The 288,358-nt window shown below is 42.3% G+C and overlaps 1 protein-coding gene across 7 annotated transcripts; it reads left to right on the top strand.

Annotated features, from left to right (window-relative positions):
• The first annotated feature begins 103,443 nt into the window (after window positions 1–103,443).
• On the top strand, window positions 103,444–274,714 carry TBL1XR1 (TBL1X/Y related 1). Of its 7 annotated transcripts, XM_050965986.1 has the most exons (17): window positions 103,444–103,657; window positions 171,645–171,709; window positions 218,160–218,227; window positions 246,424–246,526; window positions 250,854–250,999; window positions 252,846–253,065; window positions 255,293–255,425; window positions 256,645–256,786; window positions 257,610–257,673; window positions 257,776–257,873; window positions 259,323–259,383; window positions 260,407–260,528; window positions 261,116–261,190; window positions 265,238–265,365; window positions 265,591–265,756; window positions 266,444–266,545; window positions 269,421–274,714. In XM_050965986.1, the coding sequence occupies exons 4-17, from the start codon at window positions 246,469–246,471 to the stop codon at window positions 269,445–269,447; spliced, it is 1,542 nt and encodes a 513-aa protein (XP_050821943.1). In that variant the 5' UTR covers window positions 103,444–103,657; window positions 171,645–171,709; window positions 218,160–218,227; window positions 246,424–246,468; the 3' UTR covers window positions 269,448–274,714. The 7 variants fall into 7 exon arrangements, with proteins under 7 accessions (XP_050821943.1, XP_050821944.1, XP_050821946.1 ...); XM_050965987.1 differs by lacking the exon at window positions 218,160–218,227; XM_050965989.1 differs by lacking the exon at window positions 250,854–250,999 and having other exon boundaries at window positions 103,446–103,657.
• Window positions 274,715–288,358: the final 13,644 nt, after the last annotated feature.

Below are 288,358 nucleotides of genomic sequence, written 5' to 3'. Positions count from 1 at the left end.
CAAAACCTTACACACAGAAGTGAAATTAGGAATAGTAATAGAAGCACTGAGTTCAATGGAACTATTCAAGTGCATGAAACTTACATGCCTAAGTGTTTTTGGGATGAGGATTTACTTTATAAGTCAAAAGTGTGATTTTTTTATCATATAGATAAGATTAGTTGATATGTAGCATACCCAAGAAATATTAAAATGGCACCTTTTTCAAACTGGTACATGTCAGTGTTGACCTGAACTTTGTGTTGGAAGATTTTTCACCACTTGTTAATCATTTTCTTTTATCGTCACGGCTACTATATAAACTTTTCTCCAGTGATTAATTTCAAAGTAAGATGTTAAACTTGCTGTTAAAAACTATCAAAAATGTAACACGTGGGGTTAATATAAGAACACTGTGTGCCAAAGGCACAAATCTTACCATTTCCCATGCAAAAATGACAAGATTACTTGCGAATCTGAAATCATTGTCATCCCATGTTTGATTTAGTTCTTCTGAAAACAGAAAACAAAAATAAAACCAATCATGGATGGCTTACAGATATTCTGCAAATAGAGAAGTTAAATTCACCAGATAATTTACTCATCTCTAGTTTCTGCGACTGAACCTGGGCTGAATCCTGTTTCTTTGGAACTTTGACTTCAGAGCAGAGGTGAAAGTAAGCCTGTACAGTACGGTACAGTGTACCGGCAAGAGCCAGTACGCTGTGCTGGACTGGACCGGCTTCTGTGGAGATGATTTAAAGGGCCCAGGGCTCCTGCCTCTATGGGGAGTTCCGGGCCCTTTAAATCCCCACCAGAGCTCCGGCAGCCGGGCTCCTGCGGTGATTTAAAGGGCCCGGAGCTCCGCGGTGGCCAGAGCCCCGGGCCCTTTAATTCACCCCTGAGCCCCAGGGCTCCCAGCCGCCTCTGCAGCTGGTAGCTCTGGGGTAATTTAAAGGCCCTGGGGCTCCCAGCCAGTCGGAGCCCCAGGGCTTTTAAATCTTGAAAGGCCCCACCTCTTCCGGTTGAGGCCAGACCTCTTCTGGTTGAGGCCACACCCCCGCTCAGGACTCCAGCGTACTGGTAAGTCCTTTAAGTTACTTTCACCTCTGCTTCAGAGGCTTTTTAAAGTGTGTAAGCCAGGACCCCTTGATTTTAAATTGTATGTGGTTAAAACTTTAGGCCCGGTTCCTCCCAACTCCTGTGCTTAACTGTACACATTGTGAGTATGCCTACACAGCCCCAGAGCCAAGTCAACTGACCCAGGCCAGTCATGGGTTTTTTATCCCTGTGTAGACATACCCCATGAGTACCTCATGGAATTACAGTACATAAAGTTAAGCATATACATACATGCCAATAGCATCAAGGGCCCAAATTTGTCAGCCCTCATGCAGATTATTTCATAATATAGTGGCATCTGGCTACTATGCATGTTGTAAACTAACTAATGTGAGAAAATTATATTTTTAAAGGTCTCCAGCTTTAGGACTGAATGTTGAAAACCAGGTTCTGTTTTTAAAATATATTTCCTGGCATTGAGGCCCTGGATTTCAATGGACTTTGGCTCAGACCCCTAACTCTTTCCATACAGTCCAATTTTGGTGGGCTTAGTACAGAAGGTGGCGTTGGTATTAACAACATTTCACTTAGAAAAGCCTTTTCTCCAGCTGTTCATGGAACTCAAATCCAGCTTTGTCTCCTCCAACGTCTTGCAGGTCATTCACTAATAACATGAATAAAGCCTTGTTGCATTAAATTGCAAAGGAAGCCAGGATTATTAATACGGGGTTGTGAATATCAGCTACTGTGCATGCACAGTCACTCCCCTTTGCAGTGTATTTCCGTGAGGTGACTCTAAGGCTGTATCCAGCCCATGTTATGGATTGATATTTGTGTGTGAGCGGGAGAGATGCTGCCTCATGCCAAATCCACATTCCGAAGCCATATCCTGCTGTCCTCATCCAGCCTCCACTCAGCTAAAGTTCCCATTTACTTCCATTTATACAGAATTGAATCAGTTTGAATGGTGCCAGTATTCAGTGGTTCCGGTTCTGTTGCCCTAGTGGGGAGAAGTAATACCTTACTCCCATAGACACACCAACCACTAAAACCGGTTGAATTTTCTTCTGAACAAAAAATTGGCCTTTTTTCAAAACAAAAATAATTGGGGGAGAAAAATCATTTTTCTTGTTGTTAATGTTCTGGTTTTTCAGTTAAAGCTTTCCAGGACGAGGTCAGGAACTAGATTGTGACTCTCAGCTCTGCTTCCCCCTTTGTCTGTGGGAAAGTAACCTATGCCAATCCTTCTGCTGACTCAGATTCCTCCAACCCCATCTGTGCTGGCTCTAGTGCATTAGACAGTGCTTTAGAGATATGTCAGTGAGGTCCACCTACTTCCTGCCTCACCTGTCACCCCCACTTTCTATCCATCTCCGCAGGATGGAGAGTAGCAACCCATTCAGGATCTATTCATATTATGTTGAATGGAGCTTATGATTGAGCCTGAAGCATCTGGCAGTACCAGGCCCTCGAAGATGCTGCCATATGCAATTGCTGAACATCTAGCGGTTGCATTTGTGTTCAGCAGTGAAGGAGTTAAACATACCTTGGCCTCCTAGAAATTAGAGATGGAAAAAATAACTAAGGGATCATCTATTTCATCCCCTGGGAATCAACCCAGGATTCTTCTATACAGCAGATTCGCTAGGATTTTGTCCATTCCAGTAATAAATGACCCAAGAAATGGAGCTTCCACCATTTCTGTTGGAAAATAATACTGTCCAAAGATAATGGCATGTAGTATCAATGTTCTATATATCTTTTGTCCTTTTTGCCCTTTTCATTTGTTTGCTAGGAATACAAGCTGTGAGAACTGGTGTTACATTTTATTTCCCCTTCTTTCAGCATTTGATCTAACTGTTAGAAAGCTGCGGTTCCTCCATAAAACCAGTCACTTGAGTATATAGAGTATATAATAGCAGTCTTACCACGTAAAGTTGTTGAAGTCTTTGAAAGATATTAAAACATTATGGCAATCATTATTATTATAAATTACAAGAAAACAGACCATTAGCTGAATCTGTTATAAAGAGGAAATCTTTCACAAGCCAGCTTCAATTTTAAATAAATAATAGATATAACTGGGGGATGGGTGGTAATGAAGGATGGTTTAATAGAAGTAAGAGTTTATTAGCTAATGTGACTGATGTCCCTCCATGCTGTGTTCTATAAACACACGTTGTAATGTTCAGATTATGCTGCATTTGTTTTCTTCTTGAGATCTACTGGAGAAAAAATATTGATGGTGAACATTTTTAAAAGCACAAGTCCCGACCTAGCGACCTAGCTCGCTAGGGTTTCTTAAAAAAAAAAAAAAAAAAAAAAAAAAAAAAACATGTAATGTGTTTGCAGAGTTATCACGGTATTTGCCTTTCAGATAATTAACATTTGAGTTTACTTGTGATGATAAATCTACAAAGTTGAATCAAATGTTTTTAGCAGGCACTTAATGAATCCCCCCTACCAATTTTTTATAGTTTAATGTTATCTATTTGTATATCTGCCATTTTTGTGCAGTGTGCTTGTAGCAGTGTGCTTGTACCTCCTCCTGCCCTTAGGGGCTAAAAGCAGCCCAGGAGACGGCTGGGGCTGGGGCAAGGAGCCTGGACTGATTAGGGAAAGTAGGCTCAGCTGGGGCCAAGCCCTGATCAGGCCAGCTGACCCCTATAAAAGGCAGTGAGCCAGAGGCCCAGGCAGTCTCCCTCTACCTGGAGAGGGAGAAGAGCTTGGCTTCAGCGAGCTAGAGACAGGGTACCTGAGTGGAACAGGGCTGGGGAAAGGCAGAGTCACTGTGGAAGTTCCAGCCTGGAAAGCACCAGGCTGCGACTTAGCATAAAGCCAACAGGCACTTAAGATTGCAGAGGGCAGCCCAGGGGTAGGCAAAGGCAGCCAGTCCAAACCCCTTCGCCTATGATGAGTGGCTGATACTGCAGTCTGCCCCAGTGAATGGGGGCTAGATGGAGACTGAGCAGTAGCCAAAACTGAGGCTAAGTGGGGATAGTGGGTTAGGGGTTCCCCAGGGAGGGGAGACCCAGATTGGTGGGGTACTGCCAGGGAGCAGCACCCCAGTTAAAGGGGCCCTGGGGTCCAGGGAGGGACATGGGACCAGAGGACAGGTGGATCACTGGCCTGCAGAGTGTGCTCCTGGCTGGAAATCAAGCTAATTCCCTGAGAGACTAGCAGGAGGCACAGCAGGGGTGAGTCTGCACCTCTACAGTGCTCTATTTTTAAAAAATCTATTAGTTAGATTACTTTATGAGTTGGATGATTTCTACTATAACCTTTCCCAGAAGAAAAGGCAGCATTACAAAAACTTCACAGGAGTCATTCACTCCTGCTATTTATTAATTTTATTTATGTGTGTGTAAAAGAGGCTATTTTGACAGCTCTAGAGACTAAAATTCTCAGTAGCCAAAGACTAGAGAGAGCACATCCTATATTTATGTCCACATGTAGTGGGAGAAGATAGGTCAGTCTCCATACCAGTCAGTTCTTGGGCTCTCTCATAAGGCTACGTCCAGACTACCCACCGTATCGGCGGGTTAAAATCGATTGCTCGGGGATCGATATATTGCGTCTCATCTAGACGCGATATATCGATCCCCGAGCACGCTTATATCGATTCTGGAACTCCATCAACCCCAACGGAGTTGCGGAATCGACAGGGAGAGCCGCGAACATCGATCCCGCGCGGTGAGGACGGGTGAGTAATCCGATCTTAGATATTTGACTTCAGCTATGTTATTCACGTAACTGAAGTTGCGTATCTAAGATCGATTTCCCCCCGTAGTGTGGACCAGCCCAATGACTGCCTGTTAGATGGTGGTTTATAAGATGTGGACACTAGTCCACTGGGAGCCGGATTTAAAGCACTTCCCCACAGCTAGGTCACTCAAGACACTTCAGCAAAACAATCACGAGACTTTTGTGGCCTGCTCTGCTGGAGCATACCCGCCTAGACAATGGATGAAAACAGGTCACTCCTTTTCTCCAAAGTGATATTAATATTAACATTAGAATTGGTTGGGACGCAGATTTTTTTTTGTTTCATGGGGCATTCTGCAATTTCAGGGGAGTTTTTCTGTTCTGAAACAGAATGAAAACAAAAATTTAGAACTTTCCCATGCAATGAAATTTTGGGGGAAATGTCATTTTTGATCTATTAAAATATTGTGTTTCAATAAAATTGGAATATTTTATTCTCAGTTTGGTTTTCAAATTTATATTTTATAAGAAAAAGTTTAAAAAATTGAAATGAGAAGGCATTTCTAAATGGAAAATCAAAAGGTTACATTCCGGAAAGACTGAAGCAGAATGCTCTAACCTTAGTGAAACACTTTTTATTGTTCAATTTTTCTTTCAAAATGAACGTTGGTCAAAATCAACACATTTCTACAAAATATTCCACGTGCAACAAATCGACATTTTCTAACCGAAAAACATTTAGCCAGAAAATTTCTAACCAGCCTTAATTAAAATGTCTTTTCCCTGTCTGTGCTCGAAGGCTGCAGAAGTCAGACATGCAGCAGAAAAGGGGCAGCATCTACCCACTCTGTCCAACCTTTTCAAAAGCCTGGGTAAATCCAAGCAGCCATCTGAGCCCCCATGTGGGTAGCTACAGGATTGTCAGAGCAGGTTGTTTGTTTGGCACACAGAGGGAAGGAAGAATATGGTGGGAGTGGAAAGTAGACTGCGGAGGCAGCAGCCACAGAGAATATCAGCAAATAAATGGTTGCGGGGGCAGAAAGAACGTGGAGAGGAGGAAGTGGGAAATGTGACTGAGGCTTTGGCAGTTTAAACCAGGTGAAGGTCTGTCTCTTTGCAGCGGCAATAGTGCAGAAAGTCATCCCCCATAAGGAGCAGTGTCAGCACAGGACAGGGGGAGGTCAGGTTGCCTTGCAGTTAACCATGGTGAATCATTATTTGCTAAGCACTGAAAATACGCTCACATTAACTGGGTTGTTTTCTCCCACGAGCAGTGAATCCACTCCCGCCAAAGTGTAAATTTCTCACACAAACACCACTGCACAAGTGGAGGTGAATTAAGTTCCCAGTTTCCTGTAATCTAATGTTTTTCCTGAGATCCATTCTTTCTGTTGCTGGCCCTGCATTATGCCAAAGCATTCCTAACAAACTGCCAGGGAGTTTAATCAAGTCATTGTTTTCCTTTTGCATGTACCTTACACAAGTGGCAGATTTTCCATCATTTGAAATCTTTAAATCAAGACTGGATGTCTCTTTCTAAATAATATGGTCTCTCTCTACCACGGGATATGGGCTTGATGCAAGAATTCTATGGTCTGTATTATGCAGGTTAGCCTATGTGATCATAATGTCCCTTCTGGCCCAAAGTCTATGGGGGAAATCCTGACCCTACTGAAGTCAATGGAAATGTTGCCATTGACTTCAGTGGGGTCCAGATTTTATCCTGTGGATCTATGAATCTGTACAATAGCTACCTTTTGATAACTATTTTCCCAACCATCTGTCTCTACTAATACTTGAAATATTTACTAAATTCCTGTTGTATGCAGTCTTACACTCAACATACTCCAGATGTTCTCCTCTCATCCTGTTACATTCTTTCCCATCCCTTCCTCCCAAGAAAACCAGGATGTCAAAATAACAAATGCAACTTTTACATTCTCAGCCACTCATCTTCTCCAGACTCCAAGGCATCTTGCCTGGTTAATTAACTAACCCTGGAAATTTAATTTGAGATTTTTTTTTAACTTGAGACAGTGCTCCTGGGCATGCGAAATGTCTCTATGAATTACAGTATCATTTTATAATGTAAAGAGCCTGCTGCCTCATTGCGAGATACCCTACATCCCTAGAAGGAGCTGGAGGAAAGGTCAGTCTGGGAAGGGGGAAGAACCCAGACCTCCATTGAGCAGCGGTGGTCCAGGGACCAGCGCAGCAAGCGTGTGCCTGGGGCGGCAAGCTGCGGGGGGCGGCCTGCTGATCGCTGTGAGGGCGGCAGTCAGGAAGCCTTCAGTGGCGTTTCTGCGGGAGGTCCGCTGGTCCTGCGGCTTCGGTGGCAATTCGGCGTTGGGTACGCTGAAGGAGGGACCAGCAGATCACCCACAGAACCACCACCGAATCCATGTGACTGGCGGACCTCCTGCAGAAACGCTGCTGAAGGCTGCCCGACTGGCATGCTTGGGGCAGCAAAAAACATAGAGCCGCCCCTACCACTGAGGCTCCACTTCAGGAAAGCCATTGTGCCTCGCGTATTTGGATCCTTTCCTTCCTGCCAGCCCTCCTAAAGAATTCTCCTGGTGTGTGGGGGTTGTTTACTGGGGATCCAGTAAGGGATAAGCTTCAATTCTTTACAGCATTACAGAGTATCTTATAGCACCCTTCTCCCACCAGAGCAGGTTATGCTTTCGCTGAGCCAGCTCACTGCCTGAGGTAATTCTGTTTGAGTTCTCTCACAGAATCCAAGGAAGCAGTTTCCAGCAGGGTTAGCTGTCTCATTTTAAGCCTTCTTAACACCACAAATCAAAACCTCAGACTCAGGCCGAGCAGTCCCTTCCCCAAGTCTGTCCCTCATACCAGTAACTTCAGCAACCCAAAATTTCCTGGCTCTTTTCTTCACCCAGTCTCCTTTCTGCCCATTTGGCTTCTGGAGCAATTCCTCTCTGAAGTAGCAGTACATTGGGAGCACTGCCCCTGACCCCTCAGCTTTCTGGAGGGTGTTGCAGTCTCCCCTCCCCATTTCCTGCTGCCCTCTTTTATAAGGATCAGCTAATTAAGGTCTGGCTCTTTTCTCGGGTGCAGCTGGTGGGGCTAATCAGTCACGCAGCCAGCTGCAGACCTCTGAGCCCAGAGAAATAATATGTCTTACACCTTCACAAAGGCCCAGTGCTTGGAACACAGGTAGAATTTCCCTCTGAGATCATGGTTCATAAAACACACTCCCAATTATCTAAAAGGGACTAGCATACCTCAGTGCCATGATGTGGTAGGGTCGGTTACAACATAGTTACAATTCTGTGCCAATGATCATGCGCTTTGAGACATTTAAATCTTAAAGATTTACAACAAAAAAGTGCAAGGAACTGAAGTTTCTAGAACTAGATGAATTTGGAGGTAGCGATCAGATCGCAAAAATCAAGAGCAGGATTCTCAAAGGGCTCGGCCTGGGCTGAACTCAGCTTCAGTTGAAGTTGATGAGAGTCTTTGAATATCACAGTCAACAAGATGTGTATTTATCTGAACATGGTACCATCTATGCACTCAAGAACTAATATGTGGGTGCCTTTGATAAATGTAAGTTTGCCAGTGTCATACTCCTCCCAAAAATATATGTCTATTCTTGTCTATCTCTTTGGACTAAAAATGTTATTAAAATCTAGGAGCAGCTTTACAGATAATAGACCAGGTTCTGATCGAAGTAAGCACATGACCCTGGCCCCACTGAAGCCACACACCCTGGTGTGAGTGAGCCCAGAATAAGTCCTGATACTTGTAGGATTTCTCATGAATAGAATATGAGTATCTTTCCAGGGCCACCCAGGAGAGTTACTATAGATATCCATGCTTTAGCCAGTGAAGATGAAGGGTGAAAGTCTTATCAAAGCCCTGGTTGGGGTGATTTACTTGGGGTTGGTCCTGCTTTGAGCCAACCTCCTGTTGGACTAGATGACCTCCTGAGGTCTCTTCCAACCCTAATCTTCTATGATTCTGAATCAGATTACTGCTAACTTTAAATCATTATAAATATACTGATGAGGTGATGGCTGTAAGCCATGTCCACTCGGGGTGGCACTCTGACCCCCCCTCTGGTGGTGACTAGGCCACCTAGAGATTGCTGAGCTGCTACAGCTTTGGCTAAGAAACCTGGTGTCTGCATTACATGACTGCTAGATACCTCCCAGCCCAGAGCATATCAAGTCTATATATATATTACAGCATTTATGGTACATTAGAGATGCTGACTTACAAGCTTAGCCATTTTAATTCATGTGGAAGTGGTCACGTGCAGAGTTCCCTCCCTAAACATAATGTGCAGCATGCCATGCTTATTTCATGTAGGAGGAATGTGACATCTCCACGACATGGGAAAGAACTGTAAGCCTCCTATCAACGAAGCAGTGCTCCCTGTCACACTTCTTTGAGGTCCAGAGTTTGTTTTTTACTTCTTTCCTGTAGCGTAGTTGGAAGACCACAGCCCAGAATAAGATTACATTCCATTCCTGATGGTAATGATGATTCCTTCCAAGCCTTGTAAATTACAGTTGCCCTGTGTCTGTCAGAATGCTAGACGGTTACCAGGAAAAATTCTGTGACAATCGGATCATTTTTCATCTGGAGATTCAATTGAAGATCTGTCTACATTATTCTGGCAATTTAATTTAATCGACAGAACATTAAACTATGTCACATTAGTATTAAAAATAAATGGGCTAGACCCAGCTTCTGAAAATTGGGGGTTATCTTTTTTCCTGTGTCTCTTTCAACTCTGCTATGCAAAGCCTCCCAGAGCACAGGCAGCAAAAACCTAACAGAGAAAATGTCACTTTAAATTGAAGAGTTTATCGCTTCAACTTTCTTTCTCCATTTTTCCTGGCTCACTAGCCTCTTTCAGCACAACCAGATCCCTCATTAGTGACAAGGCCTACAGAGGAAACCAGTGAAACTCTCTGACAGTTTAGTCCCCGATTTTTACAGATTGCCTTTAGGAGTTGAATTTGTTTGATAGAAAGAGCAGAGAGCCAGGATGAGTAACGGCTGTGGCTAATTTTAGCACCAAAACTTATTCAACTAAACTGAGATGCGTCATTATTCAAAAATCCTCCCACATAGATATTTTTACTTATGAATAGATTTGGGGGTGATTGGGTTGTTGAAAGAAGCATAACCCTCAAAGATCAGATCTAATTGTAGTTTCAGTACACAATGGTTTGTTATATTTCAGGGGAAATAAATTTTTTTTTTATTTGTAATATCAGATGCCAGAGTCACACTGAGACAGAATGATTGAGAGCTGATGTTTTAATTTTAGTGTCATCATTATTCCATGGGATGAACAGAATTGGTTAGAGTCCTCCTAAATGCACACTTCTCTCACCCTCCATTGAGGACAAGTACTTTTTGAAATTAACAAGTTCTCAGTGTAACTGTACAGCTCATCACTACATAATCTGTTCAGTAAATGAGGCACTTAAAAACACTGCCTCCAGCAAAACAGAATAAGTAGACACTGCCTGGAGAACATAGCAACATATTACAATCAGATACCTGCAGTCATTCAAGGCCGTGTGTCCGTTTAATTGTTTGTTTAGTGCTTTGCACAGCTCTAAAACCACCGCTTGAAGGAGACTGCCACAGAATTAGCCTCATCATTTGGGCAAGGCTTCTTGTAGTTCAGCCCCGTGTCACATTTTTCCCAGAAGTGTGGAGTGGTTCTGAAATGGTGTTCAGTTTCAATCCAATTCTATAACAGGCCGACAAGCATGGTTTAGGGTTTGCAAAAAACAGGAGTGATTTGAAATGGGGGTCAGATTTTATCTGAACTACCAGAGTTTGGAGGCAGGCAGAGCAGTGGGAAGAACAGACAGTTCTGATTTTTGCCCATCTTGGGTTAGAAAGAAATGCAATCTGCTTTCTTTCATAGACCCTCTAGATAAGCTGTAGTTACCTCTAGCAGAAGTAAAGAATATGCTCTACGTCAAAAAACATATACTCTCATACTCATATTATACAGAAAGTCAGTGTTGCATAGAAGATCAAGCATTCAGGAGAGCTGGATTATATTCCCAGCTCGGTCACAGGATTGCCGGATGACGTTGGGTAACTGCCTCAGTTTCCCCTTTGATAAAATGGTGATAATGCTCCTTAGTAAATGACTAATGATGTATAATGCTTTGAGATCTGCAGATGAAAAGGGGTAGTTTTTTATTGTTATTATTCAAGATTAAAGACATAAGATAGCAAAGGCTTGAATGAGAATGGACAGGTTGGTTGCTGCACCATACTGCTCCTACCAACTAGCTGTAGAAAACAGCAAAGAATAAAACTAATGGAAAAGGGGCTATTTTTAAAGTCAATAAATGGATGCTAAGAATACAAATCTTAGTCAAGGAAAAGTACATGACAGATCTATGGCCTGATGGTAAATGGAATGACTGCCATTGACTTCAATGAGTTTAGGATCAGGATCGTAACTACTAGATAAGACTCACTCTAAAACAAGAAACTGTCATCCACACACAGGTTAATTTCACCAACTCTTAGTGTTTAGACTGTCATATGTCACTGTAATTATAAAGGGCTGTCCTTTCTTGGCTCTTATTTAGACTAATTCCAATTGCAATCAAAGGTAAGTTGCCTGTAGAAGGATTTCCTGCTCAACAAACATATCGGCTATGAATTCTGCCCTACCCAAACTTTCATCTGTTTCCCCCTGCATCTGGAAATCTCTAGATCTGAGATGTTTCTAGATACCAAAGAAATTGCTCAGTGAGCCAGAATACTGCAAATATTTCTCTGCTGACAGTCCCACCTGGTCTAGGCTGGCTGCCTTCACCACCTCATAGTCTTTGGCCTGCTCATTGCTCAGTGTCATATAGGCCACTGGAGCCTCGGCAGCCAGATAGGGAGCGAGCTGTAGGGCACAGGATGCTCTATCCCATCCAAGGCTACCTGCTCAAAGGTTCAGAGGAAGGCATCCAGGTCATCAGCAGGGCCCATCTTACACAGGCCCAGTCCCATTGCATTGGTGCCATCACCCCCATCAGACTCACCAGTCTCCGTAGGAGCTGCTGGTGCACATTGGCCTGCTCCCTCATAAAGTCCTGCAGGGTTTCTGTTGTTCCACCTGCCAGGAGAGTAAGGCCTGCCTCTCCAGTTGGTGGGCTTGCTGGAAGGCTTGCAGCACCTTTTATATCTCCTCCTGCTGCTTTGCTAGCCACTTCAGAGTCCCCTCCATATCTGGGCCACCAAACTCTTGCACTGACTTCAGATCCCAAACAAGCCCACATGTGTAGCAAGGCAAAAGCTGGGCCACTCTGATTTCTGCCCCTGCTTCCTTCATAAATCAGTCAGGGATGCCTCGGGTTGATGCAAACACCAGTGCTCTTTATTTACAGCTGTTTCCTACCACTGCCTTACGACCTGTGTACAAGTTTTTTTAACAGCCAAACTTTGCCAGCAATAGACTAGAAGGACCCGACCCGGGCCGGGCCGGGCCGGGCTGGGCTGGGCCTTTCTCGTCTCTCTCTCCCCACTCATCTGGTGTCCTTCCTCCCAGCCTTTATAGTCCCTGGGCTAAATAGGCTGGCAGCTGTTTCTTCTTGCCAGGCAGGCACAGGACTGTTCAATCAGCCCCAATCCATTCCTCTTGATTGGGGCTGGAGTGGCCAGTGGCAAGGGGCTTACTCAACACCCTGTCACATCCAAGAACTTCTTTAAACCATCCTTAGAAGCCTTTCTCTTACTGAAATGACAAAGAACTTTGTTTTCAGGTGACTGAAGTCCACTACACTGGATCATCTCTGTGCAAAATTTTGCATATTTCTTCTTTCATTAACTCACCTCATTACTCACTGGGAAGAACAAAAATCTGCAACTTTCCCAAATAATTAGCAGTTGCTGTAATTGAAATCATCTTAGTCTATTTATCCAGTAATACCTGACGATGCTAATGACAGCAGAACATTATTAGTTATTGTCCCATATTTCATATGCAATTATGGAACATGCAGTTTGCAATCCAGCTTGTGCAGGAATAAACTCCTGAATGAGAAGCACGGAGGCTGCAGGCCATTCCTGTACATTTCACCATGACTGCACTATCAGAATTCACAGACAAAAATCTTCCCTGCCTTCGATCAAAGGAAAATGTGAAGAGCCATTTAGCTTGATCTTAAGAAAGATTTTGACATAGTTAACGGCAGGATATTAATTACCAAACTTCAGCAGCCAATGCTGCTCTGATATCACTCTTAAATCATTTTGAAGTGACCTTGCAGAATGAGGGAGAGGGGGAAATGACCGCCGAGTGTGAGACTAATCTATGTTCCATCACAGTCCAAACACCAGAGGAAACCATGAGGTTCTTTGCCATTGGTGAGATATGTGGATGAGCTGGATAATGAACAGTGACAGGCAAACGTTGCTAGGTTAGGAGGATTTTATGTAATCTACCAGATACATTGGTAGACATCCCACAATGATGAGACGCCCCACTGAACTGTCTTAGCACAGACTTCTATCTTGCCATCACTGTTGGCCCCAAGTAACCCTCCTACTTATTTCAGTGGGAGTTTTACGGGAAGAATAATGGTAGAATATGGTCCAAAGAAGTAAAATCACACAAGCCAGCTGTAGGCACACATGGAGGGTGGGCCTAATTCTGCTTTCCTTGAGGTCAGCATACATATAGGATAGTAGCCCTGGATCCTATTAGCTAGGTCCTCAGCTGGTGGAAATCAGCTCAGGATCTGTCCCATAATAACTAGAATTAAATCTTATCTTAAGTATAAATATCTCTATGGCTTGTTACACTATCCTAGAATACATATATTCTTTGCTCTTCAGCTGTACATCATAGCTAGAACTCTAGATACTGTGAGCCAGCTCCTTAGCTGATGTAAACTAGTGTAGCGCCACAGATTTCAATGGAGCTATGTCAGTTTACACCAGCTGAGGATCTGGCCCTGAATGTTTTCTTTTGTTATTCTGCACTAGATGTACTATACACAGGATATGAAGATCCAATGGCCAGGAGCCACATTTTAAGTGGTATTTAGGCGCCTAAAGAAGCAAGTGGGCACTCAGGCACTTTTGAAAATATTCTTAATAAATGAATGCAGCGTCCAAAGAGATGATCCAAAAGTTGACCATATCAGCTACTTACACATTGCCCTATGAAACATGCCTTCATCACACAGATTTACTCCTTTGGCGCACTAGCTTCTGAAACACAGTGCGACTGCTTCATTAAGCTCGTACGATTGTCAGGTACATTAAATATGAAACCTATCCCTTCCAAGATCATGTAGCCAGTCTTCTCTTAGAGAAGGATGAGCCAGCACATCAAAAATCGCTTGCCCTACATTTTCAAAACATTTCACGCTGACTGATTTCTATCAACCCTCAGTTTCTGAGCAGGTCATTTAATCAGTGAGGACACTTTGGGCCTGGACAGTGGCTTGGAAATGTTTGACTGTCTCATTGGCTGTTAAGTATAGATTTCACTGAGGGGATAAGGTGGGCTTCCTTTTCTTATTGTTAAGGATTGTCACACAGAATTTCCAGCTGAAATTTACCATATGCCTTGCTGAGAGACTCTCTTGGGCTAACTTCTAACTATGCTGTATTTTTCAAGCCATGTCCTTGGCAGCCTCTTCTCGGACTGTTCCTTGTGCCCAAGTAGGGTGAACAATCTGCTTCATACACTGCTCCCTTTGCTGGGTGTGCCCTTGTTTATCGGGCTGTGGTAGAGAGTGGGTGGGACTGGGGCCCCATCTCTTCTCACCCCTTTTTGGGCACCTCACTCCCCATGGGGAGGAACTAAGCAGTCCCCCAGAGCACAGCACAGATTGCTCTTATGGGTGGCACTTGTGAATCTAGGCAACTAAGGGAAGCTTTTTTTGGTCACTCCTGTGCAGCTGCACATGGGGGAACCACATAATCTGGCCCAATATTTTCACAAAAAAAATGCACATTTCAGTACTTAGCACCCCAGAACATGAAACCCTCTCTCAATGCAATGAGCAGAACCTCTTTACCAGCTGATAGCGACGGTGACATTGAAGTATTGGACTGCGTGGGTTTTGCTATCAGCAAAGCATGGGATTGCTTGGGTTTTGCTTCTTTTGCATGAAAACCATGTTGGAGGAGAATAACAGCTGAATCTGGAGCCTGAAATAAGCCAGAAAAAGCTAATGCTGAACATAATTGATAAGACTTTTTACAGACGCTGGCCATTTTGCATGGTAAGTTGAAGCAGCAGTCACTAGCGATCGCTGAATGTTTGCAACGTGTCTTACATGCTTTTATCCGAAGATTAAAAACAGCAAAAAACTGTTTAACACCCAATGGGAAACCATAATTGAAACAATCTGGATACAGAACTATTAGTGAAGCAATCCCAGCTTCCTCTTTTCAGTCACCAGGAATTTTGCCAGAAGGTAATTCTGAAGTTCGAGAAACTCGAGAAAGTTCGTGAAAAAAACACGGTGGAGTCACCAAAGCAGCACATGAAGTGCTAAGGTGGGTGAAAAATGTACTTGTGCCACTGACACGTCACTTGAGCCGTAATGATTTTGTGAGCCTGACTGTGAACTTTTCTGCTTGAATCATAATATAAATAAGGAATCTGGTGCACTACAATTTTCAATGCAGTATTAGCAGCCAAACATGAGTCACTTAAATCATACGACATTCCCAACTTTGGCAAATACGTAAATATGGTAATGATTGAAATATTATGCCACATCAGTCACAAAAACCAAAAGCAATCCAGCAAAAGACAACTATGTCTTCTTCCACCCTTTGTCTGTCTTCTCCATTTAGATTGTAAATTCTTTGGGGGCAGAAACTGTCTCTTACTTTGTGTTTATGTGGAGCCTGTTATAATGGGGCCCTGATCTCTGCTGTGGCCTCTAGGTGCTACAGGTATGCAAGTGAATCATAACAACAAAAATAATAGTAGGTACTAGAATTATTTACCACTGTCTTATAAGCAAATTAGTGATCTCTCTCTGGCACCTTATAAAGAAGATATCACAAAATACCTTATGCCATCCAGCTGGTAGTTCCACTATCCCTTAGTGTAGTTTATAACATTTTACACCAGCTGAGGATCTGACCCCATGAGTCTAACTGTGATATTAACCAAACCATAATGAGTCAAACAGTTATTTGTGACTGTGGAAAACTGGTTCAATAGCTGTTTGTCCGACAAAAACATATTATGTTTCCTTCGGCCTGCAAGAGGACTTTGATATACTGTGCATCTTTGAACATTGCCTGAAAAAACAACAGCAGCCTTTCGTTTTGTCTGTTGTTACAAAAAGGCAGGAGATAGCTACCACCTGTCTGTCTAGATTTTTATAGCCTATTCATCATTGTGGCATCTGAACACGTTTGCTCAACAGTCAGTAGCTATACCTCAGGAATGTCAATTGTCTCCATGTCGTTTTGACCTTTCTTCAAGCACAGCTTAGGAAATACACTGACCCACTTTTTACTGACGGCGATTTTATTCATGGCTATAGGCTCACCAAGAGCTGTTTCACAAAACACGTTGATGCAATAACTAAATCCAAAGGGGAAGTGCATTCTTTACCTGGCCAATGACCGACTAAGTTATGGGTGCAAACTGAGCAACGCAATGAGTTTAGAGGTTTATCTGGATAACTCAGAGAACTAGTGATATGTGGAATGGAAAATCACTGGAACCAACCAACCGTGCTAAATACCTAGACATAAAAATGTTAACTAACAGCATTAGTGCAGAGTACAGCTGTATCTGAATGAGTCAAGCTCCTGTCACAATGAAAAGTCTCTGTAGGAGACAGAGAAAGATTTTACTGTGTTTCCCCTTCCCTGCCCTGGGTAAATTCAACTAATGGACTCTTGCCATGTAATGCAGTCTTAGATCATGTGAAAAGCTAAGAAAAGCAAAACTCTATTGTTTGCAACAAAAAAGGTTGTTTTCACGACATACTGTATCTTGGCAAGGTTAGCCAACTGCAGTGTAATTTGTCCAGATAGAAATAACCTTATGGTCTGAGTATGATGGTGTTAGGAGGAACGTGCAAGTTCATGTTCTTAGAATGTCAAACAACTAGCAGCTGCCAAGGCTCAACCCTGTGGATTTAGAAAGCACATACTGTGGGTATGATACTGCTCTGGATGTGCATTGCTTGCATATTGTGAACTTGGTACAGTATATATATGCACAACTGTACTAGCTGACTGTGAGTGCAGTGCATGTCTGGCAGCAGCCTCAAGCCCTGTTGTGATAAGCAAGAGTGAGAAGTGTATAGTGTGCAATCAGTAGCATGGCCCCATTCCGTATTTCTTACAGCACTTCTTAGGAAATCACTGACTCACTTCTTACTGATGGTGATTTTAAGAATTCCTGATTCCTAATGGAAAGGGCTGTATTCTTTGGTATCAATATTTTTTCAAAAAAATAGATAGGGCCAGATTCTCAGCTGATGCAAAGTGGTGTAGTTCCATTGACCGCAACAGGCCAATTAATACCTGCCACAGATCTGTCCCGTAGTGTTTAAACCAGTACAAGAAGTGTGGGGGCAGATTACTAAGTGGGGTTCATGCTAACAATTATTAGACATTCTTTGGACGTACCACACTTCAAATAGAGCTGGATGCTGTTTGCTACAATGAAAGTGCACTGCAAGGGACTGAATGGTTAAGCAAACGGTAAAGAACCTTTGACTTTGAAGTCACTGGTTCAAATCCAGCTCACAGTACTGCTGGTTGAAACCTTCTACCATATGAGATAATTATGCAGTGGCTTTACTGGGCAGGTACCCACATCACAAAAGGCATCTACACAGCTAGGGTGATCAGATGTCCCGATTTTATAGGGACAGTCCTGATTTTGGGGTCTTTTTCTTATATAGGCTCCTATTACCCTCCCACCCCCGTCTCGATTTTTCTCACTTGCTGTCTGGTCACCCTATACACAGCTGGCAGCTTTTACTCTATTGAGGCCTCTATTCTGTGTTTCAGGGGCTAACCTGAGCACAAGAACTTCACAGGATAGAGGTGCCAGGCCTCTCCAATCCATGCCCAACAGAATCATCTGTCTCTGGAGAGGGCACTAGATGTTGCAATGGAGGTAGTGGGGCTGGGAGGAGCCAAGAGCTCCCCATATTTGTGGTGTGTAAGGTCACTGCCATGTGTGACTTTTCGTGTTGAGGTGGATGCAGAGATTGAGATGGTGGTGATGAGGGAGAGAACGAGCACAAGGATCCTTCCCACATTGTGCACATGTCCTCACAATCTTCCTTGCACACACCAATTAGCAGTGAGTCACTAGCAGCCCTTTAGCCAATGCTTAAAGCATTTATAACCATAGATAGCATCTATTATGCTAAGATACCTACATTTCAATCAGACAGAGCCAGATCCTCAGCTGGCATATATCAATGCATCTCCATTGCTGTCAAGTTAGCATAAAACCCCTTAAAACAAATGAAAAATGAAATAGAACTGTGCCACAGAGTTTGGATCTGGTACTAGATCTTAATTTGAAGCCACTGTCACTGTGCCAATGTATGTCAGCTGAAGATCTGACCCACTGGGACAAACCTGGCCTGTAGTTGCACCCACACAGTGGTGATGATTGGAAGGGTCTGTCAGGGTATGGCTACACTTGAAATTTCAAAGCGCTGCCGTGGCAGCGCTTTGAAGTGTGAGTGTAGTCGGAGTGCCAGCGCTGGGAGAGAGCTCTCCCAGCGCTGCACGTAAACCACATCCCTTATGGGTGTAGCTTGCAGCGCTGGGAGCCGCGCTCCCAACGCTGCGGCACTGGTTACACTGAGGCTTTACAGCGCTGTATCTTGCAGTGCTTAGGGGGGTGTTTTTTCACACCCCTGAGCGTGAAAGTTGCAGCGCTGTAAAGTGCCAGTGTAGCCATGGCCTCAGTGTCACTCAGTGGTGGGTGTTATTGAAAGCCAGATTTGTCTTGTAATCTGCTCTAGGAGGTGTAAACCGGCTGCTGCTGTTACAAATCCAAATAGAAAATCCATCAGACACAAAACAATGAGGAACTGAGATCTGGTACCAGATATACAGGGGAGTCGCATCTTAAGCGGGGGTTAGGTTCTGAAGTCAGTGCATAAGGCGAAAATTGCATATAGTCCAACGCTCATTGAGTGGAATCGCCCACACTACAGGTACAGTGTTTAAATTGTTATTTTTCTCTTTTTTTGTTTTGTTTTGCAGAGCATGTATTGTTAAATTCGCATAAATTAAATGCACCTATGATGCGACTTCATTGTAATCTTTGCAGCTCAGTCCTATTCCTCATTTCTGTTTGATTAAACAGTTCTTATGCTTTAGTCTAGTCTATGGGCCAGGTTCTGAGACACCCTTACATATGTTACTTGAAAACTTTACTCCATGAATGGTCCCATTGATTTCAGTGAGACCACTCCTGGTGTAAGGTCGGGTTCAGGTTCAATGGGAGACTGGGCTTTACAATCTGACCACTTTCTGAACTGTATTTCCTTAGATTGTAAACTCTTTGAGGCAGGGATGGTCTTCTGTGTTTGTACAACACCTCACCCTGTTGGGCCCTGGTCCATGGCTGGGCTCCGGGGTGCTAATGCACTACAAATAATAAATAAAAATTGTCAGTGTCTGCTGTGCCTGATGAACCAGGTAGAGTGCTGTGATTCTTCCATTCACAGGGAAGACCAGATTGGATCAAACGTAAGCACACTGGCAAAGTCTAGGGAAGGTTGTGCTGATGTTGCCTGGGTCTGACATCTGTTTCTGGGACTGAAGCGCATGTTGAAAAACTCAAGAACAAGAAACGTCGTAAAATAACCCCCTAAATGGAGTCCCTGGGATTATGCAAATTAGATTCTTCACACCTCTGTTGCTGCCTTTGCCTGATGGGTCCCAGTTAATTTGGTGTCTGTTGCCTTCAGTGCATTATTCCAAATCATATTGAAAATTAGGCTTTTTTTACCCTCTTCAATACATACACATACCCCATGCCAACATATCGCTACACTGGAACAGCCAGTTTCTAGATAGAACAAAACCAGCGCAGGGCATGTGCTGTGAATGATAGAACCCATGTTGCAAAGGGAGCAAGTGTTTGGAAAATGCAGTCAATAAAGCGGTTACTGTCATTGTTCCAAATCAGAGCCATGACAATAGATCATTAGTGATGGGGAAAGCCAAATGAGGGAATACATTGTCTGTCCTGCACTACAGCATGCAGTCAACCACAGCCTGCAAAAGCCTAAGCAGTTAAAATAAGTCTCCTAAGGATTCTGCTTGAGTTTGTACATTCCTTGGTGTCGGGTAAAGCCACAGGAATGTTAGTTTGACAGCATGTAAACAGCTACACCCATTCCCTTTGCAGTGTGGGTCTCTGTGAAATAGTGCCCCAGCGCTGCCAAAAGCCACAATGACTATCAACAGTGTGAGTAGTCAAGTAAAAGCACTTTTCCACAGTCGAATGACCAGATTGTCAAGAGTAGTGGCTAAATTGATTGCAGCTCCCCCAGATAATTTCTACCAGAGTGATGTTATTGTATTGAAATGGTAATGCATAATGTATGGCTGTGCATCTCTGCAATAAACATTTTGCATTTAATTTAGAAATCTCTGAGTCATTAGAAAAGTTCTCTCATTATGTTTCAGAGACCTTTGTGGAATCAGCAATATTAGAGTCTTTACACACACTAAAAAAGTTAAACATGGAGAGGATTAGAGCCGTGCCAAAATCAGTGAAAGCAGTTCAGGATGTGAATGTCAGCTAGCCGCTCAGAGCCTGGCTGTCTCGCCATCTACAGCCATGCGCTCTAGGGGCCTGATCTTGCTAGGGGCTGAGTCCTCCATTGCCAGCAGGAAGTCAATAGAGCACACTGCACCTTGCAGGATCAAGCCCTAGAGCCAGGTTCCAATGCAACAGGGTTATAGCAATAAGGTGCAAAATAAAAATGACTAATGATCCTAATGCCTTTTCACAGGCAGACTTTCCATGGAAGTCAGATCCCTGCCCTAGCTTCTCCTTACCTTGGCTGAAATCCCTCCCCCCAATGCAGAAAGTCAGCACATGGCTTGTATCCCACTAAGGGTATGTCTGCACTGCAGATTTCACTAGGGCTCTGATACAGATTTTAACCCAAATTCTCCTGCTGTCCGCATATACAAACCTTTTACCCCGGTTTATATGTGGTTGAACATTGGCTTGCTTGCCTCACCAGAATTATAGCTTGCAGCCCAGGTTTTGCTTTAAGGTGGGCTCTATCCCACCTACTTTGCAGCGTGAATGAAGTTAAGCCTGGGTTATAGAGCTTGGACTGCGATAGTCCTCCCATAATTCCCCAGGGGCTGTATCTTCTGGCCCATGTACCTACTCAGTCAGGGCCGTCCTTAGGATTTATGGGGCCCTACGCAGTATTATTAAACTGGTGCCCCTACGCCCAATGGCAGCCCGAGCTCACAGACCGGTGGGGGAGGGGGAGGAGGGACGAGACAGCAAAGGATAACGAGACGCCCAGCCCTCCTCAGAGTGGCAGAGAGTCACAGTTCCCCGCAGAGACCCCCATACCCTCTCCCTCATGCAGAATGGACATGAAGAAGGTACCTAATTAAAAGCACTAAAATTTGGGAATAAAAAATGTCAGTCACAGGTTTTTTGATATGCCCTGAAGTTTGTCAGTGATTTATTTGCAAAAACTTTGTAGTAAGGGTGAGTCAGCTATCCTGCTGAATTCAACCTTACATATAATGGAAGCAGCTCTTCTCTGTTTTACATTTTCTTAATCAGTATTTCTAAAATGAATTTATATTTTAAATGTAGTCTTAAGCCATCATTCCAGATTACTACATATTTAACTCACTGGAAGAAAGACATTATTTTAAATTAATCAGAGAGGTTTAGTGTGTTCATAACAATGTTCATTGCTTTTAGAAAAAAAAAACACTAATTTACTTTGTGTGATCTCCATAACAATAGGCATGTTTATGAAATTTTACCAACTTTAAAAAAATATGTTTCCAAAGATTTTAGGTATAACAAAGGATTTTATGTCTTACTAAGTTACTGATTTTGCTGGAGGGTTCTCTTAAAACTAGTTCATCAGATAGTCAGAAGTAAAGAAAGGGAAGGGCTTTGTCCAGCTATCTGGAAGGGAAGGGCTGTTGTCCCTTTAAGGGCTCTCTTCAGTGGGCGGTGGGGGTAGAGGGGGCGAAGGGATGGACAGAAAGGACAGGAAGACTTGAAAGCACTTTTTTTTTAGCTATAGTAATTAAAATGTGTATTTTAGATAAGGGTGGTCTTGAAGGATTTATTTAAAAACCTGTATGTCTGAAGATCCAAACATTTAAGGCTAAAGATGATTGTGCATCTAAAAGTCAATGAAAGGATTTTTTAGAGATGTAATTTTATAATCTTCACCAGCTCACTAATGCAATATTTTTAAAGCAAATTTTAAACTAAGGTCCTGTAGCCTGACATGTTTTGCGTAAATATTACATTAATGCACAACTGTTTTTGTCAGTAGAGTCAGAAACTGACAGTATAAAAATTTATTTGGGCATAAGCTTTCGTGGGCATCTGATGAAGTGGGTTGTAGCCCATGAAAGCTTATGCCCAAATAAATTTGTGAGGGTATGGCTACACTAGAAACTTCAAAGCACTGCTGAGGGAGAGCTGCCGCGGCAGCGCTTTGAAGTGTGAGTGTGGTCGCGGCACCAGCTCTGGGAAAGAGCTCTCCCAGTGCTGCACGTACTCCACATCCTCATGGGGATTAGCTTGCAGCGCTGGGAGCCGCTCTCCCAGCGCTGCAGCACTGTTTATACTGAGGCTTTACAGCGCTGTATCTTGCAGCTCTCAGGGGGGTGTTTTTTTCACACCCCTGAGCAAGAAGTTTGCAGCGCTGTAAAGTGCCAGTGTAGCCATGGCCTTAGTCTCTATGGGCTTGGCTATGGGTATGGCTACCTTTGGAATTTCAAAGCGCTGCCCCGGCAGCGCTTTGAAGTGTGAGTGTTGTCAGAGCGGCAGCGCTGGGAGAGAGCTCTCCCAGCGCTGCATGTAAACCACATCCCTTACGGGTGTAGCGTGCTGCTGCCCTGATTACACTGACACTTTACAGCGCTGTATCTTGCAGCACTCAGGGGGGTGTTTTTTCACACCCCAGTTGCAGCGCTGTAAAGTGTGAGTGTAGCCAAGGCCTATGCTTGAGAGTTACAGCGCTGTAAGGTGCCACAAGGACTCCTCTTGTTTTTGCCGATACAGACTAGCAGAGCTACCACTCTGAAACCTGTCAGTATATACCTGGGGTTTGGCAAATGCCTGTTAAATGGCTTCATTATCCCTTGAATGGCTCTTTAACAGTTTCAGTGTTGTGCTAATAGGTCCGACAGGCTGGAGGCTTTTTCACTTTACTAGATTCCCTCCCAGGGAAGACTCACCAGGCTGCAGCAGCCATCTATGGGAGCCTGCAGGAAGGGTCAGAACAGGGATAGGAAAACAAGGAGAAGGGTGGATGCTAAGACCCAGTGGTGCCTCAAATTTTCAGGTGCCCTATGCAGCTGCCTCTGTTGCCTATAGGCCTAAGGATGGCCCTGTACTCAGTTCCCACTTACCTGTTAAGCACCAAAGGCCATCTACCAGTTTATAAACAGCTGGTCAGTTCTCATTTAAACGTGGAATATAGGACTGAAGTGGTGGCTAGGCCTTGGGCTGTCTCCGCACAGGAGGGAATTTGACTTGTTTTGCATTAAATTGAAGCTTCTGGTCTTTGTCTTCATGACTTCACAAAACCCCACTGCTGAATGGACCTCTGCTCTAAATTCCTTCTACTCTCTCTTCTGCAGCCCCATTCCATACAATGTTTCCCCCCTAACTGCTCCCTTCACGACCAACTCCCACTCTCATCTGTCCCTCAGGTTATCCATTTCTTCCCCCCTGCCAAGGCAAAATGGTTCCCTGCTAGAATGCGTTGTCTAGAGTAGTTTAAAATGACTAAAACAATGGGCCTACCACTGCAGGAGAATATTCTACAGCCTGATAGGCCTCAACTGTTTGGAATTTTTTTCCTGAGTCTCTGAGGCTGAAGGGAGCATATTTTCTCCATTTTCCATTACACAACAGGATAGATCAGCCTGGTGTGAGATCTCCTTCCCTCCAACTTTTTGTCATCCTAAAGTGTGAAGAACTGTTGGCCAGGTTCTGATAGCCTTCATCATGCTGAGTAGCACCTCATATTGCACATATCCCCATTGAAGTCATGGAGTAAAATATTATTCGCTATAAGGGCATTACAGTGTTATCCATTGCATTCCAATTTCAAAGGACAAGTTCATGGAGCCCTTATCCTAGTGAACATTTACTCCTGTGAGTAGTCCCACTGAAGTCAGAGACTAGACTGAAATGAGTAACTACTTACCAGGGTAAGATCACCACAAACTGGTCTGTGACCATGAATCTTACTACGAATGGTGAGTATTTCCACTTTTATTCTGCCCATTCATCATTTAATTTTACTCCCTTTTTTCCATTCCTGAGTTTTACTTGATACTCTCTCTTTCTTTCCATGGTATCTGCAAGGATGCATTTTAGAAGCATAAGAGAAACAAAGGGAAGTAACAATGTTTAGGCTTTAGTCTAATTTACTCAACTAACACAACAATCCCTATAGGAGGCACTGGAGGTCATTTGTTCTTTTCTGAACTTTAGCAAATTTAACCCATTATTTTTCAGATTTTTATCTGCTAGCCTGTGTAGGTTGCTACATAAGGAGGAAAATGTCAGTCAATATTTTGCACAGTAACAGTATGTTAATTCCTCCCTGAGAGAGGGTTTACCTAAGTAAATTATAGGAAAGCCTGTGGGATTGACAGGGGCTCCAGACATTCTAAAGCTCACTGCAAAACAAAGTGCTCAGATGGATTTCCCACCTCCAGTCAGCTGCCATTGACGCAACACACTTCTTAGCAGAGCTTCGCAGTGTGTTGTGCTCAGGGTTAAATAAACAAAAAATACAAAAAAGGCATAGCTTAGTAATTATTGCCTTTAGCTGGCTGATGTGTTTGATCTACAAATAAAGGGGCCTGCATTCTCAATGCCAGCTGTTCTTAGATTCCCAGCACGCCAACAGCCTGGTTTGGCATCTTTCATTCACAGAGGTGGAGAGTGTAGAGGAGTTGGCCATTCCTTTGAGTTCTGGGTTAGGTGAGTGTGAGGAAGAGATCATCAAGGCAGGTTTGACTCAGCAAAGAATATGTGCAGATGGGATCAGTTCGCCTGCACTGGCAAGAGTCTGCTGCAGTCTTGCCTCCTCCTTCTGGAAGATGCTATGCTGTATAAGAGGAAACAAGACAAATGTAACTGGGAGCAAGAGAAAAGCAAAGATACAGGCTAAAGAATAATAAAATTGAGCTATGATGTACAGTGCCTGTAGGAAGCTTCTGTGGAATGGTGCCAAGGCCTTATGTAAAACAGGGATAATGATACCTAGCCTCCTTTATAAAGCATTCTGAGGGCTGTGGATGAAATATGGCATATAAAAGCAAAAGACCAGATTGTGGAACTCTTACTCATACAAATAATCCCACTGATTACTCGTGTGAGTAACTGTTCAGCAATGAAGGGAAGGGACTCACATTGTGGGGCCATGTGACTTCTTATTCAGGTCAACCGGATATGTGAGTCAGTTGGAATCTGCTAGGACATGGTAGGAAAAAACTGTCTTGTTTTGAATGATTCAAGCAAAGGGGCTTCCACTCTTACCCATGGAGCCTGTCCTGTGCTATAGGATTAGGACAGTGGCCTGGGAAACCTATAGTGACAGCACATTAAAACCAACCTGTGTATTTGATATCATAATAGAGTCAATCAGCTATCTAGCAATAATGTGGTGCAGGACGCCTGCATTGGACAACACGGTCCCAGGCCAGCTGTGGCAGGGATTGATGCTGGAGACAGACTGGCCATCATGCCCCGCACAAATCAAGAGTGAGGATCAGAAACTTGGGTGTTTTAAAACAGTGCCATTAGGTGCCTTGAATTCAAGCCCTCTCAAAACTGCGGGTGTTTGGATCAGGCGATATGCTGTGGGTCCATCTCTAGTTTACACTATCAAGGCAGAGTTTACTAACGCTGGTGCAAGGGAATGGTATCTACCCCTTCCAGGGCCAGCTAGGGTTCATTCACCCCAGGGGGACTCTTGTCACTTTCCTACCTCAAGGTTTCTGTCAGGAGTGACCGAGAAGCTTTAGTTCATAGCTAGGATTCTATAGCAGCATGGTTAATGGAGGCTACTGAGGAGACATGCTGAATCAGTACATCCCCAGTAACCTACTGTCTTCCTGCTCCGCTTTTTTGGGCTACATTGAACATTATGGACCAACCCTGATGTGGCTGAGGTTGCAGCCACTTTGTAGGAGCCCTGTACAATTGTCTACACTGGTGGATGTACAAGTTTCTAGGAGCCTGTCTAGAGATGCATTCTTCTTCTGAGTCTCTCTAATGTCAGGCTCTATACCCTGCAGAGATGCAGTTAACTCTTCTGACTCACCTTGGCAGCCAGATCAAGTGGATCCTATTAGCTCCAACCCCAGAGTATAACATGTTTAGCGTGCCCCTTTGAGGCAGAGAGAATTAGGGACAGGGATGGAAGCAAGGGACAGAGACATTTTCATCATGCAGGCAAAATCTATAGGAACAACCAAGCTCAGAAAAAGCTCAGCCTAAGCTTTCTTTAGTTCTTATTTAAGATAACAATCAAGACAAAACAAGCAGGAAGTTTGAACCAGATCCAGCATGTGTGTGTGTACTGTATACTGTGTTTGGAGTAGGATAGAAAAGCCACCTGCTTATACTGGGTCTGTTTTGTTTACACCGAGAAATCAGATGCTCTTGAAAAGACACAGATGTTGGAAGTGGAATATCATAGCTGTGTGACTCTGCTGAGGGGAAAAAATAAACCCTTTTCATTTGTCACAGTGTGATGTATTCTGGCACCCTAAGAGAACATCTGAGAGCTTTCTGTGGAAATGACTACATCTGCTTCCTCACGGTGGAATGTACAGATCAAGCACCAGAAAATAGCTAATCTGTGCATTTCCTTTCTCGATGTCTAGGCACAACCTCAGCCCCGTACCTGATTCTCCCTGTACAGGACAAAAGCATATGTAGGGGATGTGAGGTCATTTACATCTTCAACTAACTTATTTTACCATAAAATATGTTTATTTTACTCTTTTTTATCTCTCTTCTAAGAGACTTGTGATCATGTATCCATTTCTTTCACATTAATCTGTGGGTTTAAAAATGTAATCTGAAAGGATGCCAGTTTTCAAAGAAAGATGCTCCAGTCCAAGGATTTGATTTAGCAGCAAGATTATGAACCTGAGGTATTTGAGCCTGGAATAATTAACAGAGTCAAATACTGGGACTTATGTATTGTATTGTAGTTCCCAGTTTAAATCTGTACTTTTGTGATTTTAAAAATACACAGATTTTGTGTTTTCACCTCCAGGAACTGGCTCTGTGTTCATGCAAATACCACAAAGATTTGATGTTTTTCAAGAACCATAAAAAGCCTCGACCTATAAAATTCAATTTCAAATGGTAAAACTCCCCTGACCACAGAAGATGGAAGTGACAAACTAATGCATTATGTTGTGTACAAGTCTATTCTGAGTCCAGGCTTGACCTGTAAGTGTTCTAGATACAGCCAACTAAAATGGGTTTTATTATTTTCCATTAGAACTGGCTACAGCAAAATGAACTGCCAGTCCACAGGGGAAATAAAAGTATTTTCCTCTTCTAGATAGCATCTGCTGCAAATATAAACCGAGCCTTTCCCACCCACTTCTCTCTTCAGTTTCCTTCCAGCTTTTAGAATGATGCTATAGAATTTACCAAGATTTCTGTTACATTTCTGAACCTCCATGGAAAATTCAGTGGACAAAAGGATCTCCTCTCCTATTCATTCAGGACTGGATCCTCAGCTGTAATAAATCAGTGGAGCTCTGTTGAAGTCAATGGAGGGGGTATTCTGGTTTACACTCACTGAAGATCTGGGCCAACAGAATTATGGTGGTGTGCAGGAGAGAGGAATCCAGCCCAATGGATTTATATCAAAGTAACTGAGACTAGAATCTGACCCAGACTCTTATTTTTTTTCAAAGCACTGATGTTAATTTTTCACAGATCAAGAGTGTGCCAAGCAGTCCTCAGGCTAACACCAGATTTACAGAGACAGTAACACTTCATGGGAAGCTTTGGCAATACACTGAGCCACCGCATCTGGGGCAGGGTGAATATAGGAAGCCAAATACGACACTGCCCGGCACCTGTAGTGAAGTCTCTTGTGCTGGAGAGGAATTCACCAGGAGGGAGATTAAATATAATCGCTCTGAGGCGCACTGCTGGAGGAAGCTGCTGAAGGGATGAACACAATGGGCAGGTTCCCTGGTGTGAACCCCCATTTCTGCCCCCAGTATTCCCTTTTTGGGGATGTACTTCAGGTTACAGCCACTTTCCACCACTGCTACTTCCTCGCCTGGTGATTTTGCCACAGCCAGTGATTCTGCCAGTCTCTTCCTCAAAGCAACTGGGGGAGGGGGAGGGGTTGCAGCAGTAAAGGGGCCATAACTGGTCAGTGCAGCCCAAAGCACAGGTGGCATGGCCAGGAATGCACCAATTCAGCTCATTCTCCAGGCAGTCTCTACATAGGGCCTCCAGTGGAGCAATGTAAGGCTGCGAGTGGTACAAACACTATCTGCCTTCCCACAGGGTGCATCCCTCTTTGCAAGGCAGTGGGCCCCACTGGCCCATGGATGTGCAGTCAAGCCTCCTGGGTGTAAATGGGTGAACCCAGGAAAGGGGGAAGAAGGTGAGTGTCTGCTTCATTTTACCCCTTCTAACTGCTGGTTCCAGCTGGTTGTGATTTTCTAGCCACAGCCCTGCCCTTTCCACTCCCTATAAATTACACCCACCGATACTCAGGCCTGCTTACCCTATTTCCCTCAGCTCTCAGTCTGGCCCTTAGTGAACCACTGGCTGCAGAGTGAGGGAGCACAACAAACATGAAAGGCAACGGGTGGAACTGCACACATGCACGCACTGACACCATGAGGCCTCACACATCCTTGTGTGTTCATGCATACACCCATGCTAGACACCGTCATGTTTGCATACATGCTCATGCACCAATAGTCTCAAAGAAAGAAAGAAAACTCTAGCAGCATTTAGAAACACATGACAAGTTCTGTGCACATGTGACCATGGGCAAAATCAGGGGTTTTACTGATTTAGTTTCTGAAACATGATCCTTTTTTTTTAGACAATATCCTGATCGTTTCCATCCGTGTCCATTTATACTCTCTGTTGGTTTTATGAAAACTTTTTTACAAATAAATAAATTATCTAGTAAAAATATTCTGCAGCATTAAAAACTGCTTCCCATCTTCTAGTTTCAGTGAACCAGTGACATGTCATACCCCCATCCCTTTGATGCTCAGATCTAGCTCCGCAGGAAATGTTACTATCATGGCTCTTTAATATCTCTCCTGGTTTGAAGATAAATGATCCTTGGACTCTTCTAGCCTTGCATAAGTTGCAAAAGTAATGTACTAAGCCAGCTGCCTGTGGCGGCAACTTCAACTGGAATCAAAAAGGACAGTCAAAAATAACTGTAATGCTTACATAAGGAGTAACGGGGCTGGGTAATCACAATAATGTCTTCTCCTTTTCGATACATACAAGGCATGGCATGTGAAGCTCTGGGAGAAATGCAAAGAAGGTTCGTTTGGCTGTGACATAACTGGAAAAAAATCTCTTTGGTGGATGAAAAGAATTGTTTAAATGACACCACTGGTTACCATTCTGCTTCAAACTATTGACACCTTCCACTTGCTAGGGAGATAAGCCCAAGAAGCCAACATAGGCAGGGCTCATTTTCAGCTGACCATCAGCAAAACAATAGGCTGCATTTTGGGAATAATGTTTCTTAGGGTTTTGATCGCATGGATGTTCCCTATACTTTAAGAACTGGGCAAAACCACCTCCCCAAACCCCTACTGATTTGAGGATTCAGACATTTTTGGTTTGCTGTATTCTTCTCCCATCATTCTCCATTTCTGGGTTTCCCTCCACTTCCTGGTTCTGAGTAGTTGCAAAAGTGATGAAATAGGAAGTACCAGAACTCTTACCAGGAAAACTTTTCTTGTTAGCTCTCTGGCTTGGTTTTCCAAGAGTTTCTCATTAGAGATGGACCATGAAATCCTGTCCCAAACATCCCCAAACTTTGAAGAGGTGAAAGATCTATTTTCAGATCTGAACTATGTAGCTGGGGGCTCATCCCTGCTTTTGATGTGGTTTTTAGAGCCTCCAAACCTTTGGAGTTTAGCCCACTGCTAGCGTTGAGGTGATGAGGTTCTTATGGCAAAGGCACTGCAGATGAGGTGCAGTAGGCCATGTTTTCTCTCAATCAGACTGAAGAACGCAGTAAACTCCAAACTTTTTCAGTCCTTCCCTGAACCCTTTCATTTCCGTTAGGTAAATTCAGATGAGAAAGCCCACCAAACCATGGGCACAACATATGCAAGTGTATGTTCTTGGACTTGGAGATTTTTTCCTCCTTTCCCCTCTCACTTTATGGGGCAGATTCCCTGCTCTCCTTGTTCTCTTTGCACTGTTCAGTCAAAGGAATGGAAACAGGCCACATTCTCCTGCATGGGAATTCTCCTGATGTGGAGAAATCTCCTGTGGGTGAGGAGTTGGCAGAACTGGCTTCTACATCTGCCTTCCCACAGCCTTCGGCAACGGAGGTGTATAGAGCATGCTGTTCTTTGGCTTTGTTCAGGTGGTGGATGGCCCACAGAGGACCTTTACCAGCTGGTGCAGGTTACAGCAGCACACTGACTGCTCCACCTAGGGCTGGAGTCAGGCAGAGAACATGGGAGTCTGGTGGCCCTTTTGCATCAAGAGAGGGTTGGGCACAGCAGAAATCCAGCCCAGGGTTTGTCCTCAGTGGTCTTGTCTCTCTGTAGAGTGTAAGCTCCTTGGGGCAGGGACCATGTTTGTCTCTAAAGCAGGCAACTCACTTTGGGCACCGTATAAATACTAAATGCTATGATGGATGATAAACCCTCTCCAGTGCTAGAAGCTACAGATGTAGCAAATGACTGCATCTACTGATCCTTGGAGCAGAACTGTTCATCAGTAATTTGTGCTTTTCTGTAGGTGGTCCTGTGGGTTGCAGAGCTATTTTGATATCTCCCCTAGCTTTCACCTGATAGTAACAGGATATCACGAGCACTGCCAGAACTGAGCATAATGCACTGCATGACTGCTGTAAAATACCATATGTTTTCAAATGAGAAGGCAAATTTCCCTGCTGCCAGCCCAGCTTTATTTTAAGCAAGGTTTTAAAGCACTATCTGCAAATAGACCCTGTTGCTCATAACTCCTCCCCATTTAGCTACATCTGCAGTTCTCATTCACATGCTGTTGTTTTCCAGATCATTAATGAAGATGTTAAATAGGACTGGACCTAACACGGATCCCTGTGGTACCTCACTTCCTTCCAGTCTGATGCATTACTGTTCATTACTCTGTTTTCAATCCATATGTTGCTGTTCCTCTTCAAAATCATTTGAATGCATGTACACTCACAGATATTAAATTAAGCAATAAAGCAATTATTCATTTAAAAAACTAACCACTAGTGAACTCCCACTGCTATGGAACAAGTACTGCATGTGATAATTGGATCATAGGAACATGAGGAATATGGCTTAAGATATAACACGTCATACACTCATTTCAGTTAGCTACAGCATTGCATACAGAGTATTCATGAGCTTTCGACATCCCTTATTGAACTCTGGATGCCACCATTTTATAAGCAGATTAATAGAAAATAACTTAACTGACTGAGCTCTCATGAACACTGGAGTAAATTCCATTGTCTTCAGTGGAGTCCCACACCTGCAAATGGGAGCAGAATCTGGCTCTTAAAGTTATGCTCCTGGCCATAGGTTCAATCAAATCAACACCCCAAAAATCCTTCATGCAAGTTTATTCAGTTTAGGTCTTTTCATTACACGATGTTTACTGTAGATGGTGACTCAGGTCAGATTTTGACATCAGGTTGTTTTTATTCTCCTTCTCTTTTCCTACTTGAAAAGAGTGGAAGTGCCTGTGTGATATTTTCCATGGAACTACTGATCTAAATTTGATTTCTTTTATTGTTTTATGTGGAAATAACCAAATAATAGCCTCTCACAGTATTTCTGTGGGAAATGAAAAATGGTGGCCAGTCTGGAATGGAAACTAGCAAGCAAACGGAAACTGAATGAGACAGACGGAAAGAAAAGAGCTGAATTTAGGCCTAATCCATGCTACAAAGATAGGTCAACGTAATCTGCTTTGCGGTGACCTACTTGTGCATGTGTCCACACTTCAATGTGTCTTCCACTGATGTGAGCGATGCAGTAACACTGCCTCTCCGAGTGGCCTTGAGCCATGGTTGATGTATTAAGGTGCGGTGTAGAAACTGCATTACATATGTTGACCCTAACAGTCCTCTACCAGCTGTCCCACAATGTCCAACATTGACTGCTCACAGTTGTGAACTCCACTCCAGCCCCATTTTAAAACACTGTGAATTTTTGAAATGCCTTTTCCTGATTGTCCATCTTGGCGAGCACATCTAGCAGCTCCCCATTGTTGTGTGCAACTGCTCAGCTGACTACATGATCCAGCTGAGCTCTGGCCTGGAGTAGAGAGCAGATATTGGATCTCTTGGGCCTTTGAGAAGAAGAGGCTGTGCAGGCACAGCTACGGACTAGCCATAGAAATGTGCACATCTATGAATAGATTGCATGGGGGATGCAGGGGAAGAGGTAAGGATGGGACCAGCAGCAGTGCGGCATGAAAGTGAAGGAACCATGGCATGCATATTGGAAAGCCAGGGAGGCCAACAGGGTCTGGTGCCATGCTATAGACATGCCCACTTTTACAAAGAACTGCATGCCATACTTAGCAGACACTTCGCCGTCTCTCCTCAGACCACTGTGGATACGTCTGAGGAGCCCAAGTCACAGACCCCTGCTGTGAAAAACAAGGAGGAGAAGGATGGGGGCATGCAACCAGGGGTCCAGCTATGCCGCAAGCCAGGACCTGTTTGAGACTCCACCACAATCCAGTCAGTCAAGCATGGGTGAGCCCGAAAAATTGGGAGGGAATCTTGGGTAAGTGTGTAAATTTATTTCCAATTACTGATGGTGCCATCAACTGAAGAGGACACAGCTATCCAGTTTTCATGAACTGACTCCTACGGAAAGAGGTAGAAGTGTAACAAAGAGAGGTAGCGTTAGCTGCTGTTCATTCTCTGGTACAGTTAGGTGGCAGAGGTCCATGTGGAGCTCTTTGTTTTATGTACACAGGGATGACCCTTGAATCCTCCTGAGAGTTCTCAATGAAACTTTCATGGAGGTATACTTCAATCCTCTCCTGAAGGTTTCTAGGGATGGCATCCTTAGTTTTTTATCCATGGTAGGACACTTTCCCAAGCTAGTCAGCGACAACTTCAGCAGGCACCATGGCTGTAAACAGTCTTGTGGTATATGGGCCCAAGTGGCTTTGGGATGCCAGCAGCAGCTGTGTTCTCTGTGCCTTTGTCACACTCAGCTAAAATCTACCACCTCTGGAAAACGGTGCCAGTGTTCAGTGCCATTGCCCTATACTTACAGTTTCATGCAACCGAGCAATTCCCTCCTCATTTCTCTCACCCCTGGCAGGCCATAGTCATCATGGCGGGTGCTGAGTGGGGCCCTGCACAAGCACTCCAAAGCCGAAGCGTCAATGAGCATGTCTTGTTTAAAACCTTAGGGGAGCAAAGGAAGTCTGAATCTTAACTTTCACTTTCCATTGTGACTATACTATCAGTGTGTTTTTCGGTAGCTGTTGCCATTGCAGCCTCGAGGGGTTCCCCCTCGACACCCATGGAATGTCTGAGCCAAATAAAGAGGAGAAAGAAAAGGACTCAGTATGTCATGTTCAGTGAGATCCTGAAAGCTAGTGCTGCATCCCAAATCAAGATGCAATATCAAAAATGCTCACGGAACGCTGATGATGCAGTGGTCATCTGACTCCTGTGATGCACTGCATCATTCAGCCAAGGGAGACTGTTATGCCCCAGGGATGTAGTTCAGTCAAAGAGGCTGAACTCATGGAGGACAATAGGAAAATACCATGAGGTATCTGAACTACGACTCCCATGAGGCACTGGAGCAGCTCATGAAAACAGATTTGTGTCAAACTTATATGAAACTAAACAAGTTCCACAAACCAATGTCTTCTGATTTTTCAAAAACTGCATTTACTGTTGAAAAGTCATTTCAGTGGAAAAGTCCCAACCAGCCCTATAATGTACTGACTTTGTGTGTATGAATGAGTAATGTTGCCCACTAAAGGCTGGTTCACAGACAGAATAAAGGGACTTACCCAGATCATCAGCTAGCAGTTCTCTTTCGGCCTGAGTGATTAGGGCTTGTGTTTTCTGAAGCAAAGGACCAGAAGCCTAGACCTGATTCCCAAGGTGCATGTGTCTTTGTGATTTATCTAGTAATTTTCTGTTGTCTCAAAAACATGGTTTGATTACAATATCTCCCTTCCTTAATCTAAGAAGATGGTTACAGAACACAGTAAAATCTGTTTTTCATTCACTGGGGGTTTTCTTTCTATTTGTGGCTTTGAGGACATACCTCTAGAAATATTAACACTTGGAGTCAAATCCAGAGGCTAAGCCAAAACCTCTGTGGAAGGAACGCCAACATCTACTGCTGGCGTTTCACAGCTGCCAACTACACAAAGAGAGGCATGGAAACTGATTTATTCCTATATTAAAAGGTATGGATATAAAGTTTTGTACTCAGAAAAATGCTCCCAAACTAAATTCTTGTGAAATCAGTAACATTCTGCAAAGCATTTCAATTTCAATCTGTTTCAGTGGAAAATGGTTTGGTCGAAGTTTTTGCAGCCAGCCCTTATTGAGAGCTTTTCAGCAGGAGATCTCAAAAAAACATTGTGAAAGCATTACCACTTTACAAAAGCAGGTATTATTATGCCCGTTTTACAGATGGAGAAATATATCTGTTTATCTATGGCAAAAATTGAATGTTTTTAAGTTGACCTGTAAATCTGAACCAGAAATATGTCTTTGGGAATTACACTCATCCATTTAGAAAACAGAAACAATAACGTGATCTGTGCATCAAATCAGAATTAACCAACGCATCTAGAATTCTGAATATCAAATATTCTTATTAAATAACTGAAACACACTCTACATGCAGGCAATGTGGCCCAATCCTTAGTGCACTGGACTGAGAATCAAAGATTTCGATTCTATTCCCAGCTCTGTCACCAACTTTCTTTGTTACCTTGAGAAAGTCACTGCACCTCTTTTTCTCCTCCTGCCTTTGGTCTTTCTTGTTTGTTTAGACCGTAAGTTCTCTGAAGCCAGAATTGTCTCATATGTGTTTGTACAACACCTTGCACAGTGTGGCCTGGATTTTGATTGTGGCTTCTGGACGCTATCCTAATAACAAAACAGATGAAGAATTATTAATTAAAATTTTTCAGACTGGAAGAATCTGACATTTTGAAAAATCACTTTCTTTAAGGACAGATTAAAAAAAGCTCTGAACAAAGAATTTGCTGAAACTAAAATTTTTCAGAGCATGAAAACAGTTTTCAGTACAAATTTTGTTTCCTGAAGTTCTAGTAAATGTCCATACTTATTGTAGTACAATACAAGTTGAAGCAGTTGTGATATTATCAACCACCTCCTTTAACATCATGGCTGCTTAGCTAGTTAATGAGATAGGCAGAAATGTATGTTTATTAAGAAAGCCCAGTTTCCATAGGTTACACTTTCCATGGGGAGAGATCACAGATTAAGAAGATTTGACTACCTTCTGGTAGCAGCAAGGCAATTATGCTATTCATGCACAGGGAGAGGAACACAGGGTGATTTTCTTTGCATCCTAAGCTGTTAACCTCAGTATTAACCTTGTTGGACACAGATCTGTTAGCTTTTAGCATGAGTCCCCAATTAAGCTGTCCACAGCTGTTGTGGATTGATGGCGGTTGGAGCTGCTGAGTGAACTTCAGAAAGGAACAACTTTCTCATTTTACTCTTTGTAATAAAGTTAACTTGGTTTTCATCTATTTTTTAATCACTGCTGCCTTGCCCACTTTACAGCCTTCAGTTACGTTGCTCAGAATGCAGGATGAGAGCGTTTCCATGTGAGTGTTTTCTGTTGATAGCTTACACAAAATGTTTCATTTTTTAATTTGATTTTGATTTAATAAGGCAGTTATTGTACTGTGTGAATGCAATAAGTTATGAACATTTATAACCATTCCTGATCCCCACTTACACTAGTGTAAATCAGGAGTATTTGACTGAATTCAATAGTGTTATTCCCAGATCAAACCAGCATATATATGAAATATGTGTTCATATCCATTGACCAGTGGCCAACATTTTAAAAATGACTAGTGGTCCTGGATGCCCAGTCTGAAATACCTTAAATGATGCTGATTTTCAGAGGGCAGCTGCTTAGTACTTTCTGAAAATCAAGCCCCTCTGAGGCCTCAAATTGGACAACAAAAAATCGAGGCACCCAGTTCTCTAGTCCCTTTTGAAATGTTTGGCTTTGTGTTTATATAATGTATAACTAAATAAATACATTGGCTAGGTAAGACCCTAATTCATCAAGGCACTTAAGCACATGATTAATTTTGAGCTCATGAGTGATCCCATCCCCACTCAGCAAAGAATTTAAGAGTATGTTTAGGGACTTTGAGGTTTAAAGTCTCTACCCTGCAATTTTAGGGGGAAGGGAACAGAACCAAGCATGTTCTACACTGCAATCAGCGGCATAACTGCAGGACTGGAAGTCAGAGTCAGCTAGTTTGGATCTAGCTAGCTCAAGTTAAAAAAGCAGTGAAGCTGTGGCTGCCTGGACGGCAATGCAGGCTGCACAGCCCTACCCCAGACCTGGGTATGTGCTCAAGCAGCTAGCCCATGCTGTCACGGCTTCATTGCCATTGTTCTTCAAGTGAGCTAGAATACTCATGCTGCAGTCATATCACTGACTGCAGGGTAGACATACCCTGAATCTGTGGGGTCGCATTGATTCAGTACATGATGGTAGCTCCTGAACATGCAATATCACATATGATTGCAGTGTCACTCACCCCATAACCGTCATCACATCATGATGTGATTCTTTTGTAGCTCCCTATACACCCACCTGCTCTTAGAGGCTGATTATCATCGCCGTAGGCTATTTAAATACCAACTGAATCATGTACATTTATTGAAGTTGGTACACAGGTTTTGTACAGCTAGAATATATGTTCCTGGAGCATATACCACAATCCTGGGAAAATAATGCATAGAAAGACTTGTTTGGCATAATAACTGTGGCAGCCAAAATAAAATGTGCTGACATGGACAGAGCAGAAACCCACAACATGGATGAAACTGTCCAGATTTCTCTGTAATGAATTGTAGATTCAGATATAATAGCTTAGAGCAAAATCCTAACTGCAAAAGCAATTTCCATTGAAATGTAAGCAGGATCCTGGGCGCATGGTGATGAACTATACTCAGATATGAGGACTTGCTGGTGACTCACAGTACCACAGAAGCCTTGCATCCTCCCATGCACAGGGGATGGAGGGTGAGCACCTGCATCTCAACAGACCACAAAGAGTGTTGGAATAGGCCAGCATAGGTCATTGGACATGTCTTGGAGGAGGGAGCATTTGGCTCACATTTATATAGACCCAGTGGCACAAAATCCCTGTAGAGGACTTGTCTCCGCTATTCCTTTCCAGAGTCTGGAACAGGGGCTCCAGGGCACTGCAGGTTGGGGGGCAGTTCCATCCTTACCTCCAGGCGCCCCAGCAGAGCTCCCTGCACCAAGCCTAATTACCCTGTGAATGGCACTCTGCATGAGCAAAGGGGGAGGGGAATAAAAAGAATATTATTTAAATGAAAAAAAAAATCTAAAATAAAGATTCACTGTATCTGTCACAGGGTGATTGGCCCCTTTAAGAAGAAATGGGACCAGCCACATCTGGTCCATAATTAACTAGCTGCTTCCCAGCCTGAGGGGGTGAGGCTAAGGATAGTCAGGTGATAAATTAATGGACATCTGGGCCTTATAAAAGGACTGAGAGTTAGCTGTGTCTGGCGTTAGAAGCATAGGTAGGTTGTCTCTTGCAGTGTGCTCTGCACTATGGTGGGTAGGGGAAACGGTACTCCAGGGGAACCAGGCTGGGGCTAACACTTGAGCCCAGAGCCGAGACTGTTGAAGGACAAGGGAGGCTTTTTGGCACAGTCCCACATGACGTTCTCATAAGCAAACTAGGAAAATAGGGTCTAGATGGAAATTACTGTAAGGTGGGTGCACAACTGGTTGAAAGACCCTATGCAAAAAGTAGTTATCAATGGTTGGCTATCATACTGGGAGTGTGTACCTAGTGAGGCCCCACGAAGGTCAGTCCTGGGTCCAGTACTATGCAATATTTTCAATAATAACTTGGATAATAGAGGGGCAAGTATGCTTATAAAATGTGCAGATGGCACTGCACTGACGGGGTTGCTAGCACTTTGGAGGGCAGGATTAGAATTAAACCGGATCTTGACAAATTGGAGAATTGGTCTGAATTGAACAAGCTGAAATTCAATAAAAACAAGTATGACACTTAGAAAAGAAAAATCAAACTCCCAACTACAAAATGGGGAATAGGTAGTAGTACTGCTGAAAGGGATCAGGAGGTTCTACTGGATCACATATTAAATATGAGTCAACAATGTGATATAGTTGAGAGAAAGGCTAATATCATTCTGGGGGGAATTAACAGCAGTGTGGTATGTAAGACACAGGAGGTAATTGTCCCACTTTACTCAGTGCTGGTGAGGCCTCAGCTGGAGGACTGTGTCCAGTGCTGGGCACCACACTATAGGAAAGAAGTGAACAAATTGGAGAGTGCCCAGAGGAGAGCAACAGAAATTATAAAAATTTTACCAAACCTGACCTGTGAGGAAGGGTTAAAAAAACTGGGCATGTTTAGTCTTGAGAAAAGAAGATTGAGGGGGATCTGATAACAGTCTTCAAATATATTAAGGGCTCTTAAAAGAGGACTGGGATCAATTGTTCTCCAGGTCCACTGAAGGTAAGACAAAAAGTAATGGGAGTAATTTGCAGCAAGGGAAATTTAGGTTACATATTAGGAAAAAAATTCTAACTATAAGGGTAGTTAAGCTCTGGAATAGGCTTTCAAGGGAGGATGTGGAATCCCCATCACTGGAGATTCTTAAGAACAGGTTGGACAAACACCTGTCAAGGATGGTCTAGGTATACTTGGTCCTGCCTCCATGCAGGGGGCTGTACTTGACGACTTCTCAATGTCCCTTCCAATCCTACATGTCTACGATTGGCTGATCAGAGGTGAGCATGGACAGCCTGACACCAAGTGAGAGATGATAGATCGGGTGGGGATTGACTGAAGGGCCTTGAAAGTAAATACAAGCATCTTATGTTGATATGATAGAAAAGGGAGGGCTGCACAGAGAGGCGTGATATTGTCCAAGTGATGGGCTAGACAGGGCCAGATTAACCCATCACTAGGCCCTAGGCAAACCCCACCACCCGTCTCCCAGTTGGCTCCCCAATGCGGACACTCACTGCAGCTCCCCATCCAGCGCTGGGATGATAGTGCAAAGCTCCAGCAGTTCTGGTTCAGGTATTGGTGCAGCCCTGCAGCAGGAGCAGCAAAAAGCAGCATAGCTGGCTGCCCTACTGCCCACTCAGGTTTGGCCCTGTTGGCCCTCTGTCATGACGTGGGAGGCACTGGGGGCCAAAACTGAGTAAGTGGCGTTGCAACATGTGACAGAGCGGCAGTTAGGTTGCCCTTCCCTCCTCCCCCGAGTTGGACCCTAAGCACATGTCTAAATTGCCTATGCCTTAATCTGGCCCTGGAACTAAGAAAATTATTTTAGCAGAGGTATTCTGAGTGATTGTGAGGGGGCAAGCTTGCATTTGTCAAGGCCACAGAGAAGGATGTGATAGTAATCAAGAGGTGAGATGATGAGAGCTTTAGCTATGTGGATGGGTAGGAAAGGCCGTATCTGGGAGAAGATATGCAGAAAGAATCAACAAGCTTTAGACATCGTATGGATGGGAGGACCTTGAGAGAGACCTGAGTCGAAGTTGACACCCAGGATACAGGTCTGAGTGACAGGCAGGATGTCAGTGTTATCCGCAGCAGTTTGCCTGGTAGCAAGCGTCTTTCAGGTTCAGGTGTGATGGCCCTGATTCTGCAACTGGCTGCATGTGAATGAATGCTTAATCCCATGCAGATCCCCACTGACTTCAGTAGGGGCATGCGCTGGCCCAGGAGTCAGCTTCGGGATCAGTGACTATGTTTGTCAGTATTTTCAAGGGGTGGATTTTGCTTTCCCCCAATCCTCTGTTTTACCTTGATATCAAAGACCGAGATCCTATAAATAACACTCTTGTTCTCTCTTCCTATGCTGAACCAGCCCTTGCTTTACCCTTTATTTGGCTTCCCTGGCCCTGCATCTAAAGAACAGATTACAAATTACGCCATCAGCAGTCAACCAAGGTCCAAAACCACAAGGAAGAATCTGAGTCATCTCCCTGAGAGAATATTTTAGCTGTACATCATTGTTTGTTTTCAGGCAGACCAGTACAATTATGCAACATAAATTATTTTAAAGCATTTGGGACTTCAATTCAATTTAAAATCCTGTAGGTTTTATGACTAGAATGAATTATTATAAAATGTCTGCATATGAATGAAGAGTTTGAAGGGGAGTAGGGAAGAAGGATTAAAGGGCATAAGAAATTTCATACACAGGCTCAGGCTAAAGTGTAACACAGGGTGGGCGATATGAAGAGTCCATGTCAAAATGTGGGTTATTGTATTTATGGTTCTAAAATATACTTGTAAGATCCTTTTGTCATGAGTGTGTGCTCTGAACATAAAGCGTTATGCTGAGCTCACTTACGGTACAGCAGCTCCATTTACTTCAATGGGCCTAGGTTAGGTGACTTCTGATCTATGCCGGCGTCAATGAGGGGCAGAATCAGACTCATATTTAGAAAACAAACCTGATTTATTAAAGGGATAGAAGGAGGTATTAAAATGTGGTCATTCTGAATATTTCACTGCACCAGTAAAATGTTAAGGGCTCGATTCCGGCACTTATATTCAAGTTGATTAATATCTTATTATCAAAGAGGAAGGATAGGCTTGTGGTTGTGTCACCAGCCTGGGGCTCAGAAGGGCTGGGTTTGTTCAGTTCCTGACTCTACCACAGATTTCCTTTGTGATATTGGGCCCGTCACTTAATCTAAATTCCTCAGTTTCCCATCTGTCAGATGGAGATGATGATAATATTCTTTGCTCGCACGCAAGAGAAGAAGAATATCACCTAGGACTGCATTGCTTTTCCCACGACCCTGTGACTTTTTCTTCTTGGAGAGAGATGGATAGCCACCGAAAGGGGAACTTTACAGGGGGGTTTCTCCCCCTGATCTGGGTTTCAGTACCCAGTCCTATAGTATTGTCTCAAAGTCCCAAAGGGATATTTTTTTTTAAAGACTAAAAAACAAATCACCTTTTCCAATTCCATCCTTCTGAGGTCCACAGCACCATAACAGCCTGGGTCCAGCCCCAGGCTTTCTCTTTGTTATCACTATGGCCTTAATTTTAAACCGAATGAGATTTGGCCAGCTTTGGGGCCAGGGTGTATCATTGCGTCTAATTTTGAAGTGTAACTTTGTGAGAGGTGTGAATTCAGCTCAGAGAACAAGGTTCTGTGCTGTGTCTTTTAGAGCCCACCTTTGATCTTGGCCAGCTCCAGGCGTTGCAGAAGCCCAGCGTAAACCAGACAGTCCTGGGGACCTGAGTTATGGCAGCCTCCCAGGCTGCACTGAGGACTGCAGCACAGCCAGGAATCTGGTCAGCTATTTATGTTGTGTCCCTGCTCACACTGGGGCTTACGGGGGGAGTAGTGCCTGCACCAGAGGAATCCTCCCCATCTGGATACAGGGCTTTTAGGTCCCCTTTATACTTCTCCAGCCTTTTTATGCAGTGTCAAGGGGCTGCATAGGGAGTGATGATCTTACTCAGAGACTCCATGATCATTCCATGAAGTTTATCCCGCACCCACGTGAAGTGTAGGGCCTGTGTCCAAATGCACATTTATCCAGCCTGTGCTAGGGTCTGGCATTGATATGGCTGCTGGCCTCTTTTAAATGGGGCTGGGTGTGAATGTAGCCGTTGAATGCACATATTAAGCTGTCTTGGTAGTACATAACTACACTGGTATAGGTCTGTTTTGGTACCTTTTTTATATCTTCCTGGGGGAAATTTCTGTCTCTTTCTCTCTCTCACACACAGCGTTTGATTCATGAGCAAAATAATTTGCATTCTTGCGAGAATGAGGTGCAGTCCCAGGTGTGTAACCTCAAGGGCAGTAGCAAGCTAGAGTTGTCATCACTTCAGCCTAGACCTAGCATATCAGGAACTCCTGAGAACTGTGTGTAACCAGCAGACTCCACGGGACTCAGAGTGTGTTGAGACAGGAAGGCAAGTGACAGGAAACGCTCACTCAACCCCTCCAATCTAGCACACAATTTAACCTTTTGTGACCTGAACCACACTTTTTGCCAGCTCAGTATTTACAGCACGCACACACACACATTCATTAATGTATCACCACGGCTGGGAACAAGGCCACATAGTCAGTGAATGCAAAAACAGTGTTGCCAATTCTCACGAGATATATTTTCAGTGCAAGGAATCATTTTGACTAAATTCTGTCTTTTAAAATAATTTGGAAATGTAGTGTTTCAAGAAAGCACTTTGTTACCGGAATAGTACATTTTAATATTTCATTTTGAAACAACATTTCATTTAGAAACTAATCTTAATATCAATTATAATATACCATTAAAAAAGTCCATATCAGAACAAAACATTTTGATTTTATCGAAACAGGGTATTTCGGCTGACCCAAAATATTTTTTTTAATACGTTTTTCAAAAAACTAATTTTGCAGGAATTTTTTTGATTTTTTGTTCCGTTCAGAATGAAAACAAATTTCAAAATGTCAGAATTTCCTGCAAAATGGAATTTTTGACTTTGGATGAGCGCTAGGAAATGCATATATAGTGCCAGATTCTGCTCTTATCTGCTCAGAGATAAACCCAGAGGAATACTGCTGAAGTCAGTGGAGTTACTCCAGCTTTATACTGATGCTAATGAGATCAGAATCTGACTAGCTGGCTTCTCTAGGATTGCACAGGATGTATACAGTTCCTGGCTGAACATGGTTGTTTGTTTGTTTTGCTTGTTTTATTACTCAGTACCTAATAATGTGGAATGAAGAACAGGACCAAGCTGCAAAAGGGCCTGAGGACTTCACTTTAATTGAAATCAGGATTGGGAACATCCTTCTAAACCAATTCAATCCAAGGGTTTTGCAAAAGCAGTGGATTTTCTGGAGTTACTTTCCAACAGGATTTAGCTTTAACATTTCATCTTTTACAAAGGGACATATTTTTAATGATTAATCTAAAGCAGTTTTATTTTATTCCCTGATATTCAGCCTTCCAGGCACAAGAGATTCTAGGCACAATTCAATTAAAGCAATTAAATAGTACTAGAAAAAAAGAAAACATGGATCGTTATTAAAGATGGTCCGGAGCCAAAAGTTTCCGCACTGAATACAAATTCAAACTTTAATGAAGCTTGGGGCTATTCAGAACTGGAAGTTGGTTCAGTCCATTATAGAGCTAGTGGGCCAGCCCACAAAGTTTTGATCCAAGTCTGAATTTCACTAGTTTGGAGGAGTTTGGGCCCATCTCTGCTAAGTACAGTACACGATCCAAGGCACAAAATTCCATCAATAAGTTGACTCTAAAGCAATCTCCCAGAATGGCTGAACTGGATAAATCGGTGCTAACCATATTTACTAGTAGAAGAAACATTGAAACTCTCATGTTCTCATTAAAATATCTGTTGGTTTCTTAGATCATAGCTCTCTGTGTATGTTATGAAATAATCCAAACAACAACTTAGCTAAAGATTTCACAACAGGACTTTCTTTCTTCAGCTGTATTTTTCCAAACAGGCATTTGTAGAGGCTCTCATTTCAGTGCCTTCATTGGATCAGTATTTGTATCACAGATGCCACACAATTATTTGCACAATGTTAGTGGCATTATGCCGCGAGAATATTTTCCACTGATAAGGCTGATACAACAAAGACTTTGAATTCTTCCCCACACACCCCCACTCCCCTTAAACCCTCCCTTGTGCATATGTGTCTGGGGAGGGAGCGAGGAGGCTCCTATACTCAGGGAGGATTGCAGGAGCTGCTGGAGAGGAAAGAGGAAAACATTGTTTATCCCTTGCAGGTAAGATAATTGACCTGTAGCCTGTAGACAACCAGTCTCAAAGCAACCAGTGGCTACACTGAAGAGACACTAGCTAACCAAGGCCCAGCCTAGCCTGTCAAACAAAAGCTTTATAGGCACACCAGGGAGAACAAAAGTAGCATGTTTTGTTCCTTCATAATAAATCTTCCATCTTTATTGTGCTGAGACATTCTGCGCTCGAGCATGCCGCATTTCTGAGCAATACCCAGTCCCTCCGCCCCACTGAAACACTTGACAAGGACCCGAAGCATCAAAACGTATTCGACTTGGTGTACCAGGCTATAAGCTTTATTTGGTCTGAAAATATAGCCAGGCCCAGCTGTTGTGTGGCCGCTCTGTCAGTGTGGTTCCTGGGTTAGGGAGCACAGCCTCTGACGCCAGCACTCTGTATTTTATTTGTACTAAAGGCTATAAAATAGCCATTTCTAAATTAACTAGCATTACATAATGCAACTGTTTATTACATAAGGCTGCTGTTTATATTGCCTGGAATATTGATTGCTATAAAAAATGTTGCACAGCTAGAGCTCATATAAATTAACTTTGTTTTCTTTTCTTTTTTAAATGATCAATCAAAGGTCTAATTTGTTCTCATGAATTCACCTCTGCTAAGCATGCAAGGTATCAGACAGGGCATTGTTTACCATCATTCAGGCTTGCATTCAGCACAGAATCTGGCAGGGGATATATAAGGATGACAATTGGATCATTATTTGAACCATTGCAAAAAAGCAAATAAAGCAGACGTACTTGCTTTCCTTCAAATCAGGTCAATTTTTTCCCCCTCTGTAAAGCAGCAGTGGAAACCACTTAAGAATCCCAGCACTCTAACTATATATCATCATTATTGCCTACTGTACACTGTGACTAGGTATTTTCCAACAATAGCACAAGAAATGAGAAAATGAAAGATGTTTTTCTATTTTTTAGCCTGGGGGAGGAGAGAGAGAGACAGAATTAAATATTAACAGAGCTAACAGATCATGGAGCAAAAACAATTAAATAGCACAGCATCAACACAACAATAACAGCAAATCATGATGCAACTGCTGAGCATGGTGGAAATATACTAATCATGGATTAAAGGGACTGATTTGTGTCTCATGAGTATTCATGGCTAAGACCGGATATATGAAAAGCTGATATGGTGCGGGGGGAGATTGGTGGCAAACATGAGAATATTCCAGCATATGGGCAGAATTATGACTTTTCTTGAATATGCCTCAGATGGGGGAATTCTTGTCAATTTTACAGAGCAATTTCCCGCATCCTTGCAGAATAAAACACCTTATTTTTCCCTCTCTACACACACACTATTGAGAATTGTCTGTCTGAAAAAAATTCACCCAGAAAATTAGAGGATAAACTGAAAACATCATATTTGCTTTATGGACCGGACCATGGTTGGCAACATCCCTCCGGCAACATGGAGTAGCTGATGCTTCCAAAGATGAATCATCCTCATGCTGCACTTACTCCCCTGAGACAAGGACTATGTATCCTCCATACTACAACAGCCACACTGTCCGCATCCAGTAAATAGAAAAACTTGGCTTATGATTTCTTGGGATGAAGCCCCATGACAGCCAACAGTGCAATGTTCTACACAGGCAAAGGATTCTAGTCAGTTCCTCTATAGTTATCCGCTTGTGCTCTGAACAATACATACAAATGCTGGCATTGGTCATCATGGGCTGCAAAAAGACCATTTCTTTTCTTGCCACTTTTGGGGGAAGGGTGAAATTTTTTTGCACAACTCCAGAACAGGAAAAATACCCTAAGAAGCCAGGGTAATAGCAGGCCAGGTCATCTACTGAAGAAAGAACTCACTACAAGGAGCCCCTCATGGAGATTTCTTCTCAGTCATTCAAAAAGAATAGAAGGAGTTACCTCTATCTTGTGAGTAGGCTGCAGGTCCCATCCCAACCTGGCAGATCTCCAAGGTTCTGCACCAACTCTATTTCCCCGATGCTCCTCTCCCTGGGTTTCTTGCAGCATGATTTCTAGAAAGCCATGCTACCAGGGTCACTTGCTGGCCACAGCTGGGCTTGAGACCGTAAGGCAGAGGATCCAAGGAAAAAATATGGTTGCCTAAATTCCATGGGGCCAGAAGCAGAGCAATGTGCATCCTCTTGCTTTTCCTTTCTTTCCCTTCCTTCACCTTTCCCCACTCTCAATGTCCATTCCTTGTCCCCAGTAGACATTAAAGAGGGGAATGGTTCTGCAGAGGTGGCTTAACCCCAACCACTTGCACATAGGAAGGGAGCCCTAAGGCTCCCAACAACTTCAATGGGCATTGGATCAGACCCTTGTTGGGTATCTCCAAGTACATGAATATGTTCATTAACACTACGCTCCCTATGATACAGTGAATCAGTATTATTTTCCTCACTTTACAACTGGGTAAAGAGAGGCACAGAGAGGAGAAGTGACCTGCCTATGGTCCCACAGGGATGCAGTATGAGTCTCAACCAACTGCTCTGACATTAATCAACAGTTCTAGCTCAGCAGAGTTTGTTCTCCATCCAGTAGCTACAGCAGCAGACTTTTACAATCTTAATAAATCTTCTACTTTTAAGGTTAAAGGAAAGTCCCTATTGGAGATCTAGTGTTTTCAGTTTCAAGTCCGTTCCGTTTTTGGTTGGTTTGGTTTGGTTTCCTTCACTAGCTAGAGTTTCATTACTGTGCAGAAGCAAATGTAAAAGAAAAAAAAGCAACCCAGCAGTTTATGAATAAGAAGCGACCAATTTACTGCATTGGTTGGTGGGAAGTAGACATATTCCAACTAAACCCTGCCTACGATCAGTAATTTCTCTTGGAGGCAGCATTTCTTATGCAGACTGGTAGATTTATTATTATGTCTTCAGAATTTTTATTAGCACATCTAGATCTCTCTACCTGCACCTGCTGGGTATGGGGCATATGCTCCCTTCTATTAAAACCAGTAGAGGAAAGCAGAAGCCTGCAAAACTTGGCACAGAATGTGGGAGCAATGACCCAAAAGCTGCTTTCTCCTCCCCTTAAGCCTGTGGAAGGCCTTCCTCCCCAAGGCCCATGGGTTGGGGAATATCCCAGAGGAGAAAAGGGAGAGCAGGGGGCCAGAGGAACATTCACTTTCCATGGCATCCTCCCCTTTGAGCTCAGCTATCTCTGCAGCTTGTCCAAGCTACATCACTTCTACTCAGTGCCTGTACCATTGGAGGGGATGGTTTGTGAGATGAACTAATGCAGTGTGGCTCAAGAGGAAACATGTTGCTATGTGAGGGAAGGTAAGTCATCACTAGAGAGAAGACAGCACACTGCAGGTCTGTATTTTGCTTTTCACATAAAACCTTGTGGAGGCCACATCAGGTCTCCCCTCCCAAGCCCATACACCCTGGCTCAGGGTAGTGTCCAAAGGTAACTTACAATATGATCCTCATGGAGTTTCCTGGCTCAACCATACCCCTGCCATGGCTTTTATTGGAGGAGGAGGGTAGGATCAGATTGTGTGCAATATAGCATACCTATTGTTTGCTGAGGGTAAGCACAATAGAGCAGCCAGAGTATGACCACCATCTTGGCCAACACACTAGTGAAGGAACCAGGGACGTCCAGAGCCAAATGCATTTGCTGCTACACCTTGAGCTAAAGAGACATGCCTTTTAGCTGCACTATAACAAATTCATATCCTCTGCAGATTGGTCACAATGAGGGACCTGGACACACACGTACCAGTTGGTTAAATATGAGGGAATGATGAATTGCTGGCTAGACACCTGTGTTAATGGGTGAGTGAAGCACAACAAAGTGAAAAAAGTGGGGCCTCTCCCTCCTCCCCCCCAATTTTATAAAGGAATATGGGTTCTCAGATTTATAACAAGGGTGCTGTTCCATCACAGCAATTTGGGGCATGCATCAAATAAATGACAAGGAATATAGCTCTTAGTAATCAATTGTTTGCTCAGAGGTTAGATTCTACAAGAGTCAGTATCTTCTGTGGATAACATCTGAGGAGTCTGGCTAAAGATCAAAGGCCTGGAAAGAAAATGGGGGCTCTGGAGACGAGCAGATTATTGAAGAAATGATCAAATAAACCAAAGCACTATAGTTTATGTGAGATGACAATAAGAGTGGGTGGAAGTGGAATGATATCAGATTACAGGCTGTCCCTGAGAGGAATGATCCAGAGACCTGGATGAGTGCACAGCAAAATGAATTACAGAGACTGTAGATCCACTGAACTTTACAAAACCTGTCAGACTGGATGATGATAGTTCAGTATTTACCAACAGAGGAGGAAGGGAATAAAGTTACTGGGCACATTTGAACTTTTAATTAGCCCTGGCACTGAAAATCCAAAATAGACGCTGCTGAAAGTGGCCAAGGATAAATCCACAGTAATTTTTAGAAAATCTGTCATTTCCTTTTTTAACTTTGTGGTAACTAGACACTTGACACTGCGGTGTTTGATTCCCCTCATCCTTGCACTGGTGAAAATCAGGAGTAACCCCCCTGAAGTCAGTAGACGTATGCAAGTATAAAGTAGAATAAGTCTTAAAGCCATACGTGACTGTGTTGGACTGCGACTATGAATTGTTCCACCCTACTGATCTGAAACAGAGTTTAGGTGGCATAACCCTGCATGATGTTCCTCAGGTCTTTTGGCTCATGGCTGGGCCCCCGCTCATCTCTTCCAGAACTCCTCCCCTTTGGGGGAGAGTGCCCTTGCTCTCATTTCCCTTTCTTTGGCTGAGTAGCTGAGATGATTCTACCTTTTCTTCTTCCTCCTCTGAACTCTGCTGCTTGCGCTGAGGGATGTCTCATGGTATTTGTCTCCAAGAAAACTGGCTATACCACAAACTTCAGGCATCTTAAATATAGCGAACTTTGACATGGGCCTGAACATAGGGAGATAAAATTTCAAGAATATAGCTAGTTATGACCTGACTTCATTTACAATCCGCAGGTTAAGCAAGATGATAATCTTACTTGTAAGGACGTCCATTTGTGTTTGGTTTTGTGTAGGGGGATGGGTGCATTGTGTTTCTCTTTCTCTCAACAGCAGAAAGATATAAATTACTTTGTCCTGCTGTTTCATGACTAGTACCTCCTTATGTATGGTACATTGCCCCCCTGCGAGTGTGGTTGGCAATAGGGATTGATTCTGTGACCTCTGGAACTGAAAGCATGAGCTCAGCTAACAGACCCAGCTCTGCTAATCCAGGCTGTAGCAGGCTCATCGACCTCCATGTGTGGCTGAGCGAAAGTGGGTTACACACTGCCCCCAACCAAAGAAGATTATCCTAGGCTTCATAGCTCCACCCAGTGCAAATCCTTGCAGAGTCTGTCACTTGTTATATGACATCCCTTGGTGGGTTGTGGGCAGCAGGGATGGAACGTGGGACCTCTGGATCTTAGATCCCGAGCCTCATATGGAACCGATGTCTACTGTTGATAGATTTTTGAGGCCACCTATTAAAGCTCTCCCTTAGCATGTCAAATATTACCTCATTCTTGCTTTGGACCTCAGGAGACAATTTCTCACTTACAGTCTTTTTTATAATACTTTGTAAGCTCTCCAGAGCAGGGAATGGGAGACCTTGAATCTGGAAAAAGGTCTCCACCCTCTCCCCTTAGGTGCACCTGAGTAAACATCCTCACTTAGCCTTCTGGCATATTAATAGCTATTTTCCCAACAGGTTATCACTATAGATGTCACATAGAGTTCAATAGCCAGTGCTCCATAAATTCAGTACATCAAAGGTCAGGTAGTTCAAAGATCTGATACAACTGACGTCTCTCTCACCATTCCTCGGAATAGTCTTACAGTAAATCTGGGAATCCTAGCCTAAGTACTGTTATTTGTTATCAGGGATACTACAGTATTTTTGACATGCTACTAAAAAGAAGAGAAGGTTTCTACCATGAACATAAACATTTTCTTATATTATTAGCTGTGTAGCAAAAAGAGGAGCAGAGAAAGTGTATAAAAGGAGCTATTCTAAGGTGCAGAGTGGATTCTGAGCTCCCTAACTCTAGAAAAAGACATCCTTGGGCCACAGCCTTTGTTACGCTACAACTTAACCTCTAGGGTAAGGGAAAGGATTTGAGCTGTTCATACATCTGACTCCTGAGAAAATGTGAAAGCTGAACTTTTTCTTAGCATTTCCATAACTTCCCTCAGACACACGTCTGCGTTCCTTTGATTTGGCCTGGATAATCTCATGCAGTGGGCTGGTCCATCCCTCTGGGATATGTGGGTGATTACATTAGAACTGCAGGGGAGGAGGTTGTGCCTTGTTTACCTTTGAAGCATGAATGTGAGTTTGCAGTCCTGTGTCCTGTTTTGATTATCTCGTATTGCAGTGCTCTGTAGGCAGCTCTTCCATCTCAAAGTCTACCCGTTGATGAGTTAGGTAATGCGTAGTGTGGGAGGAGGGGAACACCCTGCCACTTTATTGATTATTTATACTGATAGATAAACTGTTTTCTGCTTGCTATTTCCCTTTTTTGGGGAGGGGAGCGGTTGTTATGAAAATTCCAAAACTCTAGATCAGGGATCGGCAACCTTTGGCACACGGCCCGCCAGGGTAAGCCCCGTGGCGGGCCGGACCAGTTTGTTTACCTGCCACATCGGCAGGTTCAGCCGATCACGGCTCCCATGGTCCATGGTTTGCCGCTCCAGGCCAATGGGGGCTGCGGGAAGCAGCGCGGGCTGAGGGATATAATGGCCGCTGCTTCCCGCAGCCACTATTGGCCTGGAGCAGCAAACTACGGCCAGTGGCAGCCACGATCAGCCAAACCTGCGGACGCGGCAGGTAGACAAATTGGTCCGGCCTGCCACTTACCCTGGTGGGCCGCGTGCAAAACATAGCCGATTCCTGCACTAGATGATGGGTGGTCGGTCCTCCACTTGTCACAACCAGTATTTATTGCAGTATACAACTATGCTTCAAAATCCCCACCAGCAATATCCCCAAACCGCGTTTCTATTCGTTTTCATGTGTATCCCATTGTGACCCAGCACTCACACCCCACATTAGAGCTGGGAAGGAACTCTAGTTGCGCAGGATAGTTATAGCAAGCATCTGGACTTAATGCCAACAAATCCAGCCACAGGGGAATGTGTCTGGGCTTCTATCATGTTTAGAGACCATAAATCAGGAAGCTAATCTCTGCTGTTGCTAAGCTTTGGACATAAGCACTGAGTCCACACATGCCGTAGGAACCAAAAGAGCAGGAGCTTGTGTTATGGGACTCAATACTGGGGGAACTGGATGAAATTTTAAGGGCCTCTGATATAAAGGAGCTCAAACTAGATCAGAGGTCAGCAACCTTTCAGAAGCAGTGTGCCAAGTCTTTATTTATTCACGGTAATTTAAGGTTTCGCGTGCCAGGCCAGCAGCAGACTGAGCGGGGCTGGTGGCCAGAACCCCAGCTGGCAGGGGGCTGGTGGATGGAACCCCAGACTGGCAGCAGAGTGTCGCTGAAAATCAGTGCCACCTTTGGCACGCCTGCCTTAGGTTGTCATCCTCTGGACTAGATGATCCTGTTTGGCCTTAAACTCTCTGAATCCAATTGGACTCGGAGCTGGTGTTACATAGTATTTTGTGATCAGACAGTAACAAAATTACAACACAGGTCTCTGCTGTGCAAGTTATTTTGCTGTCCACTAATGAGGAGCTGGTCCATCCCTGATCCTTCGGTTCCTGTGATGTAGTGTTATCAGGCCTTCGCAGCCCCTGGGTGGAGGTCCTAGTGCTCTGCTGCATCCCATCCCAGGAAACAGCTCTCTGAGAGGAAAAGAGCGCCATTTCGGGAACCAGTGAGATCTGTTCCTCCAGCAGGCAGAAGGTCTGGGGACCAGCTACAAACCAGTCAAGGCCCAACAGTCTGAAAAACAAGGAGCTGCCTGCCATGAGCAAGACAGTTCCTGGCTGGAGCCGGAGGAGCGAGTAAGGATGCTCCCTAGGCTGTAGCCAAAGGAACCAGTCTAGAACAAGGCCCATTGCTGGCCATAATCAGTGGCAGGAATCCAGAAGAAACCCTGCTGATTCAATTCCAGAGAGGGAATTTAGTCCAGAAAGGTTTATTTTGTTTATAATTGGTGCTGATGGGCAAGGAACAGCTTCTATCTTGAGTCTGTTATATCCCAGAAGGGATTTTGGATGTGTTACCAGCCTCAGGGCTGAGCCACCGAAGACCAGTAGAGGTAATCTGACAGCCTGCATGGGATGCTGGGAGCCAAAGGTAACAGCAGCACAATGGCTGGATGGCAAGGGGGCAACCAACACGGGAGTGTAACCCACCACATTTTCCATATTTAAATCCAACAGTTCTTGATGTGATGCTATGGGGTAAATATAAATCAGGCTTAATCTGCAATCTCTCTGCCAGGCTAGAGACCAAAAAAGGGAGTTTGTTAAATACTTATTATCTGTATTGCTGCTCCTATGTTTGTCTGTCCCTCTATGGTGTTATAAGGGGGCCCAGTATGAAATTTTCCACAGTGCACTATTGCATGAATTCTGTATTATGGCAGTTTTAGGCTGTCTTATGAATCAAATGGCCACTCTACTGTCAGACACAGCTTACCAGACTGGATGGACAAATTCTGCCATAGGACAATCCTATGTAAAACAAATGAAATGTAGATAAGAACATAAGAACGGCCATACTGGGTCAGACCAAAGGTCCATCCAACCCAGTATCCTGTCTGATGACAGTGGTCAATGCCAGGTGCCCCAGAGGGAGTGAACCTAACAGGTAATGATCAAGTGATCTCTCTCCTGCCATCCATCTCCACCCTCTGACAAACAGACTAGGGACACCATTCCTTACCCATCCTGGCTCACAGCCATTAATGGACTTAACCTCCATGAATTTATCTAGTTCTCTTTTAAACCCTGTTATAGTCCTAACTTTCACAACCTCCTAATAAGACTGCAATTCTTCAGGATCTTCCTTCCGAGAAGGTTAGGGTGCTTTGCAAACAATGGTGAATTTGGTCTTACAATACCCCTTTTTACAGATGTGTAAACTGGTGTTCACGCAAGTTAAGGCCAAAATTAACTTCAATAGGAGCTGCCTCTCTCAGCACCTCTGCAAATCAGGCCTTGCATTTAGTGTGCCTAAATGTGGATTACTGTCCCCATTTCCTGAGCTGCTGAGCACCCAGAGTGCTAGCTGGAGTTACTGGCAGCTCTAGTGCTCATCATCTTTGAAAATCAAGCCACTACCTTAGGCACTGATGTGTGAAAATGTTGTCCTACTCTTAGTGATTGGTGGAGTAGGAAGCAGAACCCGCGGACATCAGGCTTCATTGCCTTGCACCTCATGTTGTTATTTACATCTGTGCAGCTGGGAATGGTAATGTTCCTTATGCCCTTTTTATACAGGTGTAAGTGATGAGAGAAGGAGCCAGCCAGACCCAATGTTCCCTGACTCCATCTTCTGCATCTTCACCACAAAACGTTTCCCTTTCCCTAGGCTGATGATCTTTGAGGATAAACATATTAATTAAATAGAGAAAAATGGATCCTTGCAACACAACTTAAAGCCACGTTGATGGGGGGAATTGAATCCTAAAAATGAGACCAGTCTAAGAAACAAAACCCATTATATTTTTACAGGACTTGCAACTGACTAAATAAAACAACTGACCCTGCTACCATAAGGCCTTTCTGGAACAACTCTATCAAACCTCCACGTGAACAGAGCTTGAGTGTCCTACTGGAATCACTGCCATCACAATTAAGCAGGAATCTATTTTGTGACTTATATACATTAGATTTAAATGATTTAATTATAATGGCTGTAATGTACCGTCTTGTGCGACGTGCCTGGTACCCACCCTTTTGCTTAGGTCCAAACAGTGTACAGGATGCAAGGTTGAGAAGGGTTTATTTTCCTTATCCCCACAAGATCCCTCTAGAAGAAATTAAATCATGTTGTTTTCTGCTTATTTGCCGCACCGTCTTCCTGGGTTTTGCTGCATCATTTGAAAAGTAACGTGGACAGCTGGGCTATTGTGAGAAACTGCAGGGTGTTTTTAAGCTGCTGCATCACAGTTCCCACCTTTAGCTTCACAAAGATGAAAATAGAGACTGCAGTGGTGAGGGAGGAGGGGACAGCTCACTTTTTCCAATTAGGAAGAGACCTCAGTTCATTCCATTACTGCTGGCAACTACACTTAGTTAGACTTGAACTAGTTGTACCGCTATCTCAAGGCTCTGACTCAGGAAAGCTTCCCTGTTCAGTAAAGCACTTAAGCACATGCTGAAGTCAATGAGATTTAAGCACAGAGCCAGCTTTAGGCCGATTCCCCCAATTCCCTGGAATTGGGCCCCACGCCTAAGAGGGCCCTGCGCCTTAGGCGCCTTTTTCATTTTTTTTTTTTGTACTCACCCAGTGGCGGGTCCTTCAGTGCCACGGGAGACCCGGATCGGAGCCCCCACTGCCGAAGTGCCGCTGAAGCCCTGGACCGCCGCCAGGTATTCGAATCGGGCCCCACAGTTCATAAAACCGGCTCTGTTTAAGCACATGCTTAAAGATAATCACCCGGTTAGCTGCTTTCCTGAAGTGGGGCCTCTAAGTCTGTTAAAGCAGGAAGGTAGAGTCAGCTTCTCATTCCCCTGCCCTCTGTTGCCACAAATGGACTTTAGCCTTCCTGCACTCTCATGGAACTCTCTCTCCAGATCAATAGGGTCTCTTCAGAGGATTCAGTCTCCTCTTATTTTGACCCACGTTTCTCCAAACTAAGATGATCTTTTTACATCTTGCCCTCTGTTGAGTGAGGTGTGAGAACTGTCTATTTGTGTGTGTGTGCACATTGTAGCAAATGGTCTTCTGTATATATCAGTGGTAGGCAACGTATGGCACATGTGCCAAAGGCAGCATGTGAGCTGCTTTTCAGTGGCGCTCTCACTGCCAGGGTCCGGGGGGCTCTGCATTTTAATTTAATTTTAAATGAAGCTTCTTAAACATTTTAATAACCTTATTTACTTTACATAGAAACATAGTTTAGTTCTATATTATAGACTTATAGAAAGAGACCTTCTAAAAATGTTAAAATGTAGTGCTGGCACGCGAAATCTTAAATTAGAGTGCATAAATGAAGACTCGGCATATCACTTCTGAAAGGTTGCCGACCCCTGGTATATATGTACCACTTTCCCTCTGTACCATAGATCAGAACTGATCATCAGGTGTGTCATACACCCCATTGTCATTTATTTATTTATATTTTGGTAGCTCCCAAAATGTGTTGGGCACCATGCATCATACACCATGCATACATAGGAAGGCATCATCTCTGCCCAAAGAGCTTACTGGCTAAAAGGTCCCATGCTACTAACACTTAATGGAGATTTTCCCTTAGCTGAAGTGATAGGGGAGGTCTGTGCTTTTGGAGCAGTGATAATCTTATACCTGCAATGTCAGAGTACTGTATTCCTTGACCAATTCTAGTTTTTTCAGTGGGACTTTAACAGGACTACTCCTAGCTTAAATTATCATCCAACATGAGTAAGGATGGCAAGATCTGGCTCTTATTTATTGCCCCTTCTGGATTATTGTCTTTGTTTCTCTTTCTGCAGATTAATTACAAACATCTCATTCTGTGGAGCGAAGATCACAATGGATAGTGGTTGCGTGATCTCAGAACCATGAATTATAGATGGCTGACATATCACACCAAGCTATTATGCTATTTTTTTTCACAAGCAAGCTATGAATTATGAAGAAGCTCCATTAATTTCATAATATTCTCTATCTTGTGTGTGGGTATGTGTGGGTGCCTGCTGATAAAACCTTTATTCCCCCCGCTGCCTCCTCCCCACATCATCATCATCATCATCAGATAGACAACACAGTAGCATTGTGTAAAGGTTTTCTACACACACATTCACAATCAATCAGTTTTTTGGAGAAAACTGAGTGAATAAAAAATGGAAAAGGAGTCTCTCAATCTTCACTAAAATCCCTGCTGCTGTGAATGCTGAATATGTACAAAGTGTGAGAGAGCGCTGTGGTATGTAGCTCTCAGGCATTCAGATACCACAGTGCTGGGAGTGGTATAAGAACCTAAACAGAATCAAACAGAATCTATTTATGCCAAGCCACTTACGCTTGGACACATCACGTGCTGTTCCTTTAACAATTTGCACATGAAGCACAGTGGAGATCAGCCTTTTGATCTTTGTTTAAATAAATGTTTTAATGGTATCTATTTCCTCTATTGGGCTATTTTCTTCAATGGCAGAATGTGACTCCAGTATCCCTACAACGGACTTCTGAGCAGCCTGACCAGTTTCTCCTCCACTTGTAGTGACAATCATAGTTTCAGTCAGGGAATTTCTGTCCCCTTGTTGAGGCCAAATCCTTGTCTGGTGACCGTGACACGGGGGCATGGGGCCAGCTTTGCCATGTCTACTGTGCCCACAGACGCCCTGGATATTGGGGATATTCCAGGGTTTGGTATAGACATTGGATGAAGGTGTGGCCAAGGCTGTGCTGCACTGCATTGATTCCATGGTGCTGCAAGCCCCACAGGTGCCAGGAGAGTTGGGAGTACCAATTAGGGCAGTTCTCAGGGCTGCTCCAGCCTGTCCTGGCAGCTGTGCCAGTTCCCACAGCCCTGGAATCAGGCAGCTGCTAACCACCTCCCCTCTGGTCCTGTGGCAGCCCTAGCCCTTGCACCTGAGGCTCTCCCTAAAGATTCATCCCTATGTGGGTGCTGGGATGGAGAGGAGATGGTTTGTGCCTCCCCTTTTCTGGGGCAGTTGGGAGATGGTGGGTCCTGGTGCCGCCCAGGGCAGCCTAGATAGTGTCTCTGAGTCAGTGGCCCTCGGGGTCACACCTCACTAGAGAGACGATCCATGCTGCCTGCCTTCTCCCAGGCACGATCCACCCCCAAACTGCTCTGGGTCTCTGGCTTGCCCCTCACAAACCCCCAGTGCTTGGGGCTGCTGTGAAGCCTGTGCAGGGGAGGCTAAAACCCTGCAAACCCTCTGCACTAAAAGCTCTCCCCTTAGCAGGAGACAGGGCTCCCTAAGGCTCTCCCCACGGTAAGCAAGCAAGCAGGCAGTGCCCCTCTCTTAGGCTCTCCCGGTAGCAGGCAGCTCTTGCTCCTCTCTTCGAGAGTTGTGGGTATTTTTGAAAGTAGCAGTGTAATAATACACAAACCACTGATGATGTCAGCTTGTTATTGACTTTCCAAGTCTGAATGACTGAGCAAAGGAGAGGGGGTGGGGTGGAATCAAGCTATTGCAGGCGACGTGGCCAGCCATGCAAAAATGAGTTCTCAAGGTTGTGCTGGGGGATGGGCAGAGTGTCTGGCGGCTGCTGCTGCTGAGCCTGTGTCTAAAAAAGCAGCCTGAGAATCAATGCAGCCCAGAATAGGCCGCAACTCCACTGAGGCTCAGGGGCTCAAGCACCTCAGATATTTATGTTTTGTCAGGTTTCTCATGCAGAAATTTAAACCGATGCCGCCTCCTACGCCCACAGAAAGCCTTTACTATGGGGCAGGAGTGAGTTCCAGGCCCTGAAGCTCAGAGTACAGTGTTTGTCGGCTTAGCTCCAGTGGCTTTAATCCACTAGCCTCCTAGGACCACGCAAAAGGGACTTTACACCCTCTGTGGAGCACTTGCACCCACCGGGATTCCTGGCAGGAGTTAAGCGCTCCTCAAGCTGCCCAGGTGAGCCCCATGAGCGCCTAGACTAGATCTGTGTGATATTTATTACCATTCAGAGAAGATCCTATCAAATGGAAGGGTCACTGCAGCAGCAGTGAAATATATTTTGTGGTATTATTGGTCTCATTTATTTTATAGGGCATCCAGGTCTCATTTATTTTATAGGGCATCCAGTGGTAGAGTGTTATTAATGAACCATCCTTCACAGCTGGCCACCAAACAGTACATCTTCATCGAATAGACTCTTGGCGATTGGCCTGGGCCTGGTGACTACAGCAGTCACTTGCATAGCTGAAGAGCCGGGGCTAGGATTGACCTTGGGATTCCCTTGGTTACTGATGATTGTGCAGGTGATAACCACCATGGCTTCTGGGGTGTGAATCAAGCTGCCCACCTCCTGTGAGTCAGGCTTCCTGCTCTCTATTCCAGTAAGAAACATTAAGAGCAACAGCCACCTCACAGAAACCTAGTGCAACAAATTAATGGCCATGCAAACTTAAATATCCTGCTATACCCAATACTGGGGCTGCATGGATGTCGAGGTCATGAATGGGATCAGAATTTAGCATGTTCTGCTCTATAACCAAAGTACCTTACTTCCTATTATTTATTTGAATGACCATAACAGCTAGACTGTGACAAACCGTGCTGCACATCACGGCCATTCAGAACTCCATAGAGGAGTAGGGATAGAACACAGATCCTACTGCCCCAAAAACACAGACTCCTACACGTGAGCTAAAGAAGAATCTTCATTAGTAAGCAGCATCTAGGCCCTATGACACGTTTGGAGAAGTTCTGATTCCGTCCAATGGAGGGGAGTGGTACACGTGGCTACTGGAAAATATATTATACCAGGAATTCCGAAGTTTTGGTAACAGAGTCTCAGCGCTTGCATATGGAAACCTGACCCAAGCCAACCCTGAAATCTATATGATAAAACATGACAGGAATATGGGAATTAGCCGTCAACTTTTCAAAATGATGAAAATGGCCCTCAGCTTTATAAAGGGCCTCAGCAGAATCCTAACCTCTGTAAGCATTAGGGTGTTTGCCATCTGGAGCCAAAATTTGCTGCTTGTGACCATCCCTTCTTTTGAGCGTATAATGCTGTTGTTGGTAACAATCTGGGGCATTTGGCTGCCTCCAGACTGTCGAGTCCTAAGCAGATTTCAGATATCCTTAAGTGATCGTGAAGTAAGGAATCTGTACACATACATATAGGAACAACCACTAACCAGCTAAGCAATACGAAGGCTCCAAAGTCAATATGTAGCAGACAGCCCAGACATCTTCCCATTGCTGACTCTCCCACATAGAACAGGGCTAAGTGAATGTATCATCAGAAGAGGAAGTATTGAAAACAGAAATGTGCCAAGCTGCTACGAAAGACAGTTAGCCCCGGTGTTATTTAGTTCATATCAGGAAACTGGATCTGGGTTGATGGGAGAGAAACCTGGAAAGAAGAATGTTAACTGTGTGGCATGTTCCTTCATCCCCTCCACCCAGCTGGGATCAAATTCTGAGGGTTCAAACCAGGGGACAGCCACTGTCCGCATCAATTTATATAGACTCTCCTACTGTCCTAACACCCTCTTGTTTAGTAGGGAAGCACAGGGACAACTCTGGCCCCCATGGATCTGAGACTTTTGGAGCTTGGGCTTCTCCACAGGTCAAAACTGATGGGGTAAAATCCTGACCCCATTAAAGTCAATGGAACTTTTGCCATTGACTTTGAGAAGGCCAGGATTTCACTCATATGGTCCTCTTGTTGGGAATAAACTACATTGGGAGCAATATGCCCCATTAAGGGGGCATATCAGGAGACAGCACAATTCAGTGAGTGGAATGTAGAGAAGATGGTGGCACTTAATTTTTAGGCTTGATAGTTGCTATTATTCCAAAAGGCAGGTATCTGTTCTGAGTTTTTGGCAAATATTTATTGGACCAGATATCTGCTAATAGCAGGGAGTTTTAAATTGTGAGGTACGTAAACACTTCAAAAGCAGATGCCCTCCTATCCATTTCATTGCCTATGCATATTGAAATGATTAAAGCCCAGCCTGACAAGGTGGGAAAGGTAATATCTTCTATTGGACCAGCTTCTGTTGGTGAGAGAGACAAGCTTTCAAGCTTAAGCAGAGCTCTTCTTCACCAACATAAGTTGGCTCAATAAAAGATATGACCTCACCCACCTTGTCTCATTAATATCCTGAGACTAGTAAAGCTCAGACTATCTTTTACCACCTGAGCTTGCTGTCATATGACACAAGGAATAAAGAACAGGGACAAATATCTGCAGCATATCTGAATCTCTTTTCCTTGCAGGACTGGAAATGGGCTTCTGTGGAGAATCCTGTGTGTGAAGCTCCTAGAAGTTTGTAGGAGACAGACAGTAATGACGCAGTAAGTGGCACAAAATCCTTCTGGATTTAATAGGGAATCACTGGTTCACAGACACAGCATAAGGAAGGGAAGACTTTTATAAACAATTATCTGTACAAGCTGTGAAAGTAGAATTTGCACGAACTCTCCTGGGTTTGGAAATACTTTCTGGCAGATAGGAGGAAGCATGTAGCTTATAAACCATGTGTGGTATCATATTATAAACTGTGACTTTCTTGATGCATTACTCTTGGGCCCTCTTCATGCGCTCATTTTCCCTAAAACATGTACTCCTGTATTGCAATTTAAAATAGCCATTCCACTGGAATTAATACAAAGCGAAGAATCTTGAGCTGTACATATTGTATTGTGGACTACCCAGCCCAATTCCACAAAGACAATTACGAATGAGCCCATTTTAGTATTTATTTAGTAACTAATATCATATTTTGCAGTTTAATGGAGCCTGCCATCTGAAAGGAAGGCTCTCAAAAGAGCTTTCAGACATCAGTAAATTAATCCTTTCAGATCCCTGTGAGGTAGATAACAATTATGCTAATTTTTACCCAGGGGGAAACTGAGGCACAAAAAGATATTAAGAAACTTGCCTAAGGTTACACAGTGAAACACTGGCTGAATACCTAGGCCTGATTCTCTGCTGTCATGTATCTTGTGCAGTCATTTACGCCCATATAAAGTGGGCATAAAACAATGCTATTCTGATTTGGGAGCATTTTACACGTACTTTACACAGCCATAAATAACTAGACAAGGTGCAGAGCAATAAAGAATCTTGTCTCCTTCCTTACAGTCACATGCTGTAATCACTCCAAACATTCCCTCATGCTACCTTGCATTATCTACTCTTGCTAGGCCTGATATTTTAGGCTCCAGAAGGGTCTACTTCCAGGAACCAACCCATATGGACATAATGGTATAACAACAGTATAGTACATAAGATCTATGCTTGAGGGGTGTGGCTTTTGGGAACAATGACATAAATGCAGAGGTGCTGACTGGGGGATGGAGATGGAATGGAGGAGGGTAGCAAAATATCAGCCCCACTTTCCAAATACTAGGGCATCTGACTTTCTATTTTAAACCTATTCAATTCTTCCTATAGCACTAGGAGCCTGGTTTCCAACCATGTTCTGTTCGGTATTCTATGATTTATTTCATGGACTAGACACATTGGGCTTGATTCACAAAGAGACACAGACACCTAATTGCCACTTTAGGCATGTAAATCCCAGAATCAGGCACCACTGCTATTCATAAAAAAACCTGTTCACCTGCCACCAAACGTTGTAGGAGCCTAAAATCACTCAGCACCTAATTTTTTGCAGTTTCCTCAGTGCCTATGTTCCTGCCTCTGAGGATGTGCACTGCTGCCTCATTTTGGGGTGGGAGACGTGCGGGGGAAGCCGGGGGAGACTCTCTGACTCAGTACCCTGGTGGTTTGCGTACCCACCCATGATGTTGCAGACCAAGGATCATCTTCCAGTGTCTCATTAGTTATTTATCCAAAGTAGAACAGCTTTAACAGAAGAGACTGTGGGAGCCCCACATCAGAATGTCCCAAGCCCCATAGGTAGGGCACTCACCTGAGCAGGGGCGGCTCTGTATATTTTGCCACCCCAAGCACAGCAGTCAGGAGGCTTTCAGTGGCACTCTTGCAGGAGATCCGTTGGTCCCGCACCTTCGGCGTACCCACCGCTGAATTGTCGCTGAAGCCGTGGGACTGGCGGACCTCCTGCAGGCATGCCGCTGAAAGCCACCTGACTGCATCCCTCACGGAAACCGGCAGGCCGCCCCCTAGGCTTGCTGCCCAGGCACGAGCTTGGTGCACTGGTGCTTGGAGCCGCCCCTGCACCTGAGAGCTGGCAGATCCCTATTTAAATCCATTATCCCCTTTAGGAAGAGGGGGGATTTGAAGTGTGGGGCTCCCACATCCCAACTGTGTACCCTAATCACTGGGCTATAAGTCATAAGGAAGCGCTGCTGCCTTCTCCACCAGGAGAGGGTTCATAGCTCAGAATCCAAAGGAGAGAACGGTGCCCCCTCCAGCCTGGACTTGGGTGCTGAACTCCTTATGTGCTCCTTATGACACACCTGTCATTCATTGTATAGGGAGCTTGAGCTCCTTATGCTGGTTTTGTGATTCCCAGTGATTTTCTAGGCGCCTATAAGTTACATGTTGTGATGCAGAGCGTTGCAACACCTACGTCCCTATGTGAATCTAGCCCTTTGATCATAAAAAGAGGCTGTAGAATCAGAAACTCTTAGGAGCTAGGGAGATTGATTCACCTCTCATGCTGCAGGTATATTGACTTAATTGGAGTGACTTCTGATTTACTCCACTGCAAGCAAGTGGAGGACCAGCTTCACGGTCACGTATTTAGGCCCTGATTTCCTTTCCAGTGCACAATCCGTGCATGCCTTGCTCCCTCAAAACTCTACATCTGGACAGAGCTTCCTTAGATACAGTGAGGGATAAGATTCCTTTGGCACAGTGGAGTATTTTCCCTCGCCTCACCTCCTCAAGAACCAAATGCCTGCATGTTACTCTTATCACTAAAGGGAACTGTGTGCATGCTCCCTGACGGAAATATACCCCAGAGTGTTTACACCAAGTGCTATGAAGTCATCATAGCTCTATGGATTATGAACATTCAGGACCAGATTCTGCTCTCAGATCCACCTATGCAAATCTAGAGTAATTTCCATTTAGTATCATTTTTCACTGGTGCAAGGAAAAGCAGAATCTGGCCTTGAGTCTTTTTTGTCTGTCTGAAGGAACACACAGCAACTGTAGGCAACATGATATTTTAAGGTGACCAAAATGCCATAAACAGGCTACGCCCACTTGAATTGCCCCCCCCTGTAAGCAGCAAAGAAGAACTCCGTCAACCAAGTGCACTGGAGAGAAGCTCTTGAAAGAGGAACTGAACATGTTGGACTGAACATATTTTGTTTTACATTAGTCTAATAATTTAGGCTTTATGCTCAGCTTGGAAGCTCAGAAGTACTGTGAAGCCTACAGCTGCCAGCTCTAGAATAGACAGTGGTGTATATACTCATTTAATTCCTCTGCCCTTTTATCTGATGGTGGAATATGTTCCAAAGCTGCTTTTAGGTCTAACTGGGGAATGAAATCAATCATAGCATGCACATTACAAGAAAAGTGCTGTTGGTGTCAATTACCTAAGCTCTGTGAACTAACTCTTCTAATTTCCTGTTAAATCAGTAATGTTACCAATCTCACTCTATTATTTTAAATAGGCCTGTGACTGCAGTTGCTAGGAGCCGAGTGAGCACAGACAAATTTGAATGTGTAATTAGTCCCACAAACTAATGGCAAGTTGAATGTGTCAACATCATAGGTAGTTACAACAGGGGGTGCAGTGGGAGGCTAAGTGATGTGGGCCATTTATTGATACTGGTGTCCATCCAGAGTAACTCACTGAAGGCAGTGGAGTTACCCCAGGCATATGCTGGTGTAATGAGAGCAGAATCTGGCCCATGGTCTTTAAAGTTTCTTAAAGCTTCATCATGGGTTATTTTTAATGTTTTATGTTCTGTCTTGTCTGCTTTGTATCACTGTAATGTCTTCAATAAGCAGATTTTCACACAATGAATGCTGCAGTCAGGCTAGTGGAATGTAGGTGTTCCCGGAGCTATTTATTATGTGTTGAATTCCAGTCATCCCCAGGGACCAATAGCTCTCTGAGCAGGTAAGGGAATTACTCGCCTCTGTTCTCTCCCTTGCTAGCTATGAAAACAGTTCCTCTGCCTGTTGCCACATCTGACTGCCTCGTGCATCCCAAGCACAGCCAGCGTATTGACAAAGGAAGCTTGGTTGCAGACAGCAATGCCACATTAGTCACCACCTTACCAAAGAAACAGGTGGGGGACAGAATCTCCAGCTAAATATAGATCTGAACGGGAGGGTTGGGGGGATGCTCGATCAAAATTAAAAATGAAAATCATAAGCTGCAACTCTTTAATGACCACCTAAAATTAACGGCCATGGGTTACCCAGCACACGCCATATACCCAATAGTCCAGTTTTCCCACAGTGTGAAGCTCAGAACGGCATAGATGGGAATAATACTGCTTTTATTAGCACTTGGCTATCAGTCAGCCTTCTGCACTCCACAATAAACGACTGAGCCAATTGCATATCATCCCAGCCCACATGTTACAGAAATCACATGGAACTGGAACCAGAATTGCAGTATCTAACCTTTAGGATACGGCTGGGTTTGAGGGGGATCATCACTTTGGGCTGTGCCACGTTTTGGAATCAAGAATTCGCTTTTACCCAGTGACCTAACCCCACCATCCATGCTATAATTTCCCTGGGTTAGTAAGTCACACAGGCCTCACTGCCTCATTCATATGGCACTTCTTCTGTCAGTTTCTGTAAGGTAAGACTGGGATAACTAGATTCCCAGAAGCCATGGGTTTGCCTCCTGATAAGACTGACAGACCCTCCCTTTTTCCAAGGTAAATACACCACAGTAGCACACATGAGATAAATACTTTAACAAAGAGATAGGGCACGGTGCCGTTTCCCATATGTATGGGTCATTCAGAACCGACCTGAGTTTCATGCAGAGATACTGTGGTGATGAAATCTTTACAAATACCATAGATGACAAATTTTAAAACTTGGGTCCTGTCATATAATTAAAGATCCAACTTCACTTTCCGTAAACGCATACTTGTGAAGATATACGAGAGGGGATTTGCCACTGGGTGGGTAGCATAGGGGCCACAGGATCTGAAGCTATAGTCACCCAGAGGCCCCAAACCACCACAGAAGGAGTCCAGAATAGAAATGGCCACTCTTCCAGCCCATAGGTTAGACTAGCAGCCCAGGGAAGGACTGTATTGCAACCCTTCCTGTGTGTTGTTGAAGGTCAACATGCTTAAGTACCATGCTTCTGGGCACAGGACAGAAATCTAGGGAGGCTGATAGAATTCCATCCGCCAAGTACCTCATGTAGATGTCCCCTAGCCCCACCCCAAGAGCCTGTTTGCTTGGACTTGTACAGAGAGTGGTGAATTTTCTCGTGAGAGACTCACTACCTAGTGCACTTCCAGTCTGACTGAAACAAGGAAACAGCCTGTGGGTTGGACCCAGAACTGCAAACATGGGGATTATCAGTACCTGGCCATGTGCCATATCATCAAGCTCACATCCCAGAGCTCTCCCTGTCTGCGTCTAAACCAGCCATAACATAACAACTCCAAGCAGGCTTGGCAGGTTTTCCAAGCAGCTCACCTACACTGTAAGGTAAACAGTAATCCCATGCTTAAGGTCTGGGTGATGCCATAGATGTATAAAGATGTCCGTAGCCAAACTATTGTGCAACCAGCTTGTAACGTGCATGTTGATAAGGCTATTAAGGTTTACAAATATCCTGCTCTTCTTTACAGTTTATAATTTAATTAATTGCCAGTTAATTGTCTTATTTTCCCTTGTGATTGATGTCACTGAGCGGGATTAGACAGCATCAGATGTCAGAGAAAGAAGAGATGCAGCGTCCTATGACAGTATAAGAGGAGATGTTTTTTATGGACAAATCCTTTCCGATATGGATGAATACCTCAATGAGATATCACAGAGTATGAGCTCAATCCAAATTGTAATGGGATCATTAGCAGAGGTACCAGCTGTATGAGGTTTGTATTCACAAGCCATGAGTGAGTAACGGAAATATTGGTGTCTTGGAAATGTTTGCCAAGCATAAATCTCTCCCTCTTTTCAGAGTGCTCAGTTTATCTGCAATGAGGAAATATTCTGTTTCTGAAATAAGGCTTGTACTGGGGACCGATTCTGCTGCCACTATAGTCAACAGGAAAATTCCCAGAGAGAAGGATTGGGATGCAGCCTTTATTCGATAATGCTATCCAAGTGGGAAAATAGTGAAGTGGCATCCTTTCATGTATGTATACCTGCTCCTGTATTTTTCACTTCATGCATCCGATGAAGCGGGTTCTAGCCCATGTTATGCCCAAATAAATTTGTTAGTCTCTAAGGTTCCACAAGGACTCCTCGTTGTTTGTTTGTATTTTTAATTAAATATGTGCCTTAGTCAAGTAATAGCCCCTCTTCTAAAGCAGCAAGCATCTCTATTTCCCTGCAGGCCTATGGCCTCCTGGTCATAGGGGAGAGACTGCCCCCGACCGACTTTCAGACATTTGTTGCAGAAAGAAAGCGTTTTAAACATCGCCTTGTCCCCTCCCCCTTTGTCATTGAAAATTATCAAAGGCAATCTCCTCTGGATATAAAAGGTCTCTCTCTTGGGTCCCAGGATTTGAAATGGTGCCAAGAGCATTGGACAGAAGATCAAGGGGTCCAGTGTAAACTGACAGCTTTTGACAACACTCTGATCTCACTTAGGGTCTGCCCACGCTTTCAGCTGGAGGTGTAGTTCTGAGAATGAGGATCCATACTAGTGCTAGCGCTGAATGAGCTACTGCCCAAGCTGCAGGAGGGGTTATCTGCCCCAAGTATGTGCCCATCCAAGGCGCTAGGCACGTTCTCAGGCTGCCATCACAGCTGCCCTCTGTTTTAGCGTGCTAGCTCAGTCAGGGTATGACTCTGAGCTGGGAATCCTACCTCCAGCTTGACGCATAGCAACACCCGTAGGTCAGTGTAAAAATCCAGAGTAACTCCAATAACTTTAGCGTGAATGAGATCAGAATGTGGAGCAGTGTGTGAAACCAGGATTGAGAAAAAACCACGGATAGGCTCCAGTGTAGGTGAATAGCCCATTTGAACCCCTGCATTAATCAGCGTGGGCTATCTAGGTTCTCTCTAATACTGCAGTCAGAACAGAGAGTCAGCCAAACCATGTCTGCTCATTTTAATTCATTACTTACATTTTGGGAACTTAGCCTTTAAAAACAGCTATCAGTGATTACATAAAAGAGATTAGCTAACGCTTCAGCATAAATCAAAGCTGATTCGAGATGTTTCCTATGTGCATTGCGAAACCCATGCTGACAGAGGAGAAGTTCCTTATTGCTCACTGAGTCTCCCCTCCCCCCATCTGGGGAATGCAATGCACCAACTCGGTAGAGCTGTGCAGAAAAAAATGCTTTGAGTTCTTCTTATACCTCTCAAGATGACTGGTTAGAAACAAGCTTCTGAAGAAAATGTAGAAGAGACGGCGTATGGCCTATCCAGTTTTTTCCTTTCATGTGCATAATTTTCCCAACTAAGATACATGATAGAAACAAGGAGTGCGGGGGGGGGGACGAAGGGAGAGAAAGAGAGAGATCAGGGACAAAAAGAACCTTCCTGTAAAGGACATTCCTGTGTCTGAATGCAAATCGATCTTAACACACAATTCTCCTTTGGTATCAAAGAAAGAGCTAAAGGATATTATGCAGACATGTAACAAATTATCTGGATGTACCATTGTTTTATGAATCAAACAGCCTTTTTATGCTTGTTTTATTAAGTATTATTATTTATTATTATTATTTTAAAGAGATATTACCATTTTTGTTCTGCTCGTTTTGGTAACAGGTTGTCTTAAGGTTGAGAGAACTGGAATTTCCCCCACCACATTGTGCCACTTCTTGTCTTCCTGCGTGTCTCATTGTGCTCTGGCTGCCCACTGAACTTTTAGGTTAAAATTTTTCAAAAGAGGCCTCAGTTTTTGGGATCTCACCTTGAGACCTCTTGAGGCTGATTTGCAAAAGTGCTGAGTACCTGAAGCGTCCCTTAACTTCAAATGGAGTGCTCAGCACCTGCAAAAATCAGGCCCAATGAAACTCTTAATATTTACTGCCTGTAGCACAGCAGCTCCTAGTCGCCTCACCAAGATCAAGGCCCAGTGCATTAGGCATAGTGCACGCACATAGTAAAAGACAATCCCTGCTCACAAGAGCTTATAGTCTAAATAGACAAGCCAGAGAGGTAGGTCCATTTAAATAAATGGATGTTAGGCATCTAAGTATCTTTGAGGATCTGGGCTTATATTGATGGGAGAAAGGAAGGATTCCTATCATCATCCTCATTTGACAGATGGGAACTGAGGCACATCAAGATTAAGTGACTGACCCAAACACATACAAAGAGTCTCAGGCAGAGCTGAGAATTGAACCCAAATCTCTGTCCAGTGCCTTCACCTCAAGATCATCCTCCCTTTCTGCTACATTTTTGAGAAGGTGCCACACATGTGCTCAGGCAAAATGATGGCAGCTATAAATCTTTGGTATGTCCAATATTTCCCTGCCTCATGATTGGCTGATGCTGCTTGGAAAAAAATGCCTCAATCACCACGACCTCTTACCCCTGTGCAACCAGAGTACTTTCCAGGGTATGTTCATACAGCTGTTACAGACGTACACATTTTATGAACAACTTGAATTTTTGAAACAGAAGCATAATTGTGAATCAGGGAATGTAACTTTTTCTGTTGCTGGAGCTCAGTCTTGCCTGATCTTTCTACAGCTCCTTCAGCAGCACAACTGCCACCCGCATGTGCACAATACAATTTCTAAGGTACCCGGAGACTGGATCTGAAAACACAGCCCCAGCAGTAGCATCTGAATCTGCTTACTTTCTGGCCACACCAAGGGAGTGACTTCTCCTAGGCAGCTCTTATTAATTGGGCTGCTGCTATTGCATCACGAGAATCACAGTTCAAAGATAGATCATAGGATACAGAAAGAGAGAGAGGGGGGAATTTCACTACTGGTTGGGTCTGTTCTGAGCATTTTGGACACAAAAGCAGACTTCAGAATCATTCTTAAAATCATCAAGGTCCAGCTGTGGTATAAAGTGCTTGTCCTATGTTCTCACTGTCACTTAACTTGCAAGTATTTTAGGATCTGATTGTACAAACCTTTACTCACATGAGTAGCCTTTTCTAACAAAAGTCAATGGGAGTATTCACACAATAAGGATTTGCTCACATATGATTTATGACTTTCAGGATCAGGCCCTGGATCCCATTCTGCATTGAATAATAGACCTTTACAATTTTAACACACAATCTGTAATCCATGCAAGGTCTTTTTATGTTAAATATCCAGTGGGGAAAAGGAGAGAATCTGAGGCGGCCAATCACGCACATACCGAAGAGAAATCTGAAATTCCCACTCTGTTTCTGCATACAGCACAACATCTGCCAGAGTCATTCTCATCTTCACAGCTCTGGTAATTTACATTATGAACATTTGCAGCATCTGAGATCTGGAATCATGGTGTTTCATGCTTATAGTAGATGATTTCCAGTCAGAGAAGTTTCATATGCAATTTCCCTGAGGTCTCAGAATAAAACAACATAAAACCAGACCGGGGCGGGGCGGGGCGGGGTGGGGGGGGAAATCTGATGTTTCATCATTCAGAAATGCATTTTCTGTCCATAATATGAAAGGGAAACATTTTGAGTTAAAAAAAAATAGTTTGGGAAATTAGCAACTTCCTTCTTTCAAGCAAGTATTGAGATAAGATCCAGCAATAAAATAATTGTAACTAGGTTTGTCATCTAGATTATGTAAAAAGAATGATATTTCAATCAGAGAATTCAACAGAAGAGCTGTATCATTACGTGAAGTTAAGAACAAAGCAGATAACCCAGTTTATTTGCTTTCCTCAAGAAGCCATGGATGTGAAATGAGTTTGACTATTTCAGTCAGGTTTCCAGGGGCAGCAGGTATCCAGTCCCAAAAAGTAACTTGGCAAACATGCTGGCAATTGCAGCAAAGGCCCAAGATTGAATAGCCATGGAGACAGAACTATGTTCTTACCCTTTAGAAATGATGTCTTTGGGTTGGGATTGAGAGGCAGGGTAAGAGAAGCTCGCTCTGCTGCTGATCATGTTGTGGGTAAACAAAACTCCAGGAGAATCTTTCCTCTGATGAATACTATCATCTGGGGGAAAAGAAGCAATTGCGGTCCTTATATTTCCAAAAAGGAATGAGTTTATTTTTACCCATGCGCCACCTATTTTTTCCACTTTTTCTGTTCAGGCAATCAAAAATATAATTGTTTGAGGGAAGGGGCACTTTTAAAGAAGAAGGTGTATTTTGTAACTGGCTCAAGAGCTTGGACTGTAGAGAATTTAAAAAAACATAATTGACAGCTGAAATCCTGAGATTGAATCTGGTGATGAAGAAAGGAACTCATGTCAGCAGTCATGAAACTCTTCTCAGATAAACTGGATCTTAGACTCTACACTCTGGAAATACCTAAAGTGGACACATTCTGACATCCTTCCTATCATTTAAAATTAAATACATAAGAAGTGTTGCTCCACAGAAAGAGTGCAGGCTGTGATGGAGAAAGCCTTTTAGATTTAAGGATTCTTTTCAAACAGGGGACCTCCAAAGCTAAAAGAATGAGCTGCGATAGCATGAGCTAAAGCCTTGTGTGGCTGTCTTTTGCCCATTATTTAGGATAGATTCATATATTTATATTACTGTTGGATAATTAGGTATGGTGTGGGTTTTCTTTAGCTTGATGTTAATCTGTATTTCCCCTGCCTTGTAAGATCATTTCATCAATGTATATGAGGTGCTCCTCTGTGACAGTGAAGGAGAATATAAGAACATAAGAACGGCCATAGCTGGTCAGACCAGTAGTCCACCTAGCCTAGTATTCTGTCGTCTGACAGTGGCCAATGCCAGGTGCTTCAGAGGGACATGTAAGTACCTAGCTAGATAAAAAGTTATAATTTGTGGGAATCTTTACCAAATCTTTATCATTAATGTAGTACGGCTGTTGGATTCTGGCAGTCCAATTAAACCTAATATCTGGATGCATCTGTGACTCATTGGTGAATGTGTGTTATGGGTGGGAAAGGGTATGCCTCTATGCCCAATCCTTATCAAGTGTAACTCTATTACAGCCACCACCACCACCGCCACCTCCAAACTTGGCTCTTTAGGGCACAGTGTAGCAACTCAAGCTTTTTAGCTCTGAGGTCCCTGGTTCAATCACTGGCATCTCAGTCAAGATGGTGGCCATCACACATTGTTAGCAGATTCTCAATTCCCAGATCATTAATTGTAAAAATTGGTGGTTATTGCTCATATGTAAAACATCATAACTTGCTCTTGTACTTTGGAATTCTTTCTGCTTTCATCCTGCCAGTTCGTTACATAGAAATGTATAATGTTTTTTATATATATATAATTCCAAATAAACACACTCATTAACTTTTGTTTTAAGAAATGTAATTAGTTAATGCTTATTCTCTGCTCAGTTTTGAACACTTTTGAATGGGAAAAGTTCCCCTGAGATAGCTTGACAGAATTTGTTTGATGTCGAACACCTTCGTTTCTTCAGCAGTAATGTGAGCAGAACTATTTTTTTTTTTAAAAAGTGCATTATACAGGAGCTCAGATCTTAAAACATTTGAATGCCAAGTTCCTAAAGTTGCATCTTACTGCAGCTTAGTAAAAGGTATCTACATTTACAGCAGTGGTATGAATGTTTCATTATGCTCCAAAGTGAACTGCCAGACCAAGTATGGAGAAAGTACAAATACTGGTTGCACATGAGGAAACCTGTTGTGGGCTGCTACAATCTGCAGCAAGAAAGACAGTTATTGTGGGGCGTGGACAAAGATGATTCTATCTTAGGTACCATTGCTCTCTTTGCACTGACTGCCCACTGGGGAGTAGATGAAGTTCAAGGTTTTGGTTTGACCTTAACAAGCTAGGTCACATGTATCTCAGGGCTCAGTTCAGTGACCAAAGTCAGTGAGAACTGAGAATTCATAGCATCGGCGAATCATAGAAATGTAGGGTTGGTGGATACTGTTAGAGGTCACCTAATCCAGCCCCCTGCCCTGAGACAGGGTTAAGTATAGACCATCCCTGTCAGGTGCTTGTCTAATTTGTTCCTAAAAACCTCCAAAGACAGGGTTTCCACAACCTTTTTATATTTGCCATTGCCACCCCAGGTTTGTGGAATGCCCTTTTTCTGGCCTGAAGGGAAGTCACAGAGTAGGTTGGCCAGACTTCAATCCCTTTCTCTTTTCGGACCCAAGGTTGGCGGGTTTAGAAGTTTATTTTCCAAGTGATTTTATTCTTAATCCTGCTCTTTTAATGTGTAGCTTTAAGCACGTGAAAGGTTTATGCCAGAGGTGCACAGGGATCTGGCTGTCTCGTGATCCAGGATAATATGCAACTGAATCAGTACTTACATGTTAAAATTAATCTTAGCTCTTAAATAAATGCCCCAGGAGAGAATCTGTGTTAAAAAGTGGGTCAAAAAGTTGGTGAACCCCTGCTCCAAGTCCCTATTGAGGCACAAGGCCTGATCCAGTTCACACTGAAGGCAATAGCTGTGTTTCTCCACTACACTAAGCAGGGAGGAGAAGGGGATTGAATGGAGCTATTCACAGCTCCTTGATTCTCTATCACCCTGCCTTGGCATGAAGTATAGCTGCAGAGGACCAGTTTTACAATGCCAGTGTAAGGGGCTTTGTTCCCCTTCCACATTCTCCTCCTCCCCTGGCACCTCTCTCCATTTCCCTTCCCCAACACTTTCCCCCCTCAGCCCTCAATATGTCCTTCCCCTTATTCTACTGGCAGTTTTCTGATTAAGGCGGTGGTGGTGGTGCTGCCTTTTCCAGCTCTGCAACATCTGGGATTCCTACTCCACAGTGAGAATTCTCCAGGGGGAATCTCCAGTTGCTCTAAGTGAACTTGAAGGACCAGAGAGTCAGGCCTCAGATATATATTGGCCCATTGTGTCCACCAGGATTATTAGTTTTCTCTGTGGCTGTACATTATGCTCTGAGGTCCCACAGAATGATAATTATTGCGTGGGACACAAATCCCACACAATAATAATTTTCTTCAAATACTTAGGCTTTAATATTTTCCCCAGCTGAACCGTAAATAAAATTATTTCCTAAGAGCATTTATTTGAGCTCGATTATTAAATACATTGCCAAAATCTGGTTGGTTAATATACTGCCTGCTACTCAAGCTGAAGTATCTAAAAGACAAAGAAAGAAGTAAACGAAAAGGAAATCAACATCTTGCTAAATTGCATGTTTTTAAAAATCCTATAATTGAGGCTGCTACTTCATTTCCATTTGTAAAACAGATTGAGCTCCCCTTCCATCTACTAATGGATTTGGTTTATCTCTGATACTAATTACAGCATTTGCATGGCTTGTGCAGACTGACTACAACAGCACAGAAAAGTCTTATTAACATAGTTAACCCTTGAACTACAATGCAAGCTTGAGATATACTGAGGTCCAATCCCCTATTCTTCTCCTTACAATGGATTTCAAACTCCAGAACAGCATGGTTTGATTTATTTCCCCCACCCCCTCCACCCCCGGTTTACTATTAACTTGCTATAGTTCTGCTGTAGTTCTTACTTTAGAACCAGTAATGAGAGAATCTGAAGGTTTGAATCGAAGTAGCATCTAATAATTTGAATGCTTAATTAAATGTACCCATGCCTTCTTCGACATAATGACTGGGCTGGGGCAGAAATATCTCTTTTCCCATTCTTTCCAAATACCATTTGAATGGAAGTTGATGTTCAGAGGTCCAGAAAAAAGCTATTGTTCACCTTCCAGGAGATGAACAATCATTTTCTCAGAACTCACTGTAGCCAATCAAGTTTCATTTGCATGTGATCAGTCTTATTACTCCAGACCTCAGTGTTATTGTTAAACTATAGAAACACACTGGACCATCACACATCTGTTTTCAACTCATCTTGATTGAAGATCTTTATTTAACAATAAGACTGCCAATGTTTTCATGTATAATCCTTTTTATTCCTAGAAGAATATGCAGCTACAAAGATAAGTAAAATCAGGAATGTAAGACACTGGACTAAGCCTCTTTAAAGAACCTAAGAGTCTTTGGGGGCAGGGTGTATTGCCCCTTCAAGGGATAGTCTGGAGCCTAGGCCAATCAGGTTGGTTTGGGGCTGGGCTATGTAAACAGGATAAGGCAGTTGAGTGGGGAGTATAGGAAGTAGCTAAAAGCCAAGTTGGTGGTAATGGGTTGCAGGCATTGGCTTAACCTGGGCCCTAAAGACCTTTGTTTTTCCAGCTGGCTGTATGTTTGGTTGTTCTGAGGTAAGGCTCTTATGAACTTTGTTAAGCTGCTCCTACTGTGACCTGGTGCCTAAGTGAGATAGCCTGCCTGGAATAATAAGGGAACTAGGAACTCTGCTGACTGGGGTTGGTATAGAGCCTTCCTTAAATGTGACATATGTAGACAAAACTAAACTAACAAACCTAATCTCTTCTTGGATCCTATGTATGCAAGGGTCATCTTTTTTACTGTATCAGTACAAATTAGTCCTGAGCACAAATGAGGTTCTAGGCCCTACTACAATATGAATTATAATAAGAAATTATGGTGGAGTGTCATGTTTTAGCTTCTATTATTTTTATTTGTAAACAGAATTATTTTGAAGGTTCTTGAAAATGCTTCATTAGATTCCCAAAGAGTTAAGTATGGTAAAGAATCATGCAGGTCTGTAGGCTCTCTGCCACTTGAACTGCAGGACAGCATTATAACAATGAGTCAAACACCTACCAGATGTCTGCTAGAGGGTTTCATTTCCAAGATACATGGCTGCTGGTTTCACGAGAACATGGAGTAGAGTCTACCCTAATATAGGTGATTTGTCCAAAGAGTCTGCAGGTGTTTCAATTTGTACTGAAGCTAGGGAACTCAGAAATGAGATATAGCTGCTGAGGTAAAGCTTTCTCTCAACAACTGGTGAGAAGGCAATATGATGCTATCCATGTTAAATAGCAGGCAGCTAGGTAGCCAGTTTGTCATATAAATGAAAACAAACCTTCAGGCCATACCATACCTTCCTGCAGTAAATCCCAAAGAAGACCACAAAACAACATGAGCTGCTATCCATACCCCTCTCAAAGTGGGGGAGGGGCTAATGGGCAAGCAATTGTAGGGACCTCCTACAAGCCCTGTGGATCCTTGAAACTCCATGCTGCTTTGATGGTCCTCTGTCCACTCTGGCATGCACCATTGGCTGCTTCCTTCAGCAGCTGCACAGTAACGACTGTGGGGATGCCCAAAGGGAGTTAATGTTGCTGCTGTGTAGTTATTCATTCAATATCCATGGGGTTTAGAGGAGCAGAGAGCAGCTGTGACCCCATCTTCAAATTTCTGTGGTGCTTGATTCCTGTGGAACTCAGGTGAAGGGGCTTCCTGACTTCTATACTGTCCATCAGGTTTTGTCCTAAGCTGGCTAAAATGCAGGTGGGCATAGGAGTTATTTCTACCTTATCATTAAGTAGCCTTTTCTTTGAGTCCCCTCCTGCCACCCCTTCCGTGCAGTAAAGTTCCATCGAAGTCAGTGGGCGTTCCCCAATATAGATCGGTTGCAAGATGAGGGAGGGAGTGGGGGGGCCAGATCTGAGTCAAGTCTCAGATGAGTTTTGAGTATCTCCCCTGGGGATGGGTGAGCCTCAGGAGGCTTAGAGGTGCTGTTCAGGTTGGATAAGCATTATAAAGTTAGATGCTTATCAAACCTCCTTCAAACTCTTTGAGTCTGAAGAACTGCTCTGGTTGTCAAAGTAGTTCTGCTTTTGGAGAGACCATGAGAACAGGATGTGCAGACTCAAGGATGGAAAAAATATGTTGGGTGATGGCTCAGAATGATTCTCACTTTATGCAAACCAGTGCATCCTCTCTATCCTATCTGTATGTCTGACATGTTGGAAGTGCTGGGTCTGCTGCATAATATCTGACTTCCAGCTTATACAATGAGGTCTTATTAAAACAGTCTTGTTAGTGGGAAAACAAAAGTTGAGGGGTGGGTAGCATGAAGAGGGAAAGGGACTGTCTCAGCAGTATTATACCACCATCTTGTAACAACCCCCAGCCTGTTCCATGCTCTACTATGCATAGGTGCTGGAATTAGGGGTGCTGGGGGTGCTGACACTCCCCCTGGCTTGAAGTGGTTTCCATCATATAAAGAGTTTAGTTTGGTTCAATGGCTCTCAGAACCTCCATGGTACAAATTGTTCCAGCACCCATGGTACAACCAAATCTTATACATGATGGTATCTCTTTGAGTATTTCCTACACAGTATGCTTACTCTAAAGAACCAAACAGGGTGTGTGACTGCTAATGGAGGAGAAGAGTCTGGGAACATGGCAGGTATGTGGTATGCTGCTTCAGGATACTCTGTGACATGACCTCCTCAGACTGGTTTCACGAATAGAGATAGGGTTAGAGACATGGATACCTTATGTTCCCCAAGTGGAGAGCCCTTCCCAGGGGCATTCAGGGCACCCGCTCTGTGGCGGCCGGGTTAGTTTTAGTCTCTGATGAGGTTTCCATAGGAAGCAGCATTACCTGTGGAGGACATGTGCTGGTTTTGTGCCTCACTTGTCTTCTGCCTCCACGCTGCCTTCCTGACCAGATCTTCCTCTTTTGGGCCTTCTGATAGAAGGGAGTCAGCAGCCTGTTTCTCCCTCCTGGCAAACTCCTCCCTTCTGCAGCCCTGGGCCTGTGCTGAATGTGTCCCAAAGGACCCTTCAGCCACCCAAAGTAAATTCTTATTTCCCTATAGGCCGCAGCTACTGTGTAATGTCCCCTACTACATTTCATTCAGTGCAATGACTTCAGGGGCACCGTTTTCAATTCCCTCTACAGAGCCAGAATTAATATTAAGCATATGCAGCATTAGAGCAAGGCAGAGCTTTAAGTGTCCACGAAGAGCGTGAATATTTCAACATAATGTACTGTACCCTAAAAACAAATACTGCTAAAAGTACCACTCCTGCTTTAGCTGCAAATTTCAGCCTGTCTGAGCTGCAGCAATAGAGTAATAATTCTCTATTGATATTTGTGTCCCTTAACATTGCACCAAGATGACCACTTCATTAACTTGACAGTAACTGTATGTAATACAGCACATCCTTGACTGTATATAATTATAGCCTTGCCCAATGGAAAGTACTGTATAAGGGCTTTCCATATTTTCATTATATGCCAGAATCTGAAGGGTTTATAGGTGAGATTTTAGAATGTGAGTTAGTCCCAGATCCTTAAATGTATTTAGATGTCTAATTCCCACTGAAATCAAGGGGACTTAGCAGATCTGGGTCTGAGGCTCCTGTTGTCCACTGACTTGCCATGAGACTTAGGCTCTGAAAATGCCCAAGTAGCTTTTGGGGGAGCAGGGAAAAGGGACTTGGCTCCTAAATCACATAGGAAATCTTGAAAATCCCACCCTATAACTGGCAATGAATAAACCTGTTTTGATATAACAGGACCCTAGCTGCAGCTATAGGATGAAACTGCAGCCTACAAGGGGTAGTGTGGGGCAACACCACTATAGAGGGAGTCTTGCAAAGGATTGTTCTTCAGGTCTCTGAGGGACTGTGTGGTTTGCCCCTGCTTGCTATGCTTGCCCAGTTCAGGGCCAATGTGGAGAGACAGTACTCATTGTCCATGTCCTAACCACAGGGCCGAATGGAGGGAGCAGTCCCTGCCCTTCTCCAACTACAAAGACTGCAGTTGTGGTTGGTGCTAATATGAGCTACACAAGGGATAGGAGAAGACTCCTTGTGCCTCTTCCCTGTGTGTCTGTACATGAGCCAGCCATGATCTCGCCTTTTAAAGGGCAGGTGAGTGTTCTGGGCCAGCCTTCTCTGCCACTTGTAGGGGTGGAGAGGGGAGGCTTGTTTTAGTGTTTCTGTTTGGACCCATCTCTGGGTATTGTGGGCATGCATATGGGTAAAATGCTGGCCCTGCTGAAGTCAGTGACCAAACTTCCATTGATATCAACTGGGGCTGAGATTTCACCCTGTCTGTGTGTCCTATACAGAGCTCACAGACATAGAAGATGCCATCATGATGTTTGCGACAGCTTATTCTTGAGTATCTTGTGCAGTCTTTTCATGATGCGTGCCATGGGCTTTCCACGACTTCCCTTGGGTGACTACCCTGTGACCTAACAGATCTTGCAGCTAGGAAGTTTTTCATGTTAGGAAAAATTTCCTGAGGCTTAGCTTACATTTTTCTTTGTTCTTTTTCATCTCCTTATTGGTAGCTTTGCCCCTCTCCGCACGGTATCTATTAAAGATGGGATCAAAGCAACAAGAAGTAGACCTGACTTTCTAACTCTAAGTTCCATGGTCAGGGTCTTTCAATCGAGGCCTTTAGTTTACGTCCTTCAGATCAGACCCCTCCAACCCTTTTTACTGGATACATACATATTCTTGAAGAAATAAGTTTGGGTGGGAAGAGAGGAAAGATTATCAAAGACATCCAGTTATAATCAATTGCTCTTGCCATTTGACTCAGTTTTTAGATGAATAGAAGGATTATAAGTTGCTTGCAGGAAACACAGAGTATGCAATGTACAATTCTGAACATTCTGTGATGTGGTCTAATGACTTAACAAAGCACAGGGAAACCTGTGGAAAATGTTAGCAAAATCTGTCAGGATGTTTGTCTTAAAAGCTGATCTGGATGAGCTCATATCTTCCAGCATTTCAGAAAGAGACAAATGTTAGGCACTGGTTGAGCTGGGTAAGTGAGCTAGCTAGCATGAGACTGGGATATAAAGCAAGGATTTTCAGAATAAATTTTTGGCCTCAGGGTGCATGCAGCCACGAACTCTTGCTGGTGGCTGCTCTGACAATTTTTCCTAAAATACTTTGTTAACTTTAGGAAAAACAAATATGCACATCCAAATCATTGTGGTTTATTTATTGCTAGCTAATAAGTCTGTTGTGAAAAGCAATATTAACAAACATACAAGTATCACTTTTCACAGCAGCCTTGCTTAGCTCTGGCGATCCTGGGGACAAATTAAGCCCTGGATAGCGGGGATCAGTGGAGGACAGGGGCAATGGGGTGGATTGGTGGGGAGCAGGGGAGGCAATGGGGGGGCTGGAGCCCGTGCCTGGCGGATAGAGCCTGAGGCATGCAGCCAGAGCCTGGGGCTGGACCCTGAAGTTCCAGAGCCAGATCTTGCCATCCCACTACCCCAGGGCTGAAGCCCAGGGCCTGAGCCACCCTGGGAAAGGTGGGGAACTCATCGGCTGCCTGCTCCTCCAGCGTTGTGCCCCAGGTGTCTCCAGAGGGGGCAGGGCCCAACTGCTGCTGGCAGCCCCAGCAAGCAACACCAAGAGGGTGCATCCAGGAGTAACAGGGATGGGGAAGGGCTGCTGCTTTCCCCCCCCACACCAATCACAGGCCAGGAGGGTGTGGCCTCAAGAAAAGCCCCTGGTGGCCGCCTTTGGGAACTGCTGACTTAGAGCACACTAGAATGCCTTGCAGTAGCTATGGAAGGGAGGGAGATTTAGAGTAGGCAGATACAGGAAGACAGCCTCTGTTGGCAGTGCCAAAGAGCAGACATCACTGGGTATCCAGTATATGTATTGACCTAAAACTGGTACCAGACCTGACCGGGCGGGGGGTGGGAGGAGACAGAATGGGTACAATTGAAGGGTGCAAGTTATGCAGAAAATTGCCTCTTTCTGCTGCTCTGAAACAACCTACACAAAGCATAAATTGGCAGACAACTGTCAAGTGCTAATGGAAGAGGAGCTGAACATATGAGGGCAGTTTTCCTTCTATAAAAGAGCAGTAGGACACAACCAGTGACCAGGAAAACAACACAGTCAGGCCAAGGACTCAGCATGCAAGCACATGGTGAGGCACAGCCATGCCGTGACTTAGAGGACAAGTTCCAAAGTCTCTGGGGGTAGGACGAGGAGAGTAACTTCCATCAGGGGATTCTTCTCTGACCCTTATTGCAACATACACCCTGCCTCCATATTATGGCCTTAGCAGATAATGCACAAGGGGATAAGGAAACAAAATGCAATCCAATAACCGTAACTTAATAATGTCATGCAGAGGTCAGCTTGCTGTCTTTTTATTTAGATGAGCCCTCCCCTGCCTTGGCTTCTCATTAATGCTGAAGATGACTGTGAAGTGTGCTGAAACAGGACGCTGGCACAGACTGCTTTCAGAAGCAGGAAACCACTCCCTTTATCCTTGCTCGATCTCTTGGAGTGAAAATATTTGCAGGGCCCTTGTCAGGCAGCAAGAACCCTTGCGAGAAAGAAAAGCAACTTTAACAAGCAGACAAAGATGAAACTTTTTTGCCGTCATCACATTTTCTGTGGGGGGACCAGGACTCAGGGACAAGAGAAGGTGGTTTTTTAGACTGCATTTGCACTACAGATGTGCATTTCCCTCGATTTGCTGTGTCCTGGACTTTATTTGGCTAGGATTTTTTTTAATTCAACGTTGGGTTTAAATTTAAAGACAGCAAATCCAAATCAGTCACCCTCACAGTCTGTTCTTGAATGATCAGGAATCAGAAGACGAATGAGAATCAGCATGATGTAATGTGGCATAGCTAAGCCGAAATCAGTGGCTCAGTTAAATAACATGGCACTTTACCAGGATCTTATTCGCTTTAATACAGCAATCTGATTTTACATATCATTCCTTGTCACCAAACTCTCTGTATTCAGTGGTACTCCGGATTTACACTGAGCTGAATCCAAGTGACTCCATTGAAGTCAAAGTCCAGTATGTTTTCTTTAGTGAATGAGTCAGCTCCTACTCTCATATACATTAGTATAAATCCAAAATAACTCCTCCAGCGTCAGTACAATTACTCCTGCTTTACGGAGATGGCTTTGCCCCATTTTGTACATATGTTTTCATGATGCATTACATATTGCAAGGTACCTCTGCTGTTTAAAAATGAAATCCAGAATGTAAAGGGCCTGATTCTCACTTACTGACTCCTTTGTACTGCCAGAATGGTGTGACTAGGTCTTAGTGTAAATGAAATTAGGCCCCAAGTAGTTTGATTTCCTAATTGACCAGGAAGCCCCGGGGAGGTTAAAGATGAGATTTTTTTTTTCTTCAAAAGCCCTAAGAGGATTTCTTAGCCTCCAATTCAGCATGGAATCAAACTTCCCTTAGGTGAGTTAGAAAATACCACCCTAAATGGGTTAAGTTAAGGTCTATACAAAGTAACATGCAAGTTATTATTACTGGGCTTGGGTTTGTCCTCTTCAGCCATGAACCATTCCTAGTCATGCTTGTTTTCACTAGGTCAGGAAAAAAAAGCTATAGGATTATTGTGAAAATACTGTCTACGGTACAGTGGAGCTGACATTTTTTCAGTTTCTCCAGTGTTAATATTTGTATGTCATACTCTGGAATATGACACTTAAATCATGCATTTTGTGTTTTTTCAGCTGAACAAGGTAGATGCCCTCTAGTTTTTGTACGAAAGAGGCAGGGCTGGCTGCTCCCTGCAGACCATCAATTTATTTCCATCAGCTGGCTAGAAAATACTCCGCTCCCTGTTAGGGATTGAACACAATGCATCAGAACCATCATGGCCCAACCCCTGCCAGCTGCAAAGTGTAGCTCGGGATCTTTCATGTGGCTGAACTGTAGCCTGCTGGGAGCTGGGGCTAACTGACACACCTCCTCATCTCGCAGACCAGGGGTATGAGCAAAGCACCCAAACTGTATATTAACTTCAAATGTTTCCAAAGCTCTGGCTTCTTTACAAAAGAGCATCTGCTCTCATTCCTCAGCAAGGCAAGATTCCAGTGGTAACAAACGTATATACTGTATATGGCAATGTTTAAATCAGTGCCAAACCTTTCTCCGATGGAATCTTCTGAATCCTACTGTCTGGCTGTCTTGTCCATAGTGGCTGCTACTGACTCACTATACTGAGGCTTGGTCGTCCCCTCCCCCAGGGCCAGGAAGGTACTTTTCAGACATTGTAACACAGCTTCCTCGCCCCCCAGAGCGTATTACCCATATATTTGCAAATACATTGTCTGTTTCCCCTCAAAGAGCAAGTGAACATCATCTTTCACTGACCACACTGCTACCCATATCGCATCGTGCACAGGTCATGTGACAGACCACTTACTTACAAAGGAATAAACAGTAGCATGCAGCTTACAATGTTGTTACAGAAAAGTGGTCTAGCATCAGAAATAATGGGCCAGATCATCAGCTGGTGTAAACTGATTTCCGTGAAACTCTGCTGATTTGCACTGACGGAGGATCTGGTCCACACAAGTCTAAGATAATGTACTGAGCTGCAGCCAGAGACCCACAGTAGCCTGGAGGTTTTTTATTAAAGTAGGTTCACAACTTTCTTTTCTTTCAGTGTTAGGGCACTGTATGGAACAGGATGGACATAACCAGTTTCACACTTTTTCTCAGTCAGTTTTTTTTTCCCAATAGGTGACCTTTCACTTTTTGTGCTCTAGGACTCTGATGTGACAGGGATGAATGACACAATACTGTGCTTCAGATGTCTTCCAGTTTTCCCTGTACCACTGGATGCATTATCGATCATGCTATCTCTATCCCCTAGTCCACTGTGTTTGGATAGGGTATTTACATATGAACTATGAGAGAGGTATTGAGTCAGTGACCTAAATAATATGGAGTGTATTAAAATCAACAACTACATCAAAACCTAGTACATTTTTTTAAAAAAGTGATGCTTTAATTGAGGTACATTGTGGATATTCCCAATGGCAGCAGAAACTCAAAGATAGGACCCACCATTCTGGGTGTCATCAACCATACTGGCTGAAAGATGGTGATAAGAAGAGGTGACTATACACTGGTGGCATATACACTGAGTAATTTGTGCTAGTCTGTCATTTAGGGGGAGTTATGGGGACCTACCTATTACACAAGTAGGTGAAGGAGAGTGGCAAAGGGACTTGGAAAAAGCCACACCGACTTTGGGAAAACTGCAAAGAGCTAGAGGGAAAGCCTGAGACAACATCCAGGACCAGAGTAGCATTGGGTTAGCAGCCAGTTTGAGGTTGGGAAAACTTCTACAGGTTGGACAGAAGCCATGGCAGCTTGAATCAATTAAAGAAGCATGTGCAAGTGTGGTGGGGTTTGGGAGTGAAGGGATTTTTGCACATCATCGGTTAGTTGTGCCCTAAGTCACTGTCCTTAAATAAGAGTTGGTCTGTACACAGACTGGCTTATAAGTGGATATATACAGTAATCATCAGAGACAATACATCCATGCAAACAGGCGGCAAGTTATATGGGCCCGTGGTGCCCGTGCTCCACCAATATTCAGAAAGATTAATTTTGCACTGAACCATTTTGACAGAAAAACCCAGAACTCTTGAACCCGGTGAATCATAGTTTAGAGAATTGTCACTCCTGTTAAATGCATTCATGGTCCCAGCTCCACCAATGTTTGGGGCTCCGCTGCCAGCCAGGCCTGGTCCCCTGCCCACACCCATCTCCAGCTGTGTCCCCAGCCTCAGCCCCCTTACCTCTGTCCATCTAGCCCCTCCCAGAGACATGGCCTTTCTCCCGTGTGTGTGTGGGGGGGAAATGGACCTGTTCTGGGCACCAGCAAAAGTTATAGAAACCTGGCACCCATGTCTATGCAGGTGGCTTCTGTGCCATATGTATCCTTAAATGGCCTCAGTACTGTATAACTGAGGATTTTCCCATAACGTCTGTTAATTTCCTATATGTAATAAGGAAAACTAATAAACATGAATTTTCACTCTGTATTCCAGTTTTTGACTTTTGTGATTTGTTACACTGAGGGCAGACTTTGAACTTACATTCATTTTCTGAGGAAGTGGAGATTAGGTGCTAACAACCAGCCCCATGGCTTTCAGCATCTTCCATAAACTTCTTCCCCAGCTGTTGTTCAGTAAGCACGCTTTCTACAGCTGTATGGTCTTCTTTGATCAAATAGCAGGGAAGAAACTATTTTCTGACTTTTTTTCCCCCCAGATACTATAGTTATCTCCTTTGTTAGTTTTCATGGCAGTTCAAACAAAACTGTTCAGCTTCCTCCATGTCAAATATTAACCCGCAAAAAATCCTTGAGATGTAAACTGGGGACGACTATTCGTTCTTCATGTAATGCATGAGTCATAAAAATGAATTGCAAAGGCTTGTCAGTACTGTCTGCTAAAGCTGGTCAGAAAATAGGGGGTTTTCCCTGGAAATGCTTCAATTTTGGCAAAAAATGGAAGGTGAAAAATTTCAGCCAAAAACATTTTGGTTTCAAACTGAAATTTTGGATTTGGAAATTCTGCCATGATGTCTCATTTTCCCCCATTCTCTTCCAGAAGCTCTCAGGCCAGACTACAGCTTCCATGATCTCCCCTTTTGCTGAGCCACTGCATGCCTCATAGGATTTACTAGTTGTGATGATTATAGGTGATGTAGTCTGTCTGGACACCTCAGCCCACAGAAGAGAATTGGGATATAAGGTACCCAAACTACATCTCCCAAAATGCACCATGCCAGTTCTTTCAAATCAACATTGGTTTTGTGTCAAAAACTGAAATCTTTTCGGTTGCTGAGTATTTCTTTTGATACAATCGAATTTTACCACAAAAAGCAAGCAGTTTTCACAAATATTAGTCAAAAACCTAATTTTCCAGGGGAGGGGGGGGAAGTTTTTTAATGAATTAGCTCCATGATGTATATCAAGAAAGGACATCTAGATAATTTCTGGCCTTCCTCTGAAAAAGCACTGAATTAGCAATGCTCTGCCATCTTCTTAGCTTTGACATTCCAACTGCTGTTTTCTTTCTGTTTCCCTCTGACATTTAAACCCCTTATACCTGATGTCATGTAATCTCTGTAACCAATGTTCCCTTCATGATGGGTTCTAAAAATAGAATGAAAGAGACTAGAATTATGAAGCTGGCCAAAATGTTTCTGTACTACTCTTCAGGTTGATGATCCAATACAACTTCCTCTGTTCTTCTGGTTTGAAAGTAAAATAGACAGTCAGCCTCAAGTTGTAAAAAGTGAATACAGGCACCAAGCTAAGATGGCAGATACATTTATGAGAAGTGGTACATCATGGACACAGGTGCTTCTCCTTTCCCATGTGGTGCACCACATGGGTATATATACCACACAAATGGCATCCACGATGAGTAGAGGTGACTGGGTATGGTCATTCATCTAGTGCAACACAGAGCTGGAACTCTATGGGGATGATCCAAAGACCAGGACCGCCCAGAGGATTCAGGTAGCCTGGGGCAAAGCAATTTCGGGGGCCCCTTCCATAAAAAAAAAAGTTGCAATACTATAGAATACTATATTGTCGTGAGGGCCTCTGCGGGGCACGGCACCTGGGGCAAATTGCTCCACTTCCCCCCTCCCCCCTCCCCGAGCAGCCCTGCCAAAGACCACTGAGATCAATGGAAAGACTCATTTTGATGTCAGTGGGCTTTGGAAAAGGCCTCGTGTCCTGGGCAGTCAAATATATGAGAAATTGTCTTATTTATTTGATATATTCTATCACAACGTATCAATATCAAATTGATAATTTCTAACAGCATGATCCTTATTTCATTAACGTCACAAGACAGACTTCTGTTGACTGGAGCTGAATTAGGCTCCAAATTGCCTTTTCCACAATCATAAACCAGGTCTCTTGGACTTAGTCTTGGGTCCTTCCCAGCACCTCCCTCCTCTGCTCTGGAATTTGCTGTAGTGTGGCGTGAAAGCTCATGAGCTGCAGTGGTACTGCATGGACAGAACTGACAGATGTGACAGAGACAAATCATTCTCATAATATAAATACTGCACATCCTGTCCCAGTTCTTATTACCCAGAGCTGTATTCCTTATCTTAAACTTTCTTATTTTTAAATGTAAGGCCTGATATTTTGTAGCCAGTTAATTAAAAAGGGTGGGAGGGGGAAAGAGACTTTGAAATCTTCTGTTTGTTACAGATTTGTCATCTCCAGAGTTCTCAATCTAACCAAACCACACACAAATGAAAAATTCACTATAAAGAAGTGTCAAAGGTGCTGGAAAAATGTTAGCCGTTTTGTGAACAATGATAAACAGTGCTGGTTCCTTCAGCGTACTTAGGACTAATTGTAAATGTTTGGGTTGGGCCGTTATTGGTACCTGAATTAGACATGTGCTGAGCAATTTATTTCTTACATTTTCACTGCACGTGGGCTTGTCAGATTAGGCTGCACTAGACTATTCATTACACCATGGCCATGATACCAGGTAATCCCCTAAATAGAACTGCATCCGTCTTGGAACTAGGAAAGTTGAACTGGGGGTAGGGGTGGGGGGAGAGTTGAATGATCTTGTGTGCTAGGAGGAAGGCAAAATGCATTGTTGTTTCAAACAGAAGAAAGGATGTGACAGACCTAAGTTATTTGGCACATAGTAAGAGAACTGTCCATTTTAATCCTTGGACAAGATTTCTTATGTATAGTCTACATTTGGGTGTTGGTAGACTGCAGGGGCAGCTCTAGACATTTCGCAGCCCCAAGCACACCGGTCCCTCAGCTCCGGTGGACCTCCCGCAGGCAAGCCTGCGGCGGGTCCTTTGGTCCCGCGGCTCCGGTGGACCCTCCACAGGCACACCTGCGAGAGGTCCACCGGAGCCGTGGGACCAGAGGACCCGCTGCAGGCATGCCGCAGAAGGCACCTTGTCTGCTGCCCTCCCGGCGACTGGCAGAACGCCCCCCCCCCCCCCGCAGCATGCCGCCCCAAGCACGCGCTTGGCGTGCTGGGGCCTGGTGCTGCCCCTGGGTAGACTCTAGATACATATGCTGGGTAAACACGCTATTCCCAATTAAAGTATCTATGATTTGAGCTGCATGCAGAGCCCATGCTGGCTAGAATATAGGTGCACACTAATGTTGGTTTTGCAAAGTATATAGGAGGATGCTTATCAGGTGTGGGCCAAAATGTGTTCCCGGTAAATAATGTATAGTGATTTAAGACACATCTTCCTATATTTAGGCATTATGAGGTGAGTTAAAATCATCAGCCCTAGCTCAATTTCCTCATATCCATATGTAATACAATCAAATCTATAGTGTATGGTCTTTATCTGCACACTTAATCACAAACAGAAGAGTTATTTATAGGGATGGATTTTATTCTGAATGCAGTTTATGACTCATGCAATAAATAAAGGACTTCCAGAAATCTTGTCTCTTATAGTGAATATACTTTGGTCCCAAGATGTACCATTTACAAAAATATTACAGAGAGCTTTAGAACTGCTCTAAACTGACGCTGTTTCATGGAAATACTGATTCAGGGCCAAGTGCTTGATTATATCAGATGGAGTTAGAAGGCTGAGAAGAGAATTAGAATACCGTGCAATTAGAATAATGCAGTGTGTGTGTGGCGGGAAGGGGAGGGGTTAGTTTATTAGAAAGCTTTAATTCTTTTATTTCTATGTAACATTTGTGGGGGAATAATATAAGCACTATTGAAACTAGAAGGTTAGAGCCCTTAGCTACAGAACTGAACTCATGATCAGGCCCTCTTAGGGTCACTAAGGAAAGGCTGCAAACTCCTGCTTGGGGGATGGGGGAAAAACAAGCATGATTGTATGACCCATTAAAAGGAAAATAAGCTGTGTAGCGCATCAGGGAATAAGGTACACTCAAATAGGAGCACTGGTGTGTTGCCTCCAGGCCAAATTCTACTCTTTATTTACACTTGAAGTAAATGGGGAAGTCAGTGGGGTTTTCATCACTGCATTGCAGGCAGACTTTGCCCCTCTTGTGTGCACTGAGGGTAGCACTATGTGCTAGCAGTGTGCACTGTCCATGGATCACTGAAAATGAATGTGGTCAACAGAACCTCAGGCATGGCCAGAGGAAAAACCACAGCAAACACAATGGGGTCTTGGTCCATGACTGGAGCTCCTAAAGACTACCCCAATATTGACAATATATGTTCCTCCTGCCGCCAACGTGCGCTCACCAGAAATGCTAGAAGAGTGTAATTCCAAGTGCACTGGATCCAGTCAACATCGCTTGAGAGCAGTTGGCTGTGATTTCTGTGCCGTGACCTGCATCTCTGTGAGGTACTCAACCATGCTCTGTGTGGGATGTTGCATTTGCATGCGATAATTTCTCAGGCCTAGCCATTCCAGCAGTGCTGTGACAAAGATGCACCTCCCACTGTATGTCTCAGAGCGCTTCTCTCCGTCTATGCTGCCTAGATGCAAATGTTATTCCCTTCCAGGCTGTGATGTGTGCATTGGTGAGCCAATGTTCTCTCTACATGCTGCGTGGGCTGACAGCAATTTACTGATAACACTTTTAAATCAGCAGCTTATTATTTAGTATTTCTCAGTGCTAGAGGTGTACATAGCATTTTACAGACATAGATGAAGAAATGGTGCCTGGGTGTTACTGTCAATAGAGTGCATGCAGGCTCTTACTGCCACTATCCTTGCTGGGCTTTGCGGATCCTGTATGCTAGGTTTCCAATAAGACTTTAAAAAATGCAGTGAACTTCAAGTATTGACTTGCCTGCCTTAGTGCTGGACCCATTTTGGGGATAAATAAACTCTGACAGCTGCTGTGCAAGCTTCTCCAGCTCTTCTAACCAGGGCACCTCAGCCCTCTACGAAAGGGACTGCCTTCAAAGGGTGAGAGGGTAATTCAATCTCCTTGCTTCTTGGTTTTTATGCAAAAAGTGAGAATGCAGGTGATTGTGTGTCTCAGCTGAGGTGGTGGTTGTGAGATAAACAGCATCTCCACTCTTCTGAGACCACCTACTAAGTTCTCAAGGGCCATCACCCAGCCTTCCGAAAGACTCAAGCTGGATTTGAACCAGTGACACACACAACTGCTTTTTAAAATACTCTAATATTTCCCTCATTCTAAATAGAAGAGGAATCTTGAACAACTTTGAACATCATCCCTGATCCTCAATAGCAAATTATGGGTCAGATTGTGCATCTCATAATCCCAGTAGTGAGCAGTAACCTGCACAAGTAGTTCCATTCTCTTCCATGGAATTACTCATCCAAGTCACTGCTTACCAATGGAACTAAGAGGTTCACAATCTGGCCCTTTGGAGCTGACAGCAGTTTTTCTAGGAGAGTAAGAAGATTTTACATGTTCTTTTATCTAGTTGCCCTAGTAGTGAGAAGGACCATTAATTGGAACCATGAACTCTGAAAAGAGTAAAAATCAAAGATGACCCAAGAGCCTGCAGGCATAAAAGCATCTCCTGAATTGCCAACCCTGTTTCATGAAATGGAGCAGCACAAAGACAAAGTTCAGATATAGATTTATACATACCAACAACACTGGCCATCAAACAGTTTACATAACACACTGTAAATTGAAAGATAGTAAGCATGGCTTGTGTAAGCATTTCATAGGGATTTGGGATAAAAAAAAAGTCCTACTATAACACTTTGCCTTTCTATAGTGCCTAAGGGTGCCAGTACGCTTTAGAAACATTAATCGCCTACTGCTGTCCTCACCCCACCCCTGAGAAATGGGAAAAAGTTGTTACCCTCCACTTCCATGGCTACAAAGTGGGGATAAGTGACTTGCCTAAGGACACAGAAAATCTGTGGAAGAGATAGGACTAGACCTCAGATTTGCTAATGCTTAGCCCTGCACCTTAAAAACAGGTTCTTCATCCCAGACAAACCCATCAAGACCTATCTTTTTTGTAACAGGGTGACTGTCCCCAGTAAGGATAGCAGGGGCCAAGAGTCATTTAATCCCTGGTCCACAGTGTGTGTCTCTCTGTAAGGTTCCTGGGAATTTTGGAATAGATGAAGACCTTGGGAAAGCAGAGCTAGGTGTTGGGAGAGAGGGAAATGGTCCCAGGGGATCAGTCAGTGCTTAGGGAAAACCAAGGCTACTGTTTCTTTAAGGGCCCAGGACCAGGAGCCTGGTAGTGCAGAGTCAGAGCAGGGGTCCTCACTCTTTCAGTCAACTGGGATGAGCCCTGGGAAGAAGGGCAGTATATATGCTTCCTCAGACCTCATAAAAAGGAGGCAAGGCGTTAAGTAAAGAAGAGCTAATTAGGAAAAGCACTTCAAAGGGCCAATGAAACAAGGAGGGCTGTGGGAGTCCTGAAGCAGGGAGAAAAAAGTTTGGATGTGTGGGGCTAAAGAAGATATCTGTACCCTATATAACAGGTAATAAGTCAGACTCCATGAAAGGGGATTTTGTTCTCCGTACTGGGGTCTGGAAGTCAATTATTTCAGAGAATCCCAAGGGACCTATCTGTAGGGCTATCCTGGGACATGAGGGGGTTCTCTGGAAACAATGATCATGTTGCACTTTGCAAATACAGGATATAGTCTCCTGCTGCACTGATGCTCTACTTGATGTTAGCAAGAAGGCAGCTGCCTGAGAGAGCTTATCTTATGTGGTATGTTTCTTTTAACACTTTAGTGTTGTGTGCAAAGGAGACTCAGGAATGTTGACTAATTGTGCCTCTTCCAGTCATAAGGGATTCACGTGACAAAATGCACACAAGACATGAGATACTTTCAACACATGCCTGGGTCCCCTACTGGTTTAAGTCAGTGGATTCCTGAGTTTTCTCCTTAATGGATTTGATGACTGCACAGATCCACAATAGTAAATAAAAAATGTCACTTGATGTATTACAAGTAAACCAAGGGCTGGATTTTGCCATCATTTATAATCCTTTTGGCATCCATTAAAGTTGAGCACATGCAACTGGTAGGATAATTGGGCCCCGGAAGTGTGCAGTGTTAACCCATACCCCAACCTCAAGCAGATGACTTCAATCCCATTGAGTTTAATGGGACTACTCGTGTGCTTAGGGTTAAGCATGTGCTTAAGTGTCTTGTTGGAAGCTGGCCCTAGTTTGTACTAGGAAAACTACCAAGTAAAGATCTTTCAATGTTTCTGCTTAGACAGCTGTGGTGTTTAGATGTGCTTGTAATTATTAGAACTGGGAGCACTGGCTGTTGGGAGTCTGAAAGGACAGGAAACAGGAAGGAGGGGAGAGAAGTTGAGGAGGCGGAGTGAGAGTTATAGAGAGTGCAGCAGCAGCTTGGTACAGAGGTTTGCACTGTAAAAATAAAGTCCTGTTGAAGTTGTTAGTACCTTGCTTGGTTGATACAACAACAGTGTGTGTATGTCCTCACAACTGGGCATATGAAGGGAGCTGGGGCTAATGCTTAGAGCCATAGATTGTGAGTCAGGAGACCTGGGCCCAGAACCTTGGCTACCACCAGCTCAGGAAGTGGGGTCCAAAGTAGCCTCTGTGTATCCCTCCATCTGGACTCTGTTCTCCAGGCTAGTCCCTGGCAGGTCTGAGCAGCCTGAAAGGTACTAGCTGCCAATGACCATAAGGAGTTTTTATGGCAGCTGGGGATCAGCAGGGTGTAGAGATGATGCCTTTAGTCATGGCTCTTCTGCAGGCAGAAGTGAGTAGATAATCAATAATCACTCTAGGGCAGTGTTCCCCAAACTTGGGATGCCGCTTGTGTAGGGAAAGCCCCTGGCGGGCTGGGCCTGTTTGTTTACCTGCCCTGTCTGCAGGTTCGGCTGAACGTGGCTCCCACTGGCTGCAGTTCACTGCTCCAGGCCAATGGGAGCTGCTGGAAGCGGTACAGGCCGAGGGACGTACTGGCTGCCGCTGCCAATGGGAGCCGCGATCGGCCAGACCTGTGGACGTGGCAGGTAAACAAACTGGCCCGTCCCGTCAGGGGCTTTCCCTACACAAGCGGCATCCCAAGTTTGGGAAACACTGCTCTAGGGAGCAGTTACTCGCCCAAGTCTCATTGGCTTAATTAGTGTAGGGGTTGCAATTCTGATTCTACCCCATGTTGGATTTTCCTACATTTAGGTGACCCCAAACCCAACTACACCAGGTCTAGGGCCATAATCTGCTGCTGGTGTGATGTAAAGCAGCTGTACAGGAGCAAAAGCTCTGGATCCTGGGTTAAATCCCCAGCTCTGCCACTGGTTTGCTGTATGACCTTGGATGAGTCCTTCTGCCAGGGACAACACTTACCTGCCTCACTGGGGTTATGTGTGGTTCAATTAATGAATATTTGTGGAACACATAGCAAGTACATAGTATCTGTAAATGAAGAATCTAAGTAGTGTGATTGTACATTAAAATCTATCTGTATAAGGTCAGCACAGGACAGAGTCCTTGGTGAATATCTTTGTGTCCAGGTTTCTAAACAGCATTACTGTTTACAGCAATGAATCATCATTAATAGGAAGAATTTAGAGGCGGCATGAATAAAGTGAATGCAGTGATATTACTTAAGCCTATTCAAGTACTGTATGACAGATAAAGTTAATGGTTTGGTTATATTTTCCTGTTACTTCGTGGAGGAAAATGCAATCTAACTAAATTAGCCCCTGGTTAAAATTCTATGGTAAGCTGATCACCACAGAGGTCAGGATAATCTTTCCTGCATGTACGTCATTATGCCACTGACAAACTATGCTGTGAGGGTTTTTTTTTGCTTTCTAGTGAGACATCAGGTATTAGCAGGTCACTACCAGAGGTAAGGTTTGTAAGTGAAACTCTTCTTAGCTTCAATGCACCCTTTGATAGTGTGGTTAGGAATTACTAGGGGACAGAGTTGGCACACAGAAAGGGTAAGAGAAGTATGTATTTGTCCTGCTGTCCACTAAACCACACAGCAATGGTAAATGTAATACCACCTCCGTTAAAACTGTTGCTCCGGTTTGTCATCGTTCATTGTTCAAAATATAGCTGCTAAATGACAGGATGTGGGAAATTAAACATTTCTGACATCGTAATAGATTTTTTTTTTTAAAGACATTTCCTGAAGAATGTAAATAACTTAGTTTAAAAATGGGCTCAGGAAAAAAAGCCTGCCTGAAAAATCTGATTGAAGAGAGCCAGTGTGGTCTGCTGTTTAGTGACCTGGATGGGACTCGGAAGACCTTTGTTCTATTCCTGGTTTTTGCCCTGACCTGCTTCCAGACCTTGGGCGAGCTGGTTCCTCACTTTGTGCCTGTTTTCCTTCTCACCCTAGGTCAGGCTATCTGTATTGCAAGCTCTTACTATGGATTTGTACAGCTCCTAGCACATTTGGGCCCTCATCCTGGTAAAAATAACAGAACCTAAAAGGTAAATGTGCTTCTGCACTGTTTTCTTTGCCTAAGCTACTACTCCTTTAAAGGCATGATCCAATGCCCCCTGAAGTTAATGAGTCCTTGGGTCAAACCTTAAATGCTCGGAGAGAGGGACAATTAATTAGAGACTAAAACAGAATTTGAGGGATAAGATTAAATCTCAGATCCTAAGGGCATCTGCAGAGAAGACCTGATTAAATAAATGATCTAGTTATCAGCCTAGATCCTCAAGCATGGCAAAGTTCTGACTGGAGGAGAGATGTGTGTGCAAAAGGTGACTTTAAGTTGTCTTTATGCCCCCTTGATCCTGAGGCTGCCTTGTGCTGATCCAGTCCCCACTCTCAAGTTAGAACAAGTCCACCATGCTCTGGCTGCTTATAGCCAAAAGGAGTTATTCACTGCACCTAGAGATCTCATCTACACTCTCTTTCACCTGGGCAAATCCTGTGGGCCAGATGTGGGGAGAGGAGCTGCTACGGTGTCTATCATTTAACTCCCACTATTTCACATTGATCTTAAATTTACATGTGGCATTATATGGCTCCAGTCCTTTAGTCTGTCATATATGTTAACAATTTACAGTAGACAATATATAATTACAAATACACTCCTGTCTCTTCCTCTTAAGTAGAAATTGTTTTCTTTGGGTGAGCTGCACATGAAAGTAAATGGGTTTGGTGGGAAATTGATTCCATTCAAGTGCATCCATTAGTCTAGTCCCTGGCCTCAAATAGCAGGCATGATCCCTGCACAATTGCCATGTGTTTGGGTGGGGGGTAGACCAGATAGCAAGTGTGAAAAATTGGGATGGGTGTGGCAGTAATAGGCACCTATATAAGACAAAGCCCCGAATATTGTGACTGTCCCTATAAAATGGGGACATCTGACCCAGTTGTAGTGTCATTAGCCCTTTTCTTGCCTGCCCCTAACTATGACCCTTCTTCGTACAAATATTCCCTAAAGCTTGCCCTGGGGTATGTGGAGCTAGTATGAAATTTGCCCATGTGTCCTCTCCACAGTTACATGCAGTCCCCATCCCTCCAGCAAAGTGGAACTACTACGGTTCCATTGTATTGGGGCCTACTTCAACTTTAACTTCCTAGGTCAATTTCACCCCCATGATCACTGGACACACTCTTAGAATGCTTGGTGAAGAGCAATTAATTGCCATATTTCTCAGCTGTTCCCTGTTACAAGGGTTGTTCTGTCCTTTAGATCCAGAGTACATTCTCACAAGCCTAGTCCTGTGTCACTTTTGCTAGTTTAGGTTATTTGCTACATCAAAAATTGTGACTCACAAAACTCCATTGCCCTGGTCTCCCCAATCAAGTGTCCTTTCTGGATTACCCTGAAGCATTTTATGTACCTGACAGAAATATCACACAACTCTCACACAGCTAATAAAATTTGATCTCATGCTGGAAATGTTTTGTGGGACTATCGCTGCTTAATATACTGCAGCAATTCACAGTCAGTGCTGTCACACTGAGCATCAGAGGTTCTGAAGAATGTCATCGGCTCAAGCAAGTTTGGTGTGTTATCAGAAACCCACACATAGATGACGGGAACAAATGGATGTCTGATACAGTAAAAAATAATAGGCCACCAAAAGGCTGGTTGGCTTAGCTCTGATCCAGTCAGAACACTAATTGCTGAGAGGAGTACCAGCTACTGCTGTTTAAGAATGACAGCTGGAATACTGAATAAAATAAATAATGTAGCATGAGGCCATTCCAAGGTGTGCATTCATAGGTTACTGGTGTGTAGTGAAACAAGACTAAAGACCTAGGGTGAAATTTCAGCCTCAGGGAAGTCAATGGAGCAACTCCAAGGGGGGCTGGGATAAAGCAGTCCTAGTGCTTTAAGCACCGGAGATCATGCATGCACTGCAGTAGGTGAGCAAGCTCTTGCTACTAGTGTGTGGCTCATTAATGTTACATTTAATTAATAAAAATACTTGGAATACTGAAAAACAAAACAACCCCCCCACACACAACTTTTGTGGATGTCAATGCAACGCATCCTTCTAGTATGAAAAGTAGTTCCTATTAAAAGAATAAGAAAATGCATTTCTAACCTTTCCCTTTTAACTGTTTTGAATATATCAATTTTTCTAAAGCTTTTTGATATCCTCACTGAGGCCCAACCAGACAACTGGTGTCCCAGGTAGGGTGACCACCTGTCCCGAATTGGGCAGGACAGTCCTGGCCTGCAGAGTTCAAGTTCTGGTCCCAGGCTGAATGACTCCAGGGCAGCATTAGTCCTGGGTTCCCTGTGGCGCCACTCTGCACCTACGTGAAGCTCAGATGTGGTACCAGCCTCTTCCCAGTGCGGGAAGGGCTGAGGTGGGCCTTAACCTACCCTTAGCCATGAGGTCTTTTCCCCCCAAGGCCCTGGCCAGGCCAGAAGCTGGAGCTGGGAAGTAGTAAGAGATGCCCAGGGAGCCTGGGCCACTGTGGGGAGCCCCAGACTCTCCATTTGCCCTGGGTAGTGTGCCCAGGGGGCAGGGACACTGGCTAGGGGGCTGCTCTCAGGCCCCTACCCCTGGCAGTGGATGGTCTGGGGCTTCCCACAGCGGCCTGGGGTCCCTGGGCAGCTCTTATCACTGCCCAGCTCCAGCTTCTGGCCTGGCTCTCTTTTACAGATGGCGAAACTCGTGCATTGAGGTTAAATGGTTTGCCTTAGGCCACCTAAAGTCTTTTTCAGAAGTGGGATTAAGACTGAGGAGTTCCTGGCTCCTAGTCCTGTGTTCACACCACTAGATCCAAATAAAATAATTTGAATGGTGTAGTCACAGTGACATAAAAGCACCATATAAGGTGTCAGCAACAGATAAGAATATATCCCAAACTGGCTGGGTTCCTGAGCTGGCAATTAATATGAAAATAATGTGCTAGAGATTAATTTAAAACATTTTGTACTTTTAAGCTTGTTTATTTTATATAATTATGTCAAATAACTTAGACTACATTATGAATCATGACATTTAAAATATTGAGTGTTTCTGCAACCAGATCCTGGCACCCTGAAATACTCCACTTATATCTCACTTCAAAGCCAAATGCTTCTTGTCAGATTAAAGCTCCAAAGGTGTGTGATATCCCATTGTACCACACCCTTTTTTGTAACAATGTTGAAATAAAACAAGTCAGGATTTGCCTAGCTGTTTTATGATGTACATCTGGGTTATAACTCCTGCCATAGAGTTTTGCTGTGACTGTAATTACAAGGTACTTCCTAGTATTTCTAGTTGAAAAGTAACAAACTGTGTTTTTCCATTTTAAAAACGTGGCTATTTACATATACTTAAAAAAAAAAGTATGTTAAATACCTTAGGAGCAAGATTAAAGTAACAAAATAAATTTGCTACCATGTCCTTAACTGAACTCATTGTGCCTAATTATTGCAGATGTTTTAGAACAGTGTGATCTTGCATTGCTGGGTGTGCTTGCAACAGAAGTTGCTTAAAAATTAGCACGAACGCTGCCATGGTGTGCATTTGTCAGAATTGTGCATTTCAAAGACATATGATCATAATTCACAGACCACTAAAATGATAATCATTAACCTACTCTATTAAAAAAAGTTATTAATGTCCCCCGATAGAGAAAAATGTATTAACTCCCAGGATAAAATAACTTCAATTTGGCTTCCCTGCTTGCTCACCATTCTTCCTCCCTTTTCCTACTCAGGTAGAGCACCGCACAATTGTTTAGGGGTCCGATCTTGAGGTGTGTGGACAGTGTTCAGCATGTTCCAGGAGACACCGATCATGCAGGATTGAACCCCCAAGTAGGGTTTTCACTTTTTTTCTTAAAGCATCAGGAACTGGCCGTTGCTGGAGGCTGAATGCAATGTGTAATGACCTGTTATGGAACCACATGGCAATTCCCCTGCCACCTCTTGACAGACAAATGATGGGGCTGGGAGTACCAAGGAAAAAATGTTTTGCTTCTTTAAACAGGAAAAAGATAAAATAGGGTGAAAGTGGCTTCCCCTTGTGAGAAAGGGAGTGGTGGGAGTCCTCAACTGACTCCCCACTCTTGTAGTCTCACACTTCCTTTAAAAGTATGTTAATCTGGCACTGGTTTAAGCAGCTCCTGCCAGTGTGTCCATGCACAAACACATCCACATCTGTATTTGCAACAACAACAAAATCCCTTAAAGATGTTGCTAGGTTTGTGGGTGATGGGTCAGCAGCTCAGGAACTGAGTTTGGTACTGGGCCCACTTTTTGGAAGGCTGATAAGTATCTTAACAACCCAGTAATAGATTCAATATTACAATGTTCAGGATTTGTAAAGTTTATGACCTGCCAACCTTTAAGAACTGTGAGTGAAATTCACCCTTGCGCAGACATCCCAGCACAAGGCTTAGGCCCCACTTAAGGCTCACAGGAGACTGGGAATCATTAGCTAATTGTTACAAATGCACAACAAAAACATTTTAGGACAGTACTCCAAGAAATGCAGTCAGACTAGAAACCTGCACTTTTCAAATGACAGGAGGCAATCGGCCTTTGTCCTTGGGTCACACAATGTACCCACAGCGTATAGAGAACTGACCATTCACCTTATTATGTTATTACTCTTACTACTTACCCAAGAAACCAGAAAAGTCTCTTAGATCTCTGTGTATATTTGTTTGACAAATAGCATATTATTGTGCTCTGTAGATAAGTCACACATTATTTAAAATGCAAGCCGTTTACAAAATTAAGTGGAACAGCTTCATAGACTCAACATGTGAATATATATGTATGAAAAAATACTGTGTGTATTTAAACTAGCTGCTTTAAAAAAAAAAAGCCCTTCAGAACTTTTGGCACATGTCCAAGACGCATGTTAGAAAGAAAGCATAGGATCTTGGCTGTTTTTCAAACTATTTAAGGCATTACTTCTAAGCAATTGCTAAGTTAACTTAGAGGTATAGGTTTAGATCCCCAAAGGTGCTCAGCAGCACCAAAGCAAACTAGCATCTTGCCTCTTTGGCCCATAAAAATGGAATTCATTTTGTTGAGCTACAATTGGCGTAAAAGGAGTCCTTCAAAAACTTGTTTTCTTTTTTGAACATGTGTGCAGTACAATGATACATATAGCACACAATTCTATAACTGATCCCATATATTTATTCCACAGGACTCTTTACATAAGCAAGGGCAAAATGCATGAACAAAATATTAGTATTTTTTTTTCCAGTGGCATAGATAGAAACTCTTACTCCAACCCATAGACCCCTTGTTGAATGATTAATACTAATTTTGCTCCCATTTAAGTCAATGATCAACTTCCGACAGATTTCCGTGGTGTAGAATTAAGTCTTCAGATTGATAACGGTCTGCAAAATCGTTTTAGAATGAAATCACTATATAAATTTGTCATTGCTTTTTTTTAATTTGCTGGAAAATGTTAGTAAAACCACATATTACAGATAAATGCTATCCCAGAATTTTTTTTGAGTGGGATACACTCAATGCTTACCTGTCTCACAGGGCACTGGGAGGCTTAATTAATTTTTGTAAAGATGTAAAATGCCATGTAAGAAACCAGAATTATGACTGAAGTGCTTTGAAAATGGAAACCACTACATGAATGCCAAGTATTATTATTTGTGGAGCACTGACCATGTGCTTGGTACTGTACAAATACAGTGCCTGATATTGCTACTATTTGCTACAGGACATGGTAGTCACCACCATTCATAGTTCCAGCAGCAATGGCAGTGAGACTGCAGACAAATACCGAAGGGAGAACATTTTCCTATACAGTTTGGGGATTATGGAATTAATAAATCTAAAATTACAGTAGATACAACACATATACAGTAGAACCTCAGAGATACGGACACCAGAGGTATGGACTTACCAGTCAACAAGACATGATGTGGAACTGGAAGTCCTCAATCAGGCAGCAGCACAGACAATAGGGGAGGTGAAGAAAAAAACAGGCAAATACTGTGCTGCCTTTGGATTTTATCCATAGGGATGGGGGAGGGTAGGGACAGCAGCCACAGGGTGGAGGGGGGTCAAGGCTCCCTGCAGTGGGTGGGGGTCAGAGCTTCTGACCTTCAGGAGCACAGGGCCTCAGGGCTTTAGATCAAGGTGGAGCTTTAGTGCTTTAGCCATGTGGCACTGTTCCCCGCAGGGAAGGCTGGGGCTCAGGGCTTTAGCTACCAGGGAAGCACTGGTTTCAGCCCCAGCACTCCTGTCTCTAGCTTGAGCCCTGATCTTCTCCCCCTATCCCTCCCCCTGCTGAAGCCAGGAGTGGAGCCGTGGAGAGCCCCAAGTCCCAGTGCCCCTCGCAGGGCTGATGCCAGGAACAGAGCAGTGGGGCTGAAGACGCAAGGCCCAGTGCTCCTCCCAGCTCTAAAGTGCTGAACCCCAGTGCTCCTGCCAGGCAGAAGCCCTGAGTCTCCTGTCTGGAGCCCCAAAGGTCAGAAGCCTCAACTCCCTTGTCCTCCCCCACCCCCAACTGCAGCCCAAACCCCCTGTGTGGCTGAAGTCCATAATAACTATTTCTTCAGAGTTACGGACAACCTCAATTCCCAAGGTGCTTGTAACTCTGAGGTTCTACGGTATTGCAGTATAGTGCTCTGCAGAGTTTTCTTTTTGTCCTTCAAACCCCTGTAAAGCAATTTCCAATGTGTTGACCGTATCGGAATGTGAAGGGATGTTCACTTGTTCTTCATCACCATCACTTTTGGTATGTGATTTGTTTTCTGTCAGGAAAATTGTTTGTATAACTGGTCATTCATAAGATTGGTGTTCGTAAAATTGAGGTTCTACTGTAGTTGGAGAGAGACTGAAAGTGATGCACAACGCTACACTAAAGTGCTCAAAAATGAAAAGTGTATTGTTGTTCAGAGATGTGCCTGAACTATGGACCCAAACTTTATGAGATTTTGGATCTGGTTCCTGATGGAACCTTTGTGGTTTGGTCCTCTCTCTATTAACATGAGAGGGCTTGGAAAAACAATAGTGCTAAATATTATTATTGAATTAAATGTGACGCTCCAAGTTCTACATATAACCCAACCCCATAAACCCTAAACACAGATTACTCATTTAACAACCCACTGTAAAGAATCTTCATTGACCAATTACCCCCTATCTCTCAACATATCCTCTCCTGGCAAACTGAGTTCAGCCGTATGCAGGGGCAAGAGCATTCCAAACTCATAGGCTCATAATAGAAAGTACAGTTCCATATACCCTAGTCCTATTGAACTACAGCAGTAGTTCTCAAACTTTTGTACTAGTGAACCCTTTCACACAGGAAGCCTCTGAGAGTGACCCACCTTATAAATTAAAAACGCTTTTGAACACCCTTATAAATGCTGGAGGCAAAGCGGGGTTTGGGGTGGAGACTGACAGCTCGTGACCCCCCAAGTAATACCCTCATGACCTGCTGAGGGGTCCCAACCCCCAGTTTGAGAACCCCTGAAGTACAGGTTCCCCTGCTGCACAGCATGGTTGTGGAATCAAAGAAGGAAAGAGGTGGTCTCTCAAGAAGCCAGGTCCTGAATTATTTAGGGCTTTACAAGTCAAAACCAAATGTTGCCCTGCAAACATTTAAGCATGTGCCTCTCCCTATTGATTCCATTAGGACTACTCACATGGTTGTAGTTAAGCAACTGTTTAAAGGTTGGTATGACTGGGGCCTCAATACATAATTTTTATTTTAAAATTATTTAAGTGCTAAGATTATTAAAGCATTATATACTAAAAAGCACTGTGCAAATTCTATAAATTATTATATTTAAATATACACACACAAACACACACCTACTTGTTTTAGGCCCCTTGACAATTTTCAAAATTAAAAATCAATGTTTAAAAATATAATTATCCAGTACCAATATAAACCCCCAAATCACCTGGCCTTTACCTAAGACTATACAACTCACCTTCTGCAGAGTCCTCAACCCCTGTATATGATTCAGCTGTCTTCAAAGTTCCAGACAAACAGGTGGACTTCGCAGCATGCCTTAAAGGCTGATAACCTTGAGTTATTTTGGTCCAAGAATTAAATAACTTGAAAAGAGAAAGTGCTCTCCTCCATGGGGGCTAAATATTTATTATTAATAACAACAAAACATTTAATAAAGACAAGGACCAGGGCCCTCACCCTCCACAGCTGAATGGTGCAGGGTCATCCTAGTGTCCAGGTTGAGCCCAGTGGGGTTGCAAAGGTCCACCTGTAGGGCTTAGCTGGTGGGATCCCACATCAAGCCCATGGAATTAGGATGAAGGCAAAGTCTGCCCCTGCTGTGTGGCAAAGTTGGAGCTACAGTGCAGTTCCCCAAGTCTGCTACATTAGCCTGTGAGCTGGAAAAGCAACTGAGTCCCTCCATGCCACTTATCTGTGGTGATAGGACTGTGTCCCATCTACTGGGCTGAACACACCTCACTTTACAGACTTGGCACAAAGAATACCTCCATGGAGCACATCGATATGGAGCCCCCTGCCATGCACCCTTATCACAAGGTTGGGTGGTGCAGAGGTCCTCATGAATACACTCCCCAGCGGTATGAATTTCACCCTTGCCCCTGATCCTGCAGTCTGCTCCATCTGAGGTTTGTAGGGAGTAGAGCTTTGTGTGGGCTCAAACTTCTGCACACGCAGATTTGATTGCAGGATCAGGGCCTGTCGGTGTGGTTCACAAAGTGCTTTAAAATGTAAAGCAAAGTGCAAGAATGAATACGATTCACATTAATGAAGCTTACTTTAAAACCCCCCTGTGATATAAATGCTAAATAGTATTAAAGCATCCTAAAACAAACAACACGCGTGGGGCTACGCATTATTATCAATAAGGCATTTTATATTAAACAAGGAAGCTGTACCCTGATGCAATTGGATCCAGGCAGGTGCTCCCCTGAGCATGGGTGGAGCCCTGGAATCAGCCCATTCAGAACCAATTGTAGGATCGGGGCTCAAATGCCATTGTTAGTGATAAAAAAAAGAAAAGTCTTTAAAACAATAAGGCATTATATACATGCCAAATGCTAATGTTATGTAAGTGCATCAGACAGGAAACATATTCTGGAGGTGCTTAAAATATGATTAACAATAAAACCACACTACCCAGCGTTATTGCCCTGTGTAGGCTGTTTTATGGCCGCCTGGGTGCATGAGCATATTCTTAAGGGAATGTATCTCTTTCTGGACTGGAACCCCAGCGTCCACCCCCACTCCTCCTTGCTTGCTTTTCTGGCTGCTGATGGTTTGTACATCATTCATAATAAGACAACACCACCTGGCACTGTGGCTTAGTGTAAAGTGTTGCCAGGCCTTGGGAGTGTGTGTTCCTGGAGGCAGGGGAGGGTCTCTCCCTGAATGCTTCCCCCTCCATGCACACTGCTTGCTTTGCTTTGTATGTTCTTAATAACAAAACAACCCCAGGCAATACTGCCGGATACAGCTTGCTGCAAGGTGTGTGTGTTTGTGAAGAGGGAGGGTCTCCCTTCAGTGTATTGGACCCTTGTGTCCCCCTGTCCTCACCCCGCTGTTTGCTTTGCTGGCAGTCTGTATATACTTAATAATAAACAGCGCCTGGCAATATTGCTTTATGGAAGGGGCTGCGAGAGGGCACGAAGAAGGAGGGTCATCCCTCACCCCACTGCCCCTCGGTGTCCCCCTCTCCTGCTTGCTTAGCTGGTGGGGAGCATAATGCATCACAATACAGGAGCCCTGCCTGGCCATATGGCCTCGTGCAGCTTGCTGCCAGGTGCTGGGAATGGGTGTAACAGGGAAGGTGGGGGAGGAAGGTGTCTCTCTCCCCTGTCAGGGAACCCCACTTGTCCCCACCCACCCCTGGCCCCGCTTTACACCCTCCTGGTGGCTCGTCCATGTCGAATCCTAAAGCAGCCTGGTGTGGGGGAGGGTGTGTGAAAAGGGGAGGGTCTCCCCTCCCCCCCAGGCCCCCCCAGCTGGAGGCTGGTTGTGCTGTGCAGCAGCCGGCCGCCCTGCCTCTCTCCACCTTCCCCGTCTCTCGCTCTCATTTCCGTGCGGCTGGCCACCCCGCTCTCCCCCAGCGCGGAGCGTCTGAGAGCCGTTGGCTGCTCCGAACCGTTTGGCTCCTTCCCTTAGTAACAGCTTTTACATTCTGCCTCGATTCCTCTTCCATCTAAATCACACACACACACAGATAGTACTGCCCCCCCCCCCCCGCCCGGGATATCATTGACTATCACAGCACTGCTGGGTGGCTATTTATCCCCCCCCTTTTCTAGTGTGTTTTTTTTGCTTGGAGTGGGCACCTCAGCTGAGAGGGAGCGTGTATGTGTCTCTAGCTGTGTAAAGAGGAGGAAGCCCAGGGTGCATTTCTTTTGCCTCCATTGCAAAGGAAAAGGGGGGAGGGCAAAAGCAGCCACTCAGCCATCAGCTACCAGGTAAGGACTTGGGGTGTTGTGTGTGTGTGTTTTGTATTTTGCACCAGCATTTACTTCTCCTGGGCTGGATCAAGTGCATCCAAGGGGGGGTTATGATGGAGCTTTGGCGGGGGGGGGGCGAGGCTGGGAGGGCTTTGGGGAAGTGATCAGGGCTGGGGGGAGGGAGCTGTGTTGGTCTGTGCTAGTTGGGGTGGGGGATGGGCACAAGTGTAACATGTCTTTATTTTTCAACTTGGGTCCCTGTGTTTTTTTTAATGAAATGTATTTTTGGGAGCTAGTGGTTTTAATTGTAAATGGCACCTCTTTTTAAAGCTTGTGGGAGGGGGCTTTCTGGCCCCTCTTCCCCCTTTCTTATTTCTCCCCTCCCCCTCCCTTTGGATTTTATTTTAAAGGCTTTAAGGAAAAAAGAATTTGCAGCAAATTGAATCAAGGAGCCATCATGAGGCAGGCTGGTTTATAGCCTATTTTTAGCCTGATTTTTGTAAAGAAGAATCCTCCCTCCCTTCCCCCCCCCGTGCATATTTACTATTTCTAAAACCGGGAGGGAAGGGGGGAAGACCACCCCAAAGTGTGACCTTAGGTCTGTATTTATTTTGCAGTCGGTTTATGGTTTGTGTCTGCAATGCATAATGTTAAGAAAAGCTGGGGGAGAAATGTGCTTGTGTCTGAACTCATGCTGGAGTGGGGGAGGGGAATCTGTGTCCATACTTTCCTCTGTGTGATTTTTTTTTTTAATTTCCTTTCTTTTCGACTGTGTATGTTGTTTTCATTTGTAGCTTAGAGGGATGTGTTTCCTTTTTAACTCCCCTGGAGATGTAGCCCTGGAGTTAAGAGAAGAAAACATCTGTATATGTATTTTTTTTTTAAAGTGTAAAGTGCCAAAGTTATTGTTGATCAGTTTCCTGTTAAATTCTGGGTGGAACATGATCACATCTTCTTTTACAGGGTAAGGGCCACATGTAAAAGACAAAACATGGGCCCTAGTTATGGAAATAAGCCTTTTATACCTGTTAATGGGCTGTATATTTTTTTTAACTTAATAGTATCAAATATCCAAAATGAAGCAGGCAATCTTGTTCTGTGCATCCTATATTTTCAAAAAGACCTTAATGCCTACGTTATATGTTTTTTTTCTGTGCTGTTAATTGAATATATTTATCCATTGTAAATACAAAGTATGTAGTTCATTATACTATTTAATGGGGTTAAATTGTACATTGAAGTTGTTCCAGGTGAGTTCAGTTTTCATCACCAAATTCCCTTTTAAGGAAAACTTATAAAAAAGTCTCTTTTGAGAGAGAGAGCGAGCCTTAGTTGTGCTTAATGGCAGAGTCTTGTTGCTTGAGATTGCATGTTGAGTTTTCAAGATAAGTTTCATCTGTAGGTTGCTGTGTTGGATTGCAGAGTGAAGTTTGCTCATAGAGTTTTTACTATCAGATGTACCCAACATCCTCATTTTGCTGTCTGTATAAATCAAGACTTAACTGATTTATGGAAGCGATCACAAAATATACTCAATTCTTTGCTGTTAAGGCATGGGAGGTAAAGAGTCGTGATCTGGAAAATTCAGTATTGTCACATAAAAATTAGCTGAGCCTGATTGCTGATACCTTAGTATATAAAATAGATATTTGAGAACATCACAAAGCATATTAACAAGGGAAGGGTCTTTATTATAGATGGGCCACACTCTCTGGATACTAACCTTGGGCTTTAGGTAGAGCCTACATAGAGAGAGGTGCTACTGACAGAATTCAGGTTTGGATTTTGAATAATGCCTGAAGTTTTAGGACTGTCCAAGTTTTGGGCCTTGATTGTGCAGTGAACTTTGCAAAAGCTTAGATGTCTGGCCTTAGTTTGGACATCTCCATATTTATCTTTTCAGCATATCGTTCAAACTTATTAAGGCTCAGATCCTGGAAACACTTATGCAGGTGCTTAACTTCAACCATATGAGTAGTCCCATTGGTTTTAATGAGACTATTCATGAGCTTAAAGTTAAGCATGTGTTTAGGTGTTTGAAGGATTAGAGCCTGAGATTTATAAAAAGCTTTACTGTCAAGGTAAATCTGCTTAGTATGCTGTTGGTGTTATGTAAATAATAAACATTCTATGGTTTCCCAAAGTGATTAATTTTTTCTTTTGGTTAAGATCTAATGAAATAGCACTGTATTTTATTAGTAATCACAGGTCACCTGAGACTACACTCTCATGGTCTCTTAAAGTTTGTTAGGGAAGTGCAGGCTTGTCTCCATGACCACATGGTTCATATGGGATTGTATCTTGGGAACTTTGTGGCAGGTCTCCCAAAATATATTCTGAACACCTGGAAAATATTTAGTGTTCACTCCATAAGGGAAGGGAAGAAAATACAATTTTAAACATGTAAAAGTAGTTGGGACTTGAGTTTGTAATTTTAGAATATACAAGAGTTTACAGTTGATTTTGTTCATTTAAATGTTTCCCTGCTTCGTTGAGAGTAATAAATGCTGATCAAAATTATTACACCTATTTGCTGGTCAAGATTCTCTTCCCCCCCCCCCCCAAAGAAAAAAAGCAGTTAATTTTTTTCTGAAAGAAAATTTTTACAAATGCTGCTTTTATTTCTTCCAATGATAGATGTTTCGTACATTAGTTTGAAGTTATAAGGCATTATAAAGTGCTCAGTATTGTAAAACTTTACTTGTGACTCTGTAATTCTTATCACTCAGATGTGATGGTAGAGAATATTGTTAAATCCTACAAACGTGAGGAGCTGGATGGAGTAAGTTGAAATGGTCAGAACACGAATATGTATATATTTTTTGTGTGTGTGTATATTCACTTTATTTTCAGTTAAGTTTTTCATTGAGGAAGAACAGATCCAAGTGCATGTAAAGTAAATTGAATGGTTATTTACACAGGAGTTCACATTAAAGTCAGATGCCCACTGTTTTATAAATGTTATAGAAGCAAATTAAGACCCCATCCTACAAGAGGTTCCATCTGGACAGACCCACACTGAAGTCAGAAATTCTGCAAATACAATGCATATGCTTAATTTTAAGCACATCTGTGACTACCTTAACTTGAATGGGGTCTGTATATGTGCATAAAGTTGATCATGAGAGTGTTTGCAGGATCAGGGTATTAACTATAATTTCTGTAAACTATATTTGTGTGTGTGTGTGTGAGAGAGAGAGAGAGAAGAGAGATGACTTTTTTGATGAGTACAATTAATTCCTACCAAAAGAATATATTTACTGCTTGTTGCTTGTTATTTCTGTTGATAGGGTAAAAATTCTTCTGAACTAGTATTTGGTGAGTGTAGAGCTCATTAAAAGGTGAATGACATGACTGGTGGACCTTTTGAATGACCGCATGTTGAATAAATAAATTTTCGTGTGTGGCATTGCTGTATAAATAGGACCTTACCAAATTCACCGTGCATTTTGGTCAAATTTCACAGTCATAGGATTTTTAAAATTGTGAATTTCATGATTTCAGCTATTTAAATCTGAAATTTCATGGGGTTGTAATTGTAGGAATCCTGACCCAAAAAGGTGTGTGTGTGTGTGTGTGTACGGGGGAGTGGTCCACAGGGTTATTGCAGGGTGTATGTATGTGATACTGCTACACTTACTTCTGTGCAGCAGCTGGTGGTGGCGTTGCCTTGGAGCTGGGCAGCTGCAGAGCAGTGGTTGCTGGCTGGGAGCCCAGCTCTGAAAGTAGCGCCCCACCAGCTGCAGTGCAGAAGTAACAGTGGCATGGTGTGGTATTGCTATCTTTACTTCTGTGCTGCTGTCTGTGGAGCTGGGCCCTCAGTCAGCAGCCACCACTCTCCAGCTGCCTAGCTCTGAAGGAAGCAGAATAGAAATAAGGGTGGCATGGTATGATATTGCCACCTTTATTTCTGTGCTGCTACTGGCAGGGAGCTGCCTTCAGAGCTGGGTGCCTGGCCAACTGTTGCCGCTCTGTGGTTGCCAAGCTCTGAAAGCAGCACAGAAGTATAGATGGCAATACTGTGACCCTCCTAAAATAACCTTGCGCGCCACCTCCCCCCTACAACTCCTTTTCGGGTCAGGACCCCCAATTTGAGAAACGCTGGTCTCCCTCATGAAATATGTATGATATAAAGTAAAAGCACACACAAGACTAGATTTCACTGGAGGAGACCAGATTTCACGGTCCGTGATGCATTTTTCATGGCCTTGAATTTGGTAGGGCTCTAAGTATAAAATATCACATCTTCAAATGAATAGCTGATAAAGGAATAGTAGCTCCTGATTTCCTTTTGTAGGCTCAGGATCCACCAAAAATCTTGGCTTCCCCATGTGCAACTTTCTGAACACTTCAGTGTGATGTTCTTTTGTTTAAATTATTTTAGTTTCCATAAAGAAACTTAGAGATAACAACTGGTTTTTCACAGACTGTGTTTCATCTGAAGATCTCAAGGTAGATGGGGGACTGCTTAACCCATCATGAAAATGTAGCCCTGTGAGATAAAATATGGCAAGATAATAAGTTGAAAATGTTTTATCCAGGTGAAGCTTCAGGAGAGTCTGCAGGGTTGGGCATTTGACTGGTGCAAAAATAGTTGGTCAATTAACTGGTGAAATATTGGTCAAATGTCAAAAATAGTCAAATATTTTAAACTTTTTTTTTTTAAGAACAGGAACAACAGTCACAAAAAGAATAAGACTTTATGGTCCTTTGTAGGCATAACCGTAGGTACTTGTGCCTTTATTACAAAATAAAAAGTTAGTTAACTGAGTTATTTTAACTCAGAAAAATGGGCAACACAATGAAGTTCTGAAAAATGGAAGAATGTCACTGTGATATAATCACAAAGATAGGCCACCATGTAATTCTTGCAGGAATATTTGGCAATATTTAACTGTGGTCAATTGTATAAATATAGTATTTATTTTGGCAGAATGTATTACCTAATTGTAACTTGTTAGGACACTGAAGCTGTCTCTTCACTATGAAAAAAGGTGTGCTCTCCATTCCAGTTAACTAATGTGGGATGAAATCCAAGTGAAGACAAGGCAGTTGGTAATTTTCATGTGAGTTGGCAGGTTGAATTCAAAACTATCAGGGAGCCTGGTCTTGAACTCGAGCATTTAACTCATACGAAAACTACATTCTGCCTTGTATTTACTTGGATTTCATCTCGCATTTTTTCATAGTTCAGACAAGGCCGAAGTTGGTTGCAAAAAGTGCCAAGGGATTTTTAATGACCATGAGTGGTCAGAAGTTTAGTTTTTAGCTATCTCTGAAAGACTTCTAGCATCATAATGCCTGATGCCTCCTAAAACAGTGATTTGGATACTGGTACTGCTACTCCAGGCTCTTGTGAGACTCTTTAGGTTCCCTATCTTCGTAATGAACCTCTGTTCTGGGCTTGTGATGTGGTGGCAGGAATTGGATGTGAACCAGTCCAAGTGGCATTGCGGATTAGAGAATGTACCGTTAAATGGGAAGTAGTGTGCTTGTACAGATAAGGTGAACTGGTACCGTTGGCTGAAAATCATATTGAAGGGGTTTAGTCAGGACTGACTTGGAAGGAAGATTTCTGCTTACTGAGTCACCAACACCACAACATGCAGCACTCATGCATCTTTAGCGGTTTTCCATGCCACTACTGAGCCACCACGCAAGATCCTAGTTTTGACATCTGAAAAGATGAACTTATACTGTGAAGCTGCTTAATGCATTAATCTTTCTTTTTAAGAGTATGAATTAACACCTTTGTTTGGAAAAGAGAAAATCTTGGGTAGACATTGATCATGTTTTCAGATGCTGAGCACCCATAGCTCACTTTGAAGTTTTGTGGGAGCTCTATGTGCTTAGCATCTCTGCAAATCAAGCCCTAAGTGTATTTAACTGGCTTTTGCAAACTTCAGTTCAGGCTGTAAGTCCTATTTCTGTTGGGTTTCATGATAGTGAAAAACTACCACCTCTTCCCCGCCTCCCGCCTCCCGCCCCAGCCTGTGACTTGAAATTTAGTGTTTATTCCATTGTTGTAATTTTTTTTCGCTATGTTGCAAAAGAGTGATGTCTAGCAGTAAATCAAAATCAATATCGAAGTTCAGAATAATCCACAGAACATCCTGGGTGTCTTGTTTTGTTTCTTTTATGATCCAAAATCCAGTTCAGCCTCTTTTCTGTGTACTACATTACAGAGAAACTCCAAAGAACCTGTCTGCCATAAGCAAGCATTTTGGAATATTACTTTGGATAGCTGGAACTGCATTGCTAGACATTTTAGTTGGTCTGCTGGAGCTGTGTATTAGGCTTCCCCACCCCCTCTGGCGAGGCAGGCAAGCAGCTGTTTTTGCAGCTGATGGTAGTGCTGCTTTTAACCCATTGGTGGGGCTGCAGAATTATTGAATTACCTCCCCAGTAGTGTAAGTTGCATTTAAAGGTCATGTTGAACTCCCACTGACATCACACCGTTGTAGATTTTATGAATTAAAACTATCAAACTGATTATGGAAACTTTGCTTTTTCTTTTACATATGCAGTTGCATTGTTTGTTGGCAGTGGCTTGAAACTGCATAGCACGGTGTATTTCTGGAGTCTTATTCAAGGGGAGAAGTTAATGGGTCAGATCTTCACTGTTGAAGAGTGAGCGGCGCTAAATGCTGTGCCTGACACGAAGACTGTAGACATCAGCCTTGAGAGGCCCTAAATTTAACTTTTTGAATGCGTTGTGTCCCCTTGACATTCAAACAGACAGTGTTAAAGCTCATGTTCTTCAGATAGGCAACCTACCGCCACCAAATCAAGTGAGTTGGGGATTCTTGCAAACACAGGCACGCTTGAGGTGAATGTCAACACCCCAGTGGCTCAAAAGGAAGAGTTGGGCAGGGAAAGTTGAGGGACTGTATTGAAGGGCACTTATTGCCAGAATGATGCTGAGTGGCCTGACTGCGGAGCCAAATTGCTGATGTTATCTTTTGTCCCTTATTTTGGAGGAGCCAATCAAGGTATCAGGATGATTTCTAAAAGTATTTGTTTTCCTGTACAAATAGATAACAACAAAGGTAGGATTTTTTTTTTTTTATGTTGGCCTAGCCTCTGCTCCTATTGGAGCAAATGCATTTTGTCATTGACTTTCAGTGGGGATACCGTTGGCCCACCTTTGAGTGATCTGAAATTCCTACCCCGAAATACAAATCGTTGCAAAGATGTGCCTCCATCTTTCATACCAATCCACATTCCAGATCTGCTCAGCTAAGAAGATGACTTTCTATTTGAGGTTTAGCCAGAAATGCTTGGGAGATTTAGTTTTGATACTGCATGAATTTTTTTTCTGTCTGTCTAATATGTCCGCACTACCCGCCGAATTGGCGGGTAGTGATCCATCTATGGGGAACAATTTATTGCGTCTAGTGTAGACTTGATAAAATCGATCCCCGATTGCTCTGCAGTCGACTCCAGAATTCCACTGCGGTGAAAGGCGGAAGCGGAGTTGATGGGGGAGTGGTAGCGGTCGACTTGCCGCCATCTTCATGGCCAGGTAAATTGACCTAAGATATGCCGACTTCAGCTACGCTATTCATGTAGCTGAAGTTGCGTATCTTACGTTGACTCCCCCTCCCCCTCCCCCCAGTGTAGATCTAGCCTAGGTGTGTGGGCAGTAAAGGAGGTCAGTGACAAAAATTAGGTTTAGAAGTTCTTGAGCATTATTTGTCCCATATGAGGTTAAGGGAATTATTGGTGACTCCATTTAGCAATAAATCCTTCAATCTGCAGTGTTTTGTACAGAGACTACTACTATTAAACAATGAATCATAGCTAATTTTTGTATGGATGTCAACATTCTTCTTCTATTAAAGAAGTTCCTGCTGGGAGCCTTAACATAAACACACATCCCTAAATAAAAGCTCTTAAACCTAGATTTTAATTGGAATGTCATTTACAAAAATACAGAATTTGCCGTGGTGATCTGCAAGAACTTTTCACATCCTATTTTTCAGAGTGTACTTTCAAATTTAATACTGTAGTGACTTTTTAAAAAAAAAAAATTCACTGCACAGGTGTAGATAATGAAAAGGCAGAGAAACATTTGACATCAACTTTAATAAACAGCTTGCCAAACAAGTTATGGTAACAACATATATTTGGTAGCAACACATTAGCTATTTCTCACTGCTAATATAACACCCTGATATGGATTAGAGAAACAGGCTGCACCTTGATTTGAACAGGCTAATTGTGTAGCAATAGCACTTGATTCTCATTTCATTTTAGGTGTGTGGTTAACCTACCTACATGTAGCAAGTGTTTGATATTTCTTGTTTCAATTCTGAATTCATTGCACTTGTAAGCAGAAAGTTTATAGCAACATAACCTCAACGTTTTAAAGTGAAATACCTCTCAGGCTATACATTCCAAAGAAATTTCCCACCAAGCAATTTTAGATAGGCTTGATGTGGCAGAAAGAGATCTGCTGCTAAATTTAAAGATTAAAATTCTTGGTTTATGTTATCTTAAGGACACTCTCTCCATTATTGGAAATATTTGCCTGTAAATGGGTGAGTTGTAGAACCCGTCTTTGTCTTTTCATTATTGCATCTGCTACTTGTGTAGATTGTAAAAGGTCTTTGGATCCTTACTGGAAATATCCTTGCATGTATGTGCTTCATGTTGGCAAAATGCATGTTAATTGGTTCTTCCTGTATATCCTCATACTATGTTATTTTTATAAGGTTTATTTATTCCAGTTCATCAAGTACCTATGCAAAGTTCTCAGAGTTTTCTTCCTCGGTACACACTGTATTCATTATATCATAGGCTCTCAAAGACTCTCCACCATCAAAAAAACCTTGCCCACTCAGACCATTCAACAGTCCAATTGAGCTTTCCATGCACCATAAATAACATCCACTTTTCATCTTCAAGTACCTAAAAGGTTGTTACAAGGAGGAGGGAGGAAAAATTGTTCTCTTTAACCTCTGAGAATAGAACAAGAAGCAATAGGCTTAAATTGCAGCAAGGGTGGCTTAGGCTGAACATTAGGAAAAACTTCCTGTCAGGGTGGTTAAGCACTGGAATAAATTGCCTAGTGAGGTTGTGGAATCTCCATCATTGGAGATTTTTAAGAGCAGGTTAGACAAACACTTGTCAGGGATGGTCTGGATAATACTTAGTCCTGTCATGAGTGCAGGGAACTGGACTAGATGACTTTTGAGGTCCCTTCCAGTCCTGTGGTCCTATGATTCTATCTTCTGGGTGAATAGATAGGCCTTCCTACCTGCTCCAAAGGCAAACAAACACACCCTCTTTGGGTGGGTCGGGTGGATGTTACTAGCTATTTCCACTGAATATTCTTGAGTTTCAAACAGGAGGGGACAAATGTTAAGCAAGCAGTGTTATCCTGAGGGCCTTGCCTGTCCAGTATTGGTTAGGCATCACATGAGAGGGAGACATGCTGAATGCTCAGGAGTATGAAGTAAAAAAAGCAGCTTTCTGGATGTTATTTATATTGACTAGGGCTCATCAAAAGATTGAAGACAAATTAGATGAAAAATAGGGTGGGGGCAATAATTTATAAATGTTATCCACTTTCTGACTAACTCTTTTAATACTATGGCTCCATACCAGAGACTTGCTGGTATGTCACCTAGCATATCCGGTATCTGTTAGTACTAGTGCTTCTGTTATATGGGCTGAAATGTTTTGCTTTTTGTCATTTTAAGATACCAAAACTGTTAACATTAAGGGCCAGTCTTCAGCTGGACCCCAGTGAAGAACTGAAAAACCTGCAGGCATGTAATTGGAATCTGTAAAATCCTGTTTGTGTATGCATTTATTAGCATGCTCAGTTGAGCTCCCCACACCTTGTTCCATGTCTAACTACTGCATTTTGGAATAGGTAGTTGGTTTTTTTCAGAGTACAAAAGAGAGACAGCACTTTTGCAATTTGACTTGGAGAGACTGAATGAAAATGACTTGCACTTTGCTTGCTTTGACAGTAGTATAAATGGCAAAAGCCTGTCAGTGTAATGTTGTGCTTTGAAACACACCCATTTCTGTTCACACATTGCTTATTCCAGGAGAATCTAGACTTTTGTATTAAGCTTTAAAGTTTTTTTTTCCCCCCTTCTTACCTACTTCTGTGCTGATTAACATCACCCCTCATTTCCCTGTCCCTCCCCCCCCAAAACATACAAACCCCAAACAAAACCATTACATGCCCAGCAATAACATTGTGGCAAAATGTTGTGTCTTTCATTTCTCTCTCTCCCCCAAACTCACCCCCATTTGCCATCTGCCACTGATGAGCTTTCTATTTGCTGTCACATGAATAAATAAAATGAAGTTAATAGACTTCCCATATGGTCCCATATGAGGAGAGATTAAAGAGGCTATGACTTTTCAGCTTGGAAAAGAGGAGACTAAGGGGCCATGGCATAGAAGTATATAAAACCATGAGTGGTGTGGAGAAAGTGAATAAGGAAAAGTTATTTACTTGTTCCCATAATATAAGAACTAGGGGCAACCAAATGAAATTAATGGGCAGCAGGTTTAAAACAAATAAAAGAAAGTTCTTCTTCACACAGCACACAGTCAACTTGTGGAACTCCTTGCCTGAGGAAGTTGTGAAGGCTAGGACTATAATAGGGTTTAAAAGAGAACTTCCATGAATTTATCTAGTTAAGTCCATTAATGCCCATTAGCTAGGATGGGTAAGGAATGGTGCCTCTAGCCTCTGTCTGTCAGAGCGTGGAGATGGATGTCAGGAGAGAGATCACTTGATCCTTACCTGTGAGGTTCACTCCGTCTGCGGCACCTGGCATTGGCCACTGTCAGTAGACAGGATACTGGGCTAGATGGACCTTTGGTCTGATGCAGTATGGCCATTCTGATGATGATGTTCTTATGTAGACCTAAAACTTCCATGTTTCTCTTGGCATTTCACATTTCTTTCTGTTCCTTTCCTCCACCTCATTCACTCCCCCCCCCAGTTCTCTTATTTCCTGTTATCATTTTGTCTTTCCTGTCTTTCTTTGTTACTATAAAGGCTTTCCCTGGCCATTTTTGTATTTGACGCTCTTAAGCCAAAACAGTCCTCTCAGCCTATTCTCTGTTTACTGTTTTATGGTTTCTCTGCTCTACTCTTTCTGTCTTCTCTCCTTCCCCGAACTTATCTGCCCTCTCTCCCTCAGTCCAACTTATGCATGTGGAAGTGATCTTGTGCCATCTTTGAATCAATAGGCATTTTGCTGTGTTTGAAGACAGCAAAATTGGGCATTCTTCCTGCACTGCGTCAGGCTGTTCAATTTCATTGTGTGTTGCACAGTGAAACTTACTGGAGACATGAGTAAGTTTCATTCAGCAGCCTGTGTTGCAGAGAGTAAGATCTGGAGGGGGGCAGCTATGAAGGGAAACCAAGATGGCAACTTTTGGCAGTGTCTTTTATTTAATAAAAATAAACTTGCCTTCATGCACTAAGGGTTGATCCAACTCCAATTAAAGTCAACAGGGGACTTTAATGGGAGGTAGCTTGAGTCCTTAGTAGGAATTTCAAAAGCTGCACTGGATTAAATGAAAACCTTTTGGTGTTTTTCTTTTTTGAGCAGTTTAGTCCCATGCTTTTTAGCATAAAGATTGTTTGTAATAAGTGACATTCAGATTCTGACTTAAAGCAACAAAAGCAAAGTCAGCCATAATGAATTCAGTCATAGGCTCATCTAGTTTGTATTATGGTAGTATCTAGAAGCCACAATCAGGATTGTTGCCCCATTGTTGTAAGTGTTGTAGACCTTGATCATAGAAACTGAAGTTTGTAAACAGACTTCTTTAGTAGAGGCCTCTACCAGTACAGATCAATTTGTGGAATTGCAGCTATAATGTTGGAGGACAGCCTCTGAAGAGCCTACAGTCTAACTGTGTCCAGGAACTGCAGTAATGCTTGAAATATTCTGCTTAATATTTAATCTGTAGAAAGTGACCATTACTGATTTGGTGGAGTAGTTGTTCAAGAACTAAAGAAAATAAAAGGAGGGGAAAATTGATACGTCGTAAACCCAGCAAAATCTTTCTGATAATGCATGTGCGCCCCTTCTCTGAAATGTACACAAGCATCACAGGAGAGGAAATAAGATGTACTTTGATAGAAGGCAGTAAAATGGTTTTTACTTGAACATATTTAAAATATGATTGTAAGCTCTCTGGTGCAGAGACATTGTCAACACATAACCGAAAAATAGCACTAGCTGTCCATAGGTCGTAGACTCTACATAGATTACTGTTATTGCAATACCACACTCTTTGCCACTTACAAATTTCCATATTCAGGAGTATATAATGTAGAAACTTGCTCCAGCCAGAAACTTGGCATGTAAAGTCTCTGGGTGTAAATAGACAGTTGTATTCAGGTGAAAAATCCCATTGGAATTGATGGGATTTTTGCCTGAATAAGAACTGAAGGATTGGATCCGCTGCCTGGGAGTAATTTTATTTATTATTTTGTTGTTGTTTTTCCATTTCTGAGGCCTAGCCTATACTAAAGGGTTAGGTTGATGTAAGCTGCCTTTCATCAACCTAGCCATGGAAGTATGTTCACATAAACTTGACTCCTGCCGACACAAGACCCTTTATGCTGATTTAGTAATATCACCTCCCCAAGTGGCGTCGAGTGATACTTGATGTAATTAGGTCGATGCGGTATCAGTGTAGACACTGTGTTGTTTATGCAGACTATTACTGGCTTTCAGGAGCTGTTCCACAATGCCCCACAATGACAATACCATCGATACAAGCGCTCCTGGTGAGGACATGCACCACTGACCCAAAGAGCCAAGTGTGCGCGCACACAAGCAATTTAATAACTGTGGTGGCTGTATGCCAGTATAAGTTAGGTTGACATAATTTTGTAGAGTAGACATGGCCTTACTATTGCCAAACATAGTTTAATTTATTTGTCTGACTCAATGTTTTTGACTTTGAGGTTTGTAGTGTAGACCAAGGCTATCTCATTATAACTACGTCACTCAGGGATGTGGATTTGCTGAGCAATGTAGTTCTCCCGACGTAACCCCTAGTGTAGACAATGCTATGTTGATGGGAGGGCTTCTCCTGTCGACATAGCTAGTGCTTCTTGGGAAGATGGAGTACCTATGCTGATGGGAGAAGCTCTCCTCGGCATAAGAAGCGTCTTCACCAAGCACTACAGCAGCACAGCTGCAGTGCTGTAAGTGTAGGCAAACCCTTAGAATAACATTTTTCAGGTCATTAGTCTGCAGTCTGGGTTGAGACATAAAATATTTTGGAGTGGGGGCGGGGAACACTTAAGTCTGAATTATTAAACATTTATGCTTCCAGTATGTGTTATAGCATCCACCAATGTGCTCTAAATTGTGACAGCTCTGTACTGTGTATTATTAGGATGCTTGGAAAGCTATGGATCCTCAGTATAAATTATCATAGCTCTGTTAACTTCATGTTGATGTGCCTTCGGCTGAGAAATCTGCACCTTTGTGAGCAGTCACTATAGTCTACTGTTAAATGACTTCTTTTGGTGGCTTATAGATAAATTGTAAAATATTATTATAGTTTTATTACAGCACCAACAGTAAGTTTTTTGGATTCCTAATGCAGTTATTATAGAATTACTGAACAACAATAGATGAGCCATCATTTAAGGATTTCAGCTTTTTTTGTACCAATGCTGTTTGCCTAGACAATCTCTTTTCAGGAACTGTTCAAAGAGAATAAGTTGCAGTTTTTGAAGGGCACTGAAGGAAGGGCCCATGGAATTATCTTGCAGTTCAGTGTTAATCCCCACTGCTATCATAGAAATTATTTCTGCAGATTTCCATAAACTTCCACATCTCCATTGCAGCAACATTCATTGTATGTCCTTGGAACTCTAGAGAACTCAAACATCTTTTAGAATTCCTATTTTTTGACTAATTTATATATATATATTTATATATATATATATATATATATATATATATATATATATATATATATATATATATATAAGATGCTGTGTTAACGTTTTTTTTTACTGCAGTAAAGAGTTTCCATACAGAAAATGAAGTACTGCCCCCTGGTTAGGGCTGGGGGCTAGGAGTCAGGATCCCTGGGTTTTACCCTGTGATCTGCTCCTGTGTGATCTTGGTGAATGACTAACAACTTTACTCATGCAAAACTGATCTTGTACTTCACAGGGATTTTTCAGGCCATGTGTATAAAGTGCTCTGAGATCTTTAGATGAAAGGCTCTCTAGAAGTGCAAAGTAGTTTTTTAATTTTATTTTTCATTTTATTTAATTTTATTTGCTAACTTTGAGTTCATAGCTTAGGCAAAAATATTCCTTTCATGCTGATATTTTCCATGCTGGGTCTGCAGTCTGACAGGATTTTTTTTCTCCAAGTTGGACAGAATTTGGGACCTGAGTCTGCAAAGACTTGCCTACTGTGTTTTAATTTCTGCACTGTGAAAGGCCCTGTTGAAGTCAGTAGGAGTACTAAGCATATGTACATGCATACAGTTATGTATATTCGTAACTGACCTTGTAGGACTGGGTCAGTTAGAGTTGAAGACAGTTTTTTCCAAAATTCCTGTGTCTGGTGATCATGTCACAACGTGATGGTATCCTGACCTGTTTGGGCTTGCCTGTGTAGCTGTGACTAAATGGCAATATAATCATGTTCCTGAAACAAGATTTAGTAACATGGTTATACCACAGTTTGGTCTGGTATTCACAAGCAAGATAGTCACTTTTGTGTTTGTTTATGTGCCTTGCAAAATAGTTATGAAAATTTACAAGCCCAGGCACAAAATGTTCATGTGTGCCCTTCACTATGATTCTTGATAATGAAAAATCTAATGGTATTTTACTTGCCTGTCAAAGAGATACATGGCCTGGGGCAGATAGAATTTTGCAAGCCTTGTCATGAAAGTGTACATCTTGCATGAAAATTAATATAACGTAGTTAGTGCCTTGTCTTATAAGAAAATTTCCCACCATGTAACTTCTGGCTGTATAGAAAGATTCTAGAAGGCAAATCATGGTCTTTGGGGAAAAAACAAATCCAACACCATAACTGACGTTTGTGCGTGTGTATAGTTTGCCTGCTTGTGCCTGCTTTACTAAAGATTTATAACACCCTGTTTTCACATTTCGTCTTTTGGGCTAAATTTTTCCATCCCTGCTTAATGATGAAGTTAGGGTTCATTCTGTTTTTTAACAGTTTAAGGAAAATCTCTTCAGGGATTTTTGAATTACGGGAGAATTTCTTTTAAAAATACATATTATTACCTTGTACCATATGTAGATGTATACCAGAAAGTACTGAAGCTTGTACATTACTCTGAACATAATCTACATAGCATTTTTGCTTGATCTACTTAAATTTTTTTTAAGAACTTTGTTAGTGGTTAAAAATATCACTTGTGCGCATGATCCTTGGCCTCTAACATATTTCAAAGACCTTAATGAAGCCCTTTTTCCCTTCAGATGTATCTTCACATTCTCCTGACAGTCTTCTCTAGGGGGCTGTGATATTTTTCAAGGGGATACTAATTGACCCAACTAAAAATTCTCTAGAACCTCTTGTCTTAACATTAGGACAACTGACATTATTGGGGGGAGGGGAAAGGAAATTGGGTTCACCATGATTTTAGAGCTCCCTTACCATATTATAACAAGAAAGGCAGCAACCCATTTTCAGTTTCTTATGACTCTCTGAAACTTTCATATTTGGGGCTGCAATTTTCCAGGCTTTGTCTCTATCCAAAGATGAATTAAAAACAAAAAACAGTTTTGTGGGGATAGGGTGTGTATAAGTGTGTTTATTTCAGTAGACTAAAAAAAAGATTGCTGTTAATTTTTTTTAACCATCTCTTTTGGTGAAATTTGGCACAGCAGTGCCCTAGCCAAGAAGATTCTTGGAGAGTTGTAATGTAAAAAAGTAGATGGAGTTGTGTAGTCTGGTGAACATTGGTTTTATTTGACCAAGCTGTGAGCCTTTGAAAATTGTGGTCTAAGCATATGTGCTAATTTTGGAACAAGATAGTTTGTGCTAATGCCTCAGTTCTGCACACGTTTTCCCATGTGCATAATATTAAAGTTAAGCCTTATATGTGGTGCAGGATTGGTGCTTAGTCTTGTAAAGGGCCTATCTTCAAAAACTGCAATATGCTGTGGATCAGGCTTAAAACGCTCAGCTAGGGAAAGCTTCACTTTATATACATGTCCTGTGGCTACCCAGACAAAGTGAGCAGGCCCTCAGCAATTGTACACCATTTAATGTACCCTATAGGGAAGTTTGCTGCTTAGTGACACTCCAGAGAAGCGGAAGAGGCTTTTCATAATTCTGAAAGGCTCATAAGCTGGGTCAAAGGGAAATCAGTTTTCAGGTCTGCAGATTCTTTACTGTGGGGTTGAGGTGGGGTGGATTGAGTAGTGCCCCAAAGACAAGAAGATTTCTCCTTCCCACCATCCCAAAGCCACTGGAAAAGGCACCAAGACTCCTAGGAAAATGAGCTCCAGAAAAGGGTGTTTGAGATAATGCCCCTTCAACCTGTACCATTCAGGCTTTTCCTCTCCTTGACACAGAAGTGCTGGTGGGAGTCCATCTTCACTACAGAGTTAGCCTGAGTTTTTACTTGGGTGTTGCACCAATCCTCCTCCATTCACATGTGCAAACCTCTCACTTGAGTTAAGTGATGCTTTCAACCTGGGCATGGCTGAGGAGTTGGTTTAGAGTCCAAGTTCAACTTTCACTTGGACTACTAACTTGCAGTGATGACGCAGGCTAAATTATTCAACTGCTGATGGCTCTCTAGTGCCTTCCCACAACTCTCCTGTCTGTCATGGACACACAAGTTCTCCCACAATTCACTGGGATGGAATCTTAGAGCGACTCAGCTTACTGCAGTACAAAGATCTATGGCATATGCTCCAAGGAGTCCTAGTGACATATTGGAGGAGTGCAGCACCTGTGGGGACACAATAACATGGGTAGGTCTTTGCAACGTAGCTGCTTGCACCCAGGTGCCAATTACTGCAACTAACTCTGTAGTGAAGACATGCTGGGAGAGCAGAGAACCAGGACAGCCCTGACCAGATGAGACAAGAAGCCAGTAGCGGTATGTCCATCCAGCCCATAGCAAGCCTTCCAGTCCTGGTCAATAGACTCAGGCTAGCAGAGCTTGTGCTAGTGCTATAGAAATAGCTGTGTAGACAGTGCTTTGAAGTCGTAGCTCAGGCTCTGAAATCTAGGAAGAGGGCGTGGGCTTCAGAACCTCAGCTCCAGCCCGAGCCGCAACTTCAAAGCACTGTCCACAGCTATTTCTAGAACACTAGCATCAGCCCCGCTAGCTTGAGTCTGTGGACCAAGCTTGGATGCTCACTCCCGCTTGGTCCAAAATGCTGTGCAGACATACTGTTAGAGACCAGAAGGCCCCCATTTGTCACTTGGCCCCTCACCTTCCAATGAAGATATAGGCCAGTAGGTGTACCCCCTAGCTCCCTTGCGCAGCACCACACCAGCCAGGTTACAAGCCCTTCATCAAGTGGGCTGCCCCTCTTGCTGACTGAGCTGCCATATTTTTTTATGTAGCACCCATCTGAGGCATTCCTCAGTGAGTCCTATTTCTTGGTCAAATCATGCCTTCTAAGGTTCATAGAGGAAAGGTTTGCTTCTGTGGACGTTGTGTGATTTATGGGATACACTGTTATGGTGGAACCTTGGTGTAGAGGTCCAGATTATGGAATTTTCTTTAAAAACCGCCATCCAGCCACAGACACCATAGGACATTCCTTGTGTGTATGCACTAAATAATCTTTAATTATGATCGCATACTATTTCACAAATGGTGCAATACAATATCATAGAATTATTTCTAGCATCTTGTTGTACTGTGTATTTCTCTGTACGTCAGACTACCTTAAACCTCAATCCTGCAAGTTGCTTTACATTGACTTCAGTGGGGCTGTGGGTTCGCTCACACAGAGCTCATTGAAGAATCGGGGCTTTGCTGTCATTTATATACAATTACAGAAACTGTTCTTATACAAATACTTCATGTTAAGTAGAGTAACAGAGAAATAGCTCACCTAAATTTGCAGATGAATTATCATTAACTGCCTCTTCCCAGGCTGTGCTGTTGGCTGAAAATAAATTGTATAGTGCATTACTGTTGACTAATTACATACCTTAGAGAGAAGAGAACTGATAAAAAGAATGCCAAAGACATGTGGAGCCATCACAAAAATGAAATTACCGAAAAGAACAAATACAAATATAGCATAAAGTGATCTCTTTTTTCTATCTGATTGTAAGAAAAATGATTAGACTATATCACTGTTTGAGATGTAATATGCAATCCTGTTAATTAAGCTCTCTTGTATGTACTAAGACTGAATAATATGTAATAATAATATAATCCACTATTGTGGACATCTGTGTATGAAATGCTAAGAATATTTTTTTAGAACAGACATAATATACAAAAATATATGGTTGTCCAAAACAAATGCAAATTAACAAAGTATAGGGAAATAACACCAACTATCCAGCTTATCAATTGCTTGCCATGATGTACATACATATTAAATAAAGTATTACCCACACTATTATTCTGTTCTGTTGATAATCCTGTGTGGTGAGCATTTTACAAATATTGGGCTATATGCACAGCATACTCTTAGAACAGTCTTGCTGGGTGGAAGAAAAAGCATAAAAAAGAAACAACATTTTGTCAGGGTTTTTCATTACATGACACATAGCAGCACATATATACTGTTGGCCAACTGGGTGGGTAAACAGATGATTTTTTTTTTTGAAAAATAAAAATCAGATTTTTTGGCATTACTTAAATTGTTTTCTTTTAAAAATGTTTTAAATGAAATCTCAAAGTAATATAAAATGTTAAGTCTTAAACTACTTTTAATCTCTTAAAACATTTATTAAAAAAAAAACTCAATCCATGAGCCTCTATCAAAATCTTTACATTAAAGGCAGCATTTCTACATCAAGAAAGATGTTTTGCCTCTGATTCTAACTTTTGAGGTCAAGCTTTATAAATATGACACAATAAGTCATGTAGTATATTAAGGGCATGTTTTGTTTAGTAAAAATAAATTTTACGTGTTGTGTCAAGTTACATTAAGATGGAATTTAAACAAGCACAAACCATGAGCAAAAAGTTAATTATGTAGTAAATAAGCAATATGTCATTCATTATTTTCTAACATACTAGAAAAGTACAATTAATAAGAATCTGAAAATATTAAGCTATATAATTGCTAAATACATGTATATAGTTATAGTGTACCCTCCTAGGTAGCAAAAAGATGTACAAAACTAGTGTAAAGACTGTAGTGAATTGTAAATCAAGATGTCTTGTTGTGTCAACTAATGAGAATTCACCCTTCTTCAGAAAATAACTGAAGTATAAGTGGAAAAGTTGATTAAAAATTGATTATTTAAATTTAGACTTTCCACTTGGTGACTTAAACCATGATTCAAATCGCCTTGATTTAATCAGTCCCCCCGTTGGCCAATATTTATTTTACAAGTATAGGTTTAAGTATGTGGAGGCTAATGGTAGTAATTTATCAGCAGATTATGCAGCTAAATTGGTGCATGAGGCATACCGAGGATACTGGCAGGTTTCAGAGTAGTAGTCTGTATCTGGAAAAAGAACAGGAGTACTCGTGGCACCTTACAGACTGACTGACTAAATTTGTTAGTCTCTAAGGTGCCACAAGTACTTCTGTTCTTTTTGAGGATACTAGGAGATTGTTGGAAATACTATAATAATTAGAAATTGTTAGAGATGGGCCCAAGCCATACCTACAGATCCAGATGTGTATTGCCAAACAGTTTGGAGTTGTTTAGAACTGGTGTTAGGATATTCTAGTGATAAGGGACAGTCCTAAACTTTGTATTTGGAGTCCCACTCTCTCCAAGTTTGTGGTAGTTTGGATATGGGATTTTGGTTTCGGGCCTGACTCTACCAAGTACCTTTTTAAAACAAACAAACAAACAAACAAAAAAACACAAAAAAACCCCCCAAAAACTTGAAAATGAAACAATGTTTTGTATCAGTTTAATAACAGACTGTACTGTTAGGCCGGGCTGCTAGTGCTACCTATCATTAAGGTTGCCTCACGCATCCCATTATCAAACCCTATTTTCACTTTATAACTTTACTAAACCTTAACCATTTGGGCTAAAATTTTCTATGCTGGGTTACTGTTTCAGGCTATTTTTTTATTTTTTAAATTTCAGCCAAAACAGTTAATCCGTTTTATTTTCCCATATCGTTATTCATTAATTGTTGTCCTTTTTAAACATTCTGATGACCATCTGTGTCAGGTATGTCTTTTATCGTCCCTGCTTAAATTTGGCACCTTGGCATTTCCCAACTTTTGCATGCTTTGACTAATATTCTTCTAATGTAGTTTTTATGCATATTTATTTGAAAGTTAAAATAGCAAGATATCACTAATTAGGACATAATTGAATGCTCAAAGATAGAACAAGAAACTAAATTTTTTATTTTAGAGAGTTAATATTCATCAAACATTTATGAAGATATCTAACAAATTACAACAAAACATTGTCTAATAAGGATGAAAGGGATGAGGTTCTTAAACACTGACTGTTCTTACAAAGAATTTTGACTTAATGTATTCATCACCTTGATGTACATTTCCAGTTTATTTTCTCCATAACGTCAATTACCTTTGAAGGCTTTGTTAAAGTTTATATTTTCTCCTTATAATGATGGGTGATAAACACAATTACATATATTCTATACAAAAATATTTTGGAAGAACAGACTCATTAATTTTGTCTGTTTCATTTAAATCTTTATAGAACTGTCCAAATCTGAATTACGCCATTGGTGGGATGGATGGTTTCTGTAGGGAGCCTGGGAAGTCGGTTGAGGAATGGAGGTGGGAGAGGGAGAGAACTGTACTGTGGAAAAGGAATTGATTCTGGCTGTAGGGAGGCAAATCTGTGTCCTGATTCAGGTCTGCGCTGAATCCTGCACCTACTGCTGAAACTGAGGCCTGGTCCACACTACGCTGTTAAACCGATTTTAACAGCGTTAAATCGATTTAATGCTGCGCCCGTCCACACTACGCTGCTCTTTATATCGATTTAAAGGGCTCTTTAAATCGATTTCTGTACTCCTACAAAACGAGAGGAGTAACGCTAAAATCGATATTACTATATCGATTTAGGGTTAGTGTGGACGCAAATCGACGTTATTGGCCTCATTATTTTACAGTATCTACCCACAGTGCACCGCTCCAGAAATCGATGCTAGCCTCGGACCACGGACGCACACCACCGAATTAATGTGCCTAGTGTGGACGCGCACAATCGACTTTATAATATCTGTCTTATAAAATCGGTTTAAGCTAATTCGAATTTATCCTGTAGTATAGACGTACCCTCAAATTCCTCTCCAGTTGTTGTCATGTTGCTGTGGGTTGCTGACTACTCTTTTGGATGGCTAATCAGAAGGGCCATGTGACTTACATTAGAAGCTCAACCTGGGATGGGAAACCAACTTTATAGGAGAATGGCAGAGGTGGACTATAATATCTAGGCTGTGTGCGTTCTTGTTAGGGAATGGAAAGGCGCAAAAGTGAGGAGGGAGTGGGGGCAAAAGCTGAAGGGAAGCTTGAGCAGGGCCTTATAGTGTATGTCTACACTGCCATTAAAAACCTGCAGCTGGCCCATGCCAGCTGACTTGGGCCCATGGGGCTTGGGCGAAGGGTCTGTTAAATTGCAATGTAGACATTTGGGCTTGAGCCTGGGCTTTAGGACCCGGTGAAGTGGGAGGATCACAGAGCTCGGGCTGCAGCCCATGCCTGTATGTCTACACCACAATTAAACAGCTTTGCAGCCTGAGTACCGTGAAGTTGGTTTGAAGCTGACACTGATGTCTAATTGCAGTGTAGACACGCATATAGTTTCATAGTGTTTAAGCCCAGAAGGGGCCATCCTTTTTTTGTTTTTTTTGTTGTTGTTGTTGTTTTTGTTTTGTTTTGTGTTGTTGTTTTGCATCTAAAACTTCCTACCTGTCAGGTTGGTTAACTGCTGGAATAAATTGCCTTGGGAGGTTGGAGATTCTTAAGAGCATGGATGGTCTTGATAATCCTTAGTCCTGCATGGGTGCAAGGGACTGGACTAGATGACCTGTTGAGGTCCCTTCCACTCCTTTGATTCTATGATTTCAAATCATCTAGTTCAGAGTTTCCCACCTTTTTTTGTTGTGCCCACTTTGGAAATTCATGCCTCATACATGTCCCCCTCACTGAGGCCAGGTCAGGGGGTGGATGAAAGGAGTGCCCAGTATCAGGGTGAGAGGAGTGCCTTGTACCCCTGGGGGACATAGGTTGTACCCACCAGGTGACAGTCAAAGAAGCCTTCTGCTTCCTGTAACGGTCAGGCAGTCTCAGCTGCCAGGACCCAGCTCCCTGCCCATATTGCTTTCCATCCTTTTCAGGGAAAGTGATATCATAGGATTTACAAATCTTGTTCTTGTTTAAAAAAAAAAAAAAAAAGACATAATGGCTCTTAATTCAGTGTCCCTTTCTAGCAAGTTGTGCAGTATGGCAGGAGGTGAGGCAGTTTCTCAGGTAGGCCAGTCCCAGGCTGTTTATGGCTCCTTGGAATGCAGCAAGCAGCTTGGAGGCTTCATTCAGCCTTCCAGACTGCACTATCTGGCCTACAAGTCTTGCACAAGCACTTACTGAGCGGTAACCATCCTTGGAATTTGTGTGTAGCAGCATTGCTGTGACAAGGAATGATGCCAAAAAGAAAAAAAGGGGGGGTAGTGGTGGTAACACAGAAATCATTATTATATTATTACCTGTGCTGGTGTTCTACCAACACTGATGCTAAGAACATGTTGGGTATTGCATTAATAAGGACCTCAATATTTCTACTATTGAAGATGACAAATCCTGGGGGTACTGGCTCTGGGGTGGGGCCAGAAATGAGGAGGTTCAGGGTGTGGGAGGGGGCTCCAGGCTGGGGCAGGGGGTTGGGGTATGGGGTGGTGGGGTAAGGGCTCCGGCTGGGAGTGGGAGTTCTGGGGTGAGACTGGGAATGAAGGGTTTGGGGTGCAGGAGGGTGCTCTGGGCTAGGACCGAGGGGTTTGGAGGGCAGGAGGTGGATCAGGGCTGGGGCAGGAGGTTAGGCTGCAGTAGCGGTAAGGGTGCAGGCTCCAGGCAGTGTTTTCCCTCAAGCAGCTTCCGGAAGCAGTGCCATGTCCCCGCTTTGGCTCCTATGTGGAGGCGCGGCCAGGCAACTCTGTGCGACTGCCCCCAAAACTCCCATTGGCCACAGTTCCTAGCCAATGGGAGCTGCAGAGCTGGTGCTTGGGGCGGGGGCAGTGTGCTGAGCCCCCTAACTGCCTCTATGCCTAGGAACTGGAGCAGGGACATGCCACTGCTTCTGGAAGCTGCGCGGAGCCGGGCAAGCCCCCGACCTCGCTCCCTGGCGGGATCTCAAGGGTCGGATTAGAAGGTCTGATGGGCTGGATGTGGCCTGCAGGCTATAGTTTTCCCACTCCTCCCCTACAACCTGTAGCTCTTATTTCTTTTTTGCTTTTCTGCAGAGCCAAAAGACCCTAACAGATATCATGGCCCCATTGTGCTAGGCACTGTACAAACACCTAAGGAGGGAGAGATCCTGCCTCAGTGAGTTTACCCTCTAAACAGAGGAGACAGACGTAGAACTGAAAGGGAAGCAGAGGCGGAGGTGAAGTAACTTGTGAAGTCAGTGACAGAGCTGAGAATTAAAAAAAAGGTCTCCATCTACTGGACAACAATCCTATGCTCTTGGTCATCCACCTACATTCCTAAATCAGTCTAACTTAATCGCTGTCATTATTAATTTTGTTTTCATTTATGTATGCTAAGGTAGCACCCATAATGTGCTGGGTGCTGTCCAAAACCACTACAAATCACATTGGTCGCATATTTGTTTTGTTGCTCTCTGGCAATGGACACTGATTTTTTAATGAATGAAATGGCCATATTCTGTTTGATTTGAGCTACAAGATTGTCCTGGTATCTAAGGGACCAGTGAGAAGGGAGCAGAGGGTTTGGAATAAGAATGGGAGTGGGATGCTGATGAGCATTGTTGTTTTAAGGATTTATTTTTGTTTGGCAGTCCACTTTATTGATTTACGCCACAATTAATTCAGTGTAGGACCCCAATATAATTGCTTTGCATGAATTAGGTTTTCTTACATTTTATAAAGTGTCTGAACCTTAAGCTTTGCATGTAAATAACTGAAGGAAATAATAAAGAGTGTGCAAATGTTTGTTTGAATACTGTGGGAGTAAACGTCTGATTTCTAACAAACTGCTGGTCTGCTCTCATTATTCTGCATACTGTGGCAAAGGTGGGCTCTTCTAGAAACAGTGTGTTTAGCTCCCACTACTGTGTTTCCCCTTTGCAGGCTGTGCAGCGCTCAGGAAGGTGGACAAGGTGCCATGCTTTGCAGTACTGAGTCAGTGAACGAGTGCAAACACCTTGTGGCAGAAAGCTGACTCAAGCTATCTGTCCAATAGTACTGTTGTGCCAGTAGTAAGAATTTAAAAGTAGTAAGAATTTAAAAGTATGTAAAAGATAAAACTTGCTGTTTCCACAGATCACTGCCATGGAAAACAGAGCAAGTTCTGTCTAGATTCAGGGCCAGATCCTCAGCTGGTTTAAATCTGCACAGCTCCACTGAAATCAAGAGTCTTGCCAATTACTCCATCCTTATTAGCCAGGGGTTAATTTGGAAGCCATGGCACTCACTTTCAAAGAAGCACAAACTAAAATCAGGTTGGTTGGATGGAACTTGACTTATGCAATAGTACTCACGGGGAACTGTGATTCCAAGCCTGGGGCAAGGAGGAAAGAGGAGACTGCCAAGGCATCCGGAGACTAGATTGGATGCCCAGCTCTGTGCCATTGCCCTCCAGAATCTTCAGGCCCAGTTACTGACATTCCCCCTCCTGTCCTTTTTGGCTCCCAAATAAGGGTCTGAGCCTCAGGTGGTGTAAATCACCATAGTTCCTTTGAAGTTTAGATTTCCTTTGTCTGTGATTTAGAATTTTGTCCCTTTTTATATAATTCCTTGGCTGTAGCTATCTGTCATATTTGCTAACAGGAGTGGCTACATGGTGTACCTGATGATTTCCCATGAAGCTGTCTTCTCAGTCTTTTCTTCTGTGATCAAAGGAATAAAAGTATAGATTTTCCTCCATGAGAGGGATCTGACCTACTGGTTAAGAAGTCAGTCACCTTTTGCTGTATCACTGTCCAGCTCTACAAGAGTGTGTTTTTGTTTTATCTGCTGGATGAGTGTGTGGTTGTTCACATACTGAGTGTATGACAGGTATTTACTCTGCCTCTAATCTCCATATGGCCAGCAAGAAAGGGAGCCCCACTGCTTGGGATGGGCACCCCTTCCCAGCATACCTTGTTATAGGAATAGGTCAGTAATTGAAGTCTGGGACCGAAAATTTTGCTATAGGAGCCAGAGGTCTAAACCTTTGAGTAAAAATTAGGGTGAAAGCCAGCAAACAAGAGGGAATAATGTTGCTGCTGCCGCCACCACCATCATTAAAAAGTGGTGTGTGAAATGGAATAGGAAATGGTTAGAATCATAGGAATGAAAGGGACCTTGAGAGGTCATTTAGTTCAGTCGCCTGCACTCACGGCAGGACTAGGTATTATCTAGACCATCCCTGGCAGGTGTTTGTCTAACTTGCTCTTAAAAAATCTCCGATGATTGTGGAATCTCCATCTCTCTAGGCAATTTATTCCAGTGCTTAACCACCCTGACAGAAGACTCAGCTGGTATGACTGTCCAGTAGGTCGTCTTACAATGGGTAGAGAGAGATTGGGTTTGGATGGCTTTGAACATATCTGGTAGGTATTGAAAAAGAGAGAGGTTGTCATGGATCATGAGCAGGTCAGATTGAAATTGGTACAAAGAGAGGTTGATGCTGCTTTTACAGTTGATATGGGAGGTCACGTACTATTTCAGCACATGGAGAGGGAAATAACTCATTAGGAGAGAAATTGCGTTTGGCTTTGGGGAAGGGCTCTATGCTAAGGAATTATTCAAGAAAGGCTATGAATGCCAATTTGTTTTATTTTGGGGGAGAGGATTGTTGCTAGAGTGTAAGAGAGGCATTTTATCTTCTGTATGCTAGGCTATATTAGAGAATTTTTTCTTTCTTAGTCTTATCTCAACACCACAATAGAAAGAAAATGCTTTTTGTCCTATTGGATTAGAGTGCGTGTGTCTATTTAATAGCAGGTATCTATTTTTTGAATTGAGAACGAATGTACCATGTGTCTAGGTAGACCAGAGTACACATGACTTCAAAGTCAGAAAGAAAAGGTAAGGTCCCAGTACATGTTTGCTTACAATGAGCTCAATTAGATGAGAAGAACATTTAATGGTCTGACTGAAAAGTACTGGGGGCTCGGAGAATCTGTGCTTAAAACATTTCACCAAATAAGTTACGAAAGGTAAGATTGGGTAACCTGGGTCCACGGGGTGTTCAGTGCTGGGTTATTATCCTGTTAGAATTCTTGTGGATTTTTACAAGGCGCTTCTTCCTTGCATGAGGGGCAGATTGTAGGATGGTGCTTGTCAGAAAATTTGACAAATGGACGAACAAGGACAGCATTGTAGGTAACGTGTAGGTGGGAGTATGTCTCTCTAGTGTAGTGGAGATGAAAGATGAGGTGAGGTTAGGTTATTGTTTAATGTTTTGATGCCAGTCTGGTTTTTGGTCTTGTTGTCCTACTCTGTCTGACAGGTTTAATAGTGATTTTATAACAGCAAACTGGATCTCCAAGTGGGACATAATCCCTTGCATGACTCATGACTCAGCCTCCAGCCAATTGAATGGTGATGTATTGATGGTCGCCACAGGGATTGTTGGCTGCAATGCCATGCCTCCAGTCAATTGAGGTTAAAATATGTGTATGTATATGAATTTAGAGCACTGAATGCATATGGGGTACAGTAGTCACATGCTGCATTTAACTGTATTTAAGAGCTGTCTATATTACAACCATTGTCCTACTCTGAGCTCCATGTGGGCAGAGCCCTGATCCCATGCAGAGACTTAGGCCTGGTCTACACTACGCGTTTAAACTAAATTTAGCAACATTAAACTGATTTAACCCTGCACCCGTACACACAACGAGGCCCTTTATATCAATATAAAGGGCTCTTTAAACTGGTTTCTGTACTTCTCCCCGACGAGAGGAGTAGCGCTGAAATTGGTATTGCCATGTCGGATTAGGGTTAGTGTGGCCGCAGATCGACGGTATTGGTCTGCGGGCAGTATTCCACAGTGCTCCATTGTGACTGCTCTGGAAAGCAGTCTGAACTCGGATGCACTGGCCAGGTAGACATGAAAAGCCCCGCTAACTGTTTGGCCAGCTTGGAGCTCTGATCAGCACGGGTGGCCGTGCAGTCCCAAATCCAAAAAGAGCTCCAGCATGGACCGTATGGGAGATGCTGGATCTGATCGCTGTATGGGAAGACAAATCTGTTCTATCAGAGCTCCGTTACAGAAGACAAAATGACAAAGCATTTGAAAAAATCTCCAGGCTATGATAAACAGAGGCCACAGCAGGGACTCAGCACAGTGCTGCGTGACAAGCGTAACGGAAAGCCAAAGAATCAAATGGACGCTCATGGAGGGAGGGAGGTAGGGGGGACTGAGGACTCCAGCTATGCCACAGTCCCCGCAGTCTCCGAAAAGCATTTGCATTCTTGGCTGAGCTCCCAATGCCTGAAGGGTCAAAAACATTGTCCGGGGTGGTTCAGGGTATATCTCATCAATTTACCCCCCTCCCTCCCGTGAAAGAAAAGGGAAAAAAATATTTTCTTGCCATTTTTTTAGTGTCACCGTATGTCTACTGCATGCTGCTGGTAGACGCGGTGCTGCGGCCCTGAACAGCAGCATCCCCTCCCCTTCCTTTCCTGATGGCAGATGGTACAAAATGGTGGAAAACTGTCATCATCCTGTGAGTGCTCCTGGCTGGCCTCGGTGAAGTCGGCCGGGGGCACCTGGGTAAAAATGGGAATGACTCCCTGTCATTCCTGGTAGACAGTACAAAATGCTTGGAAACTGTCCTCATCATAGCAGCTGGAGCCTGAGCTCCATCAACGCCCCCCGCCCCCTTCGTGTCTAAAGAAAAGATTCTGTACTCCCTGGACTATCATAGCAGCGGGAGGCTGCGCTCCTCTCACCCCCCCCCCGCACCCTTTAACGTCCTGCCTGGACTAACACAGCAGCTGGAAGCTGCCTCTCCCTCATTTTATCTCGCTAAAAAGTCAGTGTTTCTTAGTCCTGCATTCTTTATTACTTCATCACACAAATGGGGGGACATTGCAACGGTAGCGGAGGAGGGAAGCAATGGGTGGGGTTGTTGCAGGGGCATCCTCTAGAATGGCATGCAGCTCATCATTTCTGCGGGATCTCTGGGGCTCTGTCCCGAAGCGGCTGTGCTCTCTGGCTGTCTAGTAGACTTGCCCCATATTCTAAGCAGGACTGACTCTATTTTTAGACAAAACATAAAGACGGGAATAACTTGGGGAGTCATTCCCATTTTTGTCCATGCACCCCCGGCCGACCTCAGCGAGGTCAGCCAGGAGCACCCATGACAGCAGCAGACGGTACAAAATGATTGATAACTGTCTTCGCCAATTTCCAATTGCAAACGGTGCAATTTCTAATTGCAAATGGTGCAAAATGACTGAAAACCATCATCTCATCGCCAATTTACAATTAACCATCTCTGCTACCTTGCAAAGGCAAATGAATGCTGCTGTGTAGCACTGCAATACCACCTCTGTCAGCAGCATCCAGTACACATACGGTGACAGTGACAAAAGGCAAAACAGGCTCCATGGTTGTCATGCTATGGCATCTGCCAGGGCAATCCAGGGGAAAAAGGGCGCAAAATGATTCTGTCATTGCTTTCACAGAGGAAGGATTGAGTGATGACATTTACCCAGAATCATCCTGTGAGGTTATTGATATAAACTGGGACCATATAGAATATGGTTTGCAACCACGGTCCTGTAGTGGCACCAAATCTTATGTAAAGGGGGTCATATAAGGTGTCTAAGACCAGGTTATGGGTTAATGGTTATGATTATGCTGCCTGTATGTCTGTATCATTTTGCAGTTGAAGTTATGAGTTGGCTATATACTATCTGTATTTCAAATTGATGTTGTAGTTCTGGGTGACACCCCAGACAAGTTGATGTTAGCTCTGCTTAGCCTGCTTGCTGGTCCGTTGAGGACCATCAGCTACACAAATGACCCATTGAGAGGAGGCAGATATGCCTTGTAACTCAGCATGGTGTGCAGGAACTGGCCCATGTGACTGCAAACTCCATGTTGCTGTAACTTTCCACAGTAAGAACAACGAAGTGTTCTTACACCCGGAAGAGCCTATATAAGGCTGATGCCTCATCTCCATCTTGTCTTCAATCCTGCTTCCTACCTCTGGACGGACTTTGCTACAAACTGAAGCTCTGCACAAGGGACTGATGACCCATCCCAGCGAGGGATGTTCTCCAGAGACTTGACTGGAACCTGCAGTTTACTCCATCACCGCTACAAGCCTGAATTAAGAACTTTGCCATTACTGTATGTAATTGATTCCATTTAACCAATCCTAGCTCTCATCTCTACCTCTTTCCCTTTATGAATAAACCTTTAGATTTTAGATTCTAGAGGATTGGCAACAGCGTGATTTGTGGGTAAGATCTGATGTGTATATTGACCTGGGTCTGGGGCTTGATCCTTTGGGATCGAGAGAACCTTTTTCTTTTATTGGGGTTTTGGTTTTCATAACCATTCATCCCCAGGACGAGTGGGACTGGTGGTGATACTGGGAGACTGGAATGTCTAAGGAAATTGCTTGTGTGACTTGTGGTTAGCCAGTAGGGTGAAACGGAAGTCATTTTTGTCTGGCTGGTTTGGTTTGCCTTAGAGGTGGAAAAACCCCAGCCTAGGGCTGTAACTGTCCTGTTTAAGCAATTGGTCCTGAATTGGCACTCTCAGTTGGGTCCCGCCAGAACCTCATCGTCCTACACCCTCGACACTGTTTTTGCACCATCATGCTTTGGGATCTCAACCCAGAATTCCAATGGGCGGGGGAGACTGCAGGAACTATGGGATAGCTACGGGATAGCTACCCACAGTGCAACGCTCCAGAAATCAATGCTAGCCTTGGTACATGGACGCACACCACCGAATTAATGTGCTTAATGTGGCCGCATGCACTCGACTTTATACAATCTGTTTTATAAAACCGGTTTATGTAAAATCGGAATAATCCCGTAGTTAGACATACCCTTATTGATTGAGTCTCCAGGTGAGAGCATGGAATCACCTGCACAGAGCTCAGTGCAGGTTCCTGGTGTTTAAGTACAGCAATGTGCTAGTACGATTATCTGCCATTCTTGAGATGGTGGCCCATACTGCAACATTCTTTTTATTTTGTAGAGCTGCATTGTCTGATTGACACAATCAGTAAAAACAAAATATGAAACCACTCCAAAAGGGGGCAGACAACTGTACTAGCATTCACTTAAGACTGCAGTGGGGATGGGACATTTAGAATGAGGAGATTTACTTTACTTTTTTCAGTAAGATAGAATATAAGTGATCAAAATTTGTGAGACATCATATTTTTCCTTATAGGATGGTGATGTTACTCATGGTTTTTGGCAATTCTGTTCTTTTTCAGTAGTGTGAGTAAGCCCTTTTGTCACCTCTCACTGGCCCCAAAAGGCTCCCCATGCATAGTGATTTGGACAGAAAAGTGGATAAAATTTGGAATTCTCATTCAAATGGACATTCTCTTAAGCAAATTAGGGAAATTATGGTCTAGATAAAATTACTATCGGAGGGGAGGGTGCAGAACCGTTTAAAAGACCATACTCAGAGTAGTTATTAGTGGTTCACTGTCAGACTGGGAGGGCGTATCTAGCTGCGTCCTACAGGGGTCAGTTCTGGGTCCAGTACTATTCTGTATTTTCATTAATGATGTGGATAATGGAATGGAAATATGCTTATAAAATTTTTGCAAGCACTTTGGATGACAGGTTTAGAATTCAAAATAACCTTTATAAATTGGAGAATTGGTCTGAATTCAACAAAATAGAAGATCAGTAAAGACGAGTGCGAAGTACTTCACCTAAGAAGCAAAAATCAAATACACCACTGCAAAATGGGGGATAATTGTCTAGGTGGTAGTACTGATGAAAAGGATCTGAGGGTTATAGTGGATCACAAATTGAATGTGAATGAACATTGTGATGTAGCTGCAAAGAAGGCAAATGTCATTTGGGGTGTATTAACAGGATTGTTGTATGTAAGACATGGGAGATACCTGTCCCACTCAGCACTGGTGAGGCCTGAGCTGGAGTAGTATGTCCAATTCAGGGTGCCTCATTTTAGGAAAGATGCTGACAAATTGGGGAGAGTCCAGAGGAGAGCAACAAAAATGATTAAATGGTTTAGTAAACCTGACTTGTGAAGAAAGGTTGAAAAAACAAAAACAAACTGAGCATGTTTAATTTTGAGAAAAGACTGAGATGGAGCCTGGTAACCTGAAATATGTTAAGGGCTGTTGTAAGGAGGACTCTGATCAGTTGTTCTTCACGTTCTTTCCCAGAGTTCCACCCTTGTTGGCACTGTTGTTACCATTCCCTTCTCCAGGGATGTGCGATAGTTGAAGCACAGAACACGTAGACTTTGCAAAGGCTTCCTGCACAATTACTTTTTACTTTTGACAGCATGAGAGAGCTACAGATCTAGGCAAAACAATAGCACACATATGATGGGATTAATCTGCAGCAAGGGAGATTAATATTAGGAAAAACTTTCTAACTATACGGATAATTAAGCTCTGGAATAGGCTTCCAAGGGAGGTTGTGGAATCCTCATCATTGGAAGTTTTTAAAAATAGGCTGGACAAACAGCTGTTAGGGGATGGTCTAGTTTTACTTGGTCCTACCACAGTGCAGAGGCCTGGATTTAATCACTACTCAAGGTCCCTTACAACCCTACATTTCTATGTTAAAGATGCAGTAACAAGAAATGTTTCTAATGCTTTTCAAAACTATTCAATCCTTTACACAAGGCTTCAAATCTGTTTTGGTGGATATGGGGAAAGGCTCTTGGGTATAAGTGATGGCAAGAACTCACAATACATGGAATATCCACAGTCCAGCATTGTTGGACTATTGTGAAAAGCTAAGACATTCTTGTGAAACATGAGAAGAACATAACTTTATTAACAACCATTAGAATAAAGACTTACATTTCTCTAGCAAGTTTGACTCACGTGTGGGTTCCAGATGTAAGGGAAAAAGTTGGCCCTACAATTATGGAGTTTGTCTATCTTTGGAATTAATCTCTGTATTGCAGGTCCACGGTATTATTTCTCAGGGCATGTGGAGAGATTTCTATTTGTACCTCACAGATATAACTTTCAAGACATGTTTACTAGAAATATCTCCAGGTTGTGGGGTTTTTTTTTTGTGTGTTTTGTGTTTTTTTGCATTGCCGTGATCCATGTAATGACTCTAGGACACTCGGCTCTTCTTTGAGACTCTGAAACACATGGACACATTCCTCACAATGTGAGAGGAAAATATGTGTAATAAATAAACCAAGTTTGGTGCTGTTTCTTATAAGTGCATTTCTGGCATAATTGTGTATAGTTATGCTAGTTACATATAGATGTGAAAATTACTTGGTGTGAATGATTAGCTTTTCCATCTCTGCAGGTTTTGGCTCTTTGACACTTGGCAATCTGTCCTTCAGGCTTCACTGAATACTCTCTCAGAATATCCAGAAGAATTTGGTTGCGGCTTTGAGTAGATTTACGCTGCACACTAAGTCTGTGGAGCGTGAGCTAGTGGATTCAGTGTTTCCAGGCCCATGCTTGCAAGCCTGCACTGCATTGAAAACCTGGATTTACAATTCCTTGCCTGTATCTCACAGCCATGTAAGGCATCCATACTGTATTATGCAGACCTTCTGACTTGGGCCTGTAGCTTGACCTGCATCCACGTTGCAAAATGACCGGGTTTGGACCCAAGTCACAGTGGGACTTGGACTCCGACACACACTCCTCTCAGGGCCCTAGGAACTGAGTCCTGAAAGCTTGCTGACCTGAGTCAGACTGAGTTGTGTGTGGATGGAAGCAGAGATTGGGCTCAAACCTAAGTCAGAGTCTGGATTAACCCTTAAGTACATTACCATTAATGTAGGTATGTAGACATACCTTTAATGACCCTTGGCAGTTTTAGGTATGCCTCCGAGGCAGGGAAACAGTCAGTCATACAACGAGAGGACTTAGAACTCAAATACAACTTCCTTCAGACAGTTTTGTGAGGAGTTAATTATTTTCCCCAAACACCAAAGCAGAAACAAAACAAAAAGGAAGTTTAAAAAGCATTTCTGAGATCTATTGCTTGCGGTTAGTTCATCTAATTTTTTTTGTATTGTTCCATCATGTAAATTTTGCACCCATCTTCCAGCCACAACTGTGTCAAGGGGGGGGGAAAAATAGTATTTTGTGAATAGTGTCATATGCCTGTGGTGATACTGTTGGGGTTTCATAGAATCTTAGAATATCAGGGTTGGAAGAGACCTCAGGAGGTCATTTAGTCCAACCCCCTGCTCAAAGCAGGACCAATCCCCAACTAAATCATCCCAGCCAGGGCTTTGTCAAGCCTTACCTTAAAAACCTCTAAGGAAGGAGATTCCACCACCTCCCTAGGTAACCCATTCCAGTGCTTCACCACCCTCTTAGTGAAAAAGTTTTTCCTAATATCCAACCTGAACCTCCCCCACTGCAACTTGAGACCGTTACTCCTTGTTCTATCATCTGGTACCACTGAGAACAGTCTAGATCCTTCCTCTTTGGAACTCCCTTTCAGGTAGTTGAAAGCAGCTATCAAATTCCCCCTCATTCTTCTGCAGTCTAAACAATCCCAGTTCCCTCAGGCTCTCCTCATAAATCATGTGCTCCAGCCCCCTAATCATGTTTGTTTGCCTTCCGCTGGACTTTTTCCAATTTTTCCATATCCTCTTTGTAGTGTGGGGCCCAGAACTGGACACAGTACTCCAGATGAGGCCTCACCAATGTCAAATAGAGGGGAATGATCACATCCCTCTATCTCCTGGCAGTGCCTCTACTTATACAGCTCAAAATACCATTAGCCTTTTTGGCAACAAGGGCACACTGTTGACTCATATCCAGCTTCTCGTTTGTACAGCGCCTAACACAATGGAGTTCTTGTCCACAATGATGACCTTTTCCACACATGAAGTGGCATGTAGGGTATGTGTAACTACACACTGCAGTGGAAGGTAGGCTGTGTCCAGCCTTACTGCAGAGCGTAGCTACATGTGACAATACCCTGTTGCTGGTGCCTTTCTCCACTGCCTCCCCACCATCTCAGAGTCTGTTTCTGCTGCTGGAGCCTTTCGCTGTTAGAGGGAAAGGCACTGGGAGGTGGGAGCTGCAGGAGCCTTTAACTGTGGCAGGGAAAGGTTCTGGCAGAGGAGAGGCAGTGGAGAAAGGCTCAAGGAATGGGATACTATGCGGCTAAAATAGCATTGTGGAGAAGGGAGATACTGGTTGGGCATGTAGAGAGCCATGTAGGGTACATACCCACAGAGTTCTGGCATGTAGGGCATGCTATTCCATATGCGTAAGCTGTGCCTTGCTGTCTGTACTGCTTTTTATACCCATGCTACCTATACTTGTGCTAGCAGTGCAGTGTCTGTATGTACTACTGCAGGTGTAGACTTACCTTATGGCTTCTGGATGCTGTGATAATACACATAAATAGTAATAATGAATCTTTATATTGAAAGGTTTCCCTTATCTGCTTAACATCTGGACAGGCAACCTGAAAGATCATCAGTATCTAACAGATATCTCCTTTCAAGGCCTGCCAGAATATTACATGCTTTTGGCACTGATTGCAATTAAGGCTTATCCCATGGGCTGCTTTCCCAAAGGACTGGATAGCTCTCTCAAATAGGGCAGTCTCGCTATCGACAATGAGTTAGTGCCTGATTTTCAGAGTTGCTGAGCACCCATAGCTCCCAGTGGAGTTGTAAATGCACAGCACCTTTGCAAAGTAGGCCCTGACATGTATTACTACTTCGAGAAGCTTAATGTTTAGCAGTGAAGCATTTAGGAAGCATTAGGACCAAAGGGGTTGAGATGCAGTTACAGATGATGGTGAGAGAAGGGTCTGTGCCCACTGAGGAGAGATTGAAGGTGAAGACAAGTAGTTATGTTTGATGCAATAGAGAAGAGGGAGTCAGTGGAGGCGTGCAAAGAGGTGTGTGTGTGTGTGTGTGTGTGTGTGTGTGTGAGAGAGAGAGAGAGAGAGAGATGGTCAAAATGAAGAATTAGGAAAATAATCCTTGCAGCAACATTCTGAATGGATGTAAACAGGACAGGATTGCATTTGTCAAGGCCAGATAAAAGGATATTGCCGCAATTGAGATGAGAAATGATGAGCTTTAGTTGTGTGGATAGGAAAGGCCATATTGTAGAGATGTTGTTCGCAACGATTTTGCAAGATTCAGACATTACCTGAATGTGAGGGCTAATAAATAAAGTGTGGATGCGTCAGTGTTTGTAGCTCATATTTGTGTGTGGTATCTCTAAGGCAAAACTGTTCTAGTGTAAGCAACTGATAACTCCCACCCCTTCTCTTTCTCCAGTTATGTGCTACCGTCTCATAGTAAGAGGTGATCAGTTTCTTGTTTGTTTCAGTCCTTCACTTATCAATGGCTAATCAAGTAGCTGTTCCTTCTCATTTGCTTTCAGTCTTTTTCTGGTATTGGAGGTCCTGCTGAGAAATAGTGCTTTGCTATGACCTGAAATGTAACAAAGGAACAGAACATGACAGGATTCTTTATCTGGAGTTGGGATCATTTTCAGAATGCATACTCTGGAGCAGTTGTGGCAGATTGCAGGACACATTTTGAACTCATCAGTGGGTCAGAGAGTTTCCATAGGGTCAGGGGAGCTCCAGACCTTAAGAGATTGATATTCTGAAGTAATAGCCTTCCTGTGACTAAGTCATCGTCATTGTGGTGGTGGAGTTCTGAATAGCAGTCCCCAGAGGAAAAAAGGAATGGAAACGGTGAGCTCAAGTAAACAGACCCTACATGGAGAGAAGATTTCGGATAGTAGAAGGCTCGTTAATCTATCAGACAAAGGTATACCATGATCCAGTGGCCAGAAGTTGAAACTAGGTAAATTCAAGCTAGAGATAAGGTGCTCATTTTTAACAGTGAGGATAATTATAAATTGGAACAATTTACAACAGCTATGGTGGATTCTCCATCACTTAAAACTGTAAATGAAGACTGGACATCTTTCTAAAGAATATGTTGTTGTTTAACTAAAAGAAGTGGACTTGATGCAGGGATTACTGTGTGAAATTCTATTGTCTGTATAACACACGTGGTCAAATTAGATGATGGTATTGGTTCCTTCTGGCCTTAAACATCTAATAGAACTGTCTTAAAGTAGAGAGAACCTTCAATTTTTTTTATTTCCACCTGCCCCAAAATATAAGGATCCCCTGAGTGCATATCTCAAGGGCACCAGGAGCTCTGTAACCAAAGTTCTCCTTCGTGAACATTAGAGGAATAAACTTTCGGAATACACAGTTTTAGATGCATAACTCTTAGGGTATGTCTAAACTGCAATTAAAAAAACAGCAGCACCGAATCTCAGAGCATGGGTCAACTGTCTTTGGCTCATGGGGCTTGGGCTGTAGGGCTATAAAAGTGCAGTATAGACATTTTGGCCCAGGTTCTGAGACCCCTCGAGTGGGGAGGGTCTCTGAGGTCTTGTCTACTACTCTCACATTGTAACTTGCATTGCTCAGGGGGTGTGAAAGAACAGCCCCCCCCCGAGGGATGTAAGTTGCATCAACCTAAAGGGGTGTCTACACCATGCTGTGTCTGCTGGAGACGATCTCCCGCTGACACCTTCCACCTCTCATTGAGGTAGAGTAATTACGTCAGTGGGAGAGCATTCTCCCGCCAATGTAGTGCGGTACTGAAGATAAGCCCTGAGCCTGGGCTTCAGCCCAAGTCTGAAGTCTACATTGCAATTTTATAGCCCTAAGAGCCTGTCAGCTGACCCAGGCCAGCCGCAGCTGTGCCGTGGATCTTTTATAGTTGTGTAGATGTACCCTTATTGACATCGGTGGGAGATGAGAAGCAATATACACCAAATTTAAAATGGGAACTTGGAATGCTTAATAAGTGGCATTCCAGGCATTTACTTTGATGAGCTTTTTCCCTTCCAAAAGCACCATTATTCTAGAGGAGGATGCTTTGATTAGCAAGGTATGCCTCAGGTAACTATAGAAGTATCTGTTTCGAAGCATTAATCCTTGAAGCCATGGCTTATGATTTATATTAAGAGATTCAGTTTTACTAGGGGGAAGACACATGTATTAACCATAAGTATAGTTAAAAAGAAGAGTGAGCAAAGTATGCTGGTATCTGTAAGTTGAACAAACATGCTGTCTGTGTCATGAATAATACTTCGAAAATATTTAAAGTAGATTTTTCAATTCTGAAAAATATTCCCAGCAAATCAGGACAATTTTAGTGGTATCTCAGAGTTTGGGCCGAAATTATCTGACATCATTCCTTTAAAATATCTTGAATTGCAGGAAATTTTGAGTGGTTTCCAGGGGTGCGATGGCAATGCTGCATTTTAAATGTGCAAAGATGCTTGCATTAGAAGTTTCCCTCCTCTTTTTATCCTCCCAGAGGCTTACAGTTTAACTTCAAACATACTTTTGTGCCGTTGCTAGTTCCGTTTCCTGCCAAAAGGTGACTGTGTGTGCGGGCAGTTTGGTAAAACTCGTTTGTCATTTTCGAGTTCTCTGTCTATGTCGGGAAAGGCAAGCAGAGAAGGACTGGTTTGTATGCTCCCAATAAATTTTTTTCATGCTGCCAATACATTTCTGCTACTTTCCAGTAACTAAAACACCTATTTTAAAACTTTTGTGTTTTCTATGTGACCGTGTACATTGGACAGATTTGCAGAGGTTGGCTTAGAAACTAGTTAGGTGTTCACAAACAGACTGTTGCACTTGCCCAGTGTGCAATTTTTCCAGTAAATTTATAAAAATGGGTTGAGTTCCAGAGAGAGAGAGAGAGAGAGGTGTGCGTGTGTATTTATAAAAAGAGAGAAAGATCCTTGCATGCTGAAATAAGTATGTTTGTGTTTTTCTATGTGTGCCATTGTGTATTTACGAACATTCAGATAAACATGACTGGTTGTGTTTACCTGACAGTGTAATTACTAAAGTCTCACGTGCCTCATCAGAAAATACAAAGGTATTAATTGCAATAGAGCTCTGTTCATACAGTTTTATGATTATGGAATTTAAATGCACAAAATTCAAGGAATTCCCATGACTAGCAACAAAAATTCCCACTGCAATCATAACTTGGCTCCCTTGCGTATGCACAATATTTGCTGCATATACTGTATACATTCAGCTTACAGAATTTAGCCGAAACAGTCAAAGTTTTGCAAAGTTATAGCCAACTGAAAGCAAGGTCTTATGAGAAGTGTTGATCAACCCTAATAATAGGTGGTGCTTCTGCCTTGCCTATAACATGCGGACACAGCCTCCGCTGTCATTGTGTTCCTTTTGACCACCATAGGCAGCGAGCTGGAACTCAGTGGAGTCTGTCTGCTGCTCTGTCAGCTCTTTTTTTTCCTTTTGGGAGAACTGAGAACATAAGAATGGCCGTAGGTGTCAGACTAATCGTTCATCTAGCCCAGTATCCTGTCTTCTGACAGTGGCCAATGCTGGGTGCTTCAGAGGGAATGAACAGCACAGGAAATCATCAAGTGATCCAGCCCTGTTGTGTACTCCCAGCTTCTGGCAAACGGAGGCTAGGAACACCCAGAGCATGCGATTACATCCCTGACCATCTTGGCTAATGGCCAGTGATGGACCTATCCTTTGTGAACTTATGTAGTTTGTTTTTGAACCCCAGTATAGTTTTGGCCAGTTGGTGCGTGTGTGTATATGTAAATTTACTGTTGCCCTTTTTGACCGAAGCAACTAGGCAAAGTTTGGAGCTTTGGGGACCAGTGTTCTAGTTGGAAGTAGAAATTGATGGAGTCTGGTAATTTTTTTAATTCCATCTTGTTTATTTACAAGGAATGCACAAAGTCCTGTGTCTCTGAATGGAGAAGGAACCAAGAACACGTGCTGACAGCAACCAAGCCTCTTTAGCCAACACCAGACGCAAGAGCTCTCTTTCTAGCTTTTTCCAAGCAGACTGTGCTTACAAAGCTCCCACTTGGCTTTCTTGCCTCTCCCTTTCTTTCTGTTCTTGTCTGTTGTCAGTTTCTGTGTGATTTCTTTTCCCTGGTATAAGCACACAGCTACCCAAAACAATACCCAGCCAAAAGTTTCTGGGCCAGGTTCTCAGACACTGTTTTGTTCTAGATGGGGACTTGTGCATACAATGATGTTAACTGAAGAGTGTGTTCACACCTGTCAATCTCAATGGGGTTCTGGCTCCACTCATAACAAAGTTTCACTCAGCTCATAACCATATGTACATCAGATATACTTGCTAAATCATCCTCTGCCGTTGGGTCTAAAGTCAAGAGTCAAGCTAACCCACTCTTCTTTTAATTATGGCAGTCACATCCCACGGGGGTGATAGGGGAATCAGTTATTATCAAGCTGCTTCTATGCTACCATAAAATCCTCTACAATATAGGGGCACAGGCATGATAGTATGGGTGTTTGGCAGCAGTTCTCAACCTGCGGGCCACGTGCCCACGTAGCACACAGCTGTGGCCTAGCTATGTGCTTAAAAAAATTCAAAATTTACTGCTCTGATCTGGCAGGGGGCCAGGGCTGGCTGAGAGGGAGACAGTGTCTTACAGTCTGCACCAGTGCTCCTGCCAGCAGGAGGCTGGTGAGTGCCACAGGGGGCGGGAGAGTGGGTGTGTGGGTAGGTTTTGGGGGGGCGCTCTGGGCAGTGAGAGGGTGGGTGACATTGGGAACTACAGGTTTTTCAGGGAGCTACAGCACCCCCAGGTTTTAGGTGGGACTCTGCTCCTGGCTGCTGGTCCATGCCAGGTGCTCTGCTCCTGGCCCAGTGCTGGGGGTCCCAACTGCCTGTCCCCACATGTTGGGGTCCAGGTTTGGCTGCTGCTTGGCTCCAGCCCCACATGGTGGGTCTGGGTCCTGGCTGCCCGGCCCTCACCCGTGGCTCTGCTCCTGGCCCTGCGCTGGGTGGGGGCTTTGGGCATAGGGGACTGTGGATTTTTTTTGGGGGGTGAGGAGGGCACTGTGGTTCTCAATCTGCAGCCCATGTAACACATTGTGGGCCACATGTGGGAGCCACAGGAGTATGGAGAATCATGAAGAATCTGTCTGGTTGAGCTGCAGGAAGATAAGGGAGTGTTCATTTAAATTAAATAAGTAATAAGGCACAAAAGTCTGAATTAGTGCTCATTAATGCACATCTCCACGTATATAGTGAGCCACAGGCAAAAGCAGCAGGAGGGATCTTGAGCAGAGAGTGGAAGCAAATTATACAAATGAGATTGGGGAAAGATGCGGGGGTGGGGGGAATAAAATTGAGCGGAAGGGAAAAAGTTAAAATATTTGTAGAAAGGCCTTTATTATGACTTAAAGTTGTTGATTTATTGGAATGTGGCATGTTGATGTAGGTTTTCATTTATTATTGCAATGAGATTTACTTGTAGAGAAAGAGGTTCCAAACTCTGTAATACTGCTACTTAACTGTAGCATCACAAGCACTTTAGGTAGTCACAATTAAGACACCTCAAATTGTGTGTATCATGTAAATGGAGCAAAATCCCCATCAGGCATTATCCTCAGGCACCTTTCTTTGAAGTATTGTTATTCCCATTAGTGGTTTAAAGAAAAGCCACTCTTTTGCTGCAGTGGGACTCGTAGCAAAGTTGTACTGATAGCTCATTTTATAATTGGCTAATAACTTACACCTTGTATTATGGCTTATTGCATCCAGTTTAATATCTGCCATCTCGTTGGATCCCTGTTCAGTGATAGAACTTGAACTTTTTTGGACTAGTCTGTAAGAAGTTTATAGAAGTACCAGGGGTGGCTCCAGGCACCAATGGAGCAAACGTGTGCCTGGGGTGGCAAGCTGAAGGTGTGGGACAGGTGGACCTCCCGCAGGCATGCCACCGAATCTGCGTTACCAGCAGACCTCCCGCAGGTGCGCCGCCGAAAGCTGCCTGACTGCCATGCTTGGGGCGACAAAATACATAGAGCTGCCCCTGAGAAGTACAATCTGCTTTTTTGAAACCTACCTTTCGTGGTAAGCTGGTTTCTAAGTTAGACAGGAGACTTATTTTGTGCTTGAGCTAATCAGAATGCTGCAGGTTAACAAGGATGCAGTGAACAGCTGTCACTCTACTGAACCCTCTATCTTTAGATGAAGAGATGAAATTTACACCATTATTGGTATGAGAAAAAAAATAATTGGGATGGCGTATTGTCACAGGATCAATATCTACTGTTTTGAAAACTAACCTCTCAGCTTTGCTTCTGCCATTTTTCTATAAATGTCTAGTAAGTCTTTTTCCTGGTCACTTACGTAGCAGCAGGAGCTCATTATTCTGAGACAACATTCTATTCCATTGACTCTAAATTTGAAATTCCCAGGTGTTACTTTTTTTTCTTTCTCTTTTAAAAATTAGATACGTTTTTGAGAATTTGGTATAGAGGAGAAATGTATTTGACAGGTCTGGAGGCTGAAGTCCATTGATTAGCTGTATACAAGATATAGCATGATCAGCAAAGGGGCAAATTCCCCCATAGGTTTTTTTTAAATGTAAGGATAGTTCAATGGTTAGGGTGCTAGCTTTCTGCTTGGAACACCTAATTTTGAGTCTAGCTTTTGCCACAGGTTTCCTGTGTAACTTTGGACAAGTTGTTCAGGCCCAGATTGTTAAATGTATTTAGGCATTGCTACACTCAGCATAAGTCAGTTAGGTGTTGCACTGCCTAAACATCTTTAATCTAGGCTTTAGTCTTTCTGTGCCTCAGTTCCTCATCTATAAGGTGGGGGTAATGTACTTCCTTTCCTCACAAGAGTGTTGTGAGGATAAATAAAGGTAAATTAAAGATTATGAAGTGCTCAGATACTAGATTGGGGGGCCATATAAGTACATAAAGTCCAATTAGATTGATAGAAAGATAGATATCTTGGCCTGGAGAAACTATTTCTAGTTGAAAACCGGTAGCTGGCTCAAATACATAATTTCTGCTGAGTAATATAATTTACTGTATTTATTTTGTAGTTTTTAGGCAGTTGGTGTGAAAGAAATGTAGTTCTTTTCCTTGGGCAAACATACTGTTATTTTCTTTTTCCCCCATAGACTTATTACATATTGTGAATTCATTATTTTTCAATTATAATTTTTGAGTGTTTTCTCTAGACCTACCGAAACCATAATGATTTCCTGTTTTCTTGTGGTTTGACAGATCAAATAAATACACCAAAAGCAGTTGTTTTAACATTGGCTTTCGTATGAGTAAATAGGACTGTATAAAATTAAATATGAAGTTATTTATTTAACATTAAAATGTTAGCGTTTGGTAAATAATTTCATTTTATTTTCATGAAAACTGTGGCAGTGCTGCTATATGGTTTGTTCCCCTTTTCTCCTCCAATAAAATGCAAGTCTATGGGCAGATCTTCACTACTCACCGGATAGGTGGGTAGTGATCAATCTATCGGGGGTCGATTTATCGTGTCTAATGTAGACGCGATAAAATCCATCCCCGATTGCGCTCCCCATCGACTCTGCAACTCCAGCTCGTGAGAGGCGGAAGCAGAGTTGACGGGGAGGTGGCAGCGGTTGGCTCGCCGCTGTTCTCATGGCCAGGTAAGTCGACCTAAGATACACCGACTTCAGCTACGCTATTCACGTAGCTGAATTTTTGTATCTTAGGTCGACCCCTCTGCTAGTGTAGACCTGGGCTATGTGTATATTGCCTGCAGTGTTGTTGTAACCACGTTGGTCCCAGGATTTTAGAGAGACAAGGTGATTGATGTAGTGTCTTTTATTGGACCAACTTCTGTTGGCGAAAGAGACAAGCTTTCGAGCTACACAGAGCTCTTCTTCGGGTCTGAGCTCTGTGTAACTAGAAAATTGTCTCTTTCCCCAACAGAAGTTGGTCCAATAAAAGACACTACCTCCCCAACCTTGTGTCTCTGTCTGTGTGTATATGTTATACACATGCATAATTTGTGTGTGGTGTGTGTTTATAAAAACATATGGCCTAAAATTTCAAAAGAGACTTGATTTTGAGTGCCCCAATTTCTTGGGTGCCAAACCTGAGACTTGTTTTGTAGGGTCTTGAATTTCAGAAAGTACTGAACCAGAGCCACCCAGTTCCTTTAAGGTGTTTCAAAATTGGGCACAAAACACCACTAGTTACTTCTGAAAACTTAGGTCTGATTGTCTATCATTAAACCTTGCCACAAAATTGCCTACTAAAATAGCTATCAAACGGCCTTTAACTTTTTTTCATTTATTTGATACTATTGTTTTTAAACACACACACTAGTACTTGAAATCAGTTTTAATTGAGTTAAAGGAGCTACTGATCATATTAATCTAAGTATTCTTTGGAGCAGTTTTTAAAGTAGTTTTATGTGAGCCTCCTTCAGCTGTTTTGTACATACTTACCTGTAAGTTATGCGTCAGTGACATTACCATTACAAGAATTTTTGTGTCCATTCAGGACAGATTTTTAACTGGAGACTTAATGCAGCATGTTCATTTGTATGGATTGCTGCAATTGTATTTTCACCCAAATAATGTGGTCGTCATGGTAAAGTGTGTGTGTCTGTAATGTAAAATTTTTGCTTGAATTGAGATTGCTAAATAATTGGTCATCAACATTTCTGTTTTGCGTTAGAAGAAAACTGTGGTTCAAGAAATCTGAGTGTTAAATAAACAGTGCACTGGGTGACAATTTATTGTTACTCTTCACTTATCAAAGGAACAGGAACTGAGAAAGATAAGAGAACATGATTTTTATTGCCAATTATCATTATAGTATGACAATAATAGACTCGTTATGCCCTTTTAGAACTATACAGTTAAAAATAAACTTTCCATTACATTTCTCTTGACTTTGAGATATGGAGTCTCTCTACCAGCAAATGTGTGGTGGTAGAAAATAAAATCACAAAGGTTTGTGATTGTATAGCTCTCCTCTAATAAAATAGTGCAATCCCCCCGCCCCAATTCTTTCAGTTTTCCAACAGAAATAATTGGAGATTCCTTTATAGGGCGAGGAGCAGGTAACCTTGGAGATAGTCTTGTTTCCTTTACCCAAAGTCCATCTTCCTCAGTAGTTCTCATTGTGTTTGACCAATGTGGAAGCAGTTAGAAACACATTATTGTTCTGTTAGGTTTTTCTTTTTTGACATTCATGTTGCACCCGAGATATCTATGGCCTTCTGTTCAAAAATATTTTTTTTCTGGGCATTCAGGATTTTTCTCAGTTCCAGGATAACATTTTATGAAAGAAATTTGAATTATTATTATTATTATTATTTTAAAAAAGGGCTTACTTGATGATCTGGTTTGCATCATCACCAGCACTGGGACGTGTACAGGGCAGGGTCCTGGTCCTAAAGGAGCTTAAAATCTAATATGAAAGGTTACTACACAAATTTGTAATGATCTGGTTAAGATGGAAGTAGGGGGAAATATTTTGTATATCATCTGGTTTCATATGTGTAGGCACATCTGTGTGATCCAGGAGCGTCTTCCCAAAGTGTAAACTGGCCACGCTTTGGGAATAGGATCCTTGAGAGAAGAAGCCACAGAAATCTTTAAACCATGATTTGAGGATGTCAGTAACTCAGCCAAAGGTTAGGGGTCTATTACAGGAGTGGGTGGGTGAGATTCTGTGGCCTGCAATGTGCAGGAGGTCAGACTAGATGATCACGATGGTCCCTTCTGACCTTAAAGTTTGAGTCTATGAACACCATAGCATGTATAGAGAAGGGTGATGCAAGAGGGACTGTGGTCTTTGTGGGAAAGCACTTGTGGAACTCAGCTTCTCTTTCAGACTCTGTTGTATTTATTATTCTGAATGAGTGAGTGATATGTGCAGCCTGATTCAAACACAGGGTACATCTACACTACCTACCGGATCAACGGGTAGCAGTCGATCTATCAGGGATCGATTTTATCGCTTGTAGTGTAAACGCGATAAATCAATCCTCGATTGCTCTCCCATCGACTGCTGAACTCCAGCAGCCCAAGAGGCGGAAGCAAAGTCAACAGGGGAGCTGTGGCCATCGATCCAGCGCCGGGAGGACGCGAAGTAATTTTAATTCGATCTAAGATAGGTCGACTTCAGCTACACTATTCTCGTAGCTGAAGTTGCATATCTTAGATTAATTTCCACTCCCCCCCACCCCCCACTGTAGACCAGGCTGCAAGTGTAGTCAACAAAAGTCTTTTTAAGGGGCTTGGAGTCAACCTGTAGATATAATTGCCTCTTTATGCCAGAGATGATCAAATTGGAAAAAGTTTGTATTTTCTTGATTTATGTTCCTTCTCTAACACCTCTCCTTGTTGCCTAGTTTCTCTTCCATAAAGGATTTTCTGAGTCTGTAAAGATCTCTCTTCTGCCCTGGTGGCATCAGGTGCTTTTAATCATCTTTCATTCCACTTTTGGTTACTTGTCCTGTTTATTTTCAAAGGTCATGACTGATACAACCATAATCTTTCATTTTTGTCTTTTCAAATTTTCTATTGATGAAACCAAAATATAGTCAGAAACTTTTTTCAATTGTTTCCTTAGTTTATGGGCCATAAGCCCTCCCCTGCCCCAGTATATGTTTAATTGTCCACAGATGGTAATTTGTATTGTCTTAACTGCAAACTGGTTTCTTGTTTGGTACATTATCTGTGTGTATTTGCAGCTGATCACTTTTGTTTCATAGCACTTTCTATTACATGGCATGGTGGTCTCCTGGGAGAAACACATTTTCTCCTAGTGCTCTAATGAGTTGTTTTTCTTAGCTTTCCCAAATAGTGGCCCTTTCTTAGAAACAAGCCAGTAAGTGTACTCATTCTGGTGTGAATGTACATGAGAGTTTGGCAGGCTCATTCTGCCTTGTTTGGAAATTTCTCCGGCACTGAACTGAATAAAAGTGAATCTGACAGCAACTTGATCGAGCCAAAGTGGCAATTAGATGCCAATCCAGTCTTGTTTGATCCTCCTATGCATTTTCTACCTCTGGATTCCAGTGTGCCTGAGTTTGATTGCTTCACAGAAAGAAGTGACTCAGCAATATGCTAATCACCCAATATCTTTAAATCAGGAATAAGGCTATATGAGCCTTGGGGCAATGATCTAAAAGGACTTAGTTACCGAAAGAGTAAAATTCTTCCAAAACTAGTCAGGAGGACACATCTGCTAACGAAGGGAAATTTTCCTACTTCCTTGACTGTCCCAGTGCTGGTGATGATGCAAACCAGATCATCAAGTAAGCCCTTTTTAAAAAAAAAAAAAAAAATAATAATAATTCAAATTCCTTTCATAAAATGTTATCCTGGAACTGAGAAAAATCCTGAATGCCCAGAAAAAAAATATTTTTGACTTGCATCCCTGCCACCACATGCCCTGATTTTGAAAAGGTGGATATGAGGTTTTGAAATCTTGGTTTTTATTAATGTTTTAAGGCTGCAGCTTTCATGTATTCCAATCTGTTTGGCTCGTCTGAATATTTGCTATGGTTTATTTATTTATTTACAGTTTATTTAGCATAATGTTCAAAGATGTGTTTACATTGCCACCAGCTGAAATACCCTGGATTCCATCAGCCTGGTTATTTTGGTGGTGGGATGATGTTGATTTTTAAAGGAACTTTGCAGGCTGTGTTTTTGTGTTGCACCTAGTACAGTAGGGCCCCAATCCTGATGGGCACTTGAGTTTTCCTGCAACATAAATGTTTAGTACTATTAATAATCTTTTACTGGCCACTGTAAAAATGGGAACAAATTTGTCACACTTTGTAGTAAATACTGTGTAAGGTTGTATTAAAAATTGTGTTCTTCAATTATCGAAGCACCGGAAATGACACAGAGGAGGAACTAGCCTGAGGCTGTTGGATGAGGGTGGTTGTTGTGATCTTGATGGTACATATGTAGCTTTTCTTTATTCAAAGTTAACATTTGGAGAAGACCTGGCTGCAGGAATAAGAGGGATTTAGCTGTGTCTAATGTATAAATGAAGGAAGTCATGGGCCACAAATAGATGTCCTCTAAGCTGAATACACACAGTGGAGGAAGGATGTTTACCATACAGTATACTTAAGAGGGACACCATGTGTGTAGTCGTCTTCTCCCTGTCCCACGCTTCATAAATTTAATATTTTAAAGATTGGCAAATCTCATAATCCAAGTATTGTTCTGTGTTTTTTTCCAGACTTGCCAGATTACTTTAGAACAAAATTATAAAGCCAACCCCCCCAAAAATACAGCCCCTGTTCCCCTAAAGAAGATAGGCTTATTGGCACAGGGAGAAAGCAGTCTAAATATTGACCGCTGGATCCCATTGTTTGTGGGATTTCTTTTCCCTCCTATGGGACTTAGCGTGATAAAGTGAACATCCTTTCCATTGGTTCAAGTCATGGCGATGGAACTCGCCAACAGGCATGAGAAGAAATCCCACAAACAATGGGATCTGGCAGCCTTGAGCTCTGGTCCACCGGTACTGTCATTACCAGCACCCCACAAGATACAGGACCCTTCCAGTCCAGAAAAATCCATAGCATTGGCACTGATACCAGGCAAAGAGAAGGTTGTGTCTGACACTGGGGAGATCTAGACCTGTAGCTGAGCCGCAACATGTGCATGCCTTACCAGACCTGGAGTCGCTGCATCCGTCAGGCCCTTCCACCTCTAGAGAGATTATTTCTCTGCCACGGATTCTACCTCAGAACAGGACTCACCATCTGCTCTGCTTCTGCTGGCTTTGAAACAGAGTCCACTTTCTCCTCCGCTGACGAATCAGAAGCGGTAGAGGAACTGGCCATGCCCTTTTATCCCTATGCGCCTTTATGGAGACCACAATATCCATGGCCGCATCCACCACTTCTGCCTTGGAGCCATTGGTACCTCATGCCGTTGGGCTACCACAACCTCCCTCAGGTCCAACCTACTGGTCATACTTGGAACCCTGATCCCAATATCATCCCTCTGAACCGGTTTGGTCCACAAGAGACCCTTCACCTGCCTCCTCCCTAAGGGATCCTTCTAGCAGGCACTCTGATCCACTGGTAGAGGAAGAACCCCTTAGTCTGATCCCAGTAGTGATTTCTGATTCCGGCAAGATTTCCATCTTCCTCTCTGGATGAAATGGTGACTGCAGCATCCCCTTCTCCACTGGATGACTTTAGGCAATATCAGGAACTGTTGCAGAGAGTCATGTTGCAGAAACTCCATGTAATGGGTGGGATCAGAGAACCCCCCTTGGAAGCTGCCACCTGAAGTGCCAAGACTACTTCTGCCCCTGCTTTCCTGCCTGCCAGCCTGGGGCTTCAGTGCCCTGCCTGGTTTGAGTCAGACCCACTAGCCTGCTGCAAACCCAGACCCAGGTTTGAACGATGTCCCCTAACAGCTGCAGGTTTAACTGAAAGCAGCTGACAGAAGTGTTCCTGCCTTTAACGTTCAGATGCCCAACTCCCAATGGGGTCTAAACCCAAATAAAGCCGTTTTACCCTGTATAAAGCTTATGCAGGGTAAACTCATTAATTGTTCACCCTCTATAACACTGATAGAGAGAGAGGCACAGCTGTTCGCCCATCCAGGTATTAACACGTACCCTGAGTTAATAAGTAAAAAGTGATTTTATTAAATACAGAAAGTAGGATCTAAGTGGTTCCAAGTAGTAACAGACAGAACAAATAAGTCACCAAGCAAAATAAAATAAAACATGCAAATCTATGTCTAATCAAATTGAATACAGATAATCTCACCCTTAGAGATGCTTCAGTAAGTTTTTTCCTCAGACTGGACATCTTCCAGGCCTGGGCACAATTCTTTCCGCTGGTACGGCTCTTGTTCCAGCTCAGGTGGTAGCTAGGGGATTCATCATGATGGTTCCTCCCTCTTTGTTCTGTTCCACCCATTTATATATCTTTTGCATAAGGCAGAATCCTTTGTCCCTTTCTGGGTTCCCACCCACTCCTTCTCAATGGAAAGACACCAGGTTAAAGATAGATTCCAGTTCAGGTGACACGATCACATGTCACTGTAAGACTTCAAGCCTTCATTCCTTCCAGCCTGACTCACAGGAAGGCTTTTCTGCAAACAGAGCCACCCACAGTCAGTTGTCCTGGTTGATGGGACCCATCAAGATTCCAAGCCACCATTAATTGCCCATACTTTGCATAGTTACAATAGGCCCTCAGAGTTATATTTCATATTTCTAGTTTTAGATACAAGAGTGATACATTTATAGAAATAGGATGAACACATTCAGTATATTATAAGTTTTGTAATGATATCTTACAAGAGACTTTTTGCATGAAGCATATTCCAGTTACATTATATTCACTCATTTAGCATATTTTTTTATAAAATCATATAGACTGCAACATCACATTCCAGATTTCCCTGGAAGAGATCCAAGATCCCCAGAATAAGCTGCTGGATATCCTCCATACATCAGCACTGGCCAGAATTGCACTACCAATTAATGACACTATCCTGGAGCCTGCCAGGACAGTATGGCACATCCCTGCCACATGCATTGCTACTCCAAAGAGGCCGAAAACCATAACTATATCCCTGCCACAAGGTCTGAGTTCCTTCTTACGCACCCTCCTCCAAATTCCCTGATTGTCTAGCCTGTGACCAATTCAACTATGCCTTCCCTCCTCTGCTGCTCCTACCTCAGGTACTGCACGAGATCTGAGGAGACAGAGCAATGGTCATTCTGATTGCCCCTTGCTGGCTGAAACAATTCTGGTTTTTCAATCTCCTCTGCATGTCAGCCCACCCACCTACACACCTCCACGACTTCCCCAACAGGCTGATTCTCAGTACAATGGCAAGATCAAGCATCCCAATCCACATATGCTCCTTGTCAGAGCATGGTATTTGGATGGGCACCTGCTTTAGAACACACGTGCTCTCCAGCTGCACAAGACATCCTCTTCAGCAGCAGGAAAGACTCTACTAGGCAGTGTAACCGAGCCAGCTGGAAATGTTTCTCATCTTGGCTCCAGCAAAAAGGACTTTTACCTTAGTCAGCAGAGATCCCCCTCATTCTGGATTCTGTTCTGTATTTGAAGTCATCAAGTTTTACCTTCAACTCTCTGAGAGTTCATCTGGCAGTGATTAGCACATTCCACCCTCTTGTGGAAGGTTATGCCATCGTTACACACCCACTAACTACTAGGTTTTGAAAGGCCTCATCAAAACCTTCGCACCTGTCCAAGTGATTGCATCCTAATGGGACCTGAATCTAGTTTTTTCCATGCTAACAAAACTACCCTTTGAACTGTGAGCATCGTGCTCCATGTCCCTTCTTTCCGTCAATCGCCTTCCTTGTTGCTATCACTTCCATGAGAAGGGTTGGCAAGTTTGGAGTTATAATGTCAAACTGTCTTTCATGGTTTTCCCGAAGGACATAGTCCCCCTAAATCTTTACCCCAAATTTTTACCAGGAGTGGTCTTCCAGTTTCACAATAATTTCATTCATTTACATGTTTTCTTCCTGAAGCCTTACACATCCACAGAGCAACGTCGACTCCATTCCCTAGATGACCAACGAGCCCATGCTTTCTACCTACAGAGAACAAAACCTGGCAGGAAGTCCCCTACATTGTTTGTTGCAGTAGCTGAAAGACTCGGGGGGAGGGAGGAAGAGGGGGATAGCCATCTCTACCCAAAGAATCTCCAAATGTTTTTTGGGTTGCATTAAACTCTATCAACTGTCAAGCCCAACTCCCCATACAGGAGTGAGGGCTTATTCCATGAGAGCTCAACCCTTGACAGCCTCCCTTCAGGACGTGTCACTTACGGACATATGTAGGGCGGCCACATGGAGTTCTGTGCATACCTTCCTAGCTCACCACGAGTCAGTGCAGGACTTGGCAGACAACTCCTTCAGTATGGCATTTCTCTGCCCTCCTTCCCCTCTGCAGCGGATCTGTCTGATTCAGGATGGAAAAGGAACTGGAGACGTGGTTGATTTGCCCCGGCGTTTATCAGCTTGGGTGGAAGCATGGGGCGAGCGACGGCGCATATGCAGACCAACAGACACTACTTTCAAATTCTCCAACTCCGGGTGTGTGGTGCGCATGCGTAACCTTCAGTGGAATACAGCTAGGGACCACACATCTCTAAGAACCTCCAATTACTGGGGAGTAACCCCCTCATTTGTAGACCCAAATACTGCTTCTGTTTAAACATGGTTCATAGTTGGGCTAGATAGTTAATTTTTAAAAAAAATGGAGGATTCTGCAGGCATTAATGGTGTCGGTCCCCTCACTTGTTAGGGTGTTTCCTATACGTATGTATGTATTCCGTCCCTATAACCTAGATAATTAACTGAAATAAATGCAAGTAAAATCATCTATTTAAAATTTGTATGTGTCCCTACTTTAAAAAAAATTCTGGGGTATGAGAGATTTATACAGGCACAGAACCATACATGAAATCAAATCCCTGCCCCACTGGCAATTTTGCTCTATGCCAGGCGGGGAGGTGAAAAGCTGAAACAGGCCAAATAAAACAATCTCCATATATACGTTTCCCCATCATATATGTGCATATAGAGCATTGGGTTTCATTTTGCATTACTTCTACAATTCACTTCGGTTGCCTTTTGATACCCTTTATGGACATATCTTTTGCTCTGAGAGAGTGGAGTTAGCAATGGGAAAGGAAAGCACCTAGATTACTGACATGATTTTTTTGTATTTGTGCTTTATTATGCCCACATGTTTAAACAGCTATAATAATCCAAATTAACCCTTCACCTGCAAAGTAAAACAAATGATACATTATAAAAATAATCTGTTTTGGTAGTTTCTGAGATTAAATGCTGTCTCTCCACTTTTGCCACTACTGTTAATAGGTATGAAGTAATACGTATTTTGAATCATTATATGAAAAGCACTATATTTTAAAAATACCACATATAATTCAGCTCAGTCTGATCTAAAATCAAACCATTAACTGCTTCTAACACTTGTCATGTAGTTCTGTATTTGAGTTTTATGTTAGCAAAATGTCATCTGGGGTGTGTGTGTGTGTGTGTGTGTGTGTGTGTGTACACATATACAGATTTTTCCCTCTAAATAACAGGCAAAATTTGTGAGACCAGGATGAATTTCCTTTGAAAATGTAGCCCAAAGTGTTCAAAGTTAGATTAGTAGCTGTATTCCTGCTTTCATTGGAAGGTGGTTGCTCAGGGTTTGAAATAAGTAAAATAAGCGTGCACTTGGACAAACTTTCAAAGAAAATAGATAAGGTATTACATTGGCATAGAATTCGTGTGCAATAATTTTGTAATTCCAAAACTTCACTTGTCCCTGGGTCAGACACTAGAGCAGTGGTCACCAACCTTTTTATGCCCAAGATCACTTTTTTTTTCTTTCTCCGATTTTTAAAGGCAACCTAGGATCTACCCTGCCCCTTCTCCGAGGCTTTGCCCACCCCATTGCTCACTCTTCCCCACCCTCACTCACTTTCATTGGGCTGGGGTTGGGGTTCGGGAGGGGGTGCAGGCTCTGGGCTGGGGCTGAGAGGTTCGCAGTGTGGGAGGGGGCTCCGGGCTGAGACGGGGTGTGTGCAAACTCTGGGAGGGAGTTTGGGTGCAGGAGGGGGTGCCGGACTGGGGCAGAGTGTTGGGGTGCAGGGGGAGGTGCAGGGTGTGGGCTCTAGGAGGAGAAGTATGGGTGTAGGAAGGGGGTATGTGGTGCGGGGTACAGGAGGTGGCTCAGGGCTGGAGGTTGGGGTGTGGGCTCCTGCTGGGTACCATAGGGCACTTAGCCCTGCTGCACCACTGACCAGGAGCCGCCGGAGGTAAGGTAGGCTGCCTGTCCTGACCCCACTCAGGCACATCGGCACTTCCTCCCCATCACGAGCCTGGCCACCCCGCCCACCCTGCCAGCCAGTAGTGCCTCACGGTGGCCACGCTGTCCTGGAAGGGACCAGCGTGCCCCCTGGGGGGGGCATGTGGCACTGCATGCTTCCTCTCTCTGCAAGCACCACTCCCACAGGTCCCATTGGCCACAGCTCCCCGTTCCTGGCCAATGGGACCTGCAGGGGCGGTGCTTGCAGGAGCGTATCGACTGAGAGAGTTGCCAGGATCGACCAGTCAATTGCTATCAATGTGGTTGGTGACCACTGCACTAGAGTAATAGGAAGATGCAGAAACACTTTGATAAATTATTGAAGTTCCCACATCATGCGTCGCCTCACTGCCGCCCCCCTCCACCCTGTGGAAAATACATTGAGCATTGTTTTCATTTGTCTGCTGTGCATTGGCATGAATGCATAAATGGTGTCCCACTCATGGACTGTGGGGAAATTGTGAAGCAGACGTGCCAGGGATGGCACTGATTAGAAACTTATTCGGATAGACAAACTTAGCTTCACAATTAACCTCTCATACAGACATATCTGACAAGTACTTTCTGTTCTTTTTCTTTAGGTTAGGACTGAGGTCATGATGGGAGGGAACTGGATATAGAATATCAGGATAAATGCCTCTATTATGTATTTCTCCTAAAGAAAGCAGAGAGTTCAAGTTCTTGAATCTTTTATGGTTCCAATGTTCAAGTATTTAAATAAAAAATAGTAACTTTTCTGGACCTTAGTAAATCAGATATTTATGTAATCTCATTATTATGCTGCCAAATTATATATTGTATAGCACTTAATAATACTTATTGTGTTATTTAATTACAAAGTGCTATATAAAAAAATCTAAATGGATGAAAGTGTAAAATAGGAAATAAGGTTTTATTCATTCAGAAAGCAAATAAGAGCCATGCCACAATATTTGATGGCTGTGACATATCAAACAAAAAATAAAATCAATATGTAGGGTATTTTTGACATCATCATTTATTTTACTCTTCTCGCTATAGCAATAGACAGTTGCATGCTTGGCTACGTAGCATATTTTATTGTTATCACCACAGAAAGTAGTAAATTGCGATACAGAGAGTGATATGCACAGGTGCCAACTTTACAGTGTTCCAGGGAGTGCTCGACCCCTGACTCTGACCCAGACCCTGACGCCACTCCACCTCCTCCAGCAGGGCCTTGGAGCTTTTTTCCCCCCCTATACCCCCATCCTACCCCTTCCCACCCTGTTCTGCCCCTCCCCCGAGTGAACTGTGTCCTCATGCCTCCCCTCTTCTTCCCCTCCCCCCCACGAGCCTCCTGCGCACTGTGAAACAGCTGATGGCAGTGGGCAGGAGGTGCAGGGAGGGAGGGGGAGGCGTTGATTGGTTGGGCCACTAGTGGGCAGGAGGCGCTGGGGGGAGGGGGGGGAGTCTTATCGGGGCGGCCGCCAGTGGATGTTCAGTACCCAACTTTTTTTCCCTGTGAGTGCTACGGCCCCAGAGCACACATGGAGTCGGCACCTATGGTGATCTGTACTTTGGAAGTGAAAATGAAGAAAGGAGTAAATCACGGAATATTAGACGTTTATCACATTTCTTTTGTTTCCAAAGCACCCATCATGTGGATCTTAAAACCATAATTAGATAAAGCTAGGCAATTAGTGGCTCCAGTAAAACCAAGCTGAAGGCAGGGTAGAAAAAAGTGTATGAGAGGAACGAGGATAATTGTAGTAATAATGAGAATCATATAGCACATTTAATCTAAAAATGCTATATAGATATTGACTTATAGTACCTTTTTTGAGGTTTTTGAGTATTATGCCTATTTTGGGGATGGGGAAAAATGAGAGAAATTAAGTGACTTGCTCAAAGCTGGACAATAAGTATCAGAGTCGAGATTAGAACTCTTGTATTCCTTGCTCCTGTTCCCTGGTCAGTCTACTAGATCATAGTGATGCAGATAAATTGAACTGAATAGAAAGGCTTTCACCAAGACCTGAAGACAACTGCTGAGGGATTCTAGCAGACATCCTCTGAGAGGGGATTCCATAGAGGAGGTCCCTGAACTCAGGACTCTGCTCTCCTGGCCTGATCTCTTTTGAACAGTGAGATTTCCAGCAAGTGTAACTCAGCCAATGTTGACTGCATGGGAGGAACTCTCTCATTCAAGAAAAATAGTAACTAGAAGAAGAGGAGCATATGAAGTCTTCCAGCCAAAGGAGGTTTACTTGCTACAGTATGTCTATTCTTCATTCTTGTTTAAAATGTTCCAAGCTATAGGGCTTCCACAAGTTACCTTAAGAAGCTGTTCCTCAGTGTGCATGATGTCATTGTTTGGACGATTTCGCTGATATTCAGCCTACATTTTCCTTCTAATGTCATCCCACTGGCTCTAGCTATGCCCTCTTGAATCACTCTATGTAGGGCTTGTCTACACTTACATTTTATAGTGCTCTAACATGCTGGCTCAGCGGGGTGAAAAATCACTCCCCTGAGTGCAGCAAGTCTGAGCACTTTAAAGCACTAGTGTAGATGGGCCCCAACTTGGAGCTGATCTCCTCATGGAGGTGGATTACCAGGAGCACTGGGAGAACTCTCTCCCAATGCTCGCTGCCGCGAGAGTGTTCCCACAGCAGCGCTTTGAAGTTTCCAGTGTAGACATACACTTAGTTCCTCTTCCTCCTGGATCTCTAGACCTGTTAAATATATTTTTTTAATTGTCCCTTGCCCCATCCTTAGTAGAAGCTTCCCAGTATCCCAGGCGTAGATCATTAAGGGCTTGATAAGATAACAGCAAGACTTGTGCTTATATTGCTCTTTTTTTTAAAAAAAAATCAATATGTTGACAATCTGTGTGTTGATAAATGCAAGATGTGGCAGCTAAGCCTATACTATATTGACTGTTTTTTGTTTTAGAAAAAAATGTAGGTAATATGCCTGACATTGCTCAGCTTTTCTAAGTACAGTACTTTGGAAAGTGGTGAATCAAAGCTATTATACTCAGAACAGGTTAAATAAAATTAAATTCCAGTCACTCTTGATGACATTAGAATGCACTCTGCCATTAGTGGTGGAAACATGTTACAGCGAAAAATAAGATTGTGTAATCTTTTATGATGAACTCTAATGAAAACCAAAACAGAAAGTAGGAGTGGAAAGGTGAGACTCTGAGGAGAGCATTCAGTCAAGTTACCATGGTGATAAGATTGAGAACAGAACAGCTTTCCTAGAAGGAACTTGTAAGGAACTGCTGATTGTTTTTGCTGACGAAAACTTAATGTCTATAGGCCAATGTTCTTTTGGGACTAAACTGTTGAAATTGAGTGGCATGATTGTAAATACAGTCCTGAACACTCAAATTTCTCTTGTTTCAAATTCCTGTTCAGTATGTCACAGTAAAAACAGTATTATACAGATTTTTTTTTATTTCAGTACCAACACTCGTTATGATTTTTGGCTTGTTTGTATTTTTGCTTGTAATATTTCTTGTATAGCTGTTGACCCTGTGGACTTCCTCTTTTAGGCTTTCGTAATTTCTCAAAGGCAAAATGGTAGCTTTGTTAAATCTGATGGGGTCGGGGGGTGGGGAAATATTCGCAGAGGAAATGGGGGAACTTTCCTCTAGCAGTAGTAAAAATGTTTTTAGGTGAAGCAACATAATAAATGGAACTGTGATCAAACATGGAGTTCGTCAGTTAAGAGTCTGTTTTTATATACATATAAAACAACTTGTTTTGAAATGACGACTGCTGGTTGAATGGTGCATCTACAGTAGTGGAAGGATGATGTATCATTCATTTGGCAGTATTTTCAGTGGGAGCAAAATGCATATATTGACTTCAGCATTCAACTTTAATTTGAGAACATCTTTCTAGTGTGGTACTCTGAATGATTACAAAATGTGTAATATTTCTTTCACCAGTCTGTTGAGATAAATTTGTTCCTACATCAGGAGAAGATCAACACAATTGAGATGCTATAAATATAATTAATAAGCACTTTTTGACTCTGCAGGAGAAGCCACCCACGTGGTACAATGCCAGTGACCAGAGATTTTTGCAAGTATTGTAGGCCAGTGCCCAGGTGTCAGGCAAACAAAGAGGATAGCTCCTCTTGCTCCTTTCCAGGCAGGGCTTTTTCTTTTTATGTGGCCAGTATCCAGGCACAGTAGCCCAGTGGATACAAAGGTCACCTGTATACCATCCAGGACATTCTCCCTTCCCACACAGGGAACACTGAACCAAGATGATTTCCTTCGATAGGAATTAATGGGCAGAATTGTGGACTCCTGACTCCGAAGAAGCCACAAAGCCATCTGCATAGCTGCAAGAGAATCTAACTGGAGGATTGCAGAGGTATGAAGTGACTCATTCATCTCCATGGGATGTTCTGAGATGAATCAGAACTCTTCCTGGAAATTAATACAGCCTAACAGCACAATAGCTTGGAGAAGTGTTAACAGATTCACTAATCTCAGTAGGTATTCTCCTCCGACCTCTCTCCGAAGTATACCTCAGCCATTGTTACGGAATCCTGTTCATCAAGGCATATCCCAAAGGGAAGTAGCCTACTTGCAGATGGAGTGCCATCTGGAACAACCTCAAGCTAGGTTCTTAAAATGGTGTGTGTGGATGTTCAGTCTGTATCCATCATTGGCGATCTTATTTTGCCACCGAAGTTGTTGTGGAATATCAATTTTCAAGCCAATCTCACTGAGTCAAATGGATTTCAGAGCATTTTGAATATTAAAATAATTTCCTTACTGAGTGTAGAAAGTTGTATCTCAGGAACCTTTTTGACCAAATGACTTCAAATTTAGACACAGAAGTTTACCTCTGCCCCTGTTCTGCCAGACTAATATCCAAGATAATCGCGCTATGGATGTGGATTTTAGAGCATGTTGAAAATGAAAAGAAGCTCATTGTGCGGAGCTGTACGTTGGGGAATAACACCCCCCCAATTTTGCATCCCAAACTCTAAACCAGTCTGTGTGGCATAGATTCAAGACAATCTGTTTATTTTAGAGCAATTTGATTGTTAAAAGCCCTTACAGGGGGAACTGTATCTGCTGAACTCCTTGACCAAATGTCCCCGATTTGCATCACCAACTCTACCTTCTGCTTACCCGAATGTGGTGGGGTGATAGTGCCACCACAGTTATGGTTACTGCAGGATTTCCATTTTAACAGGGGGTAAATAAGATCTACAAAAGTGTGTTTTGGGGTTTAGAGTATCATTTTAAATATTCTGTAGTTGAAATGAACAGGAAGCTTCACTTGTACTTCTCGAGAGGAGCAATAGGTGACAGCTTCTAGGACCATGCTTTCCTGTTGTCGTGGACAGACAATCTCAGATGTGCCTTTCCTCCCATTCCTCTGTTACCACAGGTCTTGAGAAACATCCCTCAGAGGGACAGCTCAGTGGTTTGAGCATTGGCTTGCAAAACCCAGAGTTGTGAGCTCAATCCTTGAGGGGGCCATTTAGGGCTCAGGGGCAAAAATCTGTCTGGGGATTGGTCCTGCTTTGAGCAGGGGGTTGGACTAGATGACCTCCTGAGGTCCCTTCCAGCCCTGATATTCTATGATTCTATGTGCTGCCTCATTTTTCTATAGCTGTTTGTGGAGGTGGATTGTGGGGTGGGGGAATATCGTTGGAGGTTTGTGTTTCAAAAATGGTATTGAGACTAAAATTTTTCTAGAGTCTGACATTTCCTTCAGGTCCTTCTCACAAAACTACAGCACTTTAAGATTCCATGTGACTCTTGAGTTGATTGAGTGACAGGTAGGTATAACTGCACAGTCCATGCTATTAGTCACAGTGCTAAGCGCTGCTGTTTGACTAATTTGGAGAGACTTCCTGCACTACCAGAACAATAATCGTTTTCATACAGTCACAGCTTCTGTGTTATTTCACGTCTGGTTCACATTATAGCACATCATTGCATATATCTTGTATATAAAGTATTGCACTGTGATTCCCATTGTGGCCCCAGACACTAAGTGAAAGACGGGTTGAATGCACAGAATGCAGCACTTCAGAGGAGAGGAGTTAAAGTTGTGGCCCTTAAATTCTAGGGGCAGAACTAAGCCACTATGTGAGTACATCACTCAGTGAGTATCCCTCACAGAAGAGTTTCTGAAGAAACAAGAGCTTTCACAGAAATGAACTGATTAAGCAGAGATGTATAAGTAGGGGCATTGCCAACAGATCGAGGGATGTGATCATTCCCTTCTATTCGACATTGTTGAGGCCTCATCTGGAGTACTGTGTCCAGTTTTGGGCCCCACAATACAAGAAGGGTGTGGAAAAATTGGAAAGAGTCCAGCAAAGAGCAACAAAAATGACTAGGGGGCTGGAGCACATGACGAGAGGCTGAGGGAACTGGGATTGTTTAGTCTGCAGAAGAGAAGAATGAGGGGGGGATTGGATAGCTGCTTTCAGCTACCTGAAAGGGGGTTCCAAAGAGGATGGATCTAGACCGTTCTCAGTGGTACTAGATGACAGAACAAGGAGTAATGGTCTCAAGTTGCAGTGGGGGAAGTTAAAGTTGGATATTAGGAAAAACTTTTTCACTAGGAGAGTGGTGAAGCACTGGAATGGGTTACCTAGGGAGGTTGTGGAATCTCCTTTCTTTAGAGGTTTTTAAGGTCAGGCTTGACAAAGCCCTGGCTGGACTGATTCAGTTGGGGATTGGTGCTGCTTTGAGCAGGGGGTTGGACTAGATGACCTCCTGAGGTCCCTTCCAACCCTGATATTCTATGATTTAGATGCCACGTGATTTTTTTTTTTAAGCAGTCCCTTGCTCAGACATCTTCAAAATTGATCAGTTGGTCCTACCCCAGGGCCCCCATGAAGCACAGCAATTTTCAAGACAATCTGAGAATCCATGTGGATTTTAGTGCATTTAAATAAAATTCGCTGTTAAACTTCAAACTAATTTACTGTTTAACTATAGTGGTACTATTGCCCCACTATGAATTCTAGTTCTAGAGATAATCCAGTATGGTTCTTCAGCAGGGTTATTGTGAACCTCCAAGTTCAGGTTTATTTTATCCATAGCACCCAAAAAGTGTGTGTGTGTGTGTGTGTGTGTGTGTGTAAATATATATATGGCAATGACCAAGTCATTCATCACTTAGTAAAAAATGGCAGCAATGAAGATGGTACCATAGCCAGAGACGCTGTTGTGGCTCTGTTCAATGCCATTCCTAATCTCCAGGCTCAGGGCTTTTCAGAAAGGCCTAGTAATCTTGCTGCTATTGGTTTCCAACAAACAGATCATGGTGATTGGGGGAGAAAAAAGATATCCAACTCCATCCAGCTGTGAAAGTTATCTAAGGCCTGATCAACATGTAAAATTTAGTTTTGACCTAGTTATATCCCTCGAGGTGTGAAAAATTCACACTCCTGAGAGAGACAGTTAAGTCAACCTAAGTCCCAGTAAAGACAACACTGGGTCCCCAGCTACCACCTCCTGAGAGGATGAATTTACTACAAGGCTGGAGAAAAAACCCTTCCTTTGCTGTAGCAAATGTCTCCAGTGCATACTACAGTGGCTTAGCTGCACCTCTTAGTAGGCTCGTCATGGTGAAGCGAGGGACTGTCACAAAGCTGATTCTGATTCTGCCCAGCAAAGCTGGAAGCAGGTGGAAAACCTGTAACTGTTCTCCAATGAAATGGAATTTCCTGAAAAAATAATTCCCTTAGTCATGCTTTGGTCTTTATGGATGTACCTTTTGTTTGCTTTTTCAGTTCAGATTTGTACGTATGTGTTTTAAATTCTTGATAATCTTATGGCTTGAATGGTCCCCAAATACTACATAGGGTGAGGTAAGCTGTTTCTACACAATTTACTGGTTGATTTTTGTTTTGCTGCTTTGAGATCATGGTCTGCTGGAGACCCATTGTGTGCACTGGCCTGATTTTTATTAGTATCCTCTCTGATTAATTCTCCAGCAGTGAATTTTAATTCAGTATCTGAGTCTAGGATATAAAATAAGACTACTGAAGACTGCTCAATGCTGAGATAAAATGTAGCCACTTTTTGGCAGTGATGATAATGCTTTGCACATCTATAATGCCTTTCATCTAAATATTTCAAAGTGCTTTATAAACATGAATTTACCCTTATGAAGTAGATGTTATCAAACTCCCTTCAGTAGCACTATTATAGAGGATATTTTACTCCGTGTTTTGGGCAGAGGAATTAGGTAGAATGAAAAATATAGATCCGTCTCCAAGTGAAATGAGAAAGTTAAGAACCACTCAGAAGTGCATCTTCTTTTTGATCTGACAATATCAGTGATGAACCTAAATGTATTTCATGTGATGTTCAGACCTTGGATGGTGATAACAGATGGTCTGAGCTGAAATTCAGTGAATTTCATTTAAATAAATAGCAGGTGAGCTATGGTGCAAAGTAGCTCCTGCTGCATATACTCCATTTATTCTTTCCTCTAATTTCCAAGTGTTACACATTAACTGATATTGACAGAAGATTGCTTTCATGCATTATGTTGCTGTTGGGTCTGATCAAGACTGTTTCTCTTCCAGCACCCTCACACCTGCCATATAGCTAGCTTCTTTGCTTCCTTATTCCTATGGATTTCATTGTTTTGGGTTTTCTTTAAATATAATCTCACTCTGACTCATTTGTCTACACTCTTCTGCTACTTGTCATCAAACATGTTTTTGCTGTGTTTTTCTCTTTAGGGACAATTAAAATTCTGTTCTGAATGATTCTGCAGCTTAGTTAGTGGGTGGGGAGTAGGGGAATATCTGTACCTAACTGTATTTTCATTTTGGTTGTGGCTCCCATTCCAAGTACTATAGCTGGAAAAAAGCAATACATCAAGGGAGAGTCTAGCAGGTATGTAAGACTTTTGTAGTCCACAAAGAACAAAATTGAATGAGTAAATTTTTCTTGTGAAAACTCAAGCAATATTGAAATCTTTGAAAGCAGCATCTCCAACTGAAATGTAAACAATATATTCCTAAAAGGATTAGAAGAAAAAAACATGAGCACAAGTTCAAATGAAGAACCGATCTTCTTATTATCCACACTAAATTCAGTGTTTTAGCAGTAGAACTGACCCTACCTTCTTCCATGTAGAATCCATTGTGAAATGGATGAGGGGAGAGTGTTGTAGACTGAATGGTTAAGCACTCTTACAGCTAGCTTTGGAAAATCATTGTTCTACCAATGGGTTAGGCTGGAAACAGAACTATGTTAAAGGAGTAGTACAAAGCTGCATATATACTGCACATTTTTAACCAAGTGTGTAATCATTTGGTGACGTGATTGGCATTAACATGGTTTTATCCACATGCAACATGATTAACACTTGCTGGTAACCATGGCATCTAAGAGTGCATCACCATGGCAGCAGCCTAGGCTGGCATGTAGTTGTCTTTCTTGAACTGGGTTGGCATACTGTTTTTGGCAGTGTAGATAGGACTTTTTAAGCATGTTTGTGTGACCAGTTTGGTTGGAGCTCCTTTCTTCCAGCTGTTTCTGCAGCATAATATCTCAGAGTTCATTACTCCTTGTGCTGTTATTCCTGCTACTCTGTGTAAATAACCTCTTGATATTCTTTTCCCTGGTGAAGCATTGGGGGATAGCTTCCCAGAATGTACTGATATTTATTTAGGTCAGCAGACAGAACAGTAAGCACATCATTTTGTTGTAAAGGAAGCTGCTGTGTAGACACAACTCAACAGTATTTGTTGAATTAGGTCAATGAGCTACAAAAAAAACCAAAACAAAACTCCAAAAACAGTTGCACTTGTAAGGTGGGCTTTTTCAGAAGCATTAAATAGTGACCTAAATCTGCTCCCACCGCAGCTGACTTTAACAGAAGCAGTTAGCCTAATGCTGAGTGCTTTTAAAAATCTCACTTGTAGTGTATACAGGGCATAAACTTAAAGCCAGTTTGTTTCAACCTTACATTATTTCATTTACTGTGTGACACTTTTGGAGAGATTTTTGTCATTCATTCGCTTTGTGTAATTTAAGTTGCTATTGGTATTAGTTACCTGGTCCAAATTGCATGATAAGCAGTGATACTGATGATAATAGGATAGATATTCTAAAGTATAATAAAATAAATAGTGATAGTCACCTGCAGTTTGGTCTTTAAAGGCATGCATCAAATTAACAAATGGCAGTGGGATAATTTGGAATAAGATTGTGAAAGCTTTCCAAGAAGATATCTTCACTCTGAAAACTTGGTCCTCAAGGACTCAATTACAGAATTAAAAAAACAAAAAATCATAAACCCAGAGTAGTTTTAAAAGGCAATATAGACATCTAGAAAACTCATGTTCAAAGTTGGGGGTCAACGAATTAACACAAGTGGGAGTTAAACAGGCTCAATGGACCCTTTGGTTTTTGATCAGACACAGTGATGGTCTCTTACTGTGGTAGGGGTGCTGTAACATTTAACCCTTTCAATTTACCTTGTTTTGTTTTCTTATAGCTGAACTAGCTACTTTATATTTTAATGCATTTAGTGGTTGGGCTGTGCCAGACAAAAGGTGATTGACCTTTTGTCATTGTTCTTGTAGGCCCTTTTTAAAAGGGGCAATGTCAAGTTAAAAAATGCATTTAATAAATCAAATCCCCTTACCTGTATCACTAATACAACAGTTAAAGAAATGAACTTTATTCCATTATTTACTTACCTTTTACATTGCAGTAGCACCCAGAGGCTTCAATCAGAATCAAGGCCTCATCGTAGTAGATGCTGTAGAGAGACACAATAATATATATGGACATTTCCCCAAAGGACTTAAAATCTAAGAAGACAAGCAACATAAGAAGCATGTATGGAGAAAGGACTATAATCAGTAGGGTTGCCAACATTCTAATCGCAGAAAACTGAACACCCTAGCCCTGTCCCTTCCCCAAGGTCCATCTCCTGCTCACTACATTTCCTCCTCCCTCAGTGGCTTGCTCTCCTGCACCCTCACTTGCTTTCACTGGGCTGGGGCAGGGGATTGGGGTGAGGGCTCTAACTGTGGGTGCAGGCTCTGGGGTAGGGCCAGAAATGAGGGGTTCAGGGTGTGGGAGGGGATGAGGGCTTTGGCTGGAGTGCTGGCTCTGGGCTGGGGATGAGGGGTTTGGGGTGTTGGAGAGGGCTCGGGGTTGGGGGGGCCTTAGGGTTGGGGCACGGGGGTTGGGGCTCGGGTTGGGGTGCGGGCTTACCTTGTGCGGCTCCCGGTCAGTGGCACAGCAGGGCTAAGGCAGGCTTCCTGCCTGTCCTGGCTCCACACTGCGCCTGGAAGCAGCCAACAGTAGGTCCAGTGCTAGGCAGGGGGGCCAGGAGGCTCTGTGTACTGCTCTTGCCCGCAGGCCTCATCCCTTAGCTCCCGTTGTCTGTGGTTCCCGGCCAATGGGAGTGTGGAGCTTGTACTCGGGACAGGGGCAGCACGCGGAGCCCTGTCTCACCCCTGCCTAGGAGCTGGACCTGCTGCTGGCTGCTTCCAGGACACAATGTGGAGCCAGGACAGGTAGAGACTAGCCTGCTTTAGCACTGCCGACTAGACTTTTAACGGCCTGGTCAGCAGTGCTGACTAGAGCTGCCAGGGTCCCTTTTTGACCAGGCATTCCGGTTGAAAACCAGACACCTGGTTACCCTAATAATCAGAGGTATACAATTTTACATACACATCTATAGATTTACAGTTGTTCTTTTAGATGTCCTTAGTTAAAGCATTTTTGCTTAGCCTGATCAATTTAGCTAAAGGATGCTTCTCACTGAATTATCCAGTACTCACTTTTCTGAAATTTCCTATTACCTGAACCAGGGTCACATCTGCTGACTGCAGCAGGAGATATGACCCTGTTGAGATACTGAAGAAAGGGGGTTTCAGATAAGTGAGTTTCATACATTTGACATTGCAATTTAAGGATTGGGAGGTAGTTCTCCCAGGGATGAAAAACTGCCCATGCGGTGATCTAGTCCTGAAAGGTCTGGATGTTACACTGATCTGCCTGTGAAGTTGTTGGTTATCAGCTGTATTATTTGAAGTACTGCTAATGCAGGAAAAGAATGGAGAAAAATTGCCAGTCCTCCTTGCTTCCAATGCTGGGTTTGCTACCATCAAAAGTGAATATCTGGCAAATAAGTGGATATTGGATAGTCTGAGAGATTACTTCCTTGTGTGAGCAAGTGTTCAATGTGGAGACCTGTCACTGAGTGGCTACTTTCTGTGAAGGAGTATAATCCCAGGCTTAGGTGGAGGTTATTTGCTCTACAGCTCTGCGCCTTTACCATTCTTCATTGTCCTGGTAAGCAAAATTAGTGGCAGATTATCTTTTCTGTTTGAATTATGGGTTTGACAAACTAGGGGAAAGGCTATGACGGAGTCCTGAAATACTTCTGAGAGCTCACTTTTTATTTGCCCTACTTAGTCGCCTTTTTTGTTTTCTTTTCCTATTCTGTGTTCTTTTGTAACTCATTTGCTTTCAGCTGCTCAATTTGTCAGGACTGTGTTTAGATTTAAAATGGACGATGACGACAGTTATGGCATAAAGCCCCTCCCACAGAGCAGAGTGAGAGCTTTCTCTCTATAGCTTTGACCTTAAGAACTGCTCTCTGAAATGAATAGTGGGAAAGGAAGGAATTGGAGAGAGGCAATCCTGGCAACTAATTTAGGCTGAAGAAAGCCTCTCTTTTTGTATCCGACTGTGTTTATCTGTTTCCTCACACCTCTACTATCTTCATAAATAAAACAATACAAAATGTGTTGCACCTATAACTAGGCTACAGAGCTGGATTTTATCATCTTTCACTGTCCACCAACGTATTCCATTGTGAACAAAACCTTGAAGTGATTTAGTCTGCTTTCAAAGTAAGCATAATGATCTAACAGCATGTGTCTCAATATCTTTTAGAGAACTCCAATTATAGGCAAGTAATGTCTATATACTGTTTATGCTGAGTGATGTGATAAAGATTTCTTTTCTGTCCTAATATGAGGCTCTAGCTGTAAAAAGATACACACACTTTTTCCACATAAAAACTCATACCACTTAACAAGTGGATTTTTTCCTCTTTTGATTCCGATAACTTCTGCATTACTAATGCAACTAAGCAAGGAAGAAACAGCATATTTGCAAATATTTGAATTCCCAACATATTTTGCATTCATTCTCATCCTTTGTGGCGCCTCCATATACTTGCATTATGAAGGTTACATTTCTCTTTGATGCGTACTTATGGATAGCTTGTAAAATGTTCTGGGAATAGTGTAAACTCATTAATTTCTGCTGCACAGGATGCTTGTTTTTGAATAGAGTTGTTTGACATTTTCATGACAGACCACTTATTTGACCAATTTGGTCAATTTTTTTCAAGGATTAATGAACAATTTTTCTGTGGGTGAATGAACTTTTACAAGTTCAGTTGTTTGTTGCTAATAATTAATCAAACAATTCATGTGAACAAATTTTGGTTTGTGGGTAATTTGCAGACTTTTTGTTATCCATTATGGTTGGTCACCCTAAGTCATATGATGTTGTTTCTGCTCTCTGATCGAGTGACTGATTTTTTTTTATTTATTTATTTTTTTTTTTTAAATAGCCAATAGCAAATCTTGCAAACACAGATATTCATATGGAGAGCAGCCCCTCTCCAACCATTTATGTGAACAAAAATTTGTTTGTAAGTAGTGAATAAAAAGGGGCATGAACATGGCTGGAGTGAGCAACTATTTGGATATCAAACACATGCTTGAGAATTACTGTTTTGCAGTTTTCTTCTACCTCTGGACGAGCTAATTATTACTCAATAATTATTACTGAGTTTTGTGGCTTTAAAAACATTCATTTAGAGAATAGGAAATGGAGTCAATTTTTTTTTTTTTTAAATTTTATTTAAAAAGACACATTAAGGCTGGTAGACTTAAAAAAAAAAATCTGCCTCAATACAAGTCTGCTCTTGAATGTCCTACCTGCAGGATTTTTATAACGTTTTTCTTCAAATGTATCCATGCAGCTAAAATAAACTGACTTCCTCAATTTTCTAAGTTATTGTACAGCTTGGTAAATTTAACTGCTTTGCACATTCTTCTAAATGTGCATACTTATATTGACTAATGTAATGTATGCCTTAGAAAAATTTATAATTTACCTCTTCCAACCCCAATTAAACATTCAATATGAATGTTCTACAATCAAATCAATGGAAGGAGTTTTTTTGTTTTTAGTGCTTACAAAAGGTGCTACATAAATATCAGTTTCCTCTGAAGTCTTTTATTCCTGGAACAGATTTGGCATGGGCAATAAGAATGCCAACATCTAAGAACTCGTCTCTGGATAAATATATCAAAAGGCACGGTCCAGCTATAAGCTTCCCATAGATGTACTCTTGTCTATGTGGATTTCCACTGAATGTGGATGTAAGTGTCTGATGGCCTAGTGGCATAAGACAGTTCATTTCCCATAGTTATTTAGTCATACATTCTGTATCTCTGCAAGGGTAATATTTATGATGTGGACACCTGCAACAGGACTGACAGGGAAACTAATTCTTCTTGTTATTACCACGCCTAATCACTGCTGATTTAGTCTGTATATACATTCTGAGGTGAAAACGTTGGTGTCTCTTACTGATCCCCTGAGCCATCTGGTCCCACAACTGATACTGGTTTTTAATCTGTGTTTTATTTTGTTAGCACATCTGTTTTTAAATGTTAAATCTTATCCTTTTGTTTGTCTCTCCATTTCTTTCTCAGCATCATCTTCCTGTGACTGGAGGCAGCAGACAGGAGAACTTCCCTACATCAATGCACTGCCAATGGTAAATACAATTTTAACCGCCTACAAAAAAGTGGTATGATTCTTTCTTCCAGTACCATTGTAAGCCAATCTTATACTGTAAATCATGTTTTTGAAAGTCTTAGGCCATGTCTCCACTATAAAATTATAACAACCTAACTTGCGTCAGCATACAGCCACTGCAGTTATTAATCGCTTGTTTGTGTACAGTATTTGACTCCTTGTGCCGGAGGTGCGTGTGCTCAACAGGAACACTTGTATAGATTATACTGTCAGTGTGGGGCATTGTGGGACAGCTCCTGAAAGTTGACGTAAGCAACGCAGTTCTGCACTGACGCTGTCAACCTAATTATATCAACTCTGATGCTACGCCACTTGGGGAGGCACTTACATTGGTGGGAGCCGAATTTAAGTGAGGACGCTTCTGCAGCTAGGTTGACACTAGGCATCTTCTGTCCGTCGTAGCCCTGTAGTGTAGACCAGGTCTTAGTTTTAGCATGCAAGTAGAATTATCTGCAGCAAAAACCAAAGCTTTAAACCAGTTTACAAAGGAATTTACAAGTATTTCCAGATTTAATCCTGTGGACAAATATAGCAACATATTTTGTTTTCAACAAATAGTTTAATTTGATAACCTTTTATTAGTATCTTCACACTGTTGGTAACTTCCTGTTTTTACTTCTGACCAAGGGCATGGGCAAGTGGTTGATTTGGCTAGATATTCTACTACCCGCAGTAGCATGCTTTTGAAAGTTCATTTCAATACTAACAGCTTCTCTTGTTAAAAAGCTATGCAGTGCCAGCGGTTTCTTATTTCAACACATTTGCCAGCATAAAACTAGTGAGGTTACTCTTTGCTCACAGAAATAGGCAGCAAGGTTGATGTCATATTTTCTCACTCCCTCCATGTAGTGTTAACAGGCGTTGTAGATTATTGCAAGTTTAACTTTGCAGACTGTTTTAAAGTTACTGTTGTTTTTGTAGTGGTTGAGCAGATCGAGAGCAGAACTGAGGGCTAGGGGAGAAAGTCACAGCAGTGAGGACCAGGGAAAGGGTTTCAAATTATTGCCTCTGCCTCTGATCAGCTCCATGTGTGATTGCTTTCCTTGTAATTTTGATGTCCTCTTTTTGTCACAATGCAGCAGTTTTAATCATAACCTGTAGCTTTAACCTGAAAAGTGACAAATATGCTTGGCTCACAAATAAAAAAAGTGTTTTTTTTTTTTTTGTTGTTTTTTTTTAACTGAGAGCCCTGAAAATTCCCCCTGGGTTCTGAGAGTTGAACCAGGTTCTTCACTTTGTATAATCATGAGTATTAAAAAATATGAAAATCAATTATGGCCTTAGTTAAAGTTTCACAGCCTCACTGCCTTCATCTTGTGCTTTGAGTAACACCAAAATAGGCAGTGGGTTTGTACGGATATAACTGATTTTGTCCTGATATTGAATTTAGTAAACAACTCTGTTGATAATGCATAAGACGGAAAACTGTATTGGCTGGGCAAGACAACCAGGAGTGAAACATATTGCAATATTACCTTGTTGTTAAACAGAGTAAATATAACTCTGAGAAACACCTCTGTGCAGAGGACCTACACCCAGGGTGGGCAATATACGGCCCATGGGCCGGATCCGGCCCATCTAACATTTTTGTCCGGTCCGCTAGGCTCTTTGACTGCCACCTTGTGATCTCTGGGCCGCTAAAAGTCTCGCAGTGCAGCGGGGTGTTCAGGCAGGCCGCGGCCCCACACCGCTCCCGGAAGTGGCCGGCTGCTGCTGCCGTGTCTCTGCGTGCCCCTGGCTGGAGGGGAGGTGGCTCTGCTTGCTGCCCTCGCCCCCAGCACCATCCTCACAGCTGAGTGGGCGGCGCTTGTGAGTGCGGGCAGCACATGGAGGTCCACAGCCCCCCCCTCCCCCCGAAGGGGAGGTGCAGATACGTGCCAGCAGCAGCTGTGGGAGCAGCATGGGGCCATGGCATGCAGGAAGCCTGCCTGAGCCCTGCTGCGCTGATGGCTGGGGACTTTGTGGTAAGCACCTCCTGGCCAGAGCCTGAACCTCGCACCCCCAGGTCAGAACCCCCTCCTGCACCCAGACTCCCTCCTAGACCCTGCACCCCAGTCCCCTACCCGAGCCCGGAGCTCCCTCCTGCACCCAGACTCCCTCCCAGACCCTGCATCCTCTCCATTAATATAGTAGAAATGTGCAGCCCATGATGACTTTTATCAAAATTCGTGAAGTGTCCTCCCTACAAAAATTATTGCCCACTCCTGACCTATGCAAACCCTATGCACCACTTAAGTCTCAGCTAAACCCTTAAAATGGGGTATGGGTATTTCATAGGCAATATGCTGGCCCAGTCACTTTTCAGGGTAGAATGGTACTCACTGTCCAAAAGCATGAGGCTAGCTATACCCTCAGACCTTTCTATTCACTCCAGAATTTTATTGCTAATCTCAACTGCTTTCCACCAGAAAACAATACTGCTTTCTTTTTATTTAAGAACATCTTTTTAGCCAAGATTTGAAATACAGCTCTGTGTTATTGCATCCCTTAAAAACATGACTCATACCATATTAAGCTAGTCTTAATACCTCATTAAATTTTAAAATACTGAGAAGATCTGTATTTGAAATCTCGTTGCATTCTGTCCTAATTTTCTCTCCCCAGAAAGTATATCAAACGCAGCATTGTACAGTCTCAAGGGCATGCTATTTGGTTCCGTAATAATAAAAGATACTTAACTGCTACGTGGAGCATCAAGAAATGGTCTTCAGTACTTTCGTAAGAGCTGCTTTCACTGCAGAGATGGGACATATTTTACTATTCCAACTATTTCAGAACAGTTACTTATCTTTTAATTAGAATTATACTCAAATACTAATACTGTTAAGAGACAGATAAGACAAGTTTTCCATCTTCCCAAAGGTAAGTATTACTATATGAGTTGTTTTTCTTGTGGACTTTGTAGATAAAATAGTGATAGTAGGTGACCTGAAAACAAGTTTCATTTTCCCCCCAAACACCTTTGTCTTGGGTTATGCATATAAGGTTCAATTCTGCAAGGTACTAAGTGCCAAACACTCAGTCCAGCAAAGCACTTAAGCTAAAGTACATCTCTAATGTTCAGCATGTGACTAGTCACATTGAAGTTAATCATAGAATCACAGAATGTCAGGGTTGGAAGAGACCTCAGGAAGTCATCTAATCCAACCCCCTGCTCAAAGCAGGACCAATCCCCAGACAGATTTTTTTCCCAGATCCCTGGCACTACTCAGATATTTATAGTAATGCACAAACTTCAATATGTGGCTTGATCAGGATCCTTATGCTCAGTACCTTTGTAGGACTGAGTCCCAAGTATGTCTGATCCTCCTATTTAAGGATCCAGCAACACTTGTGGGGTTTTTTTTTCCTCCATATTTATTTATTTTTTTTTAGTAGTGTCAGTGGCCTTTCAAGATTCTTAGTCAGGAATGAGTATAAAACACAAAAATCTCATAATTTCTCTAATTTGTGCCTTTCTAATTTAAACCTGATTCAATGTACACTCTGTGCAAAAGTAACTAACTATGGGCTGGTCTACACTGACAGGGGGGAAGGGGGTTCGATGTAAGATATGCAACTTCAGCTATGGGAATAGGGAAGCAGGTACATATTTACTCAAGGTCTCACATAGTTTGTGAATGTGTCAAGAACAAAATTTGTCTCCTCTCTAATCACTGGATCATATGGGTTTGGCAATATAAGATCATCATGACTAACTTTTCTTTTTTGCTATTTAATAGGCTACCCATCTTACTTGAGAAAGGATATGCAGTGTTCAAAATGCATCTTGACTTTAAATTAAGCATTTGGTATAGTTTCAGATTACATTCTCATAGGGAAATTGGAGAGCTATAAAGAATTATAATTGTATAAGGTGTTTGCAATTAGCTTTATAAAAATCAAATGCAACAGTAATTAGTAACAGTTCTCTTTGAATTTGGGAGATCTTAAATGAGATACCATAGGAGTTTGTTGTTAGTACCACCAATAAACGTAAGAATTATTACTTATTAATATTTCCATTGGGTGGAGTGGAGAGTATACTAATCAAATCTGAAACCAGCATGAAGGCAACATAAGTACTTGGGAGACTATAACTGAAATACAGCATGACCCTGATAAAATGGAGAAATAGTGTAAAAGTCAATAAAACGAGAGTCCGTGATTCACAAAGGAAGGAATAATCAAACTGAAAAATATAAAATGGGCGAATGCAGCGGGCCATAAATAAGCTGGAGTTTATTGTAGATGATCAACTGAATGAGTCAACAATGTGATGTGTTGCATAAAGGGCAAATGCTATGCTGAGTTTTATTAATAGAAATATCCTATGTAAAACAAATCAAGAAATTTATTCTGCTTCAATTGCCACAGGTTATGTTTCAGTGGGACAATCTGTTTATTTCTTCAAGTGACGGTCCCTATGTATTCCGCTGAAGGTTATGTGCATGCACTGTGTTCCTGGAGCTGGAGCTTTTAAAAGTAGTATCTTCCATCGGTCCATGCATGCGACCTTGCATTGCCTTGTGGAGTTCAGCAGTCGACAGGAGGGCGATCGGGGATCAATTTATCACTTGAGGTGGTAAAGGGTGCGATAGAGTGACTGCGTCTTCAATTTCTTCTCACCACTACATCATCCGAGTCGGAACTTCCACCTTTCTCTCGTCCTTGGTGATGCACTTTCCAAATTTTCCAGAAAAATGGTTTCTATTCTTGTACATAGCTGTCTGTACTGCTTTGGGGAAGCCCGTGTCGTGTCCAGGTGCAGTATCTGCTGCGCCTTCCCTGTCCCTATCCAGGAAGGCTAGGGCCTACACCTTAGGAAGCACCTCATGGAGGTTGCCATGGGGCTACTGTTGGATCCTGGATGAAGACCGGCCCCCTCCTTCCCCATCCCCAGTACATCAGCCTGAGCAGTCCAGGAGTGCACTTCCCTTCAGGGAGTCCCAGTAGGGTTCTGCAGGTACCAGTGCTGTGGACCTCGTGCTGGGGCCTAACCATGAACCACCAAAGCATGCGCATAAGCATGGCAGTAAGTCGTTTTCCAGGTCTAAGAACGACTCTGCACCACCCATGAGCTCTAGCCATGGAGGAGGGGTGCATTCCAAGGCCCACAATAGCAAAAAAAAGTCACATCATTCACTGTATCTGCTGGTCCCGGTTCCTGAACTGTGTACCCTTTCTGCATCAGTCCCAAGGCAGGGCCCCTTACTGACCCTGGTTCTTTCTGTGGACCGGGTGCTGTTAATGCTAGGAAGAATTGGATGTGCTCAGGGCCTCATGAATCGTTTGTCCTGGAATGGTTGATGTCTCCACCTGTTCCAGTCCATTCACCTGCTAAGAGGGCCCTTTCTTCTATGTTGGATCTGCTGCCCACTGGTTGTGTTCCTACAGCACACCCCATTCCATCGGCCCCGTCAGTGCCCCCATTCATACAGGACTTTGGTTCCTCCGAGTCTGAAGATTCAGATACTACCAGTGGCCTGCTGCTTCCATTCTGAAGGTATGACTAAGGCCTGGTCTACACTGCGTGGGGGTGAGGGGGAGGGAGATCGATCTAAGATACGCAACTTCAGCTATGAGAATAGCGTAGCGGAAGTTGACGTATCTTAGATCGACTTTGACTTCGAATCACTTACTTCATGTCCTCGTGGCGCAGGATCGACGGCCGCTGCTCTCCCGTTGACTTTGCTCCCACCTCTCGCCAAGCTGGAGTTCAGCAGTCGACAGGAGGGCGATCGGGGATCAATTTATTGCGTCTACACTACATGTGATAAATCAATCCCCAATAGATTGATTGCTACCCACCGATCTGGTGGTTAGTGTAGACGTACCCTAACAGAGGGTTCCGATGCCATCTTGACAGTACCCTCTCTTGCTTCAGCCCAGAAGCCACTGATACCCGGCTCCATGGACATTGCTGCAGCAACAGCAGGATCAACCAGGTTGGCTATATTGGAGCTTGTGGCCCATATATTCATCTTCAGAACCGTCTTGCTCAATCTGGAAGAAATCCCCTGTCTCACCACCCCATCCTTCATTGAGTAGATGTTTGGAACTGGGACCGGATGATGCGCCAGTCAACTCGGCTCCGTCAGTACTGACAGATCCAGAGAAATTCCCCTTGTCGTCCCTGGATGTGGCTGTATCATTGACCCCCTCTTCTCTACTGGGCGACTACAGTCAATTTCAGGAGCTGCTCAGGAGACTTGCTAAGGCTCTTCAGATTCCATTGGAGGAAATGCAAGACAGTCAGCACTAACTACTAGCATCAATGCATCAATACCAGCCAGAGTGGCCCTACTAATCAGAAACGGCATTCTTCAACCAGCACACACCATGTGGCATGGCCCAGTCATGTGTGCCGCCACCAAAAGGTGATGGTAAAGAGGTACTATGTCGTCTGCCCTATCCCCCTCCCCCCCCACCCAAAGGGTCTGTTTCTGTTCTCCCATCTCTGCCTGGTGAACCAGGCTGCTATGGAGTGGGGCAGGCAACAGCATCCACACTCCACCCCCTCTGACAAGAAAGTTAGACCTTATGGGTAGAAAGATCTTTTCCTCAGCCAGCCTCCAGTTCTGTATCTTAAATTACATAGCACTGATGGCCAAATATGATTTTTTTTTTAAACTATGGGCAGATGGCAGATTTGCAGATAAGCTACCTCAGTAGCATCATGCCTGCTTCTAAGCTATTTTGGAGGGGGGCAAGGTGGTCTCTAGGACATACTCAAGGCTGTGGTTTATTCTGCGGACATGTCCTCACGTACAGTGGTGACTGAAATAGTCATGAGGAGGGAATTCTGGTTATACTCCTCAGGCTTCTCTGGAGAAGTACAGAGCACAGTTGAGGACCTCCCTTTTGATGAATTTACTGCCCTTCAGCCAGAAGATCATAGAATCATAGAACTGGAATGGACCTCGAGAGGTCATCTAGTACAGTCCCCTGCACTCAAGGCTGGACTAAGTATTAATGGATGATTCCTTACAGTCATTGAAAGACTATAGAGCCACCCTGCAATCCCATGGCATCTCTCTCTATATAATACATATATGCCAGTGCTGAAACAAACATTTTATTGCCCATTGCCTACATAATGCTATAGAAATACGCAGTGCTACCACCAACAAGTCTACGAACCTCCACAGAAGTTCCTGAAGGTCCACAGGTCTCGTCCACCTGGTCCACCGGTGCAGCCCTCTGCACAGCATACCCAATCTTTGCGTAAGAAATATTCCTGAGTGCATCTGGAGAACCATCAACCACTTTATATCCCAACGCAGTTGCCAATCACCCCCTTTGGGGGCCATCACAAACTTTCTATCAGCATGGAGCATGATAACAATGGACAAGTGGGTCCTGGTTGTCATTTGACACTGCCTTCATGCTCTGAGCCTGTTTCAAGGTTCACTCTCACAACAATATGCTTACCCTAGAGGTAGACTTCCTCCTGCAGAGAGGAGCAGTGAAACCAGTCTCTGCAGCCTTTCAGGGCACAGGGTTCTATTTCAAATATTTCCTGGTCTCCAAGAAGAAAGGGGGATTGAGACAAATCTTGAATCTCCAACACCTCAACTTTTCCATTTGCAAATTGACAATTAACTCTGGGGAAAGAGGGGAGAAAAGGGGAATGTTTGTATTTCGGTAGCTTCCATATCAAATATTCTCTGTTAGGAAAAATATCTTTTTTAGTAACAAAGTTCAGCCTGGAGCCTCTTTCTCCAGGAGTCCAAAGTTCTGCTGTTTTGCAAAAAAAAAAAAAAAAAAATAAAATAAAATAAAAAAATAATAATAATAATTGGCAATAGAGGGTGCAAATTCCATACTTTGGAAATATTTGACTAGACACCATCAGAAGACCTTGTCCAACATACCTTCCAAGGGCTTCTCCTGTGAATCTTAGGAGCTGCACAGCTGTCGGAAATGCTTTCCTGAGGTGCAGGGGAACACTGCGTACTGAAATCCTCAACTCCTAGTTGGGCAATCCACCACGGGTCCAGGATGCTGGTTTGTGGTGTCCTTAGTGTCTGTGTTGTATGCTGTCAGGGGATTGAAACTGCGTAGAATGCTTTTATATGAGCCTTGGAAAGATAAAGATTCCATCAGCGCCTTTGGGCACAGAAAATAGAATGGGGTGAGACCCACACGTGCTTGTATCGGCAGTGCCAATAAATTAGTCCACTTATGTTAGTTGTTTGCTCAGTAGACATGAGATGGGATGTTAGTACTGTTGAAACCTCAGTTTTAAAGGACTGATTTACTCTTCTATGCCGTGTGTGGTTTTAAAACAGTGTGTAATTTTTTGTGGGACTCTAGGTTTTTCAGTTTGTCACTCTGAACTCTAGAACAATGAAAATCTCTAGGGAACTATAGGTTCAAAGCGATTGATCCATTTTATAACTCTGTCTCACCAACATCAGTACATTCAGAATTTTGGTCGATGATTCTTCATTGTGAATCTGGATTTCTTACATTCATGGTGGTGTAGGAATTGAGGCTTGGGTGGTCTGGCCCAGCTGTTACAGCTGGGCTGGAGTCTGCCCTTCAGGGGCAGTAGTTATTGAGCAGGAGTTGGAGGAATCGCAAGAGCCAGGTTCAGTAAGCAAGAGTTGGGATCAGACTCAGGCTGAAAGACTTCACACTTTGTCCGTACAACTTTGGTATTCTGTGTTGACTGCACTAAGTTATTCAGTGCCTCTCGCACACCCTTTGTAGTCTATACCAAGAGAGTCAAAGACAAACCATTGATAGCTCAACATATCTCACACTGTACCCTGACTGTATCAAATTCTGTTAAGATCTTGACAAAGTCTCTCTTCCACTGAAAATAACTTCTCACTCCCCCAGGGCTCAGTGTATTTCCTCAGCTTTTCTGAGCAATGTTCCCATAACAGATATCTGCAGAGACCAGCATGATTATCTGTATGTAACTTTAGGGACGATGTTAACTTGGGCAAGTCAGTATTACAGTCTCTGTCCAGATATCCTACAGTCTCACCACCTGTAAGGGAACTGCTACAGAATCCCCTGTAGTGGACTGTATATGTGCACAGCACATCTCAAAGAACAACAGATACTGTAGGTAACTGTTTTTTTTTCTTAGCTTTCTCTTAAGGATCCTTCAAGTCACTGTGGGCGCTAAGCATGTGTTCAAATACTTGCACATTTGGTTAACTTTAAGCACATGAATAATTCTGTTGACGTAAACAAGCACCACTCGTGCTTAAAGTTAATTGTGCTTTAAAGTGTTTACAGGAATGGGGCTTAAAATTGCTCCTGAAATTCATTATTAAGCCAGTTTGCTTTCACAGTTTATGGAATATAACTAGAAAAGTATTTGTTTACAAAAGTTTGGAACAAAGTAAACCCAGTGACAAAATAATAGATTGATAATTCTAAAATATTTCTTTTATGAATCAGAATGTGGTAGCCCAAGAAGCCACTGGAAAAGTGGCAAAATACAATAAAGTTATCTGGCACAGAATATGAAATTTAACTAGTAATCAATAAAAATTGTGTCAGAGAAATTTCTTGATTTAAACTAGGACCCTAGACTCTACAGTATTTTAAAAAATTAGGTAAAATGTTTAAGGTGCAATAAAGCGCTGGCCAAGAAATCCATGACACATATGTTCCATGTATTGGGAGTAGAGGAGTAAGAAAATCCACCTTATACCTTTTACTAATATGCTGCTTCAGTTGGCATTTTATAGCATGTTATTATCATAACACTGGCAATTATGAAATACAGTGAAGTATTGCATTTACTAGTACAAGAAGTTTTGTTTAAATACGGAACATAAGTGGCAGATTAGGGTTAAATTAAAAAAAGAGTAGAGAATTGTGGCAGGTATGAATTTAGATCACAATGATATATATAATTTTTTTTTTTTTTTAAGTAGAAAAGTTCATGTGCGCATGAAACTGAAGCAAGGTTTTACCAGTGATGTAGCCATATTCTGCAAGGGAACCTCAGTCAAGTTTTTCTAATCCATCTTTGATGAAGTTATGAAAAGTCATTTCATGACTTGGTTTTCACTAGAAGTTGGGGTTTTTGTTAGTTAAGACACATTTCTGCTCCCTCTGAAGTCAATGAGAGTTATTATGGGATAAGGATAACTGGTTGTGAAGGTACAATATTTTTTGTCTGATTGGTTATGGTTGAGCAGTTATAACATATATGGACTAAGGACTCTAGGACATCATTATAGGACTGGCATGAATTTGTAACAGATAATCAATTGGTATGTAGATTTAGTAGGACCTATGAAAATACTCTCTCCCCCCATTTGAGGATTAATTTGAAATACCATTTTATCCCATAATGGTTTGATGGCCTTTTAAAAAGGTTTATATGTGCCAGTATGGAAGGCTGCTTGGGCAGTGTAAGTTTTTATTTTGGCAGGAACTAAAAATTCAAGTACACTGCTGCATCCTGATCACTTTATGGAACGTTTTGTTGTGCAGATATCAAGTTAAATGAATTGGAAGAATCTGTTTATAGGTATGTGTAAGAAGTTACTTGTTAATCCATTATTGAGTAAACTGTTAAGGAAGACTGTTCCCCAAAAAGAACAGAGCAGAGTGAGAAGCCACATCCTTCCTGCCATGAGTTTAAGTTCACTATGGACGGAATCAAATGAAAATGAAGTCACTGTGCTTACAGACAAAATGTAGTCACCATTTCTTCTCACAGTGCCATTTATTGCAGTAGTTCTGTCCAATCTCAAAATATTCTACAATTTAGAAATAGGATTTGACTAAGAATTCTCAGAAAAAGTCATCATCTAAATAGCTAGAATATTTTAGCCTCTGGCAGGTAACCCGTGCAGTGGAATCACAGGGGTGGAAAGCACAGGGCCAAGAACAGAACTGATGGAACATTCTCTGTACTAGAAAAGAGAAAATGAAAACCATTGTTAGTCTGTTCCTATTGCTCCTCCCATTCCTGATGCCTAAATCGTGTATCTATGACTGAACCTCCGTAGGGAGGTTGTGGAATCTCCATCATTTGGAGATTTTTAAAACCAGGTTAGACATATACCTGTTAGGGATGGTCTAGACAATACTTAGTCCTGCCTTGAGTGCAGGGTGCTGGACTAGATAACCTCTCGAGGTCCCTTCCAGTCCTGTGATTCTATGAAAAGAGGCTGTTTCTACTTCCAGGGATTTTCTCGTGATGTGGCTTCTTCCCTTTATTTTAGTCTCTTTTTTTTCCACTGTTGTTTCATTCTCTTCTCTCCCTTCCACCATGTTCTGTCTCGTTGCTCTCCCTTCATGTGTTTCTCTTTTGCTTTACTACTGTCTAAACTAGTAATAGTTCAAGGGTCTAACACTAGTAGTACAACTAGGATTAGATTATATCTCTAGTAATCAGTGTGCCCATCTGTCCTACGAGGAGGGGAATTTTAAATGCCTACAATGTTGGTTCAACGCCATATGCCCATGGTAAAGCCCTGTCAACTGACATGACCCCTGTTCCCCTTGTGAATGATTAGACAAGTGTGTTAGAAATCTAGTGCCAAATATAACCTGACAGATGGCTAACCTTTTGTGGCGTACTGAAACAACAAAATAAGCCTAAACTGGAGGCTAAACACATGTGATGGAGGAAAAGTCCAGAGGAAACCTCATGATAGACCATCTCTCTGTGTCCTGGTATTTAAGGGATGCATACGTATTAAGCAGCATGCTAATTGCTTTGCAACATAAATCTTCAATGTGGTGCACATCTGCAGCCAGGTCGTGGTCCTGCTGTTGTTGAAGTCAAATGCAAAGCTCCCATTCCATTATGTAGGTTCTGGATTTCAGCAAACATCCCCTGTAGAGCAACAGGAAGTAGATTGCTATAGGCCTTGGTGAAATGCTATTCAGTATGAACATTTTTCTTAAGTCACTAGATTTTGAGAGCCTCCAGTCCCAGCAGAACAAGAGCTTTGTTCTTGAGCACCAAAATATGGATGCCTGATCTTGTAGCCCTTATCTACTTGAGAAGTCTCTACATCTCCATTGTGGCTGCTTATGTGAATTAAACGCTACAGCACTGGGCCCTGAATGAGCACAACCTTATTTGAAAATGGATGTCGTGTATTTTTCCTTTTAACCTGGTTTTGTGTGCACATACTGAGCTCTGGTTTTGGCAGCACTGTGCTATATTGGAGTGTCCACATACAGAACTGTTCAGAACAAAGGAGAATCTGAAGCCTATTAATACAGTTCTTCTAATCCAGGTTCTGATCTTAATCCGAGGTTTAGTACTCACACAGAGCAACAGTTTCTGACTTCAGTGCTTGCACGAATGGGAGCTACTCACATCAAGATGTCCCCCATGGTTTGGAATTTCTGTCCTCACAAAAAGAACACCCAGGGTACAAAATATTAAAAAATCCTATAGGCAGGAGGGTACTGCATGTCTTCTTAACGCATGATTTAACACGTTTGCACAAATGTTCATATGTAATCATACCTGACAACTATGTCATAAAACAGTTAAAAACAATAGCAGGAACAGAGCCCAAGTTCCTATTATGGATAAAAGAAAGAGAATTTATATGAAAGTCTGAATCTGGTAATTAGGCATAGCAGAGTTTGTAAAACTAACGTAGGCGGTTTCATCATTTATTTTTGTTTTCCTTGTTGAAAAAATTGCTGCTCTTTCTGTGAATTACACTCGCTTTACCTCAAGTGCAGTATTAAAATGAAAAGAGATACACATCTAGTCGGGGTGTGGGTGTGCGTGGTTGTGAAGAAAACACCTTTAAATTTGTGTTAATTAATGATAACCTTGAAATAAAATAGAAATTAGAAATAGTTAAGAAATGAGAGGAAGAGAAATCAGCTGTTAAGCAGTTTCTGTTTTCATGAATAAAAATATAAAAATATCAGGTACATGCATAAATTGGGTGGAAAAATAGATGGTCAAAAGTTTAAAGGAACGAAAACACAAGCTTATGGTCACAAGATCAAATGAAGCATTAGTTCTTTTTCCTCCCTTTTGGTGCAGTTCACCAGAAGTTCAAGTAATTCAACTGTACGATTCAACTAGAACAGAAAACAGAGCCAGAAAACCTGATTACTAACCACATATACAGAAAAATAATCAAATGAACTTAACGCTTGATGTCAACTTTCCCATTAAAAGACAATTGTATATGTTGGAATTTCATCTTCATTACATAAAGCCCTGTTTTGATATAAAACTCGCTTACAGTAGCCACTGTCCCAACAAGTGAGAACTTATTCTACTAATGAGCAATCATACTGGATTTTAAACAACAAATACTTGAGAAACAGGGTCTTTTCTGGGGATTGAGGGTTGGAGAGCTGGTGACTGGTGGTATAGCTAAGGGCAGCAGATCTCCATGAAATAATCTGTTGCTAATATAAATCGAAAGACAAATGGATTTTGTGTCAAATGGGTGATTGTTAATTAGTATTTGTTTATGGTATCACTCATAGGGTGCAAGGTGCTTTCCAGACATTTAAGAAGGGTTAGCCCTTGCTTCAACATGCTTGCAGTGTGGTGCAAACTGGGCATTTCTACATAATTCATGTCCTCTACAGCAGTGGTCTCCAAAGTGGGGTGTGTCCACCCCAGAGAGTACGCAAGAGATCCTTGGGGGTGGGGGCACAACAGGAGGAGCACCTTTTTTTTTTTTTTTTTTTGTGCTTCGGCAGTTCAGGTGGGGGTGCTTTGGCACGGCAAGGGGTGTGTGCTCAAAGATTTTTTACTGGTGGGGGGGCGTGATCAAACAAGTTTAGAGACCACTGTGTTTCCCTCTTTCTTCTGCCAGTCAGGCTGAGTGTCAGTTTCGATAGAGAAGATTATGAAGCCCAGACTGTTTAATTCTGAATCATCCCCGCTTTGCTGCACAGTTGTTCCTTGTTCCATGCAGCAGGTTCCTGCTGGCTGAAGTTTCTCTACTCCAGGGATCGGCACTTTTTGGCATGCGACCTGCCAGGGTAAGCACCCTGGTGGGCCGGGCCGGTTTGTTTACCTGACGCTTCTGCAGGTTCAGCCATTTGCAACTCCTGCTGGCTGCAGTTTGCCACTCCAGGCCAATAGGGGCGGCGGGAAGCAGTGCGGGCTGAGGGATGCGCTGTCCCCATTGGCCTGGAGCGGCGAACCGCAGCCAGTGGGAGCCGCGATCGGCCGAACCTGCGGGCGCGGCAGGTAAACAAACAAGCCCGGCCCGCCAGGGTGCTTATTCTGACGGGCCACGTGCCAAAGTTTGCTGATCCCTGCTCTACTCTATCCACCTTATTGTAGCCTAGATAAACCCAGCTCTGCCTCTCTTCTGCTCCAACCTGTCACAGCTTCCAGAGTAGGTCCAGATTTCGCAGTTTATCTCAGCCATTCTTTCTCCACAGCCTGCTCCACACTGACTTCAGCTGGCTGGCAGTGAGTGCACTAGTGGGCTGGAACTAGGGGAACGCAGCACAGTTCCCTGTCCAGGCTTGCAGCTGGCCCTGCAGCTGCCTCCAAGTCAGGGGCGGCAGAGGGAGGTCACAGGAGGATTCATAATCGAGACAGAGGTATCTTTGTCCCAATCCGTCAGCTGTTCCTCTCAGTAAGGAATGCTCCTGCACCCAGGGGACCAAACCCTGACTGAGCAAGATCTCTTTAGCCTTGGTGCTTCCTTCTGGTGGAGAGTGCATTTTCATAACCTCCCCGCCTCTTTTGCAAGAAGCAGTTTAAATGGGGCTCCCTTCCCTTTGCATCTGCAGCTCCAACCTCTGTCCTCTTCAGAGACTTGTCAGGGTCCTCAGTGGGTAAGAAGAAACTTCTCATAGCCAGCCAGGATCATACAGACCCCTCACCCTCCCACCTGAGCGAAGGGGAAATGCACTCAGATTTAGCCTCCACCCCCAAATTGCTAGCCACCCTACTCTGTCTCTACAATCTTGTGTAATAACTAGGGCTGTCCATTAATCGCAGTTTTAATCACATTGTTAAACGATAGAATACCAACTGAAAATTATTAAATATTTTGGATGTTTTTCTATATTTCCAAATATATTGATTTTTATTACAATACAAAATGTATACTGCTTTATATTATTTTTATTACAAATATTTGCACTGTAAAAAAAGAAATATTTTTCAGTTCACCTCATACAGGTACTGTAGTGCAATCTCTTTGTGAAAATTCAACTTACAAATGTAGATTTGTTTTATTATATAACTGTGCTCAAAAACAAAACAATGTAAAACTCAGAGCCTGCAAGTCCACTCGGTCCTACTTCTTGTTCAGCCAATCACCAAGACTAATAAGTTTGTTTACGTTTGCAGGAAATAATGCTGCCCACTTCTTATTTACAATGTCACCAGAAAGTGAGAACAGATGTTCGCATGGCACTGTTGTAGTTGGTGTTGCAAGGTATTTACGTGCCAGATATGCTAAACATTCATATATCCATTCATGCTTCAGCCACCATTTCAGAGGACATGCTTCCATGCTGATGATGCTTGTTTAAAAAAAACAATGCATTAATTAAATTTGTGACTGAACTCCTTGGGGGAGAATTGTATGTTTCCTGCTCTGTTTTACTCACATTCTGCCATGTATTTCATGTTATACACCTCTACCCCGATATAACGCGACCCGATATAAGGCGAGTTCGCATACAAGGCAGTAAAGGGTTCCTAGCAGCAGCAGTTCCCAGCGTGCCCTGAGGGAAGGAGATGGTAGCACACAGGAAACTCTGTGCAAGCCTGGGAATGAGCATCAGGCTGTTTCTCACTCTGGATTCCTAGGCTCTGGAGTGGGGAAGAAAGGGCGTGTTGGTGTCTGGACTTGATGGGGGAGGGGGCATGGATGGGCTCAGGGGGCGTGGGTATCTGGCTCCCTAGCTCGGGGATGGGCGGGGCAGAGAAGCAGGAACTGGGTTGTCAGGGGTTTCTTTAATTCTCTACTCCTGGGGGAATTTCTGTGTGTCTGTACTGTTACAGACATACCTTAAGGACAGGTATTTTTTAAATAAATTGCCAAATAATTGAAATTGGCATTAATATGCAGTGTTATTTTGACAAATAAAATTTGCAGAATTTTGCAAAAGTTTTATTTTTTTGGCACAGAATGTCCCCAAGAGTAAATGGAATGGTGCTATTTTGCAACTAATCCCTATATAAAAATTTAACATTCTGCTACCAACATGCTCAGTGCTTGCACTTTTTCATAATTATTGGTATGTTTTCAGCAATATTTAGTTATTTATATATCAGTAGGTTTTTTTGTGCCATTAAGGTTAATTTTGTAACTTAAGGGAGCTATATGTGTGTATTGGAACTGCAATATGAAGAGTATTTTCTTTTGTTTATGCACACCTACAGATATGATTACCTGGTATAGTTGTGTTCTGAAAATCAGTTTTGCCAAGGTGTCCCTATTAAGATTTTATTTTATATAAAAAAAAAAAGGTGTACATGTTCATATTTGCTTTATTATAAATCATTTTATATATAGCTGTTTAATTTTAGTTCTTTATATGGGCGGATATAACATTTTATCAATAAGGTTTCACCTAGAGGTATAATCTTCTCTTTTAATGCTGTTTAATCATAACATGTTTATTTGTGGCTATTTTTTAAACATCATTGATTTTAGAGATGGGACCAAATCATGAAACTGGTATCTAGAATCCAGTTCAGATCCATGATTTCCCCAAAATGCAGGGCTGATGGGGTTCAGAAACAGTAGTACTTTTTGAACCCTCTTTCAGTTTAACTATACCTTTTTGACTTCATGTGTAAAAGAGAAATGAGAGAATTCGTCACAAAAATAATTTCTTCATCAGTTTATGGATTTCTCAGTGCCATAGTATATTAAGGCAAATTTTGAAATCACATGTGCTTGTGAGTAATGAGAGTAGTCCCTTTGAATCAGGGCCTATTCCCAAGCCAAATAAAGCCAGTGAGAGTGTATGTGAATCAGTGCTTGCTGGAGAGACTCTAATTGTATGTAAAATTCTTGATAGTTTTATAGTTAGTTATGAATAAATCACAGCAGATTTAATATTTTTCTCATATGTAATTTAAATGTGGCCCTGTATATTTGCCACTGTTAGTATTTCATTATTCTGTTTCACAATAGTATGCATGAAGTATATGGCTTAATTCTGTTTACTGTGTATTTGTATGTAAATTTTCTTTTTCCATGTTAAATGCACATGGATCATTACTTCAATTAACATTACTTCAGTATATTCATTAGATTGTCTCCTTTTCTTGTGTTTGTACACCACCCAGCACAATTCTGTAGTAAACATTTATATTACTGAATGGGTCTTTTGAGATGTACCAGACTATAATTGTTTACTACTGTTATTGCTAACTGTTATGTTATACTGTAGAAAAATAGTGTTGCAGGTGTATTGTATTTAAGCAATACTGTGTGATCAGTTATTAAAGATTATATTGTAGTGCAGTATATGCATATAACGTATGAGGCTGAGATGAGCTTGCATTTGCTGATGTTTATGAGCCAAATTGCATAACTTTAGCGTTGTGTTAACATTGGTTCTTCTCAGAATGTTCCACTGTAGCGCGCACATGTGTGAGATCAGATTGTTTCTGAATGGCAGCATACATGAGGGTCACACATGTGCCCTGTGACTCCTTGCGCTCTCGTATGAGAGCACAAAGGGTGGAGCATCTGTGGCCCTTCCTCAGTTCCCTCTTCCCATGGTAGCAAGATAAACACTTTTGAGTGTCCACCCTGTTCTTAGCTTTGGTTAAATTCTTTCAAATGCTTCATAATACTTTAAAAATCCTTCTGATTTTCTAACATATGACTACTGTGAACAATATTGACTCATCTGGACTGAATATTTACAGTCAACCCTCTTGCGTCCTCCCTCTACAGACCTCCCTGTATTAGGCTTTTCAGTAGGACAGAGAGAAAACCTGTAGGTTTCAAGCTCTGCCCCTCCTTAAATAGACTAATTCCATTGAAAGATGGACATGGCAGGTGCCTCTCCTGCTTAGGAGAATCCCACAAACTCAGCATATGCTCAGTGAGCCTGTCATTCTCCACAAGAACTGGCAAGTCACAAAACACACAGTTGAAGGTTCGTCTCCTCTCGTAATCTGTGACGGCTTCTTCAGTTCCCGAGGAGACTAACTCTAGAGTCCCGATAGCAGTTAGGCCAGCTTCCTCCCATAACCTCTCTAGTAGACAAGCGATAGCAAAGACCAGCCTGGAGAGGATGACCCTGAGATCAGACCTGGTATCCACATCGAAACCAACGATAACATCTCAGGTATTCACGTCTGGCACTAAGAGTGGCTCATCTAACAGAAGCAATGACTCCAGTTGGAGAAGTGTCTTACCACGTGGACAGGCCACCTAAAGCCTCAGAGGATAAAGTCATCAAGTCATACACATAATTGAAGAAGAAAAGAAAACAAGTAACAGGTTCTTCAAAATGTTATAGTCAGTGCAGACACAATGATCTGCCCTCCATGCCCCACTCACCTCCCCCTTTTGGAGTCCCCAGCAACATGGGCTTTGGTTTGTGAGGGAACTGGGGGATGGTTGTGGCAGACACGGATAAACTTTGGAGTGACTGTTGTGCCAATTCCTATATCTGACTCCATTATTTGTTACAGTGCATGTACTTTCCTTGCTGTAGCCTCTCTCTCTTCTTTCCTTTTTTTTTTTTTTTTAACCATCTCAGTGTTCAGGTTTTCATATTTTCTGAATCAGTTTTGGGGAAACTCTTTGCTCCTTTGAAATGCTAACACATTTGGTGTGTGTTCTAGTGGGGTTGTCTGTACAGGAATGATACATTCCATGGTTGTTTGCAATGTTGTTGTAGCTGTGTTGGTCCAGGATATGAGAGACAAGGAAGGTAAGGTAATATTTTTTTATTGGATGAATTCCATATATGGTCTTTCAATACTTGTGCCCAAAGGACACCTGCACAACCTCTTCAAAAAGCAAGCCCTGGGAACTTAAATTCATAACATTGCTGGACACTACAAACCATAGACTTAACAAGGACATTGGTTTCATGGTTCATTGCAACCATAACATACACCTGCCTGCTAACTTTAATGGCCCACTTCAAACCCCTTTTGTATAACAATCTAACCCTTTTTGACCACTCTGTTTTAAGTGACTTCTTGCAACTTGTGTTACCCCTTATGCTAAACTGTGTGTTCCAACTTGTACTTTGCTCAGACTCTGAACCTTTTCTCCAGACCTGAAGAAGAACTCTGTAGGTGGAAATTACAAGCTTTCAAACAACAGAAGTTGGTCCAATAAAAGAGATTACCTTACCTATCTTGTCTGTCTTGGGCGTGATAAAGATGATTGGAATAAAGCATATAATATTTTTAAAATATGGGCAGACCTGGGAAAATGAAATAGGCCTACAAAGTCAATTTAAAAAATCAGAGTACAGTAATTTAAAATAAAGGGTAAATCCTGGCTTAGATAATTCAGAACCATAGCTGGGCTGCCTTTCTTTTAAAAAAATAAAAATAAATAAAAAGTGATCTGAATATGCTTTAACTTGAATTGGTTGTGTAAATACAGTCGGCTTGAAGTTATTGTAAAAAAAACTTTTTTTAATTTATGAAGTCCTTCAAATGAGACACCAAAGTACCTAAGTATAACAAAGAGGGAGAGAAATATTTGTATGGGTGTTTTTAAGCTTGTCTCTGCACATCACAGGTTGATCTTAGAGTTTCTTGTTCTAGCCTGCAGGGGACTCTACCTATTATGCACTGAGAAATGTCAATGGAAACAAAGTTTGAACAGATTGTTTCTAGAAGTGACGAGCTGCAAGTATTGATGACGTATCTGCAAAGGAAGTTTTCAAGATAGAGACCCAGATCCTCTTGAGGAAGTCTGCAGGAAGGGAAATGCTTTGCTCCACTACAGCATTTCCAATTAATTGACACCTGGATAGGTCTGTGGTTTTTGAGGGGATGGTGGATGGCCAGTGCCGTGTGTGTAGGTGAAGGTGCCTGGAGATATGTATAGGTCTTAGGCCATTCGTGATGCCCTGTCTTTATCCATTTGCAGGATGCTTGCTCAGGAGATGGTAGCCAGTAACTGCCTGTGACTTTTCCATTGTAAAATGTGACTGTCAGGAGACGATGCTATGTAGAATGGCTGCCACCACCCCAGAACTTATTTGCCAGCTGGACACTCTGACCAAAACTGCACAGAGATCCAGCTGTGTGGGCTTCTGTTGTCTGGAGAGGGAAATGGGTGAAGACTATTTAGGTTCTGGACCCATTTTATGTTCTCACCAGTGGAATTTGGTCAGTATTTGTTTGCACTGTGCCTAGTTCAATGGGGTCCTGAGCCTTCTTGAGGCCTTTAGGCTCTCTTGAAATACAAATGTTCATCAAAATATTTATTCTTAATTTTTCCCCTTTACGCCTCCAGTGGAGGCAATGTCATAGCACTTAGATTGGATAGCACAGGTAGCTGAATAACAATTAGAACAATTTGAAGAGACAATTTTGATAACACTAGTGCAAGTGCTGAAGCGTAGTTACAGAGCAGCAGTATCCTAGAAAGACCACACAAGAGAGAACATGTTCTTGCAAAAAGTGTGATGTACCAATGGGTAAATAATTTCTGGATTCTGATTTATTTATGAAACAATTTTTTTTAGCAGACCTCTTAGTCTGAATGCAAAGAAGGATGCTCTGTACAGAAAAAGAGGGACTGCCCCCACCGAGATTATATTGTAAATCAAGAGGGGAGGCTGGGGCTTTTTTGTGGTGATGGGTGCCAAAGGCCAAAAATGAGTGCAAGAGTGTTTGAATGAGGAAACATTTTTGTTTCCTGACCTCAGCCCTGTGGCTCGGAGTGAGAGAAGAGAATTTAGGGACTCTGAACAGAACATCTTTATAGAAAGTAAAGCTCTTACCCTCACTTCTAGCCAAACTTGGTATCTGTTAAAATATAGTGTCATACTTTTTGGAAATCTAAATCTGTAAAATATATTTTCTAAGCCCAATAAGAAGCAAATTCTAAGCAAGCCAGACGAGTGTGTGACTGATGTTCAAAAAAAAAAAAAAAAAAAAAAGACCAGGAACTGATTCTTCTCATACTGTTTTAAAATTGCAGAAATCATATTTATTGCTGTGCTAATTATATTCATGTTGTTTTGTCCCAAGTGCAGTTCTGTTTTGATTAAAAGCTCTTCCTAATAGTCTTTTAGCCCTATCTATACCCAGAACAAGGGATTCATTATTAAATCTGTTTCGGTAGTGGAAGCATTTCATGTCAGTTGTATGCATGGAATTTATTGTATATAGATGCAGACAATCATAACTTAATCTTAATATATGGTGATTATTTTCTGCATAGATGCTATCCCGCCCCTGAACCAACTGGACCTTACAGCAAGAACTGCAGAATGCTAGGAAACGTCATGCTGCTGTTTGGCACTTTCAGTACCTCAGGCAGCATTTGATTATTTTTATCACACACTGAACCTAAATCTCTTTCTGTGGGATGGCAGGCAGTGTACATTCAGTAGCAATAGGTGTAGAACAGATCGGCTTGGGTCTCTGGTCAGTGAGAAGGCTGCAGCAGATGGTTCAAGAAAAATGTATTTCACAAAAAACATTGCACAGGAGATTTATCTTTTGACAAACAACATAAAGGTTAAATATCAGCCTTGTCTAGTTAAATTACAATCTCTTCAGAGCAGAAAGTAGGTCTTGGATGCTTATGCAGAACTTGCACAATGGGGCTGTGATCTTGAAAAGGGTGTTTAGGCAGCTGGGTATTTGCAGTTCTAACAAATAGTGTTTGGTGGTCATTTCATAATTTCTGTTTTTAATTGTTGTGTAAGTTCTCTGAGCAAAAAGATGGATGCCTGAAATAGGAGAGGAAAAAAATGTTAAACAAACGAAGAATGAATCAAGTCCCAGTATTATGTGGTGGCATGTGTTTTTATTTATTGATTATTTTTTTTAAACTTTTGTTTTCTTCGGCCCTGGTACACTACAGTTTTTAACAAAGCGTGTAACCAGTTTGAGGCCTTGCTGGCTCTAAACAGAGTTTGCGTCCCAGTGTGATTCATATTCCAGCAATAAACATGTTGCCTAACAGTGTTGTGTTTTCTTACCTATGCTGGTATGTGGTGACAGTCTTTGGCATACTGTGTTTTGCAGTACAGATGGGTTCCCCACTAACTGGGCCTATGTAACTGGTTTGGCTTATCCTCTTTCTCATATCTTTCTGAGCAGTAGGTCATTTTCTGAGTGCCTTGCCCCATGTGCCTCTTGTGCACACACTCCAGTGCTGAGGCACTATTTGGTAGCTATCTGGTTTTTCCCAGAGTGCAGTGTTACAAACCCAGTTAGGCAGCATGATAGATATGGATGAACAACATAGCTAACGTGATTATGCTGTGAAAAATGGTGCCACGTGAACACAGGTTGCAGAGTTTCTGGAAACTGGGTCAGGTATTTTCAAAAGCACAGTTGTACTTTTTGTGCAGTCAAGGCTGAAATAGCTTCCTCCCTGTTACATGGGTGGAAGTAAAGCTGAAGAGTAGTTCCATAGACTAATTGATTCTACAACATATATGTTGTATGGTGGGATAATCCTTACAGAGCTGGCTTTGCTTATGTTAAAAATAAGGCTTCCACGGTTTTCTTTTAGCCACAATGAGCTGTGCCTTAATAATTATGTTGTAGGGTATTTGTGAAGTAAAAGGAAACACAATCTTAAGCATATTAACTGACAAGTATGCCCATCCTGAAATGAGAACAAGAGTAAAATGTGAAAAGTTGCCTAAGTGATGTAGGAGCCCAACTGTCATTGAAAGTCCATGGAACTTAGGCTCCTAAGTCACTTAGATACTCTTGCACATTTTGCCCTTAGTGTCCTGCCTCAGTTTCCTTTGTGAATATGTCTGAATGACATTTTCACTCCATATTTCATCACCAGGAGATTGTGTAAGTAAATAGCCATGTGTGTTCTTTACACAGTACCACACGGGTCACAAGTTGTAAGGAGAGCCAGGTTTGGAGTTCAGCAAAAGGGATGGGAGGGCAAATCATTCATTCCTTCTGCCATTGAAATAGAACTATTGTAGTTCCGTTACCACCACCACATACAAACAGTAGATGTCTGTCCACCAGTGGTTAGGGGTTGAGTACGCTAGGGCCATCTTGGCAGCTGCATGTGAGACGGGTGCTGTCAGTGTTCCAGGTAGGCTATTTCCGCCAGTGACGAGGTTTCTCTGGAGTTGCTGCCAAGATGTGCCATGGCCTCCCAGAGAGAATTCCACCTCCATGTAGCTCCTCAGCACCTAGAGGACTCTGGATTCTAGCCCTAGTACTAAATGGGATTATTGGAATGTACTGATCTTTTATGCCAAATATCTGTCACAAGCGACAGGGATAGGGGATGTAAAAATGATCGTAAAACAATGTTTAAAAAGGCAGTATATATGTATTTTTAAATTGATCAATATTGTAAATGATTCTGAATGTGAGTAAAATAAAAAAACACTAACTGCGGCTTTCTTTGTAACCTCTCTGACTGTATTCTTATGGATGCAAATGCAATGTAAGTTATCAATACTTCCGGTCCTCATACTCCTCCCTGTTAGGCTCTGATTCTGACCCACCCTTTTAAGACATTGCTTGAATAACATCTACTGAGATTGAGAAGTTTTAGACGATCAGTCCATTATTCTAGAATGCTTTTGAAATGATTTATTCAAAATCATTTCTAGACATTCCAAAAGGAAAACCTCGGCACGGAGGATGAAAGGTATGGAAGAAGCATCCATCTAATCCTTGAGAGACCTTTTTCACCGTTCCTTTCTTATCTCCTTTTAAGGAATTGTACTGCTCCTCTAGTGCTTGCATATGACAGTTAGTAGTAAAAATAAATGATTAAATATACAATAGGTAAAAATGTGTGATGTGATGAATGTGTTATTGGGTTCCCAGCTGGCCTTGTATCTTAGTTTCCCCTCTCCTCCCTCCTTCTGGCTGGTGACTTCTCCATTCTGTAACAGTTGTAACCTTAAAGTTGAAGTTCAACATGAGAAAGAAAATGAATTAGGCTGGACTGTCCCACTAACCAGAGCTGGCAAATAAGAGACCCTGAAAGCCCAGTGACTGCACCGCAGCTTTCATCACTTCCCATGAATTTTTTGGGAGAAATTAGAAATGTCAGGACTGAATCTCATCTTTCATTGAACAACAACAAAGGAAGGAGAAGATAATGTTTAGCTATTTTCTTTGTAATGGAAACCAATTCTGAGAAATGAAACTGTGGTCACAGGTCCCTCTGATCTGGGGAGGGCCTGAAGCCATGTGGCTGTGGGAACAAGTACTGCACAGGATGCCACGAGCGCCACCTTGACGTCCCTCCCAGCTGCTTGCTTGCAGTTGAGCTGATTGCTCTGAAGTGCAGCCACATGCTCTTGTGCACAAAAAGTCTAAAAGCAAGGGTCAGAGGCACTCTCTAATTTGCACGCTACCGTAGAGAGGTTTCCTGACTATTAATAAAGTTATTTTTTCTGTAAAAGTACTAACGTTCAGCAGAATGCTCTCCAGTGGCCGAGGCAGCCTAGTGTTCTGTCTACTGTAGTTTATTTGGACAATTGTTTCTTGCAAAACTTTTTTTCTCTTTTCAAGTTGGCAGCTGGATAATGGCCCCTGGAGAAGCAGATGGGCTCCACTTCTGTTGCAGGAGGCTTTGTCAGTTTGGAATGTATTAAACAGAATCCTCTTGTTGGCCTTCTGCAGAATGCTCAGGCTGAACCTAGACACAGTGATGAGATCACCGTAGACAGAGTCGGTTATATTTGTGGGGGCGGGCAGAGGAATGTTTTGCAAAAATGAAAACTAGAAGGAATGTCCCCTGGCGTGTTCCACATCCTTTAGAAATTCTATTCTTCTCCTGACTGCATCCCTGCACTGAAATTCCTCAGCGCCACTTGGATTGCTAAAGACACCCCAGAATACATCGTGCTTCACCAGTAATGCAACAGCTGCAGGAGGGCATTGTTCTCTTATGGATTGTCTCATTCTTCGCTCTGCCTATTGGCCACTGACAGGAGAGTGTGTATGTGGAGAACTCTCCATTTAGAGCACCATGTGACTGATGACCATACAGAGAGTGATCTCTCCCTGCTCCTGGGAGCACTGCAGAATATCCTTCAAAGGACACATTTCAATGTGCATGCTCAGCAGTGGGCATGGTTTGAAACAGCTGGGGAGGGGTGGAGAGCACTTCCTTTCATCTGACATTTTGGCACAGTTCTTTCCCAGTGCATACATCACTCCTGTGCCAGTTAGTGAGATGATGTTAGTGGAAGTTGTTAAAGGCTTATTGGTAGATTGTGCAATCCAGAGCTAAACAAGAAGTGATGCCATAAAAGCTCCACGATTTTTATATTCCCATTTCCTGGAAGGGAGACTCATAACCCCTGGCCTAGCTGGCATATGAGTGCCTTTAGAGAGAGAGTCTCATCTTTATGTATGAGGATAAAGGAGCATAACTTCATGCAAATCAGATGGCCTTTAGTAAACTTACTTAGATTTTACTCTATCTATAGATTTTTACAGGAAAGTGTGTCCATTTCAGATTGTGTTACATAATAGTTTTCTGCTCATTTAAAGGAACTTCTAATTTATGTACAGTATTTATCCTTCTCTGCATACAAGTTTGGTTTGGAAAGTAAACCCAAAGTGTGTATCACTTATATTCACATTTTAAAAGGCGTTTCAGTTTTCACAGAAGTCAGAATGTCAAAGGCAAGAGTGGAGTATCCCTCAACATCACTTTCAGATGACGACAATTTCAGTAGCTAACAATAGCAATCAAGCAAAACAAATTTTAAAAAGCACCTGTGTTGAACAGAGTATCAAGGGGAAGCAGAACAGTGTTTTGGCTACCTAGCACCTTAGTTTGTGACAATAGAACTGCATTACTAGTATGTATAGGCTGGAATTTGAGCGCCCCCTCCCCCCATGATCAGCTTGTACGCAAATCAAAGACGAGTGAAGAGGAGTAGGTAGAAGAGGGAGGCTCTCAGGAAGAGCATCTGATTCTTCAAGAGTGTGCATATGTACAGCTCTATAAATCACATGCATGTTGCAAGCTCCATGTCTGTGGGGCCAGCTGGATCCAACCGGGAGTATCTCTTGGTGTTGTCTGCTAGATGGGGCACCCCATGTGGGATGTGTATCTTCTCCTACCTTGTCCACTTCCCTCCTGTCTCTCTTTCCTCCCATGGATACTCATCCATACGTTAATAGGGCATCTGTACAGTTTTAATTAATTCTAATGAATCTGGCCTTTTAATGAGTTCTTAAATCAGAATAGGGATGGGAGATGTTTATATGTGAACTGCCTGATAGTTTTGACTGCATATGGTATTTATTTTTGGGAAGTTACTTCAATGGAGAGCATGTAGTACCTTTTATATGAACTAGCCAAAAACACAAGGTGGGGTCAAGCAACATTTTAAAAGCTTTGGATCTATTTTGTTGCATTTAAAATAGTTTTAAATGCATGTCACCAAAGTTTACACAACAGCGCATCAAAATTTTGGCTCCCGACTTCTCTTGTGTAGTAAATGTCTCTGTGTGTATTTGTTTTTATATCTCATTACACACACATGTTCACACTCGCTAACTTTACTTAATGAGCACTGGAAAACAAATGTTCACTTTGGGGGGAAAAAAGTCTTCCCCTCCATTGTCTGTTTAGTTTCTGCTAATTATTCATCATAACAAACACTGTAATAACAAATTTAACCCTGTCCCTGGAAGTGTCGCAAGATTATAATATACTAGCTGGTGAAATTTACAGCCTGATGCAATTATATCATCAAAGGTACTTCTGACAGAAATCTTAATCCTCTGCATTCAGGGTTTCCCAGTGCTTGCTACAAGCATGAGAAAAACCTACTTTTGGTGCCAAAGGTTTAATAATTAACTTCGTTACACTTTTGCCATTAGATATTTCTACTGTACATTTGTGGTTAGTATAAGACAATTCAGTTGATAGTTGTTTGAAGATGACCTTTGAATTTCTCCTCCGTTGCTAGCCACCCAAAGGAATATTATTTGAATTCAGTTCATAGAATTTCATGGCTGTGAAGAGTACAATTAAGGGAAAAACCTCTAATATGTACATATGAAAAAGAAACCCTTTATTTCCATTTTCTTGCAGTTATCTAAGTCTTATAAATGTAAAGACTTTACGTGCTTTTTTTTACTCTGCATTCTCTTGTGCTCACTCACTCGCTTTGTATGCATCACTCACACACACAATCTCTCTCTCTCTCTCTCTCTCTCACACACACACACACGTTCTCCTCTGTGGGAGAACCATGTACAACAATTTTACTGGTACAGTAAAATTGGAGTGGCTGTGGTGAGGAGCATGGGCTTACATTTAAGGGGCTGCTCTAGGTTCCATTGTTGGCTCTGCCACAGACTTCTTCTGTAACCTCAAAGAATTCACTAAACCTCTCTATACCTCTGTTCTCCATCTGTAAAATGGGGATAAATGTTTTTCCCTAACTCACATTGGTTTTACTGTAGGCTTGGTTTGAAAGTGGCAGCATATGTAATCAGATTATAACAAGATTCCAATGGTATAAAAAAGTTGCGTGAAATTTCTTGTGTGGATTTTAACTACTTGTTGTTTCATTTAATAAGATGAATGGTTATTAATACATAAATATATAATGTTATTGCTCAGTTAAAAATGGAGAAAAATAAGCCTTGTCAAAAGCCTTTCTGTAATGAGGAGGTAAAGTGCTGAGACTTTGCAAGCACGTTTTTATTGTTAAATTTGTGAATGAATCATGCTGCTCTTCAAAGCAAGGGCTTGAAACACTGGCTTGATTCAGGTTTAATGGATAAGTAACTGCCTGGTTACAGTATCTTCTTTCAGCTTGCTTCTGTTCTAACTCGAAACTCCATTGCTGTTATAGGAATCTCTTGAGCCAGAGTGCCAATATAGCAAACTATGTGCTGCTGCTGTGATGTGATTTATGAACAAATGCGGAGGAGGGGGCTAGGTTAAATCTACCCAACTGATATTCACTGAAACCTGAACCAGGAATTTAACTAGGGACTCCAGAGATAAATAAGTAGTGCATTAATCTTATTTGTCACAACTCCTTAAGGCAATTGAAAGCTATCCTTGGTCCTCCATCCTTCAGAGTTAAAACTAACGTATATTTCCCTCTGACACAATGTTAGTAGAATGCTATATTAAAAGAAACGAGATCAATCAGCCTTAAACTGTGACCTCCTAGTCTCAGCCACCTTCCACTTATGAGTTGCAAACCCTCACTGGATGCCAAGTGAAACTTGCGTCTGTCCTGACAGCTATCTGAATTCCAGTGATATGGCTTCAGTTGTACAGTGATATAACTTGCTTCCTGCCTAACTTGGGTTCAGCTTCCCCTACTTATTTGGGAGTGGCAGGGCAGTTTAAAGTTCATTCTTGGAATCAGTGCCCCATGCTGGAAGGGAAGTCTCAACTCTGACAACAGTCATTGCTCAGCTGATGAGCTGCCAGTGCAACATGGACCCAGGCTGAGTATAGAAAAGAGAGTGAATAGAGAAATTGGTGAACCTGAACCCCCTCAAGTTATATTATGTGACCTACCTGACTGGTCTGAGCAAAAGTTGAGGGGAAGCAGTAGCAGACAGAATTGGGCAGCCTCATGTTGCTGAGGTATAAATAGGCCACTATGCCAGGGACTAACTACACTCTACTTCCTTGCCTCTTGGGGTGTGTTTGTGTATGAAAATTCTGCCTCTTCCTCCCACTCTCATACAGAATCTGAATGTTCTGCTGCCACATGTTTCCCTACAGAGGGAGTAAAGATCCCAGTGCTGGGGGTATCTACTCTCAGCTGCCTCTGAGGGGAGATGAGCCTGCTGCTGGGAGGAGATGGAGGATAGCTCTGGTGCCTCACTCCCACAGATATACATACGAGGAGAGTGGTTTCAAACTTGTGGGGGGTGGGATGGGGAAAGGGAATATCTCTCTCTGCGGCTTCCATCTCTTCAGTGTCCAGGAAAGTCTACAGCAGCTATTATCTCTCAATCCTTCTCACTCACATTGTGTTGACTCCATCTCCCTAGATAAAAGTGAAGGAAGTGGTGGGAGTTGGGTACAATGGAGGTGGCTGGAAGGGGGGCATTGTCAGTTTTTGCTCTCTGATACTGCTGAAGCAGCTGCTGAACCTGTGGCATGTATCCAAGGCCTGGTCTACGCTGGGGAGTGGGGACCAATCTAAGATACACAACTTCAGCTACGAGAATAGCGTAGCTGAAGTTGACGTATCTTAGATCGATTTTACCTCCCGTCCTCATGGCGTGGGATCGATGGCTGTGGCTCTCCCGTCGACTCCACTTCCGCCTCTTGCCCTGTGGAGTTCTGGAGTCGATAGGAGTGCGTTCGGGGATGGATTTATTACATCTAGACGAGACACAATAAATCGATCGCTACCCGCCAATCTGACGGGTAGTGTGGATGTACCCCAAGGGGCCTTCACCGAGAATAAAGTAGTCTTTCTCTATGGGATGGTGATAGTGATGATGGAAGCTGCCATAAGCAAAAACTTGAGGGTAGGGGCTCTGGAGACAGGTGGGCGAGAGTACAACTGTGCAAAATGGGAGAGGAGAGTGATTCCCCCTTCCCCCCCCCAAATTGCACCATGGAAAAAATGGTGTTTGTTTTTTTTTTTTTTCAGAAAAAATAACAGACAAACAAGCCTTTTGATCTCTTTATATTTTGAAGGCTGCCATTGCAACCAAAAGGGATGCAGACTTCAGAGATCTTTTTCAAACGGGTAAATGAAGCCGTGCTTATAGTATTTGCAAGACTAGTCAAGAAAGTTATAGTGCATGTAGAGACAACCTTTAAAAACAAAACACTTTTTAATACTCCAGTTTGATAAAAGAGAGCCTCGTTATTTACAGGACTATGTATATAAAAGCTAACGGTGTTAACTCAAGTCGTTTGAGTTACAGTTAGGCAAAACAGTTAAAACAGTTTTAAAAAATGAAGAAAACGACACTTTTTCAGTATCTTGTCTCCAAAGCAGCCTGACCAATTAACTGTGAAATTTTCACACACAAAATTGGGCCCTGATTGGAGAATAACCATGGGAAATTTTATGCAGAAAAGAGAGATGCCCTATCAGAAAAAAAGTATTAAGTTGAGGGCTTGGAGATGAGTCAGAATTTTAATTTTAATTAAACTTTATGGAGTCACTACACAAATCCTAATCTGTGTGGGCAGGGAAGATTTGACTGTAAGTAATGCAGACATTTTGATAGTGCTTGGAAGATGTTTGGTTTTTATTGTTCATAACAAAAGAAAGGAATCGCACAGCACAATGTGGTTTAAATCCTGTTTACTGAATATATAATACTTAAGGCATATGCATATATATATTGCTGTTCTGGTTGGGTTCTGTGAACTTCTCCAATATAGAACATTGGGAGCACCATCAGAAGACTCTCTGTTTAAAGGGATAGTATCCTATTCTCTTTCAGTAAAGTAAATGTTCTTAAATCTTTTAAAAGATTTATTATGGAAGTGACAGGGATTAGGAGGAGAGCAGAATTAACTTGGAATATGACCTTGGTGTGAAAACTAATGTTTTACAGAGAGATTTCAAATTAAATAGAGTTTGATTTTCAAATATTGGGAGAAGAGTTTTTGCTAACAAATAATATTCAGTGATCTCTTATTTAAAAATGTAATATTTCTGAAGCCTTCCTTAACATGTTTTTTGTCTGTAGCATTTCGATCCTTGTATCATTTTTATCTAGCAGAAGATTTATAATTCACTTCTGCTGAAAACTGATGTGCTAGAATTTGGCTGAAGTGTTTTACAAATACACGATAATGGAAACACGCACATTCAGGAATTAGAAGTGACGACTATTCTAGATATCTTGAACCCTGATCCTGTCAACATTTATGCGGTGTGCTTAACTGTAAGCAAGTAGTCTCACTGGTATCAGTGGGACTACTATTCACATGCTTAAAGTTAAGTACATACATAAGTCTGCGGGATTGGGGCTGTAAGTGGTTTCTGGGTCCACCTTACTCTGATTAGAAATGTTTGCCTTTTTTTCTTTGTAGAAGAAAATTAGAAATATTATTTGTTCCATTACCAAGGAAATACCACTTATAACATTTGTATTGTCAGTCAATAATATTTACATAGGATTTTATATGTTCAAAGCACTGTACCGACTTTGTGCCATATGACAGTCTGTTCAGTTAACATGCTGGTGGTGTGTGTGTTTGTATTATCTTTATCTCTGAATTACATTATAAAATTAAAATCCATGTGTGCCGTCTGTAATATATTTGATAACTGAAAATGCATTTTTAAAAGGCCCACTGGTGTCTCATGGGACAATTTTGAGATGCTAATTAGAGATCATTCCAATTATGTGTTTGGCTTTCTCTAACACGCTTTCCCTGTTTTTTTTTTTGGGGAGGAGGGGTTCGTTCCTTCTAGAATGGAATTGAAAAGTGGATCTTTTTTGTTTTTTATATATTAACCAGTCCGTTGGTAATGCCTTACTAAAATTTCTGATTCTCAGCTTGATGGTTTGCTGCTCTCCGAAACAGAGGATTAGAGCAGGGGTTCTCAAAGCCCCTTCTGACCACAAAAATTACTACATGACCCCAGGAAGGGGGGGACCAAAGCCTGAGACCCACTACCCCAAGTTGGGGGACCAAAGACCAAGGGCTTCAGCCCCAGGCAGGGGGCCTGTAACCTGAGGCTGCAACTAAGGGCTGAAGTCCTCCGGCTTCAGTTGAGCCCTAGGAGGTGGGGCTCAGGCTTCAGACCTGGGCCCCAGCAAGTCTAAGCCAGCCATGGCAACCCCGTTAAAACAGGGTCATGAACCACTTTGCAGTTCCGACCTACCATTTGAGAACCTCTGGATTAGAGCATTGTGCAGGGAATAAGGAGCAGAAGTAACTCAAACTATTCAGTGACAAAGTTCTTATGCAAGTGAGGGAGGGAGAGGTGGACCAGCAATTCCAACGACAATTGCAAGGGGGTTCTCCAAGTGAAGGAGGAGCAAATACAGCATCTGTGGGGTAAGTGACTGTCTGCAGTGTGTGTGTTTGTTTGTGTTTGTGGGTTACTTGCTGTGTGCTGAGCTTGTGTTTGTCAGTCTGTTTGTTTGTTTTGGTTGTTTGAAGGACTGTGTGCTGTAGCTGGCAGTTGGAGGCTGAGCTGCAAAGGAAGGTTTGAAAGCTAGAAGCCTCTGGTAATTGGCTGAGCCTTAACCAGTGGGCGGGGCATTCACTCAGGCTAGGGCTTTATAAAGCCATGCACAAGCGACCAGGGAGCTTTGTGACCAGGGGCTGCTAACGGGAGTTTCGCAAGGGAGTTGGGAAGGGGAGTAGGAAGGGAGCGAGGGTCCCTTATCGGTCCTATCCATGACCCGTTAGTCCCTTGAAAACCTATAAACCAAACTACATCCTAATCCTTTCTCTTTAAAGCAGAGCAGAGCGGACAGGGAGCTGCAGACAGGGGAGTCTGAGAGGAATTTTGACAGAGGGAGGCTTACGATGGTTAGGAAGACCCGCAACACCTGTGGCAGCACTGCTTCTGTCTCCTCCACCTGCGCCTGTAGCCAGACAGAGCACCAGAGCATGGATGCTTCTACCCAGATTCTGGTGTGGTTTTGCAAAGACTGTAACTTGCAATTTCCACTTACCGATATCCAGGCTGGGGGGGGCATCCAATGTGAAAGGTGCCTACTGGTGGAATCTCTCAGGCAGCAGGTGGGAGAGCTACAGGAGGAGGTGGCTAGGTTGAGGAGCGTCCGTATCCACGAGCAATTCCTGGACAGTGTCCATGTGGAGACAGCTGAGGTAGCTGTCCCCAGTTCACAGGACTGCTGACACACCACTGGTGGAGGAGGAGGTGGAGGAGGAGATGGCTCAGGGTGGACACTGGTAGCTGGTTACTTCTGGCAGTGGCCAGTGCTCCACCCCTCCTGCGAACCCTCCCGCCGTGGAAATAGGTAACCATTATGCTCTTCTTGATACAGGAGAGAAGGAATCACCCCCTAGAGTAAAGAGGGGAAGCCTCGTACCCCTAAGGCTGGGAGGTCTGCTGCCACCACTGAAAATAGGAAACATAGGGTAGTGGTGGTCGGAGACTCTCTGCTGAGAGGGACGGAGGCGCCCATCTGTTGCCCTGACATTTCATCTCGGGAGGTATGCTGCCTGCCGGGGGCCCGTATCTGAAATGTTACAGAGGCATTGTCAAGGATTATCCGGCCTTTTGACTACTACCCCATGCTATTCATCCATGTGGGCACAAATGATACTGCGAAGTGTGACGCTGAGCGGATCAAGAGTGACTACAGGGCTCTGGGAGTACGAGTGAAGGAGTTTGGAGCGCAGGTGGTATTCTCTTCGATTCTTCCTGTCAAAGGTAGGGGCCCGGGCAGAGACAGATGCATCATGGAGGTGAATGCCTGGCTGCGAAGATGGTGTCGCCAGGAGGGCTTTGGCTTCCTCGACCACGGGTTGCTATTCGAGGAAGGACTGCTAGGCAGAGATGGTGTTCACCTTTCGAGGAGGGGAAAGACCCTATTTGCACATAGACTGGCTAACCTAGTGAGGAGGGCTTTAAACTAGGTTTGACAGGGACAGGTGAGCAAAGCCCACAGGTAAGTGGGGAGCATGAAGACCTGGGAGATGGGTCGGAAACAAGAGGGAGCGTGGGCTATAATGGCAGAGAGAAAGGAGGGTCAGGGCAAAACTGGGAGGCAAGATCAAACCAGTATCTTAGATGCCTACATACAAATGCGAGAAGTATGGGTAATAAGCAGGAAGAACTGGAAGTGCTAATAAATAAATACAACTATGACATTGTTGGCATCACTGAAACTTGGTGGGATAATACACATGATTGGAATGTTGGTGTGGATGGGTATAGTTTGCTCAGGAAGGATAGACGGGAAAAAGGGAGGAGGCGTTGTCTTATATATTAAAAATGTACACACTTGAACTGAGGTGGAGATGGACATAGGAGATGGAAGTGTTGAGAATCTCTGGGTTAGGATAAAAGGGGTAAAAAACAAGGGTGATGTTGTGCTAGGAGTCTACTACAGGCCACCTAAACAGGTGGAAGAGGTGGCTGAGGCTTTTTTTAAACAACTAATCTAATCATCCAAAGCCCAAGATTTGGTGGTGATGGTGGACTTCAACTATCCAGATATATGTTGGGAAAATAACACTGCTGGGCACAGACTATCCAATAAGTTTCTGGACTGCATTGCAGACAACTTTTTATTTCAGAAGGTTGAAAAAGCTACTAGGTGGTAAGCTGTTCTAGACTTGATTTTAACAAATAGGGAGGAACTCGTTGAGAATTTGAAAGTAGAAGGAAGCTTGAAAGTGATCATGAAATCATAGTTTGCAATTCTAAGGAAGGGTAGAAGGGAGTACAGCAAAATAGAGACAATAGATTTCAGGAAGGCGGATTTTGGTAAGCTCAGAGAGCTGATAGGTAAGGTCCCATGGGAATCAAGACTGAGGGGAAAAACAGCTGAGGAGAGTTGGCAGTTTTTCAAAGAGACACTATTAAGGGCCCAAAACCAAGCTATTCCGATGGGTAGGAAAGATAGAAAATGTGGCAAAAGACCACCTTGGCTTAACCACGAGATCTTGCATGACCTACAAAATAAAAAGGAGTCATATAAAAAATGGAAACTAGGTCAGATTACAAAGGATGAATATTGGCAAACAACACAGGAATGCAGGAGCAAGATTAGAAAGGCAAAGGCACAGAATGAGCTGAAACTAGCTATGGGAATAAAGGGAAACAAGAAGATTTTTTATCAATACATTAGAAGCAAGAGGAAGACCAAGCACAGGGTAGGCCCATTGCTCAGTGAGGAGGGAGAAACAGTAACAGGAAACTTGGAAATGGCAGAGATGCTTAATGACGTCTTTGTTTCAGTCTTCACTGAGAAGTCTGAAGGAATGTCTAACATAGTGAATGCTTATGGGAAAGGGGGTAGGTTTAGAAGATAAAATAAAAAAAGAGCAAGTTAAAAATCACTTAGAAAAGTTAGATGCTTGCACGTCACCAGGGCCTGATGAAATGCATCCTAGAATACTCAAGGAGTTAATAGAGGAGGTATCTGAGCCTCTAGCTATTATCTTTGGAAAGTCATGGGAGACAAGAGAAGACTGGAAAAGGGCAAATATAGTGCCCATCTATAAAAAGGGAAATAAAACCCAGGAAACTACAGACCAGTTAGTTTAACTTCTGTGCCAGGGAAGATAATGGAAGTAATTTAAAGAAATCATCTGCAAAGACTTGGAAGGTGGTAAGGTGATAGGGAATAGCTAGCATGGATTTGTAAAGAACAAATCATGTCAAACCAATCTGATAGCTTTCTTTGATAGGATAACGAGTCTTGTGGAGAAGGGAGAAGCGGTGGATGTGTGGTATACCTAGACTTTAGTAAGGTATTTGATAGGGTCTTGCATGATATCCTTATTGATAAACTAGGCAAATACAATTTAGATGGGGCTACTATAAGGTGGGTGCATAACTGGCTGGATAACCGTACTCAGAGAGTAGTTGTTAATGGCTCCCAATCCTGCTGGAAAGGTATAACAAGTGGGGTTCCGCAGGGGTCTGTTTTGGGACTGGCTCTGTTCCATATCTTCATCAACGACTTAGATGTTGTCATAGAAAGTACGCTTATTAAGTTTGCAGACGATACCAAACTGGGAGGGGAGGGATTGCAACTGCTCTGGAGGACAGGGTCAAAATTCAAAATGATCTGGACAAACTGGAGAAATGGTCTGAGGTAAACTGGATGAAGTTCAATAAAGACAAATGCAAAGTGCTCCACTTAGGAAGGAACAATCAGTTTCACACATACGGAATGGGAAGAGACTGTCTAGGAAGGAGTATGGCAGAAAGAGATCTAGGGGTTGTAGTGGGCCACAAGCTAAATATGAGTCAACAGTGTGATACTGTTGCAAAAAAAGTAAATGTGATTCTGGGATGCATTAACAAGTGTGTTGTAAACAAGACACGAGAAGTCATTCTTCCGCTTTACTCTGCGCTGATTAGGCCTCAGTTGGAGTATTGTGTCCAATTCTGGGCACTGCATTTCAAGAAAAATGTGGAGAAATTGGAGAGGATCCAGAGAAGAGCAACAAGAATGATTAAAGGTCTTGAGAACATGACCTATGAAGGAAGGCTGAAAGAATTGGGTTATTTAGTTTGGAAAAGAGAAGACTGAGAGGGGACATGATAGCAGTTTTCAGGTATCTAAAAGGATGTCATCAGGAGGAGGGAGAAAACTTGTTCACTTTAGCCTCTAATGATAGAACAAGAAGCAATGGGCTTAAACTGCAGCAAGGGAGATTTAGGATGGACATTAGGAAAAAGTTCCTAACTGTCAGGGCAGTTAAACACTGAACTAAATTGCCTAGGGAGGTTGTGGAATCTCCATCTCTGGCGATATTTAAGAGTAGGTTAGATAAATGTCTATCAGGGATGGTCTAGACAGTATTTGGTCCTGCCATGAGGGCAGGGGACTGGACTCGACGACCTCTCGAGATCTCTTCCTGTCCTAGAGTCTATGAATCTATGACTTTTAAAATCAAGATTGGATATTCTTATAAAAGATCTGCTCTAGGAGTTATTTTCAATAAATTCTATGGCCTGTGTATACAGGAAGTCAGATTAGATGATCATAATGGTCCCTTCTGGCTGTGGAATCTATGAATCTGTGCATGTCTAAGTGGTCTCAGTGCCACTAGATGGGACAGAACAGCACGCCCAGAAGGTGTGTGGGTTACATATGCACAATAGTCTAAAAACAAAGCCCCTCTGCTGGACTGACTTCAGTGTAGGTCAGGGGTCGGCAACCTTTCAGAAGTGGTGTGCAGAGTCTTCATTTATTCACTCTAATTTAAGGTTTCATGTGCCAGTAATACATTTTAACATCTGTAGAAGGTCTTTCTATAAGTCTATAATATATAACTAAACTGGTGTTGTATGTAAAGTAAATAATGTTTTTAAAATGTTTAAGAAGCTTAATTTAAAATTAAATTAAAATTCAGAGCCTCCCGGACTGGTGACCAGGACCTGGGCAGTGTGAGTGCCACTGAAAATCAGCTCGCATTCCGCCTTCGGCACTCGTGCCATAGGTTGCCTACCCCTGGTGTAAGTAAACCAGTGCTCATATGGAGCTCAATGCAGCTTGGGGGCTTACATTATTTTATTTATTTTTCCATTTTTATTTTGAGTGCCTTTTCTCCTCTATTTCTGTTTCTGCATCAGGCTGGCTTGGGAGAATTCTATGACATATTCACGATACAGAAAGAAAAATTTTGTCAAATGTTACTAATATTTATTCTAATGCTGAAGAGAATAGCAAGGCGTTCTTTCTTCTTAAAAATAAAATTAAATACTGTATTTTATACAGACAGTAATTATTTAATTAGGCAGGAGTAATTTTTGTGAGAACAGAAATCACGTTTTTTGTCAGCAGAGATTTTCATACTACTGGGTCTCGCTTTGTTTATAATTAAATTTAAAAAAAGCTTACCTAAAAAAGTTATACGCTCCCTTAATCACAAAACCAAATAAAAAAATTAAAAAGTGGTTTTAAGCTAAAACATTTATAGGCCCAATTCCACTAGAATCAATATTTGAGTACTGGTCAGCTGAAAAGAGGAGTTTGTAAAGGAATTGCTTACACCTCTTTATAGCATTGCAAACAACACTAGAACTCAGAAAAACTTGGATTTTAACAATTTTTATTATAATGTTCTGTCAACAAACATTTTTCTCTTTAACCAAAGGTTACTTCTGCTAACTGTGAGGAATCGAGTTTACACAGGATGGCTGAGTTTATGCCAGTTTATCATCTCAGTGAGATGCTGCTTCTCTAATAAGGGTGTAAAATTCCATGCTGATCCAGCAGCATGTCCTACTGACAGCTTCATCATGCATAGTACGGTTTGGTATGGAATCCTGCCATAAATGTCCATTAACTCTTTAAAAAAGAAAAGAAAAGGTGAAAGCTACTGAAAAAAAATAAAAATATATATATACACGCAACACTGCAGTGCTTAGCCAAACCAAATGCAGTATCTCTACCTCTGCTTTTCTGCGGCTGTCAAAACCACCTGCATTTAGAGTCCTGTAATAACAAAGCAGCTTCATAATTAATTTGAAGCATATAAGTAATATGTATTTCCCTCTTTTTTGTTTACATTTTTTTTTAATGTATGGACACATTAAGCACTAGAGAGGAAATGTTCAATACTGCATGGTGCCCAAACTTTCTTATAGCAGGCATTTAGTAGCTATAATAGTATAGTATAATAGCTATAGTAGTTAAGCTATAGCTTAACTACTATAGTTAAGTTATGAACAAGTTTGTGTTCATAAAATTTAAAAGAATAGCTAAGCAACAATGGTGCTCATAATTTTCAGAAACATTAACATATGTTTTACCCTTAATATTTTGTGCCTTCCTTCTGTCTGATGTTGAATTATTTCTCAGAATGTTTGAGTTCCGTAAGAGTGACTTTTTTCCTTCATTTCATAAACTCCCCTGCCCTCTCCCCAGCCCCTCATCTCCTTTTTTTTGTTTTGTTTTTTTGTTTTGTTTTAACAGGGCTGCCCTTTTGCAGAGCAAGAGACTTGGTTTCACTGCAAGAGCTGTGCAAGCCAGCTGCCTCTTGAGGTTTTCCTTTTAAAAAAGAATTTTTAGATGTTAAATGCAAAAATTAAAAAACATCTTTCTAGCATTATGGCAATGTAAAAGTTTGAGGTTCAAATATTCTTTTCCAAAATTCTAATATTCTGTCCCATTGCATGAAGTAATAACTTCTATTTAAATATAAAATTTTTGGCCTTGATCTTGCAAAGACTTATGCACATGCTTAATTTCATACTCCAAGTCAATGGAACCGCTTGCTATATGAAAAGTTAAAGTGCGTAAGTGTTTGCTGGATGAAGACCTTTGTTGTTACTGAATACTATAAAATAGATGGGATTTGCAACAAGGCAGGATAAATACAATTCTAGGGATTTCAGTTACTTTTGAGTATTTAATTTTATAGCCCTACCCTGTAGCATTAAACTTAGCTTGGGGATTGGTGTTTTCCCATTTAATTTTATTATTCAGTTACACAATATTAAGCTATGGATGGTTGCTAGTAATAAAAACCTGCCATCCTTGTCCTAGTCTCAAAACTGAAAAAAGTTAGGACCAGCATTTCAAAGCTATACTTAATGGATTCAATGGCAAAAACTGTGCAGCCCTGTTGCTTGTCCCCTCTGGACTTCCAGCCCCACCTTGCAAGTATACACTTGCATATTCTGCAACTCTGTTAACATGTACAACTGTTGGTTGTGCAAGGATGGTGTGCACATTTTTTCAGGTGTGTGTGTTTCACCTGTTTTGAGAATGTTGACTTTAATTTCAGTTTATTGTAATAAAAGTAAAGGTACAGTATACCAAAAGAAATCACAGCCCAGCTTTTATCTAAAAGGAGATTGTCAATAGACTGAGTTCCTACCCTGTCCTCAAGACCCTGAGTTAGTGTCCACAGCTCTCCCCCTTGTGGCCATATTGGTGACCCAAAACTAATAACAACAGAAACCTTAGCCTAAGTTTCCTCCCTGAGCACTGCTGTTCCTTGGGTAGGGTCTCTTATTTAGCATCATCTATGTATTTAGCTCTCTACAGTACAGAAAAATAAAGGCTACCACTTAGGGTTGCCAACTTTGTAATATTTAAAAACTGGACCTCCAGCAGGAGTGCCAGAACCTCCTCTTCCCCCCTCCCCCCTTCTGCCTGAGGACCTGCTCTGCCTCTTCTTACTGAAGCCCCACCTCCCTGTTTGCTCCTCTTTCCCCCTCCCTCCATCACTCACTGCTTTTCTGCTCCTACCCCGTCCATGCATTGGTCAGGAGAGACTTGTCTGCAGAGCTGGGGTTGGGAGGTGCAGCCGCCTGATGCAAGTAGGAGGTGGCCCTGGCTGAGTAGGTGCTGGCATGGGTGATGACTCAGCACCTACACGCCTCTCCCACCCTCAGGAACCAGATCTGTAACCAGCCACTAAATCTGACCAGATATCATCAGGTCCTCTTTTCAACCGGATCTTCCGGTCGAAAACCAGACACTTGGCCACACTACTACCACTACCCCAAAGAATTAACAATCTCAGGGTACATCTTCACTAGTAACGTAAAAGCTACGGCAACACTTTAACATGGCTGTGTAGTCGTGGCACCAGCGCTGGAAAAGGGCATTCCCAGCACAGTAAAAAACCCATCCCCACAAGGGGAGTAGTGCTGGTGCACTTTCTACACTGCTACTTTACCCCGCTGAAACTTGCAGCGCTCGGATGTGTTTTTTCACACTCCTGAGCAAGAAAGCTGCAGTGCTGTAAATTGGCAGTGTAGACAAGGCCTAAAATACAGAAGCACTGAAAACTGAACAAACTGGAAAATTATGGTTTTTTTGGGAGGTTGAGGGGTTGTTTTTAATTCCTCTTTACCAAGGACACAAGTCAGGCAGTAGGTAAAAATTGCTGATTATAGACAAGTATTTAAAAAGCTAAAAATGAACTTACTGAATTAAATTTTGAAGTAGTAAAACGGGTGAAGAAGCAACACTGCTGAAGTTGGCTGAGTTACTACCCTAGATTATCAATGTAAATTACAGCAGCATGTGTCCAGTTGTTTAGGGTCTATTTGAAATGCAACTTTGTTGCTTAGTCACTCTTAAAATCTTGTTGAATCCGTGTGCCTTTTACCTAGTCCGTGTTTCCCTCTCTCTGTGGCAAATCAGTTGACTGTGAACAGGTTTCCTATTGTACTAACGGAGGCTAATTGATGGATGAATTTCCAGTTTTCTGTTTGTACAGTTTTTTTGTGTATGCTCTATGAGGAATTGTAAAGAGGAAAAGGATTCCTCTCAAACTGGCTTCTGTTCAGTTCATTGCTTTCCTTTCAGGCCTCCTTGTTCTGTCTTGTTTGTCATAACCACAGCAAACAATATGAATTGGTAATACGAAGCATAATTTTACTATGAAAATAAAATACTTGCAGTTGTAACTAAAAATTTGGAAGTTAGTGTAGCTTCTATAAACATTTCAGTCTCTTGTTTGGTTGTTTCCCCTTGTTTGCTTAGACAAAAGGATCATTATCCCGTTAATTATCTTAGTTTACTAAGATTCAGCCTGGAGCTAAATTTTATATCTGAGATTTAAACAGTGTTTACAATGTTAACTTTTTGATGCCAGCTTTAGCAGTACTAGTAGGTGCTGATGCTATACAATTCACCTCTCCAGAAAGGTTTGTAGGGAGCCATCAGAACACAGATATTAAACTCTAGCAGAAAATTTAAATTATATTGGTTATGAGGTCAGGACCTTTTCTTTCAGTCATGAGGCACTATGGATAAGCATTGCTAGAACGAAGGACTAGTGACACTTTAAAAGTCCACTGTTACCCATTATTAGCCCTGTGATTCTCTGCTTTCCAGTGGTAGCATTTTCGTCAAGCCCTGATAGGTCACAATAGTTTGGATTTTAACAGTGCCATTGGTCTCTCTGGCCTTAAAATCAAGTAATTCAGATTGCTGCTACTGTTCCCTGTTTTTCCTTCTCTTACACTTCAATTCCAATATCATTTTAGAAGCCACTGCCTTGGACTTCTAGCAGTAGAAAACAAAGTTATAATCCTGCATTTGGATCCATTCAGGAGGGCTTGATTGCATGATACGGACCCAAGTGTTGTATTGCCTCTGAAAGCTTGATACCTAGCTTTCAAGTGGTATAAAGCATTAATCTCTAACTCGTGTCTCATTTAATATTAGCTGCTAATATCATGTCAGACTTGAAGTGGGTGTATGAATTACATATCTATTAACATTTAATTTATAAATTACTGATATCTTTGCACTTTGAGCACACAAACCATTCAGTACATACAAATAATACAAAAATACATCAATGTGTGCTAGGGCCATCTCAATAAAATGCAACTTCATCTCTCTTTCTTGCTTAGTTATTTCCATAGATTAAAAGATTCCATCCATATAGAGTGTTTCAGCTGTCAGGAATGCCAAAAGGGGAGTGATAGCTGTTAGCTTCTTAAAACTCCTGTTATGAAGTTTAGGAATGAACCATGCTGGTGCAACCTGTTATCTGGTCATTGACGATTACAATGTATTAGCTAGATCTCTTGGGAAATTTCATCATGTCTGATGATTGTTGACCGCTGTTTAAAAATGAACTACATTTTTGTCATTCAGAACCAAAAACAGCACATTAAATTCTGGTTCAAATGCTGATATAAGACTTAGGTATTGTATAATTGGGTTATTTTAGATGTCAAGGGTGGTTGGTTTTAGAACGGAAATGTTGGCGTACTAAATGCCCTCTGATGTATTTCCTTCTACGTGTTCAGCCCTGGATATGCAGTAACTTTGGGAAGTCTGTGTTATCTGTGATGTCTTTTTCTGTTTTATGGCTTTTAGTTCTGCGTAGCTCAGTCTCTAGAAAATAATTAGCATTCATACCCATCAGCCACTCATTTTGAGGTTTTGCCTTGAACTTTGGCCAAAATTATCATGAGTATTCCATTACAAATGGTTCTTTTTACTACTAATCTGATCCTAGTCTCACTGAAAACAGCATTTTTTCTAAAAGACAGAGATTCTTATAGGGACTTTTGTGGCACTTCTAACCTCCACATGGACTCCATAGGGTCTTTTATATAATTCAGAGGCTTTACATTTGCTCGGTTTGTGAAGCATGGAAACTCCTTAAAGTTAGGGTGACCAGACGTCCCATTTTTAAAGGGACAGTCCCATATTTAAGCCCTCCCACAGGTGTCCTGACTCTTTTTAAAAAATGGGCAAATTGTCCCGTATTTTCTGTCTGCCCCATCAGTACTAGTGTTTCCTGCTGATAGCCGTTTCCCTGCACGCCAGCTGCCCACACACCAGTGGTGAGTGTGGGGGTCCAGTGGCCAACGATGGGGGTGGGCGTGCAAGGCTGGTGGCGGGGAAAAGCTGCAACGCGTGGGGCCAACCGTTCACCCTGCTGGTCTGTCAGCGTAGCCCCCGCTGCATGTTGGCTCTTGGCCAGCCGGGCCCCATCCCCAGTCCCATTTCTGGCTGGCACTGGCTGTGCGCTGTGAGCTGCGGTGGCTGGTGAGTGCAAGCTGGTGCCAGGCAGCAGCCAGTTGTGTGTTGCTTCGGGTTTCTACCCACTTTACATGCTCCCCCTCTTGCTAGCCTCTCCCAGCTTTACCCCTTCACACACCCCCACACCAGCCCCTCTGCTCCTCCATATTTTGCGCCCAGCGCTGTGCGGAAACCAGCCCCTGGTTGGAGTGATGAGCTCACCATCAGCCTGGCTGGCAGGCTTCTTCCTTCCCCCACTGCCTCTGGCTGGGCTGGCACCCTGGGAAAGGCCGGGGCGCTGGTCAGGAGGAACTGAACCCTGCATGTGCCAAAGCTCCGCACAGCACTGGCACAGGGAAGCCTCTCTGCTCCTCAGCTAAGCTCTGGAGTGGCGGGAGGGAAGCGATTTCCAGCCTGTTCCTGCCCCGAACCTGTAGGTTCCACAGCAGCCCCTGAAGCAGGAGCTTAGCATCCTGTTCACCTGCGCACGCGCCCGCCCTGGGTCCTGCCCCCAGGGAGCACAGGGCTGCTCCATCACCCTTCCCTGCTGAGCCACCTTTCTGGCCAGGTTCCCTGAAGCCTCTGCAGTCAGGTTCCCTAGGCCCTGGTGCACAGTGCATCCTTAGAGCTTAACCCCTTCTTGGGGACAAAAGGCGGCTGGGTGATATTGGTGGCTAGGAGCAGCCTGGAGGTGTTCGCTGCCTTTTAACACTGTGCGTGGCGGAAGGGACAAGCTGCTTCCAGCTGCAAGGGGAGAGAGGGGATGTGGGGAGGTAGGGAGGGGGAAGAGATGAGATCCACAAAGACACGGGCCAGGTCATTCCCCCTCCCCCTACTCCCCTGTGGCTCGAAGCAGCTCCCATCACTTCTCTCTCACTGTGCCGGAAGGCTGCTGCTGACCACATTCTGGTGTGAACCCTGGAAGAAATCTGGGGAGGGGGGCCTTGCGACCCTGCGTGCCCCACTCCTAACATGTTGCCTTGGGAACATGTGGTGCCAGGTACCAGGAGAGCTGGGCCCGTCCCAGGGGCCCAGCCAGGCATGGAGGGCGGAGAGCTCTGGCCAGAGAGGGTCGGGTCGGGTCAGTCACCCCCACATGTGAGAGAGGTGTATGGAAGTGTGTATGTGTCCAGGGCCGGCTCTAACCCGGGAGCTGGCCCTGAGCGGAGGTGAGTTGCGGTGATGGGGGGCGCGGGGAGGGCTGCAGGAAGTAACCCCGGCAAGGGGGCAGTGGAACCGCTTCTGCTCCCGCCAGCTCACCTCCACTCCACTGCCGCCTGCTCCCCTGAGTGTGCCACCTCTCTGCTTCTCCTTCCTCCCTCCCCAGCTTGCTGCACGAATCAGCTGATTTGTGCGGCAAGCTGAGGAGGGAGGAGCGGAGCAGCAGCGGCACGCTCAGGGGAGCAGGCGGAGCAGAGGTGAGCTGCGGTGGTGGGGGGCGTGGGGAGGGCCACAGGAAGAAACCCTGGGGGGGCAGAAGAATCGCGGTTCCTCTGCCACACACCCCCCAGCTCATTTCCGCCTCCTCCCCTAAGTGCTCCTCTGGGAGGGAGGGTTAGGAGGGGAAATGCAGCGTGCCTGGGGGAGGAGGTGGGGCCAGGGTTTTGGGGAAGGGGTTGGAATGGGTCGGAGTTGGGGCGGGATCGGGGGGTGCTTGAAAATTTTTTTGCTTGAGGCGGCAAAATACTTGGAGCCGGCCCTGTGTGTGTGTCACCTCTCCCCATGTGAACCCTAAAGCCTTAAAGATAAAAACATAAATGAAAAGAATCCCACTACGCGGTATTTCTTTTTAACGGGCTCAGTCAACTTGATGTTAATTTGAATGTTTGTACTGCATAGTTCTGATTGTCATTGAACTCACTTGAATACAAGTCTAGTAACTCCTCACTTAAAGTTTAATGTTGTTTTGTTGTTACATTGCTGATTAGGGAATGTGCTTGTTTAAAGTTGTGCAATGCTCCCTTCTAACGTTGTTTGGCAGCCACCTGCTTTGTCTACTGCTTGCAGGAAGAGCAGCCTGTTGCAGCTAGCTGGTGGGGGCTTGGAACCAGGGTGGACCGGCAGCCCCCCTATCAGCTCCCGCTCCCCTAAGTTCCCTGTGCAGCTGTCCCTCCCCCCATGGCCATGTGCTGCTCCTGCCCTCTGCCTTGGAGCTGCTCCCCAAGACTCCTGCTTGCTGTGCCGGGGGAGAGGAAGAGGGGGGCTAATGTCAGGGTGTCCTCCTCCCCCTACTCCTGCACCCCGCTTCCCCCATCTTCATAGAGCAGGGCGGACACACGACTGGGCTCAGGACAGAGGGAGCTTGCTGACACACACACGTCTTTTGTCTGGTAAAAAAAGAATTCCTTGGAACCTAACCACCCCTATTTACATTAATTCTTATGGGGAAACTGGAGTCACTTAACATCGTTTCACTTAAAGTTGCATTTTTCAGGAACATGACTACAACGTTAAGTGAGGAGTTACTGTAATTTTACCAGGTGTCCCATATTCAGCATAGGGAAATATGGTCACCCTACTTAAAGTCCATTTCCAAAGTGTCCAGGCTGAAAAATGTTGGAACAGTTTAAGTAAACACATAGGCATGAATTGCAACATCTATAATGTTAATTTATATGGTGCAACATAAATAGTTCTCTGACAGAGGAACCAGTTTTTTTCTTGACAGCTTTATATTTTAACCCCTGCACCCCCATATCTGTGGAAATTCCTGTATACAAATATTGTTAAACTGGAGATGTCACTGAAGAGATGAAACTATCAGAAACATTAAGTAATAAAAACCGGAAGAAAACATTATTTTGCCATTGTAGTCCACACTAAATTGCTGTCTCATTACTTAGATGTTGGTAATGATTAAGTTGGATTGTTGTAAAATTCTAGGTAGTCATCCTGAGCAATCAGCCTGAATGGAATTTTTTGGCATTTCTAACTTTCAAATCTGAAACAAATGCTTCTGTTTTTATCATAAAAGCAGGAGACGAGAATAGAGTTAAAACTTTACTTGGAATTTTCTTTTTTAAAAAATGAACATATACTCCTAAAGCAATTAAGATACGGTTGTTTGTGTAATATTTTGGTTTGCCCCTTAGGAAACTATGAACGTTGCTTTAATAGATTCCGCAAAAAAGACTAGTAGAAAAATATCTCTTATACTATTTTCCATCATTCTTTCAAATATATATTGACAGAAAGTATCATAATATGGTTTGTGTTACAGGTGGTGTAATACCAAGGGCTGCACTGCTGCCACATCACAATTTTGTGAGGTTTCAAAGAGTAGTTCTGGTAAGGACACTCAATGATTTATACATTTTTTTTTAAATAGAAGTGGACTATTATTTTGATATAAATGGGTATCCGACTCTATATGAATTCACCGTATTGGTTAGGTATTAATTTTTGCAGTCTGCTGAGTTTTTACATTATGTACTATTTTATTTGATAGTTTTTAACAGTTCCTTTGGAGCTGTTATGTTCTAATATATAAATCCATGTTTGTCTCCTTGAGAGCTGTTATAATATAACGCATCAATTCATAGTATGGAAATGTTATTAAATAGATCTTTGACAAAACACTTGCAGCAGCTTTATTGTTTCCCTGAAGTATGGAGCCATTATCATCTTAATATGGATCAACTTTGTACTTTTTTTTTTTTTTTTTTTTTTTTAGTGTTTCATACACAAGATATTGCACATAGGCTGAAGGATGTGTATTTGAAGTGTTCAAACTTTGGCTGGTTTAAAAAAAAAAAAGCATTTTTACTCAGACAAATTGTACCATTACTAGTCCTCTTTTCCCTGATTCTAATGTACTACAATAATGTTTTTGTTTTGATTTTTTTTTTTAAATAGATGTATATAAATGAATTCCCCCTCTGGTCTCTTGACCTCTTGAATATTTCTTTACCTTCTTCTCTTTAGTCTGTTGTCCGTTTCATGGCCAGAACCATAATAGAGATGAGATTACCTCACCTTTTTAACAAAGGCAAGATTATTTTCTGAACTGTATACCAACAGCAATATTCATGTACTGTGTGAGAGCACAATTGTGCCGCTTCTTGCAGCAGTAGGTAACTGATACTGTACTTGTATCTATGGAATTTTTAATATATGCTGTAACTTAACAAATGTCTTGTGGGTGTAGCAGACTTCTTTTCCCCACCATTCATTACAGTTTAAAGTAACCGTTCGTTGTGAGGAATCATACGTCTATAGAAGACACTCAATGACAGGTTGGTTGTCTCAATGAGCCACCTCAAGTGTACAGAGGAACAGAGCAGAGAGAAGGATCTCTGACTTCAAGTGTTGATCCCAGAAGTGTCTGGTTACTCTAGCCCCAGTCCAGCAAAACACTTGAGCAATTGAAGTCAATGGGGCTACTACCATGCTTTCATTGAGAATTCCAAATGGGATCACCTTTTCTTTGTGGTTTTTAAAAAAGAGGAGGCGGGGGAAGTAGGAAGATCTTTAGGTGTGGGAGTAGGGTTTGTTGGAACTGGGTGGTGCTGAGGCCCACAGCTAAGAATGAGGAAAGGGACATCCATTTGTAGATTTATGCTGATAAGAATAAAGAGGGAAGCAATTTTTCTTGTTATCACTGGATTGTGCATACAAGTATACCTTTAAAATTTGAACATGCTTGTATGCATGTCTGTTTTTCAACATGCAGTTATGTTTATTAGAGTATGGAATATATACACAGATGCATAAGCATAGATAATAATACGCACTTCCACACTCTGATTTCTGTGTTTTGGGGAGATTGAAAGACATGCCCTTCAGACTTATGTAAAAGAAAAGTGGAATAATTAATGTTTGAGTAACATTAATCAGCTATTCTTTTTCATCCTGCACCCTCAGGTGCATAGGGCCTCCGTCAGCTTCCGCTGTTTATTTCGGTCTTGTGCTGGTCTGTTCAGGCTTCTGTCATGTTGATGGATTTAGCTTCTTTCTTTATTGTTCTGCATGTTTCTCTAGGTCGCCCTCTTTTTCTCTTTCCAGGTGATGTACATACTATTACCTGCTATGGAAGTTGTGTTAGTAACATCCTTAAAGCATATCCTAAATTGCCATATCTTACCATATTTGATGTTTTAGCTTGGTCTACTTAGAATTTCTGATGTTGAAAGAAGCACTTTTGAATGGACTCCAAAGACCTATTGCAGGCCTTTACTTTGAAATGAATTAGTCTTCTCAATTTCTGTAGTAAACTGCAGTAACTCTGTTCCATTAAGGAGGACAAGATGCTGGTGTTAAATTCATATTTTATGTCCATACCAATCAAGCTACTTTTCCAAATCTTTTCAAGTGTATGAAAGCTGTTTGCTATTTCTGATATTTGTTGTTTGACATCTAGCATGGTGTCATGGTGTCACCGTCCTTGCACATCTCACTCCCTAGATAGGTAAAATGACTGACTTCTTTTAGTGTTTCTTCCTCCACTCTAAGGATTACTTTTGGAACACTGATTGCCATATATTTTCTTCCCCTTGTTGATAAAACATACCAGCTTGTTTTGCTGTATCTGCCAAAAGCTTTTCTTCCATTAAGTGATATGTTGAATAAGGAGAACAGTGTCATCACCAAAAACAAGGTAATTCAGTTGTGCTTTGTCATTTGTCCATAAATTTCCTTGGTTGTCTTCTGCAGTTACTTTTCTCATGACTGTGAGTGACCAGTGAAAACAATAGTGGGGATATAATACACCCTTGCCTTGCTTCAGTTATCACTTCAAACCATTGACTGATGATGTCTCCATCTCCGACTACACATTCAGCATTATATAGATCTTTGGTGATTCTGATTATTTTTGCTGGTTTTTCATAGAATGCTATAATTTTCTAAAGACTGTCTCTGTGTACTCTGTCAAAAGCCTTCTGGAAATCTATAAAATGTATTACAAGAGATGCTTGCCACACCTCACTTAATTATGTAATACATCTGAGAACAACAGCATGGTCTGCACTTGATCTCAAGGTCTAAAACCTGGATGTTCCTTCTAAATTGAAGGTCTGGTTGTTTCTTGAGATCTTCCAGGATGATGTTGCCCATGATTTTTCCAGGTACCAAGTGTAACGTTATTGCAATTGGTAAAATCACCCTTCTTTGGCAATTTCATTATAAACCCTCTCTTCCAGCTCTCTTGGGTTCTTTTCTTCATTACATATTCTACCCCAAAACACAAAGGAAGTCTGGAGAACTATTGTATCTCTCTTTTAAAGTATCAATTCAGTAATGTTATCTTCTCCCAATTGCTTTCCCATTTTTGCATGTACTGATGGCTTTTCTAACTTTTTTTCCCCATTATTATATCTCCTGAATCAATATCAAGCTCTAGTGGTAGGTCTTCATCATGTATTTCTAGTAGTTTGCTTGGGCTTGGTCTATTTAAAACAGCCTGAAACTGTTCTGCCCATTTTTTTCCTGTGTTCTTCTTCTATACTAAGAGTCTTTTCATTTGCATCTTTAATAGGGCCTCCAGCACTGCTAAAGTTTCCTGTTAGCTGTTTAATTATCTTATACAAGGTTGTAAGGTCATGTCTTGAGCAAGCATCTTCAGCCTCTTGATGTTTTTTGAATCAATATATGCCCTTTTAGCTCTTCTAGTGTTCCTTTTTACCTCCCTATCTGAACTTCTGTATGCTTCTTACCACATGCATTCTCTTAGTCTGCATGAGTTTTTTGCTTTACACTTCTCTGTTTCACTGCTGCCCAAGTAACATTGCTAATCCATTTTTCCATTTTAGATTTAATTGTTGGAATCATCTTAGCTCTTTTTAGATAGCAGTCTTTGATGTTTTCCCACAGAGTATCAGTGTCTTAGTTTTCTTCAGTTAACTCTATTAGAACACTGAACCTGTTCTTCAGTTCAAGCTGAAAAGCACTTTGTGTTTGGGTCTTTTAATGGGGCACTGTTGATGTGAGGTCTTTTTAACCTTCTTCATTTTATTTAACTTGATATTCATCTTAGTGATAAAAAGACTGTGGTCAGTGCCCACATCTGCTCCCCTGTACCCACGTACATCTGCTAATGAGCTGCGAAACATTACTGAAATGCAGAAGTTTTCTTTCTGGTTCTTTGTAGTACCATCTGGGGAATTCCATATCACCTTATGGATTTCATTATGAGGAAATACTGTTCTACCTATCATGGTGTTGTTTACACTGCAAATTTCTACTAACCGTACACCATTTTGGTTCATGTCCAAATCCCTGCAGCACTTGCCAATAACTTTATCTAATCCATCATTGTTACTGCCAACATTTGCGCTAAAATCGCCTATAGTCACTAGGATATCATGTTTTGGGACCTGGATTAACACATCCTATAACAAATCCTAAAAAGAATGTTACTCATCTGGCTTTTTGTTCCCTGGTGCATAGCATTGCTAGGTTGACCAGATGTCCCGATTTTATAGGGACAGTTCGGATTTTTGGTAATAGGAGCCTTTATAAGAAAAAGACCCCAAAATCGGGACTATCCCTATAAAATTGGGACATCTGGTCACCCTAGCATTGCATGACTTGTTAGTTTGAAGACTCTAGTCTGAAAGTTAGCTTTAATAATTCTTTCATTAACTGATTCCCACTTTGTCAGTGCCTGCTCTGCTTCATTCACCATTAGGATTGCTATGCTAGCGTCATGTCTACTACTGATGTTCGCGGCGTAGATGATGTCTTATTTGTTTCTCTAAAGTATTGTTTGTTTGAACCTGTCGATCTGCATTTGCTGATTCCAAGGGCATCAAGATAGTATCTAGCCATTTCTTCAATTACTTGAGCAGTTTTAGTAGATTCATACACTGTTCTCAGATTCCAAAATCTGATTTTCATTACTGACCTGGTCTTGAGCAACAGGACTTTTCAGGACATAGATTTCCTTATGGGTTTGGGCAATGTTCATCATATTCTTCAATTGAAGTTGATCTCGTGTTCGAGCCTGCTGCATACCATTATGGCTCCGGTAGTAAGTTTTCTGTGGTACATTTATTTTTATGTAGAGAGATTACCAGTCCTAAGTACAACCCAAGGTCCACGGGTCCTTATTCGTTATTCAGAGCTGTCCACATGTGAATACTCCCCATCTACCACCTGGGAGAGATGCTTGGTAGCTTTGGGTGCCCCCAGATTAATCAGCTATAACATAAGGAAATTCTGAAAGGCATTCACATTGTAAGTATATAAACTAATTGCAGGTAAAGATGTCAGAAAGTCATTGGGATCAAAGAAATATAGTTTTGAGAATCTGTAAAAATGATTTAAATGCTGTGAGCAGTATTTATTAGAGTATAATGAAATCTAGAAAAGTTAGTGGGCTTTCCCACCCCCATTAACTTATTATTTTACTGAGGGTATGTCTACATCTACAATTTTGCAGCGCTGGTTGTTACAGCTGTAGTAGTACAGCTTATAGGGCCAGCGCTGCAGAGTGGCCACACTTACAGCAACCAGCGCTGCAAGTGGTGTTAGATGTGGCCACACTGCAGCGCTGTTGGGCGGCTTCAAGGGGGGTTCGGGGAACGCGAGAGCAAACCGGGGAAGGAGACCAGCTTCCCAGCGGTTTGCTCTCGCGTTCCCCGAACCCCCGAGAAAGCAGGTCTCCTTCCCTGCGGTTTGCAGGGGGGTTCGGGGAATGCGAGAGCAAACCGGGGAAGGAGACCAGCTTCGCCGCGGTTTGCTCTCGCGTTCCCCGAACCCCCCTGCAAACCGCAGGGAAGGAGACCTGCTTGCACGGGGGTTCGGGGAACGCGAGAGCAAACCGGGGAAGGAGACCAGCTTCGCCGCGGTTTGCTCTCGCGTTCCCCAAACCCCCCTGCAAACCGCAGGGAAGGAGACCTGCTTGCTCGGGGGTTCGGGGAACGCGAGAGCAAACCGGGGAAGGAGACCAGCTTCGCCGCGGTTTGCTCTCGCGTTCCCCGAACCACCCTGCAAAGCGCAGGGAAGGAGACCTGCTTGCACGGAGGTTTGGGGAACGCGAGAGCAAACCGGGGAAGGAGACCAGCTTTGCCGCGGTTTGCTCTCGCGTTCCCCGAACCACCCTGCAAACCGCAGGGAAGGAGACCTGCTTGCTCGGGGTTCGGGGAACGCGAGAGCAAACCGGGGAAGGAGACCAGCTTGATTACCAGAGGCTTCCTCAGGTATGCTGGGATACCTGCTTATTCCACGGAGGTCAAGAAAAGCGCTGGTAAGTGTCTACACTTGATTACCAGCGCTGGATCACCAGCGCTGGATCCTCTACACCCGAGACAAAACGGGAGTACGGCCAGCGCTGCAAACAGGGAGTTGCAGCGCTGGTGATGCCCTGCAGATGTGTACACCTCCTAAGTTGCAGCGCTGTAACCCCCTCACCAGCGCTGCAACTTTGTGATGTAGACAAGCCCTGACTCATGATTTTAAAAGTGTTCATGTTTTTAGAATCGTAGAAATGTAAGAGCTGCCGTTTTCACTTGTGAAACTGTGATTCAAATGTTTGAGGGGAGTTCACTTTACACTGTTGTAAGCATTGGCTATATTTGAAAAGCTATCTCATGTAATATGGCAGCATTTGGTAAGGAGAAGCCCTAAGACTAAACTGGCAGAGGTAGTTACTGTAATTACCTCATCCCCCAAAAGAAACAGAAGAGGTCATTTGTGGGGCAATTAGGAGACATCTTCACTGCAGCTGCCTGTGTAATAGCTAGCCTGTGGATACAAGGTGCAGCATATTTCCGTCACTGCTGCTGTTTAGCTTTTACGAACTGCAAATATTTTCTCTTCACAGTAAATTTTCAAAAGGGGGAACAGTGCTAATATTTCTAATTGCACCTTAGCAATGTGAATACTTTTCTGTGAACATGTAATTATTTTACAGTTAGCTTGGAGAAAATGTTTAATTCAAAATATGTTTTCTTTGTAAATGGCTCACAGACCATCTTAATATGTCTTTTATATACATAAATATACATTTCAATGTTATATATCATGTTAAATGTTTCTGGTTTCAAGTTTTGAATAATGATTTTTTTCAGTTGGGATGAACTGAGAAATTTCTCAGGAATAAAAGCAGACATATGACATTGTCCTAAGCAATAAGGGGGAGGAAGCATTGCACTGGTTTTCAACTTCTCCTCTTGTGTGGCTCCTTTATGCCTTTCAAACCACTGTTATGAATAGCTTCTTTTTCAGACCCTACTGGTTTTCCTGCATGGGCAATTAGTGCAGAGCTTAAATGTAGAAATGATCTTTTGTATGCATGTGTGAGAGATGCACTGAAGACTTCATGATGGTATGATATAAAGGCTTTGAAGGAATTGAATATGCTGTATTCCTCACAAGTACACTATCATAATTCTATGTATCTCGCATATTTAACAGAAAAGCAAAAATGTATCTAAAAATTATGATGGCTTTGAATATTTTATTGAGACTAATTGTTGTACCTGATCACATGTACAAGCAGGCTGCCTTGGTAGTAAATGGCTATCTTTACAATGATTTAGAAGGAAAGAAAAAATAATACATTCTTAAATCCTCTAAAATTAACCTTTTAAATAGATTTTTACATGTAAAAGTGTCATAATTTAAAAGTCCAGTATCTAGGAACCATCTGGGGCTAGAACCAAGTGTTTGAAGCCAAAGAATCTCCCCTTCCAGTGGTATAAACCTCCTATTTCTAGATTTGCAAAGTTGCAAGATCTGACTTTGCCACTGCATTAGGACTGTCTATGTCCTGCCTTAAGAATATTTGGTTTCAGTTAGGGAATATAGGACTCGAGGGGCAAAGGAGTAAGCAAATTTGTGGCAAGTAAATTTTTAAAAGAAATTGGTTTGCTGCTTGGAAGTTTAAAGTGTTAGAATAACTCCCAGCAGAAACTGATTTCGGTACAGGGCATAGGAGATGTGGTCAGAGATGATGGAATTTACCATGCACTCTACAACATATCAGCTGCACATCACCTTTGCATGTGTTCATATACACAGTAATAAAATCTTATGTATATGTGTTACAGTGGAGCCCAGTTAGGTCTTGATTCAGTAAACCACTTAAACACATGCTTAACTTTAAGGAGAATAAAGTGAGGGTATGTCTACACTACCCACCGGATCATCAGGCAGCAATTGACCCAGCGGGGATCGATTTTATCGCGTCTTGTCTAGATGCAAAAAATTGACCTCTGAGCGCTCTCCCGTCAACTCCTGTACTCCACCACCACAAGAGGCACAGGCAGAGTCGACGGGGAAGTGGCCGTAGTCGACTCACTGCGGTGAAGACACCACGGTAAGTCGATCTAAGTACGTCAACTTCAGCTACGTTATTGACATAGCTGAAGTTGCATAACTTAGATCGATTTCCTTCTTCCCTTCCCCCTCCCCCAGCCCCTCCTAGTGTATACCAGGCCTAAGAGTCAAAAGAATAGGTGCCTGCTGGTGGCACAGATATGTGTCTTGTCAAAAACATACCAACACCTTTGAAGGGAATCATCAGTACATATTCATATGCAAAGCACAATAGAGATAAGGGTCTTCAAGTGCATTCCTTATCAACACAATCACTGACAATTGAGGAGATCAGTAGTTTACACTAATATCCATATTAACTTCATTTCTCATGATTTACCTAAACTCCAGTACCCAGCTGCATTTACAGACTACTCAGCTCCACACAAAAAATTCCCTTTTTAATTTCAATGTATAACCAACCAAAAAGCATACAGCCAGTTCCTCCCAATCACACTGAGTTCCAACCTCGGTTGAATTAGGAATTGTTTCCTACAAAGGTATACAGTGGCAGAACCTAAATAATATGATGTTTGACCACATACTTTGTACATAATGAAGTTATGGTAGCATGCTTGAGTGTAATTGAGAGGAACTGGAGACTGGATGTGTGCACTGTAGTTGGGTTTGTGTTGGAAATGAAAGGGAGCTTATTGTGCCATGGAGGAATCTATGTGTGGTAGAAGTTGTGGATAGAATTGCATTGAGGTAGGCTTTTAAAAAAAAAAGATCTCTCTAGTTGCAGGGCTTCCAGGTGGCAGGCATCTCCTGGGATACATGTATTTGGCAGCCCTGTCAGAGTTGCCTGCATCCCTGCTGAAATCTCATATATCCAGCACAACCCCTTGTACTGTTCAGCCTCCCGAACACCCAGTGGCAGCTGTGGTGCCTGCTCATTGCCTCTCCTCCCCTGTGACTACTCTCCCTGCAAACTCATGCCAGGGAGGAGAGAATATTCTGGGGAGACAGTGTTTGCTCCAGGAATTATCAAACCCCTTTTTCAGTTGTCCCTCATGTGCCCTAGGTACTACTGACAACAACTCGCTACTCTTGGAACTGCCAACGCCAACAGTAATCCCCTGCTCCCTTCTCCAGGCACTGCTCATCCAACTAACCCAGAAATTCCCAGCCCCTGCTGCTCCAGAAACTACCACTACCAGCTCTTTTGTCCTAGGTACCCTCATATGCACCCGCCCTGGAAATTCCCAACAGCAGCAGACGTCCCCCTAATTCAAGAACCACAGGCCTCAGGTACCCACACATCCAGCTGCCCTGGGAGCTATGACGTGTGTGAAATATGTTTTTTGTTTTATACTGTTTTGTTTTATTCAAAGAATTGCTAATAATTTGCACTAATAGGAAGGATTGTAGACTGGAATCCTGCATATAGTGCAATAAGAGAAGGTATGTGAATGCTTTATCAGTTCTTGCCTCCTTTTTTCGAAGAGATGTAAATTATGAAGTAGGGCAGTAATGAAATTGATCCTTCTGTACACAGGTGTAAAACCAGACTAGCTGTGGGTGCCATTTTGCCTATGACTCCATTAGGTCATATCCACATGTAACTGTTCCCAGGCCTGGGTGGAAGAGTTAAGATCACCAGTGACAAACTGCTACTATGAAATTTGCTCTAAATTTAATGCGGGGGGAAAGCTGGTTGGAATCTCACAGTGCCAGAAACGTACTACTTGTCATATACTTCTTATTTCTCAGAATAGCCATTATTGGTTTTGAAAGAAGCTTGAAGTTGGCCTTAAAAGACTTTTTGTTGTTTTTGTTTTGCAATCCATGGTTGAACAGATGTTAAGTAAACAAAAGTGTATTTGAAAAAGGGTATGTTACATCTTGTAACTTTACCCAGTAATGGGGTATACGTGCAACCCTGGTGTCATCCTCACTGTTGTCAGGTATAATATGAATTGACTGAATTCATGGTTTTCCAGTGTTACTGCATTCTTTAGGTTACTGGGCCTTAGTGTTTTAAATTGCATTTATACATTTGACAGCTTGTATCATTTTTTTTTTAAGTAATAAGAAGATGGTTGAACAAAACATGGTGGGGAAAGTTTTCAAGAGTGCCTAAATGATTTAGGAGTCTAAGTCCTATTTTCAACAATGAGGCAGTTTGGGGAAAGATTTTCAAAGATATTTAGTTATCTAAGATAGATGCTGAATGGGACTTTCAAAAGCACCCAAGGAGGTTAGTTGCCTAACTCCCAAATCAATGGTAATTAGGTAGGTGCTTTTGAAAATCCCACTAAGTACCTATCTACATCTTTAGGTGCCTAAATACCTTTGAAAATCTGGCCCCATGGAGCCTAAGACTAATTCTGAATGAAAGTCAATGGGACTTAGGCTTCTAAGTCATGTGGGTGTGTTTGAACATTTTACTTGACATTTTATTTAAAATGTCATTCTCGTTAAATCTTGAAGTCCAGAAGCATGTTTGTTGTTCTTTAATTTTTGTAACCTTCCCTTCTCTAATTCATTTTCACAGTATGAGCAGTTATTTTGTTTTAAGTATCGCGTCCCCCCTTGTTATAACTCTGAAATAGTGCTGATTTAATTATTTCTTCCTACTAGTCAGCCTTTTAATTGCATATAGGTATGTATGGGGTGAGATTGGAGGTTGTGTTATTTAAAAAACAAAAATGTCCTTTGATCATGTTTGCATTGGTAACACACTTGCTTTTTGTCATGGTTGAGCATTTCTGAATGAAAACATAGCCTGGATGCAGATCATTTGTGGGGTGTGGGATAGTGAGAAAAGTGGCTTATTTTCCAGAGTTAACTATCCAAAAAAGCAAAGATGGTATTGAAAATGTGTGTGGGAGGGGAAAAGTCCCCTTCCAAACTATTAAAAACAAACAAACAGAAAACGAGGAGTCCTTGTGGCGCCTTAGAGACTAACACATTTATTTGGGCATAAGCTTTTGTGGGTTATAACCCATCCATCAGATGCATGGAGTGGAAAATACAGTAGGCAGGTATAAATATACAGCACATGAAAATGTGGGAGTTGCCTTACCACGTGAGGGGTCAGCGCTAATGAGGCCAACTCAGTCATGGTGGATGTGGTCTGTTCCCAACAGTTGACAAGAAGGAGTGAGTATCAACAGAGGGAAAATGATTTTTTGTAGTGTCCCAGTCCTTCCCAGTCTTTATTCAGGCCTAATTTGATGGTGTTAAGTTTGCAAATTAATTCCAGTTCTGCAGTTTCTCATTGAAGTCTGGTTTTGATATTATTGTTACCCTTTTTGTTGTTGTTTTACCAAATAAGTCAATTCTGGGTTACTTGTATTAACTCTTCCCAAGATGTTTACCTAGGTCTGAGGGAAGCTTGTCCAGATAGCTTAAGTTTAATTTATTCTAGGCTCTGTGGCTCGTTTTATGGCTTTGGAGAGTCTGTGTGATCATAGAATATGAGGGTTGAAAGGGACCAAGGAGGTCATCTAGTCCAACCCCGTGCTCAAAGCAGGACCATTTCCCAGACAGATTTTTGCCCCTGATCCCTAAATGCCCCCCTCAAGGATTGAACTCGCAACCCTAGGTTTAGCAGGCCAGTGCTCAGACCACTGAGCTATCCCTCCTCCCTATGGTGGCACATATTTTCATTACTAAATACCAGAGTCCAAGTGCAGTATACATTCTTGGTGTGTTTAATATCTGGGTTAATGTGGGGAGGGAAAGGGATGAGTCTAAACTATAGTGTATTTCTATCATTAATATTCATAAGCATGAATCTGCATATTTGACATCAGTCCAAGACTCATGGGTAGTAATGCCCTTCATGCTAATAAATGGAGGCCATTATAGAAACATACTCAGTGCCATCGCAACACTCTTAATTCACTTTGTTCCCGCTAGTATGCTGCTAGCTACTTCTTCATCCCAAATGCAGGGGAATGTATCTGGCCTAATCTTAGATAAGAAGGAGGTTCTGAAGTAGTAATGCTCAACTAATGGTAATTAAAAATGGAGATTATATTTCTCCCTTGTTAAAAGTTTATATTTTCAGTAGTAAAAACCTCAAAAATTGGAGCTGAAAGTTCTCTCAATCCCATGAAATTTTGTTTTTTCATTATGGTATTTTTTCACAGGGGTTTTCTGTTTCACCCTTCATTTTTCAGAGACAGTGGACTCATAGTAGTTAGTATTCAACAGAACATCTGCCTCAGGAAAAATTTGGCAGCTTTCTCACACAAGAATTTCAGAAGAAGTATTTGTTATCCCTAAACTAGATGCTGGCAGAGCTGATAATTCTAAAATCTTTCTCCTGGGGAATAGCATATAGGAACAGTCTTAATAATGAGGAAGCAAGTCCGTTTTATTTGCATTTTGAAAAGATCAAACTCTCTCCACTTGCTCTGTGAACAGACCACCTCGTTATGTCTCTCTCTCTCTCTCTCCTCTTCTCCTCCCCCGCCCCCCCCAGAAAATAATCAAATTGCTTGCTTGTATCGCCACTGCAGAAGTTGTGTGATGTGCCTGGCAACCCAGGAGCTTTTCTGAAGCAGTTTAACAATTAGAGAACATGCATGACTCCTCCATTCCAATAGTGGTTATAGAAGACCCCATAACTATTCTCTGTGCCTCTCTTTCTGCCATGCCACTTGGGAAACGTTTTCCTTGCCTCATGTGTGCTTCTGATTTATGTTGCTAGTATAGTTTTAGCTAGTATTTATCTTTAATAGGTTAGTTTTGACTGATTTTTGTGCTGGTCCAAAAGACATTTTATTTTCACATATGAATTGCTTAAAAAGACCCATATGGGGTAATTTGCGTTTGTGGCTTTTTAAGCCAGAGCAAAACGAACATGCTAGTGATGCTTCAAGGTCATACTGTTGAAGGAGGTCATGTTCACTTAGCCTTCTCTAAGAGACCAGTGTAATTGGATCTGATGCCCTCAATCACTGGAAAAGAAGGAATGGGCTGTAGAGGAGCATAGGATTTTTCTGGGTACTTTGAGTCCTTAGTACCTCTAGCAACTTCTTTTTAAACAAAATAATAATTAAAAAAAAACAAACAACCAAAGCAGCATGCTGAGGCAAGTTGTCAATTAGTGTGCCTGTTTTGCAGCACCCAGCCTCATTTTTTCCTTCACCCAGGAGCACCCCAGTAAGTCCACCAAGGCTCGTGTTGCATACCAACACACCTTGGGGACTAGTTTATTAACCTACTGTTTCCTCAAACTCGGTCTCTTTCGTCCCATCTCCCACTGCATACAGACCCTTCTTTCCTGAAGGTCTGTCTATGTTGCAGATTCAAATAAAGTCTCTTTCCGAGGTATTCCACTGAGGCCTCTCCTTTCTGAGTCCTGGCTAAATTTTCACAGTCTCTTTTCTCTGAGGTTTGGTTTCAATTTCCCCAGCTAGTACAGCATCTCAGTCCTCCCTGGCTTCGCCCAGTCTTTGGGATAGCCAGGCCACTGTTCTTGGGCTTTGCTCTCTGGAGTCTCAGGCCAGGATGCCAGAAGGCTTCCCCCACTGCTTCCTCAGAGATCATGTTGGAGCTCAGCTTCCCTTCTCCTCGTCTCTGTTTCCAGCAGCACTCCCCTGATGCTCCTTACTCTCTCTCACAGAAAACTCTCAATCTCCCTCTTCTCCTGTCCACTCTTCCCTGCCTTATAAAACCTTAAACAACTTTCCTTTTCTATCAGTTAGCCAGCTGGTCACAGGGCCTTTCCTTTCATTCTGTGACACAAATCAAGACACTGAAGCAGAGAACTTCAAGAAGTGTTCCAAATCTAGGAACACTTACAAATTTCATCAAGGGGCATCCGTGTATATAGCCTTCTTAGTTCCCACGGATCCATTGATGGAGGTGGATTGGTTTTATTTAGGCATGTGACAAAATTGCCTGTTTTTGTTAGGACCTAAACTTGAAACACTGGATCTATTATTATTATTTTTATAGCATGATAGCACTGAGAAATCCTAATCCAGGTTCCGTTGTGGTAGGTGACGTACAGACAAACAGCGAAAGCCATAGAGAGCTACCCCAGAGAGCTTAATGTCTACATGGCAGGCAGTATGCAACAGGTGAACAAAACAGACAGGCTGGAAGTGGTGGAGGTAAGAGGATGAGGTAACAATCAAATGTACAATGCTTAGTAGAAGGCAGAAGTCACAGCTTGTTGGGAATGAGCTATGACTAGGGAATAGCAGGACAGACCTTGTGGTGGGAGAGGTGGACGAGAGCATGGAATGGTGATAATAAAGGAAATGTCAATGGAAGAAAGTAAACAGAGATTAGGGAGGAGGGAGCTGAGAGAGAAAGATAAGTTATTGGTGTTGATCGAAAAAAGGAACTCTGCAATGGAGAGACCAGAGTGAGGGAGAGAGAGAGCAATGTTTGGTGAAGATCTAGCTGAAGTGAGTGGTCAGTTTGGTCAGTGGAAGAATTGATTTGAGATGCGAGCAAGAAGGTGGGTGTTTAGTGGTTTGCAGAGGCCATCAGCATGAAAGATAAAGTCATCAAGGACGGGTGGAGATTGATTTAAGGAAGATGGCAAGCTAGGAATCAAAACCTGATAACAGCATTGTGGGGGAAGAAGCGAAAAGAGCTAGAAGGAGTGCTGGTTACAGAAGGAGTAAGAATAGGGAGAAGTTGGAAGCAGCAGGAGCAGGAGAAGCTAAGCATAACATCCCCACCACATTCCTCTGGGGATGATTCTTGGTACAGAGTGCAGGAGCAAATGAAGTTGCTCTAAGAGACTGCAGCTGCTGAGGTGGTTTCACCAGGAAAATCCGGATCTCTCTTGGAACCTGGAGATGGCCATGGCAAGAAGTGAAGAGGTCACAGATAGCTGTGATGCTTTTAGAGATGGGCAAGCATCCCATAGGAAGCAGGAGAAGGAGAGATAAGAGGTGACGAGGGCTGGTCATGAGGCTAGTAAGGAAGGGACCAAAGGGGCAGAAGTGGTGATGGTGGGGTGGAGTGGAGTGGATGGGGGGCCAAGTTTGGGGCAGATGTCACTGGAGGTGAGGAGGAGGTGGTTGAGGAGTGTGTTGGATTTATGTGGTTAGAAGAAGGAGGGGGATAGAAGAAGGAGGTTAGAAGGAGGTTATGTGGTTAGAAGAAGGAGGAACTCTGCAATGGAGAGACCAGAGTGAGGGAGAGAGAGAGCAATGTGGGAGGTGAGGAGGAGGTGGTTGAGGAGTGTGTTGGATTTATGTGGTTAGAAGAAGGAGGGGGATAGGGATGGGGAGGAGAAAAAGAATAGGTAAAGATGATGGTGAGGGTAGTGGGAAAGGGGAAACAAAGCTGGTGGTGAGTTTCAGGATCTATCTCTGCGACCGCAAAACAGATAATTGATTTCTTACCAAAACTCAAGTGGTATGCTCATCTACCTTTTTGTCTGAAATCTCTTGTCAAGATAGCAATACTACTGCAGGAGTATCAAGGATTCCTTCAGCAGAAAACAGTTGCAAGGACCACAGAGACACTATCATTACTGTCAGTAACCTAACTATATTAATCATAACAAATGGACCTATGCCAGATTGCTGGGTCATTAATTGCTATTTGCTAACAGGGTTTCCAAAACAAGCAAACTAACCCTGTCAGTCAGTCAGTCAGAAACCAGCTAATTTATATGTCTAGTATAACTTTAAGCGTTTTCCTTGTAGATAAATAGTTATTATTTGAATCTCTGAATAAGTCTATTCTCAAACCAATCAGTGTGCAACTGATCAACCGTAACATATAGTGAGAAACAGTGTCACTCTTAGAGCACCAGTATCCATCAGTACAAACAATTCATGTAGATGTAATCACTGTGTCTAATAGAAATAAAGTCACTGTAATGGAACATTGTCACAGGATCAATGTCTCCTGTTTTGAAAATAAACCCCTCAGCTTTGCCTTTGCACTTTATGTACCAGCAGGAGACCATATAATTCAATTCAATTGACACAACCTCTTAAATAGAGCTCTGAATGATCTATTGTGGGAATATCAGTAGCAACATATTTGGAAAAATAGAATGTTCTTGATCATTCTCACATGCTGGATTACACACTAGGTTTTCTACTGGGTGGAGACAGGAATAAATGAGCTGTGAGGGTACAAACCTTGTATGATCATGTTAAATGTTTGATTGTATAGATTTCTGTAATTTTTGGATCTGGTAATCACACAGTCACTCTGCTTGCACACCCTTCTTCTTCCGTGGTACATTGCCACACACAGAGAACGTTTGTGAGTGTTAGTCTCTTTTGAGTCCAGGCAGAAGCTCTCAATAGTACGCCTTTTGCCTCCATTTCCGGTTCAGAGGGACTTTTCTGCAGGTTTTGGGGATTTTTTTGTTTGTTTTTGTTTTTCTATTTTTCAAGAGCAGATGACACACTACTTCCTCAAATAAGGGGATTTTCCTGAATGATTTCATGGGCCAGCCCTTTGATTATCAGATCAGCATTCTCGTTCAGTTCTTTTCTCTGACGACTGTGTTCTGGGGAACTGTTCACTCAGTATGATGAGCAATGGAATTGCAAGCACTCTCCTTACTTAACCATGAGTGAATTTTTCACTTAGGCCCTGGTGGAGCAAAGCAGTTGAGCACATGCTCAACTTTTAATACTCAAATTGGACTATTCATATGCTTAAAGTTATGCACACAGTAAAGTGTTGAGTTCGACTGGGTCCTAAAACAAGGCAGTGGTCAGGGCTGATCCCAGTTTTCTCCTTTCTTGTAGTTGAGGTGTCTCCATCATCTGTGTCCAGATCCCAGGAATCTTAGCATCTCCCTATTCTGTCCCTTTTTCAGAAAGCACCTAAACACATGTTTAAGTTGGTGTTTTTGTGTCCAGACTACAAGAGCCTTATTGAATTTAAGTAGGCATCCTAAAGGAGCTTTACTATATCCAAAAGGACATTCTTCTAATGGTTTAAGGGTGGAATCACAGAGGCTTACTTGGCCAAGGAAAGACTACTGCTTTTCGGAAAGCCAACTCTCGGGGCAGAGAAAGCAACAAGGTGGGCTTCTATACTTCTACTCAGGCATTACAGGGTAGATATAGCCTCATATATGGGATCTGGAAAGTGCAGGTTACATTTCTGAGGTAATTCTCTTCCCCCCCCCCCCATATATATATATATATATATATATATATATATATAGACACACACACACACACAATGGCTGGATTTACACAGGAGTGCGGTCAAGAGGAATTTCTTAATTTTTTGTTAATTTCTTTATGCACTCTTACGACAGCCCAATTATTTGAGGGGGCTATGGTTGACTCTCTTTTAATGTTATTAGTTATAGTTACTGCTGGGCAATTCAATTAGACCTTGGGGTTGGGGTCTTCATCAGTAAAGCCATTGGACCTTGAATCCCTCTACTAGAATGTTATCTCTGATGGGAACCAAGAAGGATCCGACAGTGTCTTCTTTCATTTTTTGGGGGGGATAGTTCTAACTGAGTCAGAAAACTCCCACTTAGTGTTTCCCCCTCTACCCTAATTTTACTGCCATGTGCCTACATGTACCGAGCAGCCAAAATTTGTCCTTTAAGATTTAACTAATAGCTTCTGTGATAATGTTGCTTAGAATAGGAAAATACGTATCACCAAATTAAGGAAATCAGGAGAGTAAATCTGTTGTCTGTCAGGTCTGGACAATTGATCTGGTGTATTGTCTGTAACAGAGTAACAAGAATTTAAGCATGTAAACAACATTGAATGACATAAAGCCTCAGTTTAAATATTTAAATATAAACATTAATATTTAAGTTTAAATATTACTGTAATCAACTCTGGACACTTACAAAAGCCATAGCCACCAAGAAGTACATTTTAAAAATACTGAAAATAGCTTTATCTAACCTTACAGCTATCCTGGATAATAGCCCCTTCCACTCCATAAAAATTCCATGGAAATATATGTAAGAGCTGTTGCTTGAGGTTTAATATTCAAGTGAAATATTATATAGTAAGATGGTTGCACACAAAACAGATCTCTTTATAACTTCTAATGGTAGCTGGGTAGTCTTGAGGGACTATGCTGACTTCACATAGAACAGTATCCCTTTAACTCATAGCTCAGATAAACAATTTTAAATAAATATTGAAATGTAAAGTAAGTAAAAGAGTATTTTTAGTGCATTTTAGTCTACAGATATTAAAGAAAGTACAAACAAATCCCATGTTTTTTGAAGCAGTTAGCAAATTGTTGACATTAAATGACTGCATTTGAAATACACCAATTTATATTGAACTAGAAGAAATTCTTCGTAAAAAGGCTCTAGATGTTACTAACTTTAAACCCCCTCCCCAACACAAGAAATGTACATTTAGTAGCCAAAAGAGTTTCATAAATTTAAACAATGATAAAAATGTCAGGAGCTAATGAAAAATAGTAACTTCAGAGTTGAGACTGACTTGCTAGCATCTAAGCTTATAATGTTAATCCTTTAAACAAATGTAGGTACGTATGGCAGATCAGCATTAGCTATTACTTATACAATCCTTTAAATATATCTTCAGTGTAGGAAACAATTTCCAAGAATTGTTCTCAGAAATGAATATTCTCCTTGATTTAAAATAAGTAACACTCACTGAAGCTGTAAAATGGGGACAAATTAATTCCATTTTTTTCATTATATGATTTGTGCTGACCATGGTAGCCAGAATTTTACTTCCCTAAGAAAATATGGAGCTGCTAGCTTTGCATAACTCATAATATCCAAATACAATTCTGAATATACTGGAACTTGATATTACCATAATATCTAGGGGCCTGTTCTCCTGCATCACATAGCATATGAATTTGGGGAAGAGATTCATGGTTCAGTAATTAAATACTGTTTTGCTTTAGGTGAATACAATATGATGGGGGCTAATTTAGCTACAACTAATCAGGGAAGAGATCTTGGAGTCATCATGAATAGTTCTCTGAAGACGTCCACTCAGTGTGTAGAGGCAGTCAAAAAAGCAAACAGGAAGGTATAGAGAATAAGACGGAGAATATCTTATTGCCCTTATATAAATCCATGGTACGCCCACATCTTGAATACTGCGTACAGATGTGGTCTCCTCATCTTAAAAAAGATATACTGGTATTAGAAAAGGTTCAGAGAAGGGCAACTAAAATGATTCAGGGTTTGGAATGGGTCCCATATGAGGAGAGAGTAAAGAAACTAGGACTTTTCAGCTTGGAAAAGAGGAGACTAAGGGGGGATATGATAGAGGTATATAAAATCATGAGTGGTGTGGAGAAAGTAATTAAGGAAAAGTTATTTACCTGTTACTCTAATATAAGAACTAGGGGCCACCAAATGAAATTAATGGGCAGCAGTTTTAAGACAAATAAAAGGAAGTTCTTCACACAGTGCACAATCAACCTGTGGAACTCCTTGCCTGAAAAGGTTGTGAAGGCTAGGACTATAACAGAGTTTAAAAGAAAACTAGATAAATTCATTGAGGTTAAGTCCATTAATGGCTATTAGCTGGGATGGGTAAGAAATGATGTCCCTGGCCTCTGTTTGTCAGAGGGTGGAGATGGATGGCAGGAGTTAGGTTCATTCCCTTTGGGACACCTGGCATTGGTCACTGTCGGTAGACAGGATACTGGGCTGGATGGACCTTTTGGTCTGACCCGTTATGGCCATTCTTATGTTATGTTCTTAGGCAAAAACAAGAAATAAGCCATATCTGTGCCTTACGTTAGAACTATGCTAGGTGTTTCTGGGGACTTAATGCCCAGATTTGAAGCTTGTGAGGATCTTGTTATCATTTTAGTTCATTTTTCTTTTAGGGTTGTAATTCTCTGTCTTCAGGAAATTCCAAACAGTCTGTGTCACATTGTGTGCTCTGTACACTCAAATTGGCATGGAAAGATGGAGATTGCTGCCATAAATTAGGTCAGTAAAGCTGAATATTTATACAAATATTTACCGAGTGAGCTAAGGAAAAAAGTCGGACAGGGAAAAGAAAAATTATGTTTCAGTATTTTGAAAATAGAGCTGTATTATAGTGATTTAAAAATAAGACCAAAGCATTAGAGATAAAAGACGAAGATGTGAAAAGCAGCTCATGTTTTAGACTGCTAGGTGGAAAACAATTAAAGCATGACTATATGGGATGCAAGTAAGAGGGAGGGTTCATTAAGTAGAATTACAGGGAAGTTTGTTAATATATTTTCATATTTGACATCTCCTCTTGAGTTTTGAAAGCAAAAGAATATTTTTAAATAACAGCAGTTAAGAGATGAGTAAATTCAGAAATAGTGATACTTTTTCTGTTTGAACTTACAAACAACAAAGCCAGTTTTTCTTATCCACCAAGGACTTTAAAAGTGTTTTCCTTTGAATTCAGAAGTTTAGAGAGGCTCCCTAATAACAGCATTGTCAAAAACCATAAGAATCCTAACAAGGCCAATTTATAGTGTGCCCGATGGTAGGAAAAAGTCTCTCAAATGAAAATGTGAAAACAAACAGAACATTTTGGGGCAGTAAGTCAATAGTATAATCAAAGAAGAGACAACATTTAAAGACTTAAGAGAAAATGGGAAAATGCCAGTTATAATTAAAACTGATTTCTTAATAAATACATCCACAGTACAATTTTCTCCTTGAATTGGGCCAACTCTTTACCATAAGAAACTCTTATCAACTTCAGACATGATCTTGCAGGGAAACTTTTTTATAAATATAGGGCACAAGCATTTTGTTAAACTTTCTCTTCGTGTTTTAGTTTTTACATCTTGAGAGAGGGCACTTTTTTAATACCAGTGAAATTCAGTGTTATAGCACAGAATGTATTGGCATTCTTGTTAAGACCTCCTATTATGTTCCGAAGTTTTATAACTTGCCCATAAACATTAACTCTGAAGTTGGAACTTGGTGCTGAAACTGGAAATCTGAAATACTTTTCATTTGGAATTTACTAAGAATGGGGAAAGCACATCAGCCACAAAAGATGTTCTCAACCTCAGCCCAATCTCTGCACTGAACCTAGCTTGAATCTGTTTAAAGGTGAAACATCACTGCTCCTCAAGGCTCCTCCACCTTCCTTGATGATGCTTAAGCAGCTTCTGTATAGATGCCCAGGGCCCGTGATAGCAAAGTTGTATTGCTTGCTTCATATAGAGATACCAGTGTCTAGCAGATGGGGTTCCATAAGTTATGGATCTTAAGGTTAATCTGCAAAGTACTGTGAAGAATAACCTTTGGAGAAATGGTGTATTGCTGGGGAGATCCCTTTACGGTACATGGTGTTTATGTAAAGTATGGAGAGTTGAAATAAAGCTTTCCAAAAGGTTGTATAAATAAGCATATTCTTTTCTCAGTGCTTATCTACCTAAACAATTTACTGTCGCTGGAACTTTAGCAAAGATTGTGGTGGATTCTCCATCACTGGCAATTTTAAAATCAAGATCATTTAAAAAAAAAAAGATATTCTGTAGTTCAAGAACGAATTATTTACAGGAAGTTCTGTGGCTCGTGTAATAACAGGAGGTCTAACTAAATTGGGAGTGGGCAAACTATGGCCCGGGGGCTGCATCTAGCTTTCCGGACGTTTTAATCTAGTCCTCAAGCACCCACCGGGAGCAGGTTTGGGGCTTGCCCCACTCCAGTGCTCCAGCCAGGGAGCAGGGTCAGGGGCTTGCTCCACTCCATGCGGCTCCCGGAAGCAGCAGCATGTCCCCCCTCTGGCTCCCACATATAGGGGCAGCCAGGAGGCTCCACATGCTGCCCCCACAGCTCCCATTGGCCGAGAACTGCGGCTAATGGGAGCTGCAGGGGCGGTGCCTGTGGTCACGGCAGCATGCTGAGCTGCTTGGCTGCGCCTCTGCATAGGAGCTAGAGAGGAGACATGTTGCTGCTTCTGAAGCTGCTTGAAGTAAGCACCACTTGGAGCCTGAACCCCTGACCCTGTCCTGCACCCAACCCCCTGCCCCAGCCTTGATCCCCCTCCTGCCCTCTGAACTCCTCGGTCCCAGCCCAGTGTGCACCCTGAACTCCTCATTTCTGATCCCACCTCAGAGCCCCCACCCCCAGCTGGAGCCCTCACCTCCTTCCGCACCCCAATCCCTAATTTTGTGAGCATTAATGGCCCACCATTCAATTTCCATACCCAGATGTGGCCCTGGGGCCAAAAATTTGCCCACCCTGAACTAAATGATCACAATGGTCCCCTTGGACCTTGGAATCTATAAATAAACCAACTATCTGGACCTTTTCAGATTCATTAATTCAGTTGGTTTTATTTAAAGAGCATGGTCCTAAAAATGGTACGAATCTAAAAAAAAAATGTGATTCCACCTTTGTGTGTGCATGCTTAAAAATAAAATAGAAGTTATTTTCCAGGGTTTCTTGTAAAGTGGGGAAAAGAATCTGACTAATGTTTGTTTGTGTCTTTGTTGGAGAGGGTTAGTACATTTCGGAGATATTCATGTTGTGGTCGTGGTACCATTATGTATGAGTAAATGCAGGAGTCTGTTTATGCACAAAGTTTTTCAAAGGCCTGGAGCATTGGATAGACCTCTTTGTTGTGCAGTCAAAATCTACCAGAACGAAATAATTCCTTTGCTGCATTTTGAGAAATACTTTGTATTTACAAAGTCCAGGGCTCTACTGTTGACCCCCTAGTTAGCAGGCGTTAGAAGCTGCTGAAATTTCATTCATGGTGGTAGGTGCCCCTCATTAACTCCACCCAGGATAAACAGGCAGTGGGAGTGGTCCTTTAGGAAGTAGGATACAGGAGATCCTGGAGGGAAATTCTAGGTTACTGGAAGAAACTTAAGATGATGTTTGTTTTTGATGTTTTTTGATTTAAAGGAAGGTATTAGGCATGTGCCTAATCAGGGCCGGTGTGTTCCCTTTAGGCTGGGATGAGGAACCCCAACCCATTCATCCTTGGCTTAGGAACTGTAACTTCTTGGCATAGATAATATTTTTCAATCTAAATTTCATAACTCTGTTTTTGTAAGTCCCATTTTTAACTGTGACCTAGGCATTGGTTTTAATATGAAATAGGCTTATAGATATCTAAGTCACTTTTGAAAATGGGACTTTTAGGCTTCATTGAAAAAATTTCAATGGTTTCCAAATATTATTGAAAATGTGGATTCCAGGAAAAATTTTCTCTGTTGCTCTGTCAGGACCAGATTTAGTATTTTTGGCAGGGCCAGACTATTGTTAAATTTTTAGAATGTCAAGAGGCCTCTCTGTTGTGGGGTCAATACATAACTGCCAAAATTTGAAAAAATATTTTCAGTGGACAGTTTTTTTCAAATTAACCGGAGGGTTTAAGATCTGATAAGGCCTTCATCTGCCACAGAATTCTGCATGAATGAATGAATAAATAATGAATATTCTCCGTCTCTTCACAATGATTTAATTGAATCCAGAGTAAAGAGCAATATTAATATAATTTCAAGTGCTGAAAAGTACTCGCCATCTCATTCCTTTCCCTCGAGCACATAAGAATATACACAGGAAATCAGTGAATTAAATGTATTAACAGTCCCTTAACTTGTTTATGGACAGTAGTTTTTTAGTTTTTTCTCTTTCATTTTTTCCTGTTCTTTTACTCTTTTTATGTCTGGCCCATTCTATCTGTCTCCATTCCACTTGCTGCCCCCACCCCCAAAGAAAACAGCACAAAGCACCACCACCACTTTGGGCTTTGTTCTAATTCTGGGAAAAACAAATTCAGTCAATTTGTAGGTTAGCTAATTTAATGTATTTATCTTCCTATTATTATTTTCCTTGGCAGAAATCCTGTGTAGCTCTGTATGTTCCAGGAGAAAGTGATGGGATGACTGCTGAGCTGAGCACTTGTGATGTATTAATATAGCTGGCTGCTTTGGATTCAGTTGTTACCTGATAAGGCTTCAACCTCCTCATTGCCTCAAGGCTGATAGAACTGGTGTGTGGCTGTCACAGCTTCCCAGGCCATTCCAACACATGCAAACTGCTGGAGTTCTAGATCACTCCTGCCACGCCACATCAGAACTTCCCCTGCTTGTGGATCTAGCCCTGCAGGGAAGCACTAAGACTCAGGGCTCCCCCAATCCCCCACAACGGGGCAAGATGGCGCTCATGGCCCCTGCCCCATGGGCCAGATGAAATTAACCACAGGGCCGGATCTGGCCCGCAGGCCCTAGATCCCCCAACCCTGCCCTACGCATAGGAGCCAGAGAGAGGACATGCTGGGTGCTTCCTGGGAGCCTGCCAGCCCCGCTGCACCGCTAACTGGACAGTCAACGGCCTAGTCAGCAGTGCTGACCGGAGCCACCAGGATCCCTTTTTGACCGGATCTTCCGGTCAAATGGTCACCCTAATGTCAGCGAGAATGAAGACGGGCCATGTAGAGCTGGCTATGCTGGCCCTACGCCTGGAGAGTTCTGTGCATTGGGGTAGCTGGCTGAGCCAGCTTTGCAGCTGCTTTGCAGTAGTACTCCAGTGTGAATTGCCCACAGCAGGACGCAGAATCTATCCCTTAAGGTCTCATGGAACTTTCATGAAGTAGAAGTTTGTGGAAAGGAAAGTTTTAGTGGCATCTTGATTACCTTCTGTGCTTATGTAAACATTTTCACCTGCATTGAATTTTGCCTTTAATTCTATGTCAAAAGTTTGCCGAACTCCCACTTTTCCCATTATTGTACAGCGGAATGTGTGGTGGTTCTTTGCTTGACTGCTGCTCTCTACTCTCTACATAGAGGTCAGTGAAGTTCAGTAGTGAATTGTTTCTTGCATGTATAGAGCTGGGATCCCTTGGGATGAAAGGTGACATAGAGGTGTTGGAATCGGTAGCAATTTTAAACAAGCGCTATAGAAAATGGCTAAAACCAAGACTGTGAAAGAATCTGGAAACTTGTGCAACCCTTTTCTTGTAATAATTCTCTTATTTTAATGTCCTCACTGGGCAGATTCTATGCTTATTTAACACGTTTTCTTATTTTTCAAGCAGTGTTTAGTATTTCAAAAGTTTGTGTTATACTCTGCCACCTTTTGGCAATGAGATCTAAAACCTGTTTTCGTGTGGGACAAATGCCAGTTATTTCTCCTTACTTCACTGAACATCTTGCTGGAGAACACTTTGAACCAGCCTTGCTAAATGTTACTAGCTTACTTGCCTAAGGTGAATAACACTTCTGACAGACAAGTAAAATATTAGTTTTTCCTGATCTTCAATTATCAGGATAAAGAACAGGTGGCTGGTACATTTGTATCACAGTTTTGCAATTCTGCTTTGAATAGCTAGCCCTCTTGGTAGTAATAATGCTATTTATTTGCTAAATATTAAATATTTGTATTCATACCTGATTTCTCCATAATGTCTATCTCTTATTTTTCTAATGACGTAGTGAAATCTGAAAAATCTATAAAATGGTAGTAGGGGCACCACGCCAGTGTTATGAATTTCTGCAGGGTGTGTGGGTATATAACATAAGGAAACTTCCACATTGGCCTCTGTAACTCAACTACATTTTTTTTGTTTGTTTTTTGTTTTTGTTTTTTAATAGAAGACTATTGTTTCCTCTGCCATGGAACTCCCTTCCCTTTAGCTAGTGGTTTGGGGTAATAGGATAGTGTACAATGTTTGACAACTGAACAGTCTGTCTAAAAAGGACTAGTTTTTGATGTTGGTTTTTTATGCTAGATGGAGTTGCTGATACATACAACATAGTTGAAGAGTACATATATTCCCTGTGTTTAGCAACGTGAGCCTTAAAAATTATATTTAAACTTGTTTTAAAATTCCAAATGATTTATAGAAATGATAGAATTCACACATTTGTTCTAGTATTTTTGCAAGGCAAAATGCCTAAGCTTGCAGCAGGACAGCTCTTCAGAAATTTGTCAACCCCAGAAATGATTAGCTATGTTACCTTTTAGTTTGTGGGTTTATCAAGAAAAACTGCCCACTTCTTTCTTTTCATTATCAGCATGTTTGTGACTCTAAGGTAAGCTACTTAACTAAACTTTCCAAGTGTTATTTATAAGAAAAGGCTATCAACATACTTTTAAAATCTGGACATTGGTTCCTGCGAACTAGCAATTGTAAGCATTGTTATGCCTTCAGAAGAAAGAGAGAGATGAAAAAGATTCAAGTAGCATAGAAATTGCAATTTGGTCTCTTTCTCATTTTAAAGAAAAATTATGTCCTAGAAAGAATGTAAAGTCTTTTAAATTTCAGCTATCTAGTTACCCTGGTCTTATGAGTTTCTTTTGTTTTATTCTTGTTTTGTTTTTGCTTAGCTTTTCATCACTAATTGTTTCCCTTTTAGTTCCCTCTCCTTGACCGTTAGTATCAAATGACCACACAACCGTCCTACAAGTTATAGTAGGAGCCAGCTGAGGAAGCCAACATGTTTCATTCCTATTTTGTGAAGTGATATTCATTTTGGACAATCTAAGAAGGCCTATTCTCTACTGTTTCCTTCTATGTTTTACTGGTGCCAGGACAATAAGGCAATATGAGATCTTGTTGCAAAATCATTTTTGACTAACCTTTAGTCAAAAGGTGGGGGGAGAGGGGTCTCGTATTTTCATCTTTGACTAACTTTTTCAAACTCTGATACCGGTGAGCTCAGTATTGCCAACCTAAAACATTCAAAATAATTGTTTAAAAAAATCAAAGCCATAAACGTATCTTGTCTTCTGGTTTCTGAGCCTTTAGGGTACGCTCTGTTCACATTTTAAAGCTTTTCTCTGCAACTATGAGAGCTAGAAACTAACTTTATTTTTTTTTTAAAGTGAAAGCAGGGATTCTGACACGGTCTCTTGACCCCAGCTGTTGGGACTTTTAAGAAAAACACCAAATATTGCAATAATTGGCAGCACTATGGTTGATGGTATTGAGTGATTTTCTGCACCAATATACCTGCCTTTTTTTTTTAGGGACCAAAATTGATTTTCCTCTCCACATCTGCAGATTCACTGTCTCTCATTTAATGTATGAGCTGTGCATTTATAGTTGCACCATACGTGTAGATATAGAGGAAGAGCAGGACTGTTAGCAAGATAGTGCCTGATGGATTCTATAGCACAATGGGGGCTAACAGGTTTGGTTTCATAGTAGAAATGAATAACATGGACTGTGCAGTTCGACCTTATATAAGACCTGTGCTATTCCTCCATATTGTCCCCCTTCTTCTTGTGTGAATTTGAGACTTCTTAAAGTTAGGGAGTACAAGCACTAGTTAGAGACACGTAAAGTTTTATCAGGCCTTGTGAAAGATTTTCACAGCCATGTAAACATACCTCAATCTTAACTTGCCACCATTCTGCTATCACAGCTGTTTCTTGAATACACACTGTCAGTCATAGCAAGTTGTGTGGTAGTTTGATTACGACTGAGAATCTAGGATGAAGCCACTACATTTTCACTGTAACCTAAATTAGCATTTTAATCTAGGTCTTCAGAGGCAAAGGCTAGTGTGTTAACTTTGTTATAAATATTAAGATTCCTTCAGATAGTTGTTTGGATTACATGCCACAAAATATTGCCCAAATTTCTGTCAGAAACTGTGTACTTGGAGTTATTTTTGTTGGTAAATGCCACTGACAATCATTGTTACTGTGCAGACCTCAAATAAAAAAATGAAATACATATTCAAATGTTAATTAAAAGCGGATAAAGCTTTTATTAAAAGGAATGCTGTTGGGTCAAAATTGCCCCCTAAAAATATAATGGTTTTACAGAGCCCACAGTATTACCATGGTTTTATTTTAACAGAAGTATGTTTTTTCCTGAACAAATATATCCCTGCAGTCTTTGCAGCCTATATATTGCAGCGTTGTGATGTTGCTTGAGAACCTGAAAATAAAATTGATTAGAAAATAAGTGTTTAAAGCAAGTATTTTAGTTTCATTGTCCAAGTGGAAAGAAGTTGAAATAGTGAAAGATAAATTCCAGTTTAATTATGTGATTTGCTACAAACTGCATTACCTATATCATGTTGTTGTTTGGTTGTTTTTTAAATGAGGCCAGTCCTGTGGCTTCTGTTAATTAAAATAGTGCCATCAAATTATGTCAATTTACATCAGTTGTGTATCTGGCTTGATTTTAAAAAGAGTAATCTTTTACAATGGTGTGAGATAAATGGCATTTTAAAGGTGGAAATTCAGACACTTTACATTGTGAAATAAAATCCACGTTTTCAACATTGTGAAGAAGTGTCTTGTTTTTATATACCATTTGTTGAGTAACTGGGATTGGTTGTTTAAAAATACCTATCTAATTTACGGTTCTTTACTTTATTTTTAGGGTTATATCCTTTGTCGTGACCTCATGGTTTAAGTGGGAATAAAGATGAGTATAAGCAGTGATGAGGTTAACTTCCTGGTATATAGATACTTGCAAGAGTCAGGTGAGTACATGAATTATGATTATCAAGTTAATATTTCTTAGTTCCTTTGATAGTCAAGAAATAATTCATCTGTAATTGGCTTTGTCAGATTCATGGTGTTGGGATTTATAATTTAACCCGGGGGATTCATCCACTAGATGTGAACTGCTTCTTGTTGCTTTCTCTCTATATCTGTTTCCATCATGAGGATCGAGTCTGCTAAGTTGCCTCTTGCAACTTAATCAGCTTTAGTAATTTTAAATTTGGTAGCTTCTTACTAATAAAATAAGGGCTCGTTGAGTCTCAGGAAACTCATTTGCTCAGAAGAAGCTTTGATGTGCTGGATGGCCAAGATTCTTCATGCTCTGGACCACTTGAAGAGGTCTGCTGCAGAAAAATACTCTTGTGATATGCTTCCATTCTGGAGTCCTCCAAAAGACACTCCTATAGGTTGATCTTGTGCAACTGAGTTCCTTGGCAAAGCAGGAAAATAGAACAAGCTGATATTACTCTGTTTCAAACAAGGAAACATCAGTGAATGAGACAATAATGAATTATAGAATTTGTCATACTGTAAATGTGGATAAATAGATTTTTACCAGGAATGTATTTTAGAATCTCTGAAGTAAATTCCCTTTTCTAAAGATACTATCTGTATAGGTTTCTCATGTATGCGTCTTTGCTCCTTAGTGCAAGACTAACAGAAGTCTCCTAGCTCTTGAGGATAGCAGGGTAAAGCAAAAGTCTAATGCTGTTGTCATAAACAAAGGAAGGTGTTTTGTTTTTTCTCCCCCCCCCCAGTTGTGCCTATACAGAGCAATGACATCTGTAGTATACATTAAAAAGGTAAACTATTTCCCCATGCTTTTTCCCGCCCCTCCCTCCCTCCCCCGCCCCCCGGTTTCTTAGATCTCCTTGTCCATAGCTGGAAATGGGCCATTTTCATTACCACTACAAACAGTTCTTTTTCTCTCCTGCTGATAATAGCTCAGCTTAACTGATCACTCTCCTTATAGTATGTATGGTAACACCTATTGTTTCATGTTCTCTGTGTGTGTGTGTATCTTCCTACTGTATTTTCCACTACATGCATCCGACGAAGTGACCTGTAGCCCATGAAAGCTTATGCTCAAATAAATTTATTAGTCTCTAAGGTGCCACAAGTACTTACGTTCTTTTTACTACAAGGGTATCCCTTTAAATAGTTTGAGTACTCTAATTGTGCTCACTGTTTTCTATGTTTTAGAAGCCCTCAGAAACCAGTCAGAGTAACAATATGTAGCTAGACATGCATGTTTGTGTATATTTTGTGAACATGGTTATTTGGGACCCAGCTATGCCTATATGGTTTCTTTGTGGTGTTGTCTGAAGAACAAAAGCCACAACAAAATCCTTCACTGTCTTATTGGATACACTAGTTAGGCTGAGTTCTTCTATTTCTTCCAACCCATCTGCTGGAGGCTAATTTTCATATCCCTTGTTCCTTTTGTATCTCTATGTGATTGCATCTTTGTGTGTCTCTACCTGCGTTTACTACAACAGTGTAGTTGGAGCTGTGTCGGTCCCAGGATTTTAGAGAGACTGGGTGGTTGAGGTAATATCTTTTATTGGAAAGAAGTTTGTCCAATAGAAAATACTACCTCACCCACTTTGTCTTTCCTACAGCATGGCAGCTCAGCGCAGAAGCTAAAAAAAAAAGACCCCTCTGGCTCCATCCTTCACCAAGAGATGACTTCTATGTCTCTTCTCATTCAGCTTCAAGGGAATACTGCTTTGGGGATTTACTTGAAAAGAGAAACAATTTTCAAGAAGCTGTCTAACACCAAGGTTTTGTGACCATAAGACAAGCTCAAAGGCCGGCCATCTTCATCAATAGACACCAACTTTCCATGGTCCATTAATGATGGCAAGTGCAATATGAAAAGAAGACATTTTTTCTAGCACGCTAAATACATGCATTCTGTTTTAAGTTCCAGTGACAGGCACTTAGAGGTTGAACCTGATTATGAGCGGCTTTACTGCCTTTGGACTATCTATCTTCAGGATCTTTGGGAACATTTGATAGCCTTAATAGTATTTCTCTACTGTTTCTAGTGTAACACACCTTTTAATGAGCATCCTGTCAAACATGAGGCAGAACATTTAGACTTTCTTCCTCTTTTTTTTTTTTAGTTTAGCCTATCTCAGTTGAGTAGACTAAAAGTAAAAGTTTCAGAAATGCCTGGTGACTAAGGATCAGATTTTCAAAGGTATTTAGGCACCTAAAGATGCAGAGAGGTGCCTAGTGGGATTTTCACAAGCTCCTAAGCAGGTTGGGCACCTAACTCCCATTGATCTCCGTGCAAGTAAGTTGGATTTAGGCTCTGAAAACCCTGCATCACTTTTTGAAAATGGGACTTAGGCTCCTAAGTCACCTACATATGCTTGAAAATTGTACCCTAAACTTTTGCTTTATTAGCCAGTGCCTAATTGCTACTGTTCAGCTGCTTTGGCTCTGATCTCCATTTCACACTGAACAATTTCAAATACTAGCCTCACAATTGTGATGCTGGGAGTCAGAGTAGCCCACTTCTGTTCCTGGTTTAGAACAGTCGTAATTTAATGTCAAGCAAAGAGGGTCCCTTCTGCTACAGCCGATGGCTCAATTGTTGATCATTAAGGTACAAAAGTCTGAAGTATCACTATTGGTACTAATAGGGAGGGATCACTGGTTTAAAGAACACTCTGTGCAGGGATTTGGATTTGACATATGTGGTCCCTTTTATTCCAGCATCTGAGTTTGAGTTTTGCTCAGTGGCATCTAGTAATCTCCAGACTTTTTGAAAACTTGAAGTTTTGGAGTATTAGCTGTCAGTTAAGATGCTCCTTTTGGAAAATCGGTGGTGTAGAAGCATTTCTCTCAATTAGATCATCAAGGACTTGTCAGGGACAGTTTTGTTCACGTGACTCTGTTAGTCTGGGGAGAAAAAAAACAGAATTAATTTTTAAAATTTTTTGCTAGTTACTGGGTCACTAATTCTTTGATCTGGGTGATTTAGTTTCACGGATTTTCATTTTTTCTCAAACTCCTTGTGCTTTTCAAACTGTATCTTAGCATATTTTCAGTAACAATGAGCTGAAGATGAGCTGCATACTTCTATAAGGGCAACTTATCAACCCCTTATACATTGATCAAGACATCAGATGGACTATTGGGTTTGAAAAATAATATCAGGAAACTTCATAAGGCTTGATAGCTAGATAGTCACCCATTTAGAGAGTTCTACCCACTATTCAGTAACCATTAATGTTCTGCTTTATATTGATTTATTGTCATGTATTCAGTTCCAACATAAAATCCTTCTCTTGTTCTGTTGAGTGGGATTTTGTGGTTTGATCTGTGGGCTTTGTTCTGAGATGATGGAGAATAATGCAACATCTGCCCACTGCGCCTGGACTCCTCAGAGAGAGAGAGAGAGTGCACCAAGAAGCAGTGATGGATAACTCTTTCGGTGCCTATCTTCCAAAAAAAAAAAAAAAAAAAAAAAAGGAATACAGTCAATGTTCTTTATGAATTTATAGAAAACCATCATAAATTCTTGTTCCATTTGCAGAATGTTGTTTTAATAAAAGTAGTGCTATATATAAAGTTTGAAAGGCGTTTCCCAGAAGGAAATTTTAAGGGGATAATTGTCCGTAAGTGAAAGGCTAATTGGTTAAAATAAAACATTTCTGCATGTTAAATTTATCTTTTCAGGACAATCAAATACATAACAGGTTAATTTCCAATACCAGTGTCGTATTGTGATAAACTGTCCACTCTTGAATCCGTGTGTAGCAAACATGTCATTTTAAGTGCCAGCATACACAAATAAAATGCTCTGTCATGAATTTAATTCTCTGCTACGTAGACATTTTATTCTTTTTTGTATGTAATAAAAAAAAATCTGAGCACAGAAAAGTAACAGGTAAATCTCAGCAGAGCCCTTTAATTGGTTTATAACCTGATAACTTGTAAGCAGTTTTACTGAGGGACTATGCAGTTTTCAAGAGAGAATTAACAAAACAGAAACAGACAAAAATAAAAGGAAAAGTATCATAAAATAGAAAAAGAGAATATTAAATGTTTTTTTAATCCTACCACGTGTATTGCAAATACAAACCTAATATAACTGAAATTTTCTGTATTTGTGTTTGTATTGCTTGCACATTTAAAATAAAATATAATAGAGGCATGTTTGAGGTTTCTCTTTTATATATTTGCTATAACGTTTGTTTGTCTCTATAACCAGAAGATCTTGCAATATTTTGAGAAACAGTTGTCAGTATATGAGTAAATCAATTCTGATAGTTTTCCCCTTGTCTTTAGGGTTTTCTCATTCAGCATTTACATTTGGTATAGAGAGCCATATCAGCCAGTCTAATATAAATGGTGCTCTGGTGCCACCAGCTGCTTTGATTTCTATCATCCAGAAAGGTCTGCAGTATGTAGAGGCTGAAGTCAGTATTAATGAGGTAAGGAGGTTTCTTGATGCCTACAAAAGCATTATGTGCTTGCTTATATTACATTTGAATACTGGTATTTTTTTCTTAACTCTCTTGTGTCCTATTTATTTACTTTTACTTCAGATTCCTTACTGCTGGTGTTCACCATGACTCCACTGGTGGAACCAGAATGGAGTGACATAACTGTGTAGGGGTTCTGCCCAGTGCAGCCACACAACACCAGGCATGGTGTGCTGGCTCATTGCTTAAAGGTCCGTTATCTGTGGAGTTTTTTTCCCTAATATAATGTTGTAGTTAATCCGGAAAATACGCACATTATAAAATAATAGTACAAAAGAACAAGAATTCTTAACTTCTCTTTGAAGGTTTTCGTTCCATGGTGAACTGAGATTAATGATAGGCAAACATCTAAAGGTTCTGGGGTTCAGTGTAGAGAGTAGTCCAAAAGCTTGGGGACCTATTCAAATTCTTTAAGATTTACTATCCCCTCTTTCAACTCAGGGGCAGTCTCCCTCTCACCATCACCTACTTATCAATAGGCTCAGAAACTTCCTTATCTTTGAATTGTTGCTCCCTTCTCAGTGACATCAGGATTTTCAATAAATGGCCTTGTTTGTTGGGATTTCCAAAGTCTATGGTTTGTCCTGAATGAAAGTACTGGGGAAGCCCCAGTTTCAGTAGAGAGGCTCAAGAGAGGAGAGGAGAGGCTACAGGGCTCCACTAACTGTTGTAGCTAGAGCCCCTGTTAAGGTGGGTTGGGTGGGGGGTGAGGAGGAAGAGGAGAAGACCCGTACAACTCTGTCAGGGGCCCACCATTGGGGAAGGCTCATGGAGAGAAAGGAAGGGCTCACTAAATGGAGAAAACATTTGAATTTGGTTAGGACAGGAATGATGAACGTGCCAGGGAGACTCGTATTTTGCCTGAACTGGCTTATTATCTAGTCGACTCTATTATACATGATGCTTCCATGATTATTCCATGAGTGTGTTTCCAGCAGTGGAGAAAGATACATATCTAAAAGGTTGATCCTGTAAGGTATCAGCTTCTTGCAGTAGAGGCCTTTATATTTGTCAGTTAAGCTATGGCAGCCAGATTGTGCATCAATTCTGGTGTCCTCACAGTCTCTCTCGGGTCTTTGAGTTGGTTTAGCTGCAGCTTCCGCGGCTTGAGTGAAGGAAATCCATTTCCTCAGGAAGGGTCATAAACCCAAAGCAAGTGCTCAGAGCAGGAGAAGGAGAACCTCTATTTGTCACTAGGAATCCCTCTAGATTATAAAAACAGACCCTCATAAGGCCTTAACTAACATGAGACTATTTTTGACAGAGTCTTGCCCATTTCATGATAAAATTCTTTGTTTTTAAATTATGCTAACACTGTTTAAAAAGAAAGAAAAACTACTCAAAAGCACCAGATATTGTGTTTATGGAAAATTTCGTAGGACTTCATAAGCCATAGTCTAAACTTGCAATGTATGCAGCTCTTCAAAGCAGTTGGATTTTTTTGCTGCAATCACTCACATTTAAAATATTCATAAGTAGCTTACAAAAGGTTATTTCAAATGAAAGGCATATAACTTTTGGTCCCAGAGTCTCTGCTAGAGGCCTACCGTGGCTTGTTTACTCACTTTATATGATGATCACTCTAACGTTTGAGTAAAATTCCAGACCTAGCCGCAGAGAAATAAATGATGACAAGTTCTGTATAGCATTTCTCTCTGCATTTGTGACTGGTTGCCTTTTTATTATACTAAATTACAATTTTTGGAATGCACAGTTTTCCCTGGAATTTTTGTTGTTAATGACAGCTAACATTTGGTGTTATCTTTTCTGTGTGTTTTTCCTCTCCCCGAATTAGGATGGTACCTTGTTTGATGGTAGGCCAATAGAGTCTCTCTCACTGATAGATGCAGTAATGCCTGATGTGGTACAAACAAGACAACAGGCCTATAGAGATAAACTTGCACAACAACAGGCAGCAGCTGCTGCTGCTGCAGCTGCAGCTAACCAACAGGGCTCTGCAAAAAATGGAGAAAATACTGCAAACGGAGAGGAGAATGGAGCGCACACTATAGCAAGTAAGTTGAGGTAGAAAAAGATCTCCACCTATGTACACAATTGTGTGGCTATATCCTTGTTATATATTATAATAATAATAATACCTAGTTCTTAGATAATACTTTTCATCAGTAGATGCAGCCTCTTATTGTATCTGTAGTGTACCCCTCAGATAGTAAATGCATCCATCAGATAAAGGGGCTTGTATCTGTAACCCCATGACTTGTGGAGAAGTTTATATGTGATATTTTAATAGTCAGTTTCTCTACAGTGTGTAGGGATGGAGACTTATAAACTCTGGGCCATCAATACTATAGGCCAGATTCTCATTTCCAGCCTAGCTCCTTTGTGCCACTGGGGGGTTATTGCTGTAACTTTCCATCTGAGAATTCCCCCAGGGTAAGGGAGCTCTCAGCTTGAATAAAGCCATCAGATGTGACTCCTCTGAAAACTGCTTCTCCCCACCCTCACCCCAGTACGGGGATAGGGAGCATGGAGGGCATAACTCCCCTCCATCAATCCTCAATTAGTCTAAGTTAGAGTAGTGCCGAGGTTACTCTGACTCATACCAGTGCCAGCACAGGGTCAGACTGGCCTATTCAGTCAGACACCTATAACCAGTTTCCTGATGGCCACACCAAGAAGATCGCAACTGCAAAGGAGAAGAATCCAGCCTTGCATGGAAATTGAATATAAATCACTTTGATACCAAAAGATGTGTCTACCTTCTTGCAACAGTACAGATCAGTTTTCTTGATTCATTATTCAAAATTATTTGACACAAGTTCTTGCAAATTTTATTTACTCACTGGTTTAGTGATGGCGCTGTGCTGTTTAGTTGTGTTTAGTCATATAAATCATAGTTTTGGATAAGTTTACTCGTATAATCAGGTTCATAGTGTGAAAGCTCCCAGAATAGAAATGTAGCTTTCTGGAAAGGCTTGATTACATGAACGTTTTAGTGAAAAAGAATGCAATCAGGCACAAGAGCAGCCAAAGAAAATTTTGACTGAATATTCACTTAAATCTTGTGCATTATTTGCCCAGCTTTACAGTTGCATTGTATTAGTTTCTTTAATTTATTATCTACAATAAATGAATCTGGAAAAACAAACTGCCTCCGTAAATTTTATAAATGTCAAAACTCCATAGTAATATTTCCTTGTTAACCGTGAGTTGTAACCTGAAGCTTTAGAACTATTCTACTAAGCAAGTGTAAAAATATGATATACCAGCAACCCCTACTGGCTGGAACACCAAATCTTATTGATATTGATTCTGTTCAATCAATACAGTTTTTTATATGATGCTGTAATGGCTTCTTCTCTTCTCTCACACACAAGCACTGACACACACGCCGCTAAAACACCTTTACTATTAAATTTAAGCAGTGTATGTACAGTGGTTTTGTTTATACAGTGACTGCCATGGATAAATGTGGAGCAGTTTAATGTTTACCACTCTTGATATTCATCTTGGTTTTCTCTAAGAAAACTCTCTTGATGTGAAATAATATTTTTAAAAATAGAGCAGTATTGGTGGTAGCTGGCAATAAAGCTGTTTTTTAATGATGAATTACCCAGAATATATTTTACAGAACAATGAGGATTCAGTATACCTTCCACATGGAAAAGCAACATGTAATCATAATTTGATACCAGCTGTCAATATAAGATAAAAATCTCAGTTATCAGTGTACCATGTATCAAGAAAACCAAATGTCTGCCTGTTAATTAAAATAGTTTTTAGAAGTGAAAGGGCTGAAATGTTGATTTCACACTCAATTATAGCCATTACTTTAAAGTTAAAATGCAGAAGTTTGCTATTTCATGTACAGTACAGGCAATTGATTTCACATTCATAAGATAGAAATCAGGTACTAAATGGATGAATAAAAGAGAGTATAAGGCCTGACAAATAGCGAGAGTATGGTTTTTTAAATACAATTTTTACAGTGATTTTTCACAAGTGGCTATTAACTTTGGCTTCAGTTTTGGTGCCCAGTGTGAGACACGTTAAGGAGGCTTAAGGGAGGGCTTTTGGTGCTTTTTGTAATTCACGGTCCCTTTAAGGTTTCTCAGATTGGATATCTGAATCTGAAATCACTGTTACATTCAAAAATCTTAGCCGTAGGTTCTGTGAATTTACCTTTCCAGAATAAACCTACCAGTTAATATTCAGCAGATGAAATACATTACCCCAAGCTGTAAAAATCCAAACTCTCTTCTGTTGTTTTCCATAATTCAGATAATCATACGGATATGATGGAAGTGGATGGAGATGTCGAAATCCCTCCTAACAAAGCAGTGGTGCTGCGTGGTCATGAATCTGAAGTATTCATCTGCGCCTGGAACCCTGTTAGCGACCTTCTGGCCTCAGGGTATGTTTTCACAAAAAGAAGCAAAAATGGCAGTTCTCATTGCAACTGGGTATTCATATACTTTGCAAACACGATACGCTATGCCCCATAAACAGTATCTCTTCTGCCGCTGTTTTGAAGTTCCTGACTTAGAACTTTCTTACCCTAGGAACAATTTTCCCTGCAAGGTATGAGCGCTTGTCAGAATCCAGCTGCCAGATTTTCAGTGTACTCGGGTGAACTTTAAATGTTAGGGGATATATGGCTTCCTTTCCCCCTCTCCAGCCATACAGGGGAAGGCCAGTTAGTCAGAGATGCATAGCTGATTGACAGCATCCCCCAGGATTTGGAGCAAGCAGTCAACTCTCTTGATAGTTATATCTCTATATAAGCAGAGTTGGTTTTCCATCAGCAGTGAAAACAATGGCCTTGCATTGCAAGGGTGAGAAATACAGCAAGGACACTCAGGACAAATATAAGACAGCTGAGATGGAGGATAAAAGCTGGAGACTCTCCAGCTGAGATCAGGACTGTTGCAAGTATGCCAACGCACTATGAGACCTTGAAGAAGGCACTGACTCTTGCTGCGTCTCATCTGTAAGATGGAATAGTAATACTTTTCCCACTTCACGTGAATGTTGTGACAATTAAATCATTTAATGTTCAGAACGCTCTGTATAGTACTTGTAAATCTCTTACTTTGTACTAAAGACCAGTAGTGGTTGGATTTTTGTCTAATAATCTTGAACAACCAGTTTACCTAATCATTATCTCCCTTAGAAATTCAGTTATTATAGTTTCCAGTACTTGAGGTGTGTGTAATAATTTAGATATTCTGATGCTAATTTGTAGGGGATGGGAAGATAACAATGTTAGGATTTGTTTGGGATAACTTAACACATCTTACAGATCTGCTCTGTCAGGAAGGGGAAAGCCTGCAGAATAAAATTCTGACTGGAAACCAAACGTGTATATGAGAAGTGAGAATGCTCCTATGAGTCTGATCACACCAGACTATTATAACTGTCCCTGGAGTGACTGTAACTGGGACCTGCTCTCACATCTACTGACTTTTTTTTAATACTGATGTGTTTTTGAATGTTTTATGGAAAATATACTAACATATAACATTTTTAAAATCAAGTTTCTAAAGAGGAGACCACACTATATGTCCATGCTTGTTGAAAAGGACACTGTCTTTTCTGTTATGAATTAATTTGATGTTATTTTGATTGCTTAGATCTGGAGATTCAACAGCACGGATATGGAACCTCAGTGAAAACAGCACTAGTGGCTCCACGCAGCTGGTTCTCCGACATTGTATACGAGAAGGTGGGCAAGATGTACCAAGCAACAAAGATGTGACATCCCTGGATTGGAATGTAAGTAGAAATTACAAGTGCTTGAAATAACCTGAAGAAAAAAATGCAATTTTGCACAGTCAGATGCTAAGGGTACATCTGCACTGGGGCTGAGATGCCATTTCCAATTTGGATAGATGAATGCATACTAGCTTTATTCAAGCTAACATGCTGGTAAAAATGGCAGCACAGCTGCAGTGGGACAAACTAATCACCCGTACCTAGAGTCTGAGGGCTTGTCTGTACATATAGCACATCGGCACAACTGCAGTGGTTAGTGAAGATGCTGTCTAGGCCAACGGCAGAGCTTCTCCTGCCAACAGAGATACTCCACCTCCCCAACAGGCAATTGCTATGTCAACGGGAGAATGTCATCGACATAGTGCTGTCTACACCAGGAGTTCAATTGGTATAACTGTCTCGCTCAGGGATGTGGATTTTCTGCACCCCTGAGAGATACAGATATACTGACATAAGTCTGCAGTGTAGACCAAGCTGCAGTTAGCACTGGCAGCTAACTTACCCAGGCCACCACAACTACACTGCTACTGTTAGCACATTAGCTTGATCATCTATCCAAGCTGGAAATTACACGTCTGGTTGCAGCATGAACATACCCTAAATGGCAAGGGCTTTGCATCTTCTGTTATTGCTGTTAAGTGCTTCTATTTTAGAGTCATATCAGAATTATATTTTCATTTTATTGTATGCATCTCTCTTTAATATACTGCAGGTTCTGGACTAAATAGCATGACCCTTATGCAAAACATTTTCTATCTGAAGTTTGCTCTGTGCCCCTTAGGTTTGAATTGTATAATAAATGTAATAACTTTTTTGCTGACAGAGTGAAGGTACACTTCTAGCAACTGGGTCGTATGATGGATTTGCAAGAATATGGACTAAAGATGGTAATCGAAATGCTTTACATTTCCATTATATTTTTCTGCGTAGTGCCTCACAACATGTTTCTCTCATTTCTAGAATGTAATAATTTCAATGTAAATTTTCAGGTAATCTTGCGAGCACCTTAGGGCAACATAAAGGACCTATATTTGCATTAAAATGGAACAAGAAAGGAAACTTCATTTTAAGTGCCGGAGTGGACAAGGTGAGATAATTATTGGCTAAATAAATTATTTATTTCATGGTTTAATTATGCGTGACAAACACTAAAATAAGAATTTGGTAAGCATGTAGAAGATAATAAGATCATAGAAAGTATGGATTTATAAAGAACCAGTTGTGCTAGATAAACTTGATCATGTGATGTAGAGTTGGGAAACTAGTTGATTTGAATGCAGTGGATAAAGTGGGCCTGGTTCTCTTCATTATAACAATGTAAGTCAAAAGTAACTCCCCTGAAATCAGTGGCATAAAACTAGTGTATCTAGGATTTATTTTCTGAGGTACAGTATCTCGAAAAATGGAAGAACGAAAAATGGCAATGTATCTAAATGTGGGGAAGTGGCCAGTGCAGTGCAGTGCAGTGGCAATCATTGCTGAATCAGGTTTAGACCACATCTTTAAGAAAAATGAAGGAAGAGGTAAAAGCTGTTTCTGAAAAACCTCTCATTCAGACAGTAGTGAGAACAGGGAGGTATTGAAGAGTAAAAGCATAAAAGATTGAGAGGGATTGTTTAGGATTTTCTGGGCTTATAACTCAGAGCGGTGGTACAAAATTGTGCAAAGTTAAACGCAGGCTTTGCTGTCAGGAAAAATTTGATTAGATCCAGTTTGATTGTGAATGATCTCCCAAAAGACGAGGTAGAAGCCTCATTGCTTCAATCATTTAAAACTCAACTGGAGAATACAATTGAAAATATAGTGTCAGAAAATATTCTATATTGTCTGAGAGATGAAAAAGTTCGCAGAATACATGACCTAACTTTTGTAAGAAAATATCAGGTCTGTTCATGCTTCCATTGAATGCAGTAACAAAATCCTCACTAACTTCTGTCACAGTAGAATCAGGCCCATAGGATAGGATATAATATAATTATTTTTAAAATATGTTTATTTTGCCGTAATAGTTGACTCATATGAAATATTTGTATAGCAGAAAGATGCCAGAGTATTGGCAAACTGCTCAAAGAGAGTTTATAAGAAGGTAACAGAAATAATTTAGTAGCTGAAAAGTTTGATTTATGAGAATAGATTTAAAAGCTATAAATATGTATAGTTCTTCTAAGTGTCAGTAACAGAGAGCACATAATGGCCATACAAATATTTGAAGTTAAAGGAATTATTTAGGATAAGACAAAAAGGTATAATTATGAGTAATGTGATTACGTTAAAAGAGAGAAAAAATTAAGATGCAGTCAGAAACTGCTTGCTTTCTGGCAATTAAAATATATTAGAGTAGTCTTTGAAAGGAAGTGGTAGAAGACCCATTGTTTGGGACGTGTGAAACTAGACTTGATAAAACACTAGAAAATGTACAATAGTGACCAATCCTGGCCAGCAGGAAGATGGGTGTAGAGGACCTAATAGACATTAATGATGGAAAAGGCCTATGATTTGCTAGCAGTTTTACAAGTTTGTTTATTTTTTAACTCAGACCACAATTATTTGGGATGCCCATACTGGAGAAGCCAAGCAGCAGTTTCCCTTTCATTCTGGTGAGTACTTCTCTGCAGGTGACAGCTCAGATTGGTCAAAAACAGAACAAAAAGTTTTAAAATGTTAACGTGCTGAGCTTTTTCAAATCTAATATACCTATTTATAGCTTTTTAATTTGGATCTGACAGCACAGAAACTGTCCTAGTAATATACCTTTGAAAAACCAATTTTGTGTGTGTCTGCTACCGTCATTGATAACCTGTATTTCAGTCTGTTATGTTGTATGTGGGGAAAACTATAATAGACATGTATTATTGTAAACTGGCATATCCCTCTTGCTAAATGAAACATTAATGAAAACTAACTTTCTTATCATCTGTGTGAGTGTATTTAAGAACGTACCCAAAATTAAGATCTGTTTGTGTTTTATATCTTCGTGATGATCCAGAATTAAAATAGATTTATTTAAAAATCAAAACAGACAAGTCCATTTCATTATTTCTTTTACCCCTGGTGGCTTGGGAGATAGAGCAGAGGAAGCAAAGTGTATGGCATTTGGTGCCTGTTCCAAACTCCCTCATGTTCCCACCTTTTTGACTCCCTTAACTTCATGGACTTAATGGCATGGCAACAACCAGAAGGGTCACTACTGAATAATGTAAAGCATTCATGGCTACTTGGAAGGAGCTGGGAGTAGTATTTGCAATGAGCTTCCAGCTCCTGCCAGCTGGGGTGCAAGGACCATGATTGTCTCAAATTTGGATCAGTTCATAGTGGCTTATTGTGCTATTAGACATCAATGTGTGTCTTGTCTTCTGTAGAATTGTTTCATTTCAGATATGTTCCCTGTTTTGATTCTTTCCTATTAAACTTAATTTCATGTGTCTACATTAAACTGCATTTGCTGGTCTACATTTCCCACTGCTCTAACATACTTAAAACCCTTTGTTAATTCTTTCCACTTGATTTAGTCACTCCCTGTTGGCATTTGTTCCAAGTTACAAAGCTGATGCACTGAAGACTTACAAATCAAACCTTTCCAAAGTACATATTAACTTAAATATCTCTCCTTATTTTTCTAGCACCAGCGCTAGATGTTGACTGGCAGAGTAACAACACATTTGCTTCTTGCAGCACAGACATGTGTATTCATGTCTGTAAATTAGGACAAGATAGACCTATCAAAACCTTCCAGGGTCACACAGTAAGTAGTGACTTGGTTTCTATATACTGAATGAAGTTTTAAAATCTCCTTATTACTTAATTTGTTGGAAAATGTGTGTTTGCTATTTGATAGTATCAGTATATTATTAGTAGTATTAATCAGAGATGGGGGCTGTATTGTGCCAGGTACTATATGCATATATAACATCCAACCAGTCCTTGGCAAGAGACAATAGGTAGATACCACAAACAGGGTAGGATGCACAAGGTAACAGTGAATCATTTATGATTAGAGTAATCAGCAGCCACAGCACACCAGCTGCCTTACCATTGTCAAGTGATTTTGAAGTTCCCCTATGCTGTGGTGCTTAACAGAAAGATTTGAAGGAGAGTAAAAGGGTGGCTTTGAGATACACCCATGCAGAAGAAGGCACAAAGGTGCTTTGGGAAAATTTTGACTATTGGGCAATGAGGGTTGGTATGGTTGGTGGAGTAGAAATGGGAGTTGATAGTATTTTGAAATGTAACTGTACAAGTACTCCTGTGTACTGTCTAACTTTATTTTTGTAAGCTGTGGTTTATAATGGAAACAAAGACTTCAACTTTATTTTCATTATTCAATTTTAGAATGAAGTAAATGCAATCAAGTGGGATCCTACTGGTAATCTTCTGGCATCCTGTTCTGATGACATGACTTTAAAGGTAACTGCAATTTTGGGCAATAGTACCATTTTATAGTTATTGTACACTGCAACCTCTGTGTTTGTTTGTAGAGATCTACCATGTGCACTACTAGCCTTATTGTTTGGCAGTTCAGTAATTTTAATGTCATTATTTTATTCTTTAACATTTTTCCTCTTTTAAAAAACCTGACACAGACATTCCTAAAATATCTCTATTCGTTAACGACAGTCTTTCATCCAAAGGGCCCAGCCCTGTGAATTTATGCATTGACTTCACAGGAATTTGAGTATAATTTACTATACACATGTAGCGGTTTACAGGATCAGGCCCATTAATAATTGTGCTATCACTTACACTTGTAGTTATAGAGAGATTGCTCAGTCTTGCTCAAAGAGAAATGTTACAATCAGTGTAGTGTATGGTTTATGTAGGACCAGGCTGTAGTTAGCTGCTGTGCTGGCTTTCTTCAGAGCTGTCTTAATATTACTGGTAGTACACCACTACCTCGATATAATGCCACCCGATATAACATGAATTTGGATATAACGTGGTAAAGCAGTGCTCGGGGGGGGGGGGGGGGGGGGGGAGTGGAGCTGCACACTCTGGTGGATCAAAGCAAGTTCCATATAACATGATTTCACCTATAACGCAGTAAGATTTTTTGACTCCCAAGGACAGCGTTATATCGAGTAGAGGTGTACTATGATAGCACCTAGAACTCCAGGTATGGACCAGGCCCTCATTGTGCAAGGTGCTGCACAAATACAGAACAGAAAGGCAGCCCCTGTCCAAAGAGCTTTGCCATTTAAGTATTAGGCAAGCGATAACAGATAGAGTGATGGGGAAGTACAAGGAAACAAGGAGTCAGTATTGATCGTCATGACAGGCAGTGGTTTCAGCCTGTCCTTTATTAGGTTTTTCTGTAGGAACCATGGCAGAGGAAAGTTTTAAGGAGGCATTTGAAGGACGATAACAAGTTAGTTTTGCGGATGTTTACAGAGACCTTCTCCCATGCACATGGGGCAATGTGGGAAAATGCATAAAGGTGTTTGACTGAGAATTTAACAAGTGAGCAGTAGCGTCTTTCGTCATGCAACCTGTCTGCCTGCCATGCAAGTACCTGTAAATGGGTCTAAAAAAACATTCTCAACATGACCACGTTTACCATATTAGTTGCTACACAGTTTCCCTGAAAGATTGTCTGCAGTCCTCTGGCCTTGCTGACTCAACAGGACTCCTTGTTATGCACATGAATAATTTACAGCCGCATGACACCTTACAATAAAGCTTGTTTAACTGGGGGAAACTATGGAAATAGATTAGCATGAAGGGTCTGCCATTGCATTAGGAGTCCAAGCTTAGATCCCACAGTGGTAGGTACCTTAGAAAAACTGAAGATGGACTTGAATTGACTTGAATGCCTCGACCATTCTCATTTTAGAGTTGATGCTTTCCAGTATCATTTCATTTACTCACCTCATTATGTTAAGCTAGTGACAGGTGTTTTACATTCTGCTATTACATTCCATACACTTGGCAATACTTTGGAACATCAGGTCTTTTGTACCTAAGTATTGTGACAGACCCAGACCAGTGGGGTACAGGAGTTTGGTAGAGGGCAAATATACTGGTCACTGGATGAGTAGTTTTCTGTTCTGTGAGTGACCAGAGCAGAGGCTGCACTAGAGTAATCAGGAACCTGCTAGAATCAATTAAGGCAGACAGGCTGACTAAATCACCTGCAGCCAATCAAGGCAGGCTAATCAGGGCACCTGGTTTTAAAAAGGAGCTCACTCCAGTCAGGTGAGGAGGAGCCAGAGGAGAGGAAGTTCGTGTGAGGAGCTGGGAGCAAGAGGCACAAGGAGCTGAGAGTGAGAGGCTGTGCTGCTGGAGGACTAAGGAGTACAAGCTTTATCAGGCACCAGGAGGAAGGTCCTGTGGTGAGGATAAAGAACGTGTTTGGAGGAGGCCATGGGGAAGTAGCCCAGGGAGCTGTACCTGTCATGCAGCTGTTACAAGAGGCACTATAGACAGCTGCAATCCACAGGGCCCTGGGCTGGAACCCGGAGTAGAGGGCGGGTCTGGGTTCCCCGCAAACCTCCCAACTCCTGATCACACAGGAAGAGTTGATCCAGACTGTGGGGAAGATCACTGAGGTGAGCAAATCTGCCAATAAGCGCAGGACCCATCAAGGTAGAGGAGGAACTTTGTCACAGTATTTGAGAGTGGGCACCACCATTCTTCAGTTTCCCTGAAGGACAGGTTAAGATACCCTTCTTTACATTGAATAATATCTTACTTTACAAGGAATCCCCCTGAAGTCAGTAGAACTATTTATGGAGTTAAGATGTAGCTAAACCAGAGTCAGAGTATGAGAATCTGGCATTTAATGTTGTCTTATATTTGTTAATACAGAGGTCACAGTCCCTTCAGATTCTCTCTAAATACACTTTGATCATTATGGCTCTAATTGTGATGTAACTGGGATTTTGGATGTAGTCTTACAACACATCAGTGCTTTTTCTTTTACTAAGACTTTATATAACAGAAATATGCAAATAGATACTGCAAATGTTTCAAACCAGGAATACTCTGTTGTTTATATTTTATTTATTTATTAAAAGGGCCTAGTGTACTCTGCAGCTCTTTCTCGATGTAGAGCCTTTCATCTCCAGGTTGCTGCTTCACATCTAAATCAGACTGACAGCAATCTCTTCATTTCACCGTTTCACAAGCTGTTTGATGTCTCGTGGTCTTCCACTGTAGTTACTATTGGATAGATATCCACATCATTAACCTCCCCCCCCCCCTTCCATTGCAGTTAGCACACTCCTTGGCCTTTCCCAAGGAGTGAATATGAAAGAAGATTGAACTACTCATGTTTAGAGGTTTTGTTTCCAGGTTATGTTTGAGCCACCTGGATATGGTGGTAAGGGGAGCCTTGGACTGATGCCAATGTGTTTTCAAACCAGTGAATAAAATGAAGACTTTAGTCTCTAGGGTTCTTCATACAGAAACTTTTACTGGTGCTGAATGTTCTTCACAATGAGGGAAAAGGAACTAGGTTTTATGTTTTGATCCAGCCATTTTAAATCAGAAATATAGTTAAATCTTTCCCCTCCCCCCTCCCGGTGCCCGCTGTCATTAAGGGGATTCTGATTCAGGAAAGCATCTTAACTTTAAACACGTGTTTAAGTGCTGGCCGTAACAGAGATGGACTTAGGAGTATGTTTAAATGCTTTCCCGAGTCACAGCTAAAGTGAGGTGAGCTAAAATTACACCAAATTAGATATCATTAAAGGAAAAAAATGCACTTGTACAAGTAATTTGAATAAATATCAAGTTTCAAATGTATGCAGAGCTTTATGAACGCTCCCAAACCTGTTTTTTGTAATGAAAACACAAACCCTTAAAGGAATACTTTGTTTTTGTTTCATTATTTGTGTGATGATAGCATGTAGAAGCCCTAGTCATGGATTGGGATCCTATTGTGTTGTACAAACACAGAACAAAAAGGTGATCCCTGCCCATTCTAAGTAAAGTCATATTACCCTACCAAGTCAAACACCTTAACAGTTTTCCATTGTGCTTATATTATTCTGTTTGAAGAAGTATATTTCCCCAGTATCCTTTTCTGCATCCTACCCTGGTAGCACAAAGTCTATTTAAAAACAAAGCTCAGTGATAACTGTGATAATCCATTCATACAACTTTGACACAAACACCACTATATGCACGCCGTATCTTAGCACATGTCCATTGACTTCAGTGGTCTTTGGATTGGACTCGCAATGAGCATGCATGCATTTGTTTAGGTAGGAAACACTGCATGTCACTCCTTTGTTTATTTTTTAACCCCATGCTGTACCGATAACCTTAAAGAAAACATACACCTGTCTCCACTGTAAAGCAACCAGCGATGGTGTATGATTTGGGTGGCCTAAAAAGCTGTCAGTTGGGCCTTGTTAGCTGTGAGCAAGGAAGAGGATGGGAGAATCCGTATGTTCTAGTGTAGTGTTTATGTTTAGGATATTAATCTGTTTTTTCCTTCCATTTTTACCCTAGATCTGGAGTATGAAACAAGATAGTTGTGTCCATGATTTACAAGCACACAACAAAGAAATTTATACTATCAAATGGAGTCCTACAGGACCAGGAACAAACAATCCAAATGCCAATCTTATGTTAGCAAGGTAATATTTAATTCTTTTATCATACCAGTCAAGAAGCTGACAATTCCCCCTGCACCCACCCCTTTGCCCCTCCCCCCCCCCTTTCTCCTTTTGTAAATGAATGTTAGCGCAAAGTGAACCTCTACTTTAGGAGATACTCTGGCATTAAAGGAGAGACTTTAACACCATCAAAGGAAAACAATTGAATAAAATTGAAATGTAATCCATTTATTTTTCCTTTGGCAGTGCATCCTTTGATTCTACTGTTAGGTTATGGGATGTAGACAGAGGAATTTGCATCCACACTTTAACAAAACATCAAGAACCTGTGTACAGTGTAGCTTTCAGCCCTGATGGCAGGTACTTGGCCAGTGGCTCTTTTGACAAATGTGTTCACATCTGGAATACACAGGTACATGTTGTTTTTATATGAACCAGTTTGTTTGATTTGTGTGTTTCAGACTTATTCAGTGAATCATATATTGTTCTAAGGCTGTTTCAGCTGCTGTAGCTTTGTATATTCAATATAAATATTAAATATAGTATGTGAAAGTAGCTTTCTTCAGTTCAAATGGGTCTTTTTGCAAATTTTTGACAAGGTAAAACTTAGAACTTAAAATATGACTTCTCTGTGTAAACCACAAACTAATTCTCACAGGCATATTTATTCAGTGTCACAGCTTCAGCATAAGGATTCAACACACACGCATACACTAGGTTCTGAAAAGTATAAATAGGTGACTTGTTCATACATAGTTACAGCTATTATCCAAAGCTGCTACAGTCAGTGATATATGATGTTGTTGCATGTGTTGGATCCAGTTCCAGAAGAGAATAGCTGTATATCCAGAAATTCTGAAATGTAATTGCTGTTTTGCAAGGAGACCTTTGTACTAGGATATCCTGGTATACAGGATAAGAGTTTCATAAATGTTTTAACATGATGCTTAAGTTGTATGTGAGATCTTACATGGATCACTTCCCCTGGGGAGAATTCACCCTTTAAAAGTAACAGGGGAGTTCTACATACCGTACAAACTCTACTTACTCGTGTGCATTTTATTATTCTAATTGCATATCTTTTTTCCCCCCCGTGTAGACGGGTGCTTTAGTTCACAGTTATCGGGGAACAGGAGGGATTTTTGAGGTTTGCTGGAATGCAGCAGGAGACAAAGTTGGAGCAAGTGCTTCAGATGGTTCAGTAAGTATAGTAGAACAATCTCCAACATTTCTTACACGTGTATATTTTTTTAGACAATCAGGTGGGCTGGAGGACTGTTGACTAAATGGAGAGAAATTGTGCTTATTCTAAGGAAGAATGAGTACAAATAGCCAGTTATCTGAAATTTTACCTATAAACAAGCTGCACTTGTTTTCCTCTTAAATTAACATCTGAAATTAAGACAAGGTTGGAAGTTGTCTCTCTTGGTCACAGGGGTTTTGGGAAGTGTAATCCATTTTGATTTGTCAAGTCCTTTAAAATTGTCAGATGCAAGTGTGAAATATTACGATTTTGAGCCAGGAGAGGCTATAAAACAACATGTACTATAGAAATATGTACATAATAACTGCTCTGTTCATTTCAGTGTGGAAGCTAGTTCTTGCTTGCAACCTTTTCATTTCAAGAGAACTGATCAGTGTGGGGGGGCATTTTTTTTTTATATCTGATATGAATGAAGTATCATTTGAGTTGCTGTTGAGAATTTAAGTCAAGATATGAATTTCTGAGCACTCATTTGATTACAGGTCCATTTTATGCAAGTAACGTTTTGCTTACATTGTTTGGAGTGCCCAGGAGATGAGCTTCTAAGTTCTAATAAAGCATGAATCTGCCCTTTCTTCCCTGTAGCAGTGTGACAGTGTGGCCTTCCAGTTCTTTTGATGTCAGCCTGCAACAACACCGCATTAAAAATATTCATGTGTGACTCTGCACAGCAGCCTGGCAAACAGTGACTTCTTAATGTCATGGGTTAATAAGAAAGGAGAGAGACAGGGGTCAAGCCCAACACAAATCAGAAATAAGAGCATTGGATAAGAGCTATTATGGGCATGTACCCTGGGAGTTGGTAGCTTGAAGGAGTGCCGTAAGTAAGTGAGAGAAGCTAACCTGGTACCTTCACAGTCCAGAGACTCAAATGATCTGATAGCCCACATACCAAAAAGTCTGCATGTTCCCTCCCCCCAGCTTCTGACACACATACATATAGATATAGAAGGAAAGAGCACAGCTGGGGAAAGGCAGGATTATCTCTTTGATACCAAGAAGTATTCCTTCAAACAATGAAGTCAAGTGGCTTCCAGTTAAATCTTTCTGGATGATAGAAAATGGTCCTTTCAGACCCTTTAAGAGGACATTTGATAAAGTAAATAAACTGAGGACAACTTTTGGGAAAGCCAAAATAGATTGGTTTGTTGTGGTTCAGAACAGAAAGTGGGCAGCTCTCTTGAATACGAAAAGAAATGAAACCACATTGCAGAAACTTCATCTCAGTGAAAGGAAGTTTTCATATGGTCTGCATCATGTAAAAATGGGTAGCTGGCATTTTGGTATCTCTAGGAAGGTGTTGGAAGCCCTAAATTATCTACTGGGAAAGCATAGGGATTTGTCTTCTACTTATCCTAAAGGGGAGATAATTTGAATATATTCATTCAAAATGTACAGATATCTCCCCATTAAGTTCATGTTTCATGTTTTAATTGAACATTTAAAAAAACTCTTATTTCTACTGTCTCTGGTGAGGTTTGTTAGTAAAATGATATCTTTAAATCCACCCACAGCTTCCCCACTAATCCAGAGCTAGTTCTACCATAAACTGGGTAATAATGAAACAAATGATGGATGCAAATGTAGTTTACATGTGGTTTTCTTTTTCTGGTAGGGTAATCTCAATTTGTAGACCTGAAGGAACTCCAGGCTCTAGCAATTGATCCATCTTCTGATTAGATTATAATAGGAAACTGTGTACTATTATATGTTCTTTTCTTGGCTGATCCAGTCTGTTCTAATATTTTCACCCTCCCACAATGGAGATTTAATGGGATCTTACAGTACTTCACAGACTGGCTCCAAATAGATTCCTTGGCTTTTAACTATCACATATTAAGCAAAACAATTCACAGTATCCTTTTTTGTTGGTTTTGTTTGTTTCCCATAACAAAAAAGAAACAGTTGAAGTTCCAATTAGGTCGTGTTTTGAATGACTGAGATATAACCATGTTAATCCCTTGGGTTTTTTTTGATCTGTAGAAGCAAAATCCATATGAAACCTCTCATTAACCATTGTGTTTCTTTACATGCTAATGAATTCTCCATGGGGCAAAAGAAATGCAGTAGTTCAATATCATTGTCATTTATGAGCAACTTTTGCTTTTGCATAGGAATGACCTGAGACCAGCTATTTTTGTCACAATATTCGATGAATCCCATGGCAGTGTTTATTATATATCTTAGCAAAGCATTCAGAGACCCTTAATATGGCCTTAGCGTGCTGGGAATTGTACAAACATAAAAGAAAAAACGACCTTGCTACAAAGAGCTTGCAATTTAAAGAAGGACAAGACACAGCAGTGGGGTGTAGAATACCACAGGGGTTGGAGATTGTGGAACAGAAGACAAGGATGGCAGTATTAGGAGCACCTGGTTACATGTTGTTAGCACAGCACATGGTAAAAATTTTTGCCACTTTTTAACCAAATGGGCACCAGGAGAAATACTCAGGGAATAACAATGTAAAGGGTAACTTTCAATAGCACCTAAATCACATTTTAAAAAATGACTTAGGTACTTGGAAGCCTCAGTGTCCATAAAAGTCAATGGGACTTTGGCTGCTAAATCACTTTGGTCCTTTTGAAAATTTTACTCAGAATCATTTGGTTTTGTCTATTGTATTCATAGTTTACAGATGATGCACAATGTTGTTCATGGGTTTATTTTTCCTGCCAATAATAGGTTTGTGGTTGATTTGCGTAACCTGTTTGTTGTTGTTGTTATGACCTTATAATACATATAGAATTGTATAGCTGTAAAAATGCTGTGCAGTGTGCATTTCTGTATATGTATTTCTTTTTTCTTACAGGTTTGTGTATTAGACCTACGGAAATAGCGCTACTAGTTGGAAGCCATGGACCGACTATGAATGTGTACATAGCCAAAATGACTGTCCCTAACCCATGTACTGCTATAGTCCCAGTTGAACCATGGCCAGTCCAGTACAGCCAAATCTAAAAGAAATATATACATAAACTGTATATAAAATAAAATAAAGATTACACCCTGAAGAAGATGACAGAGTTTTGTCACAGCTTGTGAATCCTGTTCACCAAGTGCTGGAATCTGCCTGTGCCCCAAAATAACATTTAGAAGTTTCGCATATGAAAAACAGAAGAGAGAGAAATATACCATGCAAGAGCAGACCATACTTGTACCAAATTTGGAAGATACTAATGACAGCCTTTATTTCTCCCTTTTTAATCCAGAGTCGCAATGGTTTGTGGTTTTGTTTCCCCTCCCCCTTCTCAGTAGTTGAGCAGTTTGCGTGTACAGAGAAAACAGACTTGCATAAACCTGCAGCGGTATTTTGTTCTTTGCTTTTAAACATTTGGTTTTTTTGTTTCATTTTGGTTAAGTTTACGGATGCATGAAGTAAGGGAGTGAATCGGTTCCTTGTTTGTTTTTTCACCTTTAAACAGAGTTTCTTTTAAATATATTTTAATGCATTATTTCAAGAGGTAGAGTGAACTTGATATTTGGTACATTCTGTGGCTCTGAGAGCACAATTTTGAGGGGGGTGGGAGGGTGTAAGATGTGTTACTGGGTGAGAGAGAAAAGAAACTCACCTCTGAGATGTGACATTTCATGTCCTGTTAATCTATAAAGTACGTCAGCAATGGGTATAATGCTGTGGATTTTTTCTAGTGACATGGCTGAAATGCAGTAGTTTCTTATTTGGGACATAATTCTGCCAAACTTAAGAATAGAAGAGCGCGCACGCGCACACACACACACACACACACACACAATACAGAGATGCAAATAAATAAATAAAAATATGCATCTTCTGTTGTTTTGAGACCATAGCTAAATTATGGTTAAATTGTGCACTATTGTGAAAAGGAGCAAAATGTGGTTTTGGGGTTTTTTTGAGAAGGGGGGTGGTTGATTGGTGGTTGGTTTTTGTTTGTTTGCTTTTTTAAAAGATTAAAATCTTTTTGGATGCGGGTTCATGCCACAGCTTCTACAAGACTTGCCCATCATTGTTCGTAGGAGCTCAGATGTCTAATGTAACCAAATTCCAGTATTAAAAGTATCTAATGTAATTTTTCCTGATACAAAAAAAATCTTTGGCATATATTTGATAACACTGCCGTTATCAGGCAAAATGTTTACTACCTTAGATTTAAAAAAAACCTTTAAAACAGAAGACTTGCTTCAAGGTTATTTTAATAGCAGTGATACAGCTTATTTAAGAGATGAATACTTGCACTAATTCCCCTGCTGCTCCAGTGCTGCAATTTGTTGTATCTTGTGACTACATTTTCCCCAAATATAAGGTAGATGTAAGCTGCTATTTTTTTAATAATCACTACTATATTGTGTCTTTTACTCTGTTTACAATATCAAATATTTTTCTTACAGCGACATATATAAGTGGCAAACCTTTTTCTGCTCATGTGATTTAAAAGTATATTGATAGTGATTTTATTTGTAAATTATAGCATGAGGGTCATGTTTATGCCTATATGGAGTTGAAAGGGTTTTGTCTCGCATAAGATTCTAGGCGTATAAATCTCTATAAAAAGAGGTTGTCAAATCTATGTCACAAACATTTTACTTAAGAAATGGTTTATATTAGAAAGCTTTGCAAAGTTATCAGTTTTATAACACTATTTCAATCACAAATTAATTTTGTGGCTTATGATCGCTTAACTTTAACTTCTGTAGTTAAGTATAAATTGATTTAACCCAAATAATGCAGCTTTTACATTTTAACAGAATTGTTCTTTAGGGATTGATTTCTGCTATTGCCACAGACTAACATGACTTGAAGCAAGTCTGAGTTTGGCTAAGGTAGGGTGGCAGTTTGCCGGTGGTAAAGAGAATACATGCATTCATAATATGTACCCCAGTTATTATCAGTGGGGCAGGTAATACACGAATCTAATAACAACCAAACATTCATATCCATAAAGGCAGTCATCCATGATGGTTCTGTGCCAGCTGTTTTTAGGGTTTTGGAACATATTACTGTTTAGAACAACTACCCGGTGAGTTACAATATGTAGGAAACCTAATATGTAGAGTGTCTGGCACTTGAAATATCGCTTTTATTGCTGGAGGTCCATGATTGTGGCTGACCTCTGTCATTATTAAGAAAAAATAAAAAAAAAATCTGTGCAATAATTTTAAACTGTGCTCCCAGGAATAGACACAAATGTTTTGAGTATATTTAAGCTGCATTTTTCCTTTAGCAATGCATTTGTCGATTGCACTGAATTTAAATTGAAAGTCAGAGGTGATTCTTGATAGTACTTTTGTATTTTAATATGGACAGTTTATTCATTTTCATACAAGTTATTGGATGGTTGTTTCAGCGAATTTTAAAAAAAAATGTTGTGGAATTCTGTGACATAACTGCTAAACCACAGCCATGTTTGATGGTATTGCCACATTCTTTTTCTCAATCTTCAGCTGTTTTAGTTTTGAGTAAATCTAGTTGCTTAAGCATAATGTCAAGTATCCACAGTTAGAAAATACAGAGCTTCATTACCACAGGACTGTGGGTTTTCAGATGTTTGTACACACTGCAGGAATATCAGTTTCATAGGCCTAGGTGTCTCTGGATACATGAGCCAGACATCAAGCTGATGTGAATCACTGATGCTCTGCTGCAATGGAGCTATGAGGATCTGGCCAGTATATTTTTTGCTGCTGTTCTGTATCAACATGCCACAGTGCTGCTCCTGTTCTGCACAAACTTCCTCTTGTCTCATGTATTATACAGAGTTAACCATGTGCATCCATGATGCTCATTTCCATGTTTTATGTGAGGCAAGGAGGAGTACCATGGTCATTAGATTCTTTTCTAGTGCAGAGACTCGTATATAGTAGAGCAAAGTAGATTTTCCACACTCCTCCCTTTAAGGGGTACATGCCTAATGTTATTAAGGCCCCAATTCTGTGAAGACTTAAGCACATGTTTAACTTTACGTGCTAAAGGTCTCACTGACGTCCAGTGGGGCTGCTCCCAGTATGTGAAGTTAAAGGTATATAAATCTTTGCATATGTTTGCTGGAAGAAATGTTGACTTACAGAGTGAATTCTTGGGAGGGAACTTCAGTTAGGGAAAACTGGGGTCACATTTGTAGATGAGATGAGGCACAGGCTGCTGTCATGTTTGCAATCTTTTTTTATCATCAACTTATTATTTTCTTTTTTTTTTCCATTTCTGTATAAGGAGTTCCAGGTTTTCCTGGAGATATCATCATTTTCTATTTTTACTTTGGCTCCTGTGATTTAAAATTGATGTACAGAGTCCCAACCCTTTGACTTTGTAGTATTGTTTACAAAGTAATTAAGTCCTCATAGAAACTTTTTTTTTTTTTAATTCTTTTGTGGTCTTGATAATTCAGTTTGTTTGGGGAATACTTCTTTAGGGGGTTAAATGGTGTGTCTGGCAGAGGACTGGAACTCTTGTATGAAATACTAAAAGTGCCTCTTTTTCTGAGTTAAGGGAAGGAAGTAATCATTACCAGAGTTTGAATGACATGACAGTTGAAACATGTTTCTGGATTTTAGGACACTTTAGTGAATCTTAACAGAAAGGCCAAAGATTTGTACCAACTTCAATTTTTGTTTTTAAATGCATTCCTTTTTCCTTACACTGCTTACCTCATGTTAGGGTATTTAAGGAGATATTGCTGACTTTAAAGCGTTCTCCAACTTTAGGAAGTGTAGTAGGTACAATAAGGCTGTTGTACCAGTTCACCTTAGCTATAGAGTAATCTAACAGCTAATGAATTTAATTCGGTCATATAAAGGAACGTCATTAGAATTTCAAAAGTGGCTTTTCAGCTTGTAAATAAAAGGTTGTATGTTTCCTCTGTTTAGTAAAGAGAAGACATAGGGGCCAGTTTTCCAGTCCTTACTCAGTCAAAAATCCCATTAACTTTTTCACTTCAGGGGGAAGCTTTTGCCTAAGTAACCATTGGAGGATTGGGTCCTTCTAAGTATTGGACAGTGTGACACTTGGGTATAATGGGCCAGGAAAAACTTAGTGAGAATTGTGCCTGAGCAAGCTCTGCAGGATTTAGCTCAGTCTTCCATTTGCTTGGCAAGCAGTACTCTCCTACAGACTTCCTCTTCCTACCGAAAATGCCTGTAGAATTGTATGAAGAGGGATCTCCAGTAGTCTGCACAAAGCAGGAGCAATATTGTGGCATGCTGGAAGAAAGTACTGGTTTGGGAGATGGCAGTAAATCTCCATGAAGATGCCTGGCATTTTCCCTGGTGAAGAGGAAGGTGTGATGCAGTTTTCACTCCTTCCTCTAGTGCAAACTCTGAAATATCACGTTCAATAGTGACTTTTTTTCAACATAAATATGATTGAAGGCAGACAAAACAACAGAAAAGTGCACCGTTTCTTTTTAAAAATTGCAGATTTTGTGTTAATAGTGCTTCAGCTCCGTAGTTTTTGAAGAGCTACAAAATTCTCCTTTTCATCCTTTAAGTTTCCAGGGTTGAGGCCTGATGATAATGTAGGATATTAATTACTTTTTTCTTTTAAGTAACAAGCATTTTTACTTCATAATGGTTTCCTGGCATTAGAGGATAAATTCAGAAAAACAGTCTGCATGTTGTTGCTAGTCCAGTATATTTTGCAGTCTTGTTTCACAACAGACTGCAGTGTGCAGTTTAGTAATCCTAGAATACAGAAATAATTTTTTCTCTCTCTCCTGACATTCACACTGTAGTTGAAGTTACACATCCTTTGGGTCTAATTCTGTGAGCCTTCCTATAGCACTGGATTAAAATGTCTGCATCATTTCTTCAGTTATCCAGTTAAACTACAATTGTTGTAAAAGTGTAAACCAGCCCATGACAGTTTTTTGTACTTGTTTAAAGGACTTTTATTGTTCAGTTTTCATGATTATTGTCTAAAGAAGACTGATATAGATGTTCTATACTGTCCTGGACCATGTTAATTACACTATGATGTTATTTTGGTTCTACATCACAATGATTTGTCCCCAAAACCCATATCCCTTCTAGGCACATTTTCTGTTGCAGTTTCCCTTTGCATTGTATTGCTCTGACAACTGTAATTTGAATCAGATCTGAAAGAGGTCCAGAATAAAATATATTTTGATATTACGTTGGCTGGATGTTCTGTAAAACATTTAATAAAATGTATTTGGTAGAGGATAGTTGCAAATAGTTGGCTTAGTAAAAAGAAGAGAAATGTTACAATAGGTTTACGTCTATGTTAGGACATGCTTATTGTTCTTTATATTTAAAATAATGTAAAGTAACACTTTATGTAATGTTACAGGGGTAGTACTCTTAACAGATCCATAGCAGCAGGAGTGCTTTATGACCTTGATTCAGCAGGGGACGTTGGCCCCCTTGGTTTCAATGGGACTGCTGCCATTTTATATTTTTATTTAGAATATTTTTATGCCTGTTCTATTTTAGACATTTGGAACAATTTTTAAGATTAAATATGGAATAATGTGCATCCATTTGTATATAATGAAGCTATAATTCCTTCAAAATTTGGTTGCTATCATAAACCAAAAGAGGGAATTTAGATTTTATTTGTTTGTTTTGATGCCAGTAGATCTCAGAAATGGAATTATTGCTTTGTTATATAGTTGTCTGTTTGCTGTACCACATTCAGGAAAAAGTAATGATACTCAGTCTGGTTATTTTTATGGTTAAAATTAATGTGTTATCAAAGTGTAACTTTATTTTAACATGTTAAAACTTCTGTTGCAAAATTTTAGTTAATGTGTTAAAAGTAAAAAAAAAACATCTTGGGGTGGGGAAGTAGTAATTTAAATACAAAATCAGTCTTGGTCTCCATCCACATTGGTACATGAATTCTTTATAGGACTTGTCTACTATAGCTTGAATATTGTGAGAGGAACAACAGTGAAGAAGAAATCACTTTCCATATGTCATTGGTACCAACATGTACCACAACCACCGGCTCCTCCCCAGCACTGCACATAAGTTGGTTTAGATGTCTCAAGAGATCTGCAACCTTTGCACCTGGTAGGCAATTCACTATGTAGTTCTCCCAGTCATCACAAACCCAACTGTCTATATTTCTAATGCTTGAATCCCCTATTACTATTAGCTGTCTCCCTAATAACTGAGGTTCTTCTTTGACTGATTGCTCATGTGTATTCCACAGTAGGTGTGCATGCTCGCTATGTGCACTGGTGCCGGAAGTTTTTCCCTTAGCAGTACCCGTACTGGAGGGAGCACCGCAGTGACCCCTGGAGTGGCGCCTGTATATTGTGCTATAAGGGGAGCCATGGGCTGCCCCCACCCTCAGTTCCTTCTTGCCACCAGTGAAGGTAATCGAAAGTTTGTGCTCCAGCTCTACTGCAGCCTTTTTCTTCTCAACTTTAGTCGTACTGTTCTTGGATCGTTTCTTCAGTTGTTAGAGTGGGCTTGGGGCATGCCCCAGGATTCAAGTCGTGTGACTCCTGTCGCCGGCGGTTCTATGCCTAGGAGTGACCCGCACGCTGAGTGTCTCCGCTGCCTGGGTGAGACTCACATCAGCGACTGTTGAATGACCTGCAGGTCTTACAAAGCAAGGACTAAGAAGGAGAGAGACATTAGACTTCGAGCTCTCCTGATGGAGTTGGTGCTGGTCACAACGCCAGTGCGCCGATCGGACTCGGCACCACTTGCCGCGTCATCGGTGCATAGCGAGGCCCCTTCGACCAGTCGGCACCACTATCCCTCTGAAAAGCAAGGGAAGGGCCCTGCCTTGCAGTGGCACCATGACAAGGAAAAGGGAGAGGCTGGTCCCGCGTAGGGCAGCCCTCGATCCCCTCCGGGCTCAAGGCCTCTTGACTCGTGTGGAACGGAGCAGCCCGGCACCGTCGGCCTGTGCATCCCCACCGGTACAGATGCCAGGAATGCCAGAGGCGATGCAGGCTGCAAAGGACATTATGTGCCTGCCGGTCCTGAGCATTCAGCCAGTCATGGGCCCCAGGTGTCATGGCAAGCCTCTATTGGGTCCCCACCAGGCCTTTCCAGTGGGATGCAGTTCCCTCTCTGAGGATCGCTCTCTGCACTGCTCGGTGCACAGTGGCCGCTCATCTTGCAGCTCCCACCCACCCTTGACACAGCCAGACCATCCAGGCTGCAGTCGGGACAGGAGTCGTGGGGACCCTTGACACCTCCTGCCAGCGAGCTTAGGCACCGTAAGAGGCACCAGGAACGCTCCGCTGCGCGGCGTGGATACCGCAGCCACTCTCGACGGAATAGGTGCCGTTGTTCCTGTTCCAGCTCCCAATCAGTTAGATGTCGCGCTCGAGACTCCCCCCAGGGTGCCTTGGCACTGGGACACTGGACCTCACGTCGCCGTCACGGGTACCGAAGTAGTTGGGTCATTCTCATAGCCCCGGTGTGGACCTGTCAACACTGGTACGGGCCCCTCCTACGCCTCTTGGCGGCCCCCCCAAGGGCGCTGCTGCTCCACCTGGACCTCCCCTCCCAGGACGAGGGCCACCTCCTCCATCCCGATCTGGCCGCGCTCCACCTGACAGCGTGGCTGCTCCGTGGCTAAATGAGGAGGAGAAGAGGTGTTCTGAGCAGGTAAGGCGAGTCCTCCTGGAAAGCAGGAAGTCATCCACGCATCGAATGTATGTGGCGAAGTGGTCCAGGTTTGCCAGGTGGGCGAGTGAGGGGGGAGTCTCCCCCTCCGCTGTACCTTTCCAGCTTATCCTGGACTACCTACTATCCCTTAGGGCCCAAGGACTAGCACCTGCCTCGGTCAGGGTGCACCTGGTGGCCATATTGGCCTTCCACCTGCCAGTGTTAGGGCATTTGGTGTCCTCCCACTCAATGACCTCCCATTTCCTGGAGGGCCTTGACTGTTTGTTCCCGTACGCTAGACCCCCGTGACAAAATGGGACCTAAACCTGGTCTTGTCCCGAGGGCTCAGGCTTCATCAGCGGCCTATGTAGCCCATGTCCCTATCTAAGACATTTGTAGGTCAGCCACTTTGGCCTCAGTTCACATATTTACTTCGCATTACACAATCGTCTCCTAGTCTAGGGATGATGCCGCGTTTCGCACGGTGGTACTTCATTCCGAACTATCGTGAACTCCTACGCACCTCCAGCAGATATTGTTCGGAATCCCCTGTGATGGAATACACATGAGCAATCACTTGAAGAAGGGACAGTTATCTGTTCCATAACTGGTGTTCTTCGAGATGTGTTGCTCATGTCTATTCCACACCCCGCCTTCCTTCCCCTCTGTCAGAGTTGTCCGGCAAGAAGGAACCAAGGGTGGGGGGAGCCTGTGGCTCCCCTTATAGCGTGATATACAGGCGCCACTCCAGGGGTTGCCACAGTGCTCCCCCGAAATGGATACTGTTAAGGGAAAAACTTCCGGCACCGGTGCACATGGCAAACATGCATACCTACTGTGGAATATACATGAGCAACACACCTTGAAGAACACCAGTTACGGAACAGGTAACTGTCTTTTCCTTCACCTAGAGGGGTATCCTCAGTGTGTGAGGATACCATGGTATCATATGGCAGGATGGTCCCAATTATGGGAACATTTCCCTCCACTCCAGTTTGATGTTCTCCTTTCCAGAGACTTTCATCCTTCCCACCCCCAGTCTGACAGCCTCTGTGCTCTTTAGATGACTCTACTGTGTCTTGGAAAGTCTTGTTTATGTACCTCTCTGTCTCCCTCAGGTCCTCCAGTTCAGCCACTCTGGTCTCAAGAGCCTGTACTCGGTCTCTGAAGGCCGTGAGCTGCTTAAACTAGGTTCACACATATGCCATCTGCCCACAAGGCAGGTAATCGTTCATGCTGCAGTCAGTGCAATAAATTAGACAGCCCCCACTCTGTTGCTGGACTTTTGCCTCCATTATTTTTACTCCTGCAGCTTTTTTGTTTTAGGGTTTTTGTTGTTGTTATTGTTTAGTTTTAAGACCCTCTTAAACAACAGGGTCTTAAAAATGACTGTCTAACAGATCAAGTCAGATTATGCTCCATGAAGCCAAGATTTCCTTCTGAGGGATCAACTAAGAGCCCATTCAAAATTCCTTGGTGCTTTAACTGAGGAAGAGAGAACACTAAAGTACTAGACTGAATCCAGTGAAGGGCTCTTCTAAGGGCTAAAAATAGCAAAATTGCAGGCCCAAAGTGCACCTGACACCAAGAGCCACAGTTTGTAGGTTCCAAACCACTAGAGCTAGTCAGAATACAGGAATAAGGATATCAAAATTTTCAAGTAAAATATACAGGTGACATTGACTAATGAACTTGTGAAATATTCAAATTAGGGTTGGTGATTAATCACAGTTAACGCGTGATTAACTAAAAAAATTATTTGCAATCATTAATCACAGGTTTAATTACATTGTTAAACAGTAGAATACCAATTGAAATTTAGTAACTATTTTTGTATGCTTTTCTACATTTTCATATATATTAATTTAAATTACAATTCAGAATGCAAAGTGTACAGTGCTCACTTTATATTATTTTTATTACAAATATTAGCACTGTAAAAATAAATATTTTTCAGTTCACCTCATTCAAGTACCATAGTACAATCTCTTCATCACGGAAGTGCAATTTACAAATTAAGATTTTTTTTGTGACATAACTGCACTCAAAAACAAAACAATGTAATACTTCAGAGCCTACAAGTCCACTCAGTCCTACTTCTTGTTTCAGCCAATTGCTCAGACAAACAGGTTTGTTTACACTTATGGGAGATAATGCTCGTGGCTTCTTATTTACAATATTTGTGAAGTGAGAACAGGCGTTCTCATGGCAGTTTTGTATCCGCATCACGTGACAGATATGCTAAACACTTGTATGCCCCTTCATGCTTCGGCCACCATTCCGGAGGACGTGCTTGCATGCTGATGATAATCATTTAAAAAAAAAAAAGTGTTAATTAAATTTTGACTGAACTCCTTGAGGGAAAATGGTATGTTCCCTGCTTTGTTTTACCCTTATTTTGCCATGTATTTCATGTTATAGCAGTCTCGGATGATGACCCAGCACATGTTGTTCGTTTTAAGAAGACCTTCACAGCAGATTTGACAAAACACAAAGAAGGTACCAGTGTGAGATTTCTAAAGACAGCTACAGCACTGGACTCAAGGTTTAAGAAACTGAAGTGTGAAATTAATAGGCAGTAGGTTTAAAACAAAATTAAGTGATTCTTACAACATGCAATCAGCCTGTGGAACTCATTGCCAAGGGATGTTGTGAAGATGAAAAGTATACCTGGCTTCAAAAAAGAATCGGGTAAGTTCATGGAGGATAGGTCCATCAGTGGCTATGGGCAGCGATGGGTCTCTTTCAAAAGCAAACTTGAGACCTTTAAGTTCACGCTTGCAGAGGGGAAGTTAAAGCACATCACTTGGATGCATGCTGCTATTCACACTCCGTAATGAAAACTGCAGGACAGCGTAGACACGCCCCAAACAGGACAGTAATTTGGAATGTTACGATGTAAGTAAGGCCTACATCTGTTTTAAGGGGCAGCTCACTCCAGCCATGCTTTGAGCCCAACTGTGATTTCAGTTACACTTCTATAAATTAGAAGTGTGTCTTTTGAAATCAATGAAAAGCTGGTGTGGGCAAAATCAGAACTAGGCCCACTGTGTGGAGCTCTGGAGCCCAGAAAAATCCCAGGAGGCTCAGAACAGAGAATACAAACTACCAACTATTAGTCATGATTTCTTACCCACCTCGCATTTCTTGCACCTTACATTTAGGGGAGGTTAGTTTTCTGTTTTTAGTTGGTTATCTGCAGAAGTTTGCTGAAGAGCAATTGCGGGGACTGAGCTCTTTAACGACAGGTAGCTTGATGAATTGCTCCTTTTTTACTGCAGGTTGATGAGACAGTGCTTTCTGTGCAGAATTGCAGGGAGGAATTTCCCAGGGCACTCAGTGTTGTCTGAACTCTGCTCCTGTTAAAGTTGCTCACACTTTGAGCTTGTCTCTGCTTGGACGATGAAAACAACTAGACATTGTGCATTGTCTTTACAGAGTCAGTTTGGCCCTTCTGAGTCTCGTACACCAGCACGGAGCTGTGGTGTTTGCTGCAGGGGCGGGAATGTCTGTTTGCGGTTTTGTTGTAATCTAGTTCCGCTGAATTTTAAAAGTGCAAAAATTTCTGCTGGTTTAGAATTTTGTCAACTCTTGTATTTACAATATATAAATGTTGAGGACATGCATTACTTGAACATGTCTCTGTAGTTACCGGTAAGTGATTAATTCTTATCCATTAAGAAGTTATGACTTCATAGCACAAAGATGGTGGTGAAGAATTCCAGTTACTTTTACTTAATTTCTTTTTTAAGCTGCTATTTGGAAGTTTTGCAATTCTTTCATTTTCTGTTGCAAGTCTCATCTGTCTTCAATTTGCTCAGATACTGTAGCAGTGAGAAAAAGTCAGATAAGTTTGATGCTGATAAAAATGAATACAGACAATGTGCTTTCCAGTAGTAAGTAATTTCAAGCCAGAAGCCAATTCCCTGGGCCAGAGCATATGAATGTCTAATATAACGGCAATATTTAAAAAGAGCTCTAGAGGTGATCCCCAGCAATTACAGACCGGTAAGTCTAACATCAGTACCAGACAAATTAGTCAAAACAATAGTTAAGAATAAAATTGTCAGACACATAGAAAAACATAAACTATTGAGCAACAGTCAACATGGTTTCGGTAAAGGGAAATAGTGTCTTACTAATCTATTAGAGTTCTTTGAAGGGGTCAACAAACGTGGACAAGGGGGATCCACTGGACATAGTGTACTTAGATTTCCAGAAAGCCTTTGACAAGGTCCCTCACGAAAGGCTCTTAGGTAAATTAAGCTGTCATGGGATAAAAGGGAAGGTCCTTTCATGGATTGAGAACTGGCTAAAAGGCAGGGAACCAAAGGGTAGGAATTAATCGTAAATTCTCAGAATGGAGAGGGGTAACTAGTGGTGTTCCCCAAGGGTCAGTCCTAGGACCAGTCCTATTCAATTTATTCATAAATGATCTGGAGAAAAGGGTAAACAGTGAGGTGGCAAAGCTTGCAGATGATACTAAACTACTCAAGATAGTTGAAACCAAAGCAGATTGTGAAGAACAAAAAGATCTCACAAAACTAAGTGATTGGGCAACAAAATGGCAAATGAAATTAATGTGGATAAATGTAAAGTGATGCACATTGGAAAAAAAATAACCCCAACTATACATACAATATGATGGGGGCTAATTTAGCTACAAAGAATCAGGAAAAAGATCTTGGAGTCATCGTGGATAGTTCTCTGAAGATGTCCACGCAGTGTGCAGAGACAGTCAAAAAAGCAAACAGGATGTTAGGAATCATTAAAAAGGGGATAGAGAATAAGACAGAGTATATTATTGCCCTTATATAAATCCATGGTACGCCCACATCTTGAATACTGTGTACAGATGTGGTCTCCTCACCTCAAAAAAGATATTCTAGCACTAGAAAAGGTTCAGAAAAGGGCAGCTAAAATGATTAGGGGTTTGGAGAGGGTCCCATATGAGGAAAGATTAAAGAGGCTAGGTCTCTTCAGCTTGGAAAAGAGGAGACTAAGGGGATATGATAGAGGTGTATAAAATCATGAGTGATGTGGAGAAAGTGGATAAGGAAAAGTTATTTACTTATTCCCATAATACAAGAACTAGGGGTCACCAAATGAAATTATTAGGCAGCAGGTTTAAAACAAATAAAAGGAAGTTCTTCACGCAGCACCCAGTCAACTTGTGGAGCTCCTTGCCTGTGAAGGCTAGGACTATAACAGTGTTTAAAAGAGAACTGGATAAATTCATGGTAGTGAAGTCCATAAATGGCTATTAGCCAGGATGGGTAAAGAATGGTGTCCCTAGCCTCTATTTGTCAGAGCATGGAGATGAATGGCAGGAGAGAGATCACTTGATCATTGCCTGTTAGGTTCACTCCCTCTGGGGCACTGCCATTGGCCACTGTTGGTAGACAGATACTGGGCTAGATGGACCTTTGGTCTGACCTGGTACGGCCATTCTTATATTCTTAATGTCAGTAGTTTGTTACAAGTGCATTGTGTATAATTACATATTCAATTAAGTAGTTTTTAACTGAAATTTCAGGGTGAATTTTCTAAATTAAATATTCTTCTTCGAGTGCTTGCTCATATCGATTCCAGTTAGGTGTGCGCGCGACGCGTGCACGTTCGTCGGAAGATTTTTACCCTAGCAACACTCAGTGGGTTGGCTGGGTCGCCCCCTAAAGTGGCACTGCCATGGCGCCGGATATATACCCCTGCCAACCCAACGGCCCTTCAGTTCCTTACCGCCCGTGTCGGTTGTTGGAACAGTGGAGCGTGGCTTAGCTGATCTCCACTTCCCTAGCAACTCGTAGTTCTCTTACTAATTCTTGTGTATATAGTTATAATTTCAATAGTTGTAGTTAGTTTTATTCGTTCTATAATATAGTTAGTGTATATAGTTGACAGGGATTTGGGGATTAGCCGCTTCCCCGCACCTGGTACCAGGGCCCATGCCTGGTTCACTGGGCTTCAAACTGTGCTCGGCCTGCCACAAGCCGATGCCAATGGGAGATCCCCACAACTCCTATCTTAAGTGCCTTGGGGCCTTTAAGCCGAGGACGAAGAAGGAGCGGGACTTTCGTTTCAAACAGCTCCTGATGGAGGCAGCTCTTACTACTCCGCCCTAGGCACCGAGCACCAGACAGTCCGTACCAGGGAGAAGCGCTTCTTTGGCACCGGATAGCACCGGTACCGCTAAGGCCCCTCGGCACCAACCGTTGCCTGCACAGATGTCTTCTCAGCACCTTTTCCTCTCCCCGCGGGTTAAGAAACAAGACCTCTTCTGCATCCGTGCCGCCCGCACCACAGTCAGAGCACCCACCTAAGTCGGACCGCCCGGCACCGACACCTGCTGTGGCACCGCTAGCTTCGGCACTGTTGATTCCGGTCCTACAAGGGCCATTGAGACCGGTGCCTGAAAGCTCCCCTGCGCACACCATGGTTGAGCTCACTATTCCCTCCATGCCGGAGACCTTCTCCACGGCGAGGGAGCTGATTGCGCTGACAGAGTCTGCACTGCCTCAACCCCTGGCACCGCCGGCGCGGGTTATACAATTGATTGGCAAACCTGCCCTGCTGAGACCATCATTAGTCGGCACCGCTGAGAGGCGTTGATCACGATCGCGGTCCCGCCAGCGCTTTCGGTCTTGTCACCGATCCCGGTCCCGTTGCCGCTCACAGTCCTGGCACTGCTATCCATCTCGGTACCGGTTGCACTCGCGGCACCGTTCAGCATCCCGTTCGCCAACCCGGTACTCCCGGCACCGATCCAGCTCCCGGCACCGTTCCCGGCACCGCGACTCTTGCAGCCGCTCCAGACAGCAAGCGTCGAGATCTCGGTCAACCTCCCAGCACCGCTCCAGTCACAGGTCACGGTCTCGTTCCCGGTAACCCGGTGCCGCAGAGAGAGAGATCCTTTAGAGATGGGGACCCTTCCCAGGGCTTTTCAGCTCCTCTGTGGCCGTCTCGACACACATCAGTGTCATCTCGCACGGACAGTGCTTCCTATGCACAGGACTGTGACTCAGATGTGCCCAGCCGAGACTTCCAGGAGACCCAGGCCCAAGAAAAAGGACCTCATTAGTGGTCATTTTGGACATCTTGGGCATATCACCAAGCCCAAGGTGCGCCTCCAGTGCCATCACACTCCATACCATTGGAACACCCCGGATGCCGGAGGCAACGGTCAGCCGCCCCCCTCCTGCGGGTACGGAGGAAGCTCCCATGCAGTCAACAGACTCTCAGGTTCCACCTGTGCCTGACGTCGCCCACAAACAGAAGCCTGCGCAGGACCCTCTTGTCCCTGGCCTTTCCTCTTTCTCCTCTCCTGATGAAGCGGTGGCAGGGACATCCTGCTCGGGCCCTCCTCCAATTGACCTGAGGGCACATCAGGACCTCCTGAGATGCGTGGCCCTGAATATGGATCTTCAGGTGGAGGAGGTCCCGGAGATAGAGGACGCGGTGGTGGATATTTTGTCAGCTGATACCCCCACAAGAGTGGCCTTGCCATTCATTCATATGATCCAGGCAAATGCCGATACCATCTGGCAGTCTCCAGCCTCTATTCTGCCCATGGCCAGGGGAGTTGAGCGGAAGTACATGGTACCCTCTAAGGGGTACGAGTACCTGTACGTGCACCCTCCTTCCTGCTCCCTTGCCGTGCAATCAGTCAATGAAAGGGAGCGCCATGGCCAGCAAGCTCCGGCTCCAAAATCAAAGGAGTCTAGGTGCATGGACTTATTGGGCCGCAAGATATACTCTGCGGGGGCCCTCCAACTCAGGGTGGCAAACCAGCAAGCCCTGCTTAGCCAGTACAACTATAACACCTGGGCAACGGTTGGAAAATTCACGGAGTTAATCCCCCAAGACTCTCGTCAAGAGTTTGCTGCCCTTTTGGAAGAAGGGAAGAAGGTGGCAAGAACTTCTCTCCAGGCCTCATTGGACGCAGCAGACTCCATGCCAGAACTCTGGCCTCAGATATTGCCATGAGGCGAATATCATGGCTTCAGGTGTCAGGCCTTCCACCTGAACTGCAACACACTATACAGGACTTGCCCTTCGATGGCCAAGGCCTATTTGCTGAAAAGACTGACCTTAGGCTGCAAAGCCTAAAGGATAACAGGGTGATCATGCGCTCACTTGGAATGCACACACTGGTAATTCAGCGCAGATCCTTCCATCCCCAACCTCACCGCCCTTACCCCCCACCTAGGCCACAGCAGGACTTCGGCAGAGGGCACGGCTGAGGCAATCGCAGACAGCAGTCAGGACCCCAAGGGGATCAGAATCAGGGTCCCTCCAAACCTGTGAGACTCAAAACAAACTTTTGAAGGCACACCCGAGGACGGCGTACCAGTTGTTTCCCAGGAGCTTTCCTCTCCTTTTTACAACCGCCTCTCCCTTGTCCTCCCTGCGTGGACCCAACTAACTTCGGATTGTTGGGTTCTACGCACAGTAGAATTCGGATACCACCTCCAGTTTATTTCGCCCCCCCCCCACCCGCCATCCTCGTCCCTCTTCAGGGACCCCTCTCACGAGCAATTCCTCTTGCAAGAGGTACGGACGCTCCTTGCCTTGGGAGCTATAGAGGAGGTACCGAAGGACTCGAGGGGCAAGGGCTTCTATTCCCACTATTTCCTAATCCTCAAGGTCAAGGGAGGTCTCAGGCCTATCCTAGACCTGCGAGGACTCAACAAGGTCACGATAAAGTTGAAGTTCCGCATGGTATCCCTGGGGACCACCATCCCATCCTTGGATCCCAGAGACTGGTATGCTGCCCTTGATATGAAGGACGCGTATTTTCACATTGCCATATACCGTCCGCACAGACGGTACCTCTGGTTTGTGGTCAACCATCAACATTTCCAATTTACAGTTCTTCTATTTGTCCTTTCTGCAGCCCCATGGGTATTCATAAAATGCATGGCTGTAGTCGCTGCCTCCCTCTGTCGTCATCGGACACACATCTTCCCGTATCTCGACGATTGGCTCATTCAAGGGGCCTCCGAGACCCAAGTCACCCGTCATGTGGGCATCGTCAAGGACCTATTCGAGCGACTAGGCCTGATGATCAACATAGAGAAATCCACTCTGGTTCCCACACAAAGAATAGAATTCATTGGGGCCATTCTGGACTCCAATCTCGCCAGGGCCTGCTTACCACAGCCTCAGTTTCAGGCGATGGTATCATTTATACAAGGCCTACAAAACTTTCCGACAACTTTGGCTCGCACTTGTCTCAGCCTCCTGGGTCACATGGCTGCCTGCACGTTCGTGACCAAACACTCCAGACTACATTTCCGTTCCCTTCAAACTTGGCTCTCCTCAGTATACCACCCAGGCAGAGACAATATAGACACGATCCTCATGATCCCCTCGCACATCCTAGGCTCCCTGAACTGGTGGTTGACGCCCTCCCTTGTCTGTGCAGGGATGCCATTCCATCCGCCTCAGCCTTCAATGACCCTCACAACGGACGCGTCATCTCTTGGCTGGGGTGCCCACCTTGAACATCTCCGCACTCAAGGCCTTTGGTCAACTCAAGGACTGGCCTTGCACATCAATGTGCGAGAGCTGAGAACAGTCCGCCTTGCGTGCCAGGCGTTTCAAGGGCAGTTACAAGGCCGTTGTGTCTCAGTGTTCACAGACAACACAACGGCCATGTTTTACATAAACAAGCAGGGAGGAGCACATTCCTCCCCCCTTTGCCAGGAAGCTATTCAGCTCTGGGACTTCTGCATAGCCCACTCGATAGACCTGGTAGCATCTTTTCTCCCACGGGTTCGGAACACTCTGGTGGATCAACTCAGCAGATCCTTCCTGTCTCATGAGTGGTCTATTAGTCCGAAAGTTATCCATTCTGTTTTCCAGAAGTGGGGTTTTCCCCGCATAGACCTCTTCCCCTCCCACGAGAACAGGAAATGCCAGACATTCTGCTCCTTCCAAGGTCTCTCCCAGGGCTTGATCTCAGACGCATTTCTGATACCGTGGACGAGCCATCTGCTTTACGCCTTCCCACCATTCCCGCTGGTTCACAGGGTCCTGCTCAAGCTCTGCCGAGACAGAGCCAACCTCATCATGATCGCTTCAGCCTGGCCGAGGCAACACTGGTACACCATGTTGCTCAACCTGTCAATAGCCAACCCAATCCCTCTACCTCTTTTGCCCGGACCTGATAACTCAGGACCACGGCAGACTTCACCACCCAGACCTGCAGTCTCTTCACCTCACAGGATGGTTACTGCGTGGTTAAGCCAGTCCGAGTTACGTTGTTCTGCCTCGGTGCAACAAGTGCTCTTGGATAGTAGGAAACCTTCCACTAGGTTAACATATCTGGCCAAGTGGAAGCGCTTCTCCTGCTGTTGCGACCAACGTAATATTATTCCCACCGAGGTTCCGATCCCTACCATCTTGGGCTACCTCTGGTCTCTCAAACAGCATGGCCTAGCGGTATCTTCATCGAACGTGCACTTGGCGGCCATCTCTACCTTCCACCCAGGGGAGAGCGGCTGCTCGGTCTTCTCTCACTCCATGGTTTCGAGGTTCCTCAAGGGCTTGCAGTGATTATACCCACACGTACGCCGCCCTGCCGCAACTTGGGACCTCGACCTAGTTCTAGCCAAACTTATGACTGCTCCCTTCGAACCGCTAGCAACCTGCTCGCTGCTGTACCTGTCCTGGAAGACAGCCTTCCTCATAGCCATTACATCGGCAAGACGAGTTTCCGAGCTTCGGGCTCTCACGGTGGACCTCCCGTATACAGTGTTTCATAAGGACAAGATACAGTTGCAACCATATCCGGCCTTCCTCCCTACAGTGGTATCGGCCTTTCATATTAACCAGGATATCTTCCTTCTGGTCTTCTTCCCAAAGCCACACTCATCACGCCAGGAGCAACAACTGCACTCCCTAGACATCTGTAGGGCTTGCGAACAAAGCCCTTCCATAAAACACCACAACTCTTTTTCGCTGTGGCAGACCAGATGAAGGGCCTACCTGTCTCCTCCCAGAGGATTTCATCTTGGGTGACATCGTGCATCCGCACCTGCTATGACTTGGCTTATGTTCCTATGAGCCACCTTACTGCCCATTCTACCAGGGCTCAGGCTTCATCTGCTGCTTTCCTGGCTCATGTACCCATCCAGGAAATATGTCGTGCAGCTACCTAGTCCTTGGTCCACACCTTTG

Source organism: Gopherus flavomarginatus, chromosome 8, assembly GCF_025201925.1.
Source record: "Gopherus flavomarginatus isolate rGopFla2 chromosome 8, rGopFla2.mat.asm, whole genome shotgun sequence".
NCBI lineage: Eukaryota > Metazoa > Chordata > Testudines > Testudinidae > Gopherus > Gopherus flavomarginatus.
This window is presented reverse-complemented; position numbering and strand designations above follow the sequence as displayed.

Coding starts and splice junctions, on each gene's coding strand:
- TBL1XR1 (XM_050965987.1), top strand. CDS start 246,469: ATGAGTATAAGCAGTGATGAGGTTAACTTCCTGGTATATAGATACTTG. Junction 251,000..252,845: donor CTGAAGTCAGTATTAATGAG/GTAAGGAGGTTT, acceptor TCCCCGAATTAG/GATGGTACCTTGTTTGATGG. Junction 257,674..257,775: donor AAGAATATGGACTAAAGATG/GTAATCGAAATG, acceptor GTAAATTTTCAG/GTAATCTTGCGAGCACCTTA.